Here is a 265,717-nt window from a genome sequence, read left to right on the forward strand (position 1 = left end):
ACAGCCAGCTTAGTACTCAACAATGAGAGACTGAAAGCCCTCCCCCTAAGATTAGGAAAGAGACAAGGATGCCCACTGTCACCACTATTATTCAACATTGTGCTGGAAGTTCTAGCCAGAGCAATTTACCAAGACAAAGAAACAAAGGGCATCCAAACTGGGAAGGAAGAAGTAAAACTGTCATTACTGCAGATGATGTGATCTTATATTTGGAAAATCCTGAGAAATCGACAACAAAGCTACTTGTCCTAATACACAAATTCAGCAATGGCAGGATACAAAACTAATGTACATAAGTCAGTAATGTTCCTATACACTAGCATGCCAGTTTGGATGTGTTATGTCCCCCAAAACGCCATTATCTTTGATGCAATTTTATGAGGGCAGACATTAGTGTTGATTAGGTTGGAATCTTTGATTGAGTGTTTCCATGGAGATGTGACTCAATCTACTGGTGAGACTTTGATTGGATAATTTTCATGGAGGTGTTATCCTGCCCATTCAGGGTGGGTCTTTATTAAATCACTGGAGTCCTATAAAAAGAGTTCACAGACAGAAGGAGCTCAGAGCAGCTAAGAGTGACATTTTGGAGAACCTGCTAAGAGTGACATTTTGGACTGAAGCTTAGAGACATTTTGGAGCATGCCATTTTGAAACACAACCTAGGAGCAAGCAGATGCTAGCCATGTGCCTTCCCAGCTAACAGAGGTTTTCCAGACATCATCGGTGTTCTTCAGTGAAGGTACCCTACCGCTGATGCCTTTGTTTGGACATTTGCATGGTCATAAGACTGTAACTTTGAAACCAAATAAACCCCCTTTCTAAAAACCAATCTGCATTCTGGCAGCATTAGCAAACTGGAACAACTAGTAATAACCTAACTGAAAAGGCAATAAAAAAATTCCATTTACAATAGCAACTAAAAAAATCAAGTACATAGGAATAAATTTAACCAAAGATTTAAAAGACCTCTACACAGAAAATTACAAATTGTTACTAAAAGAAATCAAATTCCATGTTCATGGATAAAAAGGCTAAACATCATTAAGATGTCAATTCTACCCAAACTGATATACAGATTCAACACAATTCCAATCAAAATTCCAACAACTTACTTTGCAGACTTGGAAAAGCTAGTTATCAAATTTATTTGGAAGGGAAAGGGGCCTCAAATTGCCAAAAAAGAACGAAGTGGGAGGACTTACACTTCCAGACTTTGAAACTTACTATAAAGCTACAGTGATCAAAACAGCATGGTGGCCAGTGTCGCCCACTTCCCAGTTGCTGCTGCCTCTGCCTGGCAGGGGCTCACCCTGGCGGACAAGGAGAACATGCCCTTGGCCCTCAGCAGTACCTGCGTCCTGGCCAGCAAGACCACCCAGAAAATCTTCCTCAGGAGCCCACCGAGCCAGAGAAAACTAAGGCTCCTGCTCCCAGCGTGGAGGATGAGGCACTCCTGAGAGAAAATCCCTGCTGCTTTGTCATCTTTCCTATCAAATACCACGATACTTGGAAGATGCATAAGAAAGCTGAAGCTTCCTTTTGGACAGCTGAGGAGGTGGATCTTTCCAAGGACATTCAGCACTGGGAAGCCCTGAAGCGTGAGGAGAGATATTTTATACCACATGTTCTAGCTTTCTGTGCAGCAAGTGATGGCAAAGTAAATGAAAACCTGGTGCAGTGATTTAGCCAAAAAGTTCAGATTACGGAAGCCTGCTGCTTCAATGGCTTCCAAATTCCCATGGAAAACATACATTCGGAAATGTATAGTCTACTTATCGACACTTACATTAAAGATTCCAAAGAAAGGGAATTTCTCTTCAATGCAATTGAAACGATACCCTGTGTAAAGAAGAAGGCAGATTGGGCCTTGCATTGGATTGGGAACAAAGAAGCTACCTATGGAGAATGTGTAGTAGCCTTTGCAGCAGTAGAAGGAATCTTCTTTTCTGGCTCTTTTGGATCCATCTTCTGGCTCAAGAAACAAGGACTGATACCTGGCCTCACATTTGCCAATGAACTTATTAGCAGAGATGAGGGTTTACACTGCGACTTTGCCTGCCTCATATTCAAACACCTGCTTCACAAACCTTTGGAAGAGAGAGTAAAAGAAATAATTATCAAATCTGTTAGGATAGAACAGGAGTTCCTTACAGAGGCCTTGCCTGTCAAGCTGATTGGAATGAATTGCACTTTAATGAAGCAGTACATTGAACTCATGGCAGACAGACTTATGCTGGAACTGGGTTTCAGCAAGGTTTTCAGAGTGGAGAATCCCTTTGACTTTATGGAGAAAATTTCACTGGAAGGGAAGACCAATTTCTTTGAGAAGAGAGTAGGCGAGTATCAGAGGATGGGAGTGAGGTCAAGTTCAACAGAAAACTCCTTTACCTTGGATGCTGACTTCTAAATGAACTGGAGATGTGGTCTTTATTTTGCTGATTTTTTTCCCTTCTCAGAAAAAAAAAAAAATCTACTTGAAACGTTATCAACCAGCTACACCATGAATTGACCCTAATAGGAATATATGATGGCATCTTTGAAACTGTGTAGCTACCTCAAATCTAGTCCTGTTAACAATACTAGTGGAGTTGCCTAGAAAGAGGATATCTAAGACAAAGGCTGGTAGGGTATTTTTTTTTTTAAGAAATTTTATTTTGAAATAAATTCAAACTTACAGCAACAGTTGCAAAAACAGTTCAAACCCCATACATAGAACCCCAGCATACCCTGACCCCACTCCCCTGATACCCCAATCCACCACCTTTAACATCCTGTCACACCACCATTTCTTTCTTTCCCTCCCTCCCTCCCTCCCTATCTATCACCCATCATCTATTGCTCTGTCCTCTTAACATATGAAAGCAAGCTGCACACATCTTTGAACAAACACTATAATTCACATATACCTTTCCCATGGACAAGAACATTCTTTTATGCAACCCCATTAAGCGCAGCTAAGAAGTTCAAGAAATTCAACATCGATACAAAGCTTACATTCTATATTTCCTTTTTTTTCCCCCTTATGTCCCATCTGTGTCCCTTTCAGCCTCCTTTCCTCCATCCTCAGATCCCATCCAGGATCATCCTTGGCATTTAATTGTCATCTATTTAGACTGTCTTTTTTTTTTTTTCAATTGTGGAAATATATACACAGCCTAAATCTTCCCATTCCATCCCCTCGCTTGCATTCCATTAGTGGGATTAATCACATTTAGAATGTTGCAGTGCTATCACGGTCCCACCATCCATTTCTAGAAGTTTCCCTTCACCCCAAACAGAACACTCATTTCTTAACTCCCCATTGTCCCTTCCCCCACTTCTTGGAACCCCTACTCTACTTTCCATCTCTATGGTCATATTCTCTGATACTTTCTTTGTGTTTACTGTGGGGCTTAAATTTAACATCTTAAATATGTAACAATCTTGTTTTCCTTTGATACTGTTCTAGTTTGCTAATGCTGCGGAATGCAAAACACCAGAGATGGATTGGCTTTTATAAAAAGGGGGTTTATTTGGCTACACAGTTACAGTCTTAAGGCCATAAAGTGTCCAAGGTAACAACACATCAGTAATCGGGTACCTTCACTGGAGGATGGCTAATGGCATCCAGAAAACTTCTGTTAGCTGGGAAGGCATGTGGCTGGCATCTGCTCCAAAGTTCTGGTTTCAAAATGGCTTTCTCCCAGGACGTTCCTCTCTAGCAAGCTTGCTCCTCTTCAAAACGTCACTCACAGCTGCACTGAGTTCCTTCTCTTTGAGTCAGCTCATTTATATGGCTCCACTGATCAAGGCCCACCCTGAATGGGTGGGGCCATGCCTCCATGGGAATATCTCATCAGAGTCATCACCCACAGCTGGGTGGGGTACATTCCAAGCAAATCTAATCGGCACCAAAACTTGTCTGCCCCACAAGACTACATCGAAGATAATGGCGTTTGGGGGACACAATACATTCAAACTGGCACAGATACCAACTTAACTTCAATATGACACATAAACTATGTTCCTTTACTCCCTCATTCCTCCACCTTTATGTAGTCCTTGTCAAAAATTACATATTTTACATTGAGTCCAAAACCACTGATTAATCATTACAGTTTATGTATTTTAGATCCTGTAGGAAGTAAATAGTGGAGTTACAAATCAAAAATACAGTAGTATTGGTATTTATATTTACCATGTGATCTTTACTGATAATCTTTATTTCTTCATGTAGTTTCAGTCAATTGTTTAGTGTCCCTTCCTTTCAGCCTGCTCAACTCCCTTTAGCTTTTCTTATAAGACTGATCTACTGGTGGTGAAGTCCCTCAGCTTTTGATTATCCAGGAATGTTTTCATCTTCCCTTCATTTTTACCCTCCAGGTGTTTGTGATTTCTCCAAGTCTCTGATGGTTATTAACTTCTATTTGTATTCCATTGTGGTCAGAGAATGTGCTTTGAACAAACACTTTTTTTTTTTTTAATTTATTGAGGCTTGTTTTTATGCCCCAGAATATGGTCCATTCTGGAGAAAGATCCGTGATCACTAGAGAAGAATGTGTGTCCCAGTGACTTGGGATGTAATGTTCTATATATGTCTGTTAAAATTCTCTATATCTCTCTACCCTTTCTTTGTTTCTCTGTCAGTAGGGCTCCCTTTAGTATCTGAAGTAGGGCAGGTCTTTTATTAGCAAAATCTCTCAGCATTTGTTTGTGAAAAATTTAAGCTCTCCCTCAAATCTGAAGGAGAGTTTTGCTGATAAAGTATTCTTGGTTGGAAATTTTTCTCTCTCAGAATTTTATACATGTCATGCCACTGCCTTCTCGCCTCCGTGGTGGCCGCTGAGCAGTCACTACTTAGTCTTCGTCTTATGTTGTTTCCTTCGTATGTGGTGAATTGCTTTTCTCTTGCTGCTTTCAGAACTTGCTCCTTTTCTTCAGTATTTGACAGTCTGATCAGAATATGTCTTGGAGTGGGTTTATTTGGATTTATTCTATTTGGAGTTCGCTAGGCATTTATGCTTTGTGTATTTATATTGTGTAGAAGGTTTGGGAAGTTTTCCCCAACAATTTCTTTGAATACTGTTTCTAGACCTTTACCCTTCTCTTCCCCTTCTGGGGCACCAATGAGTCTTAAATTTGGACATTTTATTTTATCTATCGTATCCCTGAGATCCATTTCGATTTTTTCAATTTTTTTCCCCATTCTTTCTTTTGTTCTTTCATTTTCTGTTCTGTGGTCCTCAAGGAGGCTGAGTTGTTGTTCGACTTCTTCTAATCTTGTATTATGAGTATCCAGAATCTTTTTAATTTGGCCTACAGTTTCTTTAATTTCCATAAGATCTTCTATTTTTTTATTTACTCTTGCAATATCTTCTTTATGCTCTTCTAGGGTCTTCTCTATGTTGTTTATATCCTGTGCCATGCTCTTCTTCATGTCCTTTATATCTTGTGCCATGCTTTTGTTGCCTGTCTGTAGTTCTTTGATTAATTGTGCCAAGTACTGTGTGTCTTCTGATCTTTTGATTTGGGTATTTGGGTTTGGGTTCTCCATATTGTCTGGTTTTGTCATATGCTTTAAGATTTTCTGTTGTTTTTGGCCTCTTGGCATTTGCTTTACTTGATCCCTAATTTATCAGAACTGCAGGTTGGTGGCATATACTTTCTCTAACTAACCAGCAGATGGCATCCGTGAGTAACCTATTCCCCCCAAGTCAGTTCTCCCCAACTTTGTCTTTTTGGTGTATGGGGGTCTGATTCTTGTGGGGTCCAATTGGTGCACCAAGTTTGAGTGTGTTGATGGTGCTGTCCGCCCTGAATGTGGGGCGTGTGGCTGGGTGGTTAGGGAGAAAGAGCAGCTTTAATAATCAAACCTCCCAGGTGTCCCCGGAGATTTAAGGCTGTTGTAGGAGCCTAAGCCTTCATTTCAGTCTTTCCACAGATTGTCTCTGCCCTGACCCACAAGTCCTTGGTATTCACATAGGGTCCCTGGGGTTTCCGAGCGGGTCCCCCTTCCCAGCTGTGCTCTTCCAGGACCTCTGCTGAGGAAGGGCTGTGCCACGTCACAAGTGCACACTGGCCTCCAGGGAAGCCCTGGGACGCCGCGCCATGCAGGGACGTCCCCAGCCCACTTCAAAGATGGCTCAATGGGACGGGTTAACTTCCCCTTTTACGCACAGCTTTGCTCTCCCAGCTCCGGGACAATCAGCTGTGGGTGCACTAAAGGCCACTGTCCATGGCCGATATTGTGGCATGTGTGCAGCACTGCGGGAAAGACTCCCTGTCGCACTGGGTTTCTTGGCGCGGTTCTGGGCTGTGGGTCTCGCCCGGGCAGGAGCATCCCTTGCCTGCTGGGGGTATGGCTGCAAGGAATGCGGTTTTTTTCTCCTTTTGGCTCCTCTCTGCTCCCCTGATCTTGAGACAATCAGCAGTGGGTGTGGGAAGGGGTATCCTCCACGCCAGACACCAAGGCATTAGCCCAGCCCACTCCCACCGTGCTTCAATGCGTGGCTCTTCCCCTCGTATCTGCAGTCGCTCCCGGGCTTTTTTTTTTTTTTAAAGAATTAGTCCGTCTCCAAACGCCAGCCCACCATTACCCCACACCGCAGCACAGCCACCAGACTTTCAGCCAGCCTACTCACTTGTTTCAGAATGTAGACTCCTGGTTTCACCAAATGCATGTTCCCCGTGGATTTAGCAGACCTTGTCTGGCTTGTGCTATGCTGGAAGCGGTGTTCTGGGTCACTTTCCGGTTTTTATCTAGTATTTTTCACGGAGGTGTTTTTTTGCCCTGTTTCACCTAGTCGCCATCTTAGGTTCTCTGGTAGGGTATTTTTGAAAGATCTTGTCCATGTTTGGTTTTTGCAAGCAGGTTGGCTGTAGATGACTTCGCAAGAGCTGTAACTGCAGCAGCCTTAGCTTTTGAGAGGGGGTCCCTCAAGCTAGTTGGATCCAGCGGGCTTGAACCTTCAGTTACTATCACAAGACAGTTGGAAGATGTCATCCTCACTGCTTCAGAGCAGATAAAGTTTACTTACTAGTTTGTATATACAACTGGCACTTTACATGCAAATAAACACTGTACTGTCAAGCTACAAGCCTAATAAAGCTTAACTTTGTTCATTTCTATACCAAATACAAAGTATTCGTTCTACCACTTAATTGGAGCTGATTCAAAATTTACTAGGCGACTAAAGTTGAAACCTGTGTAGACTTGTTATTTCTAAGCTTTATTTTCTTTCATGAGTTGGAGTAACTTTTTATATCAATTTTAAAGTCAGTCCCATGCAGACCTAGATATTAGCCAGTCGATGCCACGTAGAAGAAAAGCTGTATGTTTTCTCCTGTAGCATATCTGGACATGTTGGGGTAGAGTATCCTGGGATAAGAGAAAAGGTTTTAGTTTTTTAAGGGGTCATCTTTCAGGAAAAACTAACTTAAGTCATCAGAAGTGGAGGCATTTCTTTGGCTGACTGCTGGTGAGCTTGGTCTTAGTACGTGTCAGGGGCCATAACATTTGATTTCTCAAATTGCATTTCCCCTGCCTTCTAGTTGGTATGAAATGATCCTCAAAGAGTCTTAGATGGGATCTAAGATAATGTTGTAAATTGATTTTTCAAATCATCCTTGTATGAAATGACTCATAGAAGATCTTGTTCTTCAGTGGTAATGCCAGAACTGAAGTTGGTTCTCTTAAAAGTTGAGTTTTTTTTTTTTTTAATTAGAAACTATGTACATGTAGCCTTTTAGATTATACCTATAGTTCATACTTGGAAATAATCAGCCAGTATTGTCTTATAGTCATGACTGATTGATTAGACAGTGCCCAGTGATATCATTTCTAACATTTACCTAAATCTGATGCCAGCCTGATTTCTTAAACTTCAACATAAAACTAGTGTTGCATGAGCTATTAATATATGTTCCATTCAAATTTTTAATTTCAGAAGGAAGTATAAACTAAATAGATTTGATTAATAGGGCTTATGTTGTCAATCTGCCTTTATGTTCCAAACAAAAAAGCCAAGACATTACATGGAAAATGACTCTTTACATACATTGACCCTTTTGGCAGCATTTGTCAACTGATCACGTTGCCTGTTTGACCATTGGCCTGTTCTGTTGTCAGTTTTCTTCAACACTTATTATATAAATTGTCTAGTCAATCTTTTTATTTCTGTAATAAGGGACTTTTCTATCTATCATATTGCTACCTAAAGTTAATAAATTGAGATTATGGCTCCCACACTTGGGCAATATGAAAATGAATAAGCACTTTTCCTTGTGTTATCAGGTACAAGGGGGAATTTGGAACTGGATTTCAGGATTCTACTTCTCATTAACTGTAATTTGAGAATTCTGCCAACTCAGATTCAATTACTAATCTGTTGAAAGGAAAACAGTTTTTAGTGTAAAGCATTTCAAAGTCTCTTAAGATTGAATACTGCACAAATGTTACATGATTAAAATAAAACTGTTCTGTCAGTTCAAAAAAAAAACCAGCATGGTATTGGCACAAAGTTAGACATATTGTTCAATAGAATCGAATTAAGAGTTCAGAAATAGACCCCCAAATCTATGGTCAACTGATTGTTGATAAGGTCTCCAAATCCACTGAACTAGAACAGAACAGTCTCTTCAACAAATGGGGTTAGGAGAACTGGATATCTATATCCAAAAGAATGAAAGAGGACCCCTACCTCACACCCAATACAAAAATTAACTCAAAGTGGATCAAAGACTATGATATAAGAGACAGCACAATAAAACTCTTAGAAGATAATATAGGGAAACATCTTCAAGACCTAGTAATAGGAGTAGCTTCTTAGGCCTTACACCCAAAGCACAAGCAACAAAAGGAAAAATAGATAAATGGGAACTCCTCAAAATCAAAGGCTTCTGTGCCTCAAAAGCCTTTGTCAAAGAGGTGAAGAGGCAACCTACTCAATGGGAGAAAATATTTGGAAACCATATATTTGATAAGAGACTGATATCCTGTACATATAAAGAAATCCTACAACTCAACATCAATATTACAAATGTCCAATTATAAAATAAGCAAAAGATATGAAAAGACATTTTTCCAAAGAAGAAATACAAATGGCTAAAAAACACATGAAAAAATGTTCATATTCACTAACTATTAGGGAAACGCAAATCAAAACCACAATGAGATACCATCTCATACCGATAAGAATGGCTGCCATTAAACGAACAGAAAATGACAAATGCTAGAGAGGATGTGGAGGAATTGGAACTCTTATTCATTGTTGGTGGGACTGTATAATGGTACAGCCAATGCAGAAGACAGTTTGGCTGTTTCTTAGAAATTTACGATCTGGCAATTCCACTTCTCGATATATACCCAGAAGATGTGAAAGCAGTGACACAAACAGACATTTGTACACCAATGTTCATAGCAGCATTGTTCACAATTGCCAAGATATGGAAACAATCCAAGTGTCCTTCAACAGCTGAGTCAATAAACAAAATGTGGTATGTACATACGATGGAATACTATGCATCAGTAAGAAGGAACAAGGTACTGAAACATATGGCAACATGGATGAATCCTGAAGGTATAATGCTGAGTGAAATAAGTCAGACACAATAGGAGAGATTGTATGTTACCACTATTATGAATTCCCTGAACAATATAAAATAGTGTCTTATAATGTAGAATATTGGGGATCTAGAGATGGATAGAAGCCAAGGAGGGAATGATAACCTAATATATTCAGATATGTTAATGAGGGCAAATTTAAAGGTATGGGAATGGATAGGGGTGATGATTGTTTGTTAATGTGATTATAAGTATCAGAGCTGCACTGAAGGTAAACAGGATTGATAGGGGTTGTTTAAAGGCATGTATCCCACAGATCAGCACTACAAATATAGATAGGTGCTTGCGTAATATAATTCTAAGGTTTGACACTACTACAGAGAGTTGACAACAGAGTGGCATATGGGGAAATTCTACCTATTGTATACTAGGGACTATAATTAATAGGAAAACCTTACTAATTTGACACAAATTCTAGGGACAAATAATTAAGGGCTGTAAAGGACTATGGGGTGTTTTGGGTCATGAGAATTGTTTAAAATAGAGAGTGATGAGGATTTTTAACTAAGTGATAATAATGTAAGATATTGATTGATTATCATGGACAGAACATATGCTCTGTGGAATTAGGACTTTATAAGTCAAGCCCTCGATCTTGAAGTTTGCTCTTGTGAAACTTATGTTTCTAAAGGGGAGCTAAGCCCACCTGTAATTATGCCTAGGAGTCACCTTCAGGGAACCTCTTTTGTTGCTCAAATGTGGACTTTCTTTCTCTAAGGCCAACTCTGCATATAAATTAATCACCCCCCCCCCAATATGGGACAGTACCCCCCAGGTGAGTGAATCTCCCTGGCAATATGGAACATGGATCCCAGAAATGAGCCTGACCCTGGCATCGAGGGGTTGAGAATGCCTTTTTGACCAAAAGTGTTTAAGAAAGGCACAAAATAAGATTTCAGTGGCTAAGAGATTTCAAATAGAGTCGAGAGGCTCCCCTGGAGGTTACTTCTATGCAAGCTTCAGTTATACAAGCAGCCACAGTATGATAAGCCCAAGTCAACACTAGTCCTGAAATCCCTAAAAAATGCCTGGGTCGCTATATGAGACTCTATAAAAGTTTCACTCACTAAGTTTATTCTTCAGAAACCTAAATCCTCCAGAGAGCTCCTATGCTAGTTAAGTCCCAAAACACAGATGCAACAGCTTCTTCAAGAACATCAACCCAGTAGCATCCCCTTTTCCCATAATGTTGACACCCTTTTTCAACATGAACAAGTTAGCGTGGTCATTGCCTAGACATTCTTGAAGATTGGGAAAGTGATTAAACTTGAGGAAGAGGTACAACAGACAAGATAGAATTTAACAAAGCATTATGAATACCAGATCTCTTTATAATTCTGTTTTTCTTAGATGTTAGGGTATTAGATTAGCTAGAAGGAAAGAACTGAAATACTGAAACTGTAATCCATAACATACTTTGAAATTTGCTCTATAACTACTTGTTAAATTGTAATTTGAAAGTTATCATCTTTTTGCATATATATTTCACCGTAAGGAAATAATTGAAACTGGAACTGTAACCCATAACATTCTTTGAAATTTTCTAACTCCTTGCTAAATTGTAGTTGGAAAGTTATCACTTCTATGTAAATATGTTATATTCCACAATTTAAAAAAAAAGAGATATCATTAGCTAAAACTGACAGGTAGACAAATCCCACAGTTTAAATCCTGGCAAGTTACCACACAAACAAATAAACAAACAACAGCAAATCTCAGGGGGAAAATTATAATCCCAAGACCCCACAATGTATTGTATAAATTGTCTAATTTTCACCAAAAATTTAAAAATGACCTGAGTAGGCCCAGATAGCGGATTTAGCAGACAAAGACCTCAAGGTAGCTAATATAAATATGTTCAAATAATTTAAGGAAATTATGTTTAAAGAATTAAAGAACCAAATGGAACTTCTAGAGTTGAAAAGTAAAATAATCAAAATGAGAAATTCACTACAGAAGTTCAATAGACAATTTGAGATGGAAGAAAAAAGAATCAGTAAACTTGAAGGTAGATAGTAGAAATAACCCAATATGAAAAATAGAAAAATGATAAATATGAACAAAGTCTCAGATACATGTGAGGTAACATTAAAATACCAACATAAATCTAATAGTCATTCCAGAAAGAGAGATAGAAAAGGATAGAAATAAGATTTTAAGAAATAATGGATGAAAATGTCCCAAATTTGGTGAAAACCATTAATCTACATACCCAAGAAGCTTAGTGAACTCCAAGTAGGATAAATATACATTGTAGTCAAACTTCAAAAAGCCAATAATAAAGAGAAAGCATCAAGATAAAAATAATTCATTTCATACAAAGAAACAACAATACATTAATACTTGGCTATTCATCAGAAGAAATGACCTATTCGAGTTGCCAATAGAAAAAATTGTCAGTCAAGAATTCTATATCCAACAAAACTATTCTTCCAAAATAAAGGTAAAATAAAGATACTCTGAGATAACGAAGAAGTAAGAGAATTCATTGGTCACAGACCAGCCTTTCAAGATGTAATAAAAGAGAAATACCTACAAGTTGAAAGAAAATGACATTGAATTTCATGGTAACTATAACTCAAATCCATAAGAAGATATGAAGAGTGACAGAGATAGCAAATAAGTACATAAATTTTAAATACTGTATAAATACACTTTTCTCTTTCCTTCTCTTAATTTCCTTAAACATAATTGTATGAAGCAATGATTATATTACTGAATTACTGGGTTTATAAAATATATAGCTGTAATATATGTATATTACAAAGGGGGAAATTGAGTTATACTGAAAGAAAATTTCTATATTTCACCAGAATTAAGTCAGTATTAACCTGATGTATATTGTGATAAGATGTATATTGTAGTGTCTAGAGCAACCACTAAGAAAATACTTCAAAAATAGTTGTATAATCAAAAGAAGAATTAAAATGGTATACAAAAAACGTTTGTTTAAAACAAAAGAAGACAAGTCCATTCAATGGGAAAGAGTAGTCTCTTTAGCAAATGGTGCTAGGAAATTGGATAGCCACATCAAAAGAATAAAGTTGAATCTACCTCACAGTATATACAAAAAATTAACTCAAAATGGATCAGTGACCTAAATGGAAGAGCTAAAATTATAAGACCTTTAGAAGACAACATAGGGGAAAATCTTCATGAATGACCTTGGGATTTCATAATGGATTCTTAGATATGATACCAAAAGCACAACCACAGATCTCTGGTTCTGAAAATCCTAGGGAAAGAATATCTTTTTGGTCCTTACTTTAGTCATATATATATATATATATTTGGCTTAATCATCTGTCCCACAACTTTGAAGAATTCATTTATTAGCTCTAAATTTTTGTGTGTGGATTTTTTAGGACATTGTATGTATAAGATCATGACACCTGTGAATAAAGATAATTTGACTCATTCCTTTCCAATCTGGATGCCTTTCATTTCTTTTTCTTGGCTAACAGCTTGTGCTAGGACTTCCAGTACAATGTTGAATAGCAGTGGCAAAAGTGGATATTGCTTTGGGGTTTCTGTATACAAGATCATGTTTTCTGCAAATAGATCATGTCTTCTGTATATAAGATCATGTTTTGTTTTTTGTTTGTTTTGTTTTGTTTGCCCAATGCATTGGCTAGAACTTCTAGTACAATATTGAATAGCAGTGGTGAAAGTGGGCATCCTTGTCTTGTTCCACACCTTAGGGGGAAAGTTTTCATTCCTTCACCATTGAATATGATGTTTGTTGTTGGTTTTACCTAAATGCCCTTTATCATGTTGAGGAAGTTCCCTTCTATTTCTAGTTTCTTGAGTGTTTTCTATAATGAAAAGGTGTTGAATTTTTTTTTTCTGTTATAATTGAAAAGATCATGTAGGGTTCCCCCCCTCCCTTTTTTTCCTACTAATTTGGTGTACTTCATTGATTTTCATGGGTTGAACCACCCTTACATTCCTGGGGTAAATCTCACTTGGTCATGATGCATATATAATCTTTCTAATATGCTACTGGATTCAGTTTGCTGAAAAAGATGAACCTTGAAAACATTTTGTGAAGTGAAATAAGCCATACTCAAAAGGGCAAATATTGTATGATTCCACTTACGTGAAATATCTTAAATAGGCAAATTCAGGATGGATGACCAACACACAAAAATCAGTTGTATTTCCATACACTAGCAATGAACAAGCCAAAAATGAAATTAAGGAAATAATTCCATGTACAATAGCATAAAAAATAATAAGATATTTAGGAATAAATTTAACAAAAGAGGCTCAAGACTTGTACACCGAGAACTACAAAAATTGCTGAAAAAATATAAATAAGACCTAAATAAATGGAAAAGCATTCCATGTTCATGTATTGGAAGATTTCATATTGTTAAAATGGCAATACTCCCCAAAGCGATCTACAGGTGCAATGCAATCCCTATCAAAATCCTAACAATCTTTTTTGCAGAAATGGAAAAGCTGATCCTAAAACTCATATGGAATTGCAAGAGACCCTGAATAGTCAAAACACCTTGAGAAGAAAAACAAAATCAGATGACTCATACCTCCTGATTTCAAAACTTACTATAAAATTACAGTAATCAAAACAATGTGGGTAAACATAGAGATCAATGGAATAGAATTGAGAGTCCAGAAATAAACCCATACATCTATGGTCAAATGGTTTTTTAAATTAGTGAAGTTATGGGTTATAAAACAATCATAAATGTATAAAATACAGTATTCACATATACCACCTTATTATTAACACCTTGCATAGGTGTAGAACATTTGTTACAATTGATGAAAGCACAATTTTTATAACTGTACTATTAACTACTGTCTGTGGTTTAACTTGGGGTTCACTGTATGTGTTGTGCAGTTCTATGGGATTTTTAAATAATTTTATTCTAGTACCCTAGATACAACATAAAATTTCCCCATTTAACCACATTCAAATATGTAATTCAGTGCTGCAAATGATTTTTGACAAGGTTACTCAGACCATTCTCTTCAACAAATGGTGCTGGGACAACAGGGTGTCCACATGCAAAAGAATGAAGGTAGACCCCCACCTCACACCATATACAAAAATTAACTCAAAGTGGATCAAAGACCTAAATGTAAGAACTAAAACTCTTAGAAGAAAACATAGGGATAAATTTTCATGACCTTGGATTTGGCAATAGATTCTTAGAAAGGACACCAAAAGCACAAAAGAAAAAATAAATTGGACTTCATCAAAATTTAAAACTTCTGTGTATCAAGGGACACTATCAAGAAAGTGAAAAGACAATGTACAGAATGGGAGAAAATATGTAAATCATGTCTGATAAGGGTCTAGTATCCAAAATATATAAAGAACTTTTACAACTCAACAACAAAATGACAAACAACCTAAATAAAAAACGGGGAAGGACTTGAATAGATATTTTTCCAAAGAAGATATACAAATGACCAAAAAGCATATGAAAAGATGTTCAACATCTTTAGTTGCTGGGGAAATACAAATCAAAACCACAATGAGATACCACTTCTTCACTCTAAGATGAGTATTATCAAGAATTGAAAACAGGGAGTTAAACTGATATTTGTACACCAATGTTTATAACAGCATTATTCACAATAGCCAAAAGGTGAAAACATACAAAGGAATATTATTTAGCCATTGTGGTGGTTTGGAGCTATGAAAAAATATGTTCTTAAACTTAATCCATTCCTACGGGTGTGAACCCACTGTAAGTAGGACCTTCTGATGAGGTTACTTCAGTTAAGGTGTGGCCCAACTCAATAAGGATGGGTCTTAATCCTATTACTGGAGTCCTTTATAAGCAGATTGAAATTCAGACAGATAAGAGAGAAAGCCACAGATGGAGCAGCCAGAAGTCAAAAGTCAACGGAAACTGGAAGAGCAGGGAGAGGGCAGGGGGGGACACCACATGCATTGCCATTGGAGAGAAATGCCAAGGACCAAGGATCACCAGCAGTAAGCCCCAGAATGCTAGTCTTCAGGAAGAAAGCATTGCTTCAATTTTGGACTTCTACCCTTAAACCATGAGCCAATAAATTCCCATTGTTGAGGCCAACCCATTGCATGGTAGTTTCTTTAGCAACCAGGAAACTAAAACAGCTATAAAATGGAATAAAACTGTGATAAATGCTACTATATGGATTAAACTTGAAAACATTATGCCAAGTGAAATAAACTACACTTAAAAGGACATTGTATTATTTCACTTATATAAAATAACTAGAAAAGGCAAATCCAGAGAAAGAAAATAGACTAGAGGCTACAAATAGCTAGGGGATGGGGAAATGAGGGTGTTATCGCTTAATGTGTACAGGATTTCTCTTTGGAGTGATGAAAAAGTTTTGGAAATAGATAGTGGTGACGGTTGCACAGCATTGAATGTAATTAATGCCACTGAATTGTAAACTTAAAAAGGGCAAATTTTATGGTATGTGAAGTATATCTCAAATTTTTCAAAAAGGAAAAAAAACACACCATAATGGAATTTCAATCAGGATGCCAACAGCATTGTTTTTGGGGGGAAAGGCAAGGGAGAAACAATGTCTTTTAACTTAAAATTTATTTGAAAAATATATCTGTCAGAATAGACAAGGAATTATAGAAAAAGCATGAAGATGGACTTTCCCTACCAGATATTAAAATATGCATAATGTTACTGTAATGAAAACACTATAGCAAAGAAACAAATAGATCATTGGATCAGAAATGAAGAAATATAAATGTGTGAATATGTATATATATGCACATATATATTTACATACACACAAATACAGACCATTTCATGTATGATAAATGTAGCAATTCAAAGCTGTATGGAAGAGATTTTATTTATTAAATGCTGAAGGGAAAACATTCCATACACCTGACTTTTAAATAAATTTGTATTCTATTAATCATATCAGAATCTACACTTATTTGAAAAATAGCATTATAATTTATTTATTCAATCTAGAGACTCTGCAACTCCAAGAGATTCCAAATATTGGAAACATCTACTTCCAGAATCAACTTAAACCTTTAGCATGGCATTCAAGGCCTTTAAGATCTGGCACTCACGCTCCAGCAGCGGGCTCAGCAGTGTGTATGTAGATTACACGGAGGATTGCCACCTCTCCTGCCCTCACCAGGCTTGTTTAGCTTGTTTCTTTCAAATTCCTGATCAGACGCCCCACCGGGTCTTATCTTCTTCGACCTTTTCTTATTATACAATTCTATTGTATGTATTTGTCCGTGTGCCCACCTGCCCCATTGTGAGTATTAGAAAGAAAGAACCTGAGGCTTAGTCAGCTTTATATCATCTACTCTTAAAACAGTGTTTGGCATACCGAAACGACAAAGCCAGAGAATTTCTCCAAATGGTCTTTGAAACAAATAATTTTCCTTTTAATAAATAGGTAATTGAACCCAAAGTGGATAAAACCGCGGGAAGGCTCTCTCCTGGTACAGAGGATGGGACGCTACATAAACGAAGCTCAATTTTGGGGAGAAAGCTATTTAATTCCCTGACTCCAGAGTATTGTCTTCTTAGCTACCAACTTGCCCACAACAAATATGGGTTCTTCTCTTCCCGATTTCGTTTTTGAATGAGACTTAATAGCCATCTTTCTCAAAGGCAAGGCTCAAGGAAGAAGGTCACACCCTACCTGTCTCAGACAACGCCAGATGCCTGTAAATTGCCGAGCGTCCAATCGCATTCGAAAATGCCACCGGAACCTTGCTGCCTAACAACCGGAAGAGGCTGTGCATATGGGCGTTGGGGGCGGAAGTGACGGGAAGGTGGTAGTAGGGTAGTTGGCGGGTGGTTGAGCAGTGCCGGTCGCCATGTCCGCGGGGAGCGCGACGCATCCTGGAGCCGGCGGGTGAGGCTTCACGGACGAGGGCATCGGAGCGATCATGGGGACACTGGAGAGGGCGAGGGATCATGGGAAGCTGCGTTTAGGTAGAGGGGCTCTCAAGCGGGAAGTGTACGGTCTGGACTTCTGGGGAGAATGATGGTGAATAGGCCTGGTGCGCCTGAAGAAGGCCCACGAGGAGCAGGGAGGAAGGAAGCAGGGATTTTGGAAGGCTAAAACGAGGGCATGCGGAACAGAGTGGGGTCTTCCATTAGAAATGAAAGAAAGGGTTGAAAGAAGTGGGGATATTGGAAACTATAACAATAATTGCCTATTTAGGGAAAGATGGTAATTTCAGATCTGGAAGGACATCGGAGAGATAAAGGGAACAGGACAGACGTGTAGTAAGGGAAGAATAATATAAATTAAAACTTTGGGGCCTAATGTTTTTCTTTTCCTTACTGTAGGCGCCGCAGCAAATGGGACCAACCAGCTCCAGCCCCGCTTCTCTTCCTCCCTCCTGCGGCTCCAAGTGGGGAGGTCACTAGCAGTGGGGGAAGCCCTGGGGGCTCCACGGCCGCTCCCTCAGGAGCCTTGGATGCTGCTGCGGCTGTGGCTGCCAAGATCAATGCCATGCTCATGGCCAAAGGAAAACTGAAACCAACTCAGAATGCTGCGGAGAAGGTATTTGCAGTTGAAGGGACCTGGCTGATTGCATTTTCCAGAAGACTTATTTGTAGTCCTATAATCTCACAATCATTTGTGTTAATGAAAGGGAAGACAGCAGTGCAGTAATTTAGAAATAATTTAGTTTTGGAGTATACCAGATGACAATTGCTTTTTTGAGGCAATTTTGATTGGGCTGATTACATTTATGGATTAAATTGTTTGTGTATGTTCGTTTAGTTCAGGTTAAGTTCTCCATATTATCATTTAAAGCAATGCAATGTTTTTGTTACACGTTCATTTTTTCTGAAGTCCAAAGAGAAATTCAGTAAATAAAGTGGACTTTAAAATATCTTCTCTCTCTAATTAGAATCCATAGATGTTTATTTAATGACTACTTAACTAAAGTGCAGTTAAAGGTTAGCTGAAAATGGATGAGTTCTTTATCTAGGGGGTGTATTGCTGTTTTTATACAAATTGAGGAAATGATTTGGTCCTTTTATAAAATTACTGATACAATTAGAAACTCGGGGTTAGAAGGAATCTGATCTTTGCAGCCTTTTAGTTCACTTTGCCACAGAATTCAAGAGTCTTCCTATAGGATTATGATTATAATGATTGTGTCGCTAGAATGCTTGCTTTGCACTTGTTTTTTTGTTGTCATTGTTTTTAAATCTTTACAACATCCCAGTGGAATAGATTATTGTCACCAGGTTACAAATGAGGAAAATTAGGCTCGGGAATGTGTTAAGTAATCTGTCCTTGATGGTAAGGCACAGGCATCTGACTTCAAAGTTACCTCAGGCAGTTGGGTGTATAGCTTCCTATTGAGAGCCTCTAAAGTTGGAGAATTTCCTATGTTCAAAGTCAGCCCACGCCACTATAGTTGTCATTAAAATTTTTTTTGTGACTTAAAAATTGAAGAGGTGAGTTCTGTGTTTGCATTCACTTGTGAGCCTTCCAGTTAGTGCTACAGAATGTTTAGTAGGCCATAATTCGTCTGGATGCTTAAATATTCAAGTTCTACAAAGTTGGTGAGAACTTTTAATGATTTCTAAGTTACATAGTGTATTTTTATGGTTTGCAGAGATTGTGTGAGTTGATTGTCCATTCTAAGATCTACAAGGAAAAATTAAAAGCACATTGACAAAGTTGGAATACTCCTTGAATATTAAAATTCTTAATACTGATGTTAATTGTTTTGATTCATGTTTTTTTTCTCAACAGTAATCTTTAAAATGTTAATTGAACTCAGCAGGGGGCAGCAAAATCTAACTAATTCTACAGTTAGTCCTGGGTTTGAAACCCAGAATCCCCATTTATTGGTTGTGTCACTGAGCCTCAGTATCTTCCTCATCTGTAATGGGGTTGGTAATATATACCTGTGCTGTCCAGTATAGTAGCCACTAGTCACATGAGACTATTTAAGTTATAATTTAAATTAATTTAAATTTAAGTTCCTCAGTCACATGAGCCACATTTCAAGTGTTCAGTGCTACATGTGGCTAGTGGCAATCATGGTGGACTGCTCCAATATAGGACATTTACATCATCAGAGTTCTGTTGGACAGCACTGAATATGTACCTTTAAAAAGGTGGTCATACACCCAGGGGAGTGAATCTCCCTGGCAACGTGGGACAGAGAACATCTTCTTGACCAAAAGGGGGATGTGAAAGGAAATGAAATAAGCTTCAGTGGCAGAGAGATTCCAAAAAGAGCCGAGAGGTCACTCTGGTGGGCACTCCTATGCACAATTTAGACAACCCTTTTTAGGTTCTAAAGAATTGGGGTAGCTGGTGGTGGATACCTGAAACTATCAAACTACAACCCAGAACCCATGAATCTCGAAGACAATTGTATAAAAATGTAGCTTATGAGGGGTGACAATGGGATTGGGAAAGCCATAAGGACCACACTCCACTTTGTCTAGTTTATGGATGGATGAGTAGAAAAATAGGGGAAGGAAACAAACAAACAAACAGACAAAGGTACCCAGTGTTCTTTTTTACTTCAATTGCTCTTTTTCACTTTAATTATTATTCTTGTTATTTTTGTGTGTGTGTTAATGAAGGTGTCAGGGATTGATTTAGGTGATGAATGTACAACTATGTAATGGTACTGTGAACAATTGAATGTACGATTTGTTTTGTATGACTGCGTGGTGTGTGAATATATCTCAATAAAATGAAGATTAAAAAAAATAAAAAAAAATAAAAAGGTGGTCATAAGGATTTGGTGAAATAAGATATGTGTAAGTGTATTCTGTAAGGAGTTAGACAAAGGTAAGGTGATATTGTTGAGTCTATTTAGTTTTGCCTCCACATTTTTTAAAGGTATCTAATGCACAAGAAGTAAACTGTATTTTACCTTTCTTGAACAGGTTTGCTAGACATTGGTGGGGCAGCTAAGAGTGGAGGGAGGTAGCTATTTCATGATTAAAATTCTTTCAGATAACACTCAAATTAGCTATGTGGAGTTGCTGTAATTTAAGTTGAGAGAAGACAGATTAGGTTTTAGGATCTTACGTAGTTTTTCTTTTATTTCATTCTCTTTGTTCTCCCTAATGAAGAATAATGGAAAGATGAATTAGATACAATTTAAGGATTTTTTTTTTTTGAGATCTTTGCAAGGATGGAATTAGTTGAATTTGATGTGCAGTGGCTAGGTTTATGAGTACGGTGTATGGGTTATTATTTATTGGACTCAACTCTGTTTTACTACATGTGCAGATGTCTAATTGAGCTGTAAACCATCATAACTTGACCCTTTAACATTCCTTTTGGAGGTTGCAGATTCTAGCCCATATAGTTTCTGTAATTATATGGCCATAAAAATGCATACGTGACCAAGGTTACAGAGAAATCAGACTGTAGCCTAAAAGTAGATTGACTATACTTGGTGTTATTTTTAGTGTTTTTCTTGTTTGTTATTTCATATATGAAGAATTACCCGGGAGTATTTCCAAGTGTGCTTGCAGGCAGATGAAGGGACAGGTGTTGGGGGATGGGGTGAGGAAGGGACAGTCATGGGAAGACATTTGTAAATTGAGCAACTAAAAGATTTTATCCTATTGTATAAACTTTATCTAATTTCTTTTTCTTTTTGTAGCTTCAGGCCCCTGGCAAAGGCCTGACTAGCAGTAAAAGCAAGGATGACTTGGTGGTAGCTGAAGTAGAAATCAATGATGTGCCTCTCACATGTAGGAACTTACTGACTCGAGGACAGACTCAAGATGAGGTATGGAGGAGTTGAGCGTCTTGTTTGGGGAAGTCACAGGTGGATGTGGTTTTAGGAAAACAAGATCTCTAAACACAGACAAATGGAAGTCATATATTTATTAGTGGGTTTGGGTCTTGGTTGCCAAAGTCAGGATTGGGTTTAATTTAACTTCATAGGAACTTCTTAGTAAAAGTAAAGAAACAGAAATGGGTGCATTCCCTGGATTGGTATGAGTAAGAAACAGTGGAATTGAAATTTTAAGTATGGGAGAGAATGCATTCCTACCTTATTGATAGAATGAATGAATGGGAAAATTTCATCCTTCTATGTGCCATTGAAATCAAGCAATTACCCAAATTTCTAATAAAACTGTCCCCTTTTTGTAGATCAGCAGACTTAGTGGGGCAGCAGTGTCAACTCGAGGGAGGTTCATGACAACTGAGGAGAAGGCCAAAGTGGGACCAGGGTAAGTAAACTTGTCCTCTACTTTGAGGAAGGGTTGGCTATAAAATTCACAGTAGCTTCATATTTCTCATTCTCAGGGAGTATGTGTAAATGACATTTGGTTAGTAGTTCGAAATATATGTTTTTATGAGTATTTTGGGCATCTCAAAACAGGTGTGAGAAATTTGTCAGTTATTTTTTTTCCTATTGCGTTTTGGTTTTTCATATAAATATTTTTTTTATTCAATTTAATTGACATATATTCACATACCATACAGTCATTCAAAGTGTACAATCAGTTGTTCACAGCACCATCATAAAGTTGTGCATTCATCACCCCAATCTATTTTTTGAACATTTTCCTTGTACCAGAGGGAGTGAAAATAATAAAAAATAAAAGAATACCCAAATCATCATCCACCCCCCCCCCCCCATTTTTCATTTGTTTTTTTGTCCCCATTTTTCTACTCATCCATCCATACGCTGGATAAAGGGAGTATGTTCCACAAGCTTTCACAATCACACTGTCACCCCTTGTAAGCTACATTGCTATACATTGTCTTCAAGAGTCAAGTCTACTGGATTGCAGTTTGATAGTTTCAGGTATTTACTTCTAGCTATTCCATTGCATTAAAACCTAAAAAGAGTTTTCTGTATAGTGCCTAAGAATGCCTACCAGAGTGACCTCTTAACTCTATTTGGAATCTCAGCCACTGAAACTTGATTTCATTTAATTTCACATCCCCCTTTTGGTCAGGAAGATGTTCTCAATCCCCAGATGTAGGGTCCAGATTCATCTCCGGGAGTCATATCCCACGTAGCCAGGGAGATTTACACCCCTGGGAGTCAGATCCCACGTAGTGGGGAGGGCAGATATCACAATATTTTTATTGGTGGTAACCTGAATTATAAGAAAGTTTAAAAGAAGGTAATTGGTAACTGTTTAAAAAATTTTGAATCTGCAGATTTTATTGATATAGTCACGTACCATATATTCCATCCAGAATATACAATCAGTGTCTCACGGTATCATCACTTAGTTGTATAATCATCATCACACTGAATTTTAGACCATTTTATTGCTTCAAAGAGAAAAATAACAGACAAAAGAAGAAAACTCAGACACCCCATACAAACACCCCATATCCCTTATGTTGTCCCCCCCATTATTGATATGATATATCTAATACTGTTGATGAAAGAATATTAAGGTATTGCTGTTAAATATAGCCTGTAGCTTGCAATAGTTAATTTCCCCCGTATACTACTCCATTAATAACTCTTTGAACAAGTGTACATTTGTAGTAGTTGATGCAAGAATAAATATTTGCAGTGTTAATCAGTGACATACATGACTTTAACAACCTCTTTCAATCAAATTCACCTACTATATGGCACTATTATAATCCCAATAACAAGCTACCATCACCTCTTTCCAGGTGATTGTTAACTTTTAATCTTTATACTTTTAAACTTTTCTTCTATGGAAGCATCCCCCCTCCCCAATGGGTGCATGTTTTGTTGTATAGAATTTTGTGGTAATTTAAGAAATACACATCCTTTATCAAACTTCTGATTGCCTCTATGCTAATTATATGTTGTGGCTTATCTGTGTAAAGATTTAATCTCAGTTTAGCTTCATTCCTTCCATTATTCAATGTTTGAGCTTCTCTCCGCTGTCAGTTGGCTGGTACTCAGGGATTGCAACAATTTAAACGTAAGCTTAAACAAAATATAATTAGGAGGTGAGATTTGCTCACCACTCCAAACCAAGGGTATATTGCAAAGCCATATATAAAAATCTTTGGTCTATATGCTCGTTCCTGTTTTGATGTTGTTTTTTTCTTTAAACATGGTCATTTTTTACCTTCTGCTTTTTACTAATTGTATGGTTATTGACCACTTTTTCATTATTAGAATCAAAATTTGAATCCAAGCCATCTTTACATTTAGAATCTAAAAAGTATTCTCATTTGGTGTGGGCCTTTAAATCTTTACCTATGTGCCACCATCGCTCTTGCCCCATTAATTTGGATAGCCAAGAGCACATTTGCCTATAACTGTTAGGCATCCAGCAGATAATAATTATGTTCTTGAACGTTGGTTGAGTTATCTCGATTGGAGACTAATATTAATGAACCCCAAAGAACAAATTTGATCCCTATGTGGGCCAGTTAATTATTAACAAGAAAGGTGTATTCGTTCCATACCTATAAAACCATGTTCTTGGAAATGAACCAGCAATAACCCTTTACGTATATATAGTCTCTTTTTCTCAGTCGGAAATTTTGGTCATTACAAATTAGATTTGATGACCCTTTTTGCTCCCTTTGGATGTAACCAGTTTGCAATAATCATCTTGTATTTCTTTTTGTAGGGATCGTCCGTTATATCTTCATGTTCAAGGCCAGACCCGGGAATTAGTAGACAGTAAGTAATGTTTTTAGCTTATGTATCACTTTTTGTGAAGGATGAAGTACAAGACTATGTGTAACAAATTTGGTAAACTGGCCTGGATGGCTGTTTTAACTCTTGTTGCTGTGTACTACGCATGAATATGTGCGTAGAAAGGTTGGGAGCCCCATACTTGGGTAATTCATAAAATGGATTAATGCTTGATTAATTGAGCAATGGCTTGTGTTTACCACTGGGGACTAGTCAGTTCATTCGATTCTTTAATATAGTATCTTACTATCTGTCTTTCCCTAGGAGCTGTAAACCGAATCAAAGAAATTATCACCAGTGGGGTGGTAAAGGCTGCCACAGGGACGAGTCCAACTTTTAATGGTGCAACAGTCACTGTCTATCACCAGCCAGCACCTATCACTCAACTTTCTCAAGCTGTTAGCCAGAAGCCTCCCTTCCAGTCTGGGGTATGTTTTGTGATGGGATCCTTAAGAGTGTTCTCATTTCTGTAAAAATTATTGGGCCAAATAACACAGAAAATACGAATTAAAAAATAAAATCTTGAATCTGACAGTTACCCACTATTCATATGCTATTAATGGCCCATTTAGAAATCTAAGATGTAATGAGCCTCTGAGCACACATCTCTTCATACTTCATTCTAGAAAGGGGATTGATAGATGAAAATGTATACATATTGTCCATTTTGAAGTTAGTATTTCAAATATATCTGTGAACTTGATGGTGACGGGAGGACTAAGAAGGCTGAGTCTGATGAAGCAAGACTCTGCTGATACATTCCTCCTAGAAAATCGGGTTGGAGAGAGCAGCCCTTATTGGAGCATATCACAGGGCTGACTGTACTACCCAACATTCAACTCCGTTTTTACAGGAGACTGTCTTTGCTGTAATTTCTTGTTGACTCACGTATTGGTGGAACTTAACCAGTTGGGGAGAAAGTGGATGGCTTACTCAATATCAGACCTTGGGTTTTCTCCTCTTAAACATGTTTTGCTGTTACGTTGTAGATAGGTACTCTGTGCTCATGGTAGAAATTATAGGGGTATGTGTTCTCTATTTAATCTGAGATTTTCTGTTCTTCCTACAGATGCATTATGTTCAAGATAAATTATTTGTGGGTCTAGAACATGCTGTGCCCACTTTTAATGTCAAGGAGAAGGTTGAAGGTCCAGGCTGCTCCTATTTGCAACACATTCAAATTGAAACAGGTGCCAAAGTCTTCCTGCGGGGCAAAGGTTCAGGCTGTATAGAGCCAGCATCTGGCCGAGAAGCTTTTGAGCCTATGTATATTTACATCAGGTATGGATGGATAGGGCAGAAAACATTTGACTCCTTTTCAGCTGATCAGTGCAGATGGGAATAATTCAGAAGGACCAAGAGAAAATGGGCTTAATGAATTAGTATAGAAACATGGGGATTTAGTTAATAAAAATTGTTAGGTTAGGAGATGGAATTGTCTTTGAAAGTTTTTAAATACTTATCTGAAAATGATTTTAGTATTTAAGTTAAAGCTTTGGGTTTTTTTTACAAGTATTTGATCCTAAAATGAGCTGTGATGAGCCTAAAATAAGTTTCATTTTGACCCATGACAGTTTTAATACATTTTATGGTAATTTTAGTGATCTTTTGATAATCTTTTCTTCATATAAAGGAGTACCATTACTCAGAGAAAGAGGCCAATAAACTATTTGTGTTAAATGATAGTAGTTACATCTAAGAGGGTTTATATGACATTTTACGACCCTATTTTGTGATTTTTTTTAGAGTCTTAGATTTCAGCTACAGTAAATGTGTTGAAATAAATTTATAAAATAGCATGAAAAGTGAAGGCAGAATTCTGTACCCTTTATTTTTTTCCCCTTTGAATCCCTGATTGTTACTTTGCAGTCATCCCAAACCAGAAGGCCTGGCTGCTGCCAAGAAGCTCTGTGAGAATCTCTTGCAAACAGTGAGTTATGTTTGTCTGATACTCAGTGTCTACTGACAATAGTCAGTAGAGCTACTACTGCTATTTTGGGGTGTATCTTGACTATTGTTCCTTCCATAGCAACTAATGTTCTCTGTAAGGAAATCAAACCCACCTAGTCAGGGTCACAGTTTCATGCATTTCTTCTGCAGGAGCTATTCCAGTATGGAATTTTGAAGTCTGCAGTAAATCAGTATCACAGAATCTTAATGTTGTCAGATATTTTAAATAACACTTTTAAGCCTGTATAAGTTATTTATGATGGGCATTCCGAATTCTTTTTTATGTTAGCATTAGCTAAAGTAAGGGTAGAGCTTACAATAATTTAAAACCAATTAGTAGTTGTTTTAAATTAGCAGCTACTTGCGTAATTGCTTATTCAATTATATATTATTTTTACTCTATAAAAAAATAACTGAAAGTTAAACCTTAGGGCTGCTTTCATAGTATTTAAATGAAATCAGGTTTTGGGCTTGAATATGTTTAACCTTGTACTCTGGTACTTAAGGGAAGGCTGGTGTTTGCTTTTGTGCAGATAAACCTGAGTTGCTAACTCTTGTATCAGATAACTTCCCTAACCAGTCCCCATCTTTTTCTTTGCTGCGACTTGAAATTGTGGGCTTTATAAGGTACTCATGAAAGAATTGGAAGGAACAAATACTAAACCCTATCATCAGCTACTTGAGAACAAGAATCATGTCCTACTTAGATTTTTACCTTCTAACACAGTACCTAGAAAATAATTGTCACCCAGTAAATGCTGACCAAATGAGTTAATGAAGTCTTAAAAGTTAGAAATCTCCTGATTGCTTAATTCCTGAGATGCTCTGGTCTCCCGATTGCCAAAACCTGGCTTAATTAATTTATAGCTGTGTATTATTAAAATTTAGATAAATAGTAAGGAAATAACTGAAACCTTGGAACTGTAACCTATAACATTCTTTGAAATTTGCTCTCTACTTGTTAAATTGCACTTGGAAAATTATCACTTTATGTAATATGTTTATTCTACAAAAAAAAATTTAGCTTAAATTCAAGTCTAAATCTGAATGAAACATCAGTAGAAACATTTTAATTCTTAATTGCTTTTGGTCCTAGAATTGTGTAATCAGACCTTTATAAATGCAAAGTAAATTGGTACAGTTCTATATGAATTTGTTTTTCTCTTTCTCTCAGGTTCATGCTGAATACTCTAGATTTGTGAATCAGATAAATACTGCTGTACCTTTGCCAGGTGTGTATATCTTGAAGTGTGTATTTTAATTAAAATTTTTTTTTACTAGAGATATTTACATATAAACTATGATTCCTAGGGCTAGACTAACTGTGCCAGGACACTAATAATGTTCCCTTCAACTTAGGGTAATTTGGAAAGCCATTCTTGGCTTCAGTATTTTTCTTCCCTAGAGAATTAAGTTTAATATTCAGCTAAAATGTCTCATTCTGCTGCAGCTGATTAAACACTTTTTTTCTTCCCCCTCAGGCTATACACAACCCTCTGCTATAAGTAGTGTCCCTCCTCAACCACCATATTATCCATCCAATGGCTATCAGTCTGGTTACCCTGTTGTTCCCCCTCCTCAGCAGCCAGTTCAACCTCCCTATGGAGTACCAAGCATAGTGCCACCAGCTGTTTCATTGGCACCTGGAGTCTTGCCAGCATTACCTACTGGAGTCCCACCTGTGCCAACACAATACCCGATAACTCAAGTGCAGCCTCCAGCTAGCACTGGACAGGTAGGATGCCAGGATATGCAATATGATGCTGTTGAATTAGAAAAAACTAGAACAGGGTCGGTGGGCATGGGGATTGGTATTTGTTACTCAGAAACGAATCATGTTGTGTGAAACCATTTTTACCAGTAAACTACCTGGCTACTTTGGAAGAACGTATACATATGTGTACAGCATTCTCAGGTTTGCAGTTAGTTTCACAAGTCTTGTCACCAGATAGTTGTTTAGAACAGCGGTTGGCAAACTTTCTGTAAAGAGCCAGATAGTAATTATTTCAGGCTTTGCAGGCCATACGATCTCTGTCATGGTTATTCTGTTCGCTTGTTATAGCATAAAAGCAGCCATAGATTATGCCTAAACTAATGAGTATAGCTGTGTTCCAATAAAGCTTTACTCAAAAACAAGTGGTGGGCTGGAATGAGCCCTTGGACCATAGTTTGACCCTACCCCTGGCTTTTCAGTGTTAAGAAAATCCTCAAGAATAAGGAGACTGGCCTATAGCACATCTCTCAATGATTAGAACTTAGCAATTCTCATCTTAGAATAAAACACAACATATGGAGGTGTTCCTAGGCCAAGAAATATATGAACTTCTGACCTTAAGGATTATAAATGCTAGTGTATATTTCTCAAATAATGTAAGAAACTGGAAGTTTAGGAAAAGAGTAGGTAGCTACCTCTTCTAGTGGGGGAGACTGATGAGAGCATGGTAATGGATTTATGGCAGGTCCTTCTCTATGGGCCTTTCATAGTGTACCCATGCCAGAATAAACTAGCCTCGAACCATTGCCCAGCCTCAATACCCATGGGCTGTGAGCACTGAAGGGGGTTGTACAATGTGAAACAAAAAGGTGTTTATGAAAGTAAATTCTGCCTGTAGTCCTTGGTTATAATTATTTCACTCATTATATTTAAGTGGAACTGTAGTTCCCCACCTTTGAGTCGCATTCCATTGTAATTTAGGAAACACATAGCAGAGTAGGGAAGAGCAGGAGTCGAGAGTTAAACTGCTGTGTGATCTTGGGTTCATATTTAATCTATCCAAGCTCTGGTTTTCCTTACATATAAAGTGGACCCAATTGTATTATCTCAAAAGTGCTACAAGGATTAAGTAAGATGATGCCAGCTGTCAATAAATGTTAGCTGTTTGTTATGATGAATAGTACTGGTAGAGCTTTCCTCTTAGAAAACTACTTTTTCTCAACTGTATGCTGTTTTTTGATCACCCTTTATTCAGTTTTTAGAACAGCCTCAAAACGTTAGACAGACCTTCTCTTAACATAGGAACTTAACTAATAAATGTGGAAGTGGCAAAGGAAGTTGCCTCTTCCACAAGCATTAACAACAATTATGGAATAGAAAGGGCTAATCACATTGATAAATGGTCTTTAAATAAGAGAAGGTTGTTGCTTGATGACTCCTGACCTAAGTATGTGGCTGGAGCTCTTGTTAATGTCCATGTTTGCACCTAGTAGCCCAAATGACACAACAGATTTTTTCTAAGAGTCCAAAGTACTGTGTATAGAGTGTCAATTCATGTTTCCCTAGGATATAGGTGGGAAGGTCAGGTGATAACTGTTAGCAAATTATACTTAAAGGAAACTAAGAACCAGGAGATTAAAGATTCATATGATACATATTGGTCTTTAAAGTATGTAGTAATTATTATTTACTTTTTTGTTAGTTGGGCATTCTCACACACTTCTTCCTTCCTTGGTTTGTTTTGGTGCCAGAGTCCCATGAGTGGTCCTTTTATTCCTGCTGCTCCTGTCAAAACTGCCTTGCCTGCTGGTCCCCAGCCCCCACCCCAGCCCCAGCCCCAACTCCCAACTCAACCTCAGGCACAGAAGAGGAGATTCACAGAGGAGCTACCAGATGAACGAGAATCTGGACTTCTTGGATACCAGGTTAAATAAAATGCCCTGTTTTACTTTCCTTGTCCTCTTCCTATAGTCTCCCTTTAAAGAAAGATAAATTCATTTAAAGAAAAATCAATTATCCTCCCAATTTTAGGATTTTTGCTTTCTGGAATCCATTTAGGTTAGGTTAAGTTTTTATCCTTGGGGGATTATTAAAGCAAAAGTTCTTCCCTTTGGGTGGGTTCTGTTTTGGGTTTTATTAGGTCACTGAGATAAGAGAATACAAAGCTCCCCACCTAAAGAGAAGTCTCCCATAACTGGTATCTAAGAAGTTCTCTAGAGTTCTGCACTTCTTTTTATTCATATAGTACTTGTGAAAGCCTGTTGTAGTTTGTACTTCCCTCCAGATGTCTCCAAAGGCTAGCATTCTATCAATAATGTGGTTTGTGTTAATACCTTGGCTTTCAATTTGCTATTTTCTCCACACGCATCTCCCCACCCACTCCCAAATAGAGGGTGATTTCTGTCTCCAACCACTTGCTCTCACACACACACACACACATACACACACACACACAGAGTGCCAGATATGGAGTGATTCTGTGTGTATACATAATTGTATTTATAATTATCATTTACCAAAAAGTTTTAAAAGATTATTGAAAAGAGTTAAAACAATAGTTTTGTTGCAGTTTTGTTTTAGCAGAGAAGAAGCACCTTTGCTTTATGCCAGAATCCTTGAAGCATTCTTTGAAACTTCAAGGTGTTTTTATAGTTCATAACTAGGCTTATACAAACCAGTTGAGTTATGAATAGGCATTTGAAAACAGATAGAAAAATGAATAACAACATCCTTGACCAAGTCCTACTTAGAAGCTGTAACACACAGCTCTAAATAATTCAGTAGTTGCTTACTCAGATATCTTCCTTGACTTATTATCATCATCGTGGCCATTTTCCTAAAAGTAGAAAATAATTCCTACTTTGACAGGTTTTACTCCAAATCCCAAAGAGCCATGTAGTTCAGTTTAATTTTTTGCAATTTATCAGAAAGATGAGGCACTTGACAGTTACATTGAGGAGCTAAAGTCAATACAGCAGTTGTAGATTTGCTAATGCCACTGTATTTTTCTGCTCATAGCATGGACCCATTCATATGACTAATTTAGGTACAGGCTTCTCCAGTCAGAGTGAGATTGAAGGTGCAGGAACGAAGCCGGCAAGTTCCTCAGGCAAAGAGCGAGAGAGGGACAGGTAAGTTAGTTGGAGCATAATTACATGAATACATTTAGATGCCATTTGTTGGCACCATTAGTGATAGGTAATGGTCGTTGTTGCAGGCTTCTGTGATCTGAAACTGAAATAAAATCATTTGTATCAAACAAGCTCCTGTTGTGATTGATGCCATAATGGAAAATACAATGATATGCCTTTCAGTCTTAGAAGCTATAACACACAGCTCTAAATAATTGAGTAATTGCTTATTCAGATATCTTCCTTGACTTTTATTGTCATCATCTTGGCCATTTTCCTAAAAGTAGGCAGTAACAGATGTATTGCACAATCAAACCTTTTTTGTTGCTTAGTATGGTAAATATCATGGATAAAGGGTACTTGAATGGGAGTCCAGCCTCCTAGCCAAGGCTTGAATTCTCCTTTCCTGTATTACTATGTTAGCCTTTGTAACAGGGAGCTAACTCATTCCATTTTTGGCATGGCCAGGTTATATTATTGGCATTGTAATCTTACAACTTGATAATAGTTTGAAGGGTAGGGGATAGGAAGGGTCAAAATGAATGGTTAAAATGAACTTGAAAGATTATCTGCAGATTTTATTGTTTTTTGTATCTACTGGATAAATTAAAAATTAGTTGAATTTGAAAGAAAAATTTCTTTTGCATTTTACCAGGCAGTTGATGCCTCCACCAGCCTTTCCAGTGACTGGAATAAAAACAGAGTCTGATGAAAGGAATGGATCTGGGACCTTAACAGGAAGCCATGGTGAGTAAGGTGTAGTTGGGGGAACAGGGAGTGACGAAGTAATACTGGTCTTAAGCTGTTAGTTTTCTAACCTGGTGTTCATTCAGGTGTTTAATCCAACCTCTATAATCTACTGGCTAATAAGAACTTTTTTTTTTATTTGTACGAACAGCATATAGTTACATGGCCTTTTCTTTTCAACCGACGTGTGTCTAGAAAAGTGTCAAGTCAGTCGACGTATATTTTATACATAGCATCAGTGTCATTAAAACCCTAGGAAATACTAAGAATTGGTAGGTGGTTTCCAAATTATGTTGCCTGTGTTGTCTGAATACCAGGAGGTAATTTGATAAAGACTTTAAAGATTGATTTTTCTTCATATTGGGAGCTGACCATATCTCCCTTCATGTCAGTAATTGTCAGTCTGTGGTTATGAAAAATGTTGCCTCTTAGTATCCCAGAACTCTAATTCTACAGCAGTACCTGGTATCATTTTTGTTTTTTGTCTATAGTCATAATAAAAATGAACAGAAGAAATACATTTTTTTTCCTTTTCTTAACTTCTTTTCTTTTAAATCTTTAAAAGGTGAAATATCAACCCCGAGAGACTCACTTGCTAACTTTTCTTTTTTTTTCTTTTTTCTTTTCTTTTTTTTTTTTTTTTTTTTTTGTGTGTGTGTGTTTCTTTTTTCTTTCTCTGTTTTCTTACATGGTTCTGGTGGATTCACATTTGCTGATGCTGGTGCTGTTTTTCGTGTGATCTTCAACATTTTTGGGTGACCATTGACCCTGTGACCTCAAAATGGTGTTCAACTAACCACTTACAATTAACATCTTTTTTTTTAATTAACGATTTCATGGTATTATCTTTTTTTTTTTTTTTTTTTTCCCTTGGTGGGGAATGGGGTTGGGGTTGTTTTTCTCTATTCTAGATTATCCAGCCAAAAAGATGAAAACTACAGAGAAGGGATTTGGCTTGGTAGCTTATGCTGCAGATTCATCTGATGAAGAGGAGGAACACGGAGGTCATAAAAATGCAAGTAGTTTCCCACAGGGCTGGAGTTTGGGATATCAATACCCTTCATCACAGCCACGAGCTAAACAACAGATGCCATTCTGGATGGCCCCATAGGAAACAGTGGAGCAGTTTTGATCCTCGGTGACTCTTCTTTAGCAATAATGCATGTATTTGATTTACAAGACTCTGGGGTCTATACTGGGAGCCATCTTGGACCTTTGCAGAAGTTAGAGATGCAGTATCCCCTTCCTAAAGGGGTTCCATTCTTTTGACAACATCCTTATTTCTGCAGTGGCATTGCATCTGTTAAAATTTACTTAGAGTCACAAATGTGTCTCAAAAGCTTTTTTAACGGTGGATGAAAAGTACTTGTTCAACAATGTGTCTCAGCAGGGTCATTCCCATATACATTTGACCTGTTCTAGCATTTTCCAAACAAATAGCCCCTGCTCTGATATGAAGGAAGTTGTATTTGTATTTTACTACTGTTTAGTCAATTTTGATAATAACTGGTTATAAACAAAGCCTTACTATTTATTAGTGGGGAAGTGATTTTAAAGACCATCCTTTCCTTTCAGTACTTAATTTGAAGAGATCCTCATCGATATTTTGATTTTGGATTCTTTTTGCTTTGGAAAATGCAGTTTTATTAATTTAAAACTGTTGAATGTAGCTGGATCCTGGGCAGGAAAGTGATGTTATATTTTCATTGTGTCTTTTTATTGGGATGATCCAAAGCTGGCACTTTCAGGCACACTTGTCTCAGATAGCCATTGCTCTTTTTATTACCCTACTAAGCTCCTTGTCTTCAACTGGGTCAGAGAAAACTACTTGACCAAAATCTGGTCAGAACTCATCACAGAAATGAAACAGTGGTCTGTCTCTCTCAGAACTTGTTGCAGCTAAAATAGAGAGATATGACTGCTCACAATAGGATGGTGGACTTAGTGACTGAAATTGCAACTTGTCCTTTTTCTTGGCATTACAGGTTTTGCCAAAAGAACTTTTTTGTATCAAATATTGATGTGTGAAAGTGAAGGAGCTAGTCTGCTGAACCAGGAGTAGTTTGAAATACTGAACTGTCATTTTTGCACATTTGAATACTTTGCAGGCTGGCTTTGTATAAAACTTATCCTCTGGTTTCCTATATGTTGTAAATATTTAGACCATAATTTCATTATAAATAAATGTATAAATATTCTGCTTCTGTTTTCTTTTTCTTCCATAAAACTCAGCCATACACTGAAATTCATAAACTTTTGGACTCCCAGAATGATGAAATTTATAACCTCTTCACCAGAAAAAGACAATAACATGGAACCCAAATTTTGCATACAGTTTCAAGGTTGCATTTGGTCTATGACTCCATTGCACCCTCTTAAAGCCTAGATGAAAACTTTAAGGGTCATTATGCTGGGAATTTTCCGGTTTCCGATTTTAACCCGCCTTTATTTAACATGGGGTTAAAGGAACTGAACAAATGAAATTTTGAAGGAAGTGCAAATTATTCTTGGGAAGACATTCTTGAGAAAAAGTGGGTAGAAGTGTGTGCCCCTCTTAGCTTCACCAGTTTGTAGTGCCTTTGGTTACTGCTCTATTTAACTCAAGGCTACTTGGAAATTCTTGAATTTTACCCTTTCCTGCTGGAGGTTAGTGGGTAGTCCATTTGTTCAAAACAGAAAACCCTAATTTATGTATATCCTACTTTTCAAATACATCTGTTTAAAATGTGTACATAACCCTGCTTAGGATAACTAGAATGTTGTGAAAATGTGATTTTTGAGAGTTGGGTTCAAGCCAAGTCATCGCAGCTGCTCCTTTGGGGAAATCTGCTTTTTCTGCTGTTGAGCAGTCATCTCGGTAAATGTGATTTAAAGCCTGTTATTTTTTTTGGGGGGGGGTTGTGGGGGAGATGGGTTCCCCTTCCTCACTTCCTCTTTGTGTTTCCTCATTATATTTGGCTCGGTTACCATTTTTTTTTCCATAAGCAGCAAACAGCTGAGTTAACTTTGTTAAACTTCAGAGGCCTTGTGTCCCGCTTGGTATCACATATTCCTTCGTTTTGTGGGAATAATTTTAACACCATTATATGTGTGTGCCTCACTGCCCCTTAAAGATGGCATGCCACTCGCCACCCGAGGTGGCGCGCCGGTCAAGGCTTGATCTGGAAGAGGAGTTCCGCCCTGGAGGGGGCGGGACTTGGCGCTGGCGTCATGGGGCGGCCCCGCCCCTCCCGTCGAGGCGCGGGCGCGGGCGCGGGCGCGGATGGCGCCATCTTACCGGGCCGCGGGAGGGGTCACAGGTCATTGCCGGCGTCTCGCAGCGAAAGAAGGAAAACGAAGTGGGTGATCCTGTCCGGACGGGTACGAGCGGCGGAGGATCGGGTTGTAAAGTTGAGGAGAGGGGGAAGGAAGACGGGTGGAGGTGCAGCTGGGGGAGGGGAGGGAGCTTCCAAGGAGAATGGGAGGGGGCGGAACCTCGGGGTGCCTTGGGCGTCTGGAGGGGACCCCTGTGGCCTAAGAGACAGTGGTCTTTTTGGTCCCCAAACCTCAGTTTTCTCACTCGTCCCCTCTTCCCTATTGTGCCGATGCCCCAGTCTGAAAAGAAATTCCGGATTTCTTTGTCTCTTTTCTTTTATTAATTCGGGAAACCTGTGATATTTAGGGCTGAATTTTCCTGCGGGGAGGGTGAGATTTTGGGGCTCCTTGGGGCCGCAAAAAAAGATACCGTAGGGAGCAGGGGTTATAGGCCAAAATGAGGGCTGGCTCTAGGACTGTCGTCGCGTTGTCTCCATCAAGGATTAAATATTTTTCTCCTTTCTAGGTGGTGGCTTTTCCTCTGGGTACATTTCCCCAAGAGGAAAATGGATTCTGGAACTCGCCCAGTTGGTGGCTGTTGTAACAGCCCTGCAGGGCTCTCACGGGAGTACAAACTAGTGATGCTGGGTGCTGGTGGTGTAGGGAAAAGTGGTAGGTGGTATTTTTCTTCCATTTGACAAGAAGTGTGGATGAAAAGTAGTTAAAATAAATGACCTCTGCCCAAAGCAGATGGATTACTGGCTGTCATGCAATGTTCATACTTAAAATTCTTTCTGTGGGTCATCTTTGTGTGGAGTTTAACTTTCATTTCTTGTTTTAAAGCCATGACCATGCAGTTCATCAGCCACCGATTCCCAGAAGATCATGACCCCACCATAGGTAAGTCACATTATCACTTAGGTTTCCAAATAAACCCCATAAAATTATCTTGCTGAATGTTAATTTTATAAACAACTTCTAACTATTTATATTTTGAGCCAGTTTTGGTGTCTTGGATTTTTTTAGTAATGAGAGTATCATAGCAACTGAATATTTCTTTTTTTCCTCATTAAACTCTATGTACATAAGCCATCTTTGGTCTACTGAACACTAATGTGACAGCTTTCTTTATCACATTTTTATACTTGGTACATTATATTACCAGATTAAAGGCAAAGCTTAAAGGCCACTTAACAGAAACCTCTTCTTGCTGTCACTTCTGAAAGGGTCTAACTTGAGACTATGTAACTATGAGTCAGCTTGTTTCAACTTCCACAGAAGGAAGCAGAAAAACAAGTAGAGCCAGCCTGCTGAACTCTTACAACCCAAACATGCAGAGCTTGGACTTCTTCCCCTTGTCCTTCATAATACTTCCTTATACCTGAAGTTCATTATATAATAATGCCTTCCTGACATCTTTTATAGTCCTTAACTCTCCATTTTTGGCAAAAGTCATTTTGTTTTGCTTCATTTTTATTGCTGTTCTTTACAAAGACTAAGACCAATCCTGTCATTCCTGAACTATAAGGAATCAGATTTGGTTCTAAGGTGTTGTATCCTAGTATAAAAGAAAAACTGGAGGAAAGGGGTACACAGAAGGTCTACGATAACTATTAATAGGAGATTTTTAGTATGTGATACTTTTTGCCAGGATCCCTGGTTTCTAGGAAGGATTTCCATTGGGTCAGACCTCTGCTGCTTTGTTTTCCACCAAGCCATGGACGTTTTGTGGTAACCAGCTTTGGATGTGGTCATTTTATACAGTAGATGCTTAAGTGGATCGGGAAAAGTACAAACAGTTCTTGTTTTTGGTGCACTACATCACATTTAAAACATTTTTCAGGAATTCGAACCATTATGAGGGTTCTAAGAGTTAAATAAATTTGGAGCCTCAGATAATTCACTTGAGAACTCCAAAAATGACTTCTTCCTTTCTTTAAAGTAACTGGTTCACATATAAGTATTAAAATTTATGTATGTCTATGTATATTTGTATACATATATATGCATAAACATGGATGTATATGTAACTAAAATTAAAATGTCACAGAACTATACCTACTACATGTGATGTGTGCGCTCTGGTATTTTCTATTTTATTTAAGATTTCTGTTTTGGTGCTGGTCTCAGCCCACTAAATTGATTTCACCACTCATTAATCCTTATGGATCATGACCTGTAGTTTGAGAAACACTGAGTTAGTAGGCTCTTCATCTTTAAGGAAAAGTCAGAAGCAGGGATGCAAGAAAAAAATGTTAAAAAGAAATATATCAGGATGTAAATAGCAGTTGTTTTTGAGTGATAGAAATATTGTGTGGATTTTTTTCTTTTTTACTTTAAATGTGTTTTTTAAGCTTACTATAATAATATACATAAATTTGCTTTCATAAAGGAGAAATTATGATAAAATGGATTGTTCATAAAATAGTAGAGTAAGTTATGGTTTTTCTTTTTTCTATATTATTGAAATAAGGAGACACAATTAGCACACGAGAGTTTTGTGTCAAGAAGCCCTGGATTTTAATTCTGGCTCTGCCTCTAATTCTGTATTTAGGGAAGACATTTGATGTTTGAGAGTTTAATTTTCTTTATCTATAAAATGGGAATAATAATACCTACCTCACTGGATTATTGTGAATCTTTCAGAATCCTTTTTTAGCTTAGAATTGCAGGTAAAGTTTTATAAACTGAAGTTGTGAATGAACTACTTCATCATCTATGTGAGACAGAAACCTTAATGAAGACCCAATTTATTTACCTCAGTGGATTTATCATGCTTCTTGAGAAGATTTGGGAACCTAAAGAACTTGGGTGGTATCTAGTTCTCCACAAAAGGAGTTTTAAAATAAGGCATTTATTCCTCTGTTTATGGGTTTATAGTACACTTTTCTTCCCATCTGTAGAAGATGCTTATAAAATCCGGATCCGTATTGATGATGAGCCTGCCAATCTGGACATTTTGGATACAGCTGGACAGGTATTAAATTCCAGAATGCTATGAGTAAAGCCTTTTTCACTCTGATAAAGGGGAGGGGAAGGCTTATGCAGAGAAGATCACTAGTTCATCTCTTTTAATTTTTCATGCACTCTGACTCAGGATAGCAGGTAACCAACGTATCTCTTCTTTAATCTGAAATAAATAACTGATGTGTATGTAGTTTTAGGCTGCATCAATGCATTAATGACCCTTGTTCCCCAATAGGCAGAATTTACAGCCATGCGGGATCAGTATATGAGGGCAGGAGAAGGGTTTATCATCTGTTATTCTATCACGGATCGTCGAAGTTTCCATGAAGTTCGGGAATTTAAACAGCTTATTTATCGAGTTCGACGTACTGATGATACACCTGTGGTTCTTGTGGGAAACAAGTCTGACCTGAAACAGCTAAGACAGGTGAGGATAGAGAAGAAAGTGCTGTCTATAATGTTGTGGAATTAGTCATTTTTATTTATCCTTTTATAGATTTCTTTGCCTTAAAATAAAAATTCAGAATTAGCTTCTCCCTAAACTTGAAAATTTCCCTCTGTCTACTAATTTGCTTTTATTTTAGATAACATCCACATTATAGGAATCATTTTATAGGCCAGAAGCTGTAGGATTATATCCAGATGACAGAGGGACCACCATTAAGTGAAAGATCATGGAATGTTCATTTCCTAAAAGCTCAGAAATAAATCTGCATTGCAACAGAAGAAAATTAGGTCAGCCTTCCTGATGGTGAGGATTATGAGCCCTGGAAGGGGAGAAATTGTAGAGGATTTTAAAATAAATGTTATCCTTCATGTTAGCAGTGATTTTTAACTTTTGCTGTTTGGTGTAATGGTGAACATGTAATGAAATGGGCACATTCTTGACCACTAATGGAAGCAGTGAATTGTACAAACTTTTGTAAATAGTTTGACAGACGTTAAATTCATGGTGCTTCTCAGTTAATCCCTGTTTTAAAAATCCGTTCAGAAGTTTATATGTAAAATGGGCAATTCCCAGCCTATTTATGTTACTAAAAAGTTGGAAACAGTCTTAAAAGTCCAAAAGTTGGAGAAGTTTTGGTATATCCATAGTTGGATATGTCCATTTTGGGTTCCTAGTAGATTTTGGTATTGTAGTTTAGGTCTGCATCTCTTTGCCTAGTGTTTCTCTTTCTTAAAATAAAAAGTATGAGGAAACTTTATTTCCTGTTTGATATCTAAGTATTCCCTGTTCTAAAAGGTTATCTTTAAAATAAACTAGAAATAGAATTATGTAATTTGAAGGCAGTTCTCTAAGCCAGTCTCCCAAACATTACAAAAATCACTGTACTCTGCTTGAACACGTCTAGAGTTGAGGAACTCTCTTCAGTTAAGGTAGCCCATTTACTTTTCTGGATGCTTGTATTTCTTTTCCAGTGTTATTACTGTAAATTTTTCTCTTGTTCACGTTCTTAAAGGTTACCAAAGAAGAAGGATTGGCTTTGGCCCGAGAATTCAGCTGTCCCTTTTTTGAGACATCTGCTGCCTACCGTTACTACATTGATGATGTGTTCCATGCCCTTGTACGGGAGATACGTAGGAAAGAAAAGGAGGCAGTACTAGCCATGGAGAAAAAATCTAAACCCAAAAGCAGTGTATGGAAGAGGCTAAAATCACCATTCCGGAAGAAGAAAGATTCAGTAACTTGAAGGGAAGATAGGAAATGTTTACCTCTGAACTGCAGTGCTTTATCAAAGCAGTCCAGTAACCTGCCTTAGTGAGCATGGTGCTTGCTCTTTGTCCTGTTATGACTGTTATTTTTAAAGTAACTGATGAGGAGGACATGCCTACTAGGAGTTTTCAATGATGTGGTATTTAAAGTATTGTCTCTTAGTTAATTCTGATTTTTTAACTCAGTGGAGCATTGTCTACTTTTAAATTGTCACGTTAGAATTTGACCTACCAATGTTTTGAGTACCATTGCTGATATTAATTGATTAATGTAAGTTGTTTATACTCAGAGGAATGTGTATACCATTTGTGTTTGACTAAGCTCACAAGAGAAATTTTTACTGTGCACAATCCACATTATCTTTCAACTTCAGTTTTCTGGGACTGTTCAGAGAAAGACCTCAGTCTTCTATTTACACTGTGCTTCCTCAAGACAGAGAAGAGATCATACAGAGAAACTTGAAGAGATCAGTGCTAAGGTTCAGCAAATAGCAAGGAGCTGACTCCTGTTGCAGATTATGAAGTGATGAGATTTAGGAAATCAGGCCATATGTTTGTAGGGACTTGGCTAGAAAAAGATAGGATCAAAACAGTGTACCCTTTAGGAGCCTGGCTTTTCTAAGAGGCACACATTTAACCCAAGAGCAAAAGAATGGGCAAGCACAAATACAAGCATATAAAATGCAATGAAAGGTTCTCCTATGAGATTATTTTACTCTTCCTTTCAGGATTTTGCCTAGTTTTTACAACTTCAAAGGTAAACACTTGGGAACCATTACTGATTACTAAATCTCGTTTAATCTAAATCTTGGCTAGGGCAGCCGTTTCCTTATACAAGTTTATTTTTCCCCTAGAGACACACACAGCAGTGCATTTACATTAATTGCTTCCTAGTTCTTTCCCTTAGTTTCACTGTGCTCTTGAAAAGAGCTAGGCCTGGCAAAATGCTGTTTAGGCCCTCTCAGACTGACTGCATTTTCCATACAGAAGAAACTTCAGGAGCTTTGAGTAAAATTGTGTATGTGCCTCCTTGACATCACAACCACTAAACTCAGTGCTCTAAGAAAGCCTGTGGTATTTCTATGTAATGGGTCAGTCTTTAAGCTTTATTAAACACATATGTTGAGTTTCCCATCTGAAGATTCCTTTACCAGGACCTTGCTAAGTTCACCTCAGGTTTGTTTGAGCCTTGACAAAGCTTAGCCTAAGAGAATCCCACTTTGCTTCCTGTGCATAGTGAGAAACTATAGTCCTAGGGAGAAACAGCTTTAAACACTGCTGGTGAATTCCCTGTTTTGGAATCAGGATTATTTTGATATCTGAACTTGGTATGTGAGGAGTTAAAGGCAAAAGTTCTGAGAGTAATATATCACATATTGAACATTAAATGAGACTGAAGCAGTGTTTGTGTCCATTTTAAAAAGAGGACTTTGTGTAGCACCTCTTCAAAAGTGCATAGCTCATCTTACTATTTTCACCTTTCATTAGAGTCTGAAGGAGAACAGGGTTGTTGTATATCTCATAACTAATGATATTTGTTGTGGGTTTAAAGAAAAGTGAACATTGTAATTCTTAAATCTCTGGGTGGTAGTCTTTTTTAAAACTCCCAGGAAAGGTTTTTGCTACCAAACAAATGCTTTATAATACTCAAGCCATCCAAAAGTTGAAAGACTTAGAATTTGAATCTGTTCAGGACAAAAATCTTATAGGAGCCTTAGCACTTTGGAGAAGCATGAAGGTTGAAAAGAAATACAGTATAATTCTAACAGTATTTCAACCACATTTGAACTAGTTTAGAGCCTTTTAAGTTTAATGCCTTAGCTTCTCATTACTAATAATAACCTAGGGAAGTGTTAGTAGCATCAAGCAAGAAACTGACCACTATATAATTAAAGATGTCAAGGCAGCAGGAAACGTTGCCAGAAAGAAAGATCTTTAAGAGAGGAGGAGATTTGTACTGTATAAAATTAAAAATAGTGAATTAGTGTTTCTAAGACTATCACTGTCATATATTTGATCCTTAGATGAATTAGTCCATCAGTTAGTTTTGAGAATTCTGTATATGGTGCCAAGTAGGTTGAGGGGTATAATATGTGTAACTCATATTTCTATTCTTTGTGGTCATACAATGTAGGCAATTTCTAAGATCTAAATAATCAGCTTTATCCTAATTTGAGGGCATTAAAGTCAGTTACTGCATGGAACTTTGAAAAGAGAGAAATTCAGGGACAACTCAAAAGGCACTGGAACTGTTCGCGTCCGTATCAATCAAGTTACAAGATCTAGAGGCTTAAGGTAGTGCCTAACGTTAGCTGTTTAGAATTCACAAATGGATATATGTTTTAATTTGGTGACATATGAGCAAAAATTGGTCTACTGTGATATTTGGGAGACGGAGGTTTTAATTATGCACTTGTATATGAAGACAGTTTTTATGACACAATACAAAAATTTTGAACAACTTGTTGGGCTTTTCCTTCACTAAACTAGGAGTGGATAGAAATGCTTGGAATCATTGAAAAATGGTCATTTTAAGGAAAAAAAAATGAATACCATGAGACTTCATATTCTGGGAAATACTGATTCAAAAAAATTTTGAGTGCCCATCTTGTACAGAACACCAGTGTCAGGTGCTAGGGTGAATGCCAAAGAAAGCCTCTTCATTCAAAGAGATAATCTCTTGGGTAGGGAGACGGGAAAAACACCTATTGAAGAAGAGTATTTGTCACCTGATAAAGAGTTAAAATTGTTTCAAGTATGTATACTGAATGTGAGAGAATGAGGAGTAGTTTTTTATGTGAAGGATCATTGCTTATCTCCACTCAAAATGGGCATCAATGTTGATAGAACTTAGTTTGGCCTTTAAAGGAATGTATTTTTGTGTCCTCTTTACTTGACATTTATTGAATGGAAAAGTGTCTTGTCCATTGTTGAAACCGGGTTAATGGAGGAGGTGGCATTCCATTTTCTAGTGTGACCTCTTAGGATAGGCAGCTGAATTACAAAGTATTAGTCTCTTCTGTGAACTAAGTATTGTTTTAAGAGCTGTGAGGGATTCAGAGGAATATAAAACATGATCCTTGTGCTGGAGATTAGACAATTTGCATATGCACAACAACTAGAGATCAATCTTAAAAGCAGTGGATGATGTTGTTCAAGCTGGGAATGTTAGGAATTCAGAGAAGAGAGGAATTAGGATGACCTATAGCAGATCAGAGGAGCCTACTAATGGAAGGGCTAATGAAAGAGGAAGCAAATTGAATTTAACTGGAACAGAATAATAAACAGATAAGGTTAAAGAGATATGACTTGTGAAGTTTCTCCTCATTCATGGTATTTATTGCTTTTTGTCATAAAAAAAATTTTCTTGAATAAATTCAGTAAACTCCTGATAAAGAATCAGTAGTAGTTACACCTTTTCCAAACTCAGTCGTGAAAGAATGAGACATATAGAAATTCAAAATCTTTATTTTTTAGGCCCGCTTGTTAACTTTGACAAGCAATTTGGCCTTAAAAGATGATTCAACACTGAAAATGTTGGATTTGCAATAATCCTATATTTGCTCAGCTTAAAACTGAAATTTATTTTTGCATTTAATCAGCTCAGCTAGAACTGAAACATAGGTGGTATATATTTCTTGAAGGAAAGTAGTTGGAAATCCTAGTTCTCTGATTAAAGACATTATTCACACTGTGCTCAAAATTTCTCCAAATGCTCTTACTTCATGATGCTAATTGGTTGGTAAACCTTGAAATCTACTCTGAAATGTGCATGGTACCCAAATAACCGGTTATTCTTGATCAGGAAGAGCCAGGGAGCTTTTGCTGTGTTTCATTTTGTTTTCTCATTTCTCAGCTTGACCTCTGGAAATTTTGGTTTGATAGATCTCTGATAGAATGTAGGAGTCTATATTAAAACAAAAAAGCAAAAACCTCACCGGAAGATTCTGATAGCAACCAAGCAGTCATTCCAAAATTAGGAATCACTAACTGGAAGATGTTGAAGTATCTGGGGAGATCACTGGAGGACTGTATAAAGTAGTGACGAGGTTGTAGTAACAGATGTGGAAATTTTTTGTGGCTATATACAGAATGACTTAGGGAAGGGGAGCAATTGGGAGTGAAACACAAGAAGGATGATATAATAATTCGCAAGTAAGGAAATGAAGGATTTGGCTTTGGGAACAAGAATAAAGTTTTGCCTTGTTCTGGAAGAAACTACTGGATAAACAAAGGACTGTTAGGTCTCAATATGTGGGGTATTCTGAAATGTCCGATCTGTTAAATATGAATTGGCTGTCTGACAAATGCTGAAATGTTTTAGCTTTGGATAACGTTTTGTTTTGTGGTTTTTTTTTTGTTTGTTTGTTTGTTTTTTTAATCTTTTACGAGCAGCTTTTGGTTCAGTGCGTACCCTCCTCAGCACATATGATCACATCATTAAGTCATCCAGTTTTTTGAACAAAAGTTTCTGGGGTGGGGACGTGTCTCATTTCCTGCCCTACCCAGAGCTGGTTATTGCTAGAGTTTACTTACAGTTTGCTCTTAGCCAGAAAAAAGTCTTTAGCTCTAGAAACATCTGCCACATGATGCTTTCCCTGGTTTCCCTTGCAGAGGAGTATGTAGGGTGAGACAGCTGAGGCAGAGAAATTTAGGGTTTATAGAAAGGTGAGCCCAGATATGTGCTCAAATAAAGTGCAATCCAGCATAAAATCTTCCCTCAGGAAGGCCTGTGCATGAATTTAAATCCATAAAAAGTAATATGCACAGTCCCACCTAAAACATTCTAGGACTCTTACTTTAATATTCTTGGGCTCCTCAAGAGAATCTATGGGTCTGTTGCAGCAATATACCCTGTCACCACCATCCCCAAAACCAAAACTCTAGACCAAAATGCTTTTGAAACACTGATTCAGGATAAGTAGGAAGAAGAGGCAAAGCTTTTTTGTGTTTGCCTTACATCTGCTATGGAGACAGTATTTTGTTCTCCAACTACCTGCCTGCCTGCCTTAATTGAACAAACGTTTACTGAGTGCCTGCTGTGTGCTAGGAGTCCTGCTGGATGTTGGGAATCCAACAGTGAATAAAAACAAACACACAGTTCTTGGAGTCTCAGTTCTGTTGTGTGGGAGTGAGAAGGGGTAAGGCACAAGTAGGAATTTCACCCACTCAGTAAACAATAATTAACCGTTAACTTGGAAAAATACCTGAGAAGAGGCTGATTTGGTGTAAGTGAATGTAAATCATGAAAATGCCCAGTTTAGACGTGGCCTTGTAAAACATCCTTGAGAACCTTAAAGATGGTGAGCACATTCCAGTTGCACTTATTTCCATTAGGGTTTGTTTGCCTCTTACCCTCATGTCTCCACTGGCTTTGATGGTAGAATACCGGTACTGGAGGCAGACTACCACAGAGTGAATCCTGGCTCCATTGCTCATGAGCTGTGTGAACTTAGCACAAGTTATTTAACCTCTCTGGACTTCAATTTTCTTTTCTGTTAAATGAGGGCAATAGTACTACATACACAACAGGGCTGTAGTAAGTATTAAAAGACTGTTATATGTAGAAAGTGCTTAAAACAGTGTCCAGCATTGGTAAACATGCGATTGTTCACCATTTTTGTTGTTATTATTAAAAAGAAAATGAGCTCTTTATGACCTGATCAGAGCTTTTCAGACTAGATTGAGGTTTCATATGAGGTGAATTATCAGCTCCCCAGACTTGAATACAAGAGCAGTTAATGAGTTCCCAGGCTTTTATCCAGATTTCTCTGGTACATCTAATTCAGAGTTTGTTGAGCTTTGAGACTTCCTGTAGGAATTTGTTCCTAAAGGCCAGGCAGAGTTTGAGCATTTCTTAGAAGTGTTTGACCTAGTACAGTATTATGCAATTGGGGTGCTGTCCAGTTTACTAAGAATTACGCTAATGAAGAATAGATGTTTTCACAGCTTTTTGAAACATTAATGTCCTGTGGCAAACTTAAGTTGCTCGTGAATTATTTAAAGAGGACTTCAAGCACAAGGCCATTTTGTCTTTTCAAACTGCAAGTTACAGGGGGTGAATAAGATCAGTATGTGAGGCCTTAACTCAGTTGGCAACACCTAGGAAAGACCTGGGGGATAGGACCACTTTGTTGTTTGGAGGCAGAAGTAATGTAGAAATAATGTAGTGTTCGTTGCTGGTTGCCCACCCATCAACCATTTCTCCTTCCAAAAGAACTGGCATTTTATTCAAGAATTCACCTGTTTCCCACGCAGCTCCGGGGTGCCCTAAATGGCTTAAAGGTAATCCCATCCTCCTTGCCAGTGATTGGTTCAGAAATGACTATGTGAGAGAATTGCTAGAGGCTTCTGAAAAAAAGTCTACTTTATTCTTCTGGAAGAGATCCTGAAGCCATCTCTTCTTTTTTTCCTGGAAATGGTTCTATAAATATCAGATACAAGCCTTAGGATTAAACTAACATGGGATGTAAAAGTGAGCCCACAGAAAGAACCTGGGTCCTTAATGATATCAGTGACCATTAACATAAATCAGTTTGGAAGCCTGCCCCACATTTGGACTTCCAGTAGGGTGAATCAATAAATTTTCAAAATATTTAAGCCAATTTGCATTGGGTTTCCTGTTACATATATCCCAAAGTATCCTAACAGATGTGCCACAATACTCTTAACGTCATTGTTGTTAGGTGATGATGTTGTTACTTTTTAAAACTGTTACCTATAAAAATATATACATGCCATGATTGCACTCATAAGATAGTCAAAACAAATTGGAAGGAGATGTGCCAAAATTAGCAATGCTGCTTGCCTCTACGTGGATTTTTTTCTTGTTCTATGAACTCGCACTTATTTTACATATTTTCTACAGTGATACTGGGTGATGTATCAGGGAAAATATGCACATGAAATAAGACTGGAAGACAAATGGTTATTAAAATTTTAGACTTTATCTTCTCTATTTTCCAATTTTCTTAAAATGCCTATATTACTTTTGTAATTTAAAAAGTTTTTATTTACCCACAGAAATAAAAAAGGATTGTAAGAGAATACTATGAACAATTGTATACTAACAAATTAGATAACTGAGATGAAATGGACAAACTCCTAGAAACACACAAATTACTTCAGCTGACTCAAGAAAAATAGAAGACCTGAACAGACCAGTAATAAGAGATTGAATCAGTAATAAAAAACCTCCCAACAAAGAAAAGTACAGTACCAGATGGCTTCACTGGTGAATTTTTACCATTCAAAGAAGAATTAACAACAATCCTTCTCAAACTCTTCCAAACAATTGAGGAGGAGGGAACACTTGCTAACTCATTCTGTGAGGCCAGCATCACCCTAATACCAAAGCAAGATAAAGATATCCCAAGAAAACAAAACTGGACACCAACATTCCTTATGCAAAAATCCTTAACAAAATACTAGCAAACTGAAGCCAATAGCGTATAAGGATTGTACATTATGACTGTGGTGGCTCAGTTATGTATCCCAGAAAAATATGTTCTTAATCCATTCCTGTGGGTGTGAATCCATTGTAAATAAGAATTTTTGATGTGGTTATATCAGCTAAGATATGTCCCAAGGCATTATAGAGAAGGCCACAGAGTGAGAAAAAGCAGGGATCAGGTAGAAGCTAGAACGCAATGACATGTGGAAGAGAAAGGAAAAGCAAGGAGAGGCCACCATGTGCACTGCCGTGTAATAGAAAAGCTAAGTACCAAGAATCACCAGTAGCCAGCCCCAGAATGCTACAGTCTCCTGGGAGAAAGCATCACCTTGATGATGCCTTGATTTTGGATTTCTCCTAGCTTCACAACTGTGAACCAATATATTCCTGTTGTGTAAGCCAACCCATTGCATAGTATTTGTTTTAGCAGCCAGGAAACTAAAACAATGGTCAAATGGGATTTGTCTCAAGAATGCAAGGGTGGTTCTACAAAAGAAAATCAATTAATGTAATACATCACATTAATAGAATGAAGGGAAAAAAAGATAAATTGAGAAATTGATGCAGAAAAGGCATTTCATAAAACCCAGAACCCCTTCTTGATAAAAAACACTCAGGAAACTAGGAGTAGAAAGAAACTTCCTTAATATGATTATCATATATGAAAAATTCACTGCTAACATCATACTCAATGGTGAAAGATTGAAAGCTTTCCCCCTAAGATCAGGAACAAGACAAGGATTCCTACTTTTACCACTACTTCAATATTGTACTGGAATTTCTAGCCAGAGCAATTAATCAAGGAAAAGGGAATAAAAAGTATCCAAATTGGAAAGGAAGAAGTAAAATTTTCCCTATTTGCAGATGACATGTAGAAAATCTGAAGAAAATCCAAGAAAGCCACAAAAGCTAATAAATGAATTCAGCAAAGTAATGGGATACAAGATAAATAAGCAAAAATGGGTGTTTTTATACACCAGCAATGAACAATCCAAAAAGGAAATCTAGAAATCAATTCCATTTACAGTAGCAATTAAGAGAATAAAATATCTAGGAATAAATTTACCCAAGGACATAAAATACTTGTACATGGAAAACTATAAAACATTTCTGAAAGAAATTAAAGAAGAACTAAATAAATGGAAAGATATTCCATGTTCATGGATTGGAAGACTAAATATTATTAAGATGTCAATACTACTCAAAGCAATTTACAGATTTAATGCAATCCCAATCAAAATTCCAACAGCCTGGTGACATCAACATGGCAACATAAACAGCTACTGAAAATTTCTCTCCAGAGATTCAACAACAGCAACAACAAAAGGCAATTCTGAATTGTTTTAAACTCTGGAGGAGGATATAGACTGGAGAAAGACCCTGCAAATGCCAAATTGAAGAAAGAAAAAATATCAGGTAGGAATCTTTGGTCCCAGACCAGCTGGTCCTCTCCCCTACCCCTCACTCAGTCTCTGAGGCACAGAATCAACAGATGGGACCCCTCCCACTAGGGACATATGTTTTAAAATCTCTCACAGCAGTGAAAAATACCCTCACTGTTTGAAGACCTGGTGGACAGGGGAGGATATTTCAAGGCCCAGATCTGTGAGGTACAAAGAGAAACCGAGAAAACACGGACAGAGACTGTATCCAGCCCTGGGTCTGAAAGCCCTTCCCCCACCCTTGAGAGAAGCAGCAGCCAATGGCCGTTTCATTGCCTTGGAGGCAGCTAAAGTGCTTGGTTGGCTGAGGGAGTACTTTGCCACAGGTGGAGATCCACATTGAGACCAATTTTGGCTCCGTGAAGGCATAGGAATCCCACAGTTTCAGCCCTGCTGGGTCAGACAGCCTGTGCTCAGAGGCAAAGCAGCCTCTGAGGATGAGTAATTTACCAAACTGCACCATTTGCTGGACAGTATGGAAAGTGCAAGGAAAGTAAAATACTTTTTAAAAGATGCTTCAGACCCTTTCTTAGGAGCACAGGAGCTACACACTCTGTATGGAAACCTGGCCCTGTTTTGCCTGAGAAATAGGGAAGACCCATCTATTAAAGCAGGGCTCCAAAACAAACCCAGGTCTTGCTAGCTGGTGGGAAATAGAGCACCACTGGAAGCCAGCAGATTTGTATTACCAGACACAGCGAACTTGCTGTGGTGCCCAGTGCCTACCTCCCATCCTGTGACAGGCTACAATGGATGCCTGATTTGGGGGGCAAGACTGGGGGTCAGAGCCAATCTGAAAACTGGCCAGGGAGAGAAACAAAGAAAAGATAGAGATCAAAGACAACCAACAAGAAAACCTCACGCAAAAGAGAGAAAACAACCTTCAGAATAAACCAGTCAAAAAAATCAGATGCCTAGACAGCAAAAAACCATAAGCCACATCAGGAGACAGGAAAATATGGCCCAGTCAAAGGGAGAAACTAATACTTCAACTGAAATTCAGGAGTTGAAACAACTAATTATAGATATTCAAACAAATCTTGTAAAGCAAATCAATGAGTTGAGAGAGAATGTGACAAAAGAGATGAAGGATATAAAGAAGACACTGGGCAAACATAAGGAAGAAGTTGTAAGCTTGAAAAAACAAATGGCAGAACTTATGGGAATGAAAGACAATAGAAGAGATGAAAAACAATGGAGACATATGAAAACAGACTTGGAGAGGCAGAAGAAAGGATCAGTGAACTGGAGATAGGACATCTGAAATCCTGCACACAAAGGAACAGACAGGGAAAAGAATGGAAAAATATGAGCAGGGTCTCAGGGAACTGAATGACAACATGAAGCACATGAATGTGTGTTATAGGTGTCCCAGAAGGAGAACAGAAGGGAGAAGTGTCAGAAAGAATAATAGAGGAAATAATCAATAAAAATTTCCCAACACTTATGAAAGACATAAAATTACAGGTCTAAGAAGCACAGCATACCCCAAACAGAACTGATCCAAATAGACCTACTCCAAGACACTAATCAGATTTTCAAACGTCAAAGACAAAGAGAATTTGGAAAGCAGCAAGAGAAAAGCAATCCATCACATAAAAGAGAAGCTCGATAAGGCTAGCTGCAGATCTCTGAGAAGGCACTGGTATGATATATTCACGATATGAAAGAGAAAAACTGCCAGCAAAGAATCCTATATCTGGCAAAACTTTCCTTCAAAAATGAGGGAGAGTTTAAAATATTTACAGATAAACAGACACTGAGAGAGTTCGTGAACAAGACACCTGTATTAGTTAGGGTTCTCTAGGGAAACAGAATCAATGAGAGGTGTCTCTATCAGATTTGTAAAAGTGACTCACGCAACTGTTGGGTATGCACGAGTCCAAATTCTGTAGAGCAGTCAGCAAACTGTCAACTCCAAGGAAGATGTCCGATGAATTCCTCAGAAAACGAACTGGCAACTTTGACGAACTCCTCGGGAAATGAATTGGGATCTTTGATGAACATGTTCGATGAACTCCTCAGGAAACAAACCGGCCACTTCGACAAACTCCTCAGGAAACGCTTCACTGGGCAGCCGAAGAAGAAGTGAAGGTCCTCTAACTGTCTCGCTTATAAGTCTTCAACTGATTAATTGGATTAAATCCAGCCAATTGTGTCCTCTCATTGTGGAAGACATGCCCTTTGGTGAGTCTTCAGTCACAGCTGCAGTCAATTGACTGATGATTTAATAAACCAGTCTGTTGGTTTATTAACCAGCCACAAACATCCTCACAGCAATTGTTAGGCTAGTGTTTGCTTGACCAGACAGCTGGGTACTGTCACCTGGCCAAGTTGACACATGGACCTAACCATCACAAGACCCCTCTACAAGAAATACTCAAGGGAATGCCACAGACAGATAGGAAAAGACAAGAGAGAGAGATTTGGAGAAGAGTGTAGAAATGAAGATATCAGGAGATAGAAGGAGGGTAGAGATCGGGAATTTGATATTGAAGGAGTATAGAATGTTCTAGAGGATTGATGGTGTAGATCTAGAAATGGATAGCACAACACTGTGTGATGGTAGCACAATATGATAAGCACACTGAAAAAAGATGACTGTGAATATTGTTGAAAGAGGAATGTTGGGGTATGAATCACACCAGAACGAGAGATAGAAGATAAAGACTGGGACTGTATAACCAAATGAAACCAACCTAGAGTGGTCAGAGTGTGAATAAATGTACAAATATAAGAATGTTTTTACATGAGGGAGCAGCAAGAAGGAATGAAGTTGTGAGTTATGCAACTAGCTGAATGGACCCTGAGGACAGTAGGTGGAGTGAAATAAGCCAGAAATGAAAAGACAGACATTATAATGCCTCACTAATATGGACTAATAATAATGTGCAAACTCTGAGAATAGAATCTGGAGTATGGGTTATCAGGGAAGGCTTATGTAAAGTTCCTAGATTGTAAGCTCTTATAGCAGTCACATCTATTCATGAGTTGTAACAATTATTTCTAAATTTTGAGATGCTGAGCTTTTTGTATGTGAACTAGTCAGTTCCTGGAGCTTTGGGTATCTGTGTGGCACCTGGGACTCAGAGCCAGAGTTTGGCAGCTGTGAGTGTCGGCATTGCCCCATGAATCAACTGTTAAAAGAGGCTAAAAAGGAGATCAGACTTCGATTGGAGATATGAATGAAATGGACTCAGTTGAGATTGTGGTAGATCAGACTGAAGGGTAGAGGATGATATTAAGTGTGTTTTAAAACTGTGGCTTATGTGTGGGACCAAAGGAAGAGATGTTTATTTGGTGCAAAATCTATCTTGTCTATAGCAGACTATATAATTTAACTTGTATGATCAGTTTACTCAAATACCATAATTACATGGAATCTTGAGTAGGGTGTGAGATCTTGTTGGTTTGTACAGGATAGCATGATGCCCAATACAACCTAGAGTAATTTGGACAGAAAATAAAAAGTGTATGCAAAGACCTTTGAGGGACTGGAGGAAAATATGGAAATATTAAACTTCCTCAGCTGGGGAGTTCCTGATGTTCTCGCAAGCATTGGAGACTGCCAGTTTGGTGGGCCAAGACCTTGATCTTGGGTCTTGCCCCTACGAAGCTTGTTACTGCAAAGGAGAGGCTAAACCTACTCATAACTGTGCCTAAGAATCACCCCGAGAGAACCTCTTTTGTTCTCAGATGTGGCCTCTCTCTCTAAGCCAACTCAGCATGTAAACTCACTGCCCTCCCACCTATGTGGGACATGACTCCCAGGGGTATAAATCTCCCTGGCAACGTGGGATGTGACTCCCAGGGATGAGACTGGACCCTGCATTGTGTGACTGAGAAAGCCTTCTGGATCAAAAGGGGAAGAGAAATGTAACAAAATAAAGTTTCAGTGGCTGAGAGATTTCAAATGGAGTCAAGAAGTCATTCTGGAGGTAACTCTTGTGCACTATATGGATATTCCTTTTTAGTTTTTAGCTTATTATAATAGTTAGAAGGAAATGTCTGAAACTGTTGAACTGCAATTTGGTATCCTTGATTCTTGAAGGCGCATGTATAACTATATAGCTTACACAGTGTGACTGTGTGATTGTGAACCTTGTGGTTCATACTGCCTTTACCCAGTGTATGGATAAATGAGTAGAAAAATAGGGACAAAAAGTAAATGAATATTACAGGATCAAGGAGGGGTATAGGATGATTTGGGCTTTCTTTTTACTTTTATTTTTATTCTTTTATTTTTTGGAGTAATGAAAATGTTCAAAAACTGTGGTGATGAATGCACAACTATATGATGATACTGTGAACAACTGTTTTACACTTCGGATGATTATATGGTATGTGAATATATTTCAATAAAAATTTTTTATAAAAAAGACAAAAAAATTCTAAAATTCTTCTTCACAGAAATGGAAAAGCCAACCATCAAATTCATATAGAAGGGCAAGGAGCCCCGAATTGCCAAAATCATCTTGAAAAAGACAAAGAAAGTTGGAAGGCTCACACTTCCTGATTTCAAAACTTATTACAAATCTATACTGTTCAAAACACTTGTGATACTGGCACAAGGACAGCCATATGGGCCAATGGAATAATACTGTGAGTTCACAAATACACCCACACATCTATGGCCAATTGATTTTTGACAAGGTTGTCAAGTCCACTCAATGGGGAAAGAGTAGTCTCTTCAAAAAACAGTGCTGGGAAAATTGAATATTCACATGCAAAAGAATGAAAGCAGACTCCTATTCACACCATATGCAAAAATTAACTCAAAATGGATAAAAAACCTAAATAAAGGAACTGAAACTGCAAAACTCCTAGAATAAAACATAGGGGACTATTTTCAGGACCTTGTATTAGGCAATGGATTCTTAGACTTTACACCAAAAGGAGAAACAAAAGAAAAAATAGATAAATGGGACCTCATCAAAATTACAAACTTTTGTGCATCAAAGGACATTATCAAGAAAGTGAAAAGACAGGCTACAGAATGGGAGAAAATATTTGGAAACCATATGTCTGATATGGGTTTAATATCCAGAACATATAAAGAATTCCTCAACAACAACAAAAAAGGTATACAACCCAATTTTAAAATGGGCAAAGGACTTGAATAAACATATCTCCAAAGAAGATATAGAAATGGGCAATAAGCATATGAAAAGATGCTCAATGTCATTAACCATTAGGAAAGTAAAAATTAAAACCACAACGAGATACCACTTCACACCCATTAGAATGGCTGCTATTAAAGAAACAGAAAATAACAAGTGTTGGTGAGAATGTGTAGAAATGGGAACCCTTGTGCACTATTGGTGGAAATGAAAAATGGTGCAGACCCTGTGGAAAATAGTTTTTGTGGTTTCCCAGTTTTAAGTAGAGATTTACCATATGACCCAGAAAACCCACTTCTAGGTATCTGCTCAAAAGAATTGAAAGCAGAGACTCAGAGTCTGTTCATAGCAACATTATTCACAATATCCAAAAGGTGGGAGCAACCCAGGTGTACTTCAACAGATGAATGGATAAACAAAATGTGGTAAATCTATACAATGAAATATTAAGCTATAGAAAGGAATGATACATGTGACAATATGGATGAACCTTGATGGCATGATGTGGAGTGAAATAAACCAGACACAAAAGGATAAATATTGTTGATCTCACTTTTATGAAATAACTAGAATATGCAAATTCACAGAGATAGAAAGTAGATTACAGGGTAGCAGGGGAAGAGTGGAATGGGGAATGGGGAGTTAATGCTTAATGGGTACAGAGTTTCTGTTTGGGATAATGGAAGAGTTTGGTAATGGATCGTTGTGATGGTAGCACAACATTGTGAATGTAATTAACACCACTGAATTGTATACTTGAACGTGGTTAAAATGGAAAATGTTGTGTTGAATATATGTTACCACAATAAAATTTTTTTAAAAAATGTTTTTCTTTCACTGAAACTTTAAAAGAGCAGAGACTGTTTCCCCTGCTTTCTTTCTGTCTTCCTCTAGTGTGTCCACAGGGGAGGGTAATTTACATAGAAAGAAAATGTGTAAAGGGAATCATTTTGCACTTTAAGGCAAGCAGAGACATCCATAAAGAGCAGAAACAATGATCATCCCAACATATGACCTCAGAGTGTTGCATTGACCTATGCTCTTTGTCCTTCAGAGCACTTCCCAGTTTGTAATTACACATTTTTTAGTGTGATTATTTGACTATTGCCTGTGCTCTGCCTACTCCACAAGAATAGGACTCTTGCTTATCAGTGAATTGTATCTCCAGCGCCTGGCATATGATAGATGCTCAGTAAACAAATATTTCTTGATTAATAAATGAATGAGAGAACAGAATTGGCCAGTCTTGACATAGTTTTTTGGGAAATAATAACATTCCCAATTAAAGGGACAGATGAATTCTCAGCACTAGAAATCATCATCTCTCCCTCTGGTGGATATAGTGTTAGAAACTACATTTCAAGGATAAAAGTCACTAGAACAAGGACATTTGAACTAAGCTTGCTGAAAGCAACAAACCAAGTCACCTACCAAATGAGACTCTCTAGGTCAGGAGCCTGAAATCTGCATATTTTTAACAAGCGCCCCAGGTGATTCTGAATCAGGTGGTCTGGGGACCACACTTTGGAAAACATGCCCTATGACATGCGATTGGAGACTGAAGTGTTGGCTTCGTTCTTACTCACCCAGTTTCCAGAGAATCATGCTGATGTCACTGTGCCTATTTAATGTGAATCAGTCTTTATTTTGCACTTGTGTGGTGCATTAACAAATTCAACATACAAGATAGCATGACATATTGTAGGTTAGCGTTACAGCAATATGCAATTTCACACAATTCATGTTAGCTTTTTCAGTTTTTTTCTTCTTTTTAAAATTTTGACACATTTATTTTTGAGTTCCATTTTTACAAGAGAAGACACAAGGTAAAGAAAGATGACCACATTGGAGAGGGATCAGGGTGAGGGCAATGTCACTATCATGGCCATAGTAAAAGCCTTCCAAGAAAAGGGACTTGTACTATTCCCTCTCCTGAGCAGGCCTCCCCTGTCCTACAAACCAGTTCTATCCGTTTTTGTATCCAGAGCACTGTTTAGAAACAATGTACGTCTTGGCTGTGCTCCACTTAGAACTGAAAGATGGAATAACTCATAAAAGGACTGTTATTAAGATAAATTTGTCTTCCCAAAGGAATCAAGATGTCTGCAGAGAAGGACTGACTCTTGGAAAATCAGAAGTGACCATTGCCTAACCTATTCCTGACCATGAGTGCCTTGTGCAAAAGTTAGAAAGTGACTCTCTTGTCTTTCAACTGACTCTCAGGAGGACACAGTCCTCCTCCACCCTTATAAGTTATCTCTGGAAGGAAGGAAGGTGAAAACCAAAGTCAGCTAAGAAACTTTGGGACAGCAAAGTCAAGGGCACTATGGATCAGGCCTGAGGTAGGAAGGAAGAACCCTGTACCATCTGCTTCTTTGTCTTTTGCGAGAAAGACACTGAGGCAGCTCCTAGTCTACAGAATTGCTGATTCCTCCCTGTCACCTCACCACCCACTGCTCAGTAGACCCAAAGAATGCTAGGAGTAAAGCTATAAGGAGATGGGGAAGAGAGGGGTGGGGTGAGGCTTATGTCAGGAGGAGCTACAGAGGCACACACATCAGGGCAAAGACCAGACTATCTCCACCTGTTGCTTTGCATTGTTTCTGGGAAGAAAACAAAAGCGGGCTGCTCAGCGATTTCTGATCTTTAGACATTAAGGCGATGAAGAGGAACCATAAATTTTTCTTTTTCTAATGGGGCTTCAGAATGCTCCTGTCAGATTTACCTGAAACTATCTCAAAATGCATTTTTAGAAAACAAAATTATTTTCTTCTACGTATGATACAGTATTTACATTCCATGGGTACAAGGACAGAGACTGGTGGTGTGAACCCAGCTGATAGTGAGATTGTGAGCCAGGTTATGGAGGAGGGGTCTGGATAGGGACAAGAACAGAGAGTGGCCTTTATGCCTGCTCAGAACTACTCTGCGTTGTCAAGAATCCGGGTTTAGAAAAACAAAACAAAAGGATTGGGGGTGGGGTGGGGGAGTAGATTGGTTTTAAATCCACGAGAGCTAAGGGAACCCTAAGGGCAAGATCATACCCTCTCCATGGAGATTCAACTTTTCAACCACCATCTCAGAAGCAAGATAGAAAGAAATGTTCTTGTATATAAGTGGACACGATGATCTTGGCTAATCATTCAGGCCCTGAAAGTTTAAGCTGTTGCTTATTTGAGTTCCTCTTCAGGTTGGCAAAAAATATCTGTTGCCTATCTAAGCCTATTTATTGCCAATGAAGTCTCTGCCATCTGAAAAGTCTCAATGTTAGAGACATGGCTGGATTAAGAGAAAAGAGATGTGGATTCTAATCCCAGCAAGATGCTGAATCTCTCCCAACCTCTACTGCGCAGTGGCAGAAGGAGGATAAAACTCTAGTTCCCTATCCCTCCACTATGCTGTGAGATTCATGAGTTCCAAGAACTAAGCACTTTGTTTTGAGGGAAAGGATGCTCTGAAAGAATCCAAGTTGCTTTGATTACTCATTTAGCCACATTGTTATTTTTATATTCAAGGAGAAAGAACCATTTCTGAGGCCCTTTTCCTTGTGAAGCGAAACTAACCTTATGATAGCATCTAAGCCACGTGAGAAGACTCTAAAGCTTCTCAATGCTTAGCATCTCTGGAAAAGAAAAAAAAAAAAAAAGAGCAATTTAAGCTTTCCAACCTCTGTTGGTTTCCAACCCATCAATCAATAAATGGCTGTGGCTTCCTAATATAGCTGCAAAGGGGAATAGAACTCTTCTCATTTCTCCTCTCCTTGTTCTTATACCTGCTAATGGCATTTGGGATCAGCCGTATACTGTTCTAAAAGTCTCCAAAGTTCCTTTTAGAGAAGTCATCTAGTTTTGCAAGCCCAAGTTCGTCCTGATACAACTGATGTGTTATATGTGCTTCACAAAGACTGTCGATTAATCATAGAATGCCCTTTACCCCTTCATGGCAGGAGGGATGACAGCAAAAATAACCCACTTCTCAATTATTCTTTCTCCTGCAAACCCTGCCTTATCTAGCCCACCTTTGTTTCTTGGCTTACTACACACCTCTGGACCTTAAGTTCAGCCAAAGGGCAGAGATATAAGAGGTGATGGGAATGATGAAAACATGAGGTTTTACAAGAGCAAAATTTTCTTCTGCAGAGGTGGGGGCTGGGAGTGATTTTCCAGAGAAGCCCAATTTAAAAAAACAAAAGGCCAATTTCAGCAAATACGATTAGGCACAAAACACAATTTTCAAGGATTAAAATCTGTAACTTGATATTGGAGTTAGACTAATTTCTTCAGTTTGTATTAGACATGCAAGTATAAGGTTACATTGTTATATATAGACTTGTAGGGGTCTTTCCCTCTTTTGTCCCCCATAAAAAAAAAAAAATTTCTAGCGCCTTGCAAAAGAGAAAAATCATCATCGCTAAGACCTGATCTGCAGCTGTGGTCATGTGGGGTGTTCTTTGTGGGGTTCATTTTGTATGAAATTTTCTTCTGACTAAAATGAGGTTTTGCATCTGCTTGTCTCTGTCATCTCTCTCTCTTTCCCTGCCACGCCCCTCCCCAGAATGGCCCCGGGGGTTAGAGGCGAGGACAACAGAATTAGTACTCGCTCAGACTGTGCCACTTGGCCACAGGCTTGCGGGGGCTCTCGCAGACCTCTCTCCAGTGTTCGGCCCCGCTGGCTGTGACGCTGTGCGCCCCCAGGATCAGCCGTCCCACCACCTCGTTCTTGGTGGTGCGATCGAAGTCGATGACGAGGAACTCGATGCTGATGTCAGGCAGGAGGTCGGTGGGGATGTCGTAGATGAAAGACTCATTGAAGACTGGGTTCAAAGTGCACTTCTTCACATGGGTTTTCTTCTTGGCGATGCGCTTTCTGCCGTAGTAGACGTTCACCTTGACATAAGGATCTGGGGCCCCCGAAGAGATAAGAAAAAGGGAGACAGGCCTATGACACAGTCCTCTCCTACAACGATTTTGTGTTGGGAAAGAGGGGGCCTTGTTATTTGTATCTTTGGTGGTCATTCAAATGTGGTCTTTAGTGACTGCACAATAAATGCACACTGATTATATGTGAGTCTGTCTGCCTGGAAAAGGGGCCAAGGAAACCAAGCAGGAACAGAACAAAAAAACCTTCTAAGTTGGGTTTGAAGAAACCTCTGACACCAAGAAGCATTTTCAAGGGCAAGGGGACTAACAAATGTCTGCAGTCTTTTTGAGAAGTCTTACTTGGGGCAAGTCTTTCAGAGCACTTCTTGGTTTGTAATTTTACATTTATTAGTGTGATGATTTGATTATTGCCTGTCCTCTGCCTAATCCATATGAATAGGACACTGCTTATCAAAAGGGATATATATATCAGAGGGATATATATGCCGGGCATGCATATCATTTAAGATGACTCGCCAACCGTAAAGAACCCATTTACTTACCCAAAGCATGTCCTGCTAGGGAAATCTATTGGACCTAGATATTAATCAGGAAGAGGATGCAGACAAAGAGAGGAAAGGATGGCAAGTGAAAGTATAAGGGGCACTGAAATGTGGGAGTGTTTCTGGGCTGTAGGTGAGCAGTGGTGGGAGTGGGGTTTCAGACAGTCAGAAATAGGTTGAAGTAAATAGCTGCTACCTGAGAGACCGGTGATATCCATCTTCGGCAAGTGTCTGGCTTTGAGGACCACAACTGTCATTCTCTGTGCCACAGGCTGATATGACAAAGACACTTGGAGTTCCCCTCTGCTAATGCACTTCTGTGAGGAAGAAACAGCAGTTGAGAATCTTGGCAGAGGGAGCAGGACATGGCGCAAAGTATGCAGAGGAGAGGGAAAAGAACAAGTGAGAAGTATATATGAAAGATGTTCGTTCCTTGTAAATATGTTACTATTATACTTAACAGGGAGGGGGAAAAGGGGAAGTGTCATAATCATAATCTTGATATTAAGTAAAAGCTTAGGCATGGAGAAGCAGCATAGTATTTAAGAGCATGGACTCTGAAGCCAGATTGGCCCAGATTCAAAACCTAACTGCTACTTCTTAGCTATGGGACCTTGGACAAGTTACTTGACATCTCTGTATTTCAGTTTCCTCACCTATAAAATGGAAATAATAGTTCACAGCAGCATTAGTCACAATAGCTGAAAGGTGGAAACAACCCAAATGTCCATCGACAGATTGGATAAACAAGATGTGGTATTTACACATAATGGAATATTATTTGGTTGTAAAAAGGAATGAAACTCTGATGCTTGCTACAACATGGATGAACCTTGAGACATCGTGTTGAGTGCAATAAGCCAGACACAAAAGGACAAATATTGTATGATCTCACTGTTATGAAATAATTACAATATGCAAATTCATAAAGTCACCAGGGACTGGGGGTGGGGAATGGGAAGTTAATACTTTGGGGTGATGGAAAATTTTTGGTAATGGATGGTAGTAATGGTAGCATAATGTTGGGAATGTAATTAACACCACTAAATTATAAAATTGCAAGTAGATAAATGGGAAATTTTACTTTGTGTGTTACTAGAATAAAAATTAAAACAAAAAACAAAAAACAATAGAACTGTGTAACACAGAGTAAACCCTAATGTAAACTATGGACTATAGTTAATAGTATAATTACAATAATATTGTTTCATCAATTGTAACAAAGGTGCCACACTAACGCAAATTGTTAATTCTAGATAAAACTGTGTGTGTGGAGGGGTATGTGGGGAACTCTGTACTATCTGCATGATTTTTCTATAAACCTAATATAAAATAATAAAAATGGAAATGATAACTACCTAGATCATAGGATTGACCATTAAGAGGATTAAATAAATTAACATTTGTAAAACACAGCAGTGTCTGGCACCTAGTTTGCACTACAGAAGTGCTTTCACTCCTACTCTCATTTTTTTCTTGTGATAAAAAAGTTTTGATGGCTGTGTAGTGGGAGGTAGGAAACCTGGGTTTGAGGCTTAACTCTGCCACTTTTTCTCACCGTATGGCCTTGGGCAACCCCTGAGCTCTTTAGAGCCTGTCCCTCCATTTCACAGGGTGAAAACATACACCTGCTCTGCCGGCCTCGCCCTGTGCATGTTAGCGTGTCTTCTCCAGCCAAGTCTCCTTCCTCCCCAATGCCCACATCTTTGTTTCCCCATCTTTAAATTTTATTCCAGGCTCTATTTTGAGCTTGAAAAGACTCTAGTCCTCCAAGAACACTTTAAACAACATTGGGATACTTACTATCTGCCAGGCTGAGGGCCCAGAGCTGATAGGTCACAGTTCTTGCCCTCAGGGAGCTTCTCATGCAGAAGAGACAAATGTAAACAGATACAGAGAAGTAAGAGGCCCTAAGTATTCTGAGCACCGAGGGGAGGGCAGGGTCGGCTTGACTGGGAGATTCAGGCAAGGATTTTCCAGCTGACATTTATGGAGGGTGAGCAAGAGATCATGAGGCAATGGGCAGAGTGGGGGAACATGCCAGGCAGAGGGACAGGAATGGCCAGTACAAAGGCATGGAGCCCTGAAAAGATATGCTGGGTTCAGAGAAGAGTGAGAGGTGAGTCTGCCTGGAGTGGGCGTGCCTGGTTTTTCTCTACCAACTTGAAGCCCCATGTTTTGTCCTTACCCATAGCATACATATTGTCGGCTCTTGATTATGTCCATGGGAAATACCCTCAGCCAGTTTAGAATCTCAGGCTGGATGCCTTTGCCAATCAGTATACTTCTGGGATGCTTTTCTTTAGCCATGGGTTAGAATGCAATCCGGAAATGTAAACTCGCTTTCACCATTAGCCACAGCCAAATGGCATCAGGAAAGCAATCACTCATGAAAAAGAAAATTGAATGCCTTCCGAAATTTCCAGAGCTGAGCTATCCAACACAGTAGCCACAGCTACATGTGTTTCTTTACATTTTAATTTAAATTCTTTAAAATTAAATAAAATAAAAAATCTAGTTTCTCAGTCATACTAGCCATATATCAAGTGCTCAAAAGTCACATGTGACTAGTGGCTAGCATATTGGATCGCACAAATATAGAACATTTCCATCATTATTGAAAATTTTATTGGACAGCACTGATCTAGAAAGAACTTTTGGATTATTTAGGCTACTGCTGCCCTCCATTTGCATGAACAAACAAATGTTAACTAGACTTGCTCACTATTTGTAGGACCATCAAGTACTGAGTTTCTAAATATTAAATATGCACTCTTTAAATATAATTCTAACTTCATATATAGAAGTGGGTAGGTGAAGAAAAGAGGAAAATTTGATTAAAAAAGCAAATTTTATTTGTAAGAATAACACTGATTACAAAATTATAGCTTACGCTTCTTGTTTTGGTGTTTAAAAAGCTGTTCCCTAACTTTTCCATTATAGAAAATTCTTCCTAATCTATATCCTTGTGCCCCTTGCCTAGTTAATCGTTTTCTCCCTTCAAGTCACACCTCAGGCAGCTTTCTCCACGCAGATCACCCCCTTCACCTTTGGCCATTTACATGGGTAGATTGCCAGTTCCCATCTGGTGGCCCTTTGTGATGCCCAAGTATGCAGCCACAACACTACCTGAATGCCATTCGATTTTGCATTGAAGGCCAGAGCTCAACATCGTTCCCTCCTTCCCCCTCCCCTTCCCTTTCCACCCAATTCCCATTCCAAGCAGCTCTGTCAATAGCTCTTTCAAAAGAAAGAGCCATTGAATGCTGGGAGTGGGCCCTGTTTCCCAGCCCCTTTGCCCAGTGAAGCAAAGACTCTGTTGGGGGGCAGGCAAGCAGAAGGATAAGGAAGAGAAAGGGTTTTATCCCTGCTGGCAGAGCTGGGAAGCTTTGCTGTCAGACAGTGGGTGCCTTTCTCCTTCAGTGGAAAAGAGGGATAGGAGCAGTGGTCCCAAAGAATACATTCAGATGAAAGGAGTTCTTAGGCAAGGGAAAAGTCTATTTTCCTATAATTAGCAGAGCCTCTTCCAGAGTGACTTTTTAGCCAGAGAGTCTTTGAACTCAGTGGACCAGAGGACCCTCAATAAACCTTTTTTAGGGCCAAGAGTCCTAACAGCCACCTCCACCCTAAATGGCAACCATGGGAAAACAAAAGAAACAAAAACCTTAACATTCAACCGCAGCTCCCCTCTTCTTCCCCCTGTCAGCGCATATAACTTTCTTTATTGTTTTTTCTTTCCCTCTTTTCTATTTTTTTTTTTTTTTCTATCCCTAGAGGATGCCTCTAAGGTCCCTATTAATTCTGAGATTTTAAGAATCTTCTTATTCCCATGACCATACTCTCAGGTCATCAACACCAGATCTGGGCAGTGGAAAGACAGGAAACAGTTTGGAGAAAAATAACCTGAAGAAATTAGGAGGGATCTAACTGCCGTCTATTATCCACTTTGTAAATCACTTCTTTCCCCCTGTCTCCTCTTTCTCCCCCAGCCCTCTCTACACCACCTTCCTTCTCCTCCTGGAGAATTTATGATCGGAATGTAAGTTCACTTTAATTTCCATCTGAGTAAAATATTAGAAAATTTAGCTTCCACTAAAAAAAAAAGCGAGTTCCAAAGTCCAACTCAGGAACTTGGGGTGTTATCCACTGTTTCAAAGTCTATACAGTGATTTCCTTTTACTAATAATCAAGGGCAAATTTTTAATGCTTCTTATATATTTCTGTGCATTCATAAGAACTGGGAGTGCTCTCACAAAGTGACCCGTTAACCTTCACAACACAATCAGACGAATGCTGAGGTCCAGAGAGGATAAATGCTTGCCTAGAGTCAGGCAGTGAAACAGAAACAGACAGAGGTGGACAGTCCTGGGCTTTTTAAGCTGGGCTGCACTGTAACTATGGAAAGGGCAAGAGATGAATTTTCTGCTCAAGACCAGGAAACACAGTTGAGGTGTGCGTTTGCCTAGAGGAATGAAATTTTCACCAGTTTCCACCTAGGAATCTTTGGAGGAAGATAATTTGGCTCCAGATTGCAAGGGAGTGTCTTACATAGACCAGGAAAAAGCTCTTCACAGACAGTGTGGAATAGTCCAGAGCAGCTCTAGCCAATGTTTGCCAAGGTGAAAGCCAAAAAAGGCAGACCCTTGGCTATAGTGGGGGGGATTTGGGGTAGGTATTTGGAAACTGCCCTGCTAGGGAATCATGAGGATGAGTGATTAGGAAGCTGACAGCCCTGACTCAGGCTGGAACACAGCCCTGTCCACACAGACGCTAGTTGGGAAAATGGGCTTGGGAAGCCTGGGAAGCTGCAGAGGCTCCAGGGGTCCTGCCTGGGGCCTCTCCCAGAGGATGTGTTGCTCAGGATCCAGCTCTGGTTTATCTCTCCTGAAGGGAGTTAATAAAGTGGAAAGAAACTTGGTTTTTGCCAAGAGCCCCTGGCAGTTCAGCAAATGCCATTGTCTGTGCTCTCTGTTCAATGCCCTGGATTTGAGGCTGCTTTGTTCCTAGCCCAAATCAGCCCCTTTTCTCACTAGTCTGTCCCCAGCTGCAGCTTGGCACAGAGCCACCCTCCATTCCCTCCCTTGGGCTGAGTGCCTGAGCTGTCTGGAGGAGAACTGCTGGTTGGTGGGGTTACAGGGAAGGGTGTGTTGGTTAAGATACTTCTGGGAGGGGGAGTAGATGAAGGCAGGTATGGGGAGGGGAGGCCAGAAACAGGGGAGGGGGTTGGCAGAGCTCTGGGGAAAAGAGATAGGAGGACAGGAGAAGGGATGGAGAGGGATGAAACATGTCACTTCACAGTTTCTTCTGCCCATGCCTTGGAAACGCAACTTCAGAGGATGCAAGGTCCGAACCCTAGCTGTGTAGGACTCTAGGATGTCTTATTGTATCCTAGCACTGAGCCAGTGTCTTGTGTATGCCCTGACCAAATGCCTCTGATATTCTTCAAAATTCTTTGCCCTTCCTGGCCTATTGAGGTGGAGCTTAGTGTGCCACGTGGGAGCAGCAGTGACTTTGGGCAATGGTGTGACTGGGCTGGCTGCAGTGGGACAAATGCCTATAACAGCATAGATGGCAAGAACGCACACCCTGTGGGGAACTGCTCTCTACCTCCTCCCCAGACCTGGCACACTGCCCTTCTTCAGTGGGTAAACCTTGTTCCTGGCAGCTCACCGCACACTCTGCCCCTGCTGAGCTGGGAGACTCTTCTGTCCAGTCCTGAGCCTACTGCCTCCCCATGAGTCCAGATTGGGCTTGCAAGTAATGGGACCTACAAGTAGGACTCTTTCCAGGAGATGTATTGTTGTTTTCAGTTGGTCCTGATACCCTTTCTGAATCTTCTACCTTCTTCTTCACTGATTCAGGCCTCCCTTGTCTTCCTTCTCTTGTCAAAATAGAGTATAAATATCTACAAGCCACATCTATCTTCCAGGGATCAGAATTTATTAATGATAGAAATACTACTAATAATGATGATAGTGATAGTTCAAATTTATTAAGGGCTTACTATGTGTTAGGGATTATGTGAAGTCATCATTTCACTAAAATTCCTATAAGAAACTGAGACAGAGAGAAGTTAAGCAGTTTGTCCACAGTCACTTAGCTGGTGGCATTTGGATTCAAGCTAAGGTCTGATTTTATAGTCCTTGCTATTAATTTAACCACTTACGTCATTGTCATGCCCTCCAAAAGGAATGAACGCTAAGAGTAAAATTTTAGCAACTTCTTTCATAGTACCTACCACACTCACTATAAGTAATTGCTAAGATTGTCTTTCTCCTCCGCTAGACTGGAAATTCCTCGAAGGCAATAATATGTCAGGTTTATTATCTGAGTTGATCCTCATAACCTTGTGAGGAAGGTAATATTCTCATCTCCATTTTACAGATGAGGAAACAGAGGCTTAGAAGGATTAAGTAATTTACCCGTGTCACATGGCTGGAAAATGATAAGGGGGGGTTTGAACTCAAGCAGTCCAACTTCAGAGCCCAAGTGCTATACCACAGCACTGCACAGCCTCCCCAGTTGTGAAAGAAATGAAAGAACTAGTGGGGTTACATTTTTTGCACCCCTGAAATTACAACTCAAGAGCCAATGCTGGCTCAGTTGTAGGGAAAGGGAGAGAAGGCAGGATGGAGAACTCTCACCACCCTTCGAATGCAAGCACAGAGGAGAGGAGAGGAGAAATGGGGGTATCTGTGGCAAAGGTTTGGGCCAGGGTAAGAGGACAGAAGGGTGTAGAAATTTATTAAGTTGCATTTATAAAATGGTTGTTAAAAGACATATAAATGACACTACTTACACTTCTAGGTTTGGGCTGGGAAAGGGAAGGCCAGAGGAGAATTACTGAACTATTTTCATAACGAGTTCACTGAAGGAAGATCATATATAATTTTGGAGAAGAAATTAGCTTCCATACCCCTAATATGATGGAGGGTCTCGAACTGGTGGGCCAGCCTGCTCCAAGCAAACTGACATAACATCAGCATACCAACCAGTAAGTGAAATTTCAGAAGCTACCAGCCCTTCTTTCCTCAGGAAGTTGCTCCTTGGAGGAAACTAAACCTGACAGGTCTTCAGTCTTACTCTGGCCACTTCTTATCCTTGATAGCCAAGTTTCCTCTCACAGTACTTCTTTGCTACTCACCCCACTCCCCTTTCCCCTTCCCTTTCTCCCCTGAGATATCATCTCCCCCAGCCTGCCACCTCTCCCCAATACATTCTTCCTCCTCACCTGGATGTTCCTCTTGATGATGTCCCTGGTCAGATGCACCTTGCCTGTGCTGGGGTCCACTCCAGCCAACGGCACCATGACCTCCCCAATGACGTCGTCCCGGGAGAAGCGGTCAAAGCTGAGGACGAGGAAGTGCAGCACCAGGTCCTGCAGTTGGCTGTATGGGATGCCGTAGAAGGTGAAAGTCTCGTCAAACACGGGGTCCAGGGTCTTCCGCAGCACTCTGGTCTTCACCCGATGCCGCTTGTCAGGAAGGATGGTCATTTTGATGTAGGGGTCAGAGCCCTGGGTCTGGTCATCCATCACTGGCAGCCCATGGGCCTCCTGGATTGTCACCACCAAAGCTTTTTTCGGGAAGTTATAGTCCACTGAGAAAGTAAGGGATCCTAGCATGACATCCTCTTCTGGAGATGATGGAGAAGTGGTTTTGCTCTCCCCAGGAGTCAGGCTTGCAACAGGGCTCCTCAGTTCTTCCCCATAGTCCACTTCGATGGGTAACTGGTCTATACAAGATCCAGAGCTAGGCCCCCTGGGACATTTGTCTGGGCCTAGCAGGCCAGCCTCTGCCGCGTCCACTAACAGGTTCCCACGTCCACCTTCCCTCCCAGGACCATCTTTGTCTCTCCGTATTTTGATGATTTTCTTCTTGTTGCTGAGGGTCTCTGGGTATATGCTGATGCCTTTGAGCATATGAATGAACTTGTAGGGTGGGGTCTTGTGCTTCTTCTCTGCCTGCTGGTGGCAGCATGTCCAGACAAAGACCGTCACGGAGACACACACCACCAGAACAGAGGCCCCAATGAGGCCAGCCACCACCGGTGACACATCTGAAGGCAGAGACGAGACGTGTCAAGGCAGGTAGACTTCAACCCCTTTCCAGAGCAGCCCTGCTCAGTACCTCTGCCAGAACCAAACTAATCTGCAATCTAACCTCTAAAGCAAAATGTGCTTGTCTGAGCTTTAGGGCTTGCCCCCTCTCTCATGGCTCTCCCTTCCTGACAAACCTGGCTGAAATGTTTGTCTTCTCCAGATAGCCTCTGAATTTGCCCATCTGACTCACTGTTCTTTTCTTGACCTTCCCTCAGCATTTATGGATTCAATATTCTTGTATTGATTTGTGTATTACAGTGTCTCTATAAGTGTTCTAAGGTCACCTTTTTAGATGGGAGACTGTTCACCTCAACTTTAATGCAAGGACTCAAGTGGTGCCTTTGGTTTCAGGAGGCCATCCCACAGCATGCAGTACAGAATTTGAAAACAGTGGGCCAGTGCTGACTGACTGACTGGCAGGGTGGAGTGGAAGGATGAGGAGTTGAGTTCAGTTTCTGTGGGGTGCTCAAGGGTGGTAAAAGTGGGTGGGTGGCAAAAAGAAAAAACTCTGGATCTGTGCACTTTTAAAACAGGTTCCAAACTTTCCCACCTCCCAGGTATTTAAAATGTCAGTAATAGGGACAGTGGAAAATAGCAAATATTTATTCAAATATCCCCTTCTCAGTAAGGTCTTTCCTTACTACCCTATTTAAAAGTGCAACCTTCACTATCCTTGACACCCACACTTCCTAACTCTGCTTAATTTTTCTTCATATGCCCTGACACTTCTCTAGCAGAGGAGACAGACAAAAAAATACAATTTTACTATTTGTTGTCTATCTTCTCCATCGAATGTAAGATTTACAAGGACAGGAATTTTTGTTTTTTTGTTCTGCTCTAGCCCCAGCACTTAAAACACATAACAGGTACCATATATATATTTGTCAAATGAATGAACAACTTAAGAACAATAGACGTTTTCCTTCTCTCTCTATGGTCTTGTCTTTTCCCACTAAAGTGGGCCCCTGACTTGAATACTTTAGGTTTGGACTTTTTACCCCTCAAGTTCCTTGAAGCCAAATTGGGTTAGGCCTTAAAGGTCTGGATAACACCTGTAATTTTCCATATTACTTTTTAAGAGAAGTCTTGGGTAAGGCAGGAAGAACTGAGGAGATAAATGTGATTCTAGCATATTCTAGATTCTGCCTGGAACACTTCTACCAGGATCTGCGCAGCTCCCTCCCTTGCTCACTGCAAGAATCTGAGTATTCCCTGACTGCCCTGAGTAGATATTATTCCAATCACTCTGCTTTAGTTTTCTTTTTAGCATTGGTCACCCACTGACATATATTTATTTGTCTGTCTTCCCTTATCTGAGAAGCTTTATAAGTAAGGGACTTTGTCTAGAACCATGTAGAGCATACAGTAAGTGCTCAGTGAACAAATGAATTGGTGAATTCAAAACAGCCTTCACAGGTTGGAAAAAGAGGATGCGGTCAATACAATTCCATATGACAGGAATAAATGTGAAATCCTATTTGAGCTTAAAAACCCATCTGTCTGGTTGCTGATGTGCTCACAGACATAGGGAACTGGTGGTTTGATGGACTGAGCCCTCTACCACAGGACTGGCCCTTGGGAAGACTGTTGCTGCAAAGGACAGGCTAGGCCTCCCTATAATTGTGCCTAAGAGCCTCCTCCAGAATGCGTCTTTGTTGCTCAGATGTGGCCCTCTCTCTCTAGCTAAGCCAGCTTGGCAGGTGAAATCACTGCCCACCCTGCTGCATGGGATCTGACACCCAGGAGAGTGAATCTCCCTGGCAACATGGAATATGACTCCCGGGGAGGAATATAGACCCAGCATCATGGGGTGGAGAACATCTTCTTGACCAAAACAGGGATGTGAAAGGAAATGAAATAAGCTTCAGTGGCAGAGAGATTCCAAAAGGAGCTGAGGGGTCACTCTGGTGGGCACTCTTATGCACAATATAGATAACCCTTTTTAGATTCTAATGAATTGGAATAGCTAGCAGTAAATACCTGAAACTATCAAACTACAACCCAGAACCCATGAATCTTGAAGACGATTGTATAAAAATGTAGCTTATGAGGGGTGACAACGTGATTGGGAAAGCCATAAGGAACATACTTCCCTTTGTCTAGTTGATGGGTGGATAAGTAGAAAAATGGGGAAAGAAATAAAAAAAAAGGCACCCACTCTTCTTTGTTACTTTAATTGTTCTTTTTCACTTTAATTTTTATTATTATTATTTGTATGTGTGTGGTAATGAAAATGTCAAAAAAATTAATTTTGGTGATGAATACATAACTATATAATGGTACTGTAAACAATTGAATGTACGCTTTGTTTTGTATGACTGCATGGTATGTGAATATATCTGAATAAAAATGAAAAAAAAAAACGAAAAAACAAGCAAAACAAAACAAAACCCATCTGTAGGCAATGAGAGAGCTCACTTGACAACAGTTTGTGCAAAAATGAATTAGTAGTTTAGATGACCATATGCTTGGACCATAGCTAATGCCAACTTATATTAGGAGCACTATGTCCAGCTCACAGGAGGGGTAGGTAGGTATAATTTCATCTGCACTGGTCACATCACTCATGGATGTTCTGTCTAGCCCTGACAATAAAAATGTTATCTTTCGTGTGTATTTACTATGCTCATGCCAGGCATTGTGCTAGAGCTTTCTCTCTCTAACTCAAAGAATTCACTGAAGTAGGTACCAATTATATCCCCACTTTACAACTGAAGAAACTGGGGACTCAGATATCTGCCCTAGGTCACACACTAGCAAATGGGAGTGACTGGATTTAAACCCAGGTCTGCCTGACACCAGAGTCCATAGTCTACATCATGGATAAGCAGTATAGTAAAAGAACTGGAAACCATATCAAATGAAAAACTGAAGGAACTAAAGCTGAGTATGGTCTAGGAATGGTAACTTTCTTTAATTATTCAAGGCATTTTGATGGAAGAGGGTCTGATTTGTTTTTACTTTGGAGGGCAGGACAAGCACCAGTGCTTACAGGCTACAAGGAGAGAGATTTTGTCCCAAAGAAAGGAGTCAAATTATTATTAGAACTGCCTCACAATGATTCAAGTTACTTCATAAGGCAGTGATTCTCCAACTGAAAAATTTCAAAAAGGGGTGGAATCATCATTGGTCAGGCACATTCTAAAAGGAATTCCTTAATTGGGATTGGACTAGATGATCTCTGAATTTCTTTCTACCATAAACATTCCATGGTTCTATGAAAGTGGGACCAGGTCAGAAAAGAAGGAGTTATATTTTAAAATAAGTTAGATAAGGAATAAAATCATTATTAACAAAATAAACCAAGGTGACTATGTCCATATTGAATAATAAGTGTTTAGTCTTCAGAATATTAAATGAAATGAGCTTTGAAAAATGGAGGTGGTCCTGGAGGAAAGTTCCTTGAGGGCAGGGCAAGAACAACATCCTATACATCTTTGAATCTCTCAGAGTCTCTCATATTTAATAGGAGCTCGTAAGTATTTGTTTGAACAACTGATTGGATTCAATTGTTAATCAGAATGGGCACACTCTGAAGAATGGTTCTTCATTCGCCAATCAGGGGCTTTCCTGAACATTGCTTGCTGAATAATGGAACTGAGTGTTGTCACTATGAAAAGTGCAAAGCAGGGAACTACCAAGACAGGTATTGTGTTTTGTTTGTTTGTTCGTTTGTTGTTTTAACTGCTGTATTTTATTATGACAGGTATGTTTTTGAGAATGATTTGAAAGGGCTATCTAAAGGCCCAGGTTGGAAGGTATCTGGGTGATCCTTTTAGTGCTACCATAGATTTACTCTGTGATATTGAGGGAACACTGCTGCTTACAATGCATCAATTTTCATTGTTAGAAAATGGAGGTGGGGTGGTTAAGAGAGAGATTGATTCTCATCTCTTAGGAGGATAGAAAAGAAAAATGAAGCTCTTCCCACTTCTGCCCCACTCTCTTCTTCATTTTAGTATTTGTTAACCCTTGAATATCTCCCCCAAATCCAAGGCAGCGAACTAGAAAATTCAGAGATGTTGAAATTCAGAGTCATTGTCTTGCTTTAGTCAAAAGCTTGGTGGAAAAAGGAAGTTGGAACTGATGGCTGAGGTGTTTCAGAGAAGCTATAAATTGCAGTGACCTGTGCTCGTTGCTCCTTTTGTGCTTCAAAGGCACAGATAATCGAGGGTTGACTTGAGGTACCTCTCAAGGGCTACAATGAAGTACTGTATGAGACATGAAAAAGTCAGGAGCTACAATTACCTACGTGGGAGACCCTCTATGAGGGTCCAGAGACATGTAAGACACATCTGGGTTATGCCCAACTCTCTCAGTCTCTTACCAGACTTGCTTATTGATATTTCCTTTCCTGAAGTTAGCCTTCCCTTGACCAGTAGGCCAGTGTGATCCAGGGCAATGAGAATGAATTTTGCTATCAAACCTTACATTGGTTCAGATCCTAGCACTACCCTCACTAGGTTACTTAACTTTAGGCAAATTATTTGATCTCCTTGTGCCTTGGTTTCCTCATCTGACAAATATATGATAATAATGCCTACACAAGAGGGTCTTTGAAGGATTACATAAAATGTAGCATGTAAAAGGTTGATAAGATTTATTTTTCTTTTTCACTAGTATCCCCTCTAAAGGAAGTCTTTATTTTATGTACCATACCACCGACTTTTCCAAGGACTCTAGAACTGCAATTAGGGAAGAAATCTGTTGGAAAGACGGAACAAGAAGAAAAAGAAAGAGAAGGAAGAAAATCATGGAGATTGTGTGATCAAAAAAGAGACTTCTATTTTGGAAACTTGGGACGCAAAGGGCAGAGATGCAAACGTATAGTGGAAGAAGGAAATACAATCAGGATTTACCTTTAGGGAATAAGTGGGCACAAGTAGTTAATGGGCGTGAAGATCTGTTGTCTGGATACCTTCCCAGATCTAACATCTTGTTCCTAATATTGCGGGATACAGCACAGTGGGTTCTGCTCATTTCTACAAACCCTTGACTCCGGAGTGAGAAAAGTCATTTCCTGGCCAGATTATGTTCCCACCCTAAATACTGGAATCTGATGCTCAAGCCTTCTGGGTGTCAGAAGAATAGAATCTCTTTAAAGGGATTCTAAGCTTAGGCTGATAGCAACTCACTGGCTTCACCCTTCTAAACCGGGGTGAAATTGGCGAAGAAGCAGGGCAATTTTTAAAAATTTTATTTTTGACCAGGAAAGTGTAGCACAGGAAGTTGACTGCTCCCCTAACACATTTTGGAGGATTACCCCCAAAGAGGAAAAAAACTGCTTATCAAGGTTTTCTTTCCCACTTTCTTCCCTATTTTCCACTCCACTGTCTACCCAAGGGAGTGTAACTGATCTTGGAGCCCGTAGCGCCGGGTCCGGGACCAGCCGCTCCGAGATGACGTAATGCTTTCTCCGGTACACAAAGCGGCCTCCCCCTTGCTCGGCCTCTCTCGCCCCTCCCCCTCCGGCCTGGCTCGGGCCATCGCCAGCCGCAGCGCGGGTGAGGCCCCTTTTTGAAAAGCTAGTCCCAGGGAAACAGGGAACAAAGGCCCCGGAAGGAGAGCCGAGGCGCTGCTAGGAGGCTCAGAAATAGACATCACGTCATCCCCCATCCCAGCAGCGCCTAGCGCCATTTGGAAGCTTCTGATAGATCCCACCATTACGATGCAGAACGGAGCCTGCAGGGTTCACGTTTCCTCCAGCCCCAGCATCCAGCTGACCGGCTTAAGGAGTGGCTTCCTTTTCGCTCTCCACCCCCGCACCCCTATTTCCCGCGAGGCCGCGGCCTCCCCTGGCTGCCAGCCACACAGCCCACGATCTCCAAGCTGCCATCTTGCTGCCCCATCCCCCCTGGCCACCTCCCCCGCAGCCCTGAGAAGTGGGAGGGGGAGGAAGGGGCACCGCCCTGCGTGCCCCAAGCGGGAGGGTTCAGCCTACCCCACCTCTCCTCCCACAGAGGGAGGGGTTCACGTCCCCCGCATGCTCGCTGTTTCTCACCTCCGGCAGCGGTGACAGTGCACCATACAAGGCTTTAGCATCCTGGTCTTCCCCACCCCCGGTGTGGCTCTACAGTCCATAGCTTAAGTCTAGACTCTGTCCGCTGTCCCCTACCCACTCTACAGGCCCGATTCTAGCGTGGCTGGCACTTGCACTCCCTACCAAACGCTGGCCTCTCGTGGCTTTGCAACGGTTCTGACCATCCCAAGCATAGTCTTCCCGACTCTACTTACCAAAGCTAGGTCGGATATTGGTGATCTCAGCCATGTCGTAATTAGAGACTGTTGCTATAAATACTTTTGCAGTGGTCACACAACTCTGGGAACCCCGGGTCAGTGCAGAGGCCGCCGCTGTAGAGCGCTAGGTCAGGGGAGGGGGAAGGTATCTGATGGACGCCTTCTGCGACGGTCTAGTCTCTGGTTGCCAGCTGCGGTTGCCTGTTAAGATGCTTCAAAGATGCGCTGAGCTAAGGATGCAGGTGCAGCCAGACTGGTCCTGATGCGAATTAGGCTCCGCCTCCTTCCGAACGGCTGTCGGCTCAAGACTCCACCTCTGTCCGAATAGTTCCGGAAGACCGGCCCCGCCCATTTCCGGCAGCTCTGTGGGAGGGGTCCTCCCGCCACCGAGAATTCCAGAGGAGGCACTGCATGCTGATGGGCTCCGGCAAAAAGTTGGAGGCTAAGTGAGGAAAGCTCTAGGTAGATTATCATATGAGAACCTACAGATCCTGTGATTTCTGTTTCCTGGGCTTAATATAGCTGCAGAATGTTCTGGGTGAGAGGGAGCCCAGGATTTTGGAAAAACAAAATTCTATACTGCTTGGATATAGTATTGATTGCCATTGTTACTATGCATTTCTGAAACCACTAAAGGTTATTATGGAAACTTTCTTGAACTCCAGAACCAAACTACTGATGGTTGCACACTTCTGAAAATTACTAAAAATCATTTAATTGCACACTTAAAATGGATGGATTTTGTGGTGTGTAAATTAAAGCTGTTTTTTTTAAGACTAACGAAGAGTGCCAAAGTTAATTGGTATTGAATATTTATCTTCGTTGAGCCTCAACTGCTTAGAGTTGCTTAGGGGATGGAAGGAGGGGGTGGGGATGGGAAGAGAAAGCCAGACAGGACAAACCAACAGACCAGTGAATTCTGTAAAGTCAAAAAGAGGACACGGATGAAACTTCAGGTTTCTGGAGACTTCCTTGGCATTTGGGAGAATTGGTTTGATTCGGGTTAGAGTCAGACTCCTGGCGGTTATCTCAATGATTAAATCAATTCCACCCTTCAGTTTGGCTATGGATATTTTCATCCCGTCAGATTCTGTTTACAGACGGGATCAGTCCAAACTGACTAAATCCATAAATATTTGTCAGGGGTTTATTTGTAAGATAAGGGAGTTTAATGTGCTTTTTCCAGCTTTGACATTCTGTGTATCTAGTAAAGTGGAAGGAACATGGTTCTAGGAGTCAGTCATTCATTCAAAAAACATGTATTGAACTATTGAACATTGATTATGCCCTAGGCACCTTTCTTGGACACTAGGTCAATGCATTAGGGAGCTGGAGTTAGGATACCTAATTTCTGATTACCTTTGTACCTTTATTAATTTACCTACCCAGCTGAGCCAGAAATTTGTCCTTTATAAACTGGAAGTGATATACTAATACTCGTCTCACAGGGTTTATTGTGAAGACCAAATCACCTACGATAAAGGAAAACATTTTGTAAAATGCAGAGTATTAAACAGATATGAATAGTTGCTATGGACTAAGTCTAAGAATCTGAACGACCCCACCCCATCCCCGGCTCCCGTTTTGTTTGTATAAGATAACTCCCTGGGCAGAGAGAGCGAGCTAGTGTATTTAAATTTTTTTTGCCAACAATTGACGTACCAGTGCTGTGGCTTCACTCGGCCCTAAAATAGGATGGCGACTATTGTTGAGCGCATGCTCCTTGACGCCCTGAGACACCGCGCTCCGCTACGCGGGGGCGCGCACGTCCGTCGCTGCCGTTGGCTGACTTCCGGTGGTGCTGAAGCTGAGTTTCCGCGGGATCAGGCCGGCGGGTGAGGATACTGGGTCGTCTGCGGTGGGGCGGGTAGGGGTAGGTAGGAACGGGCGGTAAGCTGGATGAGGGACGTCCGGGATGAGGGGTTCGTGCCTGAGGGTGGGCGCTGTGTGCGTGCCAGAAAGTGGAGCGTGATGGTATCTAGTTGGGAGTGGGGACTTGGTCCAGGGCTAGCCGCTGAGGTGAAAAGCGCAGCTAGGACCCCTCTTTGAGTTGTTTTCCCAGAAGGAGGCCTCGCCCCGACTGCCTCCAGGTTGGCATTCGTTTACCCACTTGGTCCGATACTGCTGTGCTCGAGGTTCCTGGAGCCGAGCCCTGCACGCTGCTGACTTTGAATAGTACCTGCCTTTCTGTTTTTCTTCTCTGGACCTCACGTAATTCATCTGTGAAATAAAGGACTCGCATAGGCTGTCCCCATTCCACTCCTTACCCACTCGCCAGCTTCCCTCACAGTGATCAGCGGAATCTTTGATTTTGGGGGCAATCTCCCCTAGTGTCCTGGAGAAAGTGAATTAGGAAGATATAAAAACCAACCATATAGTTCGTAGTCAGAGTTAGAAAGAATCTTATTTTTCAGTCCTCTGGCCCAAGTTTTCATTTAGCGCCCTTGGTTCAACATTGCCAGTGAAAGGGAACTCACTGTAACACAAGACAGCTTATTCTGTTCTTGGACCTATTTTGAGAGTAAAGTTTTTCAGGGTAGAAAGATGAAATCAGTATTCATATAATGCTTAACCTTTTGGTCTAAATGCTGTACCCTAGAGAAACATAGAAATTGTTCAAGACTTCTTTCATTCATTCATTGTTTTCAGGGAACACAGAGTGAATAGCTATAATGGGGCAAATACTGCTAGGTACTGGGGATACTACTTGAAAGAGTCCTCTTCCTCACAAGGTCATAGTTTTGGGGGAGATGGGAAGGAGACAGACAAGTAAAGAGGGAAGTGATAAAATGCCTTTTTAAAAAAAGTTTTACAAACAGGTGCTGTAGCAACGTAAAAGAATATATCCTCCAGTTTAGGTCAGTGTGCCCTTAATATGTGATAACTAGAATTGAAGTCAAGGGTTCAGAAGTAACATAGTACAGAGAACAGTAGGAATCTCCTCTCCTTTGTTTTCAACATACAATTTCTATTAATATAGCTAAGCCTTTAGTAAACATTGCAACTTTGTTTTTAGATTGTGTCTAATAATGGAAATACCTGTTTATGAAAACAACAATAGCAAGCATTTATTGATCGCTTACTATTTTGTGACATAGGTGCTATTTTTATTTCCTTTTATGGCTGGAGAAACTGAGATTCAGGTTAAGCAACTTATGCAAGGTCACAAAACTGGAGAAAAGCTGACTTGGGAAACAAATTCAGTTTCACTCCACAATTTGTGCTCAGTTCTACTTCCCTGATAGTCATAATACCTAACACTTTTTAAACATTTACTATTTAATTCCTATGATAACTCTATGAGGTAAGAACAGTTACATTTTACCATTGAGGAAACTGAAGCTTAGAGAGAGGTTAAATCACTTGATCAAGGTAACATAGGTTATCAGTAGTAGAGCTGGGATTTGAACTCAGGCACTCCGACCTCTGTCTCCCATCTCCCAACTAAAGAGATTTTGCATTTGGTATGATATGTTGTGTCTATGATTGAACATGAATAAGTGAAAATATATTTGAGGAAATGTTATTACCATTAATTAATATGAAGGTGATAAGAATTTGCTTTTCTCCTTTCAGGATGGAACAAAAGTAGAACTTTTAAAATGTTGCCCTGTAAGAAGAGAAGAACCACAGTGACAGAGTCTCCACAGCATGAGGGCAACCAGGAAGAAGGTGACTTAGATTTAGAGTCAGCTGTTAAACTAGAATCTGACCTGGTTAAAGACCTGGGCTCAGTGTCACTGACCTGGGGTCCAAGCCATGGCACGGCTGCTGATCTTGAAATACAGTCGATACAGGGCACAAGAAGTCAGCTTGGCATGGAGGATCTATCTTCAAGCTCTAGGGTACCCCCACAAGACACAAGTGTACCAATTCTAGAAGCTGTTGACGTGGCCATCTCTCAGGGAATTACCTTATCTTCTTTGGAGTCTTCCCAGCCCTTTAATATACATATTGGTAAGGGAAAACTCCAGGCCACTGGCTCAAGGAGAGGGAAGAAAATTGCACTCAGGCCAGGGCCGGTTACTGGAGAAGACAGAGGTGATCATCCCATCACAAAGGAGCCTTTTTCAGGCGAGCCTAGTGAAGAAGTCAAGGAAGAAGGAGGTAAGATATGAAATGTCTTTGGGCTAGATTTTTCTTGTAAATACCACTTTGCCATTGCCTTCTCCACGGTATCTTTACAGAACGGTATTTCTGAAAGGGGATACTGACTTGGTATGGAATTAGAATTGAAGTGCTCTTAACAATGGGCAATGAACTTGATGAATGGTTGGAGACTTTCTTCACCCCTCCCCTCCCATTCCCTAGATCCTCATTAGCCCTTTCTTTTCTCTCATCCTTTAATCTGTATGCCTGGAGGGATGACTGTGTATGGCCTTTTGTGATTTGGTGGCTATCTATGAAGTGGGGCTTGTGAATGAGGGGCAGAGGCTTAAAGGGAAAGTCAACTAACTGCCTGGGACATTGGGAAAGGCTCTACAGAGGAGGTGATACAACTGTTGGGTCTTGAAGGTTGAATTGTAATTCTAGGCATGGGGCATGCTAGGCCAAGAACTGTCTGTGCAGAGGCACAGAGGTAGAAGAGGGTGGTGACATAAGATGATTGGATGAAGTGGTGGGAAATGACTTCAGAGTGGTAGATTGTGCTAAGATTGTAAAAGGCTTTGTTTTTCTTGCTGAGGTGTTTGAAGTTTTCCTGTAGGTGATAGCTATGCTAAGCCATGACTTAACAGAGAATATTAATGCTTTAGAAAAGATATCAACTTTTCTTATTTATTCATTTTGACTAAATTTTTAACTTTTTCCCCTTTTTGCTGAATTTTAAGATTTTTAGTCTTATTTTGTCCTTTCTGGTAGGTTTTCATTAAGTGGTTTTCCCCCTCTTAATGTATTGTGTCAGTTTTGACATTGTGTAAGTTCATAATGGAGGATTCATGTTTATGACTATACTGTGTTTGAAAACTGTTGAAGTGGTGCTAGAGTTTTCTGAAGCACGTTGTCAAAGATGGAAGCTCTTGAGGAAAAGTGCTCTCTCATAGAAGTAGCTGTTGGATCTGTAGTTTCTGCCTCATTCTGTAGTTTCTACTCATTCAGAGTAGCTTGTATTATTGGTTCTGAAGCAACTTTTTTTCCTCTGGAAATGTAGACAGGAATAGGAGGTTTTTTTTTTTTTTTTAATGATGAATTACGAATTATTTTCACTGTTATCCTCCTTCTAGATAATTTATTAGGAAAGTAGAAAAAAGTTTAATAAATAAACAGCTTGTGCCATCTTGCTAATTATATGGACTTGACCTTTGAGCACATAATTATAAAGCAAAAACAAGAGAGTACATTGTCCTGCACATAGTAGATACTTCTATAAATTGGACAAATAATTATTGTTAATTTGAAATGACTTATTTTGATCATTGTTTTTCATTTACAAGATGTGTGCTTACCCTCAGCATTTTTTGAGCACTCATACTAGACGTAAGAAAGGAAGGAATGAAGGTTTTCCTTTATTCTCCTCATTGCTTTCATTTTTCTCCTCTTTTCTTTTTCTTAAAATCAAGAGTAGAGTATATTGGATTAGGAAAAGTAAAGGTGATTCTGGAATTTAGGTGTTTTTACCAGAAGAAATGCATTCCTTTTGCTGTGATTATGAAAGCAGCATATGGTCATTGTAGAAAAATTAAAAAAAAAATACAGAAAAAACGTCTGGGTTATTTTGAAGTATTGGCAATTTGTTACAGTTGATATACTCTTAAATCTTATTTCTAGAATGCAGATGCTAATGATTACTCCTTTCTCTTTAATGATATTTATTCTAATAGAATTTTACTTGTTCTTTTTAAGTTGTATGTATTTATGTACCTTCATTTCTACTTATCTTTTTTTTCTTTGTCTCCTAAAAGTGATTAGCATAGACAGATTTCAGTTATGATTAGTTGGTTTGTACAATTCTTAGCTACTTGTGTTCATGTAATCAATTTACAGTTCTTAGGCTGCCATTAAACAAATTCAGGTATATCCTGGTTAAGGCTTTTCTTTCTCTGTATCTTTCCCTGCTCTGCTTCTCTTTCTGAGACTTTCAGTATCTAGCATATCTGTAGAGGGAAAGAAAGACGGATTTCAAAAGGGTTCTAATGGAAGGGGTTTACATTGAGAAACAATGTGATATGGTCAGAGTAAAAAAAGAGTTGCAGAGAAAAAGGGACATTTTCTCCATATAAAGTATGAAAGATGATTTTGTGCAGCTGATAAACTGTATTTTAAATTTCAAAGAGTAGTTCCAAATATGGTTTTTTTCTTTAATCAGTTTTATGGAAATATAATACAATGAAAATGGCCAATTTTAAGTATACAATTAGATGAGTTTTGCCAAATGTGTACAATCTGTTTTAGTTTGCTAAAGCTGCCCAAAGCAGATATTATGAAATGTGTGTGCCCCCCCCCAGCCATTTTTAATGCAGTCTTATTGTGACATATTCCAAATATGTTTTAGGTAGTAAAACTATCAATGGAAGAAGCTCTACCTAACAAAGTGAACTTCAGTATTTTGAAGGGTACTATCTCTTTAGATGTAAGTGTTCTGGTATGTTTGTTTAGGGGGTCATTTGTTTCAGTTCTGGTTTTAAAATGTTAGGCAGGGTTAATTCCATAAGTTATTAAAGAATGCTGATAAAATAAAAAAAGTGTGCTTGTGGTATTGATAAGAAATTTGGCTGAGAGAAACTTTTGGTTTGATGGATTTAGGATTTAATTTGTTGTAGAGTCTCCATTAAAGCCAGGGCCTTTAGGCTTTTTGATATTGTGAAGCAATCATGGGCTACAGAAATAAAGGAAGTAAGATTAAGAGCAAATATAATTAAGGTTTGATTAATGCTTTATTTTTAAATAAAAGTTTTTTTCCACTCTTTTTGTGGGAGACCTACATTTAAAAAGCATGTTTGTCTGTTTAAACTGCTAATGTTGATGAGACAGCATTCAAAAAAGCTTAAAAGCTATTTGTTTTAAATGGAGCTCAGTGACAAATAATTTGATTTTTTTTTTTAAAGCCATTTTATTGAGATCAATTCACACAGCATATGATCCATCTAAAATGTACAAGGTCTTCTAGTATATGTACAGAGTTGTCCTTTCATCACCACAATCAATTCTAGAACATTTTCACCTTCAGGAGCGTTCACTATGTTGTACAGTCCCATGTTTCATCCTCTGGCTTTCCTTCTAGTGACATATACAACCCCAAACTTTCCCTTTCAACCATAATCGCACCCACATATCTCTGCTGTAAATTGCACTCACTATAATGTGCTACTGTTACCTCTATCCATTTACAAACATTTACAATCAACCTTATTACATTTTCTTCACAAATTAAGCATCAGCTTCCTATTCTCTGTCCTCATTCTATCTTCTGGTGACCTGTGTTCTAGATGTTAACACCATGAGTTTACTAGTTAGATTAAGTTCATATTAGCTAGATCAGATAGTATTTGTCATTTTGTGTCTGCCTTATTTCATTCAACGTAATATCCTCATGGTTCATCCATGTAGTCACATGTGTCATGACTTCATTTCTTCTTACAGCTGCATAATGTTCCATTGTATGTATATACCACGTTTTGTTTATCTGTTCGTAGGTTAATGGACACTTGGGTTGTTTGGCAATTGATTTCTTTTTTTTTGAAAAGAAATTTTAACTGACTAATACATGAGCATGGGGAAAAAATCAGAAAATACAGAAGGTACACAGTGAAAAGTTAGACATTCTTCTAGCCTGTTCTCTTGTTCTCCAAGTCCTCTTCCCAGAGGCAATCACTGTTTAACCGTTTCTTGTGTATATTCCAGAGATACTTTGTATATATGCAAGTCTGTTTTTGTGCTTTCTTTCTTTAATGTTTTATTTTAGGATTTTTTTAGTCTCACAGAAAAGTTTCAAAAATAGTACAGAAAAAAATAGTACTGAGAGTTCACGTATACCCTTCACCCAGCTTCCCCTCATATTCACAACATTCATCACCATAGTTCAGTTATCCCAAATGAACAAAGTAACATTGGTACAATAGGATTAACTAACTACATACCTAACTGAGATTTCACCAACATGCTTTTTTTTTTTTGTATATTACATTTTTTTTCCATTTTTTAAATTGTGAACTTTAACATATATACATAACAGTGATAACTTTCAATGTATGATTTCACAAGCAGTTAGAGAGCAAATATCAAAGAATGTCATGGGTCACAGTTCCACAACTTCAGCCATTTCCGTTATTGTAAAATATAACATACACACAGAAAGGTGTCATCTCTCGATTTACAGCTTATAAGTAGTCATATAGGTAATTTCAAAAATTATTATGGGTTGCAGTTCCACAGTTTCAGTTCTTTCCTTATTATGTAATACAAGGTATATACAGAAAGGTGAAGATCTTCAAGGCACAATTCAGTGAGCAGCTATAGAGCAAATCCCAAGGGATGCTGTTCTAGTTTGCTAATGCTGCCAGAATGCAAAACACCAGAAATGGATTGGCTTTTATAAAGGGGGTTTATTTAGTTACACAGTTACAGTCTTAAGGCTGTAAAGTGTCCAAGATAATGCGTCAACAATGGGGTACCTTCACTGGAGGGTGGCCAATGGTGTCCGGAAAACTTCTGTTAGCTGGGAAGGCATGTTGCTGGCATCCACTCCAAGTTCTGGTTTCAAAATGGCTTTCTCCCGGGACGTTCCTCTCTAGGCCATAGCCCCTTTTCAAAATATCACTCTCAGTTGCTCTTGGGGCGTTTGTCCTCTTTTAGCTTCTCCAGATCAAGAGTCTGCTTTCAAAGGCTGTCTTAAAACTGTCTCTCATCTGTAGCTCCTCTCTCATCTCCTGTGCATTCTTCAAAGTGTCCCTCTTGGCTGTGGCAAGAGGCCTTCTTTTTGAGCTTAGGTAATGCTCCAGTAAACTAATCAAGGCCCATGCTGAATGGGCAGGGCCACACCTTCATGGAAATTATCCAATCAGAGTTATCACCCACAGTTGGGTGGGGCGCATTTCCATGGAAACAACCTAATCCAAATGTTCCAACTTAATCCCCACTAATATGTCTGCCCCCACAAGATTGCATCAGAGAACATGGCTTTTTCTGGGGGACATTGTATATGCAAACCAGTACAGGTGCTATAGGCTACAGTTCCACCATGTCATTTACCTCCTTCCAGCCATTCCAACACCGCAGCATCCAAAAAATTTGTATAATTAAATAAAGTTTTGGTATTCATAGACCTTTGTTCAATGTTATCTTGTTTGTTGCTACTCCTTCCTCTCACTTAATCTCTTTCTCCATCTTCAGGGGAGTCTAGGCAGTGAGTACCCTAACTTGTTCATATTACAAGGGTGTGTTGACGGTAGGGAGAAGGGGGCTGCATCTGATAGTTGATCTTAAGAGGCTGTTTCCTCTGGTATTTAGGACTTGTCTGGTATAGGAGCACTCTAGTGGATTTAAGTTTCTGAACAATAAAACTTTGAGTGCATCTTTTATAGAATATCAGGTAGGGATTTAGGTATTTGGGGACTACTTTTGGTAAGGGCATGGCATGCTGTGGCCATTTGGGATGTCTAACTGGAGCTTGCATAAGAGAAACCTCCAGGATAGCCTCTTGACTATTTAGGATCTCTCAGCCACTATGACCTCAGCTTGTTACATTAACATCCTTTTTCTGTTCCAGGATCCAGTCTAGGATCCTATGTTGCATTTTGTTGTGTCTCCTTAGTATCTGTTCTGGTTTGCTAATGCTGCTGTTATGCAAAATACCAGAAATGGATTGGCTTTTATAACGGGCATTTATTAGGTTACAAATAACCTAAGTTCTCAGGCCATAGAAGTGGCTCAAGAAGAGGAGACCTTCACTGAAAAATGGCTGCAATGGTGTCTGGAACACCTCTTTCAGTTGGGCAGGCATGTGGCTGTCATCTTCTGGTCCTTTGCCCCTGGGTTGTATTTCAAAATGTTTTTCTCCAAAATGGCTCTGGGCTTCTGTCTTCACTCCTCTCTCTCAGCTCCTGTGCCTCCTTGCTTCTTTCTCCCAGGGTGTTTCTCTCTAAGAGTCTGGGGCTCCTCCCTAGCTTCTCTGGGACAAACTCTGGGCTTCACCTCTTAGCTTAGCATCTGCAAGTGTTCTTCTGTCTGCATCTCCAAGTGTCTCCAAGCATCAACAAGCATTTGGGTCTGTGTTAGCTCTTCTCTCTTAAATACTCCAGTGAACTAATCAAGACCTACCCTGAATGGGAGGGGCCACACTTCCATGGAAATAATCTAATCAAAAGTATCACCCACAGTTGGGTGAGTCACATCTCCATGGAAGCACTGAATCAAAAGTTTCCACTCTGATCAAAATACTAATAAATCTGCCCCCACATGATTGCATTAAAGAACATGTCTTTTTGGGGGACGTAATATATCCAAACTGGCACAATACCCAGTCTGTCAAAGTTCCTCAGTCTTTCCTTGGCTTACAAAAATTTTTATAAGGGAATGAGAAGAGGCTTATAATATATATGGAGTAAAAAGTGTTATTTCATCTCTTTAAAAATTTATAAGAACCTGAATAAAAATCTTTACTTTTTCATTTAAAAAGTTACAAAAGTATTGTTAAAAAATTGAAACAATATATAAGACAAAGTAAAAAGTGGTGACACATTCCCAGAGATAACTACTGTTAACAGTTTGCTGTATATCCTTTTTTTCCTTGTAAAAATTTTCTGAACAGTTTTATTCACACACCATACAATTCATCCAAAGTGTACAATTAGTGGTTCTCAGTATAATCACAGAGTTCTGCTTTTACTGCCACAATAAATTTTAGAACATTTTTGTTGCTCCAAAAAAGAAAACCCTGATGCCCCTTATCCCCCCTATCATTGACGCTTAGCATTGGTGTGGTACCTCCTTACAAGTGATGGGAGAATATTAAGATATTATTGTTAACTACAGTCCATAGTTTGAACTAGGTGTATTTTCCCCGATATACTACCCTGTTATTAATACCTTGTAATAGTGACATACATTTGTTCTAGTTTATGGAAGAACATTCTTTTGTTTGTACTATTTACCATCTTCATCATCCACAACAGGGTTTACTATGTTATATAGTCCCCAGTTTCATCCTCTAGTTTTCTTTCTAGTGATTTACACAACCCTAAACTTCCCCTTTCAATCACACTCACACGTACAGTTCAGAGCTGTTAATTACACGCATAATGTATACTACCATCACCTCTATTTACAAACATTTACAATCAACATTATTAAAAAATTCTGCACAAATTAAGTTTGAATTCCCCATTCTCTACTCTTCTTCTATTTTCTGGTTAGTTCATGTTAGTGAGATCATACATATTTGTCCTTTTGTGTCTGGCTTATTTCACGTAACATAATGTTCTCAAGGTTCATCCATGTTGTCACATGCATCAGGACTTCATTACTTCTTACAGCTGAATAATATTCCATCGTATGTATATACCACATTTTGTTTATCCATTCATCAGTGGATGGACACTTGGGTTGTTTCCATCTTTTGGCAATTGTGAATAGTGCTGCCATGAACGTCAGTGTGCAAATGTCTGCTTAAACCTTTATGATTGTTATTTCTTCTTGGTGAATTGCCCCTTGTATTAATATATATAATGTCCTTTGTGCTAGTTTGGATGTATTATGTCCCCAAAAATGCCATGTTCTTTGATACAGTCTTTTGGGGACAGATGTATTAGTGTTGATTAGGTTGTTATCCTTTGATTATTTCCATGGAGATGTGACTCAGTCAACTGTGGTCGAGGCCTTTGATTGGATAATTTCCATGGAGGTGTTACCCACACATTCAGGGTGGTCTTAATTGAATCACTGGAGCTCTATAAAAGTGTTCACAGACAGAAGGAGGTGCTGCAGCCAAGAGATACACTTTGAAGAACATACAGGAGCTGAGAGTGGAGCTGGAGCACAACCTGGGATCAGCAGAAGTGCCTTCCCAGCTAACAGAGTTTTTCTGGATGCTACTGGCCTTCCTTCAGTGAATGTATACTTGTGTTGATGCCTTCATTTGGACATTTTCATGGCCTTCAGACTGTAACTTTATAACCAAATAAACCTTCTTTATAAAAGCCAGTCCATTTCTGGTATTTTGCATAACGGCAGCATTAGCAAACTGGAACATCCTTCTTTGTCTATTATAATATTTTTGCATTTAAAGTCTATTTTGTCCAGTATCAGTATAGCTACCCTAGCTCTTTTTTTGATTACTGTTTGCATGGAATATATTTTTTCCAGCCTTTCACTTTCAACCTCTTTGTATCCTTGGGTCTACAGTGAGTCTCTTGTTGACAACATATAAACGGATCATATATTTTTACCATTGTGCCAATCTATGTCTTTGGATTGGGGTGTTTAATCGATTAACATTCAATGTTATTACTGTGTAGGCAGTACTTACTTCAACAATTCTATCCTTTGGCTTTTGTTTGTCATAGCTTATTTTAATCTTTCTTTTTACCCTTTTAGTTACCCTTACTGATAATCTTCATTTTTGTACTTTCCTCCAAGCCTCTATCTCCTGTCTTTTCTTTTCAGCCTGCAGAACTCGTTTAGTATTTCTTGTAGGGTAGGTCTCTTACTACCAAAGTCTCTCAGCTTCTGTTTATCTGTAAATACTTTAAACTCTCCTTCATTTTGATGGACAGTTTTGGTTGATAAAGAATTCTTGGCTGGCGATTTTTTTTCACTTGGTATCTTAAATATATCATACCCTGCTTTCTTGCCTCCATGGTTTCTGATGAGGAATTGGAGCTCAGTCTTATTGAGTGTCCCTTGTCTGTGGTGTATTGTTTTTCTCTTGCTGCTTAAGAATTCTCTTTGGCATTTGATGCTCTGATTAGTATGTGTCTTGGAGTGAGTCTGTTCAGATTTATTTTGTTTGGTGTATGTTGTGCTTCTTAGATATGGATATTTATTTCTTTTTTTAGAGTTGGGAAAAATTTTGGCCATTATTTCCTCAGATATTCTTTTTGCACCTTTTTCCTTCTCTTCTCCCTTTGGGACACCATTTTGTGTATGTTTGTGTGCTTCATGCAGTCATTGAATTCCCTCAGCCCCGCTTGATTTTCCCATTCTTTTTTCTGTCTCTTTTGTTTGTTTGATTTCAGATGTTCTGTCTTCTAGCTTGCTGATCCTTTTTCTGCCTTTTCAAATCTGTTGTTTACTTCCAGTGTATTTTTTTAAAATTCAGTTTTATTGAGCTATATTCACAAACCATACAGTCATCCACAGTGTGCAATCACTTGTTCACAGTATCATTATATAGTTGTGCATTCATCACCACAATTTTTGAACATTTTCATTACCACAAGAAAAAGAATAAGAATAAAAATTAAAGTAAAATAGAACACCCAAAACATCCTGTACACCCCTCCTCCTCCTTTTTATTCATTTACTTTTTGTCCTCATTTTTCTACTCATCTCTCCATACACTGGATAAAGGGAGTGGGAACCACAAGGTTTTCACATCACACAGTCATATATTGTAAGCTATATAGTTATACTGTTGTCTTCAAGAATCAGGGCTACTGGGTTGCAGTTCAACAGTTTCAGGTATTTCCTTCTAGCTATTCCAATACACTAAAAACTATATTGCATAAGAATAACCTCAAGAATGACTTCTCGACTCTATTTGAAATCTCTCAGCCACTGAAACTTTATTTTTTTTCATTTCTTTTCCCCCTTTGATCCAAGAAGGCTTTTTCAATTTCACGATGTCAGGGCCAAGCTCATCCCCTTGAGTCATGTCCCACATTGCCAGGGAGAGTTACAGCCCTAGGAGTCATGTCCCACATAATGAGTTTACCTGCAGAGTTTGCCTAGAGAGAGTGGCCACATCTAAGCAACAAAAGAGGTTCTCTGGGAGTGACTCTTAGGCACAACTTTAGGTAGGCTTAGCCTCTCCTTTGCAGTAACAAGCTTCATAAGGGCAAACCCCAAGATCGAGGGCTCGGCCTTCTAAATTGGTAGTCTCAGATGCTTGTGAGACTATCAGTAATTCCCCACATGGGGAAGTTTAATATTTCCACAGTTTCCCCCAGTCCCTCAAGGGGGCTTTGCAAATACATTTTTATTCTCTACCCAAATCACTCTGGGATGTATTGGGACTTCAACTAACTTGTACAAACCAACCAGATTTCACTCCCTGTTCAAAGTTCCATGTAATTATCGTGTTTGAATAAACTCATCATACAAGTTAAATTATATTGTGTGTAACAAAAAATATAGATTTTACACCTAATAAACCTCTCTTCCTTTGGTCTCACACAGAAGTTGAAGTTTTAAAGCACCATTAAAAATGCCCTTTACCCTTTAGTCTGATTTACCTTAGTCCTAACCAAGTCCGATTTGTTCATATCTCTAATTGAAGTCTGATCTCTTTTTCAGACTCTGTAACATTTGCTATATGGGGTAATACTGACATTCATAGCTGCTGGACTCTGGCTCTGAGTCTCAGGTGTCTCAGATATCCAAAGTTTCAGGGACCCGCCAGGTTATACACAAAGAGCTCAGCATCTCAGAATTTAGAAATAGCCATTATAACTCAGAAATAGATGTAACTGCTGTAAGAGTTTATAATCTAGGAACCTTTACAGTAAGCCTTCCCTTGATATCCTGTGCTCTCAAATTTAATTCTCAGAGTTTGCACATTGTAGTTAGTCCATATTAATGAGACATTATAATGTTTGTCTTTTCGTTTTCTGGTTTATTTCACTCAACATACTGTCCTCAATGTCCATTCACCTAGTTGCATACCTCACAACTTCATTCTCTCTTGTAGCAAGTCAATATTCCTTTGAATATATATAACCACAGTTCACCATTCCTTTTAGCAGCCGATGTACCCTTAGGCCACTTCCATCCATTGTGATTCGTGACTACTGCCACCATAAACCCCACTGTGCAAATGTCCATTTGTGTCCCTTTTTTCATTTCTCCCAAGTATATACTCAATAACAGGGTTGCAGGACCATATGGCAACACCATGCTTAGCTTCCTGTAGAACCACCACACTGCCCTCTAGATGGGCTCTACCATTCTACTTCCCCATCGGCAGTGATTAGGTACATTCCTCTCTCCACATTTTCTCCAGCACTTTGTATCCCTCTGTTTATTTTTTAGACAGTTTAATTCACAAACCATACATTCCCTCCTAAGTAAACTATCAGTGGTTCCCTGTATACTCACATAGTTATGCATTTACCACCACTATCTATATGAGGACATTTCCATTTCTTCCACAAAGAAAGAGGAAAAGGTGAAACAAGCAAAAAGAAAAAAACAAAAAGGAAGAAAAAAATGGCAACTAAAAAAGCAACAATTGAAAAAATAATATTAAAATAATGTACAATAAAAAGATCAGACAACACCACCAATGCCAAGAATCCCAACCCCTCTCTTATATCTCCCTCTTACAGACATTTATCTTTGGTATATTGCCTTTGTTATAATTTATGAAGCATATTACAATGTTACTGTTAACTATAGATTCTAGTTTGTATTGATTGTATTTTTCCCCAAGACCATCCCGTTTTCAACACCTTGCAAAGAAACATTCTTTTGTTCTCCCTCATGTAAAAACATTCTTATTCTTATATTTGTAAATTTGATCACAATCACTGACCACTCTAGGTTTCACTAAGTTATACCGTCCCAATTTTTTTCTTCTCTCTTTCCTTCTGGTGTCCTACATGCCCTTAACCTTCCTCTTTCAACCGTATTCACAGTCATCTTTGTTCAGTGCACTTAACAATATGTGCTGCCATCACCCAGTATTGTGCTATCTATTTCTGGATCTATACAATCAATTGTGTTGAACATTCTGTAATCCTTCAGCTTCAAATGTCTGATCTCTACCCTCTTTCTATGTCCTGATATCTTCATTTCTGCAGTTCAGAATTGTCCTTTTTTTGATTGACTCTGGAGAGTTTTCAGTAGGTGTTTACATTGCCATGTTGATGATGTCACTACTTCCAGTATATTTTTATTCTCATCTGTTTTGCCTTTCATTCCCTTAATGTTATTTTTCCTTGCATGCTTTCAAATTCTTTCTGCTCAGTCAGTGTCCTCTTACTATCCTTTATCTCTTTAGCCATGTTTTCCTTCATCTCTTTGAATTGATTTAGCAGATTTGTTTGAACATCTTTGATTAATTGTTCCAGATTCTGCATCTCCTCCAACTTTTTAATTCGTTTCTTTGACTGGGCCATATCTTCCTGTTTCTTAGTGTGGCTCATTATATTTTGCTAATATCTGGGCATCTGATTATCTTGATGGGATTATTCTGGAGGTTGGTTTCTCTCTCTTATCAAAGTTTTTAGTGTTGATTGGGTTTGTGTTAGCGTTCTTCTTTGACAGTTGGTTCATCAGTATTTCCCAGCTGAAACAGGGCCAGGTACCTAGGGAGAGGGTCAGGAAAGACTCCAAAAAGCCTTTTTTTTTCCCTTCAGCTTCCCAAGGCTGTGCTTTCCTGATCTGCCCAGCAGATGGGGATCTTTTGCAAACTATTCCTTACAGCCCTGTGAAGGCAGGGTATTTTTAGCTCTTTTCCAGCTCTGCCTCAATCTCTTGGTCCTGTATTTCTCTGGCTGCTTCACAGTACTCCCCTGGTTTCTGGAGCCCCATAACAGTTGATTCGGTGAGTTTCTGCCTAACCACTCACTGTTTTTGGAGAGGAATGAGCCCTATTTTGCCATCTTCCTGGAAGTCTGTATACGGATTCTTGTATTCTGTGTGTACTGAGTTTATTTCTGATACTGAATGCAAGTTTTTTTGCTTTTAAATGGTATCAATAAAAAAAAGAGAGGAGCAGGTAAAAGAAAACATTCATATAGAGTTGAGGTGAAACAGTTCTCTAATGAACTATAGAACTGTATGTTTGTACTTTCTTGGTGATTTTTACTCCTCTGCTCTGTAAAATTGATTTACAGAATCATAGTTTAGGACATGTTATAATGTATATCATTTATAGTTGATTAAATGTGGTATTACTTATCATCTATATCAAATGTTGCTCTATCAGCATCCAACTGTAGTATTATGAATATGTGTTTTCCCTGGGAGAAAATGCATAACTCAAAGCATATTAGAACTAGAAGATCTTAGTAATTTTCTAGTTTAACTCCCTGGCTTTACGTATGAATAAATTGGACATAAGCTTTGATTTCAGTATTTTTTTAATGACACTGTCTGCAAGAGAGGAGTATCCCTTTATAGTATGTGCTTAATTCATGAAGTGATCTAATTAAAAAGGACTTTTTAAAAAGATGTTGATTCTGTAACAGAATTTGGTTGAGAATGGGCAAAGAGTGGAATGATATTTGTGGTTCTTCCAGGAAAATCTCAAATACATTCTGGAGGGGAGATACCTTCACAGCCATCAAGCAGCCTCTCTGTACAACCAGGGGCCCAGCCTAGGAAATCATCCCAACCCAGTGTCTCTGCCTCTCCTCAAGAAAAGTCACCTAGGACTCAAGCTTTCCAAGCCGAGGAAGAGATAGAGGATGGTGGACTCTTCATTCCAATGGGTAGGCTTGCTTTTTATTCTACTTTTTTTTAATTTTAAAGAAGATTTTTACTGATGTGTAATATGTAGAAAACTGTGCATATCCTAAAATGTATAGTTCACTAAATTTTCACAAACTGAATACACCCATGTAACCAGCAATCAGATGAATAAACAAAACATTACCAGTACCCCAGAAGATGCCCATATCCTCCCTTTCTATTATTATTAACTCCCTCACCCATTGGTAATCACTAGCCTGATTTCTACCAGGATAGATTGGTTCAACTATTTTGTATTATATATGAATGGAATCATGTAAATGTACTTCTTGTATTGGTTTTTTTCACTTAACGTTATGTTTATGAAATGTATCCATATTTTTGCAGGTAGCTGTAGATTGTTCTTTTTCATTGCTGTATTATATTCCATCACTTGAATATTCTACATTTTCTTTATTCTTTCAACTTTTTTTTTTTGACAGAGATGTTAATCTTTTTTTATTGTGGTAAAATATATTTAACATAAAATTTGCTATTTTAACCAGTGTACAATTCAGTGGCATTTAATTACATTCACAATGTTGTGCAACCACCACCAGTATCTATTTCCAAAACCTTTCCATCACACCAAACATAAACTCTGTACCAATTAAGTAATAACTCCCTATTCTCTCTTCCCATCAGTGCATTGAAACCTCTAATCTACCTTCTGGAATTTGCCTGTTCTAGATATTTTGAAAAAGTGGAATCATCCAATATTTGTCCTTATGTATCTGGCTTATTTCACTCGACTTGATGTTGTCAAGGTTCATCCATGTTGAGGAATGTAACAGAACTTCATTCCTTTTTATTGTTGAATAACATCCAATTGTATGGATATACTACATTTATTTATGCATTCTTCTGTTGATGGATACCTGGGTTGCTTCCACCTTTGGCTACTGTGAATAATGCCACTGAGAACATTAATGTACAAGGATCTGTTCAAATCTCTGTTTTCTGTTTTTTTGGGTATATACCAAGAAGCGGCGTTGCCAGATCATGTGGTGATTCTATGTTTAACTTTCTGAGGAACCGCCAAATTGTTTTCCACAGTGGCCGCACCATTTTACATTCCCACCAGCAGTGTATGAGGTTTCCAATTTCTCTACATCCTTGCCAAATTTTATTTTGTTTTTTTTTTAGATTAATACCATACTATTAAGTGTGAGTGGTGGTTTTGATTTGCATTTCCCTAATGGCTGATGATGCTGAGTACCTTTTCATTTACTTTTTGGCCATTTGTGTATCTACAGAGATATATTCTGAGTGGGTGTGGAATGTATATACACATCTTTATGTGTGCTGCTTATATTAGTAGTAGTTTTATTGGTTGCATCACCTGATCAGTCAGATAATGATAATAAGTCCACCTTTATCAATGATAAGTGTTAGACTGAGTAAATGTATTTTCCCAAATCTTAGTATAAAAGGCAATTTAAAAATGGACAATATATTTATTTAGTTAGGAAAGAAACGTGGAAATTTTGTTCATAAGATTTTTAAATATTGTGAAAGCTAAATAATACCATCTAATATTTATATAGCGCTTGATAGTTTAGCTGCATAACATCTGATTCTCCCCAAATCCCTGAAGTAGGCAGAGAAAATACTATAAAGATTTCACTTTTTAAGGAGTATTAAAGTTACACAAAAATTACAGCCATATTCACATAATATCAGATAGAAGAACACATTTGTCTAAATCCTGTTAACCCAACAAATGAAATTATTTAAACTGGTGTTACATGAATAATAGGTTTGCTGGACAGAGCAAATGCTTGCACAAAAGGCTCAGCAAGATCTGGAAGTTCTATTTAGATCATGTCTATATTATTAATTTTTAAAAAACTTTTTACTTTGAAATACTTTCAAACTTATAAGACAGTTACAAAAATAACACAAATCCCATACAGAGAACTCCAACATCCCCCTGTCCCTCCAGATACACAGATCCATCAATATTAACATTTTTTTAAAATGCAGTTTTGCTGGGATATATTCACATACCAAATAATCATCCAAAGTATGCAATCAGTGGTTCACAGTATCATCATATTGTTGTGCATTCATCACCATAATAAATTTTTGAACATTTTCATTACTCCAAAGAAAAAAATAAGAATAAAAGTAAAAATAAAAAAGAACAGCCAAAACCTCCCATACCCCTTTTCCCCCCATTATTTATTTATTTTTGTCTTTATTTTCTTACTCATCTGTCCATACACTGTATAAAGGGAGTGTCATTTGCAAGGTTTTCACAATTAAACAGTCACACCATAAAAGCTATATAGTTATACAATCATTTACACTAATCAAGGCTCCTGGATTACAGTTCAACAGTTTCAGGTGTTTCCTTCTCGCTATTCTAATACTGAAAACTAAAAAGGGATACCTATATAATGCATAAGAATAACCTCCAGAATGATCTCTAGACTCTTTGAAATCTCTCAGCCACTGAAACTTTGTTTCATTTCTCTTCCCCCTTTTGATCCATGAAGGCTTTCTCAATCCCATGATGTCAAGGCCAGGAGTATGTCCCATGTTGCCAGGGAGATTTACACCCCTGGGATTCATGTCCCACAAAGCGGGGGAAGGCAGTGAGTTTATCTGCAGAGCCAGCCTAGAGAGAGAGGCCACATCTGAGAAACAAATCAAGTTCTCTGGGGGTAACTCTTAGGCGTAATTATAAGTAGGCTTAGCGTCTCCTTTGCAGAATAAGTTTCATAAGGGCAAGCCCCAAGATCAAGGGCTTGGCCTATTAAATTGGTAGTCCCCACTGCTTGGAGAATATCAGGATTTCCCCAGGTGGGGAAGTTTCATATTTCTACTTTCTTCCCTCAAGGGGGCCTAGCAAATACTTTTTTATTCTCTGCCCAGATTACTCTGGGATATATTGGGGCATCACACTAATCTGTACAAACCAACAAGATCTCACTCCCTTTTCAAGGTTCCATGTAATGATGGTGTTCATATAAACTGACCATACAAGTTAAATTAGTGTCCTATAGAAAATACATATTTTGCACCAAATAAACATCTCTTCCTTTGGTCTCACACAGAAATTGAGGTTTTAAAACACAGTGAATATCATCCTTTACCCTTTGGTCTGATTTGCCTTAGTCCTAACCAGATTAGCTTCATTCATATCTCTAATTGAAGTCTTATCTCTTTTTCAGCTTTTTTGTTGTTGTTGTTCTTTTTCAGCTTTTTTTTTTTAACAGTTACTGTTTAGGGTAATGCTTTCATAGTTGCTGAACTCTAGCTCTGAGTCTCATGTGTCACACAGATACCTGAAGTTCCAGGGAACAACCAGGTTATACACAAAGATTTCTCAGCATCTCAGAATTTAGAAATAACCATTGACAACTAAGGAATGGATGTGACTGCTCAAATAGCTTACAGTCTAGGAACCTTTACAATAAGCCTTCCCCTGATAACCTGTGCTCTTGAATTCAATTCTCAGAGTTTGCACATTTTATTTAATCCATTTTAGTGAGGTGTTATAATATTTGTCTTTTCACTTCTGGCTTATTTCATTCAACACACTGTCCTGAAGGTTCTTTCACTTAATTGCATGCCTTGCACCTTCATTCCTTCTTGGGCGGCTCAGTATTCCATTGTATGTATACACCACAGTTTGCCCTTCCGTTGATCTTGATGTACCCTTAGGCCACCTCCATCCATTGCAAAATAATAACATTTTGCCAAATTTGCTGTATCTTTCTACTTTATCTGTCCGTCCATCCATCCGTTTTGGAACATATGAGTGTTAAGTTATACGCATCATCCTCCTTGAACATTTAAAACTGCCGTAAACATTTCCCGAGAAAAAGGATACTCACTTATGTAACCACCATAAGTGCAGTAGTCAAGTTCAAGATATTTAACATTGATCTAAAGTTCACAGTCTTATATTCCCATTTTTTCATATGCCCCAATAATACTCTTTAAAAAAATTTTTTTTTTTTCACTTTCTTTCAAAGTTTTTAATTCTCTGGGATTGAGCTCAAGGGGAGGGTGGAGTGCAGAGCCTGGCTTTCCAGGAAGCCTTTCTGGGGGCAGTAGAAGTTGCTGGAAAGCTGGTGCTGTTATGCTTGTTCTGGCTGAAGGCTGTCCTGGGCCCTGAAGGTCTCCAGGATGTCTGTTGCTGACAGGGCGACGCAGGAATGAGACACGGACACAAAGCTAAGAATTAAGCTAAGTGGACGACAGTGCAGCCTTGCTCCAGCTATTTATTTCAGAAGATCGGATATATATGCTAAAGGTGCTCAGGAGGGGGAGAGCCCACCAGATACCTATGTTTACATCAGGTGTATACAATCTAGGTTTACATCAGGTGAATACAATCTAGGTTTAAGACAATGGTAGTCACAAGACACACATCTTTACAGGGCGGGCCTGCATGGCATTCTATGCAGGCCTGCGGCTCAGCGTTCTAAGCCACCACCCTAGATATGCCTCAGGCAACATGGAAAACTCAGTTCCCCACAGATGTCCTTTCTTCCAGGTTTCTCTTCTGGGACATCTCCAGGAGCTGGTGTTTGGCTCACAGCCCTTCTAGGAACATGATGTCATGCTTCACTCATTTGTTTATCTGATGGGTACTTATGGGGTGCATGTGTCAGGAGCTGCTCCCTGGAGACACAATTGTGAGCGAGACAGAGAAGGACCCTGCTCCCATGGAGGTGACATTCAAATCATATGCTTCAGTGACTTCCAATCTGTTTATAATATGCGGAATCCAATGTTGGAGTGAAATGTTATGCAGATCTGTTCTGAGCCCTTGCAAACTGCAGAAAACTGGGAGTGGCATCCAGGTATAAAAAATTTTTAAATCCAATTTTATTTATATCTACTCACACAAAATACAGTCATTCCAAAGTATACAGTCAGTGGTTCACAGTATCATCACCTGGTTGTACATTCATCACCTTAATCAATTTTAGAATATTTTCATTACTCCGATAAAAAATAAAATAGAGGAAAAAAGAAAAAGGAAAAAGAAGGCTCAAAACATTCCATATCCCACATTTCCCCCCTCCCTATTACTGACCCCTGGTATTGGTGTGGTACATTTGTGACTGTTGATGAAAGAATATTAAGACATTACTATTAACTAGGGTCCATAGTTTGCAATAGGCACATTTTCCCCCATATATCACTCTGTTATTAACTCCTTGTAATAATGTTGCACATTTGTTTTAGTTCAGGAAGGAACTTTTTAATATTTGTACAGTTAATCACAGTCATCATCCACCACAAGATTCACTGTGTTATACTATCCCATGTTTTATCCTCTAGCTTTTCTTCTGGTGACATAGGTGACTCTAAACTTCCCCTTTCAACCACATAACACACAGTTAGCACTACTGATTATTCACAATAATGTGCTACTATCACCTCTATCCATTTCCAAACATTTAAATTCAACCTAGTTAAAAATTCTGCACAAACTAAGCATCCACTCCCCATTCTCTATCCTCATTCTATCTCATGATATCCTAGATTTCAAATCTATGAGTTTACTTATTATAGTAAGTAGTTCATATTAGTGAGATCATATAAAATTTGTCCTTTTGTGTCTGGCTTATTTCACTCAACATAATGTCCTCAGGGTTTATCCATGTTGTTGCATGCTTCAGGACTTCATTCCTTCTTACTGCTGAATAATATTCCATTGTATGTATATACCACCTTTTGTTTTCCTGTTCATCGGTTGATGGTCACTTGAGTTGTTTCCATCTTTTGGCAATTGTGAATAATGCTGCTATGAACATTGGTGTGCAAATGTCTGTTTGTGTCCCTGCTTTCAGTTCTGTGTATATACCAAGTATCAGGATTGCCAGATTTTAAGGCAACTGTATACTTAGCTTTCTGAGGAACCACCCAACTGTCTTCCACAGAGGCTGCACCATTCTGCATCCCACCAGGAGTGAATAAGTGTTCCTGTTTCTCCACATCCCTTCCAACACTTGTAGTTTCCTGTTTGTTTAATAATGGCCATTCTAGTAGGTGTGAAATGCTATCTCATTGTGTTTTTTTTACATTACTATAAAGGCAGTACTTATTACAACCATTTTATCCTTTACCTTTTATTTGTCAGAACTGTTTTTTCTCGTTTTATCCTTTTAGTTACCCTTACTGATAATCTTCATTTCTGTAGTCTCGTCCAAGCCTCTCTTTCCTGTTTTTTCTTTCTAGCCATATTTCTTTGTAGAGCAGGAATCTTGTTAACAAAGTTTCTCAGCTTCTGTTTTACCTGTGAATATTTTTAATTCTCCTTTATTCTGAAAGACAGTTTTGCCAGATAAAGAATTCTTTGCTGGCAGTTTTTCACTTTCAGTATGTTAATTGTATCATACCACTGCCTTCTTGCCTCCATGGTGTCAGATGAGAAATCAGCACTTAGTCTTATTTGGCTTCTTTTGTACATGATGATTCCCTTTTCTCTTGCTGCTTTCTGAATCTCTCCTTCTCTTTGGCATTTGACAGTATGATTAATATATGACTGTGAGTTGTTCTATTTGGATTTATTCTGTTTGGAATACATTAGGCTTCTTGGATTTGTATATTTATGTTTTTTATAAGGGTTGTAAAATTTTCAGTCATTATTTCCTGAAATATTCTTCCTGGCCCTTTTCCCTTCTCTTCTCCTTCTGGGACACCTGTGATGTGTACGTTTGTGTACTTCTTTTTGTCAATCATTTTCCTGAGACCCTGCTCAAATTTTTCCATTTTTTTCTCCATTTGTTCTTTTGTCTATTCAAATTTGGTTGTTCTCTCTTCTGGCTTGCTGATCCTTTTTTCTGCTTCTTCAAATCTGCTATTGTTTGTCTCTATTGTATTTTAAATTTCATCTACGTTGTCTTTCATTTCCATTAAGACCTGCTTTTTTCCTACGTATTCTTTCAAATTTTTCTTTGTGCTCACTTAATGTCTTCTTAATATCCTTTATCTCTTTAGCAATTTTGTTTGAATTTGTTTGGGAGATTTGTTTGAACATCTTTGATTATTGTTCTAAATTCTGGGTCTCCTCTATTTAATTTGTTCCTTTGGCAGGGCCATCTCTTCCTGTGTTTTAGTATGCCTTGTGATTTTTTGCTGATACCTGGTCATCTGATTGTTTTGATGGGTTTATTCTGAAGGTTGCTTTCGTCTCTCCTGGGATATTGCTTGGATTTGTATTAGGGCACTTCTTTGACAGTTGGATCATCAGTATTTCTCAGCAAAACTGTGCTGGGTGTCCATGCAGGGGCCATAAATCAGCTCTCATGGGCCCTGGGATATGGTCTGGAAAGATTCCAAAAAGCCCTTCTTTTTTCCCCTGCACTTTCCAGGCTGTCCAGCAGATGACACTCTGGGTAATTCTCCCTCCTCTAAAGCAGCTGAAACTGTGGCGCCTGTCAGCATCTGACCGGGTCTGGCTGAAACTCATGGAAACGTGTTCTTACTTTGCTGGCCAATATCTGGCTCAGTGTTGGACTGTGTCCCCCTCTGTACTTGGGATGGAGGACTCCTGCAGCCATCCCCCAGGCAAAGATTTGGCCGCCTGCTGCTGCTTCCTTCAAGAGTGGGAATATTTTTACCTATTGAGTAAGCTGCCTTTGCACCTGTTTTGACAAAGTCCTTTGACATACAAAAATATTTTGAGGAGGTCTCGTTTATCTGTTTTTTTCTTTTGTTGCTTGTGTTTTGGGTATCAAGTGTAGGAAATACCACCTACTACAAGATCTTCAAGATGCTTCCCTGCATTTTCTTTTAGGATCTTTATTGTCCTGTCTCTTATATTTAGGTCTTTGATTAATTTTGAGTTATTTTTTGTATATGGTGCGAGATGGGTGTCCTTTTTCATTCTTTGGGATAAGTATATCCAGTTCTCCCAGTACCATTTGCTTTTGTTTTTGTTTTCAGAGCAAATACCAGTACTTTATTTTTTTTTTTTTTTTTTTTTTAAATCATCATTTTATTGAGATATATTCACATACCACGCAGTCATACAAAACAAATTGTACTTTCGATTGTTTACAGTACCATTACATAGTTGTACATTCATCACCTAAATCAATCCCTGACACCTTCATTAGCACACACACAAAAATAACAAGAATAATAATTAGAGTGAAAAAGAGCAATTGAAGTAAAAAAGAACACTGGGTACCTTTGTCTGTTTGTTTCCTTCCCCTACTTTTCTACTCATCCATCCATAAACTAGACAAAGTGGTGTTTGGTCCTTATGGCTTTCCCAATCCCATTGTCACCCCTCATAAGCTACATTTTTATACAACTGTCTTCGAGATTCATGGGTTCTGGGTTGTAGTTTGATAGTTTCAGGTATCCACCACCAGCTACCCCAATTCTTTAGAACCTAAAAAGGGTTGTCTAAAGTGTGCATAAGAGTGCCCACCAGAGTGACCTCTCGGCTCCTTTTGGAATCTCTCTGCCACTGAAGCTTATTTCATTTCCTTTCACATCCCCCTTTTGGTCAAGAAGATGTTCTCCGTCCCACGGTGCCAGGTCTACATTCCTCCCTGGGAGTCATATTCCACGTTGCCAGGGAGATTCACTTCCCTGGGTGTCTGATCCCACGTAGGGGGGAGGGCAGTGATTTCACCTTTCAAGTTGGCTTAGCCAGAGAGAGAGGGCCACATCTGAGCAACAAAGAGGCATTCAGGAGGAGACTCTTAGGCACAAATACAGGGAGGCCTAGCCTCTCCTTTGCAGCAACCGTCTTCCCAAGGGTAAAACTTATGGTAGAGGGCTCAACCCATCAAACCACCAGTCCCCTATGTCTGTGGTCATGTTAGCAACCATGGAGGTGGGGTAGGCGAATACCCCTGCATTCTCCACAGGCTCCTCAAGGGGGCACTACATCTTTTTTTTTTTTTTTTTTCCCCTTGTTTGTCTTTTTACTTTTTTTTTTTTTTTTTTTTTTTTTTTAACTTTCCCTTCTTTTTTCAAATCACCTGTATGAAAAAAAAAAGTTAAAAAGAAAACAAACATACAGTAAAAGAGCATTTCAAAGAGACCATAGCAAGGGAGTAAGAAAAAGACAACTAACCTAAGATAACTGCTTAACTTCCAACATGTTCCTACTTTACCCCAAGAAAGTTACATAATATAGCAACATTTCAGTGAACTTGTTCCTACTACAACCATCAGAAATTAACAGACCATAGTCATTTCTGGGCATCCCCAGAACGTTAAATAGCTTATCTGTTCTTCCTGGATTATTGTTCCCCCTTCCTTAATTGCTCTCTACTGCTAGTTCCCCTACATTCTACATTTTAAACCATTTGTTTTACATTTTTCAAAGTTCACATTAGTGGTAGCATATAATATTTCTCTTTTTGTGCCTGGCTTATTTCGCTCAGCATTATGTCTTCAAGGTTCATCCATGTTGTCATATGTTTCACCAGATCGTTCCTTCTTACTGCCGCGTAGTATTCCATCGTGTGTATATACCACATTTTATTTATCCACTCATCTGTTGAAGGACATTTGGGTTGTTTCCATCTCTTGGCAATTGTGAATAATGCTGCTATGAACATTGGCGTGCAGATATCTGTTCGTGTCACTGCTTTCCGATCTTCCGGGTATATACCGAGGAGTGCAATCGCTGGATCGAATGGTAGCTCTATATCTAGTTTTCTAAGGAACTGCCAGACTGACTTCCAGAGTGGCTGAACCATTATACAGTCCCACCAACAATGAATAAGAGTTCCAATTTCTCCACATCCCCTCCAGCATTTGTAGTTTCCTGTTTGTTTAATGGCAGCCATTCTAACCGGTGTTAGATGGTATCTCATTGTGGTCTTAATTTGCATCTCTCTAATAGCTAGTGAAGCTGAACATTTTTTCATGTGTTTCTTGGTCATTTGTATTTCCTCTTCAGAGAACTGTCTTTTCATATCTTTTGCCCATTTTATAATTGGGCTGTCTGTACTATTGTCATTGAGTTGTAGGATTTCTTTGTATATGCAAGATATCAGTCTTTTGTCAGATACATGGTTTCCAAAAATTTTTTCCCATTGAGTTGGCTGCCTCTTTACCTTTTTGAGAAATTCCTTTGAGGTGCAGAAACTTCTAAGCTTGAGGAGTTCCCATTTATCTATTTTCTCTTTTGTTGCTTGTGCTTTGGGTGTAAAGTCTAGGAAGTGGCCTCCTAATACAAGGTCTTGAAGATGTTTTCCTACATTATCTTCTAGGAGTTTTATGGTACTTTCTTTTATATTGAGATCTTTGGTCCATTTTGAGTTAATTTTTGTGTAGGGGGTGAGGTAGGGGTCCTCTTTCATTCTTTTGGATATGGATATCCAACTCTCCCAGCCCCATTTGTTGAAAAGACCATTATGGCTCAGTTCGGTGACTTTGGGGGCCTTATCAAAGATCAGTCGGCCATAGATCTGAGGGTCTATCTCTGAATTCTCAATTCGATTCCATTGATCTATATGTCTATCTTTGTGCCAGTACCATGCTGTCTTGGCAACTGTGGCTTTATAATAAGCTTCAAAGTCAGGGAGTGTAAGTCCTCCCACTTCGTTTTTCTTTTTTAGAGTGTCTTTAGCAATTCGAGGCATCTTCCCTTTCCAAATAAATTTGATAACTAGCTTTTCCAAGTCTGCAAAGTAGGTTGTTGGAATTTTGATTGGGATTGCATTGAATCTGTAGATGAGTTTGGGTAGAATTGACATCTTAATGACATTTAGCCTTCCTATCCATGAACATGGAATATTTTTCCATCTTTTAAGGTCCCCTTCTATTTCTTTTAGTAGAGTTATGTAGTTTTCTTTGTATAGGCCTTTTACATCTTTGGTTAAGTTGATTCCTAGGTACTTGATTTTTTTAGTTGCTATTGAAAATGGTATCTTTTTCTTGAGTGTCTCTTCAGTTTGTTCATTTCTAGCATATAGAAACATTACTGACTTATGTGCATTAATCTTGTATCCCGCTACTTTGCTAAATTTGTTTATTAGCTCTAGTAGGTGTATCGTTGATTTCTCAGGGTTTTCTAGATATAAGATCATATCATCTGCAAACAATGACAGTTTTACTTCTTCTTTTCCAATTTGGATGCCTTTTATTTCTTTGTCTTGCCGGATTGCCCTGGCTAGCACTTCCAGCACAATGTTGAATAACAGTGGTGACAGCGGGCATCCTTGTCTTGTTCCTGATCTTAGAGGGAAGGCTTTCAGTCTCTCACCATTGAGTACTATGCTGGCTGTGGGTTTTTCATATATGCTCTTTATCATGTTGAGGAAGTTTCCTTCAATTCCTACCTTTTGAAGTGTTTTTATCAAAAAGGGATGTTGGATTTTGTCAAATGCTTTTTCAGCATCTATTGAGATGATCAATTGATTTTTCCCTTTCGAGTTTTTAATGTGTTGTAATACATTGATTGTTTTTCTGATGTTGAACCATCCTTGCATGCCTGGAATGAACCCCACTTGGTCATGGTGTATGATTTTTTTAATGTGTCTTTGGATTCGATTTGCAAGTATTTTGTTGAGGATTTTTGCATCTATATTCATTAGGGAGATTGGCCGGTAGTTTTCCTTTTTTGTAGCATCTTTGCCTGGTTTTGGTATTAGATTGATGTTAGCTTCATAAAATGAGTTAGGTAGTGTTCCATTTTTTTCAATGTTTTGAAAGAGTTTGAGTAAGATTGGTGTCAGTTCTTTCTGGAAAGTTTGGTAGAATTCCCCTGTGAAGCCATCTGGCCCTGGGCATTTATTTGTGGGAAGATTTTTGATGACTGATTGGATCTCTTTGCTTGTGATGGGTTGGTTGAGGTCTTCTATTTCTTCTCTGGTCAGTCTAGGTTGTTCATATGTTTCCAGGAAATTGTCCATTTCTTCTACATTATCCAGTTTGTTGCCATACAGTTGTTCATAATATCCTCTTATAATTTTTTTAATTTCTTCAGGATCTGCAGTTATGTCACCTTTTTCGTTCATTATTTTGTTTATATGGGTCTTCTCTCTTTTTGATTTTGTCAGTCTAGCTAGGGGCTTGTCAATCTTGTTGATCTTCTCAAAGAACCAACTTTTGGTGATATTTATCCTTTCTATTGTTTTTTTGTTCTCTATGTCATTTATTTCTGCTTTAATCCTTGTTATTTCTTTTCTTCTACTTGGTTTAGGATTGGTTTGCTGTTCATTTTCTAGCTTCTTCAGTTGATCCATTAGTTCTTTGATTTTGGCTCTTTCTTCCTTTTTAATATATGCGTTTAGTGCTATAAATTTCCCCCTTAGCACTGCTTTTGCTGCATCCCATAGGTTTTGGTATGTTGTGTTCTCATTTTCATTCGTCTCTATATATTTAGCAATTTCTCTTGCTATTTCTTCTTTAACCCACTGATTGTTTAGGAGTGTGTTGTTTAACCTCCAGGTATTTGTGAATTTTCTAAGTCTCTGATGGTTATTGACTTCTAATTGTATTCCATTGTGGTCAGAGAATGTGCTTTGAATAATTTCAATCTTTTTAAATTTATTGAGGCTTGTTTTATGTCCCAGCATATGATCTATTCTGGAGAAAGTTCCGTGAGCACTAGAAAAGTATGTGTATCCTGGTGATTTGGGATGTAATGTCCTGTAGATGTCTGTTAAATCTAATTCATTTATCAGATTGTTTAGGTTTTCAATTTCCTTATTGGTCTTCTGTCTGGTTGATCTATCTATAGGAGAAAGTGATGTGTTGAAGTCTCCCACAATTATTGTGGAAACATCAATTGCTTCCTTTAGTTTTGCCAATGTTTCTCTCATGTATTTTGTGGCACCTTGATTGGGTGCATAGACATTTACGATTGTTATTTCTTCTTGCTGAATTGCCCCTTTTATTAGTATGTAGTGGCCTTCTTTGTCTCTCAAAACATCCCTGCATTTGAAGTCTATTTTATCTGAGATTAATATTGCTACACCTGCTTTCTTTTGGCTGTAGCTTGCATGAAATATTTTTTTCCATCCTTTCACTTTCAATTTCTTTGTGTCCCTGTGTCTAAGATGAGTCTCTTGTATGCAACATATTGATGGTTCATTTTTTTTGATCCATTCTGCAAATCTATATCTTTTAATTGGGGAGTTTAATCCATTTACATTCAACGTTAAAACCGTGAAGGCATTTCTTGAATCGGCCATCTTATCCTTTGGATTATGTTTGCCATATTTTTCTCTCTCTCTATTAATATCCTTTATTGTACCCATACCGAATCTCTTTAGTACTGAACCTTTCTCCAAGTCTCTCTGTCCTGTCTTTGTTTCTCTGTCTGTAGGGCTCCCTTTAGTATCTCCAGTAGGGCAGGTCTCTTGTTAGCAAATTCTCTCAGCATTTCTTTGTCTGTGAAAAATTTAAGCTCTCCCTCAAATTTGAAGGAGAGCTTTGCTGGATAAAGTATTCTTGGCTGGAAATTCCTCTCTCTCAGAATTTTAAATATATCGTGCCACTGCCTTCTCGCCTCCATGGTGGCTGCTGAGTAGTCACTACTTAGTCTTATGCTGTTTCCTTTGTATGTGGTGAATTGCTTTTCTCTTGCTGCTTTCAGAACTTGCTCCTTCTCTTCTATGTTTGACAGTGTGATCAGTATATGTCTCGGAGTGGGTTTTTTTGGATTTATTCTATTTGGAGTTCGCTGAGCATTTATGATTTGTGTATTTATGTTGTTTAGAAGATTTGGGAAGTTTTCCCCAACAATTTCTTTGAATACTCTTCCTAGACCTTTACCCTTTTCTTCCCCTTCTGGGACACCAATGAGTCTTATATTCGGACGCTTCATATTATCTATCATATCCCTGAGGTCCATTTCGAGTTTTTCAATTTTTTTCCCCATTCTTTCTTTTATGCTTTCATTTTCCATTCTGTCATCTTCCAGGTCACTGATTCGTTGTTCAACTTCCTCTAGTCTTGTACTATGAGTGTCCAGAATCTTTTTAATTTGGTCAACAGTTTCTTTAATTTCCATAAGATCATCCATTTTTTTATTTAGCCTTGCAATGTCTTCTTTATGCTCTTCTAGGGTCTTCTTGATTTCCTTCATATCCCGTACTAGGGTCTCATTGTTCATCTTTAGTTCTTTGAGTAGCTGCTCTAGGTGTGTCTCTTCTGGTCTTTTGATTTGGGTGCTTGGGCTTGGGTTATCCATATCGTCTGGTTTTTTCATATGCTTTATAATTTTCTGTTGTTTTTGGCCTCGTGGCATTTGCTGTCCTTGATAGGGTTCTTTTAGGGTTTGTAGACCAGTTGAAGTCCTTATCTCTAATTTATCAGATCTACAGCTTCGTGGAGTACACTTTCTCTAACTAACCAGCAGGTGGCGTCCACGAGCCACCTGTTCTCCACAAGCCAGATCTCCCCTGCTTAGCCTTTTTGGTGAGTGGGGGAGTGAGTCTTGTGGGGCCCAATTGGTGTCCCAAGCTTGCGTGTGTAGTTGGTGTTGCCTGCCCTGTATGTGGGGCGTGTTTCTGGGCAGTCGGGGAGGGGGGGTGGCCCTAACAATCAAATCTCCCTGATGATCCTAGAGTTTTAAAGCTACTGCAATAGTCTAATCCTTCAGTTCAGTACTGCCACAGTTTGTCTCTGCCACTGACCCACCAGTCTTTGGTATTGGCGTATGGCTCCTGAGACTTGCAAGTGGGCCCCTCTTCCAGGCTGTGCACCCCGGGTCCTCTGTTGAGGGATGACTGTGCTATGTCACAGGTGAGTGCCGTCCCCCCAGGGCAGTTCTGGGCTGCTGGGCTGTGTTGGGAGGCTCCCAGTCTGCTCAAATGATGGCTGAATGGGGCTCTGTTAATTCACACTGCTCCCCCTTCCCAGCTCTGGGACATTCAGCTGAGGTTGCAGGGAAGGCTAATGTCCACGCCCAGTTTTGTGGTGTGTGCCTGTTATTTGAAGCACTTCCGTCACACTGGGTTGTCTGGGGCAGCTCTGGGCTATGGGGCTGGCGATGGGCAGGAGTGTTTCCTGTCCACCAGGATGGTGGCTGTGAGCGGACACCCCCGTTTTCTTGGGAAGTTGTGTTGTTTAGTGAATTTTCTCAGCCACTGGATTATTGCCTTTTGTCTCAGAGCTCTCTTATTTCTGCTCTTGACTTGACGTGCCCAAATTTCAATTCTTTGAAGCTTTCTGTATTGAGCTTCTTAGAGTAATTGTTTTAGAAAAAGCAAAAAGGATTTAAAAAAAAAAAAAAAAAAAAAAAAAAAAAAAAAAAAACGGCCCTCCTCAGAGATCTAATGGGTTATTGAAATGCTAATAGACAAAGCAACCAGGGCCATTAAGGAAAGGTGCCCTGGGCAGAGAGATCAGCCTTGCTTCGGGATTTGCATATGCGCCTCAAGGCCTGATCTCCGCCCTTCCCCTTTCTGTGTTCACCAGAACTCCAAAAATCCTCTGCTTTTACTTTGGAGCTTCTCGTGTTGTTTTCCTTCTATGCCCGTCTCCTCTCTGCTGGGCTGGCTGCTCTCAGAGTCTCTGGTGTCTGGCCTCAGTCTATCTATGGTTGGAGTTTGAATCAGTAGAATGAGTTTCCGATGAGAGCAGCCACTGCAATTCTCCCTTCTCCTTCCTGGAGCTGACAGCCCCTCCTCCCCCGGGACTGAGCCTGGCAGGGAGGGGCGCGGGTCCCCTGGCCGCAAAAACTTACAGATTTCGCTGATCTCAGCAGTTCCACGTTTTCATGAGTGTTGTATGAAGTATGCCCAAAGACAGATTGCTCTGTGGTGTCCAGTCCACGCAGTTCCTGGCTTTTTACCTACTTTCCTGGAGGAGTAACTAAAACATACAGCTCACCAGTCTGCCATCTTGCCCCCCCAGTACTTTATTTATGTATTGTAACTTTTAAATTCATTTGGGACAATCTAGGTTGGGGGAAACTTTAAAAAATGTATTTCGATTCATTGCCTTTCATACAGAGATAGAAAATGGAAGACATGGTTTGATTTTGAGATGAACCCTATTGATGCTTGGTACTTCATATTTCTTAAAATCTTCTAAGAACCAATAATTTTTAAAAGACAAAGAGATTTTTCAACTTCCCTAACCAAGGAGGTAAGCAAGGCCAAAAGACTAATGTATGATAAATTGTTCTCCCAGTACCATTTGTTACAGAAACCATTCTGTCCCAGTTCAGTGGACTTGGCAGCCTTGTCAAAAATCAGTTGACCATAAATGTGTAGGTCTACTTCTGAACTCTCAATTCAGTTCCATTGATAAATATGTCTGTTTTTATGCCAACACCATACTGTTTTGACCACTGTAGTTTGTAATATGCTTTAAGGTCAGGCAGTTGTGAGTCCTCCTACTTTGTTTTTCAAGATTTTTTTGGCTATTCAGGGCCCTTTGCCTTTCCAAATAAAGTTGATAATTGGCTTTTCTATTTCTTTAAATTGGCTGTTGGAATTTGATTGGGATTACGTTGAGTCTGTAAATCAGTTTGGTAGAATTAAAATCTTAACGGCATTAATCTTCCAATTCATGAACACCGAATTTCATTTCATTTATTTAGGTTGTCTTTGATTTTTGTTTTTAGCAATTTTTTGTAATTTTCTGAATATAAGTACTTTACCTCTTTGATTAATTTTATTCCTAGATATTTGATTCTTTTAGTTGCTATTGTAAATAGAATTTTAAAAAAATTATTCTTCAGATTGTTCATTACTAGTATATAGAAACATAACTGATTTTTCAGGTTGATCTTGTACCTTGCCACATTGCTGAATTCATTTATTTGTTCTTGTAGCATTATTGTGGATTTCCTACTTTTAAAGTTGCTTTTTTCTTGATTTGATACTTGCCCTGTTACTGCAACTATTTAACTGCCGCTTTGAGATAGAGCCACTACTGGCTCTTGTTTGTTGCTTAAAAGCTTCTGTAGGGGGACAGAGTCCTGGAGTGGTTCAGTTTACCATCTTGTTGACTGGAACCTAAAAAGACAATTTTTAGTGGTTTAATTATACCAATACAAGGATGTACTGTAGTCACTTAACTATTCTTTTAATATTGGACATTTAGTTGCTTTCCATGTTTTTGCTAAAATATTTAATATTTAATCTATACCTAGATTTTTCACTAAGTCTTTCCAGAGAGCAACTTGAAAATTATAAAATCTTTTTAGGCAGAGAACGTCCTCTTGATACCAACTTCTCCAACCCATTGTTTTTAGATAGAAACAGACCAAAAGTATCAGAGAAATGAGAACCTGTTTTTGTTGTTTCGTATTAATTTATTCCAAGACTTTACCAAGTTCTAATAGTGAATAAGTTCTGTTTGCAAGATATATATGGGCTCCCTTTGAGACTACTTCATAGACACTTTGCCCCTTTTCTTTGTATAGTTCAGAGAGTGGAGTTTTTAAAATTGGTTTAGTCCTAGTTTTTCTTTTCTCTGGACTGAGTTGTATAATAATGATAAATTAAGTTTGTATAATGTTTATTGGGTTGTAAAGCACTTTGATATATATATATTTTAATTCAGTCTTCATGACATCTTTGATGGGCAGAGATCTGTATTTTATGAGAGAAAGCAATGGGTCTATAACCTAGTGAGACTGGGTCACAAATCCAGGATTTCTGGTTTCTCTTGGCACAATATAGTACCCATTAAGTTGCAAATTCTAGAGCTAGAATGCTTGGCTGTAAAATATGGCTCTGTCACTTGCTGGTTCTTGGGCAAGTTTCTTAACCTCTTTGCCTCAGTTTCCCCATCTGGAAAATGGGAAAAATAGTGGTACCTACCTCATTGGCTTGTTATGCAGAATAAGTGAATTAACATGTATAAAGTGTATAGAAGAGTGCTTGGCATAAATTAAAACATTCACTGAGCATTAGCTATTATTATTACTATTACTTGTACCATTACCATTTCTACCATATCATAGTCTTCTCTGATTTCCAGGACCAGATAGCTGGCAGCTCGTTTTTCTTTTATTTGTTGGCTTTCTGGGCTAAATTTCTGGCCGCAGTTTTGGAGATTCTTGTAATGCTTTTGGTTTATTTGCAGAAGAGCAAGACAGTGAAGAAGGTGAGAGAAGGCGAAAAAAGAAAAAGGGTACCAAGAGGAAACGAGATGGAAGGGGTCAAGAAGAAGGGACTTTGGCTTATGACCTGAAACTGGATGATATGCTTGACCGTACCTTAGAGGATGGCGCCAAACAGCACAATCTAACAGCGGTCAATGTGCGAAACATTCTTCATGTGAGTAAAACTGGGGCAGCTGTGTAATTGTAATGGAAATTTTCCATGGAAAACAAATAAATTTACTTGAAAAATTCTTGAGTCTTGGTATGTGCGTTGCTAATTTTGTGGGTTACCTGTGATAGACATTTTATATTTCAAGATGGCTTTCTTTGCACTCAGGACAAGTTTGAAATTTGAACATAGGTTAAAGAACTTAATTAACTGGGAAGATCAATTGTTCCTCTGCCTCCTTCCACTGATTTGATTGTTTACTGTATTGTTTAGCAAATTCAAAGATGATAATGTTGAAAGTGGATTTAGTCTTTTGTGGATTGACATTTACATTTGCACATATGTAAAATTTGTTTTTATGTTATGTAGCAGCACAGCTATATGTAGAGCCTTTGCTGTTTGTTACTCTTTCTCTTAAGCATATGATTAGTTGCTTCAGAATCTTAAGTGAGCCATTCCTATTCCTCATAATACTAATGAGATTGGTCCATTTGTTGCTACATTGTTTGAAGCTGTGTGCTTGCTTCTGCCTTCTTTGCTTTCAGCCTTACTTTAACCCAATTTGAAGCTGTTTGAACATCAGGCTCTTGTTTATCTTCTTTGTATGTCTAGCAGAGTTACATAAAGATGAGTATGGTCTAGATGACAAACCCTTGTTGCATAAAGTGAAATTTCGTCTTTCTCCAGGAAGTAATCACAAATGAACATGTGGTGGCAATGATGAAAGCAGCCATCAGTGAGACGGAAGATATGCCGATGTTTGTGAGTAGTTGGCTGTCACCCTTTTAATGTCATGGAATAGAGTTTCTGTAGACTAATTGTAGGAGGTCCCTTGGGTGTTTGTAAATAGTTTGTTAGTTCGGGGCATAGTTAGTATCTCAAATCCAAGAATCACATGGTCATTTTTATTGACTATTTTCTTCCCACTTTCCCCTCCTTAGGAGCCTAAAATGACACGCTCTAAACTGAAGGAAGTGGTGGAGAAAGGGGTGGTGAGTGTTCTGTTTTTTTTTTTTTTTTTTTTTTTTTTTTAAAGTTTATTTGGCTTAGTAAATCAGATCCGATTCCAGGATATTTGTAGAGAAAAAGGCATAGTAAAGATTTGTTGTTGCCTAGGTTTGCCTCTTTAAAGAAATGTTTGTAAAAGATAAGGACAGAATATATAAAAATATTGTAATAGTTTATTTTTATTTTAGTTGATGCTGAAGTATTGCTTTTTGGAAATGCTAGATAGATTACCATTTAGAATGGTTTAAACCAATGAGGTCAGCTTTCTATTCATATTATGATATATGTTGGTAAAATTGCTTAGAGTAGTGTTTTCAAAGTGTGTTTCAGGGACCACTTGGATCAAAATCCACCTTGGTATGGGGTCTCTCAGAAGTGCTTATTAAAAATATGCATCATTGGACCCACCTCAGACCTGGAAATCGGAATCCGTGAAGAACAATTTATCTTCCTGTGGGGTGGGCATGGGAATATGCATTGTTGAAAACACCACAGGTCATTGTTTGCACACTAAATTTTGAAAACCACTTGAAGACTTCTGAAGTATTTAATACAGCAAGCTCTTTGATGTTTGCAATTATTCTATATCCTTCTTAAAGCACTGGTCCAGTTTGTGCTTATCTTCTTTGACAGTCCTGAGGGAGCCTGTTCTATCTCTGATGGTAAGGAAGATTTGCCTAACTTGGACTCAAAATACGTAATTGAGTTTCTATCCGTTCGTCCTGGTTCTGCTCCTTGGAGCCCTATAGAATTAAAGTCTTTTCCTCTTCCACATGACGTTTCCTATATTTGAAGACAATTATTGTGTTTTTTCTTAATCTTCTTTTTCTTGCTAAATATCCCCCAATTTTTTATTGTTTTCCATGTGACAATACGTGGGTACCATCTTGTGAGTACCCTCACCAATTTGGTCCTTTTCTTCTGAATGTGCCTATTTGTCTAAATCCTTTTAAAAGTATACCTAAAGTGGAATCTACTGCTCCAGATACGGTTTAACTAGTACAGATAATTCCCTCAGTGTTCCAGATAGCATATTTTTGTTAGTGCAGTGTGAAGTTGCTTGGGCTTTTTTTGGCAGTCAGATCACATCTTGTCTAGCTGACAAACCCTTGTTCCATAAAGTGAAATTTCATCTTCCACTAGGAAGTAATCACAAGTGAACATGTGGTAACAGTGATGAATGCAGCCATCAGTGAGGCTGCAATTCCATGAAGTCTACTTGACATTTAATTAACGTTAATTCCATGTGTGATTTGGAAAAAAAAAAGATCCAAATCAGGCTATGGATTACATTTACTAATTACTCATATAGGTGTAGAGAAATTGGGCAACCCAAATTATAGTTTATGTGGGCAAACAAGGATTAGAGTCCAGGTCACTTGCTTTTTAATGCTTAACAGTCTTACTCCAACACTCTTCCAGATGTTGGCGTGCTTTTGTGATGAATTTGGCAGTGGGGAAACTGATTGGTTAAGAAGCAGAGATGGGAAGGAATATGAACCTTCACATTATCCCATTCACCCTGTAGTGGGACCACCCACACAGAGGTAGCTATTTGTCAAAGACATGACAGCTGCAGGGATGTGGAAAACCTAAGGCTCCTTGAGGAGACAGAGTCTAGTGGCCATTTGGATTTTGTTCATGAGCTGATTTTGGTTGGGTCACAGTTAAATGGCCAAGAGATTATATACCCCAATGGCATTTTGTCAGCAGTGTGTAGGAGCTTTTAAAAAATTCTTTAAAAATGTATTTCCCAAATTCTATTATAAAAATTTTAAAACACAGAAAAGTTGAAAGAATATTACAGTGAATCTAGATTCCATCTAGATTTAATAATTGTAGCATCTTGCCACATTTGCTTTATTTCTCTGTATCTGTATCTGTATCTATTTTTTCTTGTATTATTTGAAAGTAAGTTGTAGACAACATGACACTTTCCCCCTACATCCTTCCATAAGAGCTTTTCATGGCTGGCTTTTGGGAAGTGTACTTGTGGTGGATTTATGAGCTGATTTTGAAGGCGTTCATGACAAAAGGCTACTGTAACCTATCATATTTTTGTTTTGTGTAGTTTTATAGTTTACACATAGTTTTCACAGTTATTATTCCATGTGAACTGACAGCTGTGCTATTAAAGTAGGCAAGGTATACATTGTTGTCACCATTTTGTAGATGATAAAACTGAGTCTTACCAGGCTTGAGGCAGAAAATGCCAACAAAAGATTCTTTTCTCCTTTTCTTCCATCCAGCTCTGACAAATATTTGAGGGTATACCCTCAGAGATAATCGACACTCTTAGAATCACTTCAGCTGTGTGTGAGGTAGATGACTCTGAGACGGTGAAGAGGAAGTAAAAATGGAAAACAATCTATTTCAGATAAGAACTTATTTATATTCTTTGTTTGTAGGTAATACCAACATGGAACATTTCACCAATTAAGAAGGCCAATGAAATTAAGGTAAACTTGGAAGAAATATTTCTTTTTCTTATCCAGAAAGTCTTCATCACTATGGAAAACTAAGTATTTTTTTCTGTTTGTTTTTGTTTTTGTTTTTTGGCCTATCTTTTTTTCTTTTTCTTCTTTATTAGAGAGATTGTGGGTTTACACAGCAGTCATGCATAAAATACAGGATTCCCATATACCACCCTATTATTAAGAACTTGCATTGGTGTGGAGCATTTGCCACAATTGATGATAGCACATTTCTATAATTGTACTATTAACATAATTCATGTTTTAACTTACGGTTCATTATTTAAACTCTTCTTTTTGTTTTATTTCCAGGTTTAGTTTTTCTCATTCCATTACTGTTAGGAATCTTTTTAATCCCTACTTTTTGTCTACTTGCTTTAGCTGGTTATTTTGCTCTTTGGAATTTTTTCTGCCCTTTTTTCTTCCCCTTATTTTCCAAATACATAATATTTGTGTTTCTTATCACTCTATTTCTTTCTAATTGTACTTATGTAGCCTCCTCAGTTTGTGGATATCCACCTTGAAGAAGATGATTCCTCAGATGAAGAGTACCAGCCAGATGATGAAGAAGAAGATGAGACTGCTGAAGAGGTTAGTGGTTACACTTGTGATTATTTGTTGGTAATATAGGAAAAAAAGTTTGAGTCAACAAAGTTTAATATATTTTGTTTCCTTAGTAATGTTGAGATAGAAAGGATTGAGATACAGTTCTTTTTTTCTACTCTCCTTTTTACATATATCAAAGACTGAGGATTTTTGTGTTCTTCACATTTCCTTAATTTTTATAACTTCTTAGATTTAAAAAAAAACATACATACAGCTATGTGCATAGACTAAATATATACAGCTTCAAAGTTATTATAAAGCAAATCCTCGTGAAACTTCTTCCAAAGTCATGAAATATAACACTGTTAGGGCCCCCCTTGTGTGACCTTTGGAATCCCAATCACCTTCCTCCACCCTAAAGATAGCCACTATCCTGACTTTTTGGTAATCACTTCCTTGCTTTTCCTTTTAGTTTACTATCGAAATGTGCATCCCTAAACACTAGTTCAATTTTTACTATTTCTGAATCTTATATAAATGGACTCCTAGTGTGTATATTCTTTTGTGTCTGGCTTTTTGTTGTTGTTCAGCATTATGCTTTTGAGATTTATCCATACTGTTACTTATAATTATAGTTTGTTCACTTTCATTGCCATGCAATATTCCATTCCCCTAATGTGTTCTTTGACTTGTTCCTAAAAGGATTTTTTTTTAAAAGCAGTTTTATTGAGATATATCCACATACCATATAGTCCATTCAAACTATACAATCAGGGGCTCTCAATATAAAAACAGAATTGTTCATTCATCACCACAATCAATTTTAGAATATTTTTATTGCTCTAAATAAAAACCCTTTATCCCTTATCCACTGCCATTATTGACCCTTAGCATTGGTGTGGTATGTTTGTTACAGTTGATAAAAGAATATTAACATATTTTTTAGCTATAGTCCACAGTTTGCATTTGATGCATTTTTTCCCATATACCCCTCTATTATTATACCTTGTAATAATGATGTACATCTGTTCTAGTTCATAAAAGAGCATTCTTGTATTTGTACTGTTAACCACAGTCATTGTCCACAACAGGGTTCATCAAGTTATACAGTCTCATGTTTGATCCCCTACCTTTCCTTCTAGTGACATACACAACCATAAACTTCCCCTTTCAACCACAATCACACACATAATTCAGTGCTGTTAATTACATGCACCGTAATGTACTACCATCACATCTATCCATTTACAAACATTTACAATCAGCCTAATTAAACATTCTGCACAAATTAAGCATCAGCTCCTCATTCTCTACCCTCATTCTATCTCCTGGTAACCTATATTGTAGATTTCAACTCTATGTATAATTAGTTCATGTTAGTGAGATCATACAATATTTGTCCTTCTGTGTCTGGCTTATTTCACTCTCCATAATGTCCTCAAGGTTCACCCATCTTGTCACATGCATCAGGATTTCATTCCTTCTTACTGCTGAATAATATTCCATCATATGTATAGACCGTATTTTGTTTATTCATTCATCGATTGGTGGACACTTGGATTGTTTCCATCTTTTGGCAATTGTGAATAATGCCACTATGATCATCAGTGTGCAAGTGTCTGTTTGCCTCCCTGCTTTCAATTCTTCTGAGTATATACCCAGTAGCAGGGATTGCTATATCGTATGGCAGTTTTTATACTTAGCTTACTGAGGAACTCCCAAACTGCCTTCCACAGATTGCACCATTCTACATCCCATCAGGAGTGAATAAGTGTTCCTGTTTCTCCATATCCTCTCCAACACTTGTAGTTTTCTGTTTGTTTAATAGCGGCCATTCTAGTAGGTGTGCAATAATATCTCATTGTGGTTTTGATTTGAGGTTCCATAATAGGTAGTGATGTTGAGCATCTTTTCTTGTGCTTTTTAGCCATTGATATTTCCTCTTTGGAAAAAATGTCTATTCGAGTCTATTTTTTAGTTAGGTTGTTTGTCTTTTTATTGTTGAGTTGTAGGATTTCTTTATATATTCTGGATATTAAACCCTTACTGAATATGTAGTTTCTAAATATTTTCTCCCCTTGAGGAGGCTGCCTTTTCACCTTTTTGACAAATTCCTTTGATGCACAAAGGTGTTCAGTTTTGAGGAGGTCCCATTTATCTATTCATAAAAGGAGTTTAAAGCAATGTCTTTTGTTTTCTTTAAAAAATTTTTTTATTAGAGAATTTGTGAGTTTATAGAACAATCATGCATGAAATACTGGATTCCCATATACCGCCCCATCACTATCACTTGCATTGGTGTGGAAGATTTGATACAGTTGATGGTAATACTTAAAGCAATGTTTTACAGTTTTACAAGGTTGACAGTGTTGATGAGGATAATATGATCCCTACCCCCACCTTCATAATATAAGCTTATATATAAATTTTATTTTCCCTTACTCTGACTGATAGATATTTTGGTACATTCATTCTCTTGAGAGACTTCAATCTTAGTGAAATGAGGTAGGGGCATAAATATAAATGTGAACTGGATTTATTTTGTAGAGTTTATTGGAAAGTGATGTTGAAAGCACTGCTTCATCTCCGCGTGGGGCAAAGAAATCTAGAGCAAGGCAGGCTTTTGAAATGATGGAAACAGATGAGGAGAGTGGTATAATACCAGAGGTAAGTCAGCCTCATACATGCCAAACATGTTATTAGCTTTCTGGAATCTGTGACTGGTTGTAACTGTTGAGGGTTCAGAATCTCTTAAGTAAATGAATGGTTAAAAGACCAGAAGAACATAGTGATAGGGAAAGAGCTTTTTTGATTTCTCGTTTAGCAGCTAAGGGCATGAGACTATCAGAACTACTTCTTTTCTCCTATTCTTCTCCTTTCTCATACCTGTGTTTTCTAATATTGCCATAAAGCCATTTTTATTAGATTTCCTAGTTTTTGGTAACCTAAGTAGCTTTCTGATTGCTTGTCTGGAAATAGGATGAAAGCTAATGGTTTTAAATCAGTATACTTGTTGGTTGCTTTTATTTTTATGTACTTCTATCTGGGTGGGAAGGAAAAGCTCATTATTATATGAAAATCCCCTAATTTCCCCCACCTTTTTAACACAGTTGCCTCTTTTAATCAGGCTGAGAAAGTTACCACACCTACCATCAGACACATCAGTGCTGAGGTAGTACCCATGGGGCCTCCCCCGCCTCCAAAGCCAAAGCAGACCAGGGATAGCATGTTCATGGAGAAGTTGCATGCAGTGGATGAGGAGTTGGCTTCCAGTCCAGTCTGCATAGATTCTTTCCAGGTAAACACTATTACTCTAAATCACTGAGAAAGTCAAATGGAGTAATTTCTTGTTACTCAGGTTGGGAAGAGAGACGGAAATATATTAAATTTTGATATAATAATAAGGAATGTGAAATTGTCGGTGTTTGATACTCTATTTGGTTTATGCTGTTTTTGTAAGTGAGAATGGTTACTTGTAAGGAAGGAATAAGGTATGTGGCAGAGAAACATTTTTCTTTGTGAAACATAGGAACAGCCTCTACCCAGATTCCCAAACTTATTAACGTTTACCACAATTGCTTTATTCCTCTAGATACACATTATTTTTCTTTCTGAATCATTGTAGAATATGTTGCAGACATGTTGCTCTTTTATCCCTAAATACTGTTATTGATATTTCCTAAATATAAGGACATTGTCTTATATTACCACAGTATAGTTATCAGAAATACATCTAATCTTTTAAAGTGCTTATTCAGACTTTGTCAGTTGTTTCAGTAACATCCTTTGTAGCAAAATAATTTTTTTTTCCTGATCCAGGATTCTGATCCAGGATTGTGTATTTAGTTATTTTGTCTCTTTAGTCTCCTTTAACCTGGGACAGTTTCTCAATATTTTTGTCTTTCATATTCTTGGCTTTTTTTTTTTTTATTAAAGCAGTTATAGGATAATTTTGATATTTTGAAGACTACAGGTCAATTATTTTATAGAATATTCCTCAATTTGTATTTTTCTAATATTTCCTCATAATTAGATTCAGGTTGTCCACTTTAGGCAGGAATACCACAGAAGTGATGTGTCCTCAGTATACCATATCAAGAGGCCCATGATGTCTATTTGTCCTGTTTCTGGTAATGTTAACTTTGATCACTTGGTTAAATTGATGTCTGTTTGATTTTTCCACTGTGAAGTTATTATGCTTCCACTTAAAAAAAAAAAGTTTTACTGAGATATATTCACACACCATGCAGTCCATCCAAACTATACAATCAGTGGCTCGCAGTATAATCACAGAGTTGTGCATTCATCACCATAATCAGTTTTAGAACATTTTTATTACTCTCAAAAGAAAAACCCTATACCCCTTATCCCCCCCATTATTGACTCTTAGAATTGGTGTGGTACCTTTGTTACAGTTGATGAAAGAATATTAAAATGTTATGCTAATTATACTACATAGTTTGTGTTTGGTGCATTTTTTCCCATATACCACCCTATTATTAATACCTTGTAATAGTGACATACATTTGTTCTAGTTCATGAAAGAGCATTCTTATATTTGTACCGTCAACCACCGTCATTGTCCGTAACAGCATTCACTGTGTTACACAGCCCCATGTTTGATCCCCTACCTTTCCTCCTAGAGGTATACACAACCCTAAACTTCCCGTTTCAATCACAATCACATACCTAATTCAGTGCTGTTAATTACACTCACCATAATGTGCTACTGCCACCTCTATACATTTACAAACATTTACATTCAACCTAAGTAAAAATTCTTCACAAACAAGCATCTACTACCCATTCTCTATCCTCAGTCTATCTCCTTGGAATCTGTATTCTAGATTTCAACTCTATGAGTTTACTTATTATAATTAGTTCATATTGGTAAGATCATATAATATTTGTCCTTTTGTGTCTGGCTTATTTCACTCAACATAATATCCTCAAGATCCATCCATGTCATTGCATATATCAGGACGTCATTCCTTCTGACTGATGAATAATATTCCGTCATTTGTATATACCACATTTTGTTTATCCATTCATTGGTTGATGGACACTTGGGTTGTTTCCATCTTTTGGCAATTGTGAATAATGCCATTGTGAACATCAGTGTGCAAATGTTTGCATCCCTCCTCTCAATTCTAAGTATATACCTATCAGTGGGATTGCAGGATCATATGACATAACCTGTTATGGACAATGATGGTGGTTGACAGTACAAATATAAGAATGCTCTTTTATAAACTAGACCAAATGTATGTCACTATACTTAGCTTCCTGAGGAACCCCTAAACTGCCTTCCGCAGAGGCTGCACCACTCTACATCCCTCCAGGAGTGAGTAAGTTTCCTATTTCTCTACATCCTCTCTAACACTTGTAGTTTCCTGTTTATTTAATAGTGGCCATTCTAGTAGGTATGAAATGATATCTCATGGTTTGTTTTTTTGTTTTTTAAGTTTTTATAGTTTTATTAATCCTCTGGTAAAATCTGCACAATCACGAATCACGTCATTCAAGAATCTTTACCCCTTCTGTTATCCAATCTCTAGCTCATTTTTTGCCAGCACCAACATTGGCCTTTGCAGTCCCCCTGACTTTCTTCATTCTGTTCTTAGGTTCCTTTCGCTATTTTCTGGAGGTCTTTTTCTTCTCATACTGACCATGTCTTGCAAGTCTGTGTTTGGGTTCATTTTTCTTTGCATAATCCAAGGAGTCAAAAATCATGCCAAAGCCAATTGTCTTGCCACCACCAAAATGGGGTCTAAATCCAAATACAAAGATGACCTCCGGTGTAGTCTTGTACATTTTGGCTAGTTTTTCCCAAATTTCTGTCTTAGATACTATTGCCTTTCCAGGGTGAAGAACATTGATGACCATTTGTTTCCACTGAAGTAGTTGGTTGTTCATGAATTTCCTGGTCCAGATGGTTGCCGTGTCATTCATGATGGTGGGTAATCCTCAAGCAGGCAGAGAGGAAAAGAACTCATTATGGTTTTATTTGTATTTCCATAATAGGTAGTGATGTTGAGCATCTTTTCATGTGCTTTTTAGCCTTTTATATATCTTCTTTGGAAAAATGTTTATTTAGCTCTTTTGTCCAGTTTTTCATTGGGTTGTTTGTCCTTTTATTGTTGAGTTGTAGGATTTCTTTATATATTCTGGATATTAAACCCTTACTGTATATGTGGTTTCCAAATATTTTCTCCATTGAGTAGGCTGCCTTTTCACCTTTTTGACAAAATCCTTTGAAGCACAGAAGTATTCAGTTTTGAGGGGGTCCCATTTAACTATTTTTTCTTTTGTTGCTTGTGCTTTGAGTGTCAGGTCTTAAGAAACCACCACCTACCACAAGATCTTAAAAATGCTTCCTTACATTTTCTTCTAGGAGTTTTATTGTCCTGTCTCTTATATTTATAAGTTTTTGACCATTTTTGGTAAATTGCTGTATGAGGTGTGACATAGGAGTCTTGTTTCATTCTTTTGGGTATGGGATATCCAGTTGTCCCAGCACCATTTGTTGAAGAGACTGTTCTTTCCCAGTTGAGTGGACTTGGCCGCCTTGTCAAACCCATTGACCATAAATGTGTGGGTCTGTTTCTGAACTCTCAGTTTGATTCCATCAGTCACTATGTCTGTATTTATTCCATTACCATGCTGTTTTGACCATTGTAGCTGTGTAATACGCTTTAAGGCAGTGTGAGACCTGCAACTTCATTCCTCTTTATCAAGATGTTTTTATTTGGGACCTCTTACCCTTCCAAATAAATTTGATAATTGGCTTTTCCATTCTTCAAAATAGGCTGTTGGAATTTTGATTGGTACTGCATTGTATCTGCAAATCAATTTGCATAGAATTGACATCTTAACAACATTTAGTCTTCCAACCCGTGAATACGGAATGTCCTTCCGTTTATTTAGGTCTTCTTTGATTTTTTTTTTTTTTTTTTTAGTAATTTTTAGTAGCTTTCTGAATATAGTTTCTTTACATACTTGATTGTGTTTATTCCTAGATATTTGATTGTTTCAGTTGATATTGTAAATGGAGTTTTTTACTTGATTACTTCCTTTGATTGTAGTACTGTATAGAAACACTACTGATATTTGCATGTGGACCTTGTATCCCACCATTTTGCTGAACTTGTTTATGAGTTCTAGTAGCTTTCTTGTAGATTTTTCAGTACTTTCTGAATATAGGATCATGTCATCTGTAAATGATGAGAGTTTAACTTCTTTCCTATTTGGATACCTTTTATTTATTTGTCTTGTCTGATTGTTCTAGTTAGAACTTCTAGCACAATGTTGAGTAACAGTGGTGAAGTGGGCATCCTTGTCTTGTTCCTGATCTTAGAGGGAAAGCTTTCAGGCTCTCAGCATTGAATATGATGTTAGCTGTGGGTTTTTCGTATAATCCTTTATCAGGTTGAGAAAGTTTCCTTCGATTCCTGCCTTTTGAAGTGTTTTTACCAAGAAAGGATGCTGGAGTTTGTCAGATGCCTTTTCTGTGTCAATCAAGATGATCATGTGGTTTTTTCCTTTTGATTTTTTAATGTGGTATAGTACATTAATTGATTTTCTTATGTTGAACCATCCTTGCATACCTGAAATAAAACCCACTTGGCCATGGTGTATAATTCTTTTAATGTACTGTTGGCTTCTATTTGCAAGTATTTTGTTGAGGACTTTTACATCTATATTCATTAGAGATATTGGTCTGAGTTTTCTTTTCTTGTAGTATCTTTTTCAGGCTTTGGTATTAGAGTGATGTTGGCTTCATAGAATGAGTTAGGTAGTGTTCCCTCTTCTTTAATTTTTTTGGAAGAGTTTGAGCAAGACTGGTGTTAATTCTTCTTGGAATGTTTGGTAAAATTTGCTTGTGAAGCCATCTTGTTCTGGGCTTTTCGTTTTGGTAAGTTTTTCATGACCAGTTCAGTCTCTTTACTTGTGATTGGTTTGTTGAGATCTTCTATTTCTTTTAGAGACAGTGTAGTTTATTCATGTGTTTTTAGGAAATTGTCCATTTCATGGAAGTTGTCTTATTTGTTGTCATACAGATGTTCATAGTATCTTCTTATGATCTTTATTATTTCTTCGAGGTCACTTCTCATTTCTGATTTTATTCATTTGCATATGCTCTCTTTTTTTACTTTCTCAGTCTAGCTAAGGGTTTGTCTATTTTATCGATCTTTTCCAAGAACCAACTTTTGGTTTTGCTGAGTCTCTCTATTTTTTAATTCTCCATTTCATTTATTTCTGCTTTATCCTTGTTTTTCTTCTGCTTGCTTTGGAATTAGTTTGCTGCTCTTTTTCTATTTACTCTGTGTGTGCAGTTAGGTTTTGATTTTAGCTCCTTCATTTTTAATGTAAATGTTATATTTGCAAGTATAAATATTTGCAACTATCAGTTTTCCTATCAGCACTGCCTTCACTGTATCCCGTAAGTTTTGATACGTTGTGTTCTTGTTTTCATTTGTCTTGAGATAGTTACTGATTTTTCTTGCATTTCTTCTTTGCCTCACTGATTGTTTAAGAGTGTGTTGTTTAACCTCTATATATTTGTGAATTTTCCTGTTCTCCGGTTGTAGTTGATTTCCAGCTACATTCCCTTATGATCAGAGAAAGTGTGTTATGTAATTTCAGCTTTTTAAAATTTGTTGAGACTTGCTTTGTGACCAACATGTGGTCTATTCTGGAGAATGATCCATGAACAGTTGAGAAGAATGTATATCCTGCTATTTTGGGCTGCAATGTACTGTATATGTCTATTAGGTATAGTTCATTTATCATTTTATTCAAGTTCTCTGTTTCCTTGCTGATCCTCTGCATGGATATTCTATCTGTTGATGAGGGTGGTGTGTTGAAATCTCCAACTATTATTGTAGATACTTCTATTTCTCCCTTCAGTTTTGTCAGTGTTCACCTCATGTATTTTGGGGTAGCCTGGTTAGGTACATAAATATTTATGATTTTTATTTCTTCTTGGTGAATTGCCCCTTTTATTAATATATAATGTCCTTCCTTGTCTCTTACATTTTTGCTTTTAAAGTCCAGTTTGAATGCTGTTAGTATAGTTGCCCCTGCTTTCTTTTGGTTATTGTTTGCATGCAAATCCTTTTCCAGCCTTTCACTTTCAACCTCATTGTATCCTTGGGTCTAAGGTGAGTCTCTTGTAGACAGCATATAAATGGTTCATATTTTTTTATCCATTGTGCCAATCTGTGTCTTTTGATTTGAGAGCTTAGTCCATTAGCTTTCAATGTTATTACTGTAAAGGCATTACTTACTTCCACCATTTTATCCTTTGGCTTTTATAGGTCTCTTTTTATCCTTTTAGTTTCCCTGTTCTTTCCGCCAAGCTTCTCTCTCCTGTCTTTTCTTTTCTGCCTACAGAATTCCCTTTAGTATTTCTTGTAGGGCAGGTCTCTTACTAATTAAATCTCTCAGCTTCTGTTTATCTGTGAATATTTTAAATTATCCCGTATTTTTCAAGGACAGGTTTGCTAGATACAGAATTCTTGCCTGGCAGTTTTTCTCCTTCAGTATCTTAAATATATAATGCCACTGCCTTCTTGCCTCCATGGTTTCTGAAGAGAAATCTGCATTGAGTCTTACTGGGCGTCCCTTGTACGTGATGGATGTTTTTCTCTTGCTGCTTTCAGAATTCTGTCTTTATCTTTCGCAGTTGATATTCTGCATGGTACTCCCCTGGTCTCGGGAAGCCCAGAACCATGGCTTTGGATGGTTTCTGCCTGTCCTCTAGAGGTGTTTTTGGTGGAGCAGTGAGCCCTGCTGTCCCTACATTTCACCATCTTCCTGGAAGTCCCTCATTATGTGTCTATTTTTAATTAATAAGTATATGGTGATTTACTTGAGGCCGCATGTTCTTTCAATGTTAGTTTTAGCAGGCTTTTCTTGCCTGAAACAGTCATTCTTATGGTTATTGTCAAATGATGACTTTCTAATTCTATCATTTAACCAGTTGTTTTTAATAACCCAAGCTTTCTCTCAGCATGCTTGTAGGTCACTGAAATATGTCTGTCTTAAAATTAAAAAATAGAGTATTGAATGGAATAGCTCTCAAAGTGTCATTCAGTTCAATCACTTTACTTTTTTTTTTTTGGTGATAGTGTGTCCCAATTTATTTATTTGTTTATTGTTTTTTATATTAGAGACATTTAGATTTACAGAAAGATCATGCACAAAATAGTTCCTATATACCTGCTCCCATTTTTTACATTTCTCATTAGTGCTCTAACTTTGTCAACAATTGACAAGAGACTACTATAATGTACTATTAGCTATAGTCCATCGTTTACATTAAGGTTCACTGTTTTGTTGTTCAATTTTATGATTGCTGTTTTTAAAAAATTTTTTGTTCTAGCAACATATACACCACTAAAAATTTCCCTTTAGCCACATTTAGATATATATTTCAATGGTGTTAATTACATTCACAATGTTGTGTTACCATCACTATTCTATTATTAACAAAACCTTTCCATCACAACAAATTCTGCGTCAATTATGAATTAACTCCCCATTCCACATTTGAAGGAATGGTACAAATAAAAGAAGTTGGTGGATGTAAATAAGGTAAAAGTAAACGAAACATGTATCACTGCTCTTGTGACCATGGAAGTCATCCCATGGTTCTGGGGAAGCTGCCTAAGGCTTAGCTTCTGTCATCACTGTTTCCTAGGTTGTGCTTGTCATAGAGATGCTCTATCAAGCCAGATTCGAGGGTCCCCATCTTGCACAAGTTGGTTATGTAGTCACCCAGTTCTTTGATGGATTTCACCTGTTCATCTAGGTAATGAGGCTCAATGAAGGCACACAAGTGAGGGTCTTTTTTGTCTACGTCCAGTTTGTGCAGTTCCAGTAGTGGCTGGTTAACCCTTTTTTCCCAAGTGTAATGCATACTCTGTTGCATTCAGCCTTCCCTCCCAGTTGTCATCTTCTGGTTTACTATCCTAAAGGAAGATTCAGCCACCTCATTGGTTTTTCAGCCTTGTGAGTTTCTCAGCATGCTCCCACTCCTCATGAGACTGGTGAAGAAAAATATTTTGCAAAGTTCTTAAAAGCCATGTCTTTATGGTCAAAGTCATGAGACTTTGACAGGTAGACGTAAGAGGCGTCAGACTCTAGTTTGATCTGGCGGTTGATGGGGCCTCTGGATCCTGGTTGTAGTTCTGGAGGAGGACATAGTCGTCCTGGCAGGTGGCTGAGAAAAGGTGACTGCGAGGGCCTTGGGGTGATCCCAGGGTGTTGTAAGGAGGTGGTGGAGGCCTGGCTCAGAGTGGCTGGCCTAGGAGGGTGTGTACTAGGTTCTGCTCAAGCCCCATTAAAGCGGGAAACTGCGGTTACTCTCTGCGAGGACGTCTGGCTAGTTACCCTGCTTTTGAATGGATATATAGTTGTGGTGATGGAGAATAGTTTTTTAAATCTAATAATTTATTCAGCAAGCACATGCTGAGTGGTTGAAGTTATGGCACAAGAAATGTAAAAGATAGAAAAGGTCTTTTCTCATGGAGCTTGCAATCTGTTGGAAGGGAGACAGATTACAAACACATAAATTATTGAAGATGGTGCTAAGAACTATGAACTAAATAAAAACAAAGAAAAAGTTAGTGACTGTCAGAGTACTTTAGGTAGGATGATCAAAAAATGCCTCCTGGAGGCCCCCCAAGGAGCTGGGGAGAAATGTGAAGGTGTTAGACTTCCCCACCTGGGCTATTGCTGATTTTCCCACAGACATTGAGGACTGCCAATTTAGTGGGCGAGCCCTTGATCTGGGGGCTAGTTGCTGCAAGGGAGAGGCTAAGCCCATTTATAATTGTGTCTATAAGTCCCCCAAAAAGAGAGCCTCTTTGTTTCTCAGATGTGCCCCCTTCCCTCTCTAAGCCCACATGGCACGTGAACTCACTACCCTCCCTGCTATGTGGGATGTGACTCCCAGGGGTGTGAATCCCCCAGGCAATGTGGGAAATGACTCCTGGAGATGATCTGGACCCAGCACTGTGGAATTGAGAGGATCTTTTTGACCAAAAGGGGAAAGAGAGATGAACCAAAGTAGGATTCCAGTGGCTGAGAGATTTCAAATGGAGTCGAGAGGTTACTCTGGAGGGTATTAGTATGTGTTATATAGATATCATCCTTTAGTCTTTAGTGTGTTGGAATGGCTAGAGGGAAATACCTGAAGCTATCAAACTGCAACCCAATGACCTTGATTCTTGAAGAAGATCATATACCTATATAGATTGCATAGTATAACTGTGTGACTGTAAAAATCTTGTGGTTTGCACTCCCTTTATCCAATATATGGATAGATGAGTGGAAAAATGGGAACAAAAATTAGATGAAGAATAAGGTGGGATGGAGGGAATGGAAAGATTTAGGTGTTCTTGTATGCTTTTATTTTTAATTTGGAGTAAGTAAGGAAAAGTTTAAAAAATTGATTCGGGTGATGAATGCACAACTGTATGATGGTGCTGTGAATAATTGATTGTACACTGTGGATGACTGTGGGGTGTGTGAATATATCTCAGACTATATAAAACAAGTGAATGAACAATGGGGGAAGGAGGAGAATGGGATGTTTTGGGATTCTTTTTTATTTTAATTTTCATTTCATTTTTTGGAGTTACGAAAATGTTCAAAGTTTGTGGTGATGAAAGCACAACTATATGATGATACTGTGAACAACTAATTGTACACTTTGAATGATTGTATGTTATGTGGTTATATCTCAATGCAATTGCGTTAAAAAAAAATGCCTCCTGGAGGAGATGGCATTTGAACTGAGACCTGAATAATAAGGAATCAGCCATATAAGATATATGGGAAAAGAGTGCTCCATACAGAAGAAATAGCATATTCAGAGCCCCCTAAGATGGGAACAGTCATGACATGTTTAAGGGACAGAAGCTGGCTGAAGCATAGGGATCATGGGAGAGAGTCGTAGGAATGAAGTCAGAGAGCTAGGCAAGGGCTAGGTCATGAGAGTCTTGGGAGGACATGGTAAAGAGGTTAGATTTTATTTCAACCACTAGAAAGATATTTGTGATATTTTCTGATGAATGTTCAAGTTTTCCTTTTGGTTCAAGTGTGAGGAAACAGAGAAACCAGTTAGGAGATTGTTGTAGTAGGCTAGGGGATAACCTCCCCAGTTGATCTACACGTTCAATGCAAATCTCTACTAAAATCCCAGCTTCCTTTTTTACAGAAATTGATTAACTGATCCTAAAACTCATATGGAAGTGCAGGAGACCCAGAATTGCCAAAACAATCTTGAATGAGAAGAAGATAGTTGGAGGACTCACACTTTCTGATTTTAAAACTTATTACAGTTACAGTAATTACAACAGTGTGGTACTAATGTAAAGATAGACCTATGGATGGATAGTATAAAATTGAGAGACCATAAATAAACCCTTACATTTGTGTTCAATTGATTTGACAAGGTACCAAGACCATTTAATGTCTTTTCAACCAATGGTGCTGGGGAAACTGTATGTCCACATGCAGAAGAATGAAGTGGCATCCATACCTCAGGCTATAAACAAAGTTAGCTCAAAATGGATCACGGACTTAAATTTAAGAGCTAAAACTATAAAACTCTTAGAAGAAAACAGGAGTAAATCTTCCTGACTTTAGGTTAGGCAAAGGTTTCTCAGATATGACACCAAAAGCAGAAGTGACAAAAGAGAAAATCAGTACTTTAGACTTCATTAAAATTTAAAACTTTTGTGCTTCAAAGAATGTCATCAAGAAAGTGCAAGACAACCCACAGACTGGGAGAAAATATTTGCAAACATCTATCTGATAAGGGATTTGTATCTATAATATATAGAGAACACTTACAACTCAATAATGAAAAGACTAAAACCCAGCTTAACATGGTCAAAGGATATGATAGACATTTCTCCAAAAAAGATGCACGGAAGGCCACTAAGTGCATGAACAGATGTCCAACTGCATTAAATATAGGGAAATGCAAATCAAAATCACAATGAGATACCACTTTACACCCACTAGAATAGCTATTGAAAAAGATGAACAATAATAATTGTTGGCAAGGAAGTGGAGAAATTGGAAATCTCATACATTGCTGGTGGGAATGTAAAATGATGTGGCCACTTTGGAAAAGAGTTTGTCATTTTCTTAAAAAGTTAAATAGGAGTTACCATATGACCCAGCAATTACACTCCCAGAGAACTGAAAATGTGTCCACACAAAAACTTGTATACAGATATTCATAGAAGCATTTTTCATGATTGGCCAAAATGTGGAAACAACCTAAATGTCCATCAATTGATGAATGGATAAACAAAATGTTGTATATCCGTGTAATGGAATATTATTCAGCCACAAAAAGGAATGAAGTATTAATACATGCTACAATATGGATGAACCTTGAAAATGTCATACATAGTGAAAGAAATCCGAAACAAAAGGCCACATATTATGTGATTCTATTTATATGAAATGTCTGTGGTAGGCAAATCAATAGAAATAGGAAGTAGATGAGTGGTTAACAGGGAAGCAGGGGGAATGGGGGAATGACTAATGGGTACAGGATTTCTCTTTGGGGAGCTGAACATGTTCTGGAATTTGATAGTTGGGAAGGTTGCACAACCCTGTAAATATACTAAAAGTATATATTTGTGTACTTTAAAAGGGTACACTTTATGGTATGTGAATTATATTTCAATAAAGATGTTACAGAAATTCCTGAAATGTTGGTTTAACAATTGATGTCATTTTTCTTAAATTTTTTCGGACAAATAATAAAAAAACCCAAATTGTCTACAAAAGAAATCTTTTGGTTTAAGCTAAGAATAGAAGCACAGAGGAGAGATGAGGTTTGGAGAATTTGGAAGCAGTAGGCATTCAGTGGCAGTTTTTTTTTTTCCTTCTCTGTTGGCCAGCCTATGGATGACAGCCTCATTGCATTCCGAACCCGTTCTAAGATGCCCCTGAAAGATGTTCCCCTGGGGCAACTAGAGGCAGAACTCCAAGCTCCAGATATCACCCCAGACATGTATGACCCCAATACAGCAGATGATGAGGACTGGAAAATGTGGCTAGGGGGACTCATGAATGATGACGTAGGGAACGAAGGTAAGTGGTTTTTTTGTTTGCATTTATTATTTGTGATCTCTGTGGTAAAATTTCATTAATTAGAAGCTTCAAGAATGGAATGTTTTGGTTAATTGAAGTTAATTTTGTGGTTGACAATTTATAATTACTCCCCTCCCTTTGTGTTTTTAAGAATTTTGGGGGAAATCTTTTGAAAGCTTAGGATCTTCCCCTAAATTATATATGTACACATAATTTTGTATAAAATTTCATTGGGGGTTCACTGACTCACACAAAGACCATGGTGTTAGTTAAGTTTCCTTAGGGAGGGAGGTGGGGCAAGATGGTGGCATAGAGAGGTGTGGAATTTAGTTAGTTCTCTGGAGCAACTAGTAAATAGCCAGGAACAACTAGTAAATAGTCTGGAACAACCGTTGGGGAACATCCATCACTGGACACACATTGTACACCAGTCTGGAGTGGGTGGAATGGCTGAGATTGCAGCATAGACCTGTAAGTAAGCTCCCCAAACTGTGGCACTGGTGCTCCTCCCCCACCGACATGGCAGGCTGAGTTGGAAAACATCACTGTGGGAAAAAGAAGCAGACTACCTGGAGCGAGAGAAAGTAACTCAAGCTCCAATTACAATTTTAATTAACAAACTTGGACTACTTAATACAAGCTACAAGCACAGATAAACCCAGAGCAAGCAGCACAGTACCCTGAGGTTGCTCCCAGCAGAGAAGAGGTAGGGCTGATGGGAAAAACAAACAAATAAATAAAAACAGAGGCTTTTGGGGAAGGCTGAGCTCAGAATACTGGAAAACTGCTGTGTCCCAAGAAAAGGCAAACAGTGAACCAGGTACCAATACTGGTCACCTGGCAAAACTGGGGGTGGGGACTGGCTCTGAAAAGGAGCTTTGTCTTTTTTTTCCTTTTTTTTTCTCCTATTTCAAGTAGCTCGTTAGAGAAAGCCTCAGGCATTTTCATTTGTCAGCCCTGATCCAGGCAAAGGTGATGTTAAGAGTCAGAAAGATAAAGGAATTCAAGTGTACAAGATAATTCCCGGAAGGGTACTTCTTCCCTAAATAAAGGGGGGTAGGTCCAACTCAGGTGGCTGCCCTCCCTCAGAGAATTCAGACCCCATGGCCTGGAGGGAAAAAAAACAGAAACAGCTTAAGTTTGGCTTCTTACACCCTTAGTGTAAGAACACCCAATGTGTTCTTTATATCCTTCATCTGTTTTGCCGTATCTTCCCTCAACTCATAGATATGATTTTTGATTTAGGAGATACTGATTTAGGAGATATGTTTGATTAATAATCAGCTGTTTAAATTCCTTTATCTCAGTTGAAGTACAAGTTTGTTCCATTGATTGGGCCATATCTTTGCTCTTCCTAGTGTGACCTGTAAGTTTCTGTTGTCTGGGCATCTGGTTTCCTTGATTACCCCTATCATATATTCTCCGACCAGACAGGCCCAGGTCTCAGGAGGAGACTGTGTTCAGTATCAGGTTTTCCTGAGGGTGAGACCTACCAGATTGTCAGACTTTCTTGTGAGGCCTCTAGATCTATGCTTTTCCTATCCTGCCTAACAGGTGGTGCTTGTCAGCCCACAGTTCCCCACCAGTGTAAAAGGTGCGGTGTATTTAATTCTCAGTGGACCCTGTCCAGGCCAGAGACCAAGGGTATAAGAAGCTAAGCTTAAGCTGTTTCTGTTTTTTTTTTTTTTTTGCCCCCAGGCCCTGGGGTCTGAGTTCTCTGAGGGAGAGCTGCCACTTGAGATGGGCCCCACCTCCCCTGTTTCTTAGGGAAGGTAAGCCTTTTAGGGAATTGTCTCCTACATTTGAGTTTTTCCTTTGACTCCCTGACTATCTTAACTCCACCCTTGCCTGGGTCAGTGCTGACAATTTAGAATGCCTGAGGTTTTCTCTAATGAGCTACTTAGAAAGACAGAGAGAGAGAAAAAAAGGAAAAATAAAGAAGTCCCCTTTTCAGAGCCAGTCCCCAGCCCCCAGTTCAGCAGGCAAGAACTGCACTTGGTACCCGTTTCTGTGTGCCCCTTTTCTTGGGACACAGCTGTTTTCCAATACTCTCAGCTCAGCCTTCTCCAAAAGCCTCTGTTTTTGTTTATTTATGTATATTTTTTCCATCAGTCCTGCCCCCTCTCTGTCAGGATAAACCTCTGGGTTCTTTTCCTGCTTGTTCCCGGTTTGTCTGTGCTCATAGCATGTATTTAGTAGTCCAAATTTTTAAATTAAAGCCGCAATTGGAGCTTGGTTGAGCTACATTCCCTTGCTCCTGGCAGGAGCAACTCAGCCTGCCTTGCCAGTGGGGGAGGGGCACCAGCTCCACCGTTTTTTGAGCTTTACTTAACAAGTTCTATGGTGCAATCTCAGCTGTTCCACCCATTCCTGACTGGAGTTTGATGTTGTCCAATCACAGATGTCTCTGCATCATTTGTTCCATACTATTTTCTAGTAGTTCCTGGCTATTTACTAGTTGTTCTAGGGGACTAGCTAAATTCCACACCTCCTTGTGCTTCCATTTTACCCTGTCTCCTGCCCTTTTTTTTTTTTTTTTGTTTGTTTGTTTGTTTTTGGCTCTTACAATGGGGTTTTATTTGGTTACAGATTTACAGTCTGAAGGCCATGAAAATGTCCAAATTAAGGCATCAGTACAAGTGTACCTTCAGGAAGGAAGGCCAATGTCCTGCCCATTTTTTTAAAAACCTTTTTTATTGTGAAATATAACATATATACAGAAAAGTGACCTTCTTGGTGCTCTTTTGTATTCTTCCTTCCCCAGCAACTTGAGTCCTGCTCTGGGTCCCTTTGGACTAAGTAAGGTCTCTGTGTCTGAATATATGTAGGGATCTGTCTCACTGCTGTGAGAGATTTTGTAGTCTGTGTACCTGATGGGAGATGGAAGGATCCCAGCAGCTGCCTCTGGGCACTTCCCAAGCTGAGTGGGTCCGAGTGAGGGGGAGAGAAGAGGTCTGATTGGTCCGGGACAGAAGTTTCCTACCTGATATTTTTCTCTTTCTTTGATTCAGTTTTGTAGGATCCTTCTCCAGTCTTTACCTTCCTCCAGTTTTGAGCATAAGAGATTTGTCCTTTTTTTGCTTACTCTCTGGGGAAAGGTTTTCAGTAGATGTCTTATATCGCCATATTGATTACGTTACCTATTATAAGATTTTATGTGTTGAATAATGGTATAAAGTAAAGAAGACAGTACATACAAATGGTAGTTGGGTAGGTGAGGCTAGGATTAAATCAGGAAAAGTGAATGAAAGAAAATAAGTGCATTTGATACTGTTAATAATTGTAATGTAAATCATTTGCCACATTTTTCTTTTAGGCATTGTGCTTAGGTGCCATGAGGGATAATTGTTTTCTCAGGCATGTATGAATGACCGGTGATTGTTTAGGTGTGCAGTACATTCTAGATGAATGAAATTGTTGAATAAACCGAGATGCCATTTAAGCCATGCAAGTTGTATTGTAAGGTTTAAGAAGAAGGAGAGGTATATAATTCCTGTTTAGTACAATCACAGACAGCTGCATGAAAGGGGTGTCAACTCAGATGAGCTTCTGAGAGAATTCTGGAAACAGTTACAGGAAGGAGGGGGACATTTTAGGCAGATGAGTGGAAGTAACATGAGATAAAATGTTTTGTGTGTTATACTTGTTATAAAGAAATCAAATAGTTCAAAGTGTTCTATTTCTTCACATCCTCTGCAACACTTTGTTTCCGGTTTGTTTAACAGTGGCCATTCTAATAGGTGTGAAGTGGTATTCATTGTGGTTTTGATTTGCATTTCCCTAATAGCAAGTGATGTTAGCATCTTTTCATGTGCTTTTTAGCCATTTGTATTTCCTCTTCAGAAAAATGTCTATTTAAGTCTTTTGCCCATTTTTAATTGGGTTGTTTTTCTTTTTATTGTTGAGTTGTAGGATTTCTTTATATATTCTGGATATTAAACCCTTATCAGGTATGTGGTTTAAAAATGTTTTCTTCCATTGAATAGGCTACTATTCTAGTTTGCTAATGCTGCCGGAATGCAAAACACCAGAGATGGATTGGCTTTTATAAAAGGGGGTTTATTTGGTTACACAGTTACAGTCTTAAGGCCATAAAGTGCCAGGGTAACACATCAGCAATCAAATACCTTCACTGGAGGATTGCCAATGGTGTCTGGAATACCTCTGTTAGCTGGGAAGGCACATGGTTGGCGTCTGCTCCAAGTTCTGGGTTCAAAATGCCTTCCTTCCAGGATGTTCCTCTCTAGGCTTCAGTTTCTCTCCAAAATGTCACTCTCAGTTGCTCTTCAAAATGTCACTCACAGCTGCACTTAGTTCCTTCTGTTTGTCAGCTCATTTATATGGCTCCACTGATCAAGGCCCACCCTGAATGGGTGGGGTCATGCCTCCATGGAAATATCTCATCAAAGTTATCACCCACAGTTGGGTGGGGCACATTTCCATCCAAACTACCTAATCCAAACTTTCCAACTTAATCCCCACTAATATGTCTGCCCCACCAGATTGCATAAAAGAATATGGCTTTTTCTGGGGGACATAATACATTCAAACCAGCACAGCTGCCCTTTCACCTTTTTGACAAAGTCCTTTGATGCACAAAATTATTCACTTTTGAGGAGGTTCCATTTATCTGTTTTTTTCTTTTGTTGTTTGTGCTTTGGTGTCAAGTCTAAGAAACCACTGCTTACTGTAAGATCTTGAAGATGCTTCCCTAGGAGCTTTGTGGTCCTTTCTCTTATATTTAGGTCTGTGATCCTATTTTTTGTTTTTGTTTTTCATGGCAAAGATTTGTTGCTTTAAATTGATTACCGGTACATTAAGCAATAGCATGAACAAGTTCTTGAAGTCTGTATAGTAATTATTAAGAGAAACTACAGACAGGACAAACAATTATTCTAGTATTCATTGTTCTAACTTGAAGCTAGGTTTGCTACTCTAAAAAGTGAAAGGACCTGTTTTATAATATACAGAAAAAATTTAATACCTTTCCACAAGAAGATAACTCTAGCTTTGCTAATGCTTCATATTCCATGTGAAGACATCTAAAATGCCAATCCATGGGACAGGTGCTTCTTCTCCCCTATCCATTTATGTGATAGTTTCCATGGATTTCTGGCTGGATGTTGTGGACAAAGGCCAAGAGGTTATCCATGACTTCATCCCTGTTCTGCTAGAAGTAGGTCTGGAGCTAGGTTATTTTCTCCTGGGTCTCCTTCTCCACTTTAGTGTTACAGCTGTTGTGGGATCCCAGAACCGCAGCTTCCTTGGTCTTGAACTCATTCTCCCTCTGCAGGTGGTACGGTTTGATTTCAACCAGAGCTGCTTCTTTAGCCTGCTTCATCCTCTGGTTCTATTGCTTGCGAGTCTGGGATACCTTCTTGGTGGCACACTTCTTGGCCTGCAGCAGATGCTGGATACTCTGAGACTGAGAGGCCATGGTGGTGGTGGTGACTCTCCAGGCCGAAGCCATTTGATCCAGTTTGAGTTAATTTTTGTATAAGGTGTGAGATAGTGGTCTTCTTTCCTTCTTTTGGATATGGATATCCAGTTCTACCAGCACCATTTGTTGGTTAGGCTGTTCTATCCCAGTTGAGTGGACTTGACAGCCTTATCGAAAATCAATTGACCATAAATGTGTGGGTCTGTTTCTGAACTCTCAATGTGAATCCATTGATCCACATTTCTGTCTTTATTGTAATACTATGCTATTTTAACCACTGTAGCTTTGTAATATGCTTTAATGTCAGTGTGAGTCTGCCTGTTCAATTCTGCTGTTACATGTCTCTAGTGTATTTTTAATTTCATCTGTTGTGCCCTTCAGTCCCTAAATTCTGGTATTTTCCTTTTCATACTTCCAAATTCTTTATGCTCACCCAGTGTCTTTTCAATAACCTTTGCCCTTCTGGCCATATTTTCCTTGATCTCCTTTAACTGGTTTAGATTTGTTTCAACATTTTTGATTAGTTGTTCCAAATTTTATGTCTCTTCTAATTTTTTAATTTGTTCCTTTGGGCCATATCATCTTTTTTTCTTCATATGGCTTGTAATTTTTTGCTGGTATTTGGGCATCTGATTATCTTGATAGATTATTCTGATGGTCAGTTTCTCTCTCTTGTCTAGGATTTTGTTGTTGATTGAGTTCATGTTAAAGCTCTTCTTTGGCACTTGGTTTGCAGGATTTTCCAGCCAAAAGAGGACCAGAGACTTAAAGAATTTTTATTGGTGAGATGAAAAAGGCTTGATATTCAAGTAGTTATATATAAACAGTGCAAATTAATGTATTATAAACTGAGTATGTAAGTGTTGAGTGAAGAATGGTCAAGTTAGATTGGGGTCAATCAGTATATATTTCTCAATGATTGTGATTAAAAATATCTGTGTGTGTATACATTAGCAAAAGATGCTTGTTTATTTTGAAAATTTTAGACATTATAGAAGGCTATGAAGAGAAAAGTAAGTGTGCTATTTTCCAACCTTTGTTATTAATATCTTGTGTGTCTTTCTAGATGTTTCCTGTGTGTTCAAGTACATATTATATTCAAGCACACGCTCAAATAAAATTTTTTCCACAATAGGAATCATACCGAAAATACTGTTCTGCGTTTGCAACCTGCTTTTTTCATTTAACAATATAATTTAGATATTTTTCCATTATGGTATATAGAGAGCTGCTTTTGTTTAAGGCTACACGATAATAAGGATTTTAGTTATTGTCTTTTGGTATTCTGTTTTTTTGTATTTATTTATTTATTTATTTTAAATTTTAGTTCCTTAGTTACACTAGCCACACTCCAAGGGCTCAGTAGGCTCATGTGGCTAGTGTCTACCATATTGCATAATGCATATATAGAACTTTCCATCATGGCAGAAAGATCTATTATATCATTGATTTGAAATTGTCAGGGGAGAAAAAGCACCTTAATATAATAGTTCCATAATTCAATGACTCCTTCACAGTCTTTATTTATTGAGAAGACATCATAGACCGACATTAAGGAAAATTATGAGGGAAAAAAAACCCATATTTTTAGTACCCTAACATAACAAATCTTTTTTTTAATAATTCGATTTTATTGAGATACATTCACATACCATGCAGTCATATAAAGTGTACAATCAGTTGTTCACAGTACCACCATATAGTTGTGCATCCATCACCAAAATTAATTTTTGAACATTTTCATTACCACACACACAAAAGTAATAAGAATAAAAATAAAAGTGAAAAAGAACAATTAGAGTAAAAAAGAACACTGGATGCGCCCCTCCCCCCTCTTTTTCTACTCATCCATCTGTACACTGGACAAAGGGGAGTGTGATCCACATGACTTTCCCAATCACATAGTCACCCCTCATAAAGTACATTTTTATACAATCATCTTCAAGATTCAAGGGTTCTGGGTTGTAGTTTGATAGTTTCAGATATTTACTGCTAGCTATTCCAATTCATTAGAACCTAAAATGGGTTATCTATATTGTGCGTAAGAGTGCCCACCAGAGTGACCTCTTGGCTCCTTTTGGAATCTCTCAGCCACAGAAACTTATTTCATTTCATTTCACATCCCCCTTTTGGTCAAGATGTTCTCCAATCCACGATGCTGGGTCTAGATTTCTCCCTGGGAGTCATATTCCACATTGCCAGGGAGATTCACTCCCCTGGGTGTCAAATCCCACCTAGCGGGAAGGGCAGTGATTTCGCCTACCAAGTCAGCTTAGTTAGAGAGAGAGGGCCACATCTGAGCTACAAAGAGGCATTCAGGAGGAGGCTCTTAGGCACAATTATAGGGAGACCTAGCCTGTCCTTTGCAGCAACAGTCTTCCCAAGGGCAAGTCCTGTGGTAGAGGGCTCAGCCCATCAAACCACGAGTCCCCTATGTCTGTGAGCACATCAGCAACCATCGAGGAGGGGAAGCCCAACACCCCTGCATTCTCCACCAGCTCCTCAAGGGGTCTCTGCATATTTTTTTTTCATTTTTTTTTTAATTAACTTTTTTTTAAAATCAACTATATCAAAAAAGAAAAATTAAAAAACATACAATAAAAAGAAACATTTCAAACAAACCATACCAAGGGAGTAAGAAAAAGACAACTAACCTAAGATAACTACTTTACTTCTAACATTTTCCTACTCTATCCCAAAAAGGTAACCTAATATAGCAACATTTCTGTGAACTTGTTCCTACCATACCCATCAGAAATTAACAGACCATAGTCGTTCCTGGGCATTCCCAGAATGTTCAATTTACCCACAATAGCTTATCTGTTCTTATTGGGTTATCATTCCCCGTTAATTGCTCTCTATCACTAGTTCCCCTACATTCTACATTGTAAACCATTTGTTTTACATTTTTCAGTGTTCACATTAGCGGTAGCATATAATATTTCTCTTTTTGTGCCTGGCTTATTTCGCTCAGCATTATGTCTTCAAGGTTCATCCATGTTGTCATATGTTTCATGACATCGTTCCTTCTTATAGCCATGTAGTATTCCATTGTGTGTATATACCACATTTTATTTATCCACTCATCTGTTGAAGGACATTTGGGTTGTTTCCACCTCTTGGCAATTGTGAATAATGCTGTTATGAACATTGGCGTGCAGATACATGTTTGCGTCACTGCTTTCAGATCTTCCGGGTATATACCAAGAAGTGCAATCGCTGGATCGAATGGTAACTCTATATCTAGTTTTCTAAGGAACTGCCACACTGACTTCCAGAATGGCTGAACCATTATACAGTCCCACCAACAATGAATAAGAGTTCCAATTTCTCCACATCCTCTCCAGCATTTGTGGTTTCCTGTTTGTTTAATGGCAGCCATTCTAATTGGTGTGAGATGGTATCTCATTGTGGTCTTAATTTGCATCTCTCTAATAGCTAGTGAAGCTGAACATTTTTTCATGTGTTTCTTGGCCATTTGTATTTCCTCTTCAGAGAACTGTCTTTTCATATCTTTTGCCCATTTTATAATTGGGCTGTCTGTACTATTGTCATTGAGTTGTAGGATTTCTTTATATATGCAAGATTTCAGTCTTTTGTCAGATACATGGTTTCCAAAAATTTTTTCCCATTGAGTTGGCTGCCTCTTCCCCTTTTTGACAAATTCCTTTGAGGTACAGAAACTTCTAAGCGCTTGAAGAGTTCCCATTTATCTATTTTTTCCTTTGTTGCTTGTGCTTTGGGTATAAGGTCTAGGAAGTGGCCTCCTAAAACAAGATCTTGAAGATGTCTCCCTACATTATCTTCTAGGAGTTTTATGGTACTTCTTTTCTGTTGAGGTCTTTGATCCACTTTGAGTTACTTTTTGTGTAGGGTGTGAGGTAGGGGTCCTCTTTGATACTTTTGGATATGGATATCCAACTCTCCCAGCCCCATTTGTTGAAAAGACTGTTATGTCTCCAGTTCAGTGACTTTGGGGCCCTTATCAAAGATCAGTCGGCCACAGATTTGTGGGTCTATCTCCGAATTCTCAATTCGATTCCATTGATTGATACATCTGCCTTTGTGCCAGTACCATGCTGTTTTGACTACGGTGGCTTTATAGTAAGCTTCAAAGTCAGGGAGTGTAAGTCCTCCCCCTTTGTTTTTCATTTCTAGAGTGTTTTTTAGCAATTCTAGGTGTCTTCCCTTTCCAAATAAATTTGATAACTAGCTTTTCCAAGTCTGCAAAGTAGGTTGTTGAAATTTTGATTGGGATTGCATTGACTCTGTAGATGAGTTTGGGTAGAATTGACTTCTTCATGACATTTAGTCTTCCTATCCAGAACATGGAATATTTTTCCATCTTTTAAGGTCCCTTTCTATTTCTTTTAGTAGAGGTATGTAGTTTTCTTTGTATAGGTGTTTTACATCTTTGGTTAAGTTTATTCCTAGGTGCTTGATTTTTTTAGTTGCTATTGAAGTAGTATCTTTTCCTTGAGTGTTTCTTCAATTCATTCATTTCTAACATATAGAAACATTACTGTCTTATGTGCATTAATTTTGTGTCCTGCTACTTTGCTAAATTTATTAGCTTCAGTAGCTGTTATCGTCCATTTCTCAGGGTTTTTCAGATATAAGATCATATCATCTGCAAATAATGACAGTTTTATGTCTTTCTTTCCAATTTGGATGCCTTTGATTTCTTTGTCTTGCCGGATTCCCCAGCTCTTCTAGGACAATGTTGAATAACAGTGGTGACAGTGGGCAACCTTATCTTGTTCCTGATCTTAGAGGGAAGGCTTTCAGTCTCTCACCATTGAGTACTATGCTGGCTGTGGGTTTTTCATATATGCTCTTTGTCATATTGAGGAAATTTCCTTCAATTCCTACCTTTTGAAGTGTTTTTATCAAGAAGGGATGTTGGATTTTGTCGAATGCTTTTTCAGCATCTATTGAGATGATCATTTGATTTTTCTCTTTTGATTTGCTAATGTGTTGTGCTGGTTTGAATGTATTATGTCCCCCAGAAAAAGCCATATTCTTTGATGCAGTCTTGTGGGGCAGACATTTTAGTGCTGATTAGATTGGAATTCTTTTATGTGTTTCCATGGAGATGTGCCCCACCCAGCTGTGGGTGATGACTCTGATTGGATGGTTTCCATGGAGATGTAACCCCACCCATTCAGGATGGGTCTAATTTCAATCACTGGAGCCATATAAATGAGCTGACAAACAGAAGGAACTCAGTGCAGCTGTGAGGGATGTTTTGAAGAGGAGCTACAGCCAAGAGGGACACTTTGAAGAAAGCACAGGAGCTGCAGATGAGAGACAGTTTGAAAACGGACGTTGAAAGCAGACTCTTGCTCCGAAGAAACTAAGAGAGGACAAATACCTCAAGTGCAACTAAGAGTGACATTTTTGAGGAACTGCAGCCTAGAGAGGAACGTCCTGGGAGAAAGCCATTTTGAAACCAGAACTTTGGAGCAGACACTGGCCACGTGCCTTCCCAGCTAACAGAGGTTTTCCAGACGCCATTGGCCATCCTCCAGTGAAGGTATCCGTTTGTTGATGACTTACCTTGGACACTTTATGGCCTTAAGACTGTAACTGTGTAAACAAATAAACCCTCTTTTATAAAAGCCGAGCCACTTCTAGTGTTTTGTGTTCTGATAGCATTAGCAAACTAGAACATGTGTTGTATTACATTGGTTGATTTTCTTATGTTGAACGATACCTTGCATGCCTGGAATGAACCCCACTTGGTCATGGTGTATGATTTTTTTAATGTGTCTTTGGGTTCAATTTGCGAGTACTTTGTTGAGAGTTTTTGCGTCTATATTCATTAAGGAGATTGGCCTGTAGTTTTCCTTTTTTATGGCATCTGCTGGTTTTGGTATTAGATTGAAATGTGTTAGGTAGTGTTCCATTTTCTTCAATGTTTTGAAAGAGTTTAAGTAAGATTGGTGTCACTTCTTTTTGGAAAGTTTGGTAGAATTCCCCTGTGAAGCCATCTGGCCCTGGGCATTTATTTGTGGGTTTTTTTTTTTTTTTTTTTTTTTTTTTTTTCATTTTTATTGAGATTGTTCAGATACCATACAATTATCCAAAGATCCAAAGTGTACAATCACTTGCCCCTGGGTACCCTCATACAGCTGTGCATCCATCACCACACTTAATTTTTGTTCAATTTTTAGAAACTTTTCATTACTCCAGACAAGAAATAAAGTGAAAGATGAAAAAAGAAAAAAAGAAAAGGAAACTCTAAACCTCCCCTATCCCTAACCAACCCCCCTCAATTGTTGACTCCTAGTATTGATATAGTACGTTTGTTACTGTTTATGAAAAAATGTTGAAATACTACTAACTGTAGTATATAGTTTGTAATAGGTATATAGTTCTTCCCTATATGCCCCTCTATTATTAACTTCTAATTGTATTGTCATACATTTGTTCTGGTTCATGAAGTGATTTCTAGTATTTGTACAGTTGATCATGGACATTGCCCACCATAGGATTCAGTTTTATACATTTCCATCTTTTGACCTCCAACTTTCCTTCTGGTGACATATATGACTCTAAGCTTCCCCTTTCCACCTCATTCACACACCATTCGGCGCTGTTAGTTATTCTCACATCTTGCTACCAACACCCCTGTTCATTTCCAAACATTTAAGTTCATCCTAATTGAACATTCTGCTCATACTAAGCAAGAGCATCTACATTTCTTCCACAAGGCAGGAGGGAGAGTCAAAGAAGGTAGAGAGGCAAAAGAAAGAGGAAACAAAAAAAAATGACAGCTAGGAAGCAGCAAAAGGAAAAATAACCTTAAATCAAAGTAGAATAAAGAATCAGGCAATACCACCAATGTCAAGTGTCTAACATGCCTCCCCTATTCCCCCCTTATCTGCATTCACCTTGGTATATCACCTTTGTTACATTAAAGGAAGCATAATACAATGATTCTATTAGTTACAGTCTCTAGAGTTTATGCTGATTGCATCCCTCCCCCAATGCCTCCCCATTTTTAACACCTTGCAAGGTTGACATTTGCTTGTTCTCCCCCGTAAAAGAACATATTTGTACATTTTATCACAATTGTTGAATACTCTAGATTTCACCAAGTTACACAGTCCCAGTCGTTATCTTTCCTCCTTTCTTGTGGTGTCTCACATGCTCCCCATCTTTCTCTCTCAACCATATTCATAGTTACCTTTGTTCAGTGTACTTACATTGTTGTGCTACCATCTCCCAAAATTGTGTTCCAAACCACACACTCCTGTCTTCTATCACCCTGTAGTGCTCCCTTTAGTATTTCCCAGCCCACCTGGAAGATGGCTGTAAGGGGTGTTTTTTTTCCTCCTTTTGGCTAACATCTGCCCTCCTCGCTCTGAGACAATTAGCAGTGGGTGTGCAAAAGGCTATTGTCCATGCCAGATATTGAGGCGTACCCACAGCCTGTCTCTGCCGTGCTTTACTGTGTGCTTCTCGCTGCCGTATCTGCAGCCGCTTTTGGGTTTTTTTAAAAAAGAACTAGTCCGACTCCAAACGCCAACCACGGTTTCCCCACACCGCAGCCTGGCTGCCAGATATTCAGCAGGCTTACTCACTTGTTTCAGAACGCAGACTCGTGGTTTCACCAAGTGCACGGTCCCTGTGGATTTAGCAAACCTTGTCTAGCTAGTGCATTGCGGGAACTCAACATAACAAATCTTTATTATTTTTTGTAGAGTTTTAATTATTTAACTTCTGATTCTTACCATTGTAGAAAAGTAATTTTTCATACTTATGATTATTATGTGTGTATTATATCACGTTGTATTTCTTTTTTACAAACTATAACCAAACAAAGGAATAATAAAAACAAACAACCTAAAATAAGTACATTGCTTCTTAGACCCAGAGACACAAAGAAACTGAAAGTTGTACTTTTTTCATGCATGTATAAACATTTATGGAAGAGCTACATGTTTATATTTTATATGCATGTATTTTTTTTCATATTAAGACATCATTATTACATAGTTATTTCCTAATTATTGGGAACTTGACTCTATTTCTGTTTTGAGAAGTATTTTCGTGAAATATTCTACTCAGAGTAGGATTACTGAGACAAATGTTTTTAGTTGTATGTATTTTGCTGCATATTAAGAGATTTAAATCTTGTTTCCAGGAAGAATGAACCTGGCTTGTGGGTAAGAACAGGTAAGATGACTCAGCTGTGGAGAGAGATCCCTGCAAAGGCACTGAGGAAAGGTCTTATTTAAAAAGTGAAGAATAGTCATGCTTTATTGAACAGACTCCTGTGGTATCAAAAATCTTAACTTTTGATCATTGTTACGAGTTCAGAGTTGGGAATAAGTGTCTGAAACACTTTTTTTTCCCTAGATGAGGCAGATGATGATGATGATCCAGAATATAATTTCCTGGAAGATCTTGACGAACCAGACACAGAGGATTTCCGCACTGACCGGGCAGTGAGAATCACCAGTGAGTCTGTTTATTATGAGTACAGCTCTTGACTATTCCACAACTACCTGCCTTTGTTTGCATTGTACATTTTTGGGGGTGACATTTTCAGCCCATCAAAGTTAAGCCATTTAAGTTCCCTATATCCCATCTATTTCTTTAATTCTTTAAATTTAAGTACATCCTCCCAGGATGCCTATCAGTCAGTTATAGAGTTCACTGTTGTATATTGAGTCTCTACTCTTTGACATGTATTGTACTTGGAATACCAAGATGAACAAGACCGGGCCTGAGCTCAGCTTAGTAGGGAAATACAAACAGAAAAGGTTAGACTATAAAGTGATAAAAGGTATAATAGGTTGTGTGTAAGGTATACTAGTGGCCTATCAGAGGATTTAATCTACTAGTATATGGGATTCACAACATGAGATGTTTTAGCTTAGTTTTGAAGGATGAATAAGAGATTTTTGGTGGAAAATCTCTTTCCAATAGATATTGCAATAGATGGAAGAGCATCTATAAACCCTAGCATTGTGAAACAACAAAAAGTTTGTTTTGAAAATGATGAGTAGTGTGTTTGAAAATGATAAATAGTTGTGGATGTAAGTGGTAGTAGAAAAGATATGCAGTCTTCATATCATGGAGGACTTTGGATTTGAATTTTGTTCTATCAAAAAGGAGAGCTCAAAGAGTTTTAAACAGGAAATTAATGGAAACTGTTTTGGATTTTGAAAAGACCACTTTGATTTGATATCAATTAATGGATTGATTTGGTGGGTAAAGAGAATAAGCTTGGAGGCTTTGAAAGCAAGTATGATGATAACTTGATTTGTCTGGAGTCATTTGTTTGAAAAATTCCATGATTGTCTGGTGTACCAATGATGGAAAACCATGTACTTTAGAAACCATTGTTTTTTATTGAGTGTATGCATGACCCTGTACTAGAATAGCATATACAACATCGAGAAGGTAAAGTATTAGCTCTTGACCAGGTTACAGAGAATGTTTTATAATTATCCAAAAATATTTATTGTATGCCTAAGTAGTAAAATTCTCTGTGCTAAGAGAATTGTGTAAACACAGTCCTTTAGGATTTACATTCTATTTTTGCTTTATTATCATCTTTCATGTTGTATTAAGATTATAGTACTATTTTCTTTATGAAGAAGATCTTCAATTTAATTTGATATGTTATGATAATTAAAGTTAGAGGAGAACACCAGGAATCAAAGAAAAAGTGTAGAGTGAAAATGCTTCGAGGATTTAGGCCTTGAGGAAACTGTGAAGGAAGGTTCAGGGAAGAATGAGAAAAACCTATAGAGTTTAGTTTCATAGTAACCAAGGGAAGAGTCTTTCAAGAAGGAGAGATTGGTCATTCGTGCCTTATTCTGGTAAGGAAACATTTTTCTGTTTAAAGCAGAAAAGCATGAGATCTCATTTCAATTCAGCCTTCTGCCTAGCATATGCTTGCCTTTTCTTTTTGCTGTCTTACTCTTCTTCAGTTTTTGTACATTTATCAGGGAGTCTTACTCAATTAGGATGGATCTTCTTGCTTTGCACTCCGATGCCACTTTATATGTCCTTCTTTTTAATATTCATTGTTCTCAAAATTACTTATGTAGTGTCTGTCTTATTGCTCTCCTGAGACTCTGAGCTTCTCAGGGGTGAAGGCTTTGTATTGTTTATTGCTATAGGATCCGTGTTTAGCACAGTGCTGGCAACATTCCCCAGTTGGATAGTGAGCTTTTCTGGGATGTCTGAATGAAGGGCCATCCTTTCTAGTAGTTGAGTTTTGTGATCGTAAGGGAAAAATGTTAGAGAAGGTTTATTTTGTTCTTACCCCTTGTCCTCCTGCATCTTATGTTCTCAGTTTTGATCATAATCCCTTTAAGAGGATTTATTGTTACATGGATGACTAAAATTTAAAAAGCATAGAATTACAGAGTCTGAAAAATTCCATGTGATCATATATTTCCCTCCCACTTGAGAAGAGTGTATTTACAGATTCCTCAACGCAGCCTTTCAGTCTCTGCCTACTTCCAGTGTCATCAATTTGGAAAATTCTGAAAATCCGGCTCATCATTTCTGCAGATAGTGTTTTAGTCTTAAAGACCTCCTCAGTTGACATTTTCCTTACACTGAACCAAATTCTACCATTTATGTTCCTCTTGTTTGTCCTTTGTTGCAAAATAATGTTATTTTACTCTCAGTAGTATATGTTAAAACATTGTTTCTTTCCCTGAGTTTTGTCTTTCTTATGTTGATGGACACGCTGGGCTCTTTCCAGTTTTTCTGCTATCATGAATAAAGCTGCTTTGAACTTTCTTGTGCAAGTCTGTGGACATATGTTTCATTTCTCTTGGGTAAACTATCCAGGAGAGGAGTCATTGGGTCATAGGATAGGTGTATGTTTAGTTTTACAAGTAACTTCCAGATCTTTTTCCAAAGAGGTTTTCAGTTTTCCATTCCCGTTAGAGTTCTGCTTGCTCCATGTCCTCGCCAACATTTGATTTTAGCTTTTTAATCCCTCTTAAGAAGGGTTTTTATAGAATTGATCACAGTCCTCTAGACTTGTTTTGGGATTCTGCTTTAGTTCAGTGATGTGCTTACCTTCTTGGATATGGGGGCTATTTTGGAGCAGCTATGTCATAATGAACTTGAGGTCAACAGGATTTTCTGGGCTTTTTCAGATGAATTATTTTTGAGCCTGTTTACCTTTTTCTGTGCTTAAGAAACTGGCTTTTAAAAATCCTAAATGTAGGACTTTGCATTTATCCCCATTATGTTCCATCCAGTTGATTTGAGAAAACATAGACTCTTGAAGCTGTCAACAACTGGACTGGCAGTCCCTACCAGCTTTTTGTGTTATCTACAAAACTGATAAGTGTATTTTCTTAGTCTTCTAAGTCATTGATGAAGCTGTTTGATTACTTCAGGCCCAAAGATGGGATCCTATGGCACACTGCTGAGACTTCTCTCTTGACTCCATTCTGTATTATATGGATAGAGTGGTTCAACCAACTATGAGTTTACCTAATTTAAAATCTAGCTCATATTTTCTGTATATCTCCCCACTACTATTTAAGATTTATGAGAGAAGAAATATTTGTTTTGTTTACTCATGTATTTGAAGCATCTAGAACAGGGCCTGAGGCTTTGTTGGTGTTGGTAAATGTTTTTGAATGAGTGAAAGAAATATAAACCAATATGAGGGTTTAGTCAGATCCCTTGCTGAAAACAACAGGTTGTCCTCATGGAATTCTCCATTATTGCTAAATAAAACTAACTTACACCACTGTTTTAAGACACTGTTTGGGTTTCTTGCAGAAAAGGAAGTGAATGAGCTGATGGAAGAGCTGTTTGAAACTGTGAGTAGTGGTCCTCAAATGAGAACTCTGGATGGTAAAAGTGAATTCCCCAGAAGCTCAAGGGACCCTTGCTTCAGAAGGATGTTTTTGACTGAGCTATTTCCCCTTTAGTCCACCTAGGAAAGAATGTAGCAGCAGGGTAATTTAGCTAATTATCAGTAAACTCTTGATTATCCACATGTAGGTTATTCTTAGTACAATTTCCAAACTTTTGGATGGCCTCCTCAGCTATCATATGGTGCATCCTGAAAGATTGCAAATTTGTTTTAGACTATTCCAAGTACAAATAATTAAATAATTACCTTTCTGCTAGATCTGTTTCTTGCAAAGATATTTCTGCATAAAAGGTTGATCATTTTGAATAAACTTTCTGTTCTTGATATTACGAATTGGCTGGTTGAGAGACTTTTTGCTGGCATAATAGTCATCCTACGTGTGGGGTAATGGGATCCCTGAAGTGAGAATAGCTCTGCTGTGGGCTCTTTCTGGGTACCAGCATTATTAAAGTCCTGTACTGTATACTCTTCACTTTCCCCTCACCACTGGGGTGAATTTCATAGGCCTATTCCCCAGGAAAACCTTCTTCCTTTCCCCTCAGTTCCAAGATGAAATGGGATTCTCCAATATGGAAGATGATGGCCCGGAAGAAGAGGATCGTGTGACTGAGTCTCGGCCTAACTTTAACACCCCTCAAGCCCTTCGGTAGGCTAGCTAAAGACCTTGAGACTTAGAATCAAGGAAAACTGATTTCTGAAAAGGTTTTCAGAAATTGCAGTAACCTCGTGAGGAGTTGGCTGTCAAATCTATATGTCTCCTTGTTATGGGGCAGTGCAGCTATAGACCAAGCTGTATCTGTTTGGGAAGGGAGGAAAAACAGCAGCTGGCATCCATACAAGCTTTCTCCAGGTGAGTGGTGCTGGAGAGATATATAGGATTTATGGCCAGCCACAGAAATTTCCACATATCATAATATCCAGTTATATCCCTTTTGTTCTCCTATTTGCCACTAACATCTTGTAATATTAATGAAAGTTTATCAGTCATCTGGGCATTAATTGAGCAAACCATGAAGCTATAATGCCCTGGGAGTTCGAAATATATGTGCTGCCTTTTTCATACAAAGTTGGTACTTCTATTGCCCCATTCAGAAAATAGAGGCTTTTCTCCCTGTTTTTGTGATGGATTTCCATAATTAACCTGTACTTTAATCAATTGTTACTCATTGCGAGTGGTAGTATACAGTCCTTAGATGAATGGCTAGAGGTGATTGTATTGTTCATTCCATGGGTGGAACAATGTAAAGCTAACATACAACTTCTGTTAATCCATGTTTAAACTAACACCTTTACCTACCTAGAGAGCTGGGGATCCATGTGATAGCAGGGCCTTCAGGCACTTTGCGATTTAATGAAAAAGGCAGTATACTAACCAGTGATAAAACCAGAAAAATCAGTCACATTCCATTACAACAAATACCAAAATACCATCAGAGCAAGAATCTCAAAGATTCTAAAGGTCATTATTTGACCCACTTATTTCAAGCCATAATTTATAGAACAAAATCCTGGTATAACAGAAGAATGGAACCATTCTTTTTTGGGAAGTTGTTATAATTTTTTTTTTTTTTTTTTTTATTAGAGAAGTTGTGGGTTTACAGAACAATCATGCAGAAAATACAAGACTCCTGTAATTAGGTTTTTTTGAGCTATAATATTGTTCAATCTCAATAGTCAACTCTGTATATGGATTTTTTAAATTTGGGAATTTTGTGACTTTTAAAATCCCTGATCAAATTCAGTTACTTTCTGATATTCAGTGAATCTACTTGAGTTGCTGCTGCTTCTCTTTTAGTTGGAAATGCAAGCCTCGTTTAATTTTTGACTAAATAAAACATCATGGGGAAATTGAGTCATCTGTACTCCCTTTACCACCTAGCTAAGTAATACTTATTAAAGGCAGTTGCAGGCAAATTTTGCGTTATCTACCTTTTTATGTTTCTGCTTTTCTGTTCCTCTGATAGTAGTATAGATAATCAAGAGTTTTCATTTCTCACACAGAAGACAGTTCCATGATCTTTAGGTTTTTACCCTGTGCCTCCCCAAACCTGTGGTAAATACTGTAAAAGGAAATATAATCTTCATCCCCAGAGACCATTGAAAAAAGTATTTTCAAAAATATTTAAAATTTTTAATTAAAATTTAAAATTGTCATTTAACTGTTGCCTCAATAAAGGGGATTTCTTGAAATATGAATACCTGCTTGACATAGCTCCTTGAGCAGGACTTATCCGGATTGTATAGCATATCAGCATCTGCTTAGTGATTTAAATATCTTGCTCTGACACTAGAACTAGTATGTTAGGTATTTGAATTCTTGCTTCAGCCCTGGAAAGTGTCTCTTTCAGGAGGTGGGAAGAATGGGGAAGGGACTCAAATGGCCAAGAGGAGATCTTTTCTTGGAGGATTATAGGGTAATAGTTGAACTAACTTCTCAATTCTTCTCTTCATTTAAACTACCATGTGTTTCAGTATACCTTCTTGTTTCAAGCTGGAAGGTCTTTGATGTTTTAAGAAAGGAAGGCAGTGCAGCCTATATGGATAGGGAGATAGGAGAAGCTTGACCTGGGATGGGAGTAACAGGTAAATTAGAGAACAAGTGCTGTGCTTTCAGAAATTATAAGAATTACAGCTAAGAGGAAGCCCCACATTAATGTAGGTTAATGTAATCAGCATGATTAATATAATTAATGTGATGTAAGAATGACACGTTTCCACTGGCTCTGCTTCTAGATTTCTGTTTATTTTCCTTTCCATATGTATTTAGTTTATAGGAGTGATTATAGAAGGATCGGGGAGGAGGGGCTAATTCAAAATCATCTTTTTTGAGCCTTTATTAACAATTTAAGGAAAAGATTTGGATAAGGCTGTGGATTCGACTGTTGGTTAATGTGGGATTTGGGAATTAGCAGTAGATTGAAATTTTCTGGCTCTCTTACCCGTCATTTGCAGGAATTGGTTGTGTGTGGATCTAGGAAAATATTTAAATTCAGTCATCTCTCTTTTGGGGATAGATTTGAGGAACCATTGGCCAATTTGCTAAATGAGCAGCATCGGACAGTGAAGGAGCTACTTGAACAACTGAAGATGAAGAAATCTTCAGCCAAACAGCAGCAGGAGGTAGAGAGGGTCAAGCCTCAGAGTGAGAAGATTAATCAGACTTTGGTTCTAGACCCAGCACAGAGGAAGAGACTCCAGCACCAGATGCAGCAGGTAAGACTCTTCTTGGTAGAGTTAATACTACATCATCCTATGACCTGACACTGAGGCCAAAAATTAATAACTTTGTAAAAGTCAGAAATGTGCATCTTCATACCCAGTAAAACCATGGACCATGGGATCATCACATCAGTTAGGACCTTGAGTGGCTGTCGTGTGCCGGTCCTATGGCTCAGGCAAAAATGTATGTAAGAACCCTGAAAGCATTCGGAATTATAGATTTTGAGGAGCCCTTAGTCATCTGTTCTGAAATTTAGCAGCCTTCACTGTCAGAAGTAGTTTTTTTCCTTTTTCTGGCTCTGTCATTTTGCTCAAAGTAAACACATCTGAGAAATTCATGCTTAGATACTGTGTTATTTTCATAGTCTCTCTGACGAGGAAAATAGGTGTGATAAATTATAGACATCTTGGTAAGATCTGTCTGGGTTCCTGAAACGACAACATCATATGATGTTACTGTATTTTCTTTTTATTCCCCAGCATGTTCAGCTCTTGACACAAATCCACCTTCTTGCCAGCTCCAACCCCAATCTCAATTCGGAGGCCAATACCACCAGGATATTTCTTGTAAGTATCTAAATATTCCTAACCCTAAAGACTAGGCCTTGACAAGTCATTTCTCATTCACCCATCATAACCTACATTTATTTTGGTAGATATTTATTCTGGATGTTTTGGTAGATAAGTCTACTTTTTTCTAAGTTTTCTAAGAGAAACCTAAGCCACTGACTGATTCCAATGAAAGAATAGCGAATGTATTCAATTTTCTGAAAATTGTGCCTCTGACATTTTAAGTTCTCTGTCTCGTTTGTAGATCCACCCTGACTTCCAGATTTTTGGTCTTGATATTCTCTATATAGATGTTGAATTTATTGTTAATTCATTAGGCTAAATACCAGTGTTTTGTGTATAGAAATAATTTTGCTCATGTTTTTAAGTATTTTGGAGAAAAGGCTTTTAATTTTGAAATTTAAACCCTATAAAATCTGAATTTTATGACAGATAATGACTATGATCCGTGCTTCTGGGTAAGTTTCTTGGGAGATCTACTAGTATGTTTGCTAATATACCAAGCTTTCTTGGTGGTTAACAGTGTGTACCCACCTCCTCTTGTGTTCAGAGGAGTACTTTGTTCTAGCTGTTATTCAGAGAAACCAAAAGACCAAAAAAAAAAAGAGTAATCAGCCTCAGCCTCATTCCTGAGATTGAATTCTAGCTAGGGTGCTAGTCCAGATATCTAAGAGGCTAAGGAACACTCAATCTAAACATCAAAGCAAAACAAATGAGTATGTCACAAACATAATCCTTGAGTATCTGAAGATTTAGCCATAGAGTAACCTCAGTGAAGTAATGTTAATCGTGAAAGACTCTATGATGATTTCTACCTATTTTTACCCTTTAGTAGGAAGGACAGAAGCTAAGGGCTACTGGTATTAATTGTGTGGAACTTAGATCTTCTTTGTGTCCTGTTTTTCCCAGAAAGAGCTGGGAACATTTGCTCAAAGCTCCATTGCTCTTCATCATCAGTTCAACCCCAAGTTTCAGACCTTATTCCAACCTTGTAACCTGATGGGAGCTGTGCAACTCATTGAAGACTTCAACACACATGTCAGCATTGACTGGAGTCCTCGTAAAACGGTCAAGAAGCCTGGTAAGGGACAGATGTGTCAACTTCAAGTTTTTATTTGTAGTGAGAGGTGGGAGTCTTATTCCATAGATAATTTCCTAGGAATGGAGGAGACAGGGTTTTGCAATTTCTTCCTTCTCTCTATTATCTTCCCTTTGTACTCAGTGATCTAAGTTCTGGAATTACAGGGTAATATTGGGGCTTAGGTAAGAGGTGGAGGCAATGGGCACAACTGGTGTGGGGGACTAGAGATGTGGGAATTGGGCTAAGAATTGGACTTCAGATACGCAAGGGAGGGTAAGTGTTAGGAGTGAGATCAAGACATACTGGGGTGTGGTAAAGAGGGAAGTCAAGTGGTTGAGATTTTTACGCTCTTCTTCATTAAGATCAGTTCATTTTATTTCCCATGATTCTCAGTAGATACTGTCTACATTTTGGGTGGAAATACATTTGGTTATTAGGCACAAATTAGAGATGATGTATCTTTGTTGGGTTCAGTATTTTAATTTTCGGGTTTGGTTTGTGCCTTGCATAGGTTTAGTACTTATTGAGAAAGCATTTGGTTTGTTTGCTTTTACCTTAAACCATGTATTGGCTTCTAATTTGTTTCTTAGTTTAGCAAATTAGTTGTGGTTTGTTCTGGATTTAAGTTTATCTTTGGATTTCATTTTAAATCACTATTTTATAATTAAGTGCATTTTGTTATAGGCTCTGGTCTCGGATTCCTTTAATAAGTATATGTTGTATTGAAAGGTTAATATCATACCACACCTGATGCTAGCAGCTTGTACATCTAGTGTCCTGTGTTTTTCTTCTGGGGATTTAAAATCCCAGATTTTTTAAATGTAAGAAAGTAGACTTTTTTTTGTTGTTGCTCTATGTAATTCTTCATAATTCATTTAGGGACCTAGAAATATTGTGTGAAAATGTATAAATATCACCCAATATTTATATCTGCTCTATATTTAAAAAATATAGAATAATTATATTTGTAGTAGCCCTGGCTCTAATTCTTTAGGGCTTGGCTATTTAATATTTTTATGGAAGAATTGTTTAGTTCTGGAAAGCATAAATGCTTGTATATATTTTTGCAGCCTGGGATCTCCCTTACTCCATTTCTGCCTTTAATTTAAGTGGCAACTGTATATGTCTTCCCTGCTGTGTTAGAAAAAATGGGGGCTGGATATCCCAAGAATCAGAGGTTATATAAAAATACTGCCAAGTAGACAGCAGACATATGTAATCTACCAAATGCTAACTTAAATTTTGGTCCACACTGAACATTTGGAAATAGATTTATTGTGTTTAATTAGAGTGATTTCTTAAATCTGAACTAAATTGCTTTTAGACTTCTTTTTCTTTGAAAGCATTGAAAATGCTAATAAATCCTGTTAATTTTTTTTTTTTTTTACTGCATGTTATGTTGAAATAAAAATAAAGTAAAATGCTAAAAAAATAAAAAAAACTTACAAAAGAAGAAATAGAGTAAAGGATGCTTGTCTCTGGAAAGGCAGAGGTGCCTGAATTGAGAGATTTAGGCAAGAAGACTGAAAAAAAAATGAGACTGAATTGTCTCATTCCTTTTATGGTTTTTTGTTCCCAAACTCAGGAAGAATCTGGGAGAACTTAATGAAAGTTAAGTAAGAAATAAAATAAAATTTGGAATACCAGATTTGTGAGGGGGATTAAAGAAGTTGGAATCTTATCCTGGAAGAAAGAAATCATTGTTGAAGGTCACTTATCCTTCAAGGATTTAAAGGGGGAAGGAGGTAAAAATTTTTGAGCATACACTAATGTGCCAGGCTAGGTGCTTTATAAGTGTTTGTATTACTTAGTGGGTTGTGCTTCACATAGGAAAGAATAAGAGAGTCAACTTTTATTGACATTGAATGGGACTCCCTTTAAGAATATGTTAGGTTGAAAAAGATTGTGGAAACTTTATTCGCGCGGGAGGGGCATGGGAGGTGAGAGTGCAGGGAGAGGAGGTTAGAAAAGTATGGCTTTAACTAAATGCAGAAATGAATTCAGCAGGTTTTGTGAAGCCTTCATTTTTCTAGAATTCCATTTATTGTGGATTTTTTCTTACAGCCTATGAATTTCCCTGTTTGCCAAAGCAAGTGGCTTGGATTCTGGCCACAAGCAAAGTTTTCATGTACCCAGAGCTACTTCCAGTGTGTTCCCTGAAGGCAAAGAATCCCCAGGATAAGATCATCTTCACTAAGGCTGAGGACAAGTAGGTGTTTATACTATGTGGAGAAAAAAAGAACAAACTGTTCCGAGTAAAAGATGTAGTTCTTCTTAAGGAGCTTAGGGGATATAAGGCACGTACAATAAGTCATGAATACAAAAGGCAAAAAGAAAAGGATATTAGATGGTGTTCTACAGGGTGTGCTTTTTCCAGCAGTACCAAATATTGCTCTTTGTGGTGATTACACATACGTTTTTGAAACATTTTAATTTGTTTTGTCTTTAATTTATTGTAAAACCCATCTTGTAATATAGTTAAAGGAAATTTTTTGAAGAAAAAAAATTTATTCCTTTTTCTACCACTCCAAGACAATGGCTTCTTTCCCTCTGCATTTTGTTTATATAATTCCTGTCAAATTAAGTGAAAGTTTGTATTTTTTAAAATCTAATATCATAACGAAATTGTGTTTCTATACAGTAACATTGTCATTTTTTCATTATATATATATATATATATTTTTTTTTTTTTTTGGCAGACAGATGTGCTACAGTGATTTATTAGAGGAAAATCAAGGCGTTCAAGTTCGCAGGGCCATGCCAGGGGCCCTAGATGGTGGCTCTTTTTAAGCCTGACCACATAGAGCAGATTATATTATATTTTAAAGCAATGTTTAATGGCCTTTTGGTATCCCTTTTCTTGGCCGTCTCTTTTTCTTTTATTTTGCTATTATAAGTGATGCTTCACCAAGGATCTTGTGCATAGAGGTTTTAATATTTTTTTAGTTTATCCATTAGCTAATAAACACTTGTATGGCTTTTGATAAGTGTTGCGGAACTGCCCATGAAGAAATATGAACATTTGTAATCATAATTGAATATGTTATGTTTGAGGGGTGCTGATTTGGTATGTCTAATATGGTACCTATTATTAATTTTATATTTGTTTTATTGGCATTCTTCTTCCTTTGTATTGCCTTTAGATTTAGTTTGTATTGCTAGTATAAAATACATCGTGTTCTGACATTTATTGGTGATCTGTGCCTAGTAGGGAAACTTTCACTGCTTGATTGTAAACTCCTGATTGATCCTTATTCACATTTGTAACCCACACAGTACTTATTATTAGCACATAGTAGGACTCAGGAAATGTCTGAAATTTTCTCTTGACTACCTATTGACTTAAGCAAGAGTTAGATATAGAAAAAGTGGGTTGTAAAATTTTTTTAGTTAGTCTGAGGAGGCTTTTTAGAAGAAAGGACTGTGAAATGGGATTTAGTGTCATTTCTCCTTTCTCAGCTTGATAGCTTTAGGACTGAAGCACTTTGAAGGGGCTGAATTTCCTAAGCCTTTAATCAGCAAGTACCTTCTAACCTGCAAGACTGCCCACCAACTGACAGTGAGAATCAAGAATCTCAACATGAACAGAGCTCCTGACAACGTCATTAAAGTGAGTGCTTCCTGCATGGGCCACTTGGGGACTGAGCCTGTTGGCACCCATTCTTTTTTCTCTTCTTAGTCTCAATAACAAAGGGGACCTTCCTTTATCCAAGGCTAATGTCTCTTCCCTATATGCTGGAAGCATTCCCCTCTTGCCTCTTAAGGGACATTGAGCCATCATATTCAAGAGTGTCTTTATCTTCTTCCTCTCTTACAGATATTTCCCCTAAGTAAAAAATTGTTCAGGGCTGTCCCAACTTAAAATATTTCTTGAATCCATGTTTCCCTCTAGCCATACATTCTCTTTGTTTCACTCTAGTCTTCTTAAAAGGGTAGGCAACACTCCACTTACAACTTTCTCCTTAACTTTTCTTTTTTTGTTTAGATCTGTTAATCAAAGTTATACAGTTACACATGTATAACTTTGTATAAACCAGTTATACATGGTTTAAAGAGTCTAAAAGCTCTATGAAACTTGTTATGAAAACCAATATTTTTCTCCGTTTCCTGCTAATACAGGTATACATTTACCTCCATATCTAAATAACATACTGTTCCAGTTTGCTAATGCTGTGTTTTTGCAAAACACCAGAAATGGATTGGCTTTTATATAGGGGATTTATTTGGTTACAAAGTTACAGTTTTAAGGCCATAAAGTGTCCAAGGTAAGTCATCAACAATTGGGTACCTTCACTGGAGGATGGCCAATGGCGTCAGGAAAACCTCTGCTAGCTGGGAAGGCATGTGGCTGGCGTCTGCTCCAAGTTCTGGTTTCAAAATGGCTTTCTCCCAGAATGTTCCTCTCTAGGCTGCAGCTCCTCTTCAAAATGTCACTCTCAGTTGCTCTTGAGGCATTTGTCTCTCTTAGCTTCTCAGGAGTGAAAGACTGCTTTCAAAGGTTGTATCCAAAATGTCTCTGTAAGCTGCAGCTCCTCTCTCAGCTTCTGTGCATTCTTCCTCTTGGCTGTAGCAAGCTCTCTCCTGTCTGAGCTTATATAGTGCTCTAGTAAACTAATCAAGGCCCATGCTGAATGGGCAGGGCCACACCTCCATGGAAATTATCTAATCAGAGTTTATCACCTACAGTTGGGTGGGTCACATCTCCATGGAAACACTCAAAGAATCACAATCTAATTAACACTAATATGTCTGCCCACACAAGATTGCATCAAAGATAATGGCGTTTTGGGGGACACAATACATTCAAACTGGCACACATACTTATAATTGCTACTTAATGATGTTTTGGATTTAGGCCTTATGTGTTAACCTTAAACCATGGAAGGTAAGAGTTCAGCTGTCTCTTCATTCCCTACTGCCACCACATACATGCATATTTTCTCCAATCTTGCCACTGTATTTGTATCACAATTTTGTTTAGATTATATTCAGGGTTTATAGTGTAAGCACTGTAAACACAATGTAACTGTTCCTCACAGCTGAGCTATATAGTGAATCATGATTACTTTACCTTTCCTGCTGAATATTTTGTTTTTCCTGGAGTTAATAATTGCCCTATTTTTTAGGTAGTGATGGGGTTATTATGTAATTTTCACTATTCAACACTAAACTTCACTTCAGTATTGTAAATTTCCTTTCATTTCTCAAAAATTTTAGATGTTCTTTCATTTTCATCTCCCTGAAGAAGTCTCTGCCTGAGCCCTCTGAAGCTCTACCACTTGAAATTTGTTACACTCTCAGTTTGCTGCACTTGGGCTTTTTCTCTACCATCATCCAGGGATCCCTTTTGCCTGTTAATTTGTGTTTCATCTCCTTATTTCCTGGATCCTATATCTTCTTTAGTTTGCTAACTTGTTTTAGTGGAGCATGTCCTAGTAGCATTCTGAGGAAGAGTGCTTTAGAAGTAAATTTTCACATTTAAACTGGCTCTTCATGACTGGTGGTTTGTACCAATGTCAATTTCCTGTTTTTGATACTGTATTATAATTACAGAAGATGCTAACATTGGAGAAAACTGGGCAAAGGATACATAGGACTTCTGTACAATTTTTGCAACTTCCTGTGAATATATAATAATTTCAAAGTAAAAAGTTAAAACAAAGTTTCTATTCTATACTCACCCTTCACTGGGCCTAGAATTCTAGGTTGGAAATAATTTTTGTTAGAATTTTTTGTGACCTAATTCCATTTTCTTCTAGCTCCTAGTGCTGCTGTTGAAAAATTTGATGCCCTTTTGACTCTTTCACCTGTTTTTCCATCCTCTAGCAAGATATAGGATCTTTTCTTTGTCTCCAGTGTTTTGAAATTTGATAATATACCTAGTATAGGTTTAGTTTCATCCATTGTGCTAGGCATTCAGTAAACCTTGTTACTCTGGAAACTCGTGTGTTCTAGATTGAGGAAATTTTCTGAAATTGCATATTGATGATTTCTTCCCCTTCATTTGGTCTGGTTTCTCTTTTGCAATGCCTAATGTCAGAATTGGACTTCCTAGACTGAATTTTGATCTTGTCTGTCTTTTTTTCCCCATTACTTTGTCTTTTTGTTGTACTTTCTGGGATATTACCTTACCTTTTTCTTATGTCACTTCTGCCAAGTTGAGTTCTTTATTTCTTCTATTATATTTTTTCATTTTCCATAGATTTTTTTGTTTGATTGTTGAGTATTTTTTTAATGGCAGAGGGCATGAAGGGAAGTAGGGTAGGAGAAAGTCTGAAATAGTCTGTGTTTTTTCAGTATAGTCCTGCTGTTTTCAGCTATACCTGATAGTCCAGAGACCATCCTTTCCAGCAAATTATGCCTTGGCTTCTGCTAGAGGAAAAGGAGGGGCTGTTACTTTGCTGCACCAAAAGTTAGAGGGGATTTGGCGGTCTGACTTGCCTCTTCAGCAGATTTGCAATCGTTTTCATCGTTACCTGCTTTTAATTTCACATTTACCTATTTTAACTCCAGCTTCATACTCACTTCTAGAGGTGTATCTGGTGTGTTAGCCTTCTGCTGGTTCTAATATAAATTTAGTCCCATAACTTTTACCACTTAGGATTCAGTTTTCTGTATTTTGCAATGTCAGCTACCAGTTGTTCTAGTTTGCTAATGCTGCTGGAATGTAAAACACCAGAAATGGATTGGCATTTATAAAAGGGGGTTTATTTGGTTGCACAGTTACAGTCTTAAGGCCATAAAGTGTCCAAGGTAATGCATCAACCTTCACTGGAAGATGGCCAATGGCATCCGGAAAACCTCTGTTAGCTGGGAAGGCACGTGGCCGGTGTCTGCTCCGGAGTTCTGCTTTCAAAATGGCTTTCTCCCAGGACGTTCCTCTCTAGGCTTCTGCTCCTCAAAAATGTCACTCTTAGTTGCTCTTGGGGCATTTGTTCTCTCTTAGCTTCTCTGGAGCAAAAGTCTGCTTTCAAAGGCCGTCTCCAAAATGTGTCCATAAGCTGAAGCTCCTCTCTCAGTTCCAGTGCGTTCTTCAAAGTGTCCCTCTTGGCTGTAGCAAGCTCGCTCCTTCTGTCTGAGCTTATATAGTACTCCAGTAATTTAATTCAGGCCCACCCTGAATGGGTGGGGTAACACCTCCATGTAAATTATCCAACCAGAGGTCTTGTCCAAAGTTGATTGAATCATATCTCCATGGAAACACCCAAAGGATTCCAAAATCGAATCAACACTAATATGTCTGCCCACACAAGATTGCATCAGAGATAATGGCTTTTTGGGGGACGTAATACATTGAACTGGCACACCAGTTATCCATCTGTGTTTCAAAGCTTTGTTGCTTTTGTCTTTTCTCACATTGTCTTGGTCCTTGTAGGTTTCTGCCTAGTCTTAGTTTGTGAGGGCTGCTGTAACAAAGTACCACAGGCTAGTTGGCTTAAACAACAGAAATTTATTGTTTGATGGTTCTGGAGGCTAGAAGTCCCAAATCGCGGTGTTGGCAGGGCCATGCCTCCTCTGTCAGGGGAGAAACCTTTGTTCTGTGCCTCTTGCCTGGCCTCTGTTGGGTGGCTTGCAGTCTGGCATGCCTTGGCTCGTGGTGGCGTAACTCCAAGTCTCCCTCTGTCACATGGCCTTCTCTCCCTGCCTCTGTCTCACTGTGCCCAAATTTCTTCTTCTTGAAAGTACACCAGTCATACTGAATTAGGGCCCACCCTAATCCAAGTTGACTTCATTTTAACTAATAACATCTTCAAATACCATATTTACAAATAAATTTATACTCGCAGACCTAGGGGTTAGTTCTTGAGCATCACTCTATTACATACCTTAAAAAAATTCCTTTCTGGTATTTTCATGGGATTTCAAGAGGGACAAGCCAGATGGTTGTGTTTAATCTGCTTGTTTTAACAGTAAATTTCTCCTTACCTCTCTAACCCAAGCAGGTATTGATATTACCCCTACAAAGATCTCTGTTGATTTCCCAACTGCCATATCTAGTGGATTCTTTGCTGTTCTTAACCTGTTTAATGTCACAATTGTTGCTATAGTTCATTCATTCCTTCTTCAGACTCTCAATTCTCTTAGATTTTGTGATACCAGAACTCTTACCTCACACTGCTCCTTCATGAGCTCTTCTTCCTCTACTTAACACATAAATGTCAGTGCTCACAGTGACTTTCTCAGTGTGTGGAATCCAAATCCATGATTTTTAGTACCATCTGTTTCCTGATTATTCCTAAATCTTTATCTTCAGTTCAGATTTTGCTGCCTAGTTCCAGCTTAGTTTAGCCAACTGTTTCAAGGAATTCTCAACTTGGTTGCCTCACTGGCTCCTCAAACTTAATTTGCCTCAAACTGAACTTAGTCTCCTCTGTATACCCTCCTGTTGTTGCTACTGCTGCCACCACTAACTGCATACTCTCCTCCCCCAGTTTACCCCTTCTGTGATTTTTGTCTGTGTATATTACCTTACTGTCTAGCCATCTCTTCATCCACGAGGCTGGATTTATCCGTGACTCCTCCTTTTTGATTACCAGGATCCGTTAGTAGTCACCAAGTCCTCGGTTTTCCTCCTCTGTCACCAGCTGCTTTAGTTCAGGCCTTTGACAAACCAGGATTAATGGAATAGTTTTGTAACTGGTGTCTCTCATTCTGATTCATTTATTTTGTCCATCACCTGCTGCCATAGCCACCTTTATCATATCCTTCAAGATAAAGTTCAGACTGCTTGGCATGGCACAGCCTACCTCTGGCTTCGTTTTTTCAAGTCTTCTCAACATTCCTTTAGCTCGAACCAAACTTCTTTCTGTGATTCCTTAAACATCTTCATGATTTTGCAATTATGTATACTCTGTCCTCATTTGCCTCATGTTGCAAATTTTCACCTGCCTCGTGTAGCAAATTTTCTGTTTCATTAAGACTCATCTATAATCGTACCCACTCCAGAAAAGTCTCTTTTTGTTGTTCATGTTTGAGTTGTGTGTCATTTTTTTGTGCACATGTTGTACGTTTTTATGCACAATGTCATTATGGGCCTCCTTGCCTATCTCTCCCACTAGTCTGGAAGATTCTTGAGTGTAGGGATGGCTTCTTTTGTCTGGATGCTCAGCTTATAATATAGTAAGGACAGTAACAAATACTGGATGAATGGATGCTTGTTGTCAAGTTTTTAAGTTCATTTCTGCTCTTCATTTATTCTTCATTTACTCTTAAAATGGAACTCTTACATAAAATTACTCTGACCATCTGCTTCCTTTTCTCTGTGACCTAAGCTTCTCCCTTCCTGGTGACCAGAATGGAGATAGTCAGGAAGTATTGAGAAACTGTAAAACCTTTATTAATTAGAGATTTAACTTGAAATTCAGAAACATTCTGCATATACACTGTTTGTATTTATCTATGTGTGTATGGTACAGTGTGTGTGTGTGTTTGTGCTTGTATCAAACTGATGCCCGTTACCCCCACCCCCATTCAGACTGAGGGCAGTGTTTCTGGAAAGAAACAGTCTATATTTTTTCATGTTCAGTTTTATAAGAAGACCAAACAGCTGCCCATCTTGGTAAAGTGCTGTGAAGAGATCCAGCCACATCAGTGGAAGCCACCTGTCGAGCGGGAAGAACATCGGCTCCCATTCTGGTTAAAGGTACATCTCCTCCTCAAAGTGTGTAGGGCAGATGGTCATTGAAAACCCTGGCTGAAGTGTCAAATGCTACCTTAATCCTTTAACGCTTTGGTTGTAGAACAGGGTCTTAAGTCTTCCTCATTTGCCCTCCTCCTGATTTTCCTCTCTCCCCTCAGGGGATTCTACAATGTTTTAAAAATATTGGGTAAATTAATAGCTTCCTAAAAGAAGTTCAGAGAAGAGTATCTAGAGTATATAATTGCAATGAAGTCTTAGTAGAAATCTGTTATTGTACAGAAAAATCCTTCTTGGAAAGATATATTGAGACTGTCTTGGAAAGATCTCTAAAATCTAGAAAGCCCTGTTCTTTTTAATGAATTGTGACTTGTGATGAATCAGAGTGTTCTTGTTCCCAACAGGCCAGTTTGCCGTCCATCCAGGAGGAACTGCAGCATATAGCTGGTGGTGCTGGAGAGGTAGCAAATGTGACTGGAGCAACTGAGACCAAGTCTGAGCCAGGCCTAGAGAAAGGCAGCTCAGATTTGAGGGGTGAAGCTCAGTATCCACTTCTCTTGCCTAAGGGTGTAGTTCTGAAACTGAAGCCAGTTGCCAACCGTCTTTCCAGGAAGGCTTGGAGACAAAAGCGGTCGTCAGTCCTGAAACCCCTCCTTATCCAACCTAGCCCATCTCTCCAGTCCAGCTTCAACTCTGGGAAAACTCCAAACAGGTCAACTCAATCAGAAGCCCCTCCAAGCAAAATGATGGTCCAGGTTCCTCACCTGACCCAACCAACCACTGCCTTACAGACAGTGCCAGGTGTCACTACACTGGGCATCACTGGGGGTAATTGTTTTGAGTCTCCTATGGCGCTGCCTACCATGTCCTCAGAGGCCAAAATCAGCTTACCTCTATCTGAGTCCCAGAACCTGCTCTGCCCTGCCTCTGTGCCCAAGGTAATGCTGCCTTCACTCGGCCCTTCTAAATTTCGAAAACCCTGTGTGAAACGGAGACCTCCAAAGAGAAAGGGGACCAAGGCCTCTCCGTATCTAAAACCTGCCCCCCTCATCCACCATGCACCTGTTATCTTCACTGTTCCTGCCACCACTGTGAAGGTCGTGAGCCTTGGCAGTGGCTGTAACATGATCCAACCTGTTAGTGCAACTGTGGCCCAGAATTCTCAGGCCATTCCCATCACAACCCTCTTGGTTAACCCTACTTCCTTCCCCTGTCCTTTGAACCAGCCCCTTGTGGCCTCCTCCATCCCACCCTTAATTGTTTCTGGTAACCCTGTGCATCTTCCTGTACCATCTACCCGTGAAGATAAAGCCCAAGTCGGTGTGGATATTGCTTGTCCTTTGACTGAAGGAAAAAGTGCCTTTCCAGGCATTAAACCCAAATTGGAACCCCAGGAACAATCTCCTCTCTGTACTACTGTCTTTCCCAAAGAAGAGCACAGCCCAGGGCCTCCACTGGCAGAGAGGAGGTTCCAGGAAGAATTGTCAAAGAACAGCGCCTATTGCTGGACAACTGTGAAAACAGAAGAGGGGAGGCAAGTTCTGGAGCCACTGCCTCAGGGCTTCCAGGAGTCTCTAAACTCTCCCCCTGGGGATTTAGAGGAAATTGTCAAGATGGAATCTGAAGACACAAGGGAGGAGCTTTCCAGTGGATTCCCCAAGCAGGACCTTGGTGATGAAGTCAAAGAAGAACAGTCTGTGGAATTGGACACTAGTTCCCCAAATGAGGGGTCAAGTGGTATGAAAGAAGTAAAGAAACAGACAGGCCTACAAAAGGAAGAAGGGAGGAATCAGCCAGTTAAAACCCCTTCAACTCCTCAGGATTCTCCTGATGATGGAAACTCAGGAGGAGATGTGAGCAAAGGATCTCCAAAGAATGCTTCATCCTCCACTGATCCTGAAATGGTGCTTAGCAGTCCCCTGGGCAGGCCTGAAGACTCCTCCAGTGTTGATGGTCAGTCATTAGGGACCCCAGCTGGGCCAGAAACTGGAGGAGAGAAGGATGGGCCAGAGGAAGAAGAGGAAGAGGAATTTGATGACCTTACCCAAGATGAGGAAGATGAGATGTCATCAGCCTCTGAGGAGTCTGTGCTTTCTGTTCCAGAACTGCAGGTGAGAGTTGGGGAATGGTCTCTATTATTTTGTGTATCCAGTAGTGTGTTTAATTTATTGTTATGCTGTGCCAGGCTTCCTGCACTACAAATAGTCCTAAAATTAGTTGTATTTGACTTTTCAGTGTATTATGGAATGTAATTTTGGAGGTGAAGGTAGTGGAAAAGTGAAGGGGTGAAATTTTATTTCCTAATTGTATTTGACTTAAACTTATTTAAAATATAGATTGAATCACAGAGTATACTTTAAATACCTAAAAAAGAGTAGTTCACAAGTATGTGTTGTCTCCAAGGATTTAACTGTTTTTTTCAGACTAGAGGGGGATCTTTCAGAATGTATCTTTTTCTCCACTTTTGCTCCAATCCCACCTACCCCTGTGAGTCTGTAACCCAGGGAGTCAGGCTTTTGATAACTGTGGTGGGCTCCTGAATGTTTAACCTCTCTTCCTTCTGATATAAGTGCATACAGTTGGCGCTGTCTGAGACATTAGAAGCACTCTTTGGGGGTTTTGCAGGAAACAATGGAGAAACTGACTTGGCTTGCATCTGAAAGGCGCATGAGTCAGGAGGGTGAGTCGGAGGAAGAAAACTCACAGGAGGAGAACTCTGAGCCAGAGGAAGAAGAGGAAGAGGAAGCAGAAGGAATAGAAAGCCTGCAGAAAGAAGATGAAATGACCGACGAAGTAGTTGGAGACCCTGCTGAGAAGCCCCCTTCCCCTGTTACCTCACCCCAGCCTGCTCCAGAAGTGGAGCCCAGCAGAACCCCACCAGGTGAGTTTGGCAAGCCTGTTCTGAGGGGTTTGTCTCACTTAAGCCTCATTGCCTAGAGGACCACGTACAGAGTGGCTACTTGCAAACCGGTTTGGAGGATTTCTGCAGGAAAGCCTCTGGATCTTCCCTGCAACCTCTCTTTTCCAATTCAAATGTTTAGCCTGGTGCCTCCACAGAGAAGAGATGCTCAGAGATTTTTTTTAACTTGATTTTCATCAGCTGCTAGATTTGTATTGGGCTCATGCAAGTTAATACTGGTTCTTACCTCATCTATCATGTATGAGGCTAAAAGCTATGTTTCTTTCAAAAACACACTGCTTGTTCCCCACCAAGACATAGTCCCTTGAAAGCCCAACATGAGGCCATACCCACACTTTAGACTTCCTTTCTCGGTGTGCAGTAGCTGATTATCTCATTATCATCTCCTTTGATGCAGTTGTCCTGCAGAGCCTGCTTGGAGCTGACTTGACAGAGAAAGACTTGACTCTCATACCATTGTCCCAACAACTTTTCTCCTGAGTTGCTTGCTGGATAACATTAAATGTGACTTGGGTGGGGTGGGTGCATGTGGTGGGATGGGAGGAGTAGGGGTTGCAGGGACAGAAAAACAATCTTTTTCACGTGTGCTCTAAGGAGAGAGCATCAAATCTGCTGGCAAGGGCCGGAGCAATCATCGAGCTCGCAACAAGCGGGGGAGTCGAGCCCGGGCCAGCAAGGACACCTCTAAGCTGCTGTTGCTATATGATGAGGACATTCTCGAGCGGGATCCACTCAGGGAACAGAAGGACTTGGCCTTTGCCCAGGCTTATCTGACCAGGGTAGGCAAATGCTGCTTCCTGTTACTGTCAGTTCCTATGAATGAGACTGCTTTTCCTCTAAGGAAGGGTTTTAAAGACAAATATCTGTTTTTCAGCTCTAAACAGGCATTTGTTTGCCTCTTTAGCAGTGCCAGAATTACCAAAAGATCTGTTGTGAGAGACCCACAACGAGACACAGAGTTCAGTCTTAAGGTTTATTGTTAGTACCCTAGAAACCCCCCTCTATTGCCCATACATATTGGGGAAGGATGATACCACCATCACCTTGGGAGGTTGTGAGCTCTCCAGGTAGGCTTATGAGGACCTTTTTTGGGCCCTTAGCTAGAGCAGAAAGACATGTGGGACACTGTCCAGAGAGTGGATCTCAGAGAACCACCTTGATCATCAGAGGCATGACCCATCCTTTTCCTCAGAGTTGTCCCGGTTAGCTGTCTTATTCTGTTGCTAACCAGCCATTTTGTTTATCCGCCCCTCAGAAAAGTAGAGTACTGGCAGAGGTAGTCATGGCTTTTTCTTGTCTCCTAATATTTTATGAACATTTTTTATTTACATACTATTTACCCTCAAGTGACACCCTGCTGAAGTACATGTACAAAACACTCCTTATCTATTTCAATATTGGGCTATAATGAGGAAGGGGAAGTGACACTGTGACCTACAGAAAAGCATAACCTGGTTTTGAGTAGGGCTATGGTCTCTGGACAGTGAAGAATTTCTGGTTGCCCATTACCAGACACAGCACATTGCTCTGTGTCTTCCATTAATAGTCAAGTCTTTAGAACTGTCAGAGGAGTAGCCTCTGAAGGATAATTCTTAGAGCTCTCTAGCAACAATTCCCTCCTTTGTACCCTTTGTACCTTTGTTTCTAGTTGGAGTCCAGAGACGGTATTGATGATTGACAGCATATTGATGATTGAAAATTTTCTCGTGTAGGTACGAGAAGCCCTACAACATGTTCCTGGCAAGTATGAGGACTTCCTACAGATTATCTATGAGTTTGAGTCAGGTACCCAGAAGCAGACAGCTGTGGATCTCTACAGAAGCCTGCAAACTCTGCTCCGTGATTGGCCTCTGCTGTTGAGAGACTTTGCTGCTTTCCTATTGCCAGATCAAGCTCTGGCCTGTGGATTAGTAAGTAGATGGGCCAAAATAGTACACCAGGACTCCTGGGTCTGAGCAAGGCTGGGATTGAATGGAGTTGAATCACAGTGTTCCAGCCTGTCAGCTGCTTCTAGACAGATAGCCTTCCCCTTGCCCAAGGTGGTAAGAAACTGCTTCTTATTAAGGGATAGTCTCCTATCCCCTATTTTTATATTTTCTTTACGTGTGGAAAGTGAGGAGGTTTTGCTTTTTGCTGCAATGAGGACTAGGTATAAGTCATATGTCCTTTGCTCCTCCCTGTATAAAACAGGCATTCATTCAACAAATATTTATGGAATGCCTACTATGTGTCACGCCAAATTCTAGGTGCTAGGAATACAGCAATTTTTTTAAAAAAGACTTAGAATCCTTGCCCACAAGGAGCTTACATTCTCAAGGGGGATAGTTAGATGATAAACAGATAAGTAAGTAGAATATGTGGTTGCTTCATAATGATAATGCTTTATGGAAAAATAAAGCAGGAAAGGGGAATAGAGTTGTAGGTTATATGGTTAAATGATAATAGGGTGATTATGCCTATCATGCCAATCCTCTCTTCTGGTATTATTGTGACAATCAAATGAGTGTTTATGTCAAAATTCTTTGTAAACTATGAAGTGCCACAGGAGTTTGAGTGTCCAGTTTCACAATCCATAAAATAAAACAATAAACAACTTGAGATAGTCACATCTTTCTGAATCCTTCATTCTCATATTAGTTATCTTGGGTTGGTAGCTCCTAGTGGCCCAAGGTGGAGGGATGTTAGTGTCTTAAATAAGATCTCACAGTTGTAAACTAGAGTCCTGTTGTCCCTGCCCCGTCTCTCCCCCCACCCTGTATCCCGTAATACATTGTTATTAGAACCCTCAAGTCCTGCTCTAGTTGTATAGGTGACTCCTCTTTTGTCCTTGTTCTCTTCTGGAAGTTTGAGGAGCAGCAGGCTTTTGAGAAGAGTCGCAAGTTCCTTCGGCAGTTGGAGATTTGCTTTGCAGAGAACCCCTCGCACCACCAGAAGATTATCAAGGTCCTACAAAGTTGTGCAGACTGCTTGCCCCAGGAGATCACCGAAGTAATTTTTCCTGTCTTGCTTCTCCCTATTGTCATCTTGGCCTTAGGCCATTCCATTCTTTCCTCCCCTATCTTATTCCATATTCTTTTGTCCCTGGGATACTCTGGACTTTGTGGAGGAGATGAGGAAGGCCAGGGCTACTTGGTCTTACCTAAAACTTTACTAAAGCACTGTGGTAGGAAGGAGTTGCCAGCTGAACCTGGAGTCTGACTGATCTGCACAGGCTCAGGAATGTCAACAGTGCCCTGAAAGGGATGGTCAAGGAAGGAGGTTAGGTGGCCCTGGGAGAGGCCTTCCTCCTTGTTCTGCTTGGGTTAATGCCCTAGCTGGAAAGCAGTAGGGCAGAAGTAGAGAATTCTATTATTAGGAATCAAACCTATTATTAATACCCTTCTCCTTTGGCCAAGCGAGGAAGGAGAAATTTAAGAATTCTTAGCTATCAAAGAGAGGCTTCTGGATGTCTCCCAGTTGACCAGGAAAGCAGAACTTGAAAGTGTATGAGAATGGTTTGGAATGGCTGCCTAGAGAGGCTCTGGAGACTTCATCTTTCCCTCTTTTACTCACCACAGCTTAAGACACAGATGTGGCAGCTCCTCAAGGGCCATGACTACTTGCAAGATGAGTTCTCCATCTTCTTTGACCATCTGCGCCCATCAGCGAGCCGGATGGGTGACTTTGAAGAGATCAATTGGACTGAGGAGAAAGAGTATGAGGTACAGGCCCTGAGGCTGCAGGGAAGTTTTGAAGTGGGAAGGCCACATGTGGGAGGGATATCATTCCAGAGTCTGTGTTGAGTGGCACCAACTCCTCCGCAGTTTGATGGCTTCGAAGAAGTGGCATTGCCTGATGTGGAAGAGGAAGAGGAACCTCCCAGGATACCCGCAGCCTCGAAGAACAAGAGAAAAAAAGAGATTGGGGTTCAAAGTCATGATAAGGTATGCCATGTTGTTTGTTGAGGATTGTCCATTTTTCATGAACCAAGTCTTGAGTTTTCTCTCTGAATGTTTCTCTGGTATAAAATGATCCCAATTCTGGCTGATGGGGATCCATGAAGATCATAGAGCAGGAACTAAATGGAAGGCTGCTGTGGAGTATGCAGAGACCATGGGAAGAACGGGCAGTTGCTGGAGAGAGTCTAACATTCTTTCGTCAGAGGATTTATTTCCCCCCTTTTGTCTCTAACTCAGAGCTGTTTGTTTTACACGCTTGGGTCTTAACCTCTTCATTTCTCTTTAAGTGAGGAAATAGTACCAAATTTTCTCATGTTAACTATAATGTTAATAGCTAATAATTTTTGAGTTGTTTCAGAGCATTGGGCATCACTTCTAAGAACTTTACATTATTAGCTCATTTAATTCTCCCAATAATCCAATGAAGAGATGCCATTGTTTGCGTTTTACAGAAGCGGAAACTGAGGTGCAGAGGGAGGCTATTGCTAGGGTCTCATATTTAATATGTGGTAGTGCTAAGATGTGAACCCTGGTTTGTACTCTGACTCACCGCTTTCTACTGCTCTTCAAGAAGGTCTTTCTTTGATCCGTGTCTTTACTCTTTCCTAAGGAGAAACTGCTTTTTAGTGGCTGAATGATCTTGACCAAATTATTTATTCTCTGTTTGTTTCATTTTCTTCATCATAAATGGGGATAATAAAAGCACTTTTGTCTGGGGTTTATTAAGCAGAGTGCCATTGATTGAGCCTTCCATATGTACAAAGCCATCTCTCACGTGGCTTAGAAAAGAGGGGCAGAGCTCAAAGCACAGGGAGACAGAAACAGACAAATGATTAGATTATATCTCAAGATGGAACTCTCTAGTGACTTTGCCTCAGATTTTATTAAAATTTTTTTGGAACTTCTGGACAGTATTGATACATCAGTTTTGGTCATCTAGGGATTGTTTCAGGAATTCATAATAGGCTTTCATCTAGTTTGGGGCATTGATTTTCCCAGGCACTGTGAAGAGATGGCACATACAAAAAGAGAAGTGACTAGGGCAGGGTGGGACTCGTGTAGATGGCTCACAACGTGGCTCCCTCACTTGGTACCAAAAATGTTTGGCAGCTAACCAAGCCCAGGTATTTCCTAGGAGGCTGAGTGGCCAGACGGGGCCAAAGAGTGTGCGTGTGCCTGCCATGAGGGAGGTCCCGATTCCAAAGTGAAGAAGAGCAAAAGGAGAAATTGTAGCCACTGTAGCATCAAGGTGAGGCAGAAACTGGTACAGAGGGTTATCACAGCAGCCTGGTGCAACCCAGGACTTACTGTTTGGGAATTGTTTGCTACTAAAGAATTGTACTTCATTGAATTCCTAAAAAGATTTCACATATATAAATAATGTGCAGTATATACATGTATAACTGTGTGTGTGTGTAAAATAAATAGACTCTTTAAAAAAATATATATGAATGGATTTTGTTTCTTAAAGAGAATGGCTAAAGTTTTTGGAAATGGGAAAAATATAGCAAGTCAAATACTTCCCTCTTAGATTTTATTTTATTTTTTTGAATATAATAAACCTGTGTCAGGAATACAGCCCTCTAAAGGTAATGCTGGTTTCCTCAAGTGGGGTTGATTGAAAGCAAAAATACAGTGACAGCTTAGGGAATGCTTGGTGGAATCCAATACTCTCTTCTGAGCCACTTGAAATGGCTGGAGTAGGCATGCATGTTGGTTAGCAAGGCTTCTTCCTTAGGTGGGCCCCTGAGATACAGGTCAGGAAACCCTTGACCCATAAGGCCATTCCTGCAGGTCTGTGACAGCAAATCCTGTAAGAGCAAGGAGCCCCATGAGTTGGTGGGCAATAGCCCCCACCGAGAGGCCAGTCCCATGCTTGGTACGAAGGAAGCTGTGCAGCGCAAGGACGTGGTGGAGGAGGAAGCATCAGAGGAGCGAGAGAGCACTGAGGCAACCCAGAGCAGGACAGGCAGGACCTCCAGAAAGGGAGAGACCCCTGTTGCAGGTGAGTGATCTGACTGCCTATCCTAGTTTTCCAGGCCAGCCCAGCCCCCTTCTCCCTTTAGTTCTCATTCTCATATTTTTCAAGCAGGAACCTCTTTGAGCTTGGATAAATAACAGTCTTTTCAGGGGTGAACATACCACCTCTTTCACCAATAGATCAATAGGAAACGTTCTTCTGTCAAGCCTTAATTTTGCTCTCTGTGGCCTCAATCTTCTTGCAGAAGTAAATGCTATGAAGTCTCCATGATTCAGCATTCTCCTGTGTTCCCATTCCTAAAGCCCTATCCCCAAGCCCTGTGTAATTTACATTCTTAAGATTGAGCTACACTTAGCTTTGGCTGTAGGACTTTGTATGTTTGCATTAAGTGACTTTATCCTCCCTTGTTAATTTAGGATTTTATCCCAGTAGCTCACCAGAGTGACCTGTGGTAATCTGTGGTCCTTAGGTACATCTTAACCCTTAGACCCTTATTTTCCTAAGCAGGATTGGCAGCAGGGAGCACTTTCCTGTCCCCTCAAGAAGTGACTCTTACGGAGCAACTCCTCCTGGCTGAACCACCACCTTGCTCACCTGAGATTCCTCAGCTTTTTCCCAAAACTGGAGCTGTACTACACCCTGTTAGAAGAAACCAGACTGGGCCTGAGGTTGTCTCCTGTCCCAAGGCATCCTGCAAACTTCAAAAAGAGAGGGAAGGTCCTAAAGCAGTGGATGAGTCAGAGGCTTTACTTGTCCGGGATGCTTCAGAAACTGAGAAATTGCCTGGAACTGTTGAACTCTCAGCTTCTCCCCTATGTCCTGTTTCCTCAAGAACCAGAGACTTAGGGAGAAGACAGGTGTCTGGAAAATCCAATACTCAAGAAAACTTGCTGTCAGGTGGCACTGGGATGAAGAGAGCAGACAGGATGTCCCCTGCCCCTGAATCTTCATTAAGAATTGATACCTCAGAGGCTTCTCCCAGAGCCTCTAGCGGGGGTTTGGCTAAGGACAGTGGAATGCAAGGGAAGGGTCCAGAGGGGGAACAACAGCCAAAGGCCACAGAAGCTACGGTATGTGCCAACAACAGCAAGGTCAGCTCCACTGGGGAGAAGGTTGTTCTTTGGACAAGGTAGGTAGGAATGGATGGGGGGTGGTGGGGGTGGTGTGTGTATTTGGAAAGAGCATAGAATATATCCACGTGGCTCCTTAGGCACTGATCCTGTTTGGATTACAGGGAAGCTGACCGTGTGATTCTGACCATGTGCCAGGAACAAGGAGCCCAGCCACAAACCTTTAGCGTTATTTCCCAACAGCTGGGAAACAAGACCCCTACTGAGGTAAGTGGGGGAAGGACTGGCAAGGAGTGTACAAGGGTGGCCAAGTAAGAGACAGAAAGGCAGAACAAGGAGTTTTCAAATACAAGACAGGAAACGTTATTGTAAAGATCTGCCCTAAGGAAGGACTAGAAGAGATATTTAGACATACAAACCCCCAGGATTCCTTTCCCGTTTTGTTTCTGGAAGTAGTGTGAAGTAGTGTGACTGGGTAAAATAGGCTCTTAGCATGAGTCTTCTTTCTATAAGGACACAGTCTTCACAACCTTGGCAAATAAATAAATTGGTATGCAGTGCCTAATGTTGAAATGTTACTAATTTAGGAACAGTGAAGCAGCCCTCTTTTCCTCCTAGGTTTCCCACCGTTTTCGAGAACTCATGCAGCTCTTCCACACAGCCTGTGAGGCCAGTTCCGAGGATGAGGATGATGCGACGAGCACCAGCAATACAGACCAGCTTTCTGACCACGGGGACCTTCTGTCTGAGGAGGAGCTGGATGAGTGAGACTCAGGGAGTGCGTGGGTGTTATCTGCACAGGACCAAACCCAACATGGCACCCTGATGTTGGGAAGACGGTGATTGTAGTTTGTAGAACATCTGGGCCCAGTTTACAGAGCTGGAGGGGCAAGAGGCCCAAGGCCAAGGTCAGGCTGGGGGTTGGAGTAGGGCCCAGGAGCTCTCCCATCCTATGTCAGTCATGGTCTCTTATGAAAACCTTACAAACCTACCTTGTAAATAGTATTGTAGGAGTGGGACTCACCTCCTTTCTCTACCTTTTTTTTTTGTCTAATGGTACTTATTTATTGGTCTGTGATCTAATCACAGTATTTCTAAATGTAATAAATATTGATACAGTGAGCCTTGAGACACAGTTTCTCTGCCCCAAGACACTGAGCTCCTGCATCCAGCAGTTTTTATTGGCAACTAGTTCTTTTTCCTTCTTGTAACTTTAGTCTGTGAGGCTGTCACCATCCTGATAGCACTGGGCCAGTCTGCACAGCTCCTGCAGCATCTCCTCCATGTCATCCTGTTCCACTCCAGTGGCCATGAAGCTGGCCCAGCGCCGCAGGTCGAGTTTGGAGAGTTTCTTGGCCAAGCCTCCTAGAGCCCGGTGCAAGGATGAAGAGGAACAGAGGGTCCCGAACACAGGGATGCTCTCCACTGCTGTGGAGGGAAAGAAAAATGAGACCCATGAGTGGACTGTTATAGAACCTTAGGGTCACACAGATAGGGAAATCTGGGTCCTTAATAGACTTGACTATAAAGTTATCTCTGAAAGTGTTGGGTATGGTCCCCTTAGCACACCGCTACTCCAGAGGGTGAAAGAACACTTGTCTTAGGAGCCACAGGGTGAATAAAAAAGCATTTAATTGTGAATGTTTTAAGTACCCTTAACCCAGGGAGACAGTAAAATGTCTTCCATGCTTAAAATCTTGGTTTTCTTCACCTCCTGCATACCTGCTCCAGTTCGGGGACCATCCAGAATCAAGCCCTGCTTGCTGAGGCTTGAGGAGAAGAGGTGGGGGTAAGGAGGAACCACCTTGCAGGGAGTCAGCAGCAGATGGGAAGAACTGTGGGGGCAAGAGAATGGAAGTTGAATGAGCAGAAAGTCTAGGGAGGTTGGAGGTCTGGAAAGAGGACAGGAGCAAGCAGTCTACTGACCTCAGGACTCTTGGCTGCTGCTGTTGTAAATACTGGGCCAAGACTTCTTTCCCCGTGGCACACGCATGAAGTGGGGAGGGCAGAGGTGTCCCTGGGGTGAGCTGACTGCCAGAACAAAGCCAAAATCGCCTTTATTCTGTGGCAGCATGAGTAAGAAAGTAAGAATCCTTATATTCCCGAACATCAGAATCCTCAGAGGCTTTTTTTTCCCTTTTAATTGGGAGGTAGGGGAGGGAGTGCAGTTAGAATGCTGAGAGGCATTAGGGAGAAATGGACATGGAACAAAAAACCTGATGAGGGTTCCCAAGGAGTGGCAGTCCTCACCTGGTGTGGCATGCTCTGTCTATACCCCTCAGTACCACTGATTGGGCAAAGCAGCGTATTCCAGCTAGGTCCCCACATGCAGACAGAGGGGTCCATGGGGTTGCTCCCCCAAGCTGAACCAGTGTATCAGGAAGGGACTGGCCTAGAGTCAAGGGGAAGGGGATGGTTGCTCCCACTGTCACCACCTAGAGGTAAAGAAGAGCTCAGGTAAAGAAGAGCTTGTTCTCAGTTCTGACCTTCCTCCTCTCAAAGCTCCATACCTTTCTCCCAGAGAAGCTCAACATATCAGCCAGGTGAACCATGGAAACTGGAGAGGAACGCAGTCGGTAAGGAACTGTGACTGTATCTAGTGCTGTAGCCAGGATAGCACTGCAGTGGAAAGGCAGAGTGGCCTGTAAAGAGGATAATGAGAGGAGCATTTGGCTTCTTTGGCCTGGAAAAGAGAATGTAGAGGGAGAATATTAACTGCAGAGAGTTCCAGGTGCATTGGGAAGAAGCAGGGGTGTGTTGGAGTCGAGGCTGGACAAGCATTGGCCCAGTAGGATTTAAGAGGCCACTTCATAGCTGAGTCCAAGCTCAGGCTTCAAGGACAGAGCCAGTAACATGTGGGGAGTATGAGTGTGCACCCTGTGGTTAATTGTGGTCAGAAGAAGAGCGTTGGGCCTTACATCATAATGCAGGTGAGGGAAGCAGACAGGTGGCTCAGATCGCAGGCCCAGGCTTCCACTCAAGGATAAGGGGCACACAAGAGAGCTGTGAGCAGTCAGGTGCACCAGTCCGAAAGCTGTGTTTAACAGACGATAGATATTTTTCTGGGGCTCCTGGTGGAAGAAAGGAGAGTAGAAACGCTTTAGGCAGCTTTCTCATGGGGGCATTATTCCCTCATTTCCCCCTCTCCACTCTGTGGCTGTTTTCCCCCCAAGTTCCACTTACCTGAAGACTGTAGGGACCAGGGAGCAGGCCCCAGGCTATTATTCCCCGCCCTGAATACTCATCTTGTAGCAACTCAGCTGTCTTAGCGCCTACCCCAGAGAAGCCATCATGCAGGTCACACAGGATCTGGAAGCCCTGGAGAGAAGTTAAATGATGAAGGATGCTCAAGTAGGATGCGAGAGTTTCTACCTTGCTGTCCACCTTGCCACACAGCTACCTGCAGGTAGTCACACTCCTCTGTGTAGAAGTGCAGCCTGTCTTCCAGCTCTTCCAGATAGCCAGGTTCCTTCAGGACATTCTCTCCTTGGCCAAAAGCCTCCAGTCGACCTGCTTCCCTGCCACACAAACACAACCCGGGACTTAGGAATCCTTCTGCCCTCCTGGATCTCTTGTATTGGGAGAAGGTAGTGAAGGTGGCCTCAAAAGCCTTATCCCGCATTGGTGAGGACTCAAGTTTCCTGCCACACAGCCTCTGGGGTCCACATACCCATCATGGTTGTACTTGTGAATCATACAGATGCTCCGGGGATGGAGATGGACTCTGAGGAAGTCTGACCAGACTCTGATACTGCCCTCTGTGGGGATGAGTCGTTTTGGAGTTATGGCAGTGGTATGTGATGGGAGACCTGAAGAAAAAGCAAAGCAACTGTGCCTTTCTCCATGTTCCTGCCCTGCCCAGTTCCCCCAGATAGCAGTAGCTGGAGAAGTCTCACCTTTGCTACTGGGAGCGGATTTGACCCTCCAGACACCATCACTACTCAGCATTTCCTGGGAGGGGTGAGAAAAAAATCTGCATTTAGTCCCATGTAGTCTAGGAGCAAGGGCTGATCTACCCTGCCTCAGTTTCCTGGCCACACCCCACAGTCTCCTTTCTGTTCATGCAGTCACAGTGCTTAGGAAAACAAGTGTTTTTTCCCAAGATGCCATTCTATGGCATTTAAAATGATTAAAGCCCTCTTTTTCTCTTGAGTGCAAGTTTAACACAGTGGTTTTAGCAGCGAATTGAAATTTTAGGGCAGAGAACCTCACCTCTGCACTTGGAAGGTCCTGGAGATAAGGATTCTTGGGATAGGGTTCTTCTTTGTGTGTGGTGAGCTTCCCCTCCCTAAAAGAGATTGAAGATTGAGCATAGTGAGTTTCCTTCCCTAAGTGCTCCAGCTTTCTCTGCACACATCTTCCACCTCTCCATGAATGGCAAATACATACCATGCTACTGCAGCATCTAGCTGTTTGTCCCTGTAGAGTCCACCTTCCTGTTTTAGGGAGCTCAGACTGCCTGTACAGAAAGAAGGAAAAGTCAGGTCAAAATCCAAGGTGTCTCTTCCCACCCCAAGTGTTCTTTGCTTCAGTGACAACTTGCTGTCATCCCTCCAGCACTTAACTCTTCCAAGAAGCCTTGTTATATATACATGAATTGGGGGTCAGGGAGAGGGCAGGAGAGGGACCCTTCCTTAGAAGTTAGAGAATCTAGATTCGATCCTTTTATTCCAAGCTCAGTCATTATCCGTGGGACCTGGGGCAAAGTCTCCATCCAGGGGTTTTACAGGCGTGCTGCAGGTGAACATCTCACTGTCTCCAGTGGCAAGGAGATGGCTCTTGAGCGGTATAAAGTTGTGCCTTCCTGCTCCCCTGGTGTGGCAAACTGGTTTGCTCCCTATGGCTCCTCATCTCTGGTCTCAAACGGATGCTGGTTTCCACACGCGAAAGGGGAAAACTGAACATCTGCTGACCTCTGCCCCCGCCTCACCCTTCAGATCCATGAAGATGAGTCGCGGCGTGTAGGTCTCCTGGCCGTGCAGGGTCCGGCCCGTCCGGTATAGGACGTCTGGGCATAGCTCTCGCGGTGGCTCCTCGGCATCGGTCGGGCAGCCCAACGCAGCATCCTGCGGAGGCGCACAGGGGAAGACAGGGCTCAGAGGTCGGGAGAGGGGCAGGCCGAAGTCAGGGCTGGAGATCCCGAAAAGCTCCGCTGGAGCTGCCGCCGGGATGTCTCACCTGCTGGTTCCACCAGTGCGCTCCCACGAAACCGGCAAAGTGTCCCAACTGCAGGGTAAGCACCTCCCGGGCCCCGCCCGCCATACTTGCTCAGTTCTTTGGGGCTGCTCCACGCGTACCTGCCCACTCGCCCCTCCGATCGGATTGGCCCAGCAGGCTAGTGCGCAGGGCCTCACTCGCTGCTCTCCAATGGGTCCCACGCACATCCTCTCACGCAGGACAAACGATTCGTTGATTCTAGAGACTCCGCCCATAAGTCCCTCCCCTTTTCCTGGCGTGAACCAATCCTGCTTCTCCGGCCTTGGCGACGGGGGTTGGGGCCTCGCGGCGTCGCCTCTGACGCCGGAAGTCGTGGTCACTGGCGCCGTGTCCTCGGCCTGGCACGGGTGACCCCGACCCCCGCGCGCGGAGGGTGGTCCTACCCTACACCTTCTTTGCGGCTCGTTACTTTCCAGCCAAGCCGCATTCTTCTCTCGCAAGGTACCTCTGTTGCATGTACCAATAAATTGGTTTATTTTTCATTTTTTCAGAGTAGTCCATTGTATGACTATACCACAAGTTATCTATATTGTTGATGATCGGCTTTGGAACTGTTGCCAGTTTATGGCTGTTAGGTGCTGGAATTAACATACTTGTGCATGTGTATACTTACCTGTTGAGTTTATGTGTAGGAATGGAATTGTTGGGTAAGGAGGTTGGGTGCTTTGGAACTCGGTAAATAATAATATGTGTCTAAAACTGCCAGTTTACAATTCCACCAGCAGTGTATGAGTGTTCAGTTCACGTTCCATGACTGTGCCAGCACTTTTGAATTTTAGTCATTACCTCTGGTTTGTATCTTCCTAATGTACTAATGAGGTTGAGAGCACCTTTTCACACGTTTATCGGCCTTGGGATATCCTTTTTTTGTGAAGTACTTGTTGAGGTCTTTTGCCCATCTTTCTTTTGTGCTGTCTGCCTCTTACTGATTTGTAATCTGAATACAAGCCTTTTGTCAGTTATATGTGTTGAGGATATCTTCTCCCACTCTGCCTCACCTCTTCATTTTTTTTAAAAGGGTCGTTTGAAGAACAGTTTTTGTTTTGTTTTGTTTTGTTTAAAGGAACACGTCAAAGTTTTATTTACCTCATTAATTAGTGAGGGAAAGAGTAAGATGTTACAACCACTTCAAAGGAGAATTCAAAGAACACAGACTCCTAAAGGCAATTAGGAATGCTGATACGAATTTTCAAATAAACGCAAAACTGGTCATGCTCCACAAGGCAATAGCCAATTGAATTACACCAGAAAAAATTTATTTGCATTTCATAGATAAGAATCTTTTGCATTACTACGGGTTTTCTACAGCTGGGCTTTATAGACTTATTAAATAGCTCAAAGTCAATGAAAGACACAGATAACCCAGAAGAATGCACAAGTCAGGATATCCAGTAATCATTTTGACCCATTCAGAGTCTTTTACGATTTTCCCTGACACTGGAAAGAACTGTTGAAATCACACTGGTTTAAGGTCAGCAGGCCCCATAATTCTTGGGGGCCTGGTCAGGGAGGCAGCCTGGGGGATGGCCAGAGACAACTGCCGAGAGTGTAATTTGACACTTATAAGAGAATCAGCAATGACCAAGATGGATTAAAGAAACCAAAGGTGGCTTTTCCAAAGCCTCAGGAGCTAGGAAATCTGGCAAGTGGAGAGATCCACCCATGAGACTGAAAGCAGCTGGTGATGGCTTGGGAAGTTCTGTGTAAAGGAAAACACATGTTTCTCTTTGCTACTCTATCTTGCAGAGCTGAGCTTAGGACATCTGGTTGAAATACAACACCTTGATTCTTGCCTGGCAACAAAGCACAAGTAAATACAATCCCCCAGAGCAGGCCCTCTGGGAAACTTCAGGAACACATTAGGGAGGACTGTGAAGAATTCTGCCAGTTTTTCTAGCACTTCATATATTATGTAACTAATTTCCTATTAAGTGTCAGTATGCCATTGGGTTTTTTTTTTTTTTTTTTGGCTTTTTTTTTTCTTTTATCTTCATTTTATTGATATATATTTACATACCACGCAGTCATACAAAACAAATCGTACATTCGATTGTTCACAGTACCATTACATAGTTGTACATTCATCACCTAAATCAATCCCTGACACCTTCATTAGCACACACACAAAAATAACAAGAATAATAATTAAAGTGAAAAAGAGCAATTGAAGTAAAAAAGAACACTGGGTACCTTTGTCTGTTTGTTTGTTTGTTTCCTTCCCCTACTTTTTTATTCATCCATCCATAAACTAGACAAAGTGGAGTGTGGTCCTTATGGCTTTCCCAATCCCATTGTCACCCCTCATAAGCTCCATTGTTATATAATTGTCTTCGAGATTCATGGGTTCAGAGTTGTAGTTTGATAGTTTCAGGTATCCACCACCAGCTACCCCAATTCTTTAGAACCTAAAAAGGGTTGTCTAAACTGTGCGTAAGAGTGCCCACCAGAGTGACCTCTCGGCACCTTTTGGAATCTCTCTGCCACTGAAGCTTATTTCATTTCCTTTCACATCCCCCTTTTGGTCAAGAAGATGTTCTCCGTCCCACGATGCCAGGTCTACATTCCTCCCCGGGAGTCATATTCCACGTTGCCAGGGAGATTCACTCCCCTGGGTGTCTGATCCCACGTAGGGGGGAGGGCAGTGATTTCACTTTTCAAGTTGGCTTAGCTAGAGAGAGAGGGCCACATCTGAGCAACAAAGAGGCATTCGGGAGGAGGCTCTGAGGCACAATTATAGGGAGGCCTAGCCTCTCCTTTGCAGCAACAGTCTTCCCAAGGGTAAAACCTATGGTAGAGGGCTCAACCCATCAAACCACCAGTCCCCTATGTCTGTGGTCATGTTAGCAACCATCAAGGTGGGGTAGGCCAATACCCCTGCATTCTCCACAGGCTCCTCAAGGGGGCTCTACATATTTTTTTCCTTGTTTTTTTTTTTTTTTTAGATCAACTGTATGAAAAAAAAAATTAAAAAAAAAACAACAACAATAAAAGAACATTTCAAAGAGACCATAACAAGGGAGTAAGAAAAAGACAACTACCCTAAGATAACTGCTTTACTTCCAACATGTTCCTACTTTACCCCAAGAAAGTTACCTAATATAGCAACATTTCTGTGAACTTGTTCCTACTATATCCATCAGAAATTAACAGACCATAGTCATTCCTGGGCATCCCCAGAACGTTAAATAGCTTATCTGTTCTTCTTGGATTATTGTTCCCCTTTCCTTAATTGCTCTCTATTGCTAGTTCCCCTACATTCTACATTATACACCATTTGTTTTACATTTTTCAAAGTTCACATTAGTGGTAGCATATAATATTTCTCTTTTTGTGCCTGGCTTATTTCGCTCAGCATTATGTCTTCGAGGTTCATCCATGTTGTCATATGTTTCACGAGATCGTTCCTTCTTACTGCCGTGTAGTATTCCATCGTGTGTATATACCACATTTTATTTATCCACTCATCTGTTGAAGGACATTTGGGTTGTTTCCATCTCTTGGCAATTGTGAATAATGCTGCTATGAACATTGGCTTGCAGATATCTGTTCGTGTCACTGCTTTCCGATCTTCCGGGTATATACCGAGAAGTGCAATCGCTGGATCGAATGGTAACTCTATATCTAGTTTTCTAAGGAACTGCCAGACTGACTTCCAGAGTGGCTGAACCATTATACAGTCCCACCAACAATGAATAAGAGTTCCAATTTCTCCACATCCCCTCCAGCATTTTTAGTTTCCTGTTTGTTTAATGGCAGCTATCCTAATCGGTATTAGATGGTATCTCATTGTGGTCTTAATTTGCATCTCTCTAATAGCTAGTGAAGCTGAACATTTTTTCATGTGTTTCTTGGCCATTTGTATTTCCTCTTCAGAGAACTGTCTTTTCATATCTTTTGTCCATTTTATAATTGGGCTGTCTGTACTATTGTCATTGAGTTGTAGGATTTCTTTATATATGCAAGATATCAGTCTTTTGTCAGATGCATGGTTTCCCAATTTTTTTTCCCATTGAGTTGGCTGCCTCTTTACCTTTTTGACAAATTCCTTTGAGGTGCAGAAACTTCTAAGCTTGAGGAGTTCCCATTTATCTATTTTTAGTTTTGTTGCTTGTGATTTGGGTGTAAAGTCTAGGAAGTGGCCGCCTAATACAAGGTCTTGAAGATGTTTTCCTACATTATCTTCTAGGAGTTTTATGGTACTTTCTTTTATATTGAGATCTTTGGTCCATTTTGAGTTAATTTTTGTGTAGGGTGAGAGGTAGGGGTCCTCTTTCATTCTTTTTGATATGGATATCCAACTCTCCCAGCCCCATTTGTTGAAAAGACCATTATGGCTCAGTTCAGTGACTTTGGGGGCCTTATCAAAGATCAGTCGGCCATAGATCTGAGGGTCTATCTCCGAATTCTCAATTCGATTCCATTGATCTATATGTCTATCTTTGTGCCAGTACCATGCTGTTTTGACAACTGTGGCTTTATAATAAGCTTCAAAGTCAGGGAGTGTAAGTCCTCCCACTTCGTTTTTCTTTTTTAGAGTGTCTTTAGCAATTCAAGGCATCTTCCCTTTCCAAATAAATTTGATAACTAGCTTTTCCAAGTCTGCAAAGTAGGTTGTTGGAATTTTGATGGGGATTGTATTGAATCTGTAGATGAGTTTGGGTAGAATTGACATCTTAATGACATTTAGCCTTCCTATCCATGAACATGGAATATTTTTCCATCTTTTAAGGTCCCCTTCTATTTCTTTTAGTAGAGTTATGTAGTTTTCTTTGTATAGGTCTTTTACATCTTTGGTTAAGTTTATTCCTAGGTACTTGACTTTTTTAGTTGCTATTGAAAATGGTATCTTTTTCTTGAGTGTCTCTTCAGTTTGTTCATTTCTAGCATATAGAAACATTACTGACTTATGTGCATTAATCTTGTATCCTGCTACTTTGCCAAATTTGTTTATTAGCTCTAGTACCTGTATTGTCGATTTCTCAGAGTTTTCCAGATTATATCATCTGCAAACAATGACAGTTTTACTTCTTCTTTTCCAATTTGGATGCCTTTTATTTCTTTGTCTTGCCAGATTGCCCTGGCTAGCACTTCCAGCACAATGTTGAATAACAGTGGTGATAGTGGGCATCCTTGTCTTGTTCCTGATCTTAGAGGGAAGGCTTTCAGTCTCTCACCATTGAGTACTATGCTGGCTGTGGGTTTTACATATATGCTCTTTATCATATTGAGGAAGTTTCCTTCAATTCCTACCTTTTGAAGTGTTTTTATCAAAAACAGATGTTGGATTTTGTCAAATGCTTTTTCAGCATCTATTGAGATGATCAATTGATTTTTCCCTTTTGACTTGTTAATGTGTTGTAATACATTGATTGATTTTCTTATGTTGAACCATCCTTGCATGCCTGGAATGAACCCCACTTGGTCATGGTGTATGATTTTTTTAATGTGTCTTTGGATTCGATTTGCAAGTATTTTGTTGAGGATTTTTGCATCTATATTCATTAGGGAGATTGGCCGGTAGTTTTCCTTTTTTGTAGCATCTTTGCCTGGTTTTGGTATTAGATTGATGTTAGCTTCATAAAATGAGTTAGGTAGTGTTCCATTTTCTTCAATGTTTTGAAAGAGTTTGAGTAAGATTGGTGTCAGTTCTTTCTGGAAAGTTTGGTAGAATTCCCCTGTGAAGCCATCTGGCCCTGGGCATTTATTTGTGGGAAGATTTTTGATGACTGATTGGTTCTCTTTGCTTGTGATGGGTTGGTTGAGGTCTTCTATTTCTTCTCTGGTCAGTCTAGGTTGTTCATATGTTTCCAGGAAATTGTCCATTTCCTCTACATTCTCCAGTTTGTTGCCATACAGTTGTTCATAGTACCCTGTTATAATTTTTTTAATTTCTTCAGGATCTGCAGTTATGTCACCTTTTTCATTCATTATTTTGTTTATATGGGTCTTCTCTCTTTTTGATTTTGTCAGTCTAGCTAGGGGCTTGTCAATCTTGTTGATCTTCTCAAAGAACCTACTTTTGGTGATATTTATCCTCTGTATTGTTTTTTTGTTCTCTATGTCATTTATTTCTGCTTTAATCCTTGTTATTTCTTTTCTTGTACTTGGTTTAGGATTGGTTTGCTGTTCATTTTCTAGCTTCTTCAGTTGATCCATTAGTTCTTTGATTTTGGCTCTTTCTTCCTTTTTAATATATGAGTTTAGTGCTATAAATTTCCCCCTCAGCACTGCTTTTGCTGCATCCCATAGGTTTTGGTATGTTGTGTTCTCATTTTCATTCGTCTCTATATATTTAGCAATTTCTCTTGCTATTTCTTCTTTAACCCACTGATTGTTTAGGAGTGTGTTGTTTAACCTCCAGGTATTTGTGAATTTTCTAAGTCTCTGATGGTTATTGACTTCTAATTGTATTCCATTGTGGTCAGAGAATGTGCTTTGAATAATTTCAATCTTTTTAAATTTATTGAGGCTTGTTTTATGTCCCAGCATATGATCTATTCTGGAGAAAGTTCCGTGAGCACTAGAGAAGTATGTGTATCCTGGTGATTTGGGATGTAATGTCCTGTATATGTCTGTTAAATCTAATTCATTTATCAGACTGTTTACGTTTTCAGTTTCCTTATTGGTCTTCTGTCTGGTTGATCTATCTATAGGAGACAGTGATGTGTTGAAGTCTCCCACAATGATTGTGGAAACATCAATTGCTTCCTTTAGTTTTGCCAGTGTTTCTCTCATGTATTTTGTGGCACCTTGATTGGATGCATAGACATTTATGATTGTTATTTCTTCTTGTTGAATTGCCCCTTTTATTAGTATGTAGTGGCCTTCTTTGTCTCTCAAAACATCCCTGCATTTGAAGTCTATTTTATCTGAGATTAATATTGCTACACCTGCTTTCTTTTGGCTGTAGCTTGCATGAAATATTTTTTTCCATCCTTTCACTTTCAATTTCTTTGTGTCCCTGTGTCTAAGATGAGTCTCTTGTATGCAACATATTGATGGTTCATTTTTTTTTATCCATTCTGCGAATCTGTATCTTTTCATTGGGGAGTTTAATCCATTGACATTCAACGTTATAACCGTGAAGGCATTTCTTGAATCAGCCATCTTATCCTTTGGTTCATGTTTGTCATATATATTTTTCCCCTCTCTCTATTAATATCCTTTATTGTACCCATACCGAATCTCTTTAGTACTGAACCTTTCTCCAAGTCTCTCTGTCCTTTCTTTGTTTCTCTGTCTGTAGGGCTCTCTTTAGTATCTCCAGTAGGGCAGGTCTCTTGTTAGCAAATTCTCTCAGCATTTGTTTGTCTGTGAAAAATTTAAGCTCTCCCTCAAATTTGAAGGAGAGCTTTGCTGGATAAAGTATTCTTGGTTGGAAATTTTTCTCACTCAGAATTTTAAATATATTGTGCCACTGCCTTCTCGCCTCTATGGTGGCTGGTGAGTAGTCATTACTTAGTCTTATGCTGTTTCCTTTGTATGTAGTGAATTGCTTTTCTCTTGCTGCTTTCAGAACTTGCTCCTTCTCTTCCGTGTTTGACAGTGTGATCAGAATATGTCTCGGAGTGGGTTTATTTGGATTTATTCTATTTGGAGTTCGCTGAGCATTTATGATTTGTGTATTTATGTTGTTTAGAAGATTTGGGAAGTTTTCCCCAACAATTTCTTTGAATACTCTTCCTAGACCTTTACCCTTTTCTTCCCCTTCTGGAACACCAATGAGTCTTATATTAGGACGTTTTATATTATCTATCATATCTCTGAGGTCCATTTCGATTTTTTCAATTTTTTTCCCCATTCTTTCTTTTATGCTTTCATTTTCCATTCTGTCATCTTCCAGGTCACTGATTCGTTGTTGAACTTCCTCTAGTCTTGTACTATGAGTGTCCAGAATCTTTTTAATTTGGTCAACAGTTTCTTTAATTTCCATAAGATCATCTATTTTTTTATTTAGCCTTGCAGTGTCTTCTTTATGCTCTTCTAGGGTCTTCTTGATATCCTTTGTATTCCGTACTATGGTCTCATTGTTCATCTTTAGTTCTTTGAGTAGCTGCTCTAGGTGCTGTGTCTTTTCTGGTATTTTGATTTGGGTGCTTGGGCTTGGGTTATCCATATCGTCTGGTTTTTTCATATGCTTTATAATTTTCTGTTGTTTTTGGCCTCTTGGCATTTGCTGAACTTGATAGGGTTCTTTTAGGATTTGTAGACCAATTGAAGTCCTTATCTCTAATTTATCAGATCTACAGCTTCGTGGAGTACACTTTCTCTAATTAACCAGCAGGTGGCGTCCATGAGCCACCTGTTCTCCACAAGCCAGTTCTCCCCTGCTTTGCCTTTGTGGTGAGTGGGGGAGTGAGTCTTGTGGGGTCCAATTGGTGTACCAAGCTTGCGTGTGTAGTTGGTGTTGCCTGCCCTGTATATGGGGCGTGTTCCTGGGCAGTCAGGGAGGGGGGGTGGCTCTAACAATCAAATCTCCCTGGTGATCCTGGAGTTTTAAAGCTGGTGCAATAGTCTAATCCTTCAGTTCAGTCCTGCCACAGTTTGTCTCTGCCACTGACCCACAAGTCCTTGGTATTGGAGTATGGCTCCTGAGACTTGCGAGTGGGTCCCTCTTCCAGGCCGTGCACCCCCTGGTCCTCTGTTGAGGGATGACTGTGCTATGTCATAGGTGAGTGCCCCCCGCAGGGCGGTTCTGGGCTGCTGGGCTGTGTAGGGAGGCTCCCAGTCTGCTGACATGATGGCTGAATGGGGCTTTGTTAATTCACACTGCTCCACCTTCCCAACTCTGGGACAATCAGCTGAGGTTGCAGGGAAGGCTAATGTCCACGCCCAGTTTTGTGGTGTGTGCCTGTTATTTGAAGCACTTCCGTCACACTGGGTTGTCTGGGGCAGCTCTGGGCTATGGGGCTGGCGATGGGCAGGAGTGTTTCCTGTCCACCAGGATGGTGGCTGTGAGCGGACACCCCCCTTTTCTTGGGAAGTTGTGGTGTTTAGTGAATTTTCTCAGCCACTGGATAATTGCCTTTTGTCTCAGAGCTCTCTTAGTTCTGCTCTGGTCTTGACCTGCCCAAATTGCAAGTCTTTGAAGCTTTCTGTATTGGGCTTCTTAGAGTAATTGTTTTAGAAAAAGGAAAAAGGATTAAAAAAAAAAAAAAAAGGGCCCTTCTCACAGATCTAATGGGTTATTGAAATGCTAAGAGACAAACCAATTAGGGCCATTAAGGAAAGGTCCACAGGGCAGAGAGATCAGCTTTTCTTTGACATTTGCATATGAGCCTCAGGGCCTGATCTCTGCCCTTCCCCTTTCTATGTTCATCAGAACTCCAAAAATCCTCCGCTTTTATGTTGGAGTTTTTCATGCTGTTTTTTTCTATGCCTGTCTCCTCTCTGCTGGGCTGGCTGCTCTCAGATTCTCTGGTGTCTGGTCTCAGTCTGTCTACGGTTGGAGTTTAGATCAGTAGAATGAGTTTCCAATAAGGGCTGCCACTGCAGTTCTCCCTTCTCCTTCCTGGAGCTGACAGCCCCTCCTCCCACGGGACTGAGCCTGGCAGGGAGGGGTGCGGGTCCCCTGGCCACAAAAACTTACAGATTTCGCTGATCTCAGTAGTTCCACGTTTTCATGAGTGTTGTATGAAGTGTGCCCAAAGTCAGATTGCTCTGTGGTGTCCGGTCCACGCAGTTCCTGGCTTTCTACCTACTTTCCTGGAGGAGTAACTAAAACATATAGCTCACCAGTCCGCCATTTTGCCCCGCCTCCCTGTTTTTTTTTTAAATGTACATGTATCAGTCTTTTCAAATATTGCTAAAGCTCTTGATGTTATCTTTTGGACTTTTGATACTCTTCCATTGCTCTGTTCATTTCACACTGACTTTTTTTTTTTTTTTTTTTTTTTCTTTTTTAAAATGCAATTTTATTGAGATATAATCACATAACATACAGTCATTAAGTGTACAATCAGTTGTTCACAGTATCGTCATATAGTTGTGCTTTCATCACCACAGTCAAACTTTGAACGTTTTCATAATACCAAAATATAAAATGAAAATTAAAAAAGAATATCCAAAATATCCCATTCCCCGTGTCCCCCCATTGTTCATTTACTTTTTTAAATACAGTTTAATTGAGATATATTCACACACCCTAAGTCATCCACAGTGTGCAGTTATTCACAGTACCATCATACAGTTGTGCATTCATCACCAGAATCAATTTTTTTTATTAAATTCAGTTTTATTGAAATACATTCAAACACCATACAATCATCCATGGTATGCAATCCACTGTCCACAGTATGATAACATAGTTATGCGTTCATCACCACAATCTATCTCTGAACATTTTCCTTACATCAGAAAGAACCAGAACAAGAATAAAAAAATAAAAGTGAAAAAAGAACACCCAAAGCATCCCCCCATCCCACCACATTTGTCCTTTAGTTTTTATCCCCATTCCTCCACTCATCCATACACTAGATAAAGGGGGTGTGATCCACAAGGTCTTCACAATCACACTGTCACCCCTTGTAATCTACATTATTATATAATTGTCTTCAGGAGTCCAGGCTGCTGGGTTGGAGTTTGGTAGTTTCACGTATTTACTTCTAGCTATTCCAATACATTAAAGCCTAAGAGGTGTTATCTATATAGTGCATAAGAATGTCCACCAGAGTGACCTCTCGACTCCATTTGGAATCTCTCAGCCACTGAAACTATTTCGTCTCATTTTGCATCCCCCTTTTGGTCAAGAAGATACTCTCAGTCCCACGATGCCGGGTCCACATTCATCCCCAGGAGTCATACTCTGCGTTGCCAGGGAGATTTACATCCCTGGGAGTCGGGTCCCACGTAGAGGGGAGGGCAGCGAGTTCACCTGTCGAGATGGCTCTTCACACTGACTTTTAATTATTTTAGCCTAATTAGAAGTCTTGCTATCTGGTCTTCCCATCATGTTTAAATCACTGGGCCCACAATAAGACTAAAAAAGGGGTTGGGAGTAGTGTTAGGGATTACAGAGAATGGCAGATAATAAGTGTAGAAGGAGCTAGAGGATTTTAAAAATTTACCATTTTTCAGCTATCATTTAATAATTCATTCAGTTGAGGATCATCGAAACCACTGGGAGACAATTTGTTGAGAAACAGGATGTTTACAGAATTTCAAACTATCACTCCAAGGATTACTTGTTATTTAGGCAGGGTAAACCTTTACAATGGTAAAATCTGATGGACAACATACTTAAACAAGAGATCAAACTATCTGCTTCCTGATGTGGCAGTGTGGGTAGTACAAAATATCATTGATGGTATTATGTTTGCCAAAAATGTTAACTTGTATCTAACCTGGTAGAAACAGACAAATACAGATTTGTGGGACAGTCTGCAAGGCAACTGGCCTAGCTTCTTCAAAAAGTGTCAGTGTCATAAAAGACAAAAAAAATTAGCATCTGTTAAAGATAAAAGAGCACCAAAGAGATACTTTGGCTAAGTGTAATGTGTGATCCTTGATTGGAACCTGGATCGGGGAAAAACAGCCATAAAGGACAATGTTGGCATAACTGGAGAAAATTGTAAATGGACTGTAAGTTATACATTGTATCATTGGTAAGTTTCTTAGACATTATAAGGGTATAATGGTTATGCAGGAGAAAAATCTGTTCTTAGGAGATATGTGCTAAAATACTTAGGTGGTGAGGTGTCATTATGTCTGCAATTTACTTTCAAATGTTTTAGCAAAATAAAATAAATATGTAGACAGACAAAGCAAATGTGACAAAATGTTAATTAAATCTAGGTGAAGGTAAGGTTTCAGTAGCTAAGAGATTTCAAATAGAGTCAAGAGGCAATCCTGGAGGTTACTCTTATGGAAGCTCCAGCTAGATATTCCACATGCCATCAGTATGCCAAGCCCAAATCATCAATAGTCCCAAAAATACTGAAGAATACTTAGGAAAGAATGTTATGGTTTACAGTTCCACAGTTTCAGTTATTTCCTTATTGTAAAATATAAGATATATACAGAAAGGTGATAACTTTCAAAGTACAATTTAATGAGAAGCTGTAGAGCAAATGGAATGAAGAGTTTTTGTAGATACCTTTTGTCAGGTTAAGGAAGTTCCCCTTTTATTTCTGGTTTTTGAAGAGTTTTGATCATGGAAGGATTTTGAATTAAAAAAAAAGGTTTCTCTTTAACTTAAGACAATCATATTTGTCTTACCTAATTTGATTTTTACATGTAATCCTGTGTTGCATTTCTGGATTTTTATTCCTGGATTTGTTTCTCATATATGTTTTATTATCCTGTAAACCTGTTGCTTGCTGGATTTGGTTTCTTCATATTTTGTTTGAAATTTTTATATCCACATTTATGAATGCAATTGGCCTATAATTTCCCTTTCTTGTAATACTCTTATCAGGTTTTGATATCAGGGTAATGTTGACTTCAAAAAGCAAGTTGGGAGTGTTTCTTTTTCTGTTCTCCAGAAGAGTTTCCATGAGATTGGAATTATTTCTTCTTTAAATGTTTGGTAGAATTTGCTGTTGAAGTTATATGGGCCTGGAGTGTTCTTTGTAGAAAAGTTTTCAATTATGAATTCAATTCCTGTAATAGTTATACAACTAGTTAAACTTTGTTTTTTGTATCAGTTTTGGTAAGCTATATTTTTCTGAGAATTTTCCCATTGCGTCTTATAATTTCAGAGTTCTTGCCATCAAGTTGTTCCTAACATACTGATTTAATCTTTGTAAGGTCTTATATAAGGTTTTATATTCTTGATATTACTTATTTATAATTTTCCCTTTTAGTTGAATAGTGTCACCAGAATTTTAATCAATTTTATACTATTTTCAAAGGAAAAAAGTTTTTTTTAAGTTTCAAGATTAGTATTTTCATAATCATTTAGTTTGAATTACTTTCTCAATTCCACTATGATTTTTCTCCCTGAGCCATGGGCATATCAGAAAAGTATTTCTTAATTTCTAAATACATGAGTCTTTTATAGCTATCTTTTTGTTACTGACTTCTAATTTAAATTGCTTTCACATCAGAGAACATGGTCTGTATGACTTCAGTTCTTTGAAATTTGTTGACTGGGTTTATGGCCCAGTGATAGTCAGTTTTGAACAGGTTCTGTATGTGCTTAAAAAGAATGTATAATCTGAAGTTTTGGGGTAAAATTTCTGAAAACACTTCTACTAGGACAATTTTGTTAATCATGTTATTCAGATCCTCTATATCCTTACTGATTCTTTTTGTCTCTTTTCTTCTGTCAGTTACTGTGGTATATTAGATTTTCCACTGTATTACCCAGGGTTTTCTATGGAAACAGAATCAATAGGAGATATCTGTAAATATGAGATTTTATAAAAGTGTCTCACACAACTGTGGGGATACATGAGTCCAAATTCCATAGGGCAGGCCATGAGCTGGCAACTCTGATGAAGGTTTTTGATGAACTCCCCAGGAGAGGCTGGCTGGCTGAAAAAAAAAAAAGTGAAAATTCTCTCTTCCATTTTAAATGTCTTCAATTGATTGGATGAAATCCAACTGATTGGATTCTCTCTTTGTGAAGATACTCCCTTAGTTGATCATAGATGTAATTAGCCATAGATGCAATCAATTGACTGATCATTTAATAAACCAGCCTTCTGGTTTATTAACTAGCCATGAAATGTTCTTGTAGTAATGGTTAGGCCATGCTTGTTTGACCAAACAACTGGGTATCATCACCTGCCCAAGTTGACACATGGTCCTAACCATCACAGTCCACCCCTTGTAAAATTGGCAACCATACACATCACCTTAAACCATACTTAATCTCTAAATAAAACACAATAACAGACATATGTTTCTCCTAACAATACTCAGCTATCCTGCATACAACCAGAAATGCACTAAACCTCTTCAGAATAGGGTGCAAGTCCTTGAGTAACATTCACTCTTTTTTTTTTTTAATCATTTTTTTTTGTTGTAGAATATAACAGATATACATAGAAGTGGTAACTTTTCAACTGCAATTTACCAAGTAGTTATATAGAAAATTTCCAAAGCTGTTATGAGTTATAGTACCATAGTTTCAATTATTTCCTTGTTGTGAAATATAACATACATACAAAAAGGTAATAGCTTTCAAATTGTAATTTAATAAGTAGCTATAGAACCAATTTCAAAGAATGTTATGTGTTAGTTCTACCATTTCAATTCTTTCCTTCTAGCTATTCTAATACTCCAGCAACTCAGAAAAAGAAAATTATATATTCAGTATTCATAATTCTTTGTTAAATCCCATCTTATCTGTTGCTACCCCTTCCTCTAGTTGAATCACTTTCCTGATTGTATTAGTTAGGGTTCTCCTTGGAAACAGAATCAATGAGAGATGTTTCTTATTATCAAATTGTAAAAGTAACTCACGCAACTGCAGGCACGCACGAGTCCAAATTCTGCAGAGCCGTCAACAAGCTGTCAACTCCAAGGAAGACGTCCGATGAACTCCTCGGGAAATGAACCGACAACTTTGACGAACTCCTCAGGAAACGAACCGGCAACTTGGACGAACTCCTCAGGAAACGAACCAACAACTTTGACGAACTCCTCAGGAAACGAACTGGCAACTTCGACGAGCTCCCCAGGAAAAGCTTCACTGAGCAGCTGAAGAAGAAGTGAAGGTTCTCTAACCGTCCGGCTTATAAGCCTCCAACTGATCACCCAGACCAAATCCAGCCAATTGCATTCTCTCACTGTGGAAGCACGCCCCTTGATGAGTCATCAGTCAGCTGCAGTCAACTGACTGATGATCTGACAAACCAGCCCGTTGGTTTATTAACCAGCCTCAAATATCCTCACAGCAATCGTCAGGCCAGTGCCCGCTTGACCAGACAGCTAGGCCACCTAGCCAAGTTGACACATGAACCCAACCATCCCACCGATCTTCAGGGATGTCTAGGCAGTGACTACCCTAACCTATTCATGTTAAAAAGGGGTGTCAACTTTATGAGAAAAGGGTACACATCTAGTTGATGTTCTTGAAGAGGGTATTGCCTCTGGGTTTGGGGACTTATGAGTTCTCTGAAGAATTTATTTTTCTAAAGAATACACTTAGTGAGTCTCAGATAGGGATCCAGATCTTTAAGGTTTTTGGGACTACTGTTTACTTGAGCTTATCATACTGTGACCATTTGGCATATCTAGCTGAAGCTTGCATAGAAATAACTTCCAGGACAGCCTCTCGACTCCAACTGAAATCTCTCAACCACTGAAGCCTTATTTTGTTGCCTTTCTTTTCCATCCTTTGCTCAAAAATGCATTCTGAATCCCTCGAAGCTAAGGTCAGGCTCATTCCTGGAATCCATGTCCCACTTGACTGGGGAGACTCATTCCCCTGGGGGTCCTGTACCACTTCAGGGGAGGGTGATGAATTTATTTGCAGAGTTGGGTTTTGAGAGAGAAAGTCCACATTTGAGCAAAAAAAGAGAGTCTCTGGAGGTGACTCCCAGGCACAGTTACAGGTGGGCTCTGCCTTTCCTTTACAACCTTGGGCTTCATAAGAGCAAGCCTCAAGCTCGAGGGCTTGACTTATAAAGTAGGAGGTTCCTATGTTCACCTTACATATGTTCTGTCTGTGATAATACATCCCTATCTCACATTATCATCATTTTTTTTGCCGTTTCCTTTTACTGGACAGTTTGGTAGAGAAAATAAATATAATCAAATAAGCTACATATAAGCTTTTTAAAAATTATGTACACTGCATAATTATGTTTAGTATAAATAGCATTTATTACAACCTTACAAAAATAAAGTATCTACACAAGTATCTACACATTGTGCCCCTAAACCACATTAAAACAACTTAAATATGCTTTAAATAGAGCAAAAACTAACAGCTCAAAGAAAATGCCCAAAGGATTGAAAAAAAAAAACTTCCCCACCTTACTTTTTTCACATTGTGCTGGTTTGGATGTAATATGTCCCCCAAATGCCATGTTCTTTAATGCAGTCTTGTGGGGGCAAATGTGTTAGTGTTGATTAGGTTGGAACCTAGTGATTGAGTGTTTCCATGGAGATGTGATTCAGTCAGCTGTGGGTGAGACTTTTGATTGGATGATTTCCATGAAGGTGTTACCCCACCCATTCAAGGTGGGTCTCATTAAATCACTGGAGTCCCATAAAAAGAGTTCATGGACAGAGGTTGCTGAGAGAGCAGCTGTGTGTAACATTTTGGAGAGCAATTGAGAGAGACATCTCGGGGACGGCCATTGAAAGCAGACTTATGCTAGCCCAGAGTTTGCTCCGGAGAAGCTAAGAGAGGACAAAATGCCCCAAGAGCAACATTTTGAAGAATACACAGGAGCTGAGAGAGGAAACAGAACATAACCCAGGATCTGCAGATGCCAGCCATGTGCTTTCCCAGCTAACAGAGGTTTTCCAGACACCATTGGCCTTCCTTTGGTGTTGATGCTTTAATTTGGACATTTTTTATGGTTTTCAGACTGTAGCTTTGCAACTAAATAAACCCCTTTTATAAAAGCCAATCCATTTCTGGTATTATGCATAATGGCAGCATTAGCAACCAGAACACACATTAACTTAAAATGCAATTTTAAGGATGCTAAATAATTTTGATACCTGCTCAAAAGGGGTACACACTGAGTAATTTACAGATTCTGACCAGTTTAATCTAGTTTCCTATCTACAATAAATTAAAATAACTTAAATCTTTGCAACTACTTTGTGGAAAAGTGTGTACTCTATCATCATTTAGTTGCACAATCCTCATCATTTTCTATTTTGAACAATTCTTGTGACCCGAAACACCTGATAGCTCTTTTCAACCCTTAATTATTTGTCCCTAGTATTTGTTTGGTACAAGTAAAGTATTCTTATTAATTATAGTCCCTAGTGTGCAACAGGTAGATTTTTCCCATATGCCATTCTGTTGTCAACTCTCTGTACTGGTGTCATACCTTAAAAGTATATCATGCACACACCTATCTATATTTGTAGTGCTGATTTGTGGGATATATGCCTTTGAACAATTGCTTTCAATCCTATTAACGTTCAGTACAGCTCTAATACTTATAATCCCATTAACAAACAATCACCACCCCTATCCATTCCCAAACCTTTGAATTCACTATCATTAACAAATCTGAACACATTAGATTATCATTCCCCCTTCACTAGCCTGTCTATCACTAGGTCCCCAATATTCTACATTATAAGACATTGATTTTACATGGTTCAGGGAGTTCATAGTAGTGGTAACATACAATATATCTCATTATGTGTCTGACTTATTTCACTCAGCATTGTATCTTCAAGGTTCATCATGTTGCCATATGTTTCAGACCTTGTTCCTTCTTACTGCTGCATAGTATTCCATCATATGTATGTACCACATTTTGTTTATCCACTTGTCTGTTGAAGGACACTTGGATTGTTTCCATCTCTTGGCATTTGTGAACAATACTGCTATGAACATCAGTATACAAATGCTTTCTGATCTTCTGGGTATATACCGAGAAGTGGAATTGCCAGATTGCAGGGTAATTCAATATCTAGTTTTCTGAGAAACCGCCAAGCTGTCTTCCACAGTGGGTGTTCCATTATACAGTCCTAACAGCAATGAATAAGAGTTCCAATTTCTCCACATCCTCTCCAGCATTTGTAGTCTCGTTTGCTTAATGGCAGCCATTGTTATTGGTGTGAGATATCTCATTGTGGTTTGGATTTGCTTTTCCCTAATAGCTAGTGAAGAACAGTTTTTCATGTGTTTTTAGCCATTTGTATTTCCCCTTCAGAAAAATGCCTTTTCATATTTTTTGCCCATTTTATAAATGGGCTGTTTGTATTATTGTTGTTGAGGTGTAGGATTACTTTATATATAGATGTTATCAGTCTCTTATAAGATATATGGTTTCCAAATATTTTCTCCCACTGCGTTGGCTGCCTCTTAACTTTTTTGACAAAGTCAAAAGTTGAGGCACAGAGGCTTTTGATTTTGAAGAGTACCCATTTATCTGTTTTTTTCTTTTGTTGCTTGTGCTTGGGGTATAAGGTCTAAAAAGCTACCTCCAATTACTAGAAGTCTTGAAGATGTTTCCCTGTATTATCTTCTAAGAGTTTTATTGTGCTATCTCTTATATTGAGGTCTTTGATACCCCTTGGGTTAATTTTTGTACAGGGTGTGAGGTAGGGGTCCTTTTTCATTCTTTTGGATATGGATATTCAGTCCTCATGGCTCATTCTTGAAGAGACTGTTCTGTCACAGTTCAGTGGATTTGGGGGCCTTACCAAAAATCATTCGACCATAGATCTGGGGGTCTGTTTCCAAACTCTCAGTTTGATTCCATTGATCAATATGTCTATCTTTTTGCCAATACCATGCTGTTTTGACCACTGTAGTTTTATAGTAGGATTCAAAGTCTGGAAGTTTAAGTTCTTCCACTTTGTTCTTTTTAGGAAGTTTTTGGAATTCGAGGTCCCTTACCCTTCCAAATAAATTTGATAAGTTTTTCCAACTCTGTGAAGTAGGTTTTGGGATTTTGATTGGGATTATGTTGAATCTGTAGATCAGTTTGGGTAGAATTGACCTCTTAATGACATTTAGTCTTCCTGTCCATGAGCATGGAATATCTTTCCACCTATTTAGATTCTTTCATATTTCTTTTAGTAAAGTTTTATAATTTTCTTTGTAGAGGTCTTTTACATCCTTGGTTAAGTTTATTCCTAGGTACTTGATTTTCTTAGTTGCTATTGTGAATGGAATTTTTTTTTTTTTTGATTGCCTCTTCAGTTAGGTCGTTACTAGTGTACAGGAAGTTTACTGACTTATGTGCATTAATATTATATCCCACTACTCTGCTGAACTTTTTTATTAGCTCAAGTAGCTTTATCATCGAATTCTCAGGAGTTTCCTAACATAAGATCATAGCATTTGCAAATAATGACAGTTTTACTTGTTCCTTTTCAGTTTGGATACCTTTTATATCTTTGTCTTGGCAAATTACTCTGGCTAGAACTTCTAGCACAATGTTGAATAATAGAGGTGACAGTGGGCATCCTTGTCTCACTCCCAACTTTAGGAGGAAGGTTTTCAGCCTTTCACCAATGAGTACCATGCTGGCTGTGGGTTATTCATATATGTCCTTTATTATACTGAGGAAGGTTCCCTCAATTCCTATCTTTTGAAGTGTGTTTTTATCAAAAGGGGATGTTGAATTTTGTCAAATGCTTTTTCAGCATCTATCAAAAAGATTATTTGATTTTTCCCTTTTGATTTGTTAATGTGTTGAATTCCATTAATTGGTTTTCTTATGTTGAACCATCCTTGCATGCCAGGAATGAACCCCACTTGGTTGTGGTGTATAATTCTTTTAATGTCCTTTTGGATTCAATTTGCAAGTATTTTGTTTAGGATTTTTGCATCTAAATTCATTAGGGTGATTGGCCTACAGTTTTCCTTTTTGTAGTCTCTTTATCTTGTTTTTGTATCAGTGATACTAGCTTCATAAAATGAGTTAGGTAGTGTTCTTTTTCTTCAATTTTTTGAAAGAGTTTGAGCAGGAATGGTGTCAATTCTTTCTGGAAAGTTTGGTAAAATTCCCTCGTGAAGCCATCTGTGCCTGGGTTTTTATTTGCAGGTAGATCTTGATGACTCATTGGATCTGTTTGCTTGTGATTGGTTTGTTGAGGTCTGTTTCTTTTTGGGTCAGTCTAAGTTGTTCATGTGTTACCAGGAAATTGTCCATTTCCTCTAAATTTTCTAGCTTTTTCACATAGTTGTTCATATTATCCTGTTTTTGTTTTTTTTTTTGTTTTTTTTTTTAAATTTCTTTGGGACCTGTAGTAATAACCCAGCTCTCATTTCTCATTCTGTTTATTTGGGCCTTCTCTCTTTTTGACATTGTCAGTCTAGCTAAGGGTCTGTCAATCTTGTTGATCTTCTCAAATAACCAACCTTTGGTTTTATTTATTCTCTCTGTTGTTTTTTTGTTCTCCAACTCATTTTTTTTCTGCCTTAATCTTTGTTATTTCTTTTCTTTTACTTGCTTTAGGGTTAGTTTGTTGATCATTTGCCAGCCTCATTAGTTGTACAGTTAGGTCTTTCTTTCTTTCAATATAGGTGTTTATAGTTATAAATTTCTCTCTCAGCACCACCTTCACTGCATCCCATAGGTTTTGATATGTTGTTTTCTCATTTTCATTTGTCTCTAGATATTGACCTATTTCTCTTGCAATTTCTTCTTAACCCATTGGTTATTTAGGAGTGTGTTGTTTAATTTCATATATTTGAAAAGATCTGGTTCTTTGGTGGTTATTGTTTTCTAGTTGCATTCCATTATGGGTAGAGAATGTGCTTTGAATAATTTCAGTCTTTTAAAATTTATTAAGACTTGTTGTGTGCCCCAGCATATGGTCTGTCCTGGAGAACGTTCCATGGGCATTAGAGAAGAATGTGTATCCTGGTACTTTGAGATGTGATGATCTATGTATGTCTGTTAAGTCTAATTCACTTATCATATTGTTTAGGTTCTCAGTTTCCTCATTGGTGTTCTGTCTAGTTCTGTCTATAGAAGAGAGTGTCATATTGAAGTTTCCCACTATTATTGTTCTGGTTTTCTAATGTTGCCATTTGTAAAACCCCAGAAATGGATTGGCTTTTATAAAGTGGGTTTATTTGGTTACAAAGTTATAGTCTTAAGGCCATTAAGTGTCCAAGGTAAAGCATCAGCAGTAGGGTGCCTTCACTGGAGAAAGGCCATTGGCATCCAGTAAACCTTTGTCAGCTGGGAAGGCACATGGCTGGCATCTGCTTGCTCCCAGGTTGTGTTTCAAAATGGTGTTCTCCAAAATGTCAGGATCAGTTTTCAACAGCTGTCTTCAAAATGTCTCTAAGCTGCAGTATTAAGCTCCTTCTGTCTGAGCTTATATAGAACTCTAGTAAACTAATCAAGGCCAATGTTGAATGGGTGGGGGCACGCTTCCATGGAAATTATCTAATCAGAGTTATCACCTACAGTTTGGTGGGTCACATCTCCATGGAAACAACCTAATCCAAAGGTTCCATATTAATCAACACTAATATGTCTGCCTCCACAAGACTGCATTAAAGAATATGGCTTTTTCTGGGGGACATAATATATACAAACTAGCACAATTGTAGACATGTCTATTGCTCCCATCAGTTTAGCCAATGTTTGTTTCATGTACTTTGGAGCTCTTTGATTGGGTGCATAAACATTATTGTTATTTCTTCTTGGTGAATTGTCCTTTTTACTTATATATAGTGTCCTTCTTTCTGTCTTATGACATTTTTGCATTTAAGGTCTATTTTGTCTGTTAGTATAGCTACTCCTGATTTCTTTTGTTTGCAGCTTGCGTGAAATATTTTTTTTCATCCTTTCACTTTCAGTCTCTTTGTGTCACGGGTCTAAGATGAGTCTCTTGTTAACAGCATGATGGTTCATACTTTTTAATCCATTTTTCCTGTGTATCTTTTAATTGGAGAATTTAATCCATTCACTTTCAAAATTATTACTCTGAAGGGAGTTTTTAAACCACACATCTTTTCCTTTCGTTTTTAGTTGTCAGATCTATTTTTTCCTCTCTCTTTTTCCTTTAAGTTGCTCTTACTTAATAATCTTCAGTTCTGTGCCCTTCTCCAGACCTTCCTCTTTCTTTTTTTTCTCAGCTGGTAGATCTCCCTTTAGTCTTTCTTGAAGGGCAGTCTTGTGTTAACAAATTCTCTCAGCAGTTTTTTGTCTGTGAAAGTATTAAACTTTCCCTCAATTTTGTAAGAGAACTTTGCTGGATAAAGATTTCTTGGCTGGCAATTTTTTGTCTTTCAGAATCTTAAATATGTCATACCACTGCATTCTCGCCTCCATAGTGCCTGCTTAGTAGTCAGTACTTAGTTTTATGTGGTTTCCCTTGTATATGGTGAATCACTTCTCTCTTGCTGCTTTTGGAACTTTCTCCTTCTCTTCAGCTTATGACAATCTGATCATCTGGGAGTGGGTTTATTTGGATTTATTGTTTTGAGTTCATTGGGTACCTTTGATTTGCATATTTATATCATTTAGAAGGGTTGGGAAGTTTTCCCCAACTATGTCTTGAAACACTTCCTAGGCCTTTTCTATTCTTCTGGGACATCAATGATTCATATACTTGTGTGCTTCATGTTGTCCATCATTTGCCTGAGCTCCATTTCAAATTTTTCGATATTTAACCATTTGTGCTTTTGTTTGTTCACATTCAATTGCTCTGTCCTCATTTCACATATCCTTTCTCTTCAAACCTGTTGTGTGTCTCTAGTAAATTTTTAATTTGATCAACAATATCTTTTATTTCCATTATGACCTATTTTTAAATTTACTCTTTGAAATTCTTCTTTAGGGTCTTCTAGAGTCTTCTTGATGACCTTTATGTCTTTAGCCATGTCGTTGAAATTGTTTTGTAGGTTTGTGTTTACTTCAATTGCTTCAAATTTTGTGGTTCTTCTTGCTTTTTAATTTGTTCATTTGGCTTGCCCATGTCTTCTAGATTCTTCAAGTGCTTTATGATTTTCTGTTGGCTTTGGGGCATTTGCTTGTCTTGATAAAGTTATTTTGGGAAATGCAGGATTATTTGAGCATTCATATATAATTTGGCAAAGCTACAGCTTGCTGGAGTGAAGTTTCCCTATCCTACGAGCAGGTAGCACTCTTGAGCCACTTTTTACCGGCCTTCCCTGAACTTCTTCTGTGTGGTGGGCAGAGTCCAAGCCAGGTGAGGAACCAATCAGTGCACCAGTTCTCCGTATGTACTGGGGACTGCCTGCCCTGAGGACATGATGTGGGTGCTGTGCAGTTGAACAGGAAGTCCCCTCAAGGACACCCTCCAGATCAAATGTGCCCTGTTCTCTGCCTGCTGTTTGCCCTCAAGCCTCTGCAGTGTGGGATGGTCTCCTGATTTGTCAGTGTGGCATCTTCTATCCCTGTTTCTTGCCTATGCACACCCCAGATTTCCATGGGGAGAAAGCAAATGCACCCTCCCAGCTTCCCTCTCAGGAGCTCCCGGCCATACAGATGTGGTAGATCACCTTCCAGTTAATTGCCAAGGTGGGTGCATGGGAGTGGAGAGCCACTGCTCAATCGCTTGCCTGGTGGCTTTCTTGCTACTGCCATCCCCTGGAGGTGGTCCCGGCCTGAACAAGCTCACCCCATCCCTCAAGGTGCCATCTCCCCTTTTTATCCACATCATCACCACAAACTGTAGGGGTACCTCTATGGCTGGTTATACCCCAAAACTGCAGTCCAAGGCATCCTCTGGCCCCTCTGTAGTTTCTTTCACAGAGAAGCCTGCTCTGCCTCTCCCATTCTGCCATTTTCCCAGAAGTTCCCTCCTTTAGTTCGTTGTACATGAATTTCTCTAGCTCACTGATCCTATTTAAGATGGTTGATTTAAAGTCTTTAACTAATAGTTGCACTGTATGAGCTTCCTCAGGCATGGTTTCTGGCAAATTCTTTTATTCCTGTGAATGTGCCATATTTTCCTATTTGTATTTTATTTTTTGTTGAGAACTGGGTATTTTAATATTATGTTGCTTTAACTCTGGAAATCCATTTCTCCCACCCTTTTGGGAGCACTGAGCATTACAAAGCCTCCACAGGGGGTGACTGGGAATTGGTTCAAGGGTGGAAGTTGTATTTCTGATAGGAAATCCTTGGGATTGTGATTTTGAGGTATTGGAAACTGGCTTCCTTATGAGAAAAATGTTGACTTATATATTCACAGAATTCTCATATGATTCTCCAAATAAAGCATTATAAAATGCAAGTTATAAAGACAAGTACCTACTATTTAATGAGCACCTAGTATGCGTTAGGCACTTTACAAATATTATGTGATTTAATTCCCACAGAAGCCCTGCAAGCTGGCATTATCATCACCATTATATAGGGAAGGAAATGGGCTAAGAGACACTAAGACATCCAGTTAATAAGTGGCTGACTTGGGAACCAAATTTCTGACTAGGTATGATGAAAGAATTAAACTCTATTGAAAATGATTTGAATCAACATTTTCTCAACTCTCTCAAGTATGGTACATAGCTATATGTACTCTTCATGTATTAGAGATAATTAGTTACATATTGTGTATGCTATAGGCTTTTAATGCTTAATTCTCTCAGGAACTGGTAGAAAATGGCTGTATCATAGAGAGCTGCCAGGAACTCTGGTTGGAGTTTCAGTAAGGCTCCCAAGGACCATCAAAGGATAAAAGTACAGATAGGAAGTTAAAGAGTAAGTGTCTGCAGGGAGAAGTTAAGTTGTGCATCTCAGTTTTCTGAATTGAATAGTTTGGAAAATAGAACTACTGGAAATTTCTATAAAATTGAGTCTTTTCAAACCCCCCATCCCCCACACCCCCAACAAGCAAAATGCCAGAGAAAATCAATTTGGCCAATCTGAAGGCCCTTTCCATATTATAAATCTAATGTAACATTTTAAGAAAGACATTTAATTTTATTTTTTAAGGAAAAGAGCCATGATTATCGTAAATGTGAAAACTACACCAAAAAACTGGTATTAGTTCAGGCAATAGGGTACTTGTTACTATTACAGTCATTTTTCAAGGAATCCATTCCAGGGAATGTTGGCAGGTAACTGCAGTTACGTCCAATCCCATGAGGGCAGGGGCCTGCCTGCTTTTCCTGTGTCCTGTGGGATTTCCCCATCCGATTAGGTCCCGCTTAAAGGAAACGTCCATTGTCTTCCAGGGATGTTGTGACCCTGGCTTAGAGGTAGGCACAGAGCCGCTCCAGCTGCCCAGGATTTGCATTACTTAGGAATAACAGCTCCTTTTTCCCTTCTTCAGTTTGAGCTAAAATGGAGTCAAACACAGATAAGTGTCAGTTTCCTCCTGCTGCACTTGTGTTTCCCCCAAAATTCAGTAGCCAAAGGCTACATTATGCAGATTACATTCTAATATAATTAGTATCTCCCAAGAGATCTCACTTCTAGATCCTTTATCCAAATAAACTATTATTTTTTTCATTAATAATTTCCCTTTTTGGGTCTACTCCTCCAATCCAAGGATTCCTCCCTCCCTTCCTAGAGTATCTCCTGGACTTCAGTTTTTCAAAGCTCCCAATCCCCTTAGAAATCTCTCCATTGCATCTCCCAACCCACAGCTCTTTTATACTCTCTCCTCTACTCCTTTAATAACTTATTCCAATTACAGTTAACTCTAAGTAAGCATAGAACAGCCTTTACTTTTCCTTTACATCCCTTCTCATGCCCAGAGGTCAGGACAAAGGTAAAATGAACAGATGGAATGCTTTCACTCAAAGTGGATGTTAAAGTTAACAATTTTTTGTTGTTTTCTGTCTTTAAATCTGTGCTTTATCTATCTCCCAATAAGTACATATACTAGGATAGCTATAGTATAAGGATTTGGTTTGCTGTGGGGTAGCCTCTTACATAGTATTAACTATTATTCTGTGGTTGCTTGGACACACCAGTCACTCAATCATGAAGCATGAATAATGAGAGAATGGAAGCAACCCGAACTCCTAGAAACTCTACCTAGCGGTTAGACTTAACCTGGCCTCCTCATTTAGGATGGCATTTTATTCTAGACTAAGATGAGAAGTGACGGAGAGATATAATCTCTTTTGAATATTAAACCTTAACCCCCCCCACCACAAACCACCTTTCTGTCCCATCGAATCAGACAGAAAAAACACAGTAAAGAGGGAAAAAGATGAAATATAAATTACAGGTACTGTTGCAGGAAGAAATAAGAGCTCAAGGCTCTGTTCATTGGGACTCTTCTGTGAGCACAAAGCCCTCATAGAAAAAAATAAAAACAAAAAATAACTGACATTTCTCATGTTGAAGCCAATTGTTCTCCAAATAATACTGAATACAACTTTCAAATTCCCTTGGGTTGTAGTTGGAAACCAAGATGGGAATAAACGGATCCAGATTATCAAATCCTTCCTGGAGAAGGTAAAGGATAAAAATACAGTATTAGTTAAATGATAAATCAGAAGAGAGACATTATATTTAAATACTTTGTGGGTAAAATATTTGTTTTTCTTCTGTTCTGTTCCTCATTCTCTGGCTAGCCACTCATCTGTGTAAACTTTTTTTTTTTTTGACAGCTATAACTTTTGAAAACTAGTTAATATTTCATATACTCAAAACAAAATAAATAAAATCAACAAAGATGGGTAAAAATATTTTATATGGAATATAAATTGAAATGAATGAATCAAATCATATTTCAAATGTTCAGCATAAAAGGGGAGGGGAACTACCCAAGTAACTTTGGAATAGAGTATTTCATTTTGAGAGTCAAAGGATAGCATTTCTGAAACTATTTTCATTGTATTCTAGGTTTGAATATATCTCTTTTGGAGATGGGGGTTACAAAATGGAAAGGAGGAATGATATAATGAATGCTGTGTTGCTAGACTAGAATTGGAAGTATCAGTAAGAACTCATGGGTTTTAAAATAAACAGATGTGTAAATGTATATATATAAACATCATATGAGTACATTATAAATGCACATACAAATGTGTGTGTATACATATACACTTATAAGTATGAGTATACACATATACATCCATACATATACATTTAATAGCTCTACTAAGAAGGCTAAGAAGAAATGACATCCCAGTAGCAGTGAGTACACCTAGCAGCCAAGTCTTGGTTTCTAAATACCATTCTTCTATAAAACAAACCAAGGCTCCTTAGAGAAATGGCTGATTAAGGGCTGGGTCATGGAAAGTACAAGATGAATGGAACATATTCTTGTGGCAGAAAATTAAGAAGTACTCGAAGAATGATGAGACATGTGAAAAGAACATGTGACCAAAGGGTAAAGGATGAGACCGACTGTGTTTTAAAACTTCAACTTCTGTGTAAGACCAAGGGAAGAAATGTTTATTTGGTGCAGAATTTGTATTTTCTGCAGCACACTAAATAATTTAACATGTGGCTCATATTCCCTTTGTCCAGATGTATGGACAGATGAATAGAAAAATGGGAACAAAAACTAAATGAAAAACAGGATGGGTTGCGGGGGTGGGGTGGGGATGGAATGTTTTGTGTGTTCCTTTTTTACTTTTATTTTTTTTTTTTCTTGGAGTAAGGAAAATGTTCAAAAGTTGATTTTGGTGATGAATGCACAACTATATGATGGTACTGTGAATAGCCGATTGTACACTGTGGATGACTGTAGGGTATGTGAATATATCTCAATAAAACTGTATTTAGAAAAAGAAATACAAGATTGTAACACACTACAATGATATACTATACAGTGAGAAAGGGTAAGTGAAGTTTATATGTTCCAAGAACTTTATATTGTTTTAAGTGAAGATAGGCCTGCTGTTAATATTATATTTTTACAAACTAATGATGACTGTGGTAATTTAAAAAAAAAGAGAGTAATGCACCAATGTTGGTTTTTTGGTTGTGACAATTGTACCATGGTAATGTAAGATGTTAACAATTAGAGAAACTGAGTGAGCGGTCTATGGAAATTCTCTGTACTATCTTGAAAACTCTCTATAAATCTAAAATTATTCCAAAATTAAAGAATTTATTTTTTTAAAAAAAAAGGACATTTGAGCCAACTTGAAAGGGCCCCTACTGGCCAAATCTGGGATAATTTGAGCATCCAAATAAATAATGATAATAAAGGTTTTAGAATCCACTATTAGATAAGGATCCACAAGTCTACACCAGCATGCATATATACATACATTTGGGTATAAATAGAAGTGAAAGTTCTTACTTACAATAGAATGCCAACTGATAACATTTAGAAGAAATGATGGAGCTAGAAAATATCCATTTGACAATCATGATAGTAACTGATTTAGGGAAGAATCACCAACGGATGCTAAAACTAGTAGGTGAAAGTCTGAGGATTAACAGGATATTTATCTTGTCTGAAAGCCTATCTCCAAAAGATACATAAATAATTACAAAGGAAAAGTAGTAACTTTACTGAGGGGAAACCAGTGTTCAATGTTAACAGCATCAGTAACGGGAGAAATAGACTTCATGTGGCTCCTGATATGATGCACAAAGATACATCACTTCTGTGATGTTCCAGGCAAAAGTGGTTAATCTAAATCTAATCAGAAGGAAACAGACAAGTTCATAAAATAAATGTCCTGTACTCTACAGGGATACAATTTTTCTCTAAGTTTAAAACTGAGTCAAAATAAATAGACAAAAGGTGGGGAAAAAAGAGTTATCACTTTAGACAGCATAAATATCTAAAAGAAACCAAATTTTCCAATGCTTTGACCTTTCCCAGCAACTCCTGGGGCATATAGGCTCTCCGGGGCTTAAAGAGAGAACCAGTCTGGCTCAAAGCCAACACAATGGCACCTCCATGCTGCAAGAAAAGAGAAAAGGCTGTATTAGAAAAACCTAGAAAAAAAAATAAGAAGTACACTTTTAGCCACTTTGTATTTCTTCAATACCATGAGTGGTATGGCAGTGTGGTTAAGCATATTTAAATGGCAATGAAATTGGTTATTTCTAAGTTTGACTCTGACAATAAGTTCTTTCATGATCTTCAATTTTCAAGACATATTTTTGAGTCTCAAAATCTTTTCTGAAGATGGTGGGAAGATAGATAAACACTTTGAACAACTGCAAACAAAGTAGAAAAATGTTTAAATACAATGGCTTTGAATACGCTTACTCAAGTCAAATAGAAATATTAGAAATTACATAGATTTTTTTGATCCAGATCTTACTCCTAACTTTCCATAGATATGGGAATTAAATAAGATGTAAGAACTTCCTGTCCATGAAATTAGAGAGAGACTGGAAAGTATTAGCAATTATCACAGGATAATATCTCTACTGAGGAATCCGATAATGAGGATGCTGACTCCTTCCCTCTGTGGTGCTCTCATACCATCTGATGTTTTCTGTTCTGATAGTGAAGAACCAGTTATTCCTTCTGATATAGAAACATATTTAACAGATCTTTTACCTAAAAACACTCAAGAACAATTTCCAAATGATAAAAAGTGGAAAGGCCTTACTATAATAGCTAGGACAGATGATTCATATCCTTCAAGTCCTATATTAGAAGATTTACTGGAGACGCTAAACAGTTAAAAAAGCTGGGAAGATTTTCAGGAAAGCAGAAAGGCCCTTTCAACCTTTGTAGATAAAGATAATATGTAACCATCTGTTACATATGGGGCTACAGCTGTTACTTTAATCATAGATAAGTCATAAGTAATGCAGCACGGCTGAATATAGTTCTAATCAAATGTATGTTTATCAAAATGATGTAATGGCTAAACTAATCATAGAATAAAATAAAAAACTATATTAACAAGTTAGAGATAAGTAATAGCAATAATTTTTCTAATTTTCAGATTTTATATAAGTAAAAAGTATGTTATATTCCTCTTACAAAAGTCATAGCTTAATTAGCAGAAATATCAGTAGAGTTGTGCAGACATTCAAAGCTAAGTCTCTGATAACACTGTGCATACCCCTTTGATCTTGAACTACTCATCGATCAAGGTGCTTCGTCAACCACTCATGGTTCAAATGTAAAAACAGAATATATTTGATTGAATGTAAATAAAAAATGCTATAAATACTCTGTAACTCATATAAGGGGGAGCTCTCTGATCTCATGTCCAGCTGCATCTGGAGGAGCAGGGGCTCCCAGGCTTAGTAATGTATCAATTAATTTTTACACTGTAAATTTGTTCCTTTTACCTTAAGTGCTCTTTCAGTAAAAATGTGTTGAAGTTGAATTCTTGTCCTGAGTGCTCTTTACTTTTAAACTAGTGTCTGTTGCTATACTCTTAACTGAGTGGGAGGTTACTTGATGAAGCCCAAACCAACTGAATCACTAACCTGTTAATAAGGCTCAGGCCTTTTCTAATGGAGATCATAGGTTTGAGGTGTAAAGAGATGGAATTCATGACACAATGAAGAAGTAGAATGTCTTTAAATTAAAATACAATTCTTTTTGAAATATGTTAGCCATCCTATGCACTCACCCAATCATTTTTCACCATTTTCCTCAGGTTGTAAATAAGTGCTAGTTCCTCTGGGGCAATCTGCATATTGGTCAATGAGAGAGAGGAGATCATTACTTGCTCTCCTGAGACAACTGAATTGACAACATTAAGAAAATTCCTCAACTACTTCATAACCATAGTACCTGCTATACTAATACCATAGTACTCTGGGATAACCTTTTTACTTCTGGAGTGGAAGGAATGCAAGAGAGATGAGAGAGGGTACAATTACAGAGGCAAAGAGCCAGACAAGCAACAGTCCTTTCTTTCTATATAGCTGCTGGCCCTGGAACTGACATGTTTCTGGAGATTAAGAACAGATACCAAGGATCTTCATAACCTTTAGAAAGGACATTGATAGGATAACACAAGTATGAGCAAGGATAGAAAAAAACAGATAAACTGGACTTAATCACAATTAAAACTTTTGTTCATCAAAGGACAATTCTAGAAAGTGAAGACAACATACAGAATAGGAGAAAACCATATATTTGGTAAGGGTTTACAATCTAGAATAAAGAACTCCTACAACTCAACAACAAAAAAGATAAAATCTAATTTAAAAAATGGGTGAAGGACTTGACTAGACATTTCTCCAAAGAGGATTTACAAATGGACAATAAGCACATGAAAAGCTGCTTAACATGATCAGTCATTGCGGAAATGCAAGTCAAAACCACAGCGAGATACAACTTCACTCCTACTAGGATGGCTATTATTAAAAACAGAAAATAACAGATGTTGTTGAGCATGTGGAGAAAACTGGAACCCCTGTGCATGCTGGTGTTTGAATGTAAAATAGTACACCCACTGTGCAAAACAGTTTGGTGGTTCCTCAGAAAGTTAAACGTGGAACGATCATGTGACCCAGCAATTCCATTTATGGGGTATATACCCCATAAAACTGAAAACAGGAACTTAAACAGGTGTGTATATACCAGTGTTCATAACAGCATGATTCACAATAGCAAAAAGGTAGAAACAAGTACCCATCAGATGAATAGATAAACAAAATGGGGCATGAACATACAATGGAATATTATTTAGCCATTAAAAATAATGAAGTTCTGATACATGCTACAACATGGATGAAAACTGAAGACATCAGGCTAAGTGAAATAAGCCAGACAAAAAAGACAAATAAAATATGATTCCACTTATATGAAATATCTAGAATAGGCAAATTTATAAGAGACTGAAAGTAGATTAGAGGTTACCAGGGGCTGTGCAGAGGGGAATGGGCAAATTATTGCCTAAAATGGATGCAGAGTTTCTGTATGAGGTGATGAAAGGTTTTGGAAAAGACAGTGGTGATGACTGCACAACACTGAATATCATTAATGCCACTGACCTGTACATTTAAAAATGGTTAAAATCATCAAATTTGATGTATATTTTACAAGAATAAAATTTTAAAAAGAAAACAAAACGAAGAGTCTTTAGGAATTGTTACATATCTAAATCAAAACAAAACAAAAACAGTTACCAAGGGGAAAACACCCAAAAACACCCCCTTCTCCTTGATGCTTGTGATCTTCTCCACCTATCTCACACACAGCCTTATTTGAAAAGAGAATAAAGAGAAAGACAGTAAAAATTAAGACAGAAAACATAACTCCTACTGTAATGGTCTTTTCAAAACATTCTCCAATAGTTTACAATGGATGGTGGAAATCTTGGCATCACCTTCTCTTCGACACTGTTTTTACTATACATTTTTAATTTGCATACTCCCAGGGCAAGAAAATATACTGCATGTTTTAGAAGTCCCTGTCCAGCCTCTGCACATGATGGAACTGGCAACTTGAGATACTAGAATAGAAGACTCCCAGTTTTCCTACCAGGCTCTTATCTTCTCTTTTCAGTGTGGTCCTCCCCCAGAGAGCATTGATTCCATCCACTGCCACCAGCAGATGAAAAATACCCAAAGAGCTTTGCCTCTTTAGCTCTTTTAGCACAACCCCAACTGCATCTGTGGCATTCTTCACCCGTGTTATGCCCTGTAGGGAAAGAGACAGTGGCTTACATCCCTGTAACAGGCCTTCTCTGTTTACATCACGATACACATGCAGTGTCTTTTCCTTTACCTGTTCAATCACTTCTCCCAGAGGGCTGCCTTTCTCTGTGCTTTCTCGCTTATTCCAGACATATTTCTCTTGAACTTTTATCTAAAAACATACACACAAAATAAAAACAAAAAACAAGGCTACTTAACCTAAGGGTGAATCCATGTCTAGTTGAGAAGGTAGGAGGTTAAGGTTAACAGGAGTCGTTTTAATCTATTTTTCAGGTCCTGTAAGAGACCTCTGTACGAGTATACAAGTAAACACTTACTAGTACGTTCCATCTGGACCTTGTAACAAAATGTGTAAGGGATTCTTATTTAAAAGGTCTAGGATGAGGCCTTGGCGTATGCATTTTTAACAAGCTCCTAATCTAATCTGATGCGATTCTCATTTACATCCAGATTTGAAAACCCTGGCACAGATCATATCCAAGAATCACTGGCGTAAAGAATAATCTTACCAATACATTTCTTCTTTCCAAAAAAGATCTGGACAAAATTATGTAGTTTAAAATGTGCTTAAAGAGGTTTTATGGCTGTGAACATGGGAAGTCAATGAATCAATATGGATTTCACCTTGCCACCCACACAATGGGAGGAGCTTTCTGCTGCCTATTTCACATGGATAAATCAGTTTCAAGTTGTGAACCTACTCTGAGCAAAATGTATAAAAGAAATACAAAATGGTATAGTTATTCTAACTGCAATATCAGTTCCTCACAGACTACCAGGTACTCAGAGCACCAAGAAGATAGAACATACATGAAGACTGTCAAACACCAAACTTCTGGAATCTAGTCACCTGGCTCAGAAAGCGTTCATTTGCAGTTTTGAAATTCTTCAGCCAAGTTGAAGCCTCTAAGGGTTGATCAAAGCGCTGTTTGTTGTAGGTGGACTGCAGAAGATCCCGACAATTTTTCACCCAATGATGAGCTAACAAAAGGCACAAGAAACAAAGTAGGAAGGAACTCACCGTATTCAATTCACAATACTCTATGCCTCTTAATGTTATGGGAAATGTTTTTAGTTTCCCATATATAATTTGTAAACCCTCCTTGCTTTAGGGTTTGTCCTATCCATCTTAGACCAAATACCATTACAATCGGTATACAAAGCATACTAAGTGGATTAAATGTCATCTTTGCTTCCTGGCAGTTTTTAAGCTAAGTCAAAAAATGTGGATGCTTACAACACTGAACAAAGGATATATGCAGAGTGTGAGAGAGGGAGTTTTTAAGATCCATCCTGACAACTCTAGAACTCTGAGAAACAGTACCATGTCAAAGGCTCAAAGAGTACTCAAAATTGTTAACTGATAGTATTAAAGCCTGTGTGACCTCTAAGGCTTGAGTTCATGTTTTCAGGCATTAAGTCAATGTGAGGACTGCCAAGCCAACACACTTCGTTCTAGTATCAAAAAGCTCTAGAGAGCTTTTAGCTTAGTTTCCTCTTGTCGCATGTATTTTATCTTGTAACTTGCTTGGCATTATCGTCATGAAGAAATCATGAAGAACTAGCTCAGACTGCTTTACATCTGGAGCAAAGGCTTTTCCTTTAAACCCTCAGAGCATTGTCAGAAAATTAAAGCCACAGGGTTACCCCCATAACAAGATATTTAAACTTGACATAGTGAAGATAGGAACTTCTCACCATCTGGGATATGCAGTATCAGCCAGTCCTGTTTAGCACAGAAATGAATAGCATGGCAAAGACTGAGGGTTTTTCCAGTTCCCCTTTCTCCATCTAAAACACTTGTTGTTAAAGAAAACATCACCAGAAGGGATACTTCTACTGTCAACAGCACTCCTGTATCTTTTTCTCCCCCACCTGATGGGGAACGCATTAGCTCAGAGGGTCCAGGCAGGCAGGAAAGGATACAGAGAACATACCGAACAGCTGGATGAGCAAAACTGGTATTTTTCAGATAATGCAGAAGCTCTAGGGCTGGTTTCCTTACCATCAGGGAAGCTTCACTGAATGTCTTCACCTAATAAAAAGGAGGAGGAGGAAAGAGAGGGAGTGGGTGGGGTGTGGTATACACTGAGCCTAATACAGCAACCAAAGGCATCAAATTGCATGTCTTTAATTTATTCAGTTGGGAGAGGCTGGGTTGATATTTAATTTGAAAATCTACCCCATGTAATTTAGCTGAAGTCTGAATAATTATCTTATACCAAGTAACATGGTCAGCTTTTGATTATTCTTGTGAATGAAGTACAGATATTACACCAATTAATGACAATCTATAAATAACTCAGACATCTCATAATATAACTGTATGCCACACTTAGGGTCGATGTAAATATCTGATGTATGTAAAGCACTTAACAAAGTATCTGTCACATGGTAAGCATTCAATAACTTAATTTTAGTTAATTCTTATTCTAACCATCTAGACTTTTCTCTAAAACTATACACAAGACAGCTCAGGAGCTGGTGTGGTCAGCTGACCCACAATTGAGGCTGATGGTATACCTTACACCATCTGCATACTGACATCAGTTTATGTGTTCATTCACCTTTTATGACTAAGAATACTTTTATGGAAAATTTTTGCCAGCACTGATATGTGTGAAAGTGATTTGCAAATAAAGTAATTATGTCTACTAATAACAATAAATATCTACACAAATACTATTCAAAAATACATTAGATAAGCTTTGTGGGTATTTTTGAAAGGAATCCTAAGAAAACAATTGGATGGGAGATGGAACAGAGAGGTAATTGCAAACGGTAAAAAGTGCAACCTTTGAAAACATGATACAGATATTAAAACAGAAATGCCAGATTAGGTAATGACAGTATTAAAATAAATAAACAATGGTAAGGGCATTGGCCTTCACTTACATGGAAATTATTAAAGGATGAATAATTACCTCGAGGACACTGGTAATTACACCAGTCTGAAAGCAACTTGAAATGGTTAATTAAAAACAGGCCCTCCCATCTGAGAGCAGGGACATGAATGGACATTTGCACAGAGGTGTTTTTGGAGAGTATGCATGATTTATAATGGGTGGAGGGGGCCTAAGGGTACATCGACTGAGGAACAGAATGGTGAACTGTTGTGTGTACATACAATGAAATACTGAGCTACTGGGAGAAGGAGTGAAGCTGTGAGACAAGCAAGGAGGTGAATGGATACTGTAGACAGCTTTTTGAGTAAACTACGCCAGAAACAAAGGCAAACACTATAGTGCCTCACCAATATGAATTAACTACAATGTGTAAACTCAGAATTGAACCTCAGAGCACAGCTTATCAGGGGAACGCTTATTGTAATGGTCCCTAGATTGTAAGCCCTTACAGCAGTCACATCTATTCCTGAATTGTAATGGTTATCTCTAAATCCTGAGATGCTGATCCCTTTGTGTGTAACCTGATTGATCCCTAGAATTTTGGGTATCTGTGTGACACCTGAAACTCAGAGCTAGAACTCGGCAGATATGAATGTCAGTATTAGCACATATAGCAACTGTTAAAAAAGCTGAAGAAGAGTCCAGACTTCAAATAGAGATATGAATGAAGCAGATGTGGTTAGGACTAGGGCAAATCGGGCCAAAGGGTAAAGGACTATATTGACTGCGTTTTAAAACTTCAAATTCCACGTGAGACCAAGGAAAGAGATGTTTAGTTGGTAAAAGATCTGTATTTCCTGAACAATTTAACTCGCACAGTTGGTTCAAATACCATAATTACATGGAACTTTTAACAGGAAGTGAGACCTGGTAGGTTTGCATAGGTTAGTGTGAAATAGCGACACATCCCAAAGTAATTTGGGCAGAGAATAAAAATACATATGCTGGGGGAAAATGCAGAGGTGTTGGGCTTCCTCACCTGGATTGTTGCTGAAGTTTTCACAAACACTGAGGACTGGTGTTTTCATATGCCGAGCCCTCTATCAAGGGACTTGCCCTTATGAAGCTTGTTACTACAAAGGAGAGGCTAAACCTGCGTATAATTGTGCCTAAGAGTCTCCCCCTGAGTATCTCTTCTTTGTTGCCCAGATGTGGCCCTCTCTCTCTAGCTAAGCCAACTTGGCAGGTGAACTCACTGCCCTCCCCACTGCGTGGGATCTGATTCTCAGGGGTGTAAATGTCCCTGGCAATGCAGGATATGACTCCCAGGGATGAATCTGGACCCTACATCATGGGATTGAGAACATCTTCTTGACCAAGAGGGGAATGCAAAATGAAAGTTTCAGTGGCTGAGATTTCAAATGGAGTTGAGAGGTCACTCTGGTGGGCACTCTTATGCACTATATAGATAACCCTTTTTAGGTCTTAATGCAATGGAATAGCTAGAAGTAAATACCTTTGAACTGCAACCCAGTAGCCTTGACTCTTGAAGACAATTGTATAGCAATGTAGCTTACAAGAGGTGATAGTGTGATTATGAAAGCCTTATGGATCACACTCCCGTTATCCAGTGTATGGATGGATGAGTAGAAAAATGGGGACAAAAACTAAATGAAAAACTGGGTGGGTGGGGTGACTTGGGTGTTCTTCTTTACTTTTATTTTTTATTTTCACTTTTTCTGGTACAAGGAAAATGTTCAAAAAATAGATTGGGGTGATGAATGCACAACTATATGATGGTACTGTGAACAACTGATTGTACACTTTGGATGACTGTATGGTATGTGAATGTATCTCAATAAAATTGAATTAAAAAACAAAACAAAACAAAACACAAAAACAGGTCCTCCTAACCCTGAAGCTAGAGATTCTACTGTTTAGTCTTAGAACAGTTTAAAATGCTATTACAGATGATTCCCTCTGGTTGTGTCCTAACTATTTCTAATCTCATATTGGTGTCTCATCTGATTTCCTTAAAGCAGAATGAAGAAATGACATCTTCTGGCTCCTAAGCTAAAAAATCACCTGAACAAATTTGGTAATTAATTAAAAAGGAATAATTTCTGAGGCTGAAAATAATTCAGCAGGAGCCAGTAAGAACCAACGAAGCCAATAAACTATGTTTATTGTTAATCAAGAGTTCTCTGAATGCCTATAAAGAGAGTCAAGATTGTAATACACTTCGGGTTGATGTTACGGCCACAGAATTAAATTTTTCTGAAAATTTGTAAGAAGAAAACAATGATGCATCTAATCCAAATGGCACTTCTATTTGGCTCAAGAAGGTATTATGTTCCACCCTCCCAACCCCCTACCCCATAGCATATTAACTATTTTCATGATATTTTGCTCAGGCAGATATTAAATTCACTTTAACATTCATTCAAATGCCAATGTTTCTAGAAATCTGCTGCATAATCCAAGAAAAAACTAGATATTGTTTATTTATTTAAGAATAATTTACCTGGCACCAAAAAGGATTTAAGGTGTTTAACAGAAGCTAAACATTGGCTTAAGGTAACTGTAGCAATTGTGCTATTCACAAAAGATAATCAACAGCTGAATTTATCTGTTTTTCAGATTCAAATTTCATCTTCTATGGTTTTCTACTCACTCAATCCCACCCCTCTGCTATCAACAGTCTGTGTTCTGGGCTCCCCACAATTCCCTGTTTTGAGCACCTGCATTAAAAAGCGGGGAGGCAGGCCATGGGGAAATACAGTCTTCAAATCCTGGAAGGGGATGTTGTAGTGTTGACCTTCATGCTGCTCCCCATGCTTGGCCTATGAAATCAAAATACAAATAGGTAATGGGGACTCACACAAAGTGACAAAGACTTTGCAAAAGTAGATTGGCCTTGTTAAACCATGCTGGAGAAACATTCATCTACTCATCTAGAAAAGGTATCTTTCTTTCATTTCTTCTCTCACCCCAAAATGCTGGTGGTTGTCCCTAAATCCACAGTGTGTATATGAAGCTACTGGTGGCTTGAATGATGAAGCCAGTTGCTCAGCAACTAGATGTGGGAATGCCAGAGACAATTCCTGCCACCTGGATTCTTCTGTGGTGTATACAGAGATGCTCCAATCATGTGACAAGATCATCTGCATGCTGCTGTTTCCATAGAAACCCTAGAGGAACTGGCAGATAAAGGGACTACAATTTCAAAGGGAGCTGAAAGATATTTCAATGACCTCATTCATTTATTCCATTCCATTTTATGCTTGTGAAAATAGGTGAACACTAGAGACATAAATAAAATAGACCCTGCTGAGATGGTGTTTTGGGTAACAGGGTTATTTTTTTCTTCTGCACAGCCCATGTTAACATGGGAAGACTCAGACAGCAGGGACAGGGATAGAAGGAGAGGAAAAGAAAGTTATTCATTACCTTCACATTTAAGGACAGACCACACAGCTAATTTCATTTATGAGAGGCATAACAATGCTGGGGAAGGAGAAAAGAAATCAATATCTAGTCTAATGGGACCTGAACTAGAAAATGCAACACTGGATACTGCTAGAATGCTGGCTTCTGCTGACGAACTTAATTTTAAATGCTGCTCTTCTCATAAGATAATTAGTTCCCTCTCCAGACACTAGGAAGTCCATTTTAAAAAGTGGAGACAGCACTAGATTGGTTATTAGGAAAACTGTGTTCTGTACCTGTCCTGCTGTGTGATCTTGGGCAGGTAATTTGATTTCTCTAGCATTCTTCATACCAGGGATTGGTAAACTATGGCCAACCACCTGTTTTTGTAAAGAAAAGGTTTAATGGAACACAGCCATACCCATTTGATTACGGCAGAGTTGAGTAGCTGTGAAAGAGTTGGTCATGGTCCACCAGCCAAAATATTTACTATCTGGTCCTTTAAGGAAAGATCAATAATAACTGCTAAACTTACCATGTGAGGAATTGAACTCAGTAAGTATTTACTTTGTACCTACTGTGCCCAGCAAAATCCTTGGCACTATGGGGAGTTCACTGGTAGGAATTAGTTCAGAACAGATGTGGACTGATCTTTTATCTCTATCAGGCACAGGGGAGGTCTGCATTCTGAAATGCTGATTCAGTTGCACTGTCTGTCTGACTGTATGTAAATCTGCCAACTTCTTTAGATTTCTATTTTCCTGATATTTAAATGAGGAAAGTAACACAAATTATTATCCCTGAAACAAATCCACATACACATTAGCAACTCACCGGGTCACTCTCACTGGTGCGGGAAACAGCTCTGGGACTCTCAACTGGAACCTGGTTATCTAGGTGAGCAGCAATGCTTTGGGGTGCCTGGGTCCCCGTATGCAAAAAATATCCAGGGTTCAACTGTAAAATAAATTGTTTTAGTGTTTTGGAGTGGTCAGGCTTTTTATACTTGCTGTAACACTGAGGGTGTATGCCATGTATGTAATGGGAAAATATCAGTAACATACATTTTAATTCTATATAAAAGGGTCCTTGTTATTATTTATAAATCTAATCACATTACTGATACCCTGATTCTGTTACAGCCTGTGTATTACCATGTCAAGGTTCTGTCCCATATGGGGATAAATAATTCTCTTAGAGGTTGCTGGGGAGCATAGCATAGCCAATAATAATCAAAAGTAGGAAACTTCTTATAGTTTTTGCAAACAGTGACGAATGGTGACCAATATTGTACAGTTCTCATCTGTTTAATAATCCATAGACACCTCAATTATCAGGGGATTAGTGCAATATTCCTAACTATTTCATAGTTATAATTACACTCCCTGCAACAATTTTCTTGCTAGCTGTGCCCTGGAATGAAGACTCTTTCATTAAGGACATTTAACGATGGAGTATGTAAAGCATTCAGCTAAGTGAAAGGCAACTCAGTGAACTGTACACTGAAACTTCTTAACCAAGGAGGTGGGGAGAGATGAGATTTCAGGAGACAAATCTGAGGAAATGCTAAGTGGAGAACCCTAAAATTGAGCTTAAGGATAACAGGCCTTAGGCAAAAGTGAAAAGATGCCAGTATGAGGGAAAGATTAGGGTATGAAGCCAGAAAGAATCAGGAGAACAGGGATGTGAGAGATGCAAAATGGGAGTTGCTTCATAAATCAACAGATAATATGAAAGCTGCCTGTATTTAAATTTAGTCTAATCAAACAGCTTCTTGAGAACAGAAAATATATATTCTTTGTTTGTACTCCCCCTTTATAACACTTACAACCACTTTGTTAGAAGGCTGTAAACTCCAGCCTGTTCATTTCTCCTAGTCCATAAGATTTGTCCTCCCAAATCATAGGTTTAACCTCAGGTAATCAAAAAGCTTGTATGGATCCCTACTACTGTCAAAATAAGTCTCAAATTCCTGAGCATGATAATCCAGGCCATCGTGATGACTTCATATGACCTATCTAGTCTCATTACTTCATAAACTCCAGCCACTCAACCATGCTAAAACATGTGTTTCACCTTTATTCATATACTTCTCATTCTACTTCAACTACCCTCCCTCTCTATTTAAATTTTACCCATCCTTCAAGGCTCATCTCTGATGACACATTCTCTGGGAAAATTTGTCAGACACCTCCAGTCAAAAGTAATTATCCTTCCCTGTTTGCTAACAATACATTCTTTGTATTGCCTGACAGTTTTACTCTGCCTTGAACTGAATGTGTGGCTGTTGTTAACTGAGTACCCACTAGATGCTAGGCACTATAGTGTTTTACATGCACTATTTTTGAGCCCAAAATCCTAGAAGACAAGTATAATATTATCATCCCTGTTTTACAATGGGGCTAACTAAGAAACTAGTGTTCAAGGAAGTTAAAAAATTTTGCCTAGGGTCACAGAGTTGGTAATGGTAGCACCAGAATTCAAATCTAAGTCTTTCCAATTACAAAATCTCTGTTCTTTTCAGTATAGCATGTTATCTTATATTCAAGTCTCCTATTCCAGGCCATACATACTTGTGAAAGAAAGGATCATATTTTATTCATCTTTGTCTCTCCTTCTCAGAGTACCTAACACATTACAAATATTTAGTAATCATAGATTTCAATACAAAGTAAAGGGGTAACATAATAGAATTGTTTCAACTTTGTCTGAGAATGTATGATGGTAAATTAACTGTGTCCACCCCACCTCCCTTGCCTGTAGTCCCTACTCATACACATACTGCTCTTCTGTTATGTTAAGCAGTTGAGAATTCAAGGTTTGTTACCTCAGCGTAACATTCTGAATAATATACCCTAGTACTAATACTCAATTTTGTCTACGATGGAGAAAGTACCATATCTCTTTACAAAATAGCAGCCAAGTGAAAAGTGAAAGATATTCAAAGGCCACGAGATGGTGCTATTTCTACAGTAGTCCTATGATTTTAGAGTTAGGCTTTTTGCAGCAAATTAAAAGCTAACAAAATGGATTCCTTACTTCTCACAGTGCTATATGTGGCATCACTCAGCTAGTCTCTAGTTTCCAAGGAAAACAACTATATGTACAATTGCCTCTGCATGGTTCCTGAATGAACATCATACAGTTCCTGAAAGAACAGCATTCGTGAATCAATCAAGCAAGTTACCCTGAACCAAACAACAAAAACCAAAATATTCTCAGCAACACCTCTCCAGTCTGGCCTGAGGAGGTATTTTTTGTCTGGTATTAAGGAGAAATGTCAGACTTCTAGCATAGTAAGTTTAGACCAGAATCTATCCCTGCTTTTATTTTTATTTTATTTTATAATAATGGTTTATTTTATGTTAGGTTTATCATGAACCCCTAAAAAAATTAGGAGGAAGGGCTCCTTCTCTGGGAAATCTAATCTGCAATTTAATTATCAGATGAAATGTGCCCAAGTTGCTCTGGCTCAATTATCATCCCTCAGGTCTTGGCTCTGGGATTTTTTCGTGGACCCTACTAATACAGGTTAGGTGCTCCTCCTGGGTGCTGTAATAGCACTGTACTGTAATTTATTTATCAATTTTATATTTAATTAAATTTAATTAATTTGTTTTTATTCATGTTTCTACCACTAGACTGAGCTTCTTAACATGGTCCATGAGATGCAATATACCATAGGAGTTAAGGCCACAGGCATTGAGTTCAAATCTGACATTTAGTTCGAACTCTGCAACTTCATAGCCTGTTACCTTAGGTAAATTACTTAGCCTTTTTGATCCTCAGTTTCTGCCTCTGTGAAAGAGGGATAATATCTACCTCATGTGTTGGTCATGAGGACTAAATAAGATAAAGCACTTAGCACACTGCCTGGCACATAATGAATGCCCACCAAATGAAAACTATTTTTAGAATCTTGCATACTCGCTTCATGGAAGGTACTGAGAAATGATTTATTAAATAATAAAAAGAAAAAAGTAAACCAACAGAGTGGTGTTTTTCATATATAGTTTTACCATTTTGTTCAATCAGCAGATGCTGAAGTTCTTAACTAACAACTTATTTTTACTTTAGATACTTTATTAAGGGATGATAAATCAGATCCTGTATACAATAAATCCACCTAAAAACAAGAAGCTCACATAAATAGACAGTCTGTACAAAATGTTCAGGTCAGTTAGAACTTACCTCATGAACCCTTGAGATAAGCCTCGTCATTCCTTTCAGCATTGTCCTCGACTCTTAAAAAAAGTGAAAACGTAAGCCATAACTGGGAAAAGATATTTGCAACATGTAAAACTGGCAAAGGAATAGTATCTAAAACATATAAAAAACGTCTACAAATTGACAGAGAAAAACAAATGAAAGACATAAACAAGCATTTCACAGAAAAGGAAACAAAAATGGCTAGTAATCCCAGGGAAAGATTTTTCAACCTTATTACAAATCAAGGAAGTACAAATTAAAACCACGGCAATGAGATACCAGTCACAACCACTATATTGAGAAACATGAGGAGTTAAGATAACACCAAGTGTTAAGGAAGCTGGGAAGCATTGGGAACTTTCACATATTGTTAATGGGAATCTAATTTGGTACAACTCTCTTGGAAAGCCAATTTGAAATTATATTTTAAGTTGAAAATGTGCAACCCTCTGACCCAGAAATTATACTTCTTGGTAGTCACTGTAGAAAAACTCTTATCCATGTACCCTGGGAAACAGGAATAAGAATTTTATAGTAGTAGAAGTATGAATTAAAAAAAAAAAACGGTAAAAAACCTAATGTTCATTGATAGAAGAGTGGATTGAAATACAGTTATACAATGGAATATTAGCAGTAACAAGAATAAACTATGGTTACATGCATTGACACGGATAAACCTCAAAAAGCTAATATTGAGAGAAAACAATTACAGTATGATATAATTTATATAAACTCCAAAATCATAAAACTTAATTCATTATTTGGGGTATACACATATATGTAGTATAACTGAACCAGAAAGGCAAGAGAATGATAACCACAACACTTAGAATAATGATTTCTATTGGGAAGAGGGAAAAGGATAAGACTGGGGCAGGGCACATAAAGAAATTGGTAATGTTCTGTTTCTAATGCTGGGTAATGGGTACACAAGTATTTGTTTTATTATTTTCATGCCATGTGTACTACTGATAGGCTTTTGTATGTTGGAAATGTTTAATTTTAAAAATCTGAATCTTTTGGGAGCTAAAAGATGTTTAAAATATTCATATGCAACTGAATATCCAGAGGTGATGGAATAACTAAATTAAATCTCCAGATAACTAATCACCTTATTTTGGTCAATAATTCTCACCTTTCTTACAACCAAAATCTTAACAACCACAACAACAACAGAGTCGTATCCATTTAACAAACATTTACCAAACAACTATGGTGTGCCAGGCTCTGTGAATACAGTGGCAAACAAAACTGACATAATCTGTGATCTAATGGAGCTTACAGTACAGTCAAGAGATCACATAAACTCTTGAGTTTCATCTCCTTTTAGTTTTCAAGTTTACTTTTCAATGAAGATGCCAATGCATTCCTTTAATCAGTCATTCAAGAAATGTGTGATGTACAACATTGTGAACATTAACACTGAAATATGAATTTGTGGTTAGGTTGTAGATATGTTACTAGAATAATAATTTTTAAAAATATCCATAAGACTGTATAGCACAAATAGTGAACCTAGAGTAAACCATGGACTATAGTTAACAGTACAATTATAAAAACATTTTTTCATCAATTATAGCAAACTTACCACACTAATGCAAGATGTTAACAATAGGGTAGTATATGGGAACTCTGAATTTCATGCATGATTTTTCTGTAAACATACAACGTCTCTAATTAAAATTGAAAAAAAAAAAGAAGGAAGGAAAGAATGGAAAGAAGGAAGAGGAAAGGAAGGAAGAAAGAAAGAGAATTGTATGATATGCTTCCACATGCCCACACTATACAGGGTACATACAATGGTGAATATGACAAGCATGCTCACTACTGGCTTGCCTCCCTTTTATCCGTTGGATTCTAGGGCTCTTTTGCTGTATTAGAAAACCAGAAGTCTACAGAGGCAGTTCCCAAAGTGAGTTTGGTGAATATTAATTAGTCCTATAAAATACACCAGCATTCCACGGCCAAAAAAATTTGAGAAATGCAGCACAGCAATTGGTTTCTAGGATAATTACAATACATATTAGCAAACTGAACACACTGCGAAAAACTACATTAAAGAGACTTTTGCGTCCCAAACTTAGCTGATTTTGGAACCCTTGGAACCCCTCTACTGCAGAATACTATCATCACTGTTCTCCTGGATGCTGGTGGAGGGGTTGCTGTTGTGGAGTAAAGCAGTGGCTGTGAGCCGGCACCTAGGACCAAGGATGAAGTTCTACTTATGCCACAGGTTGGGGCAAGGCCCCTATTCTCCCTGTTCTCCTCAACTCTGTCTTACACGGCCCTTACACTGCTGTTCAACACCGCCCAAGGCCTATCTATACCCACAATTCAACACGAAGGTGCAGAAAAGAGTTAACAATGCGGACCTGAGATAGCTATCCTTAGAAAGATCCGCTTATAAGTTTGGCCCTTAACTGGCTTCTTGGAGCTTGGATATCAGGCGAGTTCCCACCATTTCTAGAACTGATGAGTGGCTCACTATGCCACTCTGTACAAACAATGTAGTTTATGTTGAATACCTTCTTTCCTTCTGGGAATCTGGAATTTTGGTATGTGCCAGGCAGACGATGCCTACAAGACCAGTCCCTAACAAAAACCCTGGGTACTTCAACATGCTTCCGCAGTACACAACATTCCACATGCGTTGTCACAACTCCTTGCCAGATGAATTAACTGCATTCTGTATGACTCCACTGGGTGAGGACTCTTGGAAGCTTGCTCCCAGTTTCCTCTGGAATTTGCCCACTGCCCTTTTCCTTTGCTAATTTGGCTTTGTATCATTTTGCTGTAACAAATCGTAGCTGAGTATGACTATATGCTGAGTTCTGAGTCCTTCTAGCAAATCAAAGAACTTAGGGGTTTTCTGGGCAACCCCTGACACAAATACCCAGCACTTGGCACTTGTATTAGTTAGGGTTCTCTAGGGAAACAGAATCAATGAGAGGTGTCTGACTATAAAATTTATAAAAGTGACTCACGCAAACTGTGGGTATGCACAAGTCCAAATTCTGTAGAGCAGTCAGCAAACTGTCAACTCCAAGGAAGATGTCCAATGAACTCCTCAGGAAATGAACTCCTCAGGAAATGAACCGGCAACTTTGACGAACTCCTCAGGAAATGCTTCACTGGGCAGCCGAAGAAGAAGTGAAGGTCCTCTATCTGTCTCGTAAGTCTTCAACTGATTAACTGGATTAAATTCAGCCAATTGCATTCTCTCATTGTGGGAGAGACGCCCTTTGGTGAGTGATCAGTTACAGCTGCAGTCAACTGACTGATGATTTAATAAACCAGCCTGTTGGTTTATTAACCAGCCACAAATGTCCTCACAGCAATTGTTAGGCCAGTGTTTGCTTGACCAGGCAGCTGGGTGCTATCACCTGGCCAAGCTGACACATGAACCTAACCATCACAGCACCCAGTATTAGCTCGTGCCCATCTCTATCTGCTACCCAATACCACCTGACTCCAACACCACCCAATGTCCATTTTTGACAAACTCAATTTTCTCAGCTCTGTCAACCTCCAACTTTATTCAACCCCAATTCTTCTTAACACTCCCCCATTTCAATTAGCTCAACCTTCCTGCCTCCAGCATTGGTCTCCCCAATCTATGACCAGCTAACCCCATACCAGTTGCTAATCCCTAGGTTTGCTGATAGGCAAGCACTCAACCCAATCTCGAGCTGCTCATGGCTCCATTGCTACCCCAACAGTATCCAGCTCAACCAACCCTGCTTCTAGATCTTCCTAACCACTGTGCGACAGTTGTGGGCTGCGGCTCTGTAAGAGGTGAGCTGGGTCCAGGAGAACAGTAGGTCACATGGTCCTAATATTACTTCCTTTTCCCCCTAGGCATGTCCATGGTCATCATGGCCATCACTCTGGACATATTTTCAACACTTTGGGAAATGCTGACGAGGAAAATGTGAGAAATTATGGTTTATAAACTTTGGATGTTATAAACCCACATTCTCCATAATTTTAATCAAAAAGATGTGCTGTGAAAAGTCTTAGATAGGACATCAAAATTATTATCCACAAGAGAAGAAACTGATAAAGTGGACTTCACCAAAATTAAAAACTTTTAACCAGCAAAAGATCATGTTAATAGAATGAAAAGACGAGCTACAAATTGAAAGAAAATATATGCAAACCACATATCCAACAAAAATCAACCTAAAATATATAAAGACTCTGAAAACTCAACAAGAACATAGTGAGTGTCCTTGTTCTCAGGAAATGTACCTGCAAATGTTAAGTATTCGAGGAGGAGATGTATGCGATCTACTGTCAAATGTTTAGATTAATAGATGGACAGACAGATAAAAAGAATGAAATAATAAATGTCACAAAATGCTGAAAGTTGGTAAATCTGGGTATCTGGGTGAGGGGGTATTAAAAAAAAAAAAACTACCACAACAAAAAAACACTTAACAGTAAAAAACCCAACTGTTCAATTAGAAAATGGTTAAAAGATATGAACAGATACTTCAACAACAGAGAGATATGGATGGAAAACAAGCACATAAAAAGTTACTCAACATCATTAGCCATTAGGAAAATGCAAATTAAAACCACAATGAAATATCACTACATGCCTATTAAAGCACCGGAAAAAAAAAATAGTGATAATACCAACTGTTGGTGAGGATGAGAAGAAATTGGATCTCTGATTATATTGCTGTTGAGAATTTAAAATGTAACTGTCACACTAGAAAGTTGTTTGGTAGTTTTTTTTAAAACTAAACATATACTTAACATGTGATCAACCAATTGCACTCTTGGGCATTTATCCCAGAGAAAAGGAATCTCGTGTTCACGCAAAAATCCACGTGAATGTTCCAGCAGCTTTATTTGTAACAGCAAAATACTGGAAAGAACCCAAATGTCCTTAGGTGGGTGAATAAACACAGTCTGGTACATCATACAATGGGATGCTATTCAGCAATTAAAAGGAAGAATCTGTGGATACATGCAGCAACCTGAAAGGATCTCAAGGCCATTATGCTTAGCAAAATAGGCCAATATCAAAAGTTATACATGCATGACTTCATTTATAAAACATTCTCAAAATGACAAAATTATAGAAACAGAGAACATATTAGTGACTGTTAGGGGACAAGGACAGGGTAGTGGTGCAACTTTAAATGGGTAGAACAAGTGAGTTCCTCCTGAAATGATGGGATGGATCTGTATCTGGACTGTGGTAGTGATCACAGGAATCTACACATGGGATAAAACCAAACAGAACTGTATACACAAACATAAAGAAATGGTGAAAACTGAATAATATACCAGTATGGTATCAATGCCAATGTCCTGGTTTTGATTTTTGCATTATACCTACATGACATGTCTCCATTGGGGGAAAGTAGGTGAAGGGTACACAGGACTCTACTATTTTTGCAACTTCCTGTGCATCTACAGTTATACTAATAATTATTATTTTAATGTTAGCGGTGCCAGTTTGGATATATTATATCCTGCCCCCCCCCCCCCCCAAAAAAAAGCCATATTTTTTAAAGCAGTCTTGTGGGGGCAGACGGATTAGTGTTGATTAGGTTGGAATCTTTTGATCGAGTGCTTCCATGGAGATGTGACTCAATCAACTGTGGCCCAAAGATATGGAGATATGGACCCCACCCATTCAGGGTGGGTCTTGATTTAATCACTGGAGTCCTATAAAAGAGCTCACAAACAGAAGGAGACATTTTAGAGAGAAGCTAAGAGCTGACACTGACACTGACACTTGGAGATGCTTGGAAACATCTGGAGATGCAAGCCCAAAGTTTGCTCCAGAGAAGCTAAGACAAGACCCCGATGCTTAGAGGCACAGAAGCTGAAGAAGCTAAGAGAGACCCAGAGACATTCTGGGGAAAGCCATTTTGAAACGCAACCTGGGAGCAAAGAATAGCAGACGCCAACCACCTGCCTTCCCAGCTGAGAGAGGTGTTCTGGACTCCACTGGCTATTCTTCAATGAAGGAATCATCTTGTTGCTGCCTTAGTTTGGACATTTTTATGGCCTTAGAACTGACTATACATTTGTAACAAAATAAGCCCCCTTTATAAAACCCAGTCAATTTCTGGTATTTTGTATAATGGCAGTATCAGCAAACTGGAACATCAGCTGTAGATTTTTTTTTCCCCTTTATTAGAGAAGTTGTGGATTTATAGAACAATCATGCATAAGATACAGGATTCCCATATACCACCCTGTTATTAACATCTTGCATTGGTGTGGAACATCTGTTACAATTGATGAGAGCACATTTTTATGACTGTACTATTAACTACAGTTCATGGTTTAATGTAGGGTTCACTGTTTGTGTAGTGTAGTTTCATGGATTTTTAAAAACCTTTTTATTCTGTTACCATATATAGAATCTAACATTTCCCCTTTTGATCACATTCATATATATATATGTTATATATTATTTGAATTACATTCACAATGTTGTTGAATCTATAATTCTTTCAAAATAAAAATTACAAAGAATAAAAAAAAAATCTGCTGTCACAGACCTCTGTGGTCTAGGGAAATGAAAATTCAGTAGATGGCAAAGGTAAAGTTAGAAGTTAACTCACGTACTATTTATTGTCTACTATGTGCCCAGAACTATATGAAGATTTATTTACCTTCTAGGAAATTGCCATCTGGTTATTAAAAAGGAAAAAACAACGATAACATCGAAATACTATTCTCTTGTAGTAAAATGTCCAGATGAAGAAAACTGGCAAATACTACAGGCCTACTTGTCTCTTACCTTCCCTTAATTTACACCTTCATTTATTGCATGGTTGTGAAACCAGGCATTCTGGGGAACATAGCAAGAAGGAGAAAATGAAGGAATTCGTCACATATATTTAAAACAGAGGCAAAAGGTCAAAGCCTTAAGATTCTAGAAGGGACTAAACCAGTAATTACTAACCTTTTTTAGAGGTCACAGAAATCCTCTAATAATTTGTCAAAAGTGAAGGACAATTTCCCAGAAAAAAACAAATATTTTATAAATACTTTGAGAGAGTTCATAGGTACTCTGAAGGTCTTCAATGGACCACCTAAATCTTATTGGAGTCAAAGATTAAAAATCCTATGACTAAGTAGAAAATTCAAAAGAAATAATATGGATGATAAAGGGGGAAGGGAAAGAATTTTAGGAATGGGGATTGGGGGCAGGGAGGGACTCAATATTTTTCCTTCATATCCAATCACAAAATCACATCAATTTTCCTTCCCTACAGAAAACTCATCCACTTTTCCAGTCCAGGACACTATCGTCTTATACCCAATGACAACTGGCTACCAACCTTCAGCCTTGAACCTCTCTTCCAACTGATTAAAAAATTTTTTCTTACAAGAATATACTCCCCATTTCCCCTCCATGTGGAAATACTTCACGTTTATATGAGATCATATTAGATGGAAAACCCAGCACCTTTTCTTGATAAAAAACATCCAGAAAACTATGAATAGAAGGGAATTTTCTCAACATGTTAAAGTCTGTTAATGAAAAACCCACAGACATCATACTCAATGGTGAAAGACTGAAAGCTTTCCTCCTAAGATGTGGAACAAGACAAGGATGCCTGCTTTCACTACTGCTATTCACTATTGTACTAGAAGTTCTAGCCAGTGCATTGGGGGAAAAAAAAAGAAATAAAATGTTTCCAAATTGGAACAGAAGAAGTAAAACTATCTCTATTTGCAGAAGACATGATCTTATATATAGAAACCCCAAAGCAATCCATAAGAAAACTATCAGAGATAAGAAACGAGTTCAGCAAAGTGGCAGGGTACAAGATCAACATGCAAAAATCAATTGTGTTCCTATATACTACCAATGAACAACCCAAAGAGGAAATTTAGGAAATAATTTCATTTACAATAGTATCTAAAAGAAAATCATACCCAGGAAAAAGTTTAACCAAGGATATAAAAGACTTTACACTGAAAACTACAAAGCACCGCTGAAAGAAATTAAAGATCTTAGTAAATGTCAAGACATCCCATGATCATGGGTTGAAAGAATTAATGTTGTTAAATGTTAATATTATTCAAAGAAATCTACAGATTCAATGAAATCCCTATCAAAACTCCAGCAGCCTCTTTTGGAGAAATGAAATAACTCTTCCTTAATTCATATGGAATTGGCAAGGGGCCCCAAATAGCCAAAACAATTTTGAAAAAGAACAAAGTTGGAGGCTCACACATCCTGATTTCAAACAGTACTACAAAGCTACAGTAATCAAAAAAGCGTGGTCCTGGTATAAAGATAGACAAACAGACCAATGGAACAGAACTGAAAGCCCATAAATTCCCAGACATTTATGCACAATCATCTTCAACAAGGGCATCCAATACATGTAATGGGGAAAGAATAGTTTCTTCAGTAAATGGTGCTGGGAAAATGGAATATCCACACGCAAAAGAATGAATTAGACCTTGTGGTGGTTTGGAACTGTATGCACCCCAGAAAATGATGTTCTTAAAGCTAATTCATTCCTTTGGGTGTAAACCTATTGTAAACAGGACCTCTTAACGAGGTTACTTCAGTTAAGGTATGACCCAGGGTAGGTCATAATCCTCTTACTAGAATCCTTCATAAAAGGGATGAAGAGAGAGAGAGAAAGGGATGGGGAAGGGAGGAAGAGAGAGGCACCATGAGCACTTGCATGAGCCACAAAGGAAGAAGCTGAAAGCAATGAAACTCGGAAGACAAGGGAGAGACCAGCAGATGCTGCCAGGTGCCTTGCCATGTGGCAGAGGATCGACGGATTCCTGGCAGCTGGTTTTTGGGAAGAAAGCATTGCCTTGATGATGCCTTGATTTGGACAGTTTTGTGACCTCAAACTGTAAGCTAATAAAATTCCCACTGTTAAAAGCCAACCCATTTCATGGAATCTGCTTGGAGCAGCCTAGGAAACTGAAACAGACCCCTACCTCACACCATATATAGAAATCATGTCAAAATGGATCAAAGACCTAAATATGATATCTAAAACCATAAAACTCTTAGAAGGTAAAAAATAGAGGCACATTTCATGACCTGGGATTTGGTAAAGGATTCTTACACATGAGACCAAAACAAGCAACAAAATAAACAGTAAATTTGACTTCATCAAAATTAAAACTTTTTTACATCAAAGAACATCAGCAAGAAAGTGAAAAGAAAACCTACAGAATGGGAGAAAATAGTTGCAAGCCATATATTGCGTAAGGGCTTAATATCCAAAATATATATAGAACATTTACAATGCAACAAGAAGAGAACAATCTCATTTAAAAATGGGCAAAGGCCTCTATCTCGGTACTTGCCCTTATGAAGCTCATTACTGCAAAGGAGAGGCTAAGCTTGCTTACAATTGTGCCTAAGAGTCTTCCCCTGAGTACCTCTTTGTTGCTCAGATGTGGCCCTCTCTCTCTTTAGCTAACCTAACTTGGCAGGTGAACTCACTGCCCCCCCCCCCACCATGGGATCTGACTCCCAGGGGTGTAAATCTCCCTGGCAATGCAGGATATGACTCCCAAGGATGAATCTGGACCTGACATCGTGGGATTGAGAACATATTCTTGACCAAACAGGGGATGCAAAATGAAACAAAATAAAAGTCCAGTGGCTGAGAGATTCCAAATGCAGTTGAGAGGTCACTCTGGTGGGCATTCTTACGCACTATATAGATAACCCTTTTTAGGTTTTAATGCATTGGATAGCTAGAAGTAAATACCTGAAACTATCAAATTGCAACCCAGTAGCCCTGACTCTTGAAGATGATTATATAGCAACGTAGCTTACAAGGGGTGACGTGTGATTGTGAAAGCCTTATGGATCACACTCCCTTTATCCAGTGTATGGATGGATGAGTAGGAAAGTGGGGACATAAACTAAATAAAAAATAGGGTGGGGGGATTATTTGGGTGTTCCTTTTTACTTTTATTTTTTATTCTTATTTTTACTTTTTCTGGTACAAGGAAAATGTTCAAAAAATAGATTGGGGTGATGAATGCACAACTATATGATGGTGCTGTGAACAACTGTACACCATAGATGATTGTATGATATGTGAATATATCTCAATAAAACTGAATTTTAAAAAAAGATAGATGGAGAGAAAGCAAGTGAAAAATTATGGCAAATATGTAAGCATTGGTGGATCTAAATGAAGGGTAGATAGGAGCTAATTGTACTGTTCTTGCACCTTTTTGTGGCTTTGAAATATTATCAAAGTAAAATCATCTAAAATGGTCAGTAAAATACAAAAAAAAAAAAAGAAAGGACAAAGGACTTAAATAGACATTTTTCCAAAGAAGAGACACAAATGGCCAACAGGCATATGAAAAGATGCTCAACATAATGAGATACCACTTTATGCCCACAAGGATGCTATTATTAAAAAAAGGGAAAAAAACAAGTATTGAAAAGTATGTAGAGAAATTGGAACTCTAGTGCATTGTTGGTGGGCATGTAAAATGGTGCAGCCACCATGGAAAGAAATATGGCAGTCCTCCAAAAGTTAAATATAAATTACAATGTCACCCAGCAGTTCTACTTCTAGGTATATACATAAAGAAAGTGAAAACAGGGTCTCAAACAGATACTTTTACACCAAGGTTTACAACAGCATTATTCACAACAGCCATAAGGTGGAAACTACCCAAGTGTCCATCAACAGAAGAATGGATATACAAAATGTGGTACATACACACAATGGAGTATTATTCAGCCATAAGAAAGAATGAAGTTCTGCAACATGCTGCAACATGAAAGGCGCTGGAAACATTATGCTCAGTATAATGCAAGGCACTTAAGGACAAATATTGTATGATGTCACTTATAAGAAATAACTAGAAACAGCAAATTCACAGAGACAGAAAGTAGATTAGAAGTTACTAGAACATGGGGAAAGGGAAAGAGGAAGTGTGTGTATGGTGGATACGGACTGTGTGTAAATAAAATTCATTTTTAAAAAGGTGACTGATGGATGTTGAGTGAAATAAGTCAGACACAAAATGACAAATATTGCATGATCTCACTGATACGAAACAATTAGAATAAGTGAACTCACAGAGTCAGAATCTAGAATACAAATTACCAAGGGATAGGGTGGGGATAGGGAAAGGGAAGTTAAGGCTTAAAATGTACGGGATGGGGAAAAGAAAGGTAACAAAATAAGGTTACAGTGGCTAAGAGATTTCAAACAAGAGTAGAGAGGCTATTCTGGAGGTTACTCTCATGTAAGTTCCAGCTAGGTATCCCAAATAGCCACGGTATGCCAAGGACTAACCAACAGTAGTCCCAAAATACCTAGGTCCCTAACTGAGATTCTATAAAAGTTTCACTGACTAAGTTTATCTCTCAGAAATTTAAATCCACCATCGTTCCTATGCCAGACAAGTCCTAAAAATCAGAGGCAATAGCCTCTTTAAGAACAACCAGATGCAGCCCGCTTCCCCATAATGTCAACACCCCCTTTCAATATGAGCAAGTTAGGGTGGTCACTGCCTAGACACCACCGAAGATCAAAAAAGTGATTTAACAAGAGGAAGGGGTAGCAACAGACAAGACAGGAGGGGTAGCAATAGACAAGATGGGATTTAACAAAGGATTACAAATTTTTATATAAATATATATTTTTTAGATGGTAGGGTATTAGAATAGCCAGAAGGAAATAACTGAAATGGTGGAACTGTAGCACATAACACTCTTTGAAATTATCTATGTAACTACTTGCTAAATTGTACTTTGAAAGTTATCACCTTTCTGTATAAATATCTCACAAAAGGAAATAACTGAAATTGAGGAAGTGTAACCCATAACATTCTTTGAAATTTGCTAACTCCTTGGTAAATCATACTTTGAAAGTTAGCACTGTTATGTATATATGTCAAATTTCACAATAAAAATTTATTTAAAAAATATACAGGGCTCCTATCTGGAATGATGGAAATGTTTTGGTAATGGATGGTGGTGATGGCAGCACAACACTGTGAACGCAACTAACAGCACTGAAATATATAAATCTGAATGTGATCAAATGGGGAAATGTTTGATTGTATATATGGTATTAGAATAAAAAGAAAAATAAAAGCCATGGAACCACACTATACAGATAATGAACTCTACATTAAGCCATGGACTATAGTTAATAGTAAAGTCATAAAAATGTGGCAATATCAATTTGTAACAAAAGTTTCACACCAATGCAAGGTGTTGGTGCTGTGGTGGTACATGGGAGTCCTGCATTTTATGCATGATTGTTCTGTAAATCCACTACTTCTCTAATAAAGAAAAAAATCAATGGCAACATTAAAACTCAATGAAATATGGAAAAAAATGACTTGGCAAAAATTGAAGGTGAATGAATATTATCTAAAGGTTTCTAGGAAGAAAAAGGAAGAAAAGAGAAAAATTCTCAGAGACATCATTAAAATACTTCTTTAATACTGTTTGAATTACTATCACTCCCTATTATCTCTACTTCTGTTACTCCAAAACAGAAGAGTACTGCCTCTATTCCTTCCTAATCATTCTTTGTTTAAAATGTAGATAAAACAAACTAACCCCAGAGACAACTAGTTTATTTTACCTTTATACCAGTTGAAGATTTTTCTGAGTGTACTTGGAAAGGATGTTTGTTTACCATTGTATTTAAAACCCTCCCGCTATTCTGAGCAAACTTTCTAGCTAGTGTTAGAGCCCTCTTTTTTCTTTCACATTTTTTATTGTGAAATATAACAAATATACAGAAAACTGATAATTCTCAAAGTACGATTTAACAAGTGGAGGGCAAATTTCGAACAATGTTATGGGTTACAGTTCCAGTTTCAGTTCTTTCCTTCTTCTGAGACACAACGTATGTATAGAAAGGTGATAACTTTCAAATTACAATTTAACGAGTAGCTACAGGGCAAATTTCAAAGAATGTTACGGTTTACAGTTGCACCATTTCAGTTATTTCCTTCTAGGTATTCTAATACCCTAGTAATTAAAAAAAATTAAAAAGACATTTATATAAAGATTCAGTATTCATAATCCTTTGTTAAATCCTATCTTGTCTCGTGCTACCCTTTCCTCTGGTTTAATCACTTTCTCGATCTTCAGGGATGTCTAGGCAGTACCACTAACTTGTTCATATTGAAAAGGGGTGTCAACATTATGGGAAACGGGGACGCATCTGGCTAATGTTCTTGAAGTGAATGTTGCCTCCGGGTTCTGGGACCCATCTGGCACAGGAACACTATAGAGGATTCAAGCTTCGGAAAGATAAACTTGGTGACTAAAACTTTTATAGAATCCCAGACAGGGACCAGGGTATTCTTATAGAGTTTTCAGGACTACTGTTGATTTGGGCTTGTCATACTGTGGCCATTTGGCATATCTAGCTGAAGCTTGCATAAGAATAACCTCCAGGATAGCCTCTCAACTCTATTTGAAATCTCTTAGCCACTGACACCTTATTTTGTTATCTTTCTTTTCCCCTTTCTGGTTAAGAAGACATTCTCAATTCCTCAATGCCATGGCCAAGAGCCTTCTTTCTTAACAAGAAAAAGTATTCTCTCCCAGACAGGCCAAGTGTATCCTAAGAAGTCAGAAGACGCCTGTTACCAAATTAAGAAAGGTATTCCAAAGACTATATGCTAAAACTTCAGTGGTTATGAGAATCACAGATTCTTAAGGTTAAACTGATCTACTCAGAGAACTGAACCTAGTGCAGGGCAAGTTCTGAACTGAATCAGTGCTATAATGATCTTAAAAAGAATCGCTGAGTATTTTTCAGAAATAGGCTCTATAACAAGCAATTTATAGGCATTACCTCAAAACAACCCTATCAGGTATTATTTTCACCATTTTTATAAAAGAGGTATAGGTTAAATAACTCACCTGAAGTTATATAGCCTTACATTTATAGTCAATTGATTTGACTAGGTGCCAAGATCATTTAATGGGGGAATGAATAGTCTTTTCTGCAAATGGTGCTAGGACAAAGGGTATCCGCATGCAAAAGAATGAAGTGGTACCCTTCACACCATACAAGTTAAATTAGATTGTGTGCTACAGAAAATATACATTTGGCACCAAATAAACATCTCTTTCTTTGGTCTCACACAGACGTTGAAGTTTTAAAACACAATCAATATCATCCTTTACCCTTTATTCCTGATTTGCCTTAGCCCTTACCAAATCCACTTCATTCATATCTCCAACTGAAGTCTGAAGTCTTTTTCAGCTTTTTTAACAGTTGCTGTATGTGGTAATACTAACATTCACAGCTGCCAAACTCTAGCTCTGAGTCTTAGGTGTCACACAGATACCTGAAGTTCCAGGGACCAACCAGGTTATACATAAAGAGGTCAGCATCTCAGAGTTTAGAGATAACCATTACAACTCAGGAATAGATGTGACTTTTGTAAGAGCTTACAACCTATGGACCTTTATAATAAGCCTTCCTCTGATAACCTGTGCTCTAAGATTCAATTCTCAGAGTTTGCATGTTATAGTTAGTCTATATTAGTGGGGTATTATAATGTTGTCTTTTCATTTCTGGCTCATTTCACTCAAAATGCTGTCCTGAAGATCCATTCACTTAGTTACATGCCTCATAACTTCATTCCCTTGAAGCTTTATTTGGTTTCATTTCTTTTATCCCTTTTGGTCAAGATAGCATTCTCAATCCTACAATGCCAGGGCCAGGTTCATCCCTGGGAGTCCTGTCCCTCACTGTCAGGGAGACTTACACTCCCTGGGAGTCATGTCCCACATAGGGGGGAGGATCTTGAGTTTATTTGAAGAGTTGGCTGAGAGAAAGAGGCCACAACTGAGCAATAAAAGAGGTTCTCTGAGGGTGACTCTTAGGCATAGTTATTAGTAGGCTTAGCTTCTATTTTGCAGGAATAAGTTTCATAAGGGCAAGACTCAAGATCAGGGGCTTGACTTATTAAATTGGGATTCCCTAATGCTTGTGTGAATATCAGGAATTCACCAGGTGAGGAGGTTTAATATTTCCACATTTTTCCCCAGTCCCTCAAGGGGTCTTTGCAAACACTTTATTATTTTCTGCCTAAAGTACTCTGGGGTGCATTGGGGTATCATATTAATTTGTAGAGAACAATAAGATCTCATTCCCCATTGTAGGTTCCATGCAACCATACTGTTTAAATAGACTGACCATGTTATACTAGAAAGCGTGTTAGAGAGAATATAAATTCTGTACAAAATAAACATCTCTTGAATGATAGTCAAAATTCAGGAATAGATGTGACTGCCATAAGAGCTTACACTCTACGAATCTTTATATAAAGAACCTTTACAATTCAACAATTGAAAGACAAATAACCCCATTAAAAAATGGACAATGGATTTGAATAGATGTTGCTCTAAAGATACAGAAACGGCCAAAAGCACAAGAAAAGATGCTTACTTTCATTAGTCAATTGGGAAATATGAATCAAGACTATGATATCACTTCACACTTGCTAGAATGGCTTAAAGCAAAAAGGCAGATGGTAACAAGTATGTGGGGAAACTGTAAATCTCATACTTTACTGGTTCTCTTGACAATAGTTCTGTGACTTTGAGGAAGTTACATAAACTTTCTGGGTTTATTCTCTCATTTGAAAAATGGGAATAAGTGTAATATCTAAATTAGAGGATTGTTATTAGGATTAAATGACTTATTAATATCAGCTTGTTATTACTACTACGTCTCTACCCAAACTTATGCAGTTACCAAGTAGAACAGCTGAGCTTTGAACCTAGGCAGTCTGGAGTATGTATTTCTACTATGCTACTCTGAGGCATGAGTTTAAAATCTTGATACCCAAACAAAAATTTCAAAGTTCTTCCTTATCAAACCAAGAATTACTTATGGGCTCTTATACCTATTTACCCATAACTTGTCAAATGTAAAGTCAATGTACTTTGATGTACATTGATACAGCAATGTAAAACTGTATCTTTAAAATTTACTTTAGCATTGGAAACCATATTTTCAAAAGTTTGTAATAAAAAGTTTTTCCTGTTTATCTACTTGTAGACAACATCCCAGCAAGGAAACATCATGAAATAATGTTTAATTACTTCTATTCTAGAGGGGAAATCTGAGGATAGCTCAGGTAAGACTACTGTTGTAAAGAATTATCATGGAGTCCAACTGACTATTTACAACTTGCCGATGGATACCAGAAGCAGAGTAGGAGGGAAATACTAGAAAACCAGGCAGCTTTGTTGAGTGTCTATCACTTTGTTTTAAGAAAAGTCTCAGTTAAACCATACCCTCCTTTCAATTAAGACAGAAAACTACTTTGGAGGTTAGCCATGCTTGGCTTCTCTACTAGTTTCCTATCACTGCTGTAACAAATTACCACAAACTTAGAGGCATAAAACAACAGAAATTTATCATTCTGAACTATAATTTTGTAGTTCAGAAGTCCAAAATGTGTCTCAATGGGCTAAAATGGATGTGTCAGTGAGGTCGTGTTGCTTTCTGCAGGCTCTAGGAGAGAATCTATTTTCTTGCCTTTTCCAGTTTATATAGGCTGCCTGTATTCCTTGGTTTATAGTCCCCTTTCATCTCCAAAAGCCAGCAATAGCCACTGGAGTCTTTCTCACATCATATCACCCCAACGTGGCCTCTCCTGCCTTCTTCTATATTTTAAGAACTCTTTCAGACATTACGTTGGGCCTACCCAGATAATCCAGGATATGTTCCTTCTTTTCAAATCAGATTTTTGGCAATGTGAAGTCTATCTGCAACCTTAATTCTCTCTTGCCATGTAACATGACATATTAACAGGTTTTGGGGATTATGAGGTGACATCTTTGGGAGGCCAATATTCTGTCTTCCACATCTCCCTTGGTTCAAATAATTCAGGGTTCGTTCATTCAATGAGATCATTTTACTGAACATTGAATATATTTTAGTCTCTAGTATGCTCTGGACATAAACAAAAGAACAGAAAACTATCTTATTTGCCTATACTTCGCTGATAATTCAACAATTGGTGCAGTCACAAAAACGTACTTGAAGAGGTCAGTAGTAAGTAACTTCCCTTATATACCTGTGTAGTGGAATTCCATTAAAAGTGTTTCTTCTTTGTAGCAGATGCAATTATGCTGATGATGACAAATTGTACCATGAAGGCAATGTGGTATACTGAAAAAAGCTAGGTTTTAAAAAAAATCAAGTTAATATCCCAGAGCCTCAGGCTTCTCGTCTGTAAAATGAGGATAAGATTATCTTTCTCAAAGTGTTGTTTATCATAAAGACAAACAGGAACATATGTAATACACCTGGAATGGTATTCCACAAATGTGAATTCTGTTTCCCTTCTGGTATTTTAAGTATCAAACATTCATTTTAATACTTCCATGACTTGCTCTGCACTAAATGCTATGAAAGAATGTAAAAGAAATGTAAGACAAGGTCTCTTGTCTCAAACAAAAAATGTTGGTAAACTAATACACTTGTATACACGAAACAATTAAGGAAAGATCAATGTAAACTTAAGTGGGCTCCATAAAAGAGCTGGGAAATAAGACTTGGTTAGGAAAAGCAAATATATGGTAAGTAATTAAGAGTGATTTCGTCTTGATCTTAAAAAAAAAAACACAAACACAAAACCAACCAACCATCCAAACCCCTAACCGATACTTTGATATATGCTAAAGAAATTCAGGAGTAACCATTTGAGCTTTGGAGGCCTTGATGTCAATCAGGTACAGTGATTTTCAAGCTAATCACTGGATCCCTAGGAGTCCACAAATGTAAAAGCAATCCCAAGTAGATTCCTCACCCCAATTTATTCTGCTTTACCTTCTTCTCCCCTACCACTACAGGCGACAGGAATGGAACTAGATAAGATAAACTTCAGGAATATCTGTGGATTTTAATGGTCTATAGTTCTCCTGAATTTAAAGATCACAAGTATTCAGAACCCACAGGAATCTGATAGGCCTAGTTTTTCATATTCTTATTAATGATTTTGGAAGGAAAGCACACAGACTACCAACTACACCACAAACCTTACAAATATCAACTGTGCCTAAGAGCTAATTCCATTTTATATACATTTTATTTCACACACCAATCCTAAAGTCGGATTTGGAGTTAACTATTTTTTTATGCTCAGGTTTTGGTTTCTTGTTGATAAGGAACTAAGAAAAGCAATTTGCTGATGGTCACACAGGACGTGGGAGATCGAGTCCAGAACTGATCTAGAAATACACAGTTTCTTTACCTTCTAACATCAGCTGTCTAATGAGGCTGAGGATGAACCATCCATGAGGAGTGAGTAAACTGCACAGAAAACATCATTGAGTGTAGGAAGTAATGTCACATTCTTGAAATCCAAGATGGTTATTTAAAAGAAAAAAAAGTACCGACCTGGCATTAACTACCATGCTGGTTCTTCCTTGGCTCCCAGGTCGGCAACCCAGGGCCTGGTAGGAAGCCTCTAGGAGGTGCGCGGACTCTACTGGCCTCACTCCCTACTTCTTAGAGATTCGGAGTCCTGCTCCTTTCCCTTATCGGTATAATGACCCCGAGCCTGTCCATTCCCTCACCGTGAGTCGAGTACCGGTTCTTCAGACGCGGTGAACCAGACACTCTATCAGCCGCGGATCCACAACACCAGCACCAAATCAGCGAAGAAAAAACGAGTCGGATCGCAGCACGCTACGCCATGCGCAGGCGCCGCAGCCTCCAACCACCTGCCAGCGGAGGGGTGCAAGTCCGCCCCCCGACTCGCTCACCTCGGCGTGGAGGAGGAGCGGGGAAAGGAGCCACGGCGCCGCGGCTGCGAGCCCTAGGAGGTCTGTGAGTGTAGGTCTCTATCCATCACCAGACTAATTCTAGTTATAACGGCAAGCACTGCCTACTTTCGTCTGTTTCACCCCCACCCCTGTAGCCGACAGGAATGGAACAGTCCCGCGGTGGGAATTGTGGGTGGTGCACGCGCAAGGCGTGGGGGGGGGGGTCGGGGGAGGCGGTGTTAGCGTCGGTGTCCGAGTAGGTGTTTCCGGCAGGGCGTTTGTTGCAGTGTGGGCGGGGACAGGGAGGAAAAAAGAGGAGGTGGAGGGGGAGGAGGAGGCTTGGGTTCGCGCTGCTAAAGGTACGCGTGAGGGCCCGCGCTGGAGCCGGTTGACAGGGATCGAGGGAGTGCGTGGGACCAGGTGAGAAGGCGCCCTTGAGCGAAAGCGTACGCGCTGGCGGGCGCGCGGGGCGGCCGCGGGTAGTGGTTGGTGGGAGCGGCGAGCAACAAGCCCAGATACACTCAGGCGCGTGCGGGCGGGCGTGCGCGGTCTGCGGCCGGAGGCGGGTGAGGCGGGGGTGGTGGGGGAGAACGCGAGGAGGAAGGAGTGGGAGTCGGGGAGAAGGGGATAAGAAAGGTCCATTGTTCCCCCACTTCTGAGGATCTGCTCTCTCCGCAGCAGCTCTCGCAGCTATTTTTTGTTTGCTTTGCCGAGGGGTTGATGATCGCTCGAAGCGGAGGAGCCTAGTGGCAGCTGCCCCCTCTTCCCCACCTTCTTGCACGTTCATGTCTTTCGGCCTCGGCCTTTGACACGGTGACTAGAAGAGCCGGGGAGGCCTTTGGGCCTAAGTACTCGCTCAGCGTCTCAAGCGTTGGCTTCCTGGGATCTACTGTCTCCTCCCGGACCTGGACCTCCAGGAGAGCGGTGGTAAGGATGGGGGAGGGGGGGTGGGAAAGGGGATCCTGAGGTTATCGGGAAGTCCTTCCCGGCAGGAGTGAAGGGGTGTCTCTTACAGGCCAGCTTCTGGCTTGGGGGAGAGAACGGGAAAGTAAGCCAGTGGAGGCGGAGTTGGCTGCGCCCTGACAGGTTAGTTTGTGTGTGTAGGCATGGTTGGAGCATCCCCCGGTATCTAGTTTGTATCTGTTTAAGAGGTAAGAGGGGCAGGGAGGATGAACTTTGAATCTATGGAAGAATTATTCTTTCACCCACTCAACAAATATTTATTGAGTGCTTACTGAATAAATGGCCTTGTTTAAATATCCTGGATGCATGCAAAGGGAGTTATCTTGGCAGTGGTATGTACATGTAGACTCAGGCAGGTCAGTGTGGAATGAAAACTAGAAAACCTTCCTTAAAAGTCTATTGAGTTTTTAGGGAATTTAGGCCTTCCAGAAAATTTAACATGGAAGGATTCAAGAGTATTTAACAGGGTGGCCAGTTTGTGATAGCGTTTGCCTTCTTTTTGTACTTTGCTCTTGGCATTTATGAGTAAACTATTTTTGAGAACAAAGAATTGTTAATATATGTTCCTATGGATATTGGAGCTTTTTTGGCTGGGCTGAAGGAATTTCTTCAAAGAACAAATATTGTAGTAAGGAGCCCTTCAATGAATAGGAGGGACGAATACCTGAATTAAGCAATTTAACTGTGTCCTCTGGAAAATGATATGTTTTTTGATATGCTAAATAAATGGTTCTTAGAATCTTGGGGGTCACTTACCATTCTCAGAATCTGGTGGATTCTCCATGTCTTTTTATTTTTTGCATACTTATTTCTGCATTTTAGTACAAGATTGTGAATTAGGTGCACACGTATATGCAACTTTGTAGCTAAAAAATGTTTCACTATCTTTATATTTTTGGATTAAGGAGCCATTTGATTTGAAAACATCAGTTAAAAGAAGGCTTGTAATCATTTTTCTTGTTTTGGGATTATTTCTACAGTTAGTTTATGTTAAAAGGTCTTAATGTCATTTTTGGATAGACATACATTTAGAAAACCCTTCTGGGTAAAACCCAGCACCTAACTGACAGACTACCTGTGAAACCAGTACTGAAAATTAAAAATAATTTGTGAATTTTTAAAAGAACAAAAATCCAGAAAAGTATTCCAGTAGGACAGATTACAAGATTCGGTAAAATAATGGAGAAGTCTTATGAAAAATGATCTGATTGTTTCTTCTCTTTGTTGGCATGGCCCTTAGCAAGAATGCCATGGACATGTGTGAAGGGTTTAATCAGCTAGTAGATTCACAACATGTAATATTTTTCACAACATGTCAAGAATATGTATGTGTAGTGTTATTTACATATGTACCTTAAGTATATAGTCTCTTGTATGTTTTGGATACTTCACAATTTAAAAAAAAAGTGCTTGCAGTAATAACAAAAAGTGTTTCAAGATGTTTAAGGATCAAGAAGGGAGTTTTCATGTTCTCTTCTTGAATTGGGTTCTAAAATGCATAATATAACTTTCCAGTTATCTTGCTAGGCATTGTGCCTTTACAGTATTTGTAGTACTACTTGAGGCCTTATAAGTTTTCCTCCATGCTTTAGAAATAAGAGAATTGGCCACCATCATTCCTGTCCAAAGTGATCTGGGCCTGCATACAGAGAAGTGTTGGTGTCTATTCTGTTAAATAATTTCATCTTTCTATTTGAGTTGTATGTATTGGTCAGTCTTAAGGTTATTATACAGCATTGCTGTACTCCACGGTGAGGTCCTCTTTGGGCCAGTCTTTCTAGCAGCGTGAGATAACTTAAACCTGGCTGTCACAAGAGACAGAAGTACAAGTAGTTTATTTTTGGTTTTGTTCTTGAGATATACTGCTAGGTTTTTTGTTTGTTTTTTTTTTTTTTAATAATTTTCCTTAAAATTATTCTTGGTAGTTCTTTTGTTTATATTCTTTTGTATGAAGAGATTAGATTTTTTTGCTTTTGATTTGTCCTCTTATTTAATGATAACTGTCATTGTTTAGAAATCTGTCATTGTTTTAGAAATCACTTTCTTAGTGACTGCCTCATTTGGGGTGTTAGTGGCAGAAATTGATGTTGACCCATCATAATTAATGTTATGACTTCAAGTGATGGCAGTAATTTTATTAATAACCTTACTACTATTTCAGGATTGTAATTTCCTCTGTGGAACATCTAACTTTTTCATGAAGAATCTATAAAATTTTATTTTTAGCATTAATGTGGTTGTTTTTCATAGTTATTAGTTATTTGGTGTCAGGCATACACAACTTGATGGCAGGGTTGTATCCATTTTTTGGTGTAATATTTTTCGTTTTCTAAATATGGAAAATTTCAAATGTACAGAAATTAAATGAATAGTATAATGAGCCCTTATGTACTCAACATGCATCTTCAACAGTTGTCAACACATAGCCATTTTTGTTTTGCTTGTATCCCCATCCATTAGCCCTCATCCCTTCTTTCTGCTTTGCTTATTCTGAAGCAAGTCTTCTAGGCATTTATCGTTTCATCTGTAAATACTTTGGTATACATTCTTTTCATGCCTAATTGGTGTATTGTTTCTTTATAGTTAAGTTTACATAACTTTTTCAGTAAAGTATCTGTTGATGATTAGAACTAAACTACTAAATGAACTATACCAGTTATTTCTGACATATATTACTTGTCATTAGGGATGCGCTCTGCAAACTCAGAAAGATGATGTGAGTAGGAGTCAGCATCACTGTTTTTAGATGTTTGCGTTGAAAAATGAGAGCAGTTAGTTCCCATGTTTGCCAAAAAAACTTATAAGCCATTTCAAAGGTACACATGAGAAAGTGTGCCTTATTATAGTGTGGGGTTTTTTTAGGCTCTCTTTTTTTTTAAGTTGTAGTGACAAGATGCTAAAATATATTCTAGTTTTTAGTTCCTCTTGATTTTCTAGTGGGATCCAGTAGAAATCAGATAAACAGAAACTGAAATTGTTTAAAGTCAGCTTGTTATTTAAGGAGAATGAAATTCTGGATATCCTGTATGAACATTCGAAAATCCATACCTCTTTCTTGTGTTGCATACTTAAATATGAACAATGTCACAGAGCATGGTTCTCATGATGAGTAGAAAGATTATAGAAAAAATAAATATTGCCATTGAGTTATGAAGATGAATCAGATTATAGAGATTTTAAGTGATTGCTACTAAAGTAGAATTTAGATACATGTTTTTTTCCTTCCACAAATGTCAAACAGTTATATTTAGCTCAGATGAATGTGCATGCTATCATCAGTGAAAGTTTGGTTAACTTATCTTTTCTTCTGGCTTGTGTTATAGTCCCACAGTGAATAAATTATGGATCTAACATGATCTTCTGGTTCATCATTTTCTTCAACCTATTTTCCACACTTGGTACTGAAACATTTCATTCAGTTTTATTTGCACTAAGAGGACAGTGTACCAGATTATAATGTACCTATATTATGGCTTCTTGGTGTAATTGGCATAATTTGGAATGTGGAAGAACCATTCTTTAAGGTTACAAGGTTTTTGTGCGTGTTTGGATATATTATGTCCCCCCTAACAGTCATTTTTTAATCCATTCTTGTGGGATATTTGGATTCGATTGTTTCTGTGGAGATGTGACTCACTCAACTGTATGTGAAACATTTTGGTTAGATATTTCCATGGAGGTGTGGCCCTGCCTATTCAGACTGGGTCTTAATTAGATTGCTGGAGTCCTTTAAAAAGAGCTGACAGAGACCCAGATGCTTGCAGATGCTTAGAGATGCTTGGAATTGCAAACAGAAAATGTTTGGAGAACGCCATTTTGAAGCACATCCCGGGAGCAAAGGACCAGCAGATGGCAGCCACGTGCCTTCCCTGGTGACGGAGGTGCTCCAGACGCTATCAGCCATTCTTCAGTGAAGGTATCCTCTTGTTGATGCCTTAGTCTGGCTGCTTTTATGGGCTTAGAACTGTAAAATTTGTAACCTAATAAATTCCGTTTATAAAAGCCAATCCATTTCTGGTATTTTGCGTAATGGCAGCGTTAGCAGACTGGAACAGTATCTTTCTTTCTTTCTTTCTTTCTTTTTTTTTTTAACTTTTTCTATTGCAAAGTATATCATATATACGGAAAAGTGGTATGCTGATTTGGATGTATTATGGTCCCCAAAACACCATGTTCTTTGATTCAGTCTTGTGGAGGCAAATGTTTTAGTGTTGATTAGGTTGGAATCTTTGGGTTAGGTTGTTTCCATGGAGACGTGACCCACCCAGCTGTGGGTAATATCTTTGATTAGATTATTTCCATGAAGGTGTGGCCCTGCCTATTCTTGTGGGTCTTAATTACATCACTGGAGCCCTGTAAGAGTTCATACGGAAGGAGCTTAGTGTTGCAGCTTAGAGAGACATTTTTGAGGTGGCCTTTGAAAGCAGACTTTTGCTGACACTGCTCCAGAGAAGCTAAGAGAGGACAAATGCCCCAAGAGCAACATTTTGAAGAATGCACAGGAGCTAAGAGAGGAGCTGGAATACAACCTGGGATCAGTAGACGCCAGCCATGTGCTTTCCCAGTTAACAGAGGTTTTCTGGACACCATTGGCCATCCTTTGGTGAAGGTATACTTGTGTTGATGCCTTAATTTGGATGTTGTCATGGCCTTCAGACTGTACATTTGACTTATGTTGATGCCTTTTTGGCCTTCAGACTGTAAATTTGTAATCAAATAAACCCCTTTTATAAAAGCCAGTGCATTTCTGGTATTTTGCATAATGGCAACCTTAGCAAACCAGAATAAGTGGTAACTTTAAAGTACGATTTAAGAGGTAGTTAGAGAGCAGATTTCAAAGAATGTTATGGGTTATAGTTCCTCAATATCAGTTACTTCCTTATTGTGAAATATAACATATATGCCGAAAGGTGATAACGTTCAAAGTACAATTTAACAAGTAGCTATAGAGCAAATTTCAGAGCACAGTATGGGTTACAGTTCCACTATGTTGGGGATTTCCTTCTAGCTGTTCCAGTACTCTAGAAACTAATATATATATATAAAATTCAGTATTCCTAATCCTATGTTAAATCTTTATCTTGTCTGTTGCTACCCTTCTATCTCATTTGATCACTTTCTCAATCTTCAGGGATGTCTGGGCAGAGACCACCCTAACTTGTTCATATTGAAAAGTGGTGTCAACATGGGGAAGGTCGGTGCATCTGGTTGATGTTCTTGAATAGGCTGTTGCCTCTGGGTTTTGGGACTTATCTGGAATAGGGACACTCTGGAGGATTTAAGTTTCTGAAAACTAAACTTAGTGGGTGAAACGTTTTATATAGGACCTAGGTAACCTTTAGTATTTTCGGGGCTACTGTTGATTGGGGCTTGGCATATTGTGGCCATTTGGAATATCTAGCTGGAGCTTGCATAACAGTAACCTCCAGGATAGTCTCCTAACTCTATTTGAAATCCTGTAGCTACTGTAACCTTACTTTGTTACCTTTCTTTTCCCCCTTTTGGTCAAGAAGGCATTCTCAGTCTCTCAGGGCCAGGGCCAGGCTCATTCTTGGGAGTCATGTCCCACATCACCAGGGAGACTCACTCTCCTGGGAATCATGTCCCACATAGTGGGGAGGGTAATGAATTTATTTGCAGCATTGGGCTTAGAGAGAGAAAGGCCACATCTGAATAAGAAAAGAAGTTCTCTGGAGATGACTCTTAGGCATAATTATAGGTGGGCTTAGCTTCCCCTTTGCAGCACTAAGTTTCACAAGAGCAAGCCTTAAGATCGAGGGCTTGGCTTATTAACTAGGGAGTTCCTAAATGCACATAGCATATATTCTGTCTAAGATAAACAGGCAGTGTCTCACATTATCTTCACTTAGTTTACAATCATCATCAGTCTCAATTTAAAATAATTATCATAACCCAAAACACCCCAAAGCTCTTATCAGCACCTAATTATTTATCCTTAGTATTTGTGTGGTACTGGTAAGGTATTCCTATTAAATGTAGACTATAATATTCAATAGGTAGTTTTTCCCATATACCACTCTATTGTTAACTGTTTGTACCAGTGTCATACCTTTGAAGTAGATCATGCATGCACTTTTTATATTTGTAGTGCCAGTCTGTGGGATACATGCCTTTAAGGAACCCTTTCCATCATGTTCACCTTCAATGCAGCAGTGATACTTATAGTCTCATTAGTGAACTGTCATCACCCCTGTCCATTTCCATACCTTTAAATTTACCCTCATTAATATGTCTGTACATGTTAGGTAATCATTCTTCTCTAGCTTCTGTCTATCTTTAGGTCCCCTATATTCTCCATTTTAAGACCTGATTTTATGTTGTTCAGGGAATTCATAGTAGTGATAACATACAATATGTCTTTTGTGTCAGACTTATTTCACTCAGCCTTATGTCGTCAAGGTTCATCCATGTAGTCATACATTTCAGGGCCTCATTCCTTCTTCCTGCTGAATAGTAGTCCATAGTATGTATGTATCACATTTTGTTTATCCACTTGTTTGTTGAAGGACAATGCCGCTTTGAACATCAGTATGCAAATATCTGTTTGTCTCACTGCTTTCAGATCTTCTGGCTTTATACTGAGATGTGAAATTCCTGAATCGTAGGGTGTTCCAGTTTGCTAATGCTGCCAGAATGCAAAATACCAGAAATGGTTTGGCTTTTACAAAGGCGGTTTATTTGGTTACAAAGTTGAGTCTTAAGGTCATAAAGTGTCTGAGGTAAGGCATCAACAATAGGGACCTTCACTGAAGGATTGCCATTGGTGTCCGGAAAACGTCTGTTAGCTTGGAAGGCGCATGGCTGGCATGCGCTTGCTCCCAGGTTGTGTTTCAAAATGGCGTTCTCCAAAGTGTTGCTCTTGGGGCATTTTGTCCTCTCTTAGCTGCAGCTCCTCTTCTAAATGTCACTCTCGGTTGCTCTGAGTCTGGGTTTGTGTGACTCTTTGTAAAGTACTTTATTTAGTACTCAATAAAGATCCACCCTGAATGGGTGGGGAACACCTCCATGGAAATAATCCAGTGAAAGGTCTCATCCACAGTTAATTGAGTCACATCTCCATGGAAACACTCAATCAAAGGATTCCAATCTAGTCAACACTAATACATCTGCCCTCGCAAGATTTCATCAGAGAACGTGGCTTTTTGGGGGACATAATACATCCAAACCGGCACATAGGGTATCTCAATATCTAGTTTTTTGAGGAACCACCAGACTGCTTCCACAGCGGCTGTACCATTATACCTTCCCACCAGCAGTGAATAAGAGTTCCAGTTTCTTCACATCCTCTCTAGCGTTTATTGTTTCCTGTTTGTTTAATGACCATCATTCATATTGATGGGGGATGATACCTCATTGTGGTTTTGACTTGGATTTCCCTAATAGCTAGTGAATGTGAACGTGTTTTCATATTTTTGCCCATTTTATAATTGGGCTGGTTGTACTATTGTTGTTGAGTTGTAGGATTTCTAGATATATGCTGGATATCGATCTTTTATCAGATACATGGTTTCCAAATATTTTCTCCAGTTGAGTTGGCTGCTGCTTCACCTTTTTGACAAAATCTTTTGAGTCACAGAACTTTTGATTTTAAGGGGTTCCCATTTATCTATTTTTTCTTTCATTGCTTGTGCTTTGTGTGTAAGGTGTATGAAGCTACCTCCTATTAGTAGGTGTTGAAGATGTTTCCCTATGTTATCTTCTAGGAGTTTTATGGTACTGTCTCTTATACTGAGGTCTTTCATGCACTTTAAGTTGATTTTTTTATAGAGTGTGAGGTGGGGGTCTTCTGTCATTCGTTTGGATATGGATATCCAGTTCTCCCTGTCCGATTTGTTGAAGAGATTGTTCTATCCCAATTCACTGGATTTGGGGGCCTTATCAAAAATCAGTTGACCATAGATCTGGGACTCTTTCCGAACTATTGATTCCATTGATCGATATGTCTTTCTTTGTGCCACTACCATGGTGTTTTGTTTTGTTTTGATTTGTTTTAATTTTATTGAGATTGTTCACATACAGTTATCCAAAGATCCAAAGTGTACAATCAGTTGCCCATGGTACCATCATACAGCTGTGCATCCGTCACCACAATTAATTTTTTTTCTAGTTTTTAGAACATTTTCATTATTCCAGAAAAGAGATCAAGACAAAAAAGAAAATTCAGTTCCTCCCCTACCCTTAACCACCCCTCCCCTCCACTGTTGGCTCATAGTATTGGTATAGTACATTGGTTACTATTGATGAAAGTATTAAAATACTGTTAACTGTAGTTTGCAATAGGTATATTTTTTCCCTATATACCCCTCTATTATTAGCTTCTAGTTATAGTGTCATACATTTGTTCTAGTTCATGAAAGAGATTTCTAATATTTGTGCAGTTAATCACGATCATTGTCCACCACAGAATTCACTGTTTATACATTCCCATCTTTTAACCTCCAACTTTCCTTTTGGTGACCTATGTGACTCAAAGCTTCCCCTTTCCACCACATTCATACATCATTCAGCACTATTAGTTATTCTCACAATAAAGTGCTACCATCGCCTCTGTCTACTTCCAAACACTTAGGTTCAACCTAGTTGAACATTCTGCTCATGGTAAGCAACCACTTCCCATTCTTTAGTGTCATTCTATATCCTTTTAACTTATATTTCATGTCTATGTGTTTACATAGTATAATTAGTTCATATCAGTGAGACCATGCAATATTTGTCTTTATTTCACTCATTGTAGTGCTCTCAAGGTTTCTACATCAACTCGTTTTTTTTTTTAGACGGTTTTGTTCACCTACCATACTTTCCATCCTAAGTAAACAATTGATGGTTCCTTTTATAGTTACATATTTATGTATTCACCACCATCACCACTATCTATGTAAGGATATCTCCATTTCTTCCACAAAGAAGGAGGAAGAGTCAAAGAAGGTAGAGAGACAAAAGAAAAAGAAAGAAAGGAAAAAACAAAACAAAACAGGACAGCCAGAAAGCAACGATAGGAAAGATAGAATTAAACTAAAGTAGAATAAGATTCAAGACAACATCGCCAATGCCAAGAGTCCCATACCCCCTCCTTATGTCCCCCCACTTACAGGTATTTACCTTTGGTATATTGCTTTTGTTACATAAAGGAAGCATAATACAAAGTTTCTGTTAACTATAGTCTCTAGTTTGCATTGATTGTATTTTTTCCCCAATACCACCCTATTTTTAACTCCTTGCAAGGTTGACATTCATTTGTTCTCCCTCATGCAAAAAATTATTTGTACATTTTATCACAGTTGTTGAACACTCTAGGTTTCATTGAGTTATCAAGTTCCAGTCTTTATCTTTCCTCTTTCCTTCCGGTGTCCCACATGCTCCTAACCTTCCTCTTTCAACTATACTCAGTCATCTTTGTTGAGTGTGCTTACATTGCTGTGCTACCATCACCCAACTTGTGTTCCAAACCTCTCACTCATATCTTTTCCTATCTGTCTGTAGTGCTCCCTTTAGTATTTCCTGTAGCGCAGGTATCTTGTTCACAAACTCTCTCATTGTCTGTCAGAGAATATTTTAAACTTTCCCTCATATTTGAAGGATAGTTTTGCCGGATATAGGATTCTTGATTGGCAGTTTTCCCTCTTTCAGTATGTTAAAGATATCACACCACTTCCTTCTTGCCTCCATGGTTTCTACTGAGAAATCTGCACATAGTCTTATCAAGCTTCCTTTGTATGTGATGGATTGCTTTTCTCTTGCTGCTTTCAGGATTCTCTCTTTGTCTTTGATTATTAAGTGTCTTGGCGTAGGCCTATTCAGATCTATTCTGTTTGGGGTACACTGTACTTCTTGGATCTGTAATTTTATGTCTTTTATAAGGGATGGGAAATTTTCGTTATTTCCTCTATTATTGCTTCTGCCCCTTTTCCCTTCTCTTCTTTTGGGACACCCAGGAGATATACATTTATGTGCTTCATATTGTCATTCAGTTCCCTGAGACGTTGCTCATATTTTTTCCTTTCTTTTCCCTGTCTGTTCTTTTGTGTGAAGGATTTCAGGTGTCTCGTTCTGCAGTTCTTGAGTATTTTCTTCTGCCTCTTAAGATCTGCTGTTCTATGTGTCTATTGTGTTTTTTGTCTCTTCTGTTGTGCCTTTCACATCCATAGAGTCTGCCAGTTGTTTTTTTCAAACTTTTGATTTTTACCTTATGTTCACCCAGTGTTTTCTTTATGGCCTTCGTCTCTTTTGTTATATCTTCCCTGAACTCGTTGATTTGGTTTTTGATTTGATTTAGCATATTTCTTTGAAAATCTTTAATAAATTGTTTCATTAAAGTGAAACAGTATCTCAACTGTGTCTTGATTGAGGTGTAAGTTTGTTCCTTTGACTGGGCCATATCTTCATTTTTCCTAGTATAGACTGCAGTTTTCTGTTGTCTAAGCATCTGGTTTCCTTGTTTACCCCAGCCAGATTTTCCTAGACCAGAACGGGTTCAGGTCTCTTAGAGGAATGACCAAGTTTCCTGTGAGGTCTCCAGTTGCTGTGCTTTTTCTAACCTGCCCAGAAGGTGGTGCCTGTCTGTCGCCTGTTGCTCCTGACTGATGTAAGGAGATGGGCCACTTCAGTTTCTGTTTTGGCTGTTTTCTCCTAGGCTCTGGGGTCTGGTTCTGAAGGGAAAGCTGGGCCCCACCTCCTTATCTTTAGAGAAGATAAACCCCTTTGGGAGTTTTCCTCTGCATTTGTATTGTTGTCTCTCTGACTCTGTTATCTTCTCCCCTGTCTGTGTCAGAGTGCTGGGAACTGAAAATGTCTGTGGCTATCTTTCTTTTGAGCCCCTCAGTTTGAGAGAGAGGAAAAGGAACAGAAATCCCCCCTTTGGAGCCAGTACACGGACCCCAGATTCACTCGTCAACTGGAGGTAACACTTGGTCCTCCTGGCTCCCCCTCCCAGGTCAGACGAGTCCTCTGGTTTTCTAAGGTCAGTCTTCACTGAAAGCCTCTGCCTGCTTGTTGGGGGTCTGTAACTTGTATTCAGCAGTCCAAATTTGTTAACTAAAACCCCAGTTGGAGCTCAGCTGAGCTATATTTGCTTGCTCTGCTCAGAGAGTGCTGCTAGTTTCTACCACAGTGAGGTTTTGCAGCTGACAGTGCCCTCGGGGAGGGGCTCGGTGCGGTTCTGCAGCTTTTACTTATGGATTCTATGCTGCGATGTCAGGCATTCCTCCCAGTCCAGGTCGGTGTACAATGTGTGGACAATCACAGCTGTCTCCGAGCAGTTGTTCCAAATTATTTACTAGTTGTTCCTGGTTTTTTATTAGTTGTTCCAGGGGACTAACTAAATTCCATGCCTCTCTATGCTGCCATCTTGCCCCTCCTAGTACCGTGGTGTTTTGACCACTGTGGTTTTATAGTAGGCTTTAAAGTCAGGAAGTGTAAGTCCTCTGTGCCAGTTTGGATATGTTATGTCCCCCAAAAAACCATATTCTTTAATGCAGTCTTGTGGGGCGGACTGATTAGTTTGTTGATTAGAGTGGAAATGTTTGATTAAATTATTTCCTTGGAGATGTGGACTCTGCCCATTCAGGGTAGGTCTTAATTAAATGACTGGAGTCCTATAAGAGAGCTCTCAGACAGAAGGAGCTCAGAGCAACTGAGACTTTTGGAGAGATGCTTGCTGATGCTTGGAGACATTTGGAGATGCTAGCCCAGAGTTTGCTCTGGAGAAGCTAAGAGAGGACCCCGGCGCTTAGCTGCACAGGAGTTGATGAAGCTAAGAGAGACATGCCCAGAGACATTTTGGAGAAGGACATTTTGAAATGCAACCTGGGAGCAAAGGATGAGCAGACGCCAGCCATGTGCTTTCCCAGCTGACAGAGGTGTCCCAGACGTCATCGGCCATTTTTCCGTGAAGGTATCTTCTTGTTGATGCTTTAGTTTGGATGATTTTATGGCCTCAGAACTGTAAATTTGTGACCCAATATATCCCTTTTATAAAAGCCAGTCCATTTCTGTTATTTTGCATTACGGCAACATTAGCAAACCAGGACATCCTTCCCACTTCATTCTTCCTTGTTAGAATGTTTTTGGCAATTTTAGGTCCCTTTCCTTTCCAAATAAATTTGATAACTAGCTTTTCCAAGTCTGCAAAGTAGGTTGTTGGAATTTTGGTTGGAATTGCATTGAATTTGTAGATGAGTTTGGGTAGAATTGACATCTTAATGACATTTAGTCTTCCTATCCATGAACGCAGAATATCTTGCTAGCTATTTAGGTCCTCTTTAATTTCTTTTAGTAAAGTTTTGTAAGTACTTGATTTTTTTAAATTCAGTTAAATTGAGATATATTCACATACCATACAGTCATCCATGGTGTACAATGAATTATTCACAGTACCATCATTTAGTTGTGCATTCATCAGCACAATCAATTTCTGAACATTTTTATTACTCTAAAAATAAAATAAGAATAAAAATAAAGGTAAAAAGAACACCCAACACCTCCCCCCGCATATTCATTTAATTTTTGTCCCCATTTTTCTACTCCTCTGTCCATACACTGGATAAAGGGAGTGTGAGCCAGAAAGTTTTCACAATCACATGGTCACACGTACTTGATTTTTTTAGTTGCTATTGTGAATGGAACTGTTTTATTGATTATGTCTTTAGTTAGGTCATTGCTGGCATATAGGAACATTACTGACTTTTGCGCATTAGTCTTGTATTCTACCACTTTGCTGAACTTGTTTATTAGCTCAAGAAGTTTTGTCATCGATTTCTCTGGATTTTCCAAATATAAATTTTTTTTCAAATATAAGATCATATCTTCTGCAAATAATGACAGTTTTGCTTCTTTCTTTCCAATTTGGATGCCTTTTACTTCTTTGTCTTGGTGAATTGCTCTGGCTAGGACTTCTAGCATGATGTTGAATAATGTTTGGTGTCAGAAATGAAAGGAACAGGAATAACAGAGAGTAAAGGCCGTCATAGCAGGTAGATTATTTGTTGTTGGTGACAGTGGACATCCTTGTCTTGTTTCCTATCTTAGAGGGAAAGTTTTCGTCTCTCACCATTGAGTATGATGTTAGCTGGGGGTTTTTCATATATGCCCTTTATCATGTTGAGGAAGTTTCCTTCAATTCCTGCCTTTTAAAAGTGTTTTTTTTTTTTTTTTTTTTAATCAAGAAAGGATGCTGAATTTTGTCAAATACCTTTTCTGCATCAATCGAGATGATCATGTGGTTTTTTTCCTTTTGATTTGTTAATGTGGTGTATTACAGTAATAGATTTTCTTCTGTTGAACCACCCTTGCCTACTTGGGATAAAGCTCATTTGACCATGGTGTATGATTCTTTTAATGTGCTGTTGGATTCAATCTGCAAGTATTTTGTTGAGGATTTTTGTATCTGTATTCATTGGAGAGATTGGTCTGTTGTTTTCTTTTCTTGTAGTATCTGTATCAGGCTTTGGTATTAGGGTGATATTGGCTGTATAGAATGAGTTAGATAATGTTCCTTCTTCAGTTTTTTGGAAGAGCTTTAGCAAGATTGTTATTCTTCTTGCAATGCTTGGTAAAATTTGCCTGTGATGCTCTCTGGTCCTGAACTTTTAATTGTTGTGAGGTTTTTGATGTTTAAATTGCTTTGTTTGTGATCAATTTGTTGAGGTCTTCTATTTCTTTAGAGACAGTGCAGGTTGTTCCTGTGTTTCTAGGAAGCTGTTCATTTCTTCCAAATTGTCTACTTTGTTGGCATGCAGTTGTTCGTAGTAACCTCATATAATCATTTTAATTTCTTCAGGATCTGTGGTAACAGTCCCTGTCTTGTTTCTGATTTTATTTATTTGCAAATTTTATCTTTGTCAGTTTACATAAGGGTTTGTTGATTTTATTGGTTTTCTCAAAGAACTTACTTTTGCTTTTATTGATTCTATTTTTTTATTCTCTGTTTCATTTATTTTGGCTTGAATCCTTGTTACTTCTTTCCTTCTGCTTGCTTTGGAATAAGTTGGCTGTTCTTTCTCTAGTTTTTCCAGGTTTCCAGTTAGGTCTTTGGTTTTAGGTGTTTCTTCCTTTTTAATGTAGGCGTTTAGGACTACAAATTTCCCTATCAGCACTGCCTTTGCTGCCTCCCATAAATTTTGATATGTTGTGTCCTCATTTTCCTTTGTCTCGAGATATTTACTGATTGATTTCTCTTGCAATTTCTTCTTTGATCCACTGATTGTTTTAGAGCATGTTGTTTAACCTCCATGTATTTGTGAATTTTCTGGCCCTCCAATTGTTATTATTGATTTCCAGCTTCATTCCATTATGATGAGAGAAAATGCTTTGTATAATTTCAGTCTTTTTAAATTAATTAAGACCTGTTTTATGCCCCAGCATGTGGTCTATCTTAGAGAATGTTCCATGAGTACTTGAGAAGAATGTGTATCCTGTTGTTTGGGAATGCAGTATTTTATATATATATATAGTAGGTCTAATTCATTTATCATATATTAGGGTCTCTTTCTTACTGATCCTCTGTTTAAATGTTCTATCTATTGAAAATGGTACGTTGAAGTCTCTATTACCATAGAGATGTCTATCACTACCTTCAGTTTGCCGGTGTTTGCCTCATTTACTTTGGGGCAACTTGATTAGAAGCATAAATACTTATGATTGTTATTTCTTCTTGTTGAATTTCTCCTTTTATTAATATATAGTGTTACTGCTTGTAACATTTTTACATTTGAAGTCTATTTTGTCTGGTATTAATGTAGCTACCCCACCTTTGTTTTAGGTACTATTTGTATGGATTATCTTCCTCCAGCCCTTCACTTTCAAAGTCTTTGTATCTTTGCATATAAAATGAGTCTCTTGTAAAAACAGCACATAGATGGATCATACTTTTTTATTCATTCTGCCAGTGATTGGGGAGTTTAATCCATTAACGTTCAGTGTTATCACTGTATAGGCAGTACTTGATCATTTTATCCTCTGGCTTTTATTTGTCAGTTCTACTTTTCCCTCTTTCTCTCGTTTTAGTTACCCTTACTAGTACTCTTCATTTCTATACTCTCCTCCAAGCCTCCCTCTTCTGTCTTTTCTTTTCAGCCTGCAGACCTCCCTTTAGTAGGTCTTACAGGGCTGGTCTCTTGTTAACGAACTCTCTCAGCTTCTGTTTATCTGTATTTTAATCTCTCCCTCATTTTTGAAGGATAGCTTTGCTGGATAGACAAATTCTTGACTGGCAATTTTTCTTTATCAGTATTTAAATTTCTCATACCTTAACATCTTCTTGTTTCCATGGTGTCCAGTGAAAATTCAGCACTCTGTCTTATTTAGCTTTTCTTATATGTGGTGAATCGTTTTTCTCTTGCTGCTTTCAGATTCTCTCCTCTTTGGCATTTTTTTGGGGGGGGTGTGGATAAAGAGGTGAATATTTATTGCATGCTTATTATGAACCATATATTTTAATAGTTATTTAATTTGTTTCTAATAGAAGCCATGGTAAATAATACCACCATTTTGCTTACAAGTACCCTCAAATGGGTAACAAGGGATAAGTCCAATTTTAAACTGCATTATATCTTTGCAAAGTCTAGTCTTTTTAAAATAGACTAGGCTGCTTTCCTAATTATAAAATTGTATCTAATTTGATCATTCAGCCATTTGTATCATTTAGATCACCAGGCATAATAACAAATGACTTTGTATCTCTGAATAATCAGATGTAAAATGTGGGCTTATATTTAGTTAACATGTTTGTGCATCTTTAATTTAGTACTAATCATTTCCTTACAGTTATATTTTACTGAGTACCTCCTTGGCTTTCCTTTTCTGCCTTGTTTCACCTTTTTTTTGTTCCTGTTATGGGCTTGGCATTTCCTTTATTAACTCTTTTTGGATACATTGTATAATTGGCTTTCCTGTGAATTCACATAGACTGTTTATGAGTGATAAATATTTATCATCTAAATATTGCTATTTCTTCTGAAATCTTTAATCCGTTATTCCACATATATTTAAGGATACAAACTTAATGTCACACATTCTGTGGATAGCAGTAATGACCAGAATCCTCCCATACAAGTCAGGTAGTCTTGTTTTGACTTAACCTATGTGTCATTTTTTTCAAATAAATTCTTTTTAACCACTTGCGTCAAAATCACCTAAAGGTATTGCTAAAAATGCAGATTCTCAGCCCTGCCCTAGACTTACTGAATTACAATTATGGAGATAGGGGACAAGCATGAATTCTTCTGTACACAAGAATTTTAGAACAAGTGATCAGATGAAAGCCCTACAAGAGGAACTGACCTCCCTGAAGTCACAGACTCTCTGTGGCTGGGTTTTTAAGAAGTCAACTGCCATGAAGCCAGTGGTCATGAAGGAGAACATCCCACAGCGAGGAACTGAATGTAATCTCTGGGAGTGAAGATGGCTTGCATTGAGAAACTGAAACCTTCAATCCCGCAGCCCCAAGGAAACAAATTCTGCCAACAAACTGATGAGTTCTGGGGAAAGAGGTGGATCTTTCCCTGTTGAACCAACAATGATACCACAGCCCTGGCCGACACCTGAACTGTAGCCTGGTGACACTCTGAAGCAGAGAAACTGATTTAGTGCCAAGACTTCTGACCCTTTTGGAGAGAATTCAATCCATAGGAGGTGGTTTCCTCATCTTTAATCAGTCAATGTACTATTCGTTTACTCTTGTGTTCACAGTTATATGCTGGACTTGAAGACAGGCTGCTGGGATCTGGGACACATCTGTCACATGGGAAGCACGTAGTGTTGTCTGCTGGTCCTTTCTTCTGGGTTTTATTGCTTCAGCTTTTGGCTAACCGTGGCTTCCTCTCAGCCTCTCTGGCTCTTTGGCATTTGACTGTCGATTGTTGTGTCTTGGGTGTGTGGTCTGTTTGGAGTACATTAGTCTTCTTGTACTTGCATGTTGTCTTTTACAGGGGTTGGAAATTTTCTGATTATCCTTGAGTATCTTTCTGGCTTTCCCTTCTCTTCTCCTTCTGGGATGCCCATGATGCGTAATTTTGTGCTATGTGTTTCAGTCATTTCTCTGAGACCCGGCTCAAATTTTTCCATTTTTAATCCATTTGTTCTTTTGCATGTTCAAATTTGGTTGTTCTGTCTCCTGTGCTATAACTGATGTTTGTCTCTTCAATCTGCTGTTTTGTGTCCCTACTGTATTTTATTTCATCTGTAATGTCTGTTATTTTCATAAGGCCTGTTATTTTTCTATGTGTTCTTCAAATTCTTCGTGCTCACTGAGTGTCTTAATATCCTTTATCTCTTTATGTATTTTTCTTCCTTCTTTGACTTGATTCAGGAGATTTGTTTCACCATCTTTGAATAGTTGCAGATTCTGTCTACTCCAACTTTTTGATTTTTCCTTTGAATGAGCCATTCTTCCTGTGTTTTAGTATGCTTTCTGATTTTTTTTTGCTCATATTGATCATCTGATTATCTTGATTGGTCTGTTCGGAAGGTTGGTGTCTCTCTCTTGTCTAGGATTTAGTTGTTGCCTGAGTTTGTATTAGGGCACTGCTTTGATAGTTGGGTCGTCAGTATTTCTCGGTCAAAACAGCACTGGGATATCACAATAAAAAAGTTTTAAAAACCTATGCCAAAAAACAAAAACAAAAACAAAACAAAAACAGCATCGGGTGCCCATGCAGGAGGTATGGATCAGTTCCTATTGGCCTGGGATAGATTCTGGAGAGGCTCTGTAAAGTCCACCTTTTTTCTCCTGCACTTTCTGCCCTGCCCAGCAGTGGCAATCTTGGTTAATTATTCAGTTTCAGAAACTGCCTTGTGGCGCCTTTCAGAGTTTGACTGACGGAGCTGAAACTGTGGTAATCTCAGTTCGCCCGCCAATATCTGGCTCATTGTTGGGCTGTGTCCCTCTCTGTACCTGGGGCGGTGGACTCCTCCAGCTTCCCATGTCTGCAGCTGTCCCGCAGGTAAGGATCGGGCCTCCCTCTCTTGCTTCCCTCAAGAAAAGGGAATGGATGCCAGGAGCCATGGCTGGAATTGGAATCTCTGCCTGTTTTTTTAGTCTCTCCCTCCCGCACTAACCTAGGCATTGAAATTTCCTCCACTGTCCTTTGGGTCCTCAAACGGTTGATTCAGACAGTTTCTGCCTTGCTACTTGCTGCTTTTGGTCAAGAAGTAGGTTTCGCTGTTCCCTCCGTATTCCTCCATTTTGGAAGTTCCTCCTTGGTGCTCTTTTGTATTCTGCCCTCCCCAATAGTTTGAGTCCTGCTCTGGGTCCCTTTGGACTTGGGTCTCTGTGTCTGGATATAGATTGGAATCTGTCTCACTGATGTGAGCTATTTTATAGTCTGTGTGCGTGGTGGGAAGTGGAGAGATCTGAGCTATTTTATAGTCTGTGTGCGTGGTGGGAAGTGGAGAGATCCAAGCTGCTGCCTCTGGGCACTTCCCAAACTTCATGGGACCAAGTGAGCAGGAGGGAAGAGGACTGGCCAGTCCAACAAGTTTCCTACCTGATATTTTTCTCTTTCTTCTATTCAGTGTTTGTGGGATCCTTCCCCAGTCTTTACCTTCCTCCAGAGTTCTGATCAAGTGAGATTTGTCCTTTTTTTTTTTTGCTGAATCCCTGGGGATAGATGTCTTATATTGCCATGCTGAAGATGTCACCTACCAGAAGATTTTATGTGTTGAAAAGAAATAATGGTTTAAAGAAGAGAAGAAGAGAGTCATAGAAATGGGCTGAATAAGTAGTTGGGTAGGTGAGGCTAGGATTAAATCAGGAAAAGTAAAAGAAAATAAGACCTTTTGATGCTGTTAATAATTGTAATGTACATCATTTGGCACATTTTTCTATGACGGATTGTGCTTAGGTGCTGTGAGGGATAAATTATTTATTCATGTGAAAAAACATGTATGAATGACTGGGTGCCTGTGCCATGGTTTAGGTTTGCAGTACATTTTAGGTAAATGAAGTTGTTGAATAAAGTAAGATGGCATATAAGCCATGTAAATGCTATTGTATGGTTTAAGAAGAGGGAGGGATATATAATTCCTGTTTAGTATGATCAGAGACAGCTATATGAAAGAGGTGTCAATTGAGATGAGCTTGTGATAGAATTTTGAAAACAGTGACAGTGAGGAGGAGAACCTTTTAGGCCGATGAGTGGAAGTGACATGAGATAAAATGTATGGCAGGTTCTCAAGGATATGTTCTTCTAAGAGTTTTTTTTTCCTTATCATAATTACAAAAATCATATGTACTTGGTATAAAGAAACCAAATAGTTCAAAGTTGTATAAAATAAACTATTAAAGCCCCTCCCTATGACAGTTTCATGCCCCAGAGGGACCACTGATAATAGTCTGATGTGCATCTTCAAGAGTTTTCAAATATGTAGGTACCTTTTAGCTTTCCACATTAATATGGCAATAGGAAGAATGAGATTACAGTCCTAAATTTAAATTGTCTTTTCCCAAACTTTTGGAAATTTTTAACAAGAAGCCAGTTGGTTTGAATCTTGGCATTTTTCTTTACCACCCATCCCCTATAGCAGGGGTTTTTTAATAGGCAACAAAATACACACAATTGCATGAGAAAAAGCTGAGTCATCTACATATAAACTGGAGAAGCAGCTCTTTATATAACAGTGACTGATATATTCCCATTAGTTTTTCTGAGAGGAGCCTAAGCTTCTGGTTTTGAATCAGTTGAAAACTACACATCGTCTCTCCAGAAAAATGCACATTATCTATATACATAAAAGTTTTTCATACAATTTATTGGGGATTGTGCTGGTTTGAATGTATTATGTCCCTCAGAAAAAGCCATATTCTTTGATGCAACCTTGTGGGGCAGGCATATTAGTGGGGATTAAGTTGGAACGTTTGGGTTAGGTTGTTTGCATGGAAATGTGCCCCACCCAATTGTAGATGATAACTCTGATGAGATAATTTCCATGGAGGCATGGCCCCACCCATTCAGGGTGGGCCTTGATCACTGGAGCCATACAAATGAGCTGACAAAGAGAAGGAACTCAGTGCAGCTGAGAGTGACATTTTGAAGAGGAGCTACAGCCAAGAGGTACACTTTGAAGAAAGCACAGGAGCTGCAGATGAGAGACATTTTGAAGATGGCCGTTGCTTACTCCGGAGAAGCTAAGAGAGGACAAATACCCCAAGTACAACTAAGAGTGACATTTTTGAGGAACTGCAGCCTAGAGAGGAACGTCCTGGGAGAAAGCCATTTTGAAACCAGAACTTGGAGTAGACGCCGGCCATGTGCCTTCCCAGCTAACAGAGGTTTTCCGGGTGCCATCAGCCATCCTCCAGTGAAGGTACCCGATTGTTGATGCATTACCTTGGGCACTTAGTGGCTTTAAGACTGTAACTGTGTAACCAAATAAACCCCTTTTATAAAAGCCAATCCATTTCTGGTGTTTTGCATTCTGGCAGCATTAGCAAACTAGAACAGGGATTATAAGTTCCTCGAAGTTCACTTACTGACACTTCCTCTTTCTACTAGCCAGCTCTAAGTATGTGACATCAAGATTCAAAATCTCTGCAGAAAAAATGGACATGGATAGAGGTAATTCTGTCCATTTTGTGATAGTGAAATCTTGCTTAATGTTATAGAATCAGTTTGCTACACTGCAAGTTCTAGAACAGAGTTTAATATTCTAAGAACATGCCTTAATCAGAGAGGTTTCAGGGGAAGATAAAGCATGTTTTGTTTTGTTTTGTTTTAAATAATTTTATTTTGTGAAGAGGGACAGTAGATTGTTTTAATACCTCGTGACATTTAAATGTAAGCCACTTAGAAATATGCGGAGGCATTGCTATTTTTACTATGCTTTTTAAAAATTTTTTAATTTTCTTTATTGTGAACTTTAACACGTATACGCAACAGTGATAACTTTCAAAGTTTGATTTCACAAGTAGTTAGAGAGCATATTTCAAAGAATCTCATGGGTTACAGTTCCACAACTTAGCCATTTCCACTATTATAAAACATTACATACATACAAAAAGGTGTCAACTCTCAGTGTACAGCTCAATAAGCAGTTATATAGGTAATTTCAAAAATTGTTATGGATTACATTTCCACAGTCTCTGTTCCTTCCCTATTATGCAATACAAGGTATATACAGAAAGATGAAGACCTTCAAGGCACAGTACAATGAACAGCTATAGAGCAAATCCCAAAGGACACTATAGGCTGCAGTTCCATCGTGTCATTTACCAACCTTCCAGCTATTCCAAAACCCCAGCATTCAAAAATGTATATATATATAATTATATAAAGTTTCAGTATTCCTGCACCTTTGTTAAATCTTGTTTCTTCCACCCCTTCCTCTCACTTGATCTCTTTCTCCATATTCAGGGATGTCTAAGCAGTGAGCACCCTAACTTGTTCATATTGAAAGGGGGTGTCAGCAGTTTGGGGAAGAGGGCTGCATCTGATTGTTGTTCTTAAAGTGGCTGTTGCCTCTGGGTTTTAGGACTTGACTGGCATAGGAACACTCTGGTGCACTTAAATTTTTGGGAGGTAAAACTTGAGTGAATCTTTTATGGAATCTCAGGTAGGGACCTAGATATTTGGGGACTGCTTTTGGTAAGGGCATGGCCTACTGTGGCCATTTGGGATGTATAGCTGGAGCTTGCATAAGAAAAACCTCCAGGATAGCCTCTTGACTCTGTTTGGGATCTCTCAGCCACTGTAACCTCAGCTTGTTACCTTTTTTTCCCCCCTTTTGTTGAAGTAGACATTTTCAATCCTTCACTGCCAGGGCCAGACTCATTCCTGGGAATCATGTCCCATGTCCCAAGGAGGTTCATTTCCCTGGGAGTCACGTCCCTTGTAGAGGGGAGTGGGGGAGTTAATGAATTTAATGAATATATTTCCCATGTTGGGCTTAGAGAGAGAAAGGCCACATCTGAGCAACAAAAGTAGTTCCCTGGAGGTGCCTCTTAGGCATAATTATAGGAGGGTTCAGCCTCCTATTTACAGCCCTAAATTTCAGAAGAGGAAGCTGCAAGATGAGGGCTTGATTTATTAAGTAGTCAGTTCATAACTTCACTTAATATATATTTTATCCCAAGATAAACACTTTCTTACGTTATCTTCACTTAGTTGTACAATCATCACATTCAACTTTAAACAATTGTCTTAACAGAATATATCCCAGAGTTCTTATTAGTTGCTAATTATTCATCCCTAGTATTAGTGTAGAGTTGGAAAGATATTCCTTGTTAAATATAGTCTTTAGTACATAATGGGTAGTTTTTCCATACCACCCTTGTTAACCTTCAGCACTAGTGTCATACCTTATATCATGCTAACACTTATTTAGGTTTGTGGTGCTATGCTGTGGATTGCATGCATTTAAACAATCATTTACATGTTTGCCTTCAATGGGTCACTGATACTTATAATCTCATTAACAAACCACAGTCACACTTGATCATTCCTATACCATTAAGCTCACCCTCATTATCATATCTGTATGCATTAGATTATCATTCCCCCTTCACTAGCTTCTGACTATCTTTAGGTCCCCTATATTCTACATTATAAGACACTTATTTTACATTTTTCACAATTCATGTTAGTGGTAACATACTATATCTTCTTGTGTGTGGCTTGTTTCATTCAGCATTATGTCTTCAAGGTTCATCCATGTTGTCATATGTTTCATGACCTCAGTCCTTCTCAGTGGTTCGTAGTATTCCATCGTGTGTATGTACCACATTTTGTTTATCCACTCATCTGTTGAAGGACGTGTGGATTGCTTCCATCTCTTGGCAATTGTGAACAATGTTGCTGTGAACCTCAGTGTGCAAGTATTTGTTTGTGTCACTGCTTACAGATCTTCTGGTTTTATACCGAGAAGTGAAATTGTGGGATCATAGGGTAACTTGATATCTAGTTTCCTGGGGAACTGCCAAACTGCCTTCCAGAGTGGCGGTACCATTATACATTCCCACCAGGGATGAATAAGAGTTTCAGTTTCTCCACATCCTCTTTGTTCAATGAGTTTCCTCTTTGTTTAATGGCAGCCATTTTAATTGATGTGAGATGATATCTCATTGTGATCTTGCTTTGTATCTCCCTAATAGCTAGTGAAGATGTACATTTTTTCATGGGTCTTTTTTTTTTTTTTTAGCCATTTCTATTTCCTCTTCAGGGAAATGTGTTTTCACCCTTTGCCCATTTTATAATTGCGCTTTGTACTATTGCCTTTGAGTTATAGGATTTCTTTATATGTGCAAGGTATCAGTCTCTATACGATATGTATTTTCCAAATATTTTCTCCCATTGAGATGGCTGCTTCTTTACCTTTTTGACAAATTCCTTTGAGGTACAGTAGGTTTTAATTTTGAGATGTTCCTATCTATCTATTTTTTCTTTCACTGCTTGTGATTTGGGTTTAAGGTCTAAGAAGCAACCTCCTAATACTACGTCTTGATCTTCTAGGAATTTTATAGTACTGTCTCTTGTATTAAGGTCTTTGGTCCACTTTGAGTTAATTTTTGTATATGGTGTAAGGTAGGGGTCCTCTATCATTCTGTTGGATATGGGTATCCAGTTCTCCCAGACCCATTTGTTGAAGAGACTGTTCTGTCCCCGTTCAGTGGGTTTGTGGGCCCTATCAAAAAATCAGTCGACTGTATATCTCGGGGTCTATTTCTGAATTCTCAGTTCAATTCCATTAATCAGTATGTCTATCTTTGTGCCAATACCATGCTGTTCTGAATACTGTGGCTTTATAGTAAGCTTCAGAGTCAGGAAGTATAAGTCCTCCCGCTTTGTTTTTCTTTTTTAGAATGTTTTTTGCAATTTGAGGCATCTTTCCCTTCCAAATAAATTTGCTAACTAGCTTTTCCAAGTCTGCAAATTAGGTTGTTGGAATTTTTTTCTGCAATTTTATTGAGATAGAATCACATAACATACAGTCACTCAAAGTGTACAATCAATTGTTCACAGTATCGTCATTTAGTTGTGCTTTCATCACCACAGTTAAACTTTGAACATTTTCATTAGTCGAAAAAGTAGAATAAAAATTAAAATAAAAAAGAACATCCAAGAGGTAGACAGAAGAAGATGGCAACATAGAGAGTACCGGAAGCTAGTTTGTCTTCCTGGAACAACTAATAACCAGGAACAACTAGTAAATAATCTGGAGTAACTGAAGGGGGAGAAACATGACTGTCCACTCATCATACACCATCCTGAATTGGGAGGAATGCCCCAGATTGCAGCATAAAATCTGTAAGTAAAAACTGTAGCTCCAAGCCAGGAACCGCCCCCCTCCCCATGGCCCGAACTGCAAAGCTTCCTGGTGCTAGAGAGCATCACTCTCTGAGCATGTGAATATAGCTCAGCTGAGCTCCAGCTGAGGTTTTAATTAACAAAAATGGACTGCTCAATACAAGATATGAATCCCCAACAAGCAGACAGGCTTTTGGTGATGACTGACCTTGGAGAGCCGGAGGGTGGCCATGGACTGGTCCTGAAGGGGGCTTTCTGTCCCTTTTTTGGCTCAGTGGAGAAAGCCTCAGCCATTTTCAGTTCGCAGTGCTCTGACCCAGACAAGGATGGAGATAGCACAAGCAGAGAAACTATTCAAATGTAAATGACCTTTCCCTAGGGGTGTATTTTCCCCAAGAGGAAGAAGGTGGTGCCAAGCTCTACTACCCATCTTCCATTTAGAACCAGACCCCAGAGCCTGGGGGAAAACAGCCACGGGCCATATCTCCTTACACCAGTCTGGAGCTACAGGCTGACAGGCACAGTGACTTGAGGCCTCACAGGGTGTACCAATCTTCTAAGACACACCCTCAGGGAGATGTGATACTGTTGCTGCCTCCTGAGACCTGAGCGTGTTCTGGTCTGGGAAAACCTGATTGGGGTAATCAAGGAAATCAGATGCCTAAACAACAGAAAACTACAACCTACACTAAGAAAAACGAAGTTATGGCCCAGTCAAAGGAACAAACTTACACTTCAGCTGAGATACAGGAATTTAAACAACTAATACTAAATCAATTCAAAAAGTTCAGGGAAGATATGACAAAAGAGATGAAGCGTAAATGAAAATACCGGGCGTACATAAGGTAGAAATTGAAAATTGAAAAAAATAACTGGCAGAATCTACAGAAATGAAAGGCACAACATGAGAGATGAAAGGCATAATGGGAACATACAACAGTAAATCTCAAGAGGCAAAAGAAAACACTCAGGAACTGGAGAACAGTGCACCTGAAAGCCTGCACACAAAAGAACAGATAGAGCAAAGAATGGGAAAATATGAGCAACATCTCCGGGAACTTAAGGACAAAACGAAATGCAGGAATGTACATGCATCAGTGTCCCAGAAGGAGAAGAGAAGGGAAAAGGGGCAGAAACAATGAAAATTTCCCATCTCTTGTGAAAGACATAAAATTATGGATCCAAGAAGCGCAGCGTACCCCAAACAGAATTGATCTGAATAGGCCTACACCAAGACACTTAATAATCAGATTATCAAATGCCAAAGATAAAGAGAGAATCCTGAAAGTAACAGGAGAAAAGCGATCCATGACGTACAAAGGAAGCTTGATAAGACTATGTGCGTATTTCTCAATAGAAACCATGGAGGCAAAAAAGAAGTAGTATGATATATTTAACATACTGAAAGAGAAAAACCACAAACCAAGAATCCTATATCCGGCAAAACTGTCCTTCAAATATGAGGGACAGCTTTAAGTATTCTCTGACAATGACAGAGTTTGTGAACGAAATACCTGCTCTACAGGAAACACTAAAGGAAGCACTGCAGACAGAAAGGAAAAGACAGGAGTGAGAGGTTTGGAAAACAATTTTGGGAGATAGCAGCACAGCAATGTAAGTACACTGAACAAAGATGAGTGTGAGTATGGTTGAAAGAGGAAGGCTGGGATCATGTGGGACACCAGAACGAAAGACGAAAGATAAAGACTAGGACTGTATAACTCAGTGAAACCTGGGGTGCTCAAACAGTTGTAATAAAAGGTAGAAATATGTTTTTACATGAGGTAGAACAAATGAATGTCAACATTGCAAGGTGTTAAAAATAGGGTGGGGTTGGGGGGAAAATACAATCAGTGCAAACTAGAGAGTATAATTAACAGAAACATTGTATTATGCTTCCTTTAATATAACAAAGGCAATATACCAAAGCTAAATGAATTGGGGGGTAGGGGGGACGTAGGGGAAGGGTATGGGACTCCTGGCATTGGTGGTGGTGTCTGATTCTTTAGTCTATTTTAGGTTAATTCTATCTTTCCTTTTGTTGCTTTCTAGCTATCATGGTTTTCTTTCTCTCTCTCTCTCTTTTTTTCTTTTGTCTCTCTCTACCTTCTTTGGTTCTTCCTCCTCCTTAGTGGAAGAAATGGGGATTTCCTTATATAGATAGTGGCAATGGTGCTGGATACATAAATATGTGACTATACAGGGAACCAACTATTGTTTACTTAGGACAGAATGTATGGTATATGAACAAAACCTTCTTAAAAAAAATGGGTTGATGAAGAAACCTTGAGGGCACTGTATTGAGTGAAATCAGACAGACATATATTGCAGGGTCTTCATTTTTCCTAGTGTGATTTTTCATTTTCTGTTGTCTAGGCATCTGGTTTTCTTGAATGCCTCAATTAGATTTTCCCAGGCCAGAGGGGCTAAGGTCTGAGGGTGAGGCTGTGTATTCAGTATTCCCTGAGGGTGGGTCCTAGACTTTCCTGTGAGGCCTCTAGACTCTGTGCTTTCCCTATCCAGCCCAGCAGGTGGTGCTTGTCAGCCCACAGCTCCCCACCAGCATAAAGAGGTACGGTCCCTTTAATTCACAGTGGACCCTGACCCGGGTAGAACTTTAGGCACAATGTTGAATAATAGTGGTGACAGTGGACATCCTGGTCTCTTTCCTTATCTTACAGGGAAGGCTTTCAGACTCTCACCATTGAGTACTATGCTGGCTGTGGGTTTTTTATACATGCCCTTTATTGTATTGAAGAAGTTTCCTTCAATTCCTACCATTTGAAATGTTTTTTTTCAAAAAAGTATGCTGAGTTTTGTCCAGTGCTTTTCAGCATCTGTTGGGGTGATCATTTGATTTCCCTTTTGATTAATTTTCTTATGTTGAAGCATCCTTTCATGCCTAGAATAAACCCCACTTGCTGATGGTGTATGATTGTTTTAATGTGTCTTTGGATTTGATTTGCACATATTTTGTTGAGAATTTTGCATCTGTATTCATGAGGGAGATTGGCCTGTAGTTTTCCTTTCTTGTAGTATCTTATCTGGTTTTGGTATTAGACTGACGTTGGCTTCATAAAATGAGTTAGGTAGTGTTCCATTTTCTTCAGTTTTTTGAAAGTTTTAAGTAGGAATGGTGTCAGTTCTTTTTGAAAAGTTTGGTACAATTCCCCTGTGAAGCCATCTGGCCCTGGGCTTTTATTTGTGGGAAGCTTTTTGATGACTGATTGGATCTCATTGCTTTTGATTGGTTTGTGGAGGTCTTCTATTTCTTCTCTGGTCAGTCTAAGTAGTTCATGTATTTCCAGGAAATTGTCCATTTCCTCTAAATTGTGTAGTTTGTTTGCATACGGTTATTCATAGTATCCTCTTACTGTTTTTAAAATTTCTTCTGGATCTGCAGTAATGTCCCCTTTCTCATTCATTATTTTGTTTTTTTGGGTCTTCTCTTGTTTTGATTTTCCAAGCCTAGCTAACGGCGTGTTGATTCTTGTTGACCTTCAGAAAAGAACCTACTTTTTAATGTATGCATTTAGAGCTGTAAATTTCCCTCACAATACCACCTTTGCTGCATTCTGTAAGTTTTGATATGTTGTGTTCTTGTTTTCATTCGTCTGTAAATATTTAGGAATTTCTCTTGCATTTTCTTCTTTGACCCACTGATTGTTTGGGAGTGTGTTTTTTAACCTTCAGATATTTGTGAATGTTCTAGATCTTTAATGGTTATTGACTTCTAGTTGCAGTTCTTTATGGTCAGAGAATGTGCTTTGAA

At 38.8% G+C, this 265,717-nt stretch overlaps 6 protein-coding genes, 1 long non-coding RNA gene, 2 other non-coding genes and 2 pseudogenes across 26 annotated transcripts; 7 read left to right on the forward strand and 4 right to left on the reverse strand.

Moving 5' to 3' along the window:
* Nucleotides 1–1,307: 1,307 nt before the first annotated feature.
* On the forward strand, nt 1,308–2,410 carry LOC119517334 (annotated as a pseudogene).
* A 14,976-nt stretch (nt 2,411–17,386) lies between these two features.
* On the forward strand, nt 17,387–33,971 carry KHDC4 (KH domain containing 4, pre-mRNA splicing factor). Of its 5 annotated transcripts, none has more exons than XR_005215210.1 (14): nt 17,387–17,479; nt 17,920–18,136; nt 21,228–21,356; nt 21,725–21,804; nt 24,160–24,212; nt 24,492–24,655; nt 25,297–25,508; nt 26,097–26,157; nt 27,352–27,409; nt 27,659–27,912; nt 29,643–29,816; nt 30,938–31,022; nt 31,678–31,769; nt 32,681–32,730. XR_005215210.1 is itself a non-coding variant. In XM_037825766.1 (14 exons), the coding sequence occupies exons 1-14, from the start codon at nt 17,442–17,444 to the stop codon at nt 32,878–32,880; spliced, it is 1,845 nt and encodes a 614-aa protein (XP_037681694.1). In that variant the 5' UTR covers nt 17,387–17,441; the 3' UTR covers nt 32,881–33,971. The 5 variants fall into 5 exon arrangements, 4 of the variants coding, with proteins under 4 accessions (XP_037681694.1, XP_037681695.1, XP_037681696.1 ...); XM_037825766.1 differs by having other exon boundaries at nt 30,910–31,022; nt 32,681–33,971; XM_037825767.1 differs by lacking the exon at nt 32,681–32,730 and having other exon boundaries at nt 31,678–32,387.
* LOC119528378 lies at nt 24,936–25,064 on the forward strand. Its single transcript, XR_005215682.1, has one exon.
* Nucleotides 28,614–28,748, forward strand: LOC119528371. Its single transcript, XR_005215675.1, has one exon. It is a non-coding gene; the product is annotated as a small nucleolar RNA SNORA42/SNORA80 family (small nucleolar RNA).
* A 930-nt stretch (nt 33,972–34,901) lies between the features above and the next one.
* On the forward strand, nt 34,902–43,046 carry RIT1 (Ras like without CAAX 1). Its single transcript, XM_037825770.1, has 6 exons — nt 34,902–35,129; nt 35,590–35,735; nt 35,907–35,963; nt 37,967–38,040; nt 38,266–38,457; nt 39,491–43,046. Exons 2-6 carry the CDS (start codon nt 35,630–35,632, stop codon nt 39,719–39,721), a joined length of 660 nt encoding a protein of 219 aa, XP_037681698.1. The 5' UTR covers nt 34,902–35,129; nt 35,590–35,629; the 3' UTR covers nt 39,722–43,046.
* A 12,332-nt stretch (nt 43,047–55,378) lies between these two features.
* Nucleotides 55,379–73,825, reverse strand: SYT11 (synaptotagmin 11). Its single transcript, XM_037825801.1, has 4 exons — nt 73,516–73,825; nt 66,412–67,238; nt 59,374–59,497; nt 55,379–58,658 (listed from the first exon to the last, which is right to left on the reverse strand). The coding sequence occupies exons 1-4, from the start codon at nt 73,547–73,549 to the stop codon at nt 58,348–58,350; spliced, it is 1,296 nt and encodes a 431-aa protein (XP_037681729.1). The 5' UTR covers nt 73,550–73,825; the 3' UTR covers nt 55,379–58,347.
* A 1,457-nt stretch (nt 73,826–75,282) lies between these two features.
* Nucleotides 75,283–171,817, forward strand: GON4L (gon-4 like). 8 transcript variants are annotated; one of them, XM_037825777.1, is made up of 32 exons: nt 75,283–75,353; nt 77,095–77,625; nt 90,915–91,106; nt 109,114–109,307; nt 109,989–110,063; nt 110,243–110,293; nt 112,718–112,768; nt 113,279–113,374; nt 115,877–115,996; nt 116,457–116,627; nt 128,263–128,455; nt 142,263–142,364; nt 145,671–145,711; nt 146,310–146,413; nt 148,782–148,980; nt 149,467–149,553; nt 150,466–150,637; nt 152,702–152,846; nt 154,097–154,247; nt 160,164–160,280; nt 160,679–162,385; nt 162,900–163,155; nt 163,789–163,973; nt 164,907–165,104; nt 166,039–166,182; nt 166,752–166,895; nt 166,998–167,117; nt 168,268–168,381; nt 168,927–169,137; nt 169,621–170,242; nt 170,348–170,450; nt 170,802–171,817. In XM_037825777.1, exons 2-32 carry the CDS (start codon nt 77,121–77,123, stop codon nt 170,949–170,951), a joined length of 6,720 nt encoding a protein of 2,239 aa, XP_037681705.1. In that variant the 5' UTR covers nt 75,283–75,353; nt 77,095–77,120; the 3' UTR covers nt 170,952–171,817. The 8 variants fall into 8 exon arrangements, 7 of the variants coding, with proteins under 7 accessions (XP_037681705.1, XP_037681707.1, XP_037681706.1 ...); XR_005215211.1 differs by lacking the exon at nt 75,283–75,353 and having other exon boundaries at nt 77,121–77,625; nt 170,802–171,022; nt 171,401–171,817; XM_037825779.1 differs by lacking the exons at nt 75,283–75,353; nt 170,348–170,450 and having other exon boundaries at nt 77,121–77,625; nt 170,802–171,022; nt 171,401–171,817.
* Nucleotides 133,536–133,892, reverse strand: LOC119526581 (annotated as a pseudogene).
* MSTO1 (misato mitochondrial distribution and morphology regulator 1) lies at nt 171,226–175,517 on the reverse strand. Of its 3 annotated transcripts, none has more exons than XM_037825795.1 (14): nt 175,362–175,517; nt 175,114–175,249; nt 174,573–174,642; nt 174,396–174,471; nt 174,080–174,134; nt 173,854–173,992; nt 173,584–173,701; nt 173,367–173,501; nt 173,102–173,254; nt 172,694–172,825; nt 172,434–172,618; nt 172,110–172,214; nt 171,908–172,018; nt 171,226–171,638 (listed from the first exon to the last, which is right to left on the reverse strand). In XM_037825795.1, exons 1-14 carry the CDS (start codon nt 175,443–175,445, stop codon nt 171,470–171,472), a joined length of 1,668 nt encoding a protein of 555 aa, XP_037681723.1. In that variant the 5' UTR covers nt 175,446–175,517; the 3' UTR covers nt 171,226–171,469. The 3 variants fall into 3 exon arrangements, with proteins under 3 accessions (XP_037681723.1, XP_037681722.1, XP_037681721.1); XM_037825794.1 differs by having other exon boundaries at nt 171,226–171,611; nt 171,906–172,018; nt 172,110–172,245; XM_037825793.1 differs by having other exon boundaries at nt 171,320–171,611; nt 171,906–172,018; nt 175,362–175,516.
* A 215-nt stretch (nt 175,518–175,732) lies between these two features.
* LOC119526585 lies at nt 175,733–214,300 on the forward strand. Its single transcript, XR_005215213.1, has 3 exons — nt 175,733–175,841; nt 212,376–212,678; nt 212,974–214,300. It is a non-coding gene; the product is annotated as an uncharacterized LOC119526585 (long non-coding RNA).
* Nucleotides 199,881–236,659, reverse strand: DAP3 (death associated protein 3). 5 transcript variants are annotated; one of them, XM_037825797.1, is made up of 14 exons: nt 236,540–236,659; nt 217,954–218,006; nt 214,597–214,719; nt 214,059–214,142; nt 213,075–213,176; nt 209,414–209,522; nt 209,186–209,278; nt 208,338–208,468; nt 207,558–207,638; nt 207,312–207,470; nt 205,450–205,509; nt 203,718–203,807; nt 201,268–201,385; nt 199,881–200,264 (listed from the first exon to the last, which is right to left on the reverse strand). In XM_037825797.1, exons 2-14 carry the CDS (start codon nt 217,993–217,995, stop codon nt 200,179–200,181), a joined length of 1,278 nt encoding a protein of 425 aa, XP_037681725.1. In that variant the 5' UTR covers nt 217,996–218,006; nt 236,540–236,659; the 3' UTR covers nt 199,881–200,178. The 5 variants fall into 5 exon arrangements, with proteins under 5 accessions (XP_037681725.1, XP_037681724.1, XP_037681726.1 ...); XM_037825796.1 differs by lacking the exon at nt 236,540–236,659 and adding an exon at nt 236,361–236,522; XM_037825798.1 differs by lacking the exon at nt 236,540–236,659 and adding an exon at nt 220,956–220,989.
* Between the last annotated feature and the right edge of the window lie 29,058 nt (nt 236,660–265,717).

Source organism: Choloepus didactylus, chromosome 2 (assembly GCF_015220235.1).
Source record: "Choloepus didactylus isolate mChoDid1 chromosome 2, mChoDid1.pri, whole genome shotgun sequence".
Classification (NCBI taxonomy): Eukaryota; Metazoa; Chordata; class Mammalia; order Pilosa; family Megalonychidae; genus Choloepus; species Choloepus didactylus.

Excerpts from the sequence above, each read along its gene's own strand:
- KHDC4 (XM_037825766.1), top strand. The coding sequence starts at position 17,442 with ATGTCCGCGGGGAGCGCGACGCATCCTGGAGCCGGCGG. Across the intron at positions 21,357-21,724 it reads GAGGACAGACTCAAGATGAG|ATCAGCAGACTTAGTGGGGC; the intron begins GTATGGAGGAGT and ends CCCTTTTTGTAG. Across the intron at positions 24,656-25,296 it reads AGCCTCCCTTCCAGTCTGGG|ATGCATTATGTTCAAGATAA; the intron begins GTATGTTTTGTG and ends TTCTTCCTACAG.
- RIT1 (XM_037825770.1), top strand. The coding sequence starts at position 35,630 with ATGGATTCTGGAACTCGCCCAGTTGGTGGCTGTTGTAACAGCCCTGCA. Across the intron at positions 35,736-35,906 it reads TGGTGGTGTAGGGAAAAGTG|CCATGACCATGCAGTTCATC; the intron begins GTAGGTGGTATT and ends CTTGTTTTAAAG. Across the intron at positions 35,964-37,966 it reads AGATCATGACCCCACCATAG|AAGATGCTTATAAAATCCGG; the intron begins GTAAGTCACATT and ends TCCCATCTGTAG.
- SYT11 (XM_037825801.1), bottom strand. The coding sequence starts at position 73,549 with ATGGCTGAGATCACCAATATCCGACCTAGCTTTG. Across the intron at positions 59,498-66,411 it reads TCATCAAGAGGAACATCCAG|AAGTGCATTAGCAGAGGGGA; the intron begins GTGAGGAGGAAG and ends TCTTCCTCACAG. Across the intron at positions 58,659-59,373 it reads TATCACCGGTCTCTCAGGTA|ATCCTTATGTCAAGGTGAAC; the intron begins GCAGCTATTTAC and ends CGGGGGCCCCAG.
- GON4L (XM_037825777.1), top strand. The coding sequence starts at position 77,121 with ATGTTGCCCTGTAAGAAGAGAAGAACCACAGTGACAGAGTCTCCACAG. Across the intron at positions 145,712-146,309 it reads TGGAAGAGCTGTTTGAAACT|TTCCAAGATGAAATGGGATT; the intron begins GTGAGTAGTGGT and ends CTTTCCCCTCAG. Across the intron at positions 146,414-148,781 it reads AACACCCCTCAAGCCCTTCG|ATTTGAGGAACCATTGGCCA; the intron begins GTAGGCTAGCTA and ends TTTTGGGGATAG.
- MSTO1 (XM_037825793.1), bottom strand. The coding sequence starts at position 175,445 with ATGGCGGGCGGGGCCCGGGAGGTGCTTACCCTGCAGTTGGGACACTTT. Across the intron at positions 172,019-172,109 it reads CAGCAGCCAAGAGTCCTGAG|TTCTTCCCATCTGCTGCTGA; the intron begins GTCAGTAGACTG and ends TTGCCCCCACAG. Across the intron at positions 171,612-171,905 it reads TGGTCCCCGAACTGGAGCAG|CAGTGGAGAGCATCCCTGTG; the intron begins GTATGCAGGAGG and ends TTCCCTCCACAG.
- DAP3 (XM_037825796.1), bottom strand. Across the intron at positions 207,471-207,557 it reads TGGGAGAAGTGATTGAACAG|GGCATAACACGGGTGAAGAA; the intron begins GTAAAGGAAAAG and ends CTTTCCCTACAG. Across the intron at positions 205,510-207,311 it reads AAAGAGAAGATAAGAGCCTG|ATTGCCCCAGAGGAACTAGC; the intron begins GTAGGAAAACTG and ends ACCAATATGCAG.